The 273,779-nt window shown below is 55.8% G+C and overlaps 9 protein-coding genes and 2 long non-coding RNA genes across 33 annotated transcripts; 7 read left to right on the plus strand and 4 right to left on the minus strand.

Moving 5' to 3' along the window:
- Positions 1 to 20,016: 20,016 nt before the first annotated feature.
- Positions 20,017 to 49,496, minus strand: ZNRF3 (zinc and ring finger 3). 4 transcript variants are annotated; one of them, XM_088135012.1, is made up of 9 exons: positions 49,108 to 49,453; positions 34,877 to 35,002; positions 30,215 to 30,289; positions 29,479 to 29,610; positions 28,187 to 28,297; positions 26,787 to 26,954; positions 26,300 to 26,402; positions 24,408 to 26,090; positions 20,017 to 20,822 (listed from the first exon to the last, which is right to left on the minus strand). In XM_088135012.1, the coding sequence occupies exons 1-9, from the start codon at positions 49,303 to 49,305 to the stop codon at positions 20,743 to 20,745; spliced, it is 2,676 nt and encodes an 891-aa protein (XP_087991138.1). In that variant the 5' UTR covers positions 49,306 to 49,453; the 3' UTR covers positions 20,017 to 20,742. The 4 variants fall into 4 exon arrangements, with proteins under 4 accessions (XP_087991138.1, XP_087991137.1, XP_087991140.1 ...); XM_088135011.1 differs by having other exon boundaries at positions 20,017 to 26,090; positions 49,108 to 49,496; XM_088135014.1 differs by lacking the exon at positions 49,108 to 49,453 and adding an exon at positions 37,759 to 38,767 and having other exon boundaries at positions 20,017 to 26,090.
- On the plus strand, positions 31,651 to 35,120 carry LOC112542818 (uncharacterized). Its single transcript, XR_015795127.1, has 4 exons — positions 31,651 to 31,740; positions 32,922 to 33,069; positions 34,659 to 34,842; positions 34,986 to 35,120. It is a non-coding gene; the product is annotated as an uncharacterized LOC112542818 (long non-coding RNA).
- A 2,248-nt stretch (positions 49,497 to 51,744) lies between the features above and the next one.
- On the plus strand, positions 51,745 to 53,159 carry XBP1 (X-box binding protein 1). Its single transcript, XM_088135020.1, has 5 exons — positions 51,745 to 52,012; positions 52,090 to 52,186; positions 52,267 to 52,371; positions 52,445 to 52,701; positions 52,823 to 53,159. Exons 1-5 carry the CDS (start codon positions 51,852 to 51,854, stop codon positions 53,010 to 53,012), a joined length of 810 nt encoding a protein of 269 aa, XP_087991146.1. The 5' UTR covers positions 51,745 to 51,851; the 3' UTR covers positions 53,013 to 53,159.
- A 1,368-nt stretch (positions 53,160 to 54,527) lies between these two features.
- CCDC117 (coiled-coil domain containing 117) lies at positions 54,528 to 57,619 on the minus strand. The gene is made up of 4 exons (XM_088135022.1): positions 57,174 to 57,619; positions 56,933 to 57,085; positions 56,683 to 56,847; positions 54,528 to 56,491 (listed from the first exon to the last, which is right to left on the minus strand). The coding sequence occupies exons 1-4, from the start codon at positions 57,617 to 57,619 to the stop codon at positions 56,236 to 56,238; spliced, it is 1,020 nt and encodes a 339-aa protein (XP_087991148.1). The 3' UTR covers positions 54,528 to 56,235.
- On the plus strand, positions 57,545 to 65,910 carry LOC103065363 (solute carrier family 2, facilitated glucose transporter member 11-like). Of its 2 annotated transcripts, none has more exons than XM_088135016.1 (13): positions 57,545 to 57,680; positions 58,156 to 58,257; positions 59,308 to 59,406; positions 60,641 to 60,801; positions 61,261 to 61,385; positions 61,619 to 61,748; positions 61,844 to 61,992; positions 62,336 to 62,523; positions 62,974 to 63,084; positions 63,181 to 63,282; positions 63,498 to 63,570; positions 64,188 to 64,315; positions 65,532 to 65,910. In XM_088135016.1, exons 1-13 carry the CDS (start codon positions 57,618 to 57,620, stop codon positions 65,730 to 65,732), a joined length of 1,632 nt encoding a protein of 543 aa, XP_087991142.1. In that variant the 5' UTR covers positions 57,545 to 57,617; the 3' UTR covers positions 65,733 to 65,910. The 2 variants fall into 2 exon arrangements, with proteins under 2 accessions (XP_087991142.1, XP_087991143.1); XM_088135017.1 differs by lacking the exon at positions 57,545 to 57,680 and adding an exon at positions 58,729 to 58,879.
- A 722-nt stretch (positions 65,911 to 66,632) lies between these two features.
- HSCB (HscB mitochondrial iron-sulfur cluster cochaperone) lies at positions 66,633 to 68,716 on the minus strand. Of its 8 annotated transcripts, none has more exons than XM_088135027.1 (7): positions 68,454 to 68,714; positions 68,288 to 68,384; positions 68,130 to 68,219; positions 67,900 to 68,044; positions 67,700 to 67,747; positions 66,998 to 67,062; positions 66,633 to 66,874 (listed from the first exon to the last, which is right to left on the minus strand). In XM_088135027.1, exons 1-7 carry the CDS (start codon positions 68,657 to 68,659, stop codon positions 66,821 to 66,823), a joined length of 705 nt encoding a protein of 234 aa, XP_087991153.1. In that variant the 5' UTR covers positions 68,660 to 68,714; the 3' UTR covers positions 66,633 to 66,820. The 8 variants fall into 8 exon arrangements, 6 of the variants coding, with proteins under 6 accessions (XP_087991153.1, XP_087991152.1, XP_087991151.1 ...); XR_015795126.1 differs by having other exon boundaries at positions 66,856 to 66,874; positions 67,569 to 67,747; positions 68,454 to 68,715; XM_088135026.1 differs by having other exon boundaries at positions 66,633 to 67,062; positions 67,569 to 67,747; positions 68,454 to 68,715.
- Positions 68,717 to 68,748: 32 nt separating this feature from the next.
- CHEK2 (checkpoint kinase 2) lies at positions 68,749 to 78,199 on the plus strand. 3 transcript variants are annotated; one of them, XM_088135018.1, is made up of 14 exons: positions 68,749 to 69,021; positions 69,281 to 69,405; positions 69,565 to 69,712; positions 71,653 to 71,746; positions 72,099 to 72,207; positions 73,012 to 73,068; positions 73,320 to 73,381; positions 73,919 to 74,018; positions 74,407 to 74,493; positions 75,163 to 75,326; positions 75,834 to 75,949; positions 76,983 to 77,068; positions 77,632 to 77,706; positions 78,061 to 78,199. In XM_088135018.1, the coding sequence occupies exons 1-14, from the start codon at positions 68,784 to 68,786 to the stop codon at positions 78,145 to 78,147; spliced, it is 1,548 nt and encodes a 515-aa protein (XP_087991144.1). In that variant the 5' UTR covers positions 68,749 to 68,783; the 3' UTR covers positions 78,148 to 78,199. The 3 variants fall into 3 exon arrangements, 2 of the variants coding, with proteins under 2 accessions (XP_087991144.1, XP_087991145.1); XR_015795124.1 differs by lacking the exon at positions 78,061 to 78,199 and having other exon boundaries at positions 75,834 to 76,026; positions 77,632 to 77,707; XM_088135019.1 differs by lacking the exon at positions 73,012 to 73,068.
- A 194-nt stretch (positions 78,200 to 78,393) lies between these two features.
- On the plus strand, positions 78,394 to 128,284 carry TTC28 (tetratricopeptide repeat domain 28). 7 transcript variants are annotated; one of them, XM_088135004.1, is made up of 23 exons: positions 78,394 to 78,612; positions 81,254 to 81,532; positions 110,263 to 110,410; positions 110,604 to 110,876; positions 111,277 to 111,407; positions 114,195 to 114,702; positions 115,787 to 117,128; positions 117,415 to 117,938; positions 118,360 to 118,469; positions 118,599 to 118,728; positions 118,991 to 119,209; positions 119,480 to 119,642; positions 120,510 to 120,650; positions 121,560 to 121,713; positions 122,357 to 122,536; positions 123,073 to 123,793; positions 124,146 to 124,270; positions 124,386 to 124,617; positions 124,712 to 124,788; positions 125,019 to 125,042; positions 125,325 to 125,454; positions 125,620 to 125,727; positions 126,287 to 128,284. In XM_088135004.1, the coding sequence occupies exons 1-23, from the start codon at positions 78,526 to 78,528 to the stop codon at positions 127,876 to 127,878; spliced, it is 7,398 nt and encodes a 2,465-aa protein (XP_087991130.1). In that variant the 5' UTR covers positions 78,394 to 78,525; the 3' UTR covers positions 127,879 to 128,284. The 7 variants fall into 7 exon arrangements, with proteins under 7 accessions (XP_087991130.1, XP_087991131.1, XP_087991133.1 ...); XM_088135005.1 differs by lacking the exon at positions 125,019 to 125,042; XM_088135007.1 differs by lacking the exon at positions 81,254 to 81,532.
- Positions 128,285 to 128,422: 138 nt separating this feature from the next.
- On the plus strand, positions 128,423 to 142,828 carry PITPNB (phosphatidylinositol transfer protein beta). Of its 4 annotated transcripts, none has more exons than XM_088135032.1 (12): positions 128,423 to 129,840; positions 130,049 to 130,079; positions 130,263 to 130,408; positions 130,925 to 131,016; positions 131,580 to 131,587; positions 132,180 to 132,254; positions 132,888 to 132,971; positions 136,618 to 136,695; positions 138,616 to 138,726; positions 138,925 to 139,047; positions 140,440 to 140,528; positions 141,338 to 142,828. In XM_088135032.1, exons 1-11 carry the CDS (start codon positions 129,821 to 129,823, stop codon positions 140,485 to 140,487), a joined length of 816 nt encoding a protein of 271 aa, XP_087991158.1. In that variant the 5' UTR covers positions 128,423 to 129,820; the 3' UTR covers positions 140,488 to 140,528; positions 141,338 to 142,828. The 4 variants fall into 4 exon arrangements, with proteins under 4 accessions (XP_087991158.1, XP_087991155.1, XP_087991157.1 ...); XM_088135029.1 differs by having other exon boundaries at positions 138,929 to 139,047; XM_088135031.1 differs by lacking the exon at positions 140,440 to 140,528.
- Positions 142,591 to 150,623, minus strand: LOC148216574 (uncharacterized). Its single transcript, XR_015795128.1, has 2 exons — positions 146,322 to 150,623; positions 142,591 to 145,329 (listed from the first exon to the last, which is right to left on the minus strand). It is a non-coding gene; the product is annotated as an uncharacterized LOC148216574 (long non-coding RNA).
- Positions 150,624 to 152,005: 1,382 nt separating this feature from the next.
- On the plus strand, positions 152,006 to 173,356 carry MN1 (MN1 proto-oncogene, transcriptional regulator). The gene is made up of 2 exons (XM_088135034.1): positions 152,006 to 155,648; positions 172,930 to 173,356. The coding sequence occupies exons 1-2, from the start codon at positions 152,324 to 152,326 to the stop codon at positions 173,112 to 173,114; spliced, it is 3,510 nt and encodes a 1,169-aa protein (XP_087991160.1). The 5' UTR covers positions 152,006 to 152,323; the 3' UTR covers positions 173,115 to 173,356.
- The last annotated feature ends 100,423 nt before the right edge of the window (positions 173,357 to 273,779 follow it).

Consider the following 273,779-nt stretch of genomic DNA (forward strand, 5'->3'; position numbering starts at 1 on the left):
GGCGCCACCGCGCTGCGGCCCAACGCCTCTGGCCCCTCGGTCCGTCCTTTTGGAGTTACGGGACCGAGGCGCGGGCGGGCCTGGGCGTCTTGGTGCGGAGCGGCCCCGGGCTGCGCCTGCTCCGCTTCGTCGAGGAGGTGCCGGGCCGGCTGGCCTTCCTCGACTTTCGGCTCGTGGGCCCGGGCGCGGGGGCCGCGCCCGCCGCGGGCGGGGGGGGCTCGGGGGCCTCCGGCTGCCGGGAGCGCGCCTTCCGCCTCTGTGCCGTGTACGCCTCGGCGTCGTCGGCGTCAGCGCGGCGGGACCTGTGGGTGCGGCTGCGGGCGGCGTGTGCCACGTGGCGCTCGGTGCTGGTGGCGGGGGACTTTAACAACCGCGCAGTCCCTCAGGACACCGCGTCCCGCTGCTGGTGGCCGGGTGCCCAGGGGCGGGGGGAGGGCCGGCGGGCGCGGCGTCCCCGGCCCGGTGCGCGCCGCGCCGGCCCTGGCGGCCCGCCGCTGTCCCCGAGGAGCGCTCCGCCGGCGCTGCGCGTGGCCCGCGGCCTCGCGGACGCGGCGCTGGCCGTCCCCAACGTCCTGGGCTTCTTCCCTGCGCCGCCCGGGACGCGTGTGGGGGATTCCGGTTGCGGCGCCGGCGCCGCCTGTTCAGGCGTCGGGGATGGGTTGGGCGCGGCCGCGGGCGGCGCCCCCGCCCCGCCGTACTGTACCAGTTACGGGGCACAGGCGGCGGCGCGCCTGGACCGCGTGTGGGCGCCACGCGAGTGCCAGGTGCGGGCGTGCTCGGTCCTGGTCACGCCCTGGTCCACCCACGCAGTGGTGCGTGTCGAGCTCGGGCTCGCCGGCCGCGCGGTCCTCCAGCGCCCGCTCTGGCGGCTGACGGCGGCGAAGCTCGACGCGGACGCGGGCTTCCGCGCCGCGCTCGGGCGCCTCTTGGAGGCCCGCCTTTCCCTGCGGGACGTCTATGGCCCGGCCCGCCTCCGCGAGTGGTGGGAGCGGGTCAAGGCGGACGTCCGCGCCTTCTGCCAGGCCTGGGAGCGGCGGCGGGCGCGCAGGGAGCTCGGCACCTACCAGGCGGCGGTGCGCGAGTTCCTGGCGTGCCACGCGCGGGTTCGGGAGGGCGGCGCGGTGGACGCGGGCCGCCTGGAGCGGGCGCGCGCAGTCATCGCGCGCTACCACGCGGCCCGCCGCCGCGTTCGTTTCGTCCGCCACTTCGGGCGGGCGACGGGCGGCACGGTGGGCGCGGGGGACTGGGAGGACCGGGGTCGGGGCGCGGAGGGGCCGGCGCGGGCCGCGGCGGAGGGCGAGGACGTCCCCTCGGCAGGCACGACCGCCTTCCTGGAGGCGCTCCGCCCGGACCCGGCCTCGCCGCTGCGGGCCGACCTGGCGGGCATGCTGTCCGTCATGGATGGCTTCTACCGGCCGCTCTTCGCCGGCGGGGGGGACATCTCGGAGGAGGCCGTCGATCGGTACTTCTCCGGGCTACCCCCGCCGGGCGGGGACGGCGGTGGGGGCGTCTTTGGCGGCGGCGGCGGCGGCGGCGCGGCGGCAGGGGCGTCCGCGGCGCGTCTCGCGGCGCTGGCGGGCCCCATCTCCGCCGCAGAGGTGCGGGACGTGCTGCGCAGCGGCCGGCGGCGGTCGGCACCGGGCCCCGACGGGCTCGGCTGGGCCTTCTACCGCGCCTTCGCCGACCGGCTGGCCGCGCCGCTCGCGGCTCTTTTCGAGCGCTGCGCGGCGGATGCGCGCTCGGGGGAGGGCGGGGCGCACCTTCCCGCCTCCCAGTACCAGGGCCTCCTCTTGTTTTTCACGAAGCCGGGGGCCCTGGACCGCACGCTCCCCTCCAGTTGGCGCCCGATAGTCCTCACCAATGTGGACTATCGGGCCCTCGCGCGGCTGCTCGCCGACCGCCTGGCCGGCGCGGTGGGGCACGCCGTCGTTCCGACGCAGACCAGCGCGCTCCCGGGGCGGAGCCTGGTGGACTCGCTCTGCCTGCTCCGGGAGGTCTTCTGGCGCGCGGGGCGGGGGGACTGGGCGGGCTTCCTGCTCCAGCTGGACCAGTCCCGCGCCTTCGACCGCGTCCACCACGCCTTCCTGTGGCGGGCGCTGGCGTGGCACGGGGTCCCGCGGGACTTCGTGCGGCTGGTCCAGCTGCTCTACGCCCGGGCCACGGTCGTCCCCCAGGTGAACAACGCGCGGGGGGCGGCCATCCCGGTGTGCTCGGGCGTGCGGCAGGGATGCCCCATGAGCCCCCTGCTCTACGTCCTCGCGCTGGACGTGGCGCTGTGGGCGCTGGAGCGGGACGGCGGCCTGCGCGGCTTCGACTGCCCTCTGTCGCTGCGCCGGGGAGGCCCGCGCCCGGCCGTCCGCGCCGTCAAGTTCGTGGCGCACGCGGACGACGTCTCCCTCCTGGTGCGCTCGCGGGGGGAGGCGCGCCGGGCGCGGGAGGCCCTCCGCGCCTTCGAGGCCGTCTCGGGCGCCCAGGTCAACGACCGCAAGAGCTGGGTCGTGGCGCTCGGGGCGGCGGAGGAGGAGGGCGGGGGTGGCGGCGGCGGCGGCGGGCTGCGCCGCTGGCCGGTGGCGGAGTGGTGGGCAGCACGGGAGGGGGCGGAGGGGGGCGGGGCGGGGACGGCGGCCGCGCACGTCCCGCGGGGCCCACAGGCCCGGGCGGGCGGCGGCAGCGGTGCGGGAGGGGCGGGGGCCGGGGCGGCGCTCCTCGCGGAGCTCCGCCCGCCGCGCACCGTCCGCGTCCTCGGCGTCCGCTTCGGGCTCCAGCGGGACGCCTGGGAGGAGAATTGGGAGCGGTGCGCGGCGCGCTGGGAGGCGCGGTGGGCGCGCTGGCGGCGGAGAGGCCTGTCCCTCTACCAGCGGGCCGTCTACCTCCGGACGTACCTGCTCTCGCAGGTGGCGCTCCTGGCGGCGGTCTATCCGCCGCCGGAGGCCTTCCTGCGGCGCACGTCCCGGGGGTGGTTCGGCTTCCTGTGGGGCACGGCCTTCTTCCCGCTGGCGCGGGCGGTGGCCCACCTGCCTGTGCGGGAGGGCGGCCTGGGCCTCCCGGCGCTGGAGCTCTCGCTCTGGGCGCGCTTCCTCGCGCAGAACGTGGGGGGCGCGTCCGCGCTGCTCCCGCCGCCTGGCGGGGGTGGCGATGGGGGTGCGGCGGCAGGGGCCGGTGCTCGGGGGCGGCCGGCGGGCGGCTCGTCGGTGCCGCCTCCTCCGCTCTGGGCGGCGCTCTTCCTCGAGCACTGGTGGGGCAGCGACTGGGGCGAGGCGCGCTGGTGGCGCGGCGGCGCCGGCGTGTTCCGGGTCTCGGGCCCGGACCGCGGCTGCCTGCCCGCCTTCCTGGCCGGGTTTCCCGCCGTGCTGCGCCGCTACGCCGTCCCCGCCTCCCAGTTCTTTCCATCTTACTGGGATGTGGGCACGGTGGGCGGCGGTCCCGGCGAGGAGGGCCGCGCGGTGGCCGTCCTGCGCCGCGACATGCGCAGGGCGGTCTACGAGGAGGGGCTGGAGCACGCCGTGCTGCGGCCGTGGCGGGAGACGTGCCGCCGGCGAGTGGCGGAGGGGCGGCTGCCGGCCCACCTGGCGCGCCCCGCGGGCCCCCTGGAGCCCTTCACGGACCGCCGGCTGCCTTACCTGTACTGGGAGGCTCGCTGGCGGTTCTACCACCTGGTGCCCAGGGAGCAGGCGGCGCAGCCGTGGGCGCGCGGCGCGGACCGCCTGTGTCCACGGGCGGAGTGCGCGAGGGCGGCGGCGCGCGGTACGGGCCCCCCGCCGGAGGACTCCGTGCGCCACTTCGCCGCCGACTGCCCGGCGGCGCGCGCCCTCTGGGCGGCGGTGGCGCGCCGCTTCGGCCGACCGGAGCTCGCCGACCAGCCCTGGCTGGCGGTCGTCTCCGGCCTGGAGGAGTACGCGGCGCAGCCCCGGGACCCGGCTCGGGCGGACGCCCCCGCCACTCCTCCTCCTGCTCTTCCTCCCGCCCTCCCTCGTCCTCCACCTGCCCCTCCTGCCCCTCCTGCCCCTCCCACTTCGCCCCTCCCCCGCCTCGCAGGCCCCTCCCCTGGCGCCCCGGGTCCGGCCCCGGCCGTGGGGGGCCCCGCCCTTGCATTTCCCCTGCCCCCCTCTCTTCCTCCTGCAGGTGACGCGGGGCGGAGCAGCCGCCGGACGTGCGCGTCCCCCACGGCGGGGTCAGGCGGTGGCGGCGACGTCGCAGGCAGCGCGGCTGGTGGCAGCGGCGGTGGCGTGTACGACGGCGGCGATGGCGCAGAGGGCGACGGCGGTGGCGGCGGCGGGAGCGGCGAGACAGGGACTGGCGGCGTTGGTGGCGGCGGCCACGGCGGCCACGGCGGCAATGGTGGCGACGGCGGACGAGGCTGCAGGGTTGTGGCAGGCTGCGATGGGGCAGGCGGCGGCGCCTGTGGAGCAGCAGTTGGACCGGAGGCCGGCAGAGCCGCGCTCGGCGGGGATGAGGGCAGCGGGGCAGTGGAGGAGGCGCCACAGGCGGTGGACGGCAGGAGGCGGCGGTGGAGGCGGCGACAGCGACGAGGGCTTCCGGACCTCCCGTGGACTACGCGCCGCCTCATCGGCACCGTCGTCCTACACGTCTTGTGCCTGCTACGGACCCGCCACCTTAGGGTCGAGCGGGGCGGCGGTGCGCTCCCACCTGACTGGGCTGAACGGGCAGCGGAGGATGTCGCAGACCGGGTAGCCTGGGTCCGGGAGGCGGAGCGGCAGCGCCTCCCGGTGGACAAGTGGCGGCGGCTCTGGCCGTGGCGGGAGCGGGCTCCCTCGCCGGCGCCCGTGCAGTAGCCGTGCGTGCCCGGTGCAGCTTCTTGGACCTTTGCACCCGGACTGTTCAGTTTGGGGCAGCCGGGGGGAGGGGGCCGGTTGGCCTTTGTTTTTCGTTTGGGTTCCTCCGGTGGGACTTGTTTTTGTTCCTTTTTTTTTTTTTTTTTTCTTTCTCCTGTTGTTTCATTGTATCTTTATGAGCCCGGCCGCCTGTTTTTAGGGGCGTGCTGGTGGACTGTGTAGGAGGGTTTTTATTCAATAAAAATATTTTCCGTTTCCTAACCCTAACCCTAACCCTAACCCTAACCCTAACCCTAACCCTAACCCTAACCCTAACCCTAACCCTAAACCCTAAACCCTAAACCCTAACCCTAACCCTAACCCTAACCCTAACCCTAACCCTAACCCTAACCCTAACCCTAACCCTAACCCTAACCCCCTCACCCCCTCACCCCCTCACCCCCTAACCCTCACCCCCTAACCCTAACCCTAACCCTAACCCTAACCCTAACCCTAACCCTAACCCTAACCCTAACCCTAACCCTAACCCGGTGGCGCGTGCCGTCTGGGTGGCGGTGGCGGCCCGCCTGGGCTGGCCGGACTTGCTGCGCCTGCCGTGGGACGCTTTGGCCTGCGGCGTTGAGCCCCTGGACTTGGACCCTCCGTTCCGGGGACCGCGGCGGCGGCACTGCGAGCAGCGGCGGGAGCAGCAGCAGCGGCCTCAGCGGCGCTGCGTGGAGCGGCAGCAGCAGCAGCAGCGGCGGCCGCAGCAGCGACAGCAGCAGCAGCGGCGGCAGCAGCAGCAGCAGCAGCAGCAGCACGGACGCTCGGCGCGGGGGCTGGCCCCCTCGGCGCAGGACTGCCCGGGCCTCGGGGAGCAGCGCGGTGCCGGCGGCGGCGGCGGCGGCGGCGGCGAACGGGGCGCGGCGCCCTCGTCCGCGGGGGCCGCCCGCGCCCCGGGGCCCCGTCCGCGCGTGCCGCGCGCTGCGCCGCACGCACCCCTCGGGCGCTTCTGGGCGGCGCCGTGGTCGACGGTGCGGCTGCTGGCCCTCCTCGTGCTGCAGGCGCTGGTGGCGGACCGGCGTCGAGAGCTACCTCGCGAGCGGCAGCGCGGGACCCCGTCGCCGGACTGGTCTGCGGCCCGCGTGGCCGACGGGGTCCTCGCGCGCTGGGACGTCATCCGCGAGGCGGAGCGGGCGCGCTTGCCGCGGCGCAGGTGGGCGCGCCTCTGGCCCTGGTCGGCGGCCTCGGCCGACGGGCCCATCACGTGACGGCCGCCTCGGCTGCTGGGGACTGCTTTTTCTTTCTTTTTTTTTTGCTGTGTGCCCTTTGTTCCGCTGCGGCGGTGGACGTTGGGCCCTCCCCTGCGGTGGTGGGTTGTTGTTGTTTGTGTTTTTCTCGCTACCCCCCCTCCCTCCCTGCCCTTCCGTTTTTCGTTTTTCGGTTTTATTGTTTCTCCATGAGCCCGGCTTCCCTGTTTTAGGGGGAGCCGGTTGACATTGTAGTAGGGTCCTCTTTTTCTCAATAAAAAATTGTGTTGTCCTAAAAATTGTGTTGTCCTAACCCTAACCCTAACCCTAACCCTAACCCTAACCCTAACCCTAACCCTAACCCTAACCCTAACCCTAACCCTAACCCTAACCCTAACCCTAACCCTTGCTGTTTTTCGGCAAGCCCGGCGGCCTGGACGGCTCGCTGCCGGCGAGCTGGCGGCCCATCGCCCTGACCAATGTGGATTACCGCATCTTGGCCGGGGCGATGGCCGCCCGCCTGTCCGCGGCCGTGGGCCCGCTGGTGGTGGCCACCCAGACCAGCGCGGTGCCGGGCCGCCGCCTGGCGGACTCGCTGTGCCTCCTCCGCGAGGTCTTCTGCCGCGCGGGGGAGGGCGCGTGGCGCGGGTTCCTGGTCCAGTTGGACCAGTCCCGCGCCTTCGACCGGGTCCACCACCCCTTCTTGTGGGCGGCGCTGCGCTGGCACGGCGTGCCGGAGGACTTCGTGTCGCTGGTGCGTGCGCTCTACGGCGCGGCCACCGTGACGCCGCACGTCAACGGCTGCCGCGGCCGCGCGATCCCGCTGCGCTCCGGCGTGCGGCAGGGCTGCCCGCTCAGCCCGCTCCTCTACGTCCTCTCGCTCAACGTGGCGCTGCGGGCGCTGGAGGCGGAGGAGCGGCTGGGCGGTTTCCCGTGCCCGGTGGGCCGCTTCGGCGGCGGGCGGCGGCGGACGCTGAAGTTCGTGGCGCACGCCGACGACGTGTCGCTGCTGGTGCCGTCGGTGGCGGCGGCGCGCGTCGCGCGGGGCGTCCTAGCGGCCTTCGAGGCCGTCTCGGGGGCGCGGGTCAACCCGGCCAAGAGCTGGGTGGTGCCGCTGTCGGCGGACGGCGGCGCCGGGGGGCTGCGCAGCTGGCCGCTGGGCGGCTGGTGGGACGCGGGCGCGCCGGACGGGCGGGGCGCGGCGCCGCCGCCGCCGCCGCCGTTGGGCGTGGCCGCGGCCGCCGCGGGCACGGTGCGCGTGCTGGGCATGCGCTTCGGGCTGGGCGCGCGCGCCTGGCGCGAGAACTGGTGGCGCGCGGAGGAGGACTGGCGCGTGCGCGTGGCGGGCTGGCGCCGCTGGCGGCTGGGCCTCTTCCAGCGGGCGCAGTACGTCAAGACGTACTTGTTCCCGCGCGTGCTCCCGCTGGCCGCCGTCTACCCGCCGCCCGAGGACTTCGTCCGCGAGCCGTCGGCGCTGGTCTTCCGCTTCCTCTGGGGCACGGCGCACTTCCCGGTGGCGCGGGCCGTGGCCTACCGGCCCGTGGCCGACGGCGGGCTGGCGCTGCCGGAGCTGGGCCTCTCCCTCTGGGCGGCGTTCCTGGAGCAGAACTTCGGGGGCGCCGCCGCCTGCCTGGGGGTGGGGCGGCCCGAGGTCGGGGCGGCGGCCGCCGCGGCCGCCGCGGCCGCCGGCGCCGTTTCGCGCGGGCCCGGCGCGCGCCCATCCCGTGCCGTCCGCGCCGCCCCTCCCTGTGGGCGGTGCTGTTCGCGGCCCACTGGGCGTCCACCGAGTGGGCGGGCCGCCGCTGGTGGCGGGAGGGCGGCCTGGCGTTCCGCCTCTCGGCGGAGGACCGCCGCCGCCTCCCGGACTTCCTCTCCCCGCTGCCGGACGTGCTGCGCCGCTACGGGATCCCCGCGGCGCACTTCTGCTCGCTCTCCCCGCTGCCCTGCCCCTCCCGCCCCGGGCCCCTGCCCTCCTCCGCTCCCGGCCCTTCCCCTCGCCCCGCCGCCGCCCCTTCTCCCTCCCTTCTTCTCTCCCTGCAGGTGGCGGAGCGGCCGTCGAGGAGGAGCGCCGGCGGCGCCGCACCGTGCGGCGCGAGGTCTACGAGGAGGCGCTGGAGCGGGCCGTCCTGCGGCCGTGGCGGGAGCGGCGGGGCCCGGGCGCGCGGGACGCCGCCTCGCCGGTGGAGCCCTTCCAGGACCGGCGGGTCCCCTACGCCTTGTGGGAGACGCGCTGGCGGTTCTTTCACGGCGCGCCGCTGGGCGTGGCGGCCGGCGCCCCGTGGCTGCGCGGCGCGGCGCGGCACTGCGCGCGGGCGGCGTGCAGGGCGGAGGCGCTGCGGCTCGGCGAAGAGCGGGAGGACTCCGTCGCACATTTTGTGCGCGCGTGCCCGGTGGCGCGTGCCGTCTGGGTGGCGGTGGCGGCCCGCCTGGGCTGGCCGGACTTGCTGCGCCTGCCGTGGGACGCTTTGGCCTGCGGCGTTGAGCCCCTCGACTTGGACCCTCCGTTCCGGGGGCCGCGGCGGCGGCACTGCCAGCAGCGGCGGGAGCAGCAGCAGCGGCCTCAGCGGCGCTGCGTGGAGCGGCAGCAGCAGCAGCAGCGGCCGCAGCAGCGACAGCAGCAGCAGCGGCGGCGGCGGCAGCAGCAGCAGCAGCAGCATGGACGCTCGGCGCGGGGGCTGGCCCCCTCGGCGCAGGACTGCCCGGGCCTCGGGGAGCAGCGCGGTGCCGGCGGCGGCGGCGGCGGCGGCGGCGGCGAACGGGGCGCGGCGCCCTCGTCCGCGGGGGCCGCCCGCGCCCCGGGGCCCCGTCCGCGCGTGCCGCGCGCTGCGCCGCGCGCACCCCTCGGGCGCTTCTGGGCGGCGCCGTGGTCGACGGTGCGGCTGCTGGCCCTCCTCGTGCTGCAGGCGCTGGTGGCGGACCGGCGTCGAGAGCTACCTCGCGAGCGGCAGCGCGGGACCCCGTCGCCGGACTGGTCTGCGGCCCGCGTGGCCGACGGGGTCCTCGCGCGCTGGGACGTCATCCGCGAGGCGGAGCGGGCGCGCTTGCCGCGGCGCAGGTGGGCGCGCCTCTGGCCCTGGTCGGCGGCCTCGGCCGACGGGCCCATCACGTGACGGCCGCCTTGGCTGCTGGGGACTGCTTTTTCTTTTTTCTCTCTCTCTGTGGACTTTGTTCCGCTGCGGCGGTGGACGTTGGGCCCTCCCCTGAGGTGGTGGGTTGTTGTTGTTTTTGTTTTTCTCGCTTCCCCCCCTCCCTCCCTGCCCTTCCGTTTTTCGTTTTTCGGTTTTATTGTTTCTCCATGAGCCCGGCTTCCCTGTTTTAGGGGGAGCCGGTTGACATTGTAGTAGGGTCCTCTTTTTCTAAATAAAAAATTGTGTTGTCCTAAAATTGTGTTGCCCTAACCCTAACCCTAACCCTAACCCTAACCCTAACCCTAACCCTGGCGGGGCTCGGGGTGCTCTGCCGGCCGCGTCCCGGCCTCCGCCTGGACCGCTTCGTGGAGGTCGAGCCGGGCCGGCTGGTCCTGCTGGACTTCGCGCTGCGCGGGGCGGCGGCCTCGGGCGGGGCGGGGCGGGGGGGCGGGCGCTCCTGCGCCTTCCGTCTTCTCGGGGTTTACGCGCCGGCCTCCTCGGCACGCGCCCGGGCGGCCCTGTGGGCCCGTCTGCGGCCGCTGTGCGCCACCTGGCGGGAGGTGCTGGTCCTGGGCGACTTCAACAACCGCGCCTGCCCGTCGGACCGGCGGCCCGTCCTGTTGTCGCCCCGCGCCGGCGGTCCCGGGCCCGCGCCGCGCGCGCCCGCGCCTTCCGCGCTCTCGCGGGAGGAGCGCGCCCTGGAGTCCGTCCGCCGGGCGCGGGGCCTGCGGGACGCGGCTCTGGCGGTGCCCAACGGCCTGCGCTTCTTCCCTCCGGGGGCGGCGGGGGCGGCGGCGGCGGCGGCGGCGGCGGCGGCGGGGCCGGCGGCGGCGGCGGCCGCGCCCCTCCTCACCTGCTACCTCGCCGGCACGGCCAGCCGCATTGACCGCGTGTGGGTGCCGCGCGCCTTCCCGGTGCGCGCGTGCACGGTGTCTATCACGCCGTGGTCGGTGCACGGCGTGGTCTCGGTGGCGGTCGACGTGGGCGCGCTCCCTCCCGTGCGGCGGCCGCTCTGGCGGCTCCATCCCGCCGCGCTGGACGGCGACGCGGCCCTCTGCGCCGCGCTGCGCCGCCTGCTGGAGGACCGCGTGTCGCTCTTGGAGGTCTATGGGGCGCCCGGGCTGCCGCGGTGGTGGGAGCGCGTGAAGCGCGACGTCCGCGGCTTCTGCCTGGCCTGGCGCCGCCGCGCCCGGGACCGGGAGTTCCGCCGCTACGCCGCCGCGGTGGGCGCCTTCGTGGGCTGCCACGCGCGCGTGCGCGACGGGCTGCCCGTGGACGGGCGCGTGCTGGCGGCGGCGCGCGGCGAGATCGCGCGCTTCCACGGGCGCGAGCGCCGGCGCCGGTTGTGGGACCGCGAGGCGCGCGCGTCCGGCGGGCCGGTCGGCCCGGGGGAGTGGGACGTCGGCGGCGCGGCCGCGGCGGCCGGCGGCGCGGCGGGCGCCGGCGGCGCGGCGGGCGGCGGCGGCGGTGGCGGCGCGGTCCCGGGCGCGGCGGCGGCCTTCTTCGAGGGCCTGCGCGACTCGCCCGGGAGCGCGCTGGAGACCTCGGCCGAGGGCATGCTGGGCGTGATGGGGCGTTTTACTCGGCCCTCTTCGCCGGCCGGAGCGACGTCTCGCCGGCCGCCGTGGGCGCGCACTTCGCGGGCCTGCCGGCGGCGGACGCCCACCTGCCGGCGGCGGAGCGCGCGGCGGTGCGCGCCGGCCTGGCGGCGCTGCGCCAGCCGCTGCAGGCGGCGGAGGTGCGGGAGGCCATCGCGCGGGGCGGCTGCCGTCGCCGCTCGGCGCCGGGCCCGGACGGCCTGCCCTGGGCCTTCTACCGGGCCTTCGGGGACCTGCTGGCGGGCCCGCTGGCCGCCCTCTTCGAGTGGTGCGCCCGCGCGGCGCGCGCCGGGCTCGGCGGCGCGGCGCTCCCGGCCTCGCTCTACCGCAGCTCCTTGCTGTTTTTCGGCAAGCCCGGCGCCTGGACGGCTCGCTGCCGGCGAGCTGGCGGCCCATCGCCCTGACCAATGTGGATTACCGCATCTTGGCCGGGGCGATGGCCGCCCGCCTGTCCGCGGCCGTGGGCCCGCTGGTGGTGGCCACCCAGACCAGCGCGGTGCCGGGCCGCCGCCTGGCGGACTCGCTGTGCCTCCTCCGCGAGGTCTTCTGCCGCGCGGGGGAGGGCGCGTGGCGCGGGTTCCTGGTCCAGTTGGACCAGTCCCGCGCCTTCGACCGGGTCCACCACCCCTTCTTGTGGGCGGCGCTGCGCTGGCACGGCGTGCCGGAGGACTTCGTGTCGCTGGTGCGTGCGCTCTACGGCGCGGCCACCGTGACGCCGCACGTCAACGGCTGCCGCGGCCGCGCGATCCCGCTGCGCTCCGGCGTGCGGCAGGGCTGCCCGCTCAGCCCGCTCCTCTACGTCCTCTCGCTCAACGTGGCGCTGCGGGCGCTGGAGGCGGAGGAGCGGCTGGGCGGTTTCCCGTGCCCGGTGGGCCGCTTCGGCGGCGGGCGGCGGCGGACGCTGAAGTTCGTGGCGCACGCCGATGACGTGTCGCTGCTGGTGCCGTCGGTGGCGGCGGCGCGCGTCGCGCGGGGCGTCCTGGCGGCCTTCGAGGCCGTCTCGGGGGCGCGGGTCAACCCGGCCAAGAGCTGGGTGGTGCCGCTGTCGGCGGACGGCGGCGCCGGGGGGCTGCGCAGCTGGCCGCTGGGCGGCTGGTGGGATGCGGGCGCGCCGGACGGACGGGGCGCGGCGCCGCCGCCGCCGCCGCCGTTGGGGGTGGCCGCGGCCGCCGCGGGCACGGTGCGCGTGCTGGGCGTGCGCTTCGGGCTGGGCGCGCGCGCCTGGCGCGAGAACTGGTGGCGCGCGGAGGAGGACTGGCGCGTGCGCGTGGCGGGCTGGCGCCGCTGGCGGCTGGGCCTCTTCCAGCGGGCGCAGTACGTCAAGACGTACTTGTTCCCGCGGGTGCTCCCGCTGGCCGCCGTCTACCCGCCGCCCGAGGACTTCGTCCGCGAGGCGTCGGCGCTGGTCTTCCGCTTCCTCTGGGGCACGGCGCACTTCCCGGTGGCGCGGGCCGTGGCCTACCGGCCCGTGGCCGACGGCGGGCTGGCGCTGCCGGAGCTGGGCCTCTCCCTCTGGGCGGCGTTCCTGGAGCAGAACTTCGGGGGCGCCGCCGCCTGCCTGGGGGTGGGGCGGCCCGAGGTCGGGGCGGCGGCCGCCGCGGCCCCCGCGGCCGCCGGCGCTGTTTCGCGCGGGCCCGGCGCGCGCCCTTCCCGTGCCGTCCGCGCCGCCCCTCCCCTGTGGGCGGTGCTGTTCGCGGCCCACTGGGCGTCCACCGAGTGGGCGGGCCGCCGCTGGTGGCGGGAGGGCGGCCTGGCGTTCCGCCTCTCGGCGGAGGACCGCCGCCGCCTCCCGGACTTCCTCTCCCCGCTGCCGGACGTGCTGCGCCGCTACGGGATCCCCGCGGCGCACTTCTGCTCGCTCTCCCCGCTGCCCTGCCCCTCCCGCCCCGGGCCCCTGCCCTCCTCCGCTCCCGGCCCTTCCCCTCGCCCCGCCGCCGCCCCTTCTCCCCTCCCTTCTTCTCTCCCTGCAGGTGGCGGAGCGGCCGTCGAGGAGGAGCGCCGGCGGCGCCGCACCGTGCGGCGCGAGGTCTACGAGGAGGCGCTGGAGCGGGCCGTCCTGCGGCCGTGGCGGGAGCGGCGGGGCCCGGGCGCGCGGGACGCCGCCTCGCCGGTGGAGACCTTCCAGGACCGGCGGGTCCCCTACGCCTTGTGGGAGACGCGCTGGCGGTTCTTTCACGGCGCGCCGCTGGGCGTGGCGGCCGGCGCCCCGTGGCTGCGCGGCGCGGCGCGGCTCTGCGCGCGGGCGGCGTGCAGGGCGGAGGCGCTGCGGCTCGGCGAGGAGCGGGAGGACTCCGTCGCACATTTTGTGCGCGCGTGCCCGGTGGCGCGTGCCGTCTGGGTGGCGGTGGCGGCCCGCCTGGGCTGGCCGGACTTGCTGCGCCTGCCGTGGGACGCTTTGGCCTGCGGCGTTGAGCCCCTCGACTTGGACCCTCCGTTCCGGGGGCCGCGGCGGCGGCACTGCCAGCAGCGGCGGGAGCAGCAGCAGCGGCCTCAGCGGCGCTGCGTGGAGCGGCAGCAGCAGCAGCAGCGGCCGCAGCAGCGACAGCAGCGGCAGCAGCGGCAGCAGCAGCGACAGCAGCGGCAGCAGCGGCAGCAGCAGCAGCAGCAGCAGCAGCATGGACGCTCGGCGCGGGGGCTGGCCCCCTCGGCGCAGGACTGCCCGGGCCTCGGGGAGCAGCGCGGTGCCGGCGGCGGCGGCGGCGGCGGCGGCGAACGGGGCGCGGCGCCCTCGTCCGCGGGGGCCGCCCGCGCCCCGGGGCCCCGTCCGCGCGTGCCGCGCGCTGCGCCGCGCGCACCCCTCGGGCGCTTCTGGGCGGCGCCGTGGTCGACGGTGCGGCTGCTGGCCCTCCTCGTGCTGCAGGCGCTGGTGGCGGACCGGCGTCGAGAGCTACCTCGCGAGCGGCAGCGCGGGACCCCGTCGCCGGACTGGTCTGCGGCCCGCGTGGCCGACGGGGTCCTCGCGCGCTGGGACGTCATCCGCGAGGCGGAGCGGGCGCGCTGGCCGCGGCGCAGGTGGGCGCGCCTCTGGCCCTGGTCGGCGGCCTCGGCTGACGGGCCCATCACGTGACGGCCGCCTCGGCTGCTGTGGACTGCCTTTTCTTTCTTTTTTTCTCTCTCTGTGGACTTTGTTCCGCTGCGGCGGTGGACGTTGGGCCCTCCCCTGCGGTGGTGGGTTGTTGTTGTTTTTGTTTTTCTCGCTTCCCCCCCTCCCTCCCTGCCCTTCCGTTTTTCGGTTTTCGGTTTTATTGTTTCTCTATGAGCCCGGCTTCCCTGTTTTAGGGGGAGCCGGTTGACATTGTAGTAGGGTCCTCTTTTTCTAAATAAAAAATTGTGTTGTCCTAAAAAATTGTGTTGTCCTAACCCTAACCCTAACCCTAACCCTAACCCTAACCCTAACCCTAACCCTAACCCTAACCCTAACCCTAACCCTAACCCTAACCCTAACCCTAACCCTAACCCCATTGTATGGGACAACCCTATTCTGAGGCAGGTTTCCTAAATTAGGGTTAGGGTTAGGGTTCCGCTTCCTTGAAGTCAGGGCCCAAATCCAACAGGATACCAATATTCGCACCTCCTTTCTATGCTAAGGAACAACAGAAGCTAAACTTTCGGACTTACTTTGGATGCTGGGCACAATGCATGGGAAAACCCTATTCTGAGGCAGATTTCCTAAATTAGGCTTAGGGTTAGGGTTCAGCTTCCTTGAAGTCAGGGCCCAAATCCAACTGGATGCTTATATTCGCACCCCCTTTCTATGCAAAGGAACATGGGAAGCTAAACCTTCTGACTTATTTTGGATCCTGGGCACAATGCATGGGAAAACCCTATTCTGAGGCAGATTTCCTAAATTAGGGTTAGGGTTAGGGTTCGGCTTCCTTGAAGTCAGGGCCCAAATCCAACTGGATGATTATATTCGCACCCCCTTTCTATGGAAAGGAACAGCAGAAGCTAAACTTTCTGACTTAATTTGCATCCTGGGCACAATGCATGGGAAAACCCAGTTCTGAGGCAGGTTTCCTAAATTAGGGTTAGGGTTAGGGTTCCGCTTCCTTGAAGTCAGGGCCCAAATCCAAAGGGATACTCATATTCGCACCCCCTTTCTATTCTAAGGAACAGCAGAAGCTAAACTTTCTGACTTATTTTGGATCGTGGGCACAATGCATGGGAAAACCCTATTCTGAGGCAGATTTCCTAAATTAGGGTTAGGGTAAGGGTTCGGCTTCCTTGAAGTCAGGTCCCGAATCTGACTGTATGATAATATTCACACCCCGTTTCAATGCTAAGGAAGAGAGGCAGCTAAACTTTCTGACTGAATTTGGATGCTGGGCACAATGCATGAAAAAACCCTATTCTGAGGTAGGTTCCCTAAATTAGGGTTAGGGTTAGGGTTCGGCTTCCTTGAAGTCAGGGCCCAAATCCGACTGCATGCCTGTATTCGCACCCCCTTTCTATGAAAAGGAACATGGGAAGCTAAACTTTCTGACTTATTTTGGATCGTAGGCACAATGCATGGGAAATCCCTATTCTGAGGCAGGTTTCCTAAATTAGGGTTAGGGTTAGGGTTCGGCTTCCTTGAAGTCAGGGCCCAAATCCGACTGCATGCCTGTATTCGCACCCCCTTTCTATGCAAAGGAACATGGGAAACTAAACTTTCTGACTTATTTTGGATTGTGGGCACAATGCATGGGAAAACCCTATTCCCAGGCAGGTTTCCTTAATTAGGGTTAGGGTTAGGGTTCGGCTTCCTTGAAGTCAGGGCCCAAATCCGACTGCATGCCTGTATTCGCACCCCCTTTCTATGCAAAGGAACATGGGAAGCTAAACTTCCTGACTTATTTTGGATCGTGGGCACAATGCATGGGAAAACCCTATTCCCAGGCAGGTTCCCTAAATTAGGGTTAGGGTTAGGGGTCGGCTTCCTTGAAGTCAGGGCCCAAATCTGACTGGATGCTCATATTCGCACCCCCTTTCTATGCAAAGGAACATGGGAAGCTAAACTTTCTGACTTATTTTGGATCGTGGGCACAATGCATGGGAAAACCCTATTCCCAGGCAGGTTCCCTAAATTAGGGTTAGGGTTAGGGTTCGGCTTCCTTGAAGTCAGGGCCCAAATCCAACTGGATGCCTGTATTCGCACCCCCTTTCTATGCAAAGGAACATGGGAAGCTAAACTTCCTGACTTATTTTGGATCGTGGGCACAATGCATGGGAAAACCCTATTCTGAGGCAGATTTCCTAAATTAGGGTTAGGGTTCGTCTTCCTTGAAGTCAGGGCCCAAATCCAACTGGATGCTTATATTCACACCCTGTTTCTATAAAAAAGAAGAGCAGAAGCTAAACTTTCTGACTTATTTTGGATCCTGGTTACAATGCATGGGAAATCCCTATTCTGAGGCAGGTTTCCTAAATTAGGGTTAGGGTTAGGGTTCGGCTTCCTTGAAGTCAGGGCCCAAATCCAACTGGATGCCTGTATTCGCACCCCCTTTCTATGCAAAGGAACATGGGAAACTAAACTTTCTGACTTATTTTGGATCGTGGGCACAATGCATGGGAAAATCCTATTCTCAGGCAGGTTCCCTAAATTAGGGTTAGGGTTAGGGTTCGGCTTCCTTGAAGTCAGGGCCCAAATCTGACTGGATGCTCATATTCGCACCCCCTTTCTATGCAAAGGAACATGGGAAGCTAAACTTCCTGACTTATTTTGGATCGTGGGCACAATGCATGGGAAAACCCTATTCCCAGGCAGGTTCCCTAAATTAGGGTTAGGGTTAGGGTTCGGCTTCCTTGAAGTCAGGGCCCAAATCCAACTGGATGCCTATATTCGCACCCCCTTTCTATGCAAAGGAAGATGGGAAGCTAAACTTTCTGACTTATTTTGGATCGTGGGCACAATGCATGGGAAAACCCTATTCCCAGGCAGGTTCCCTAAATTAGGGTTAGGGTTAGGGTTCGGCTTCCTTGAAGTCAGGGCCCAAATCCGACTGGATGATTATATTCGCACCCCCTTTCAATGCTAAGGAAGAGAGGCAGCTAAACTTTCTGACTGAATTTGGATGCTGGGCACAATGCATGGGAAAACCCTATTCTGAGGTAGGTTTCCTAAATTAGGGTTAGGGTTCGTCTTCCTTGAAGTCAGGGCCCAATTCCAACTGGATGCTTATATTCGCACCCCCTTTCTATGGAAAGGAACAGCAGAAGCTAAACTTTCTGACTTAATTTGCATCCTGGGCACAATGCATGGGAAAACCCTATTCTGAGGTAGGTTTCCGAAGCGTTAGGGTTCGTCTTCCTTGAAGTCAGGGCCCAAATCCGACTGGATGCCTATATTCGCACCCCCTTTCTATGGAAAGGAACAGCAGAAGCTAAACTTTCTGACTTAATTTGGATGCTGGGCACAATGCATGGGAAAACCCTATTCTCAGGCAGGTTTCCTAAATTAGGGTTAGGGTTAGGGTTCAGCTTCCTTGAAGTCAGGGCCCAAATCCAACTGGATACTCATATTCACACCCCCTTTCTATGGAAAGGAACAGCGGAAGCAAAACTTTCTGACTTATTTTGGATCGTGGGCACAATGCATGGGAAAACCCTATTCTGAGGCAGATTTCCTAAATTAGGGTTAGGGTACGGGTTCGGCTTCCTTGAAGTCAGGGCCCAAATCCAACTGGATGCTAATATTCGCACCCCCTTTCTATGCAAAGGAACAGCGGAAGCTAAACTTTCTGACTAATTTTGGATCCTGAGCACAATTCTTCAGGAGAGAAGATGGCGTTGCTGGCAGATAAATGACTTCAGCTGCTTTTTAACAGTTTCGACTTGAGTTCTTTCAGACAGCGTGGCAGTACAGTTCAGAGAGCACACACTAAGATCTATAAACGGTTTCAGTCCAAAGCCAAAAAATTAAATCAAAGCCTCTGTTATTTGGATCCGAAAAATATTTCCTTTAATTTTATGCATCGTACTGTGAGGAAAGAAGGGAAGGGAGCTCCAAGTCTAACGTTTCTGCTCAGTTCTTGCTCAGTTTTTACGTCAAGCACCACAAATGTGAGAAGGGGTTCCAGAAAAGACCATCAGTCTGTGGATTCTAGGGCTGACTTGCTCAGAGCTAGGTCCCAGTAATGCTCTGCGCTTTTTTAAAATGCTCCCGTGCCATTTTTTCAGTGGGACACTGCTTGAATTTCATCTCACCAAAGCTCCGCAGTCAGATCAGAAACACCCTTTATTTAAACAGATGGTGTGAATTCTGTTTCTTTAGAAAAGGGGAGGACCTGAACATCCTCAAGCTCACAAACTCATGGAAAGAAGTTTTTGTGACAATAAAGGAATAGTTCACAAAGTCCTATAGAAGTTTCCCTTCAGGTGTCGCAACTTCTTTTTGCTCTTTACATTTCAGAAACGGATCTATGTAATGTAAAGGATGGCTACCTCTTTTTCTGTCATTTTATTATTTTAAAACTTCTATAATTTGACTTTCCCTCACTCTAAGGTTAGGTTATATTATGCAGCATGGATTTCTATTTCTTACAAAATATCTTCCTAGAAGAAAACACTTCTTTTGGGGGGGGGGGTGTCTTTGCAGCCTCGCTAGAAAGACACCATTAGCTCAAAGTGGGAGGGACACGTACGCAGGATACCTTGAGGGTATTCAGGGAAGGGTCTACAGTTAAACCGGTTCAAACTGCTATTCAAACTATTCAAATTGCTATTCAAACTGCTGTTCAAACTGCTTTCTCCCTGTAAACTATAAAAACTCAGCTTGCATTTCCGGTGGTGTGGCAAAACCCTGGCATAGTTGCTGCCTATGCGTTGGGCTATTGACCACCCAGCTTCCTTTACTGGGCCAAATAAAAAGCTGTTTCTTTCTAAGAGCCTCCTCCTGAATTCTTGGCATTGGATTTCTCTGGGATTCAGGGTTGCAGACCTTACACTTTCATTACCCTATAGTTAAGCTTCAGCTTCCTTTCTTCTGAACAATGCTATAAATTGAAGTACAAGCTAGGTAACATAGAAGTCATTAGTAATTAAAAAGTGTCATCAGTGCAGTAGGACACGTGATGCAGTACCATATACCAAAATGGTACTCAGACATTGTGAAAACGGTCCTAAACCAACAGCTGCATACTGTAGATAGAAAGTAACCGCAGGGAATCCCAAAGTGGGCTGTAACCATTCCCACCCCCTCCTACCCCACCCCCCAAAAGCCCCCCTCTCCCTGGATCCAGAGAGAGCTGAACGGTTTTCCCAGGACTGCAGAGACGTCAACTCGGCCTCCGAAAAGAACCTGAAGTCTGGGGACTTCAGGGACTTCAGCCAGGCCGCTAGTCCGTCGCCCTAGAACAAGGGTTTTTTCTCCTTTGGCAGCCCCGTTCACTGTGTTCTACCACTACGAGGCCCCAAGTCTAAAAGGGTATATTAGAAGTGGCAGGCCTGCTGTGAGGAGCAGGAAGAAGGCACAGCTATTCAGAGCGGACAGGAAAAAGCAGGCAACCGTGCTGAGAGAGGCACTGGGAGAGGAATGGAGGACACCTATAGAGAAGAGTCGGCCATGCTGGCAGGGGCGTTTAGAGTGGAAGTGGGGGACAGGAGGAAAGTGGCGGCCATGCTGGGAGGGGCGTTGGAGCGGAAGTGGGGACAGCCACGGGGGGGACAGGAAGAAAGTGGCAGTGATGCTGGGAGGGCCCTCTGGGCAGAAAAGTGCAAGGAGGGGCCCGGGACAACGGGCAGGCATGTTAGGGGCGATTCCCGGAGGCGGGGGCGTCTACGGATGATGCCGGTCTCTCACTGCGCAGCGGCCACTTTGACCCTCTCCATTGCTGGCCGTTTTCGGGCGGGGCCAACACAACCCGCCCACTTTGTGGGAGAGGCGCGGGCTGCCGTCAGCCCAGGCCCAGGGGCGGCGAGCGCGGGTGGGGCGCGGCACCCCCCACCCAGCCCACCCCCGCCGGGTGAGACGCCGACGCGTTCGACAGGAGCCCTTCCGGGCAGCCCCCCCGCAGAAGGAGCCCGGCTGGCTCCGGGCGCCCGCTGGGGAAGGGTGGGAGTCGCCGGAGAGCTGCGGAGGGCTTCCCCGGGGCAAGGAAAGGCCGCACCACGGTGCTGACCTGAAGCCGCCCCCGCTCCCTGCGGAGCCCGGCCCGGGGGGGCCGCCCGGGATCCCCCCCAGGCCGGGCCAGGTCTCCGCCTCTGGCCGGGCCTCACCTGGCCAGGCCAGACCAGCGTCGGGAAAGGACGTCAAGCTAGACAGTCGACTTTTTAACAGATTTTGTTTTTAAATATACATTTGTACATTTTGTTACAACACTGCCGAGAGCTACAGCTTGATTCAAAATCACTTTTTTGGTCAGCAAAAATTGTGAAATCTCTGTGTATTTACATTGCTTCCTGTTAGCGATTCCCATTTATTTATTTATTATTTATTTAAAACATTACACACTCAAATAAGACATGGCTTAAGATAAATATATTAGTAAATAAATATTCTGAGAACATCTTTCCATAAATGAAATGTGCTGCTATACATACAGAATAGAAACAAGTTGTTTTCTACCATTAAAAACATTACAACTGGTAATGGAGAAAGAGCCCTTTAACCATCTTACAAATCTTTACAGTAAATTTTATACAAAACAGTTAAGTGCTACAGAAATCTCATTTTCTTTAAAAAAGTTTATTTGAAAATAGTGCCTTATGAGCCCATCATAGCGGCAATAATTATTTTGATAAAAAGGCCTTTTAGAATAAAAACATCTGTTGTACTGACCATTATAAAACTTTTGTCATGAAGGGATTCCTAATAGGCAACAAGAAACTACTTTTTTCTACAAAATGTAGAAAGATAATGAAGACACACACAAGGAGTTGGGGGGGGCATTAAAGAGAGAGCAAGCCGGGTCTCACAGGTCAAAGGACAATGTGTCGAGAAGGCTCCAACATCCGCCAGTAGCTTGCTTACTTCTGTTCTCTCGCTTTCAGTGATGCTTACCGACCAGTGGCTCAGTCATCCAGAAGGGTAGGGAGGTTCTTGGTTACACCGTAGTCCTTTGAGCGTCATCTGTGCAATCACTCTGCATACAGGACCTGCATCCGTGCAAGATTCGGAGTGTGGGGAGAGAGGCAGCACATCCCCTTGAACAGCGAGGCCTGTGCTGCTGCCCTGCCTCAACGACTGGGGTAGTGGGTTTCTCTTCAACCCCTTTGAACCGCCGGGGAAAAGAGGTTAGCCTGCGGCAGGGAGGGGCAGATGGCCGCTTGTATTTGTTCACCCACACCTCAGCTTCCCCTCTTTTTTGCAGTCACTTGCAGTCAGATTGACAGGAAACTAGAGAGCCAGTTGGATCTCGTGGCGAAGGCACCAGGCTAGAAAGCAGGAGATGGTGAGGTCTAGTCCTGCCTTAGACATGAAAGCCGGCTGGGGGACTTTGGGCCAGTCCCTCTCCCTCAGCCCACCTCACCTCCCAGGGTGGTGGTTGTGGGGAAAACAGGAGGAGGAAGGAGTATTAAGTATGTTTGCCTAAAAATAATAAAGGTGGGATAAAGAAAAACTTTTTAAAAAAACCTCTAACCCTTATGAAGAGAGGTTGAAGAAGCTGGGTATGCTTGGCCTTTAGAAAAGATGATCGATACAGCAACAGAAGAGTATCACGAAGGAAAAGTTCACAACCATTTATCTTTCGTCTCAGAGTGCTGGACAGAAAATAATGGATTTAAGTTACAGGAAGGTTGATTTGAGGGACTAAGAAAAAGTCCTAATAGCAAAAACAATTTGATAGCGAAATCAACCACCCAGTGAGGGAGTAGAGGACTCCCCTATATTGAATGTGTCCAAACATAGACTAGACAGCCATCTGTCTGGGATGCTTAATCCAGATCCCTGCACTGAGCAGGGAGTTGGGACTCAGGAGCTCAAACAGCTGCTTCCCACTGTGATTCTATGTGTCTTCAGCCTGGATAGAATTAACCGTGCAGACCCCAGCAAAGAAACACGGCTCCTGCACTGTGTGCCAGGTATCCGATAAGAGTCGAAATGTAAGTTGGCTAACCCTAACTGCAAGGACTAGAAAATGCCAGTGTTAAAAGCATCCACAGTGTGTATGCCAGGCACCAATCCTAGCAAGCAATTCAGAGCCTGCAGCCCGCATATAGGACCTCAGCACTACAAGACTGTGCCCCCAACATTAACCTGCAAAATGGCCAATTTTCAGCCTTTTTTCTCAGAAATGAAAAATGAGGGGAGAGATGGGGATTGGAAACCTCTGGCAGGCAAATCTCTCTCATTTCCACTCTTCAACCCCTGAAGCCTAAAACATGGAAATGGGAAGACTTTGCCTCCCCTTCACATTTCTACTCTGAGCCTCTTCCCCAGCCAAAAGGCTGCTTCTCTTCTGCAGCGGGTCCAGGAAGCCAGCTATAGCTTGCCACCATGCAAAAGCTGCTCCCCCAGGCCACCTACAAAGACCAGGCACCATCACGTTGGCTGCTTCCACACCACGTGTGTTAAGACCAAAGGTGGGGAGAAGGCACTAAAGTAGCAAGGCTGCAGCACAGTGAGCGGGAGAGGGGGGCAGGTACATTGAGACCATCAGGACTGGGGAATACCAGCTGAACCAGAGGGCAGCTGGTTAGCATCTAGGAATCACCCCCCACAGGCTGCAAACCTAACCAGGAACTGCAGGAGAAACGCAAACTCAGGCAAACTCTTGGGATGCCCGAGCAGGTTTCACAGCGCGAGTTAAATCACTCAGTGCTCCAGCCAAGGTGGGCTGTGAAACACACCTGAGAACCACCGTCCTCAAGATCAGCTGTTCCATGAAGTGTAGCCAAGGCTGATACGGTAACTAGACAACCGGATGGGTCTTGAGAATCTGGATGTTTCGTGCCTAGGATCGCGCTTCTGGAGGTGCTGCTCAGGGAGATGGCGCCATATGCTTGAAGATATCTCATGCCCTTATCCAGGGACGTACGTAAATGGAACCACTATTTATGTAGGACTTGGGTAGAAAAGTTAAATCAGGCAGAAACTTTAGAAAAATATTTCCAAAAACACAAATGAGGGACATGGAACAGATGGAAACGACTGTCGCAAAAGGAGCCCCTACTACACTGTCCACCAACTGAAGTAAATAACAAGGAAGGGACACAGAAGCAGAAGTAAAATATATTTTATGTAGTGGCAATGAGGAGAAAGATTTCTGAAGCAGTAAGAGAGGTCTTGATAAAGGATGGAAGGAGAGGGCTTCCTGCTTGAGGGCCACATACTCTTCAAAGCCTCAGAAATGTTGCCTCCGTGTGATCAGAGGCCACAAGATTAGGGCTGCTGAGGGGAAAACACGCAATACTGACATGGGCACAAACACACACAGGGTTAGAACAAGAAGTACTGAAGCTCAGAAAAGAATTTCATCATGTCAGTCTACTACAATAAACTAATAATTATGAAATTATTAACAGGTATGATTCTTGGGTCTTTTCATTACAAAATCTTCCCCTTTTTCATAAACTGGGCAGAAAATGAAAAGTTCAGTACCTTTGCTCATCCCAACATATTAACCAATTAAACCCGGGGAGGGGGGGGAATCTAGGCACCTTCTATGTTTTAAACAAAAAAAGCCCTCTGCCCATATCTCCAGTCGGGCACAGAGAAGGACAGGAATAGCATCCAGAGACGCCAAAACGCGGCAACTGCCACGGTCTCAGCCGCACGGAGGGCATGCCTTAGGAAACCACGCAGCTGTGGCTGCAGCAGCCAGAAGGGATGTTTCCATAGGAAACTATTAACAAGGGGAAGGAGGCGGCAGCACACTTGAACCCCGGAGTGGCAGGGAGGGATCCCCGGCCGAGGCTCTCAACCAGAGCAAGCAGGCAGGTGCCGCGGGGCTCAGGCAGAGCCCACGGCACCTGCAGCACTGGGGGGCAGAAGGCACTGCTGGAATTGGGCCTCTGCTCAGGCCTATTTCCACCCATCGCAGTCAGACTTAGGGAGAGGGTCTGCCTTTCCACACGAATGGACAGGCAGCCTCTGCCCCTCGGACTCCGTTTATTTCAAAGTGCCGTTTCTTTTCTAAGGCAGGCCGGATCCCCTGGCGCAGAAGGAGGGCGCACCGCATGAGCCAGCTATGCAGCTGGGCCTCTTGTCCCCAGGCAGCGGCAGCGGGTGACACCGTGGTTTGCCAAAGATGCTCTGCGCCTCAGGCAGCGGCACGTAGCCCGAGTTTCTCCAGGTTACTCCCGTCACGAGTCAACGCAAACAAAAGAGGGCTCTGGAGTCCAGCAGAAACACAGCCGCATCCAGTCCGTCCTCTTCTTATTAGTCCCCAACCTGACACTGCCCTGGGGAACAGCAGCCTGAAAAAATGAGACTGTTCCTGAGTCTCAGCCAAGCGTCCCATATCCGGGCGCCTTCAGGGCAGGGGCGCAGATCTTGTGCCACTTCAGCACCGAACGCAAGCGGCTGCTCCCAAGGCCGTTCCCGCTGCCGCCGATGCAGCTCCAAGGCTCGTGGGATCCCAAACTTGGACGGAACAAGCTCAGGCCAGTGCCCCCATAGCCCTCAGGAGGCATTTCGCCAGCAGCTGAGGGGGCCTGGGCTCAGCCGGACGAAGGAGCCTCCCTTTCCTCCCTGCCCCTCCCACCCTGCCTCCAGCCAAGATGGTGCTGCCGACTTACCCAAAGTCTGGGGGCCTTCTCCAGCAGCTGCTGCCTCCAAACAACTTTGCGGAGGGCTGGAAAAGAGCCCACTGGACTCCTCCTGCGGGAAGCCCACAACCGGCGGGCCTGACCCTTCTTGCCATATCTCTCGTGACTCGCCAAACGCCTTTGCGGGAGGCCCCCGGGCCTGGCTAGGGACTGCTGTTCCACGCGGCCCCTCCCGAGGGCTGCCGCCACTGTCGCAATCTGCCGGGAGCACCAGCTCGGAGTCCCGGTCCTCGGGAATAATAGCAATGCACTGGCCCACGTCACGTAGGCCTGGATAGCAGCCTGGCAAGGGGTCCTCCGCACACACATACCGAACATTCACCTCACAGTCTTCCATGTACTGGGCTGGCCGGATGGGGCTACCGCTGGCCACCCGCTTCTCCTCGTAGAAGCAGCAGGGCAAGGCCTCACGCGGGACCCCCTGTATCCTAACACTGACCAGACCCTGACTTCTCCCTGCCTGGGGCTCCCACACAGAGCCGCACTGTGTCCAAAGAGGTGTGCCCCGAAGCAGCACGCTGCTGCCCCCGGCTGCCCTACCCAGCAATTCCCATGGGGCACCTTGTGCCTCCGAGCAGCAGGCACACGCTCGCTCACGAGGCTCCCTAACAGTCCGACCAGTTTCTCCAGCGCTCTCGGGAAACACTCCTGGGCCTCCTCGCTCAGAGAGGCTGCGGGTGAATTCCTTCTGCTCCAGCGAAGAGCGGCTGCTGCTGCTACTGCTGCTGCAATTCATTTCAAGGCTGCAGTCAGATAGCTGGTCCCCCGCTGCGGTGGCTGGCCCAGACTGGCTCTTGCCTGCCACCGGGTGCAGTGCGGAGGAGCCTTCCAGAAGTGCCCCCTCCCCATGGAGGGCCTTGTTCTTCTCAGCCCCCCGGCAGGGGCTTTTGCTGCGGTAGATGTAGGGGTCGTAGTCACTGCTCAGCGAGCTGCGGAAGGTGGAACAGCTCCCGTAGATTCCCTGGTTGCTGACCTCTGTGCAGTCCACCACCGAGTCGCTGGAGGAGCAGTGGCACTGGGCAGAGCGGCCGCCGCCACTGCTGCTGCTGTCGCTGCCAGGGCCGTCGGCCAGGTAGCCGCTGCAGACAGAGCGGTGGCTGTGATAGCAGCTGAAGCCGGAAGCGCTGCCACTCTCCGGCTGGGAGGAAGGGGCCGCGGGGGCCACGGGGGGGAAGAGCCCATGGCTGCCAAGAGGCTGGAAGGTACGGGAGGGGCCCTTGGCAGCCAAGTTCAGGGGGAACTGCCCACTCTGGTGCTCAGGGTAGCTAAGGCCTTGGAAGCAGTAGTGCCGAAACATGGTCTCGTACTGGGAGAAGCAAGCCGGCTTGGAGAAGGGGTCGCCACTGAACTTCGGCCTCTGAAGAGGGCGAGGCATTGGGCAGGGCTGGCGCTCTGCCGCGCCTGGGTGGGGCTCCAGGCGGAGGATGGGCGGGTAGCTTCGGAAGAAGGCTGGGGTCTCTCCGTGCTGGTCGACTGTCAAGACAGTGATGGGATTCCCGTGGTGATCCATGCTGGTGCGCGTGGGGTAGGCAGCGACCTGACCACCTCTGTGTGCTCGGCCAGAGAAGCGAACAGGCAGGATCATGCGCTGCTGCTGCCGGCCGCGTAACTGGTTAGCCATTTCCTCGCACGCCAGATTTCCCTTCTTCTGCTCTGCACATAAAAGGGGAGGGAGGTGTTCAGCTGAAGCTGGAGAGGAGCCAACCCCAATCTCCCAAGGGCAGACCCTGCCCGCCTGCCAGCCCGCTGTGAGCCCATCCTCTGCTGCTCATCCACCAGCAGGAAGACGTGCCTTCCAGCGGTTTCGAACAGCTGTCCTTCTCTTCAAGGACACAGCTGCGGGACAGGCTCCGGCAACTCACCAATGATGTTGTGGCGGCAGTGGGGGCAAGTGTGGTGCTGCAGAAGCCAAGGATCCACGCACTTCCTGTGGAACCGATGGGTGCAGGGAATCACACGGAGCTCCTGCAGAAGCAACATTGCAGCTGAACAGCTCTCCCGGGCCTCCAGGATCTCTTCCCAGTTCCTTCACACAGCTCGCTTTGAGCTTGCTAAGGCAGGGCTGCCCAGAACACACGTTGCTTCGCTCGCCCAGGTGAGAGGAAGTTGCCCAAGGATGGGGGGAGTGGGCAACGCCTCTCCTGATGCCCGCGTGAAGAGACCCGGGCAGCTCCACTTGTGGCAATGCCGGCTATCGCTGTCCTCCACGCAAGTCCCACCTGATGGAACCAGGAGGCGAGCCACCCTGCCCCGGATGCTGGGTAACTAAGCCATTCAGAAATATGTAACGAGCCCTGATTTGTACTGATCGGCCACTAGCCAGCAGCAGGGCTTCTTCCGGCCCCTCACCTCCCCATCCGTGTACTTCTCCAGGCAAATGGCACAGTCCGAGGTAGACCCGCTGCTAAGGGTGTCCAGGGCACCGCAGCTGCCTTCACAGGGCCCTTTCAGCTTGGATTTGAACTTCCGAGTCTCCATCTTTTCCAGTGCCTGCACAGCAAGCCTATTCATGGAATTCTGCAAGAGGAGAAACCCTGATGCAGCTCCCGGTGGCAAGCTGCTTCCTCTCTTCTCCCCGCCACCCCCATTCTTAGCCTCGGACTAGAGGACAGCCAGCGCCTGGTCTGACTGAGGTGGCCAAGTCATGGCTGTATTCCAGCAAGGAAGGGAAAGGAGGAATCAGGGCTGTGCCTAGCTGGGATCGGCTAGCGAAGCAACAGCCTCTCCAGGTTGGTGCCCTACAGACGTTTTAGGCTACAATTTCCATGACTCGTGACATTTTCCAGGTTCACTGGTGCTCACAGGAAACCGGGTTCCAAATAGCTGCAGAAGAGCTGCTTAAGACAGCACGTGACATTGCCCTCAAACCTGCAGCCTGTGCCCAAGCTTCCTGAGCCCTCCAGACCAACTGAAATAGCAATTTCACAGCCTGGAAGTTTCTGCTGCCACACTTAACCCAATTCTGTCAAACACAGATCATCTTTTTAAATTACAGGGCCCGCTCCCCGGACAGCCTCAAACAAGGCCAGTTGGTTTTGTCCACACTGATCTCAAAGTCTTGCTTGGCCTATCCTTCCCCTTCAGCAAGACATAATTCAGCACGGTGCTCCTGGCACCTAACTTCCAAATTTCCTGCCCAACCTAATTTGATTTTTAATATCCTTTTAATTTTAAAAAAATCAGTTGAAAGCTAGGATGCTGCAAACCAGATTACCAGCCTCAAGCAACACATATATGATGCATCTGACTTCACACAGATTTCAGAGGCATTTGTAGAAAATCAAGCAATAAGTAACTGCTGCAGCCCGGTGCTGTTTTCCTCCTGGTAGGCAGGCCCGTCCACCAAGGCACCCATTTGTGACTGCGTCCGTAACGCGAACACAAAACACCCAATGTCTGCACAGCCCCTCAAAAGCTGGAGCCTCCTCACTGAGACTCTGCTATTGCAGGCGGCCCTGAGAAAGAGAGAACTGGCGTTCGGGAGCAAAACCCCTAATCCAGCCTACGAGTTGGCCCATATCGCACGTCAGCAATTCACTACAGGTCAAGCGTCTCACGAGTCTATTCAACAGCAGTTCCAGACATGTGCTTCTGCCGCTAGGAAGACTGGCAGAAAGAATCCTGGCCTCGCGCCGAGGCAAAGGCACACGGCACTGGGCCAGGATGCCCGACGCGGCAGAGGCACCAACCTGTCCCAAGGGCAGCGCGTCTCCTTCCGGCAGTCTCCGTGAGCGGGCTGCCTAACTTACCTGGCTGCGGCGCTGCTTCAGCTTGATCTTGATTAGGAGAACAAGGCAAACAAGAGAGACCACCACAAAAAACGCCAAGAAAATCCCCATGTCGAAGTATTCGGTAGGTTGCTTTGGAACCGATGGGATGGAGGAAGCAGGAGACAGAAAGAGGCATATTAGACTTCCCACAACGCATTAACAAAACCTCTTAGATTTTTTAATTGGCAGCCCGTGACTAGGATGAGAAAAATCTCATGCCCGGAGATCTCTCAGCACGCCGGTTAGAAATCACTCCTAGGAAGCCTGGGCTCCCCATACACAAGTACAAAAATGCTGCAGGTAACTGGATCTCTGACTCCACCAGTCACGCACAGAAAAGCAAGCGACTTAGGCGCACCTGCCCAGGACCGCGGCCTTATACCAGAGCACATGTTTTCTTGGGGTTGGTGCCAAATAACCCGTCCAGCGCCAAGCCAAATAGGCATACGTTTGGAAAGGAAACTACTACGTGCCCCAAAATCTTCCCATGGGGCAAACTCTCGCTTCTATCTTGCTGAGTTCCTCCTCTGGGAAGAGATTTTTGCAATGCACTACAGGTGGAAGTTTGGCATCCATCCTGCCCCAGCCATCACCGTTTCCTTCCTGACTGCCTGTCTCAGCAAGGAGGGCACACATTCTCCACCCGGAGACTAAAGAAGCAGCCGGCACATTTGAAAACGCATCTCTGTGCATAATTAGTCCTCCTCCATTTTAGCTGCTTCTTTTCCCCATCGAAGACTGAGCAAGCCGTTTGGTTGAGAACCTTTTTGAAGATCCACTATCGTAAGATTCGGTAAGTCCTCTGTCCACCCATCCCAACCCTGTAGGGGCCCTACTGATCCTCCAAATCCAGCAAAATCACCCCTCCTTCTCCCACTTCTGCTGGCTTTGGAGTGATCACGGCTAACCACAGCCTCCTTTGGGAACCAAGACCCATTCCTGCTTGGCTCATACTGGCCCTTCCCTTTGCCACAGTGAGCTGCTGCCAGTTGCTGTTGGGATTCCCTTTGGATCTTTTTAAAAGCACCACAAACGGATTATGCCTCAGTGGAGCCCAGGCAGAAATACTCTTTGAAGAACAGTTCCACTTGGTCCAGAGGCTGGAAAACCCAGTAATGCCTCAGAGAACTGACAGCTAAGGGTCATCGAATGACCTAAGAGGAACCCTCCCTGCTAATAAGAGGGGGCAATGTCCACAGCCTGACTATGGAAACTTCAACTAGGAGGCAGTCTGGTCACTTGACTGGACCTGCACTGTCCTGAGGACTTACTGGTGGCGGACGGTGCTGGATTCTGGCCCGTGCGACTTTCTGTTTGTTAACAATGTTCATCAGCTTGACTGCATCTGCCCCCTTCACGTAAACAACTGGTCTTCTCAGTGGATCTTCCAAGCCCTGGTTCAGCTGCAAGGAAGGAGACAGAGTGAATACCAATTTTCTTCGGCTGCCTCTCTGCTGAGCAGGAACCCAAAGGAGACACACCCTCCACCCCCACCCTCTCCAATACGCTTCAGTCCTTAAGAGAGTAGAGCACTTGGGACTACCAGGTACCCTTTGGAAATGAGCCCAAAGCTGCACCTGGCACAAAATACAAAGCTGCACTCCTGAGAGGTCAATGCCACCAGGTGAGAACAGGACCTCTTCTGAAACTGCTCCAATCCGGACCAGCAGCAGGAGACTTCAGGCACACTTGCCCGAATCAGACTGGCTGCAGGTCCCCCTCCTGGCAAAGTTCACGGAGGTGGGCCAGACCACAGGCTTCCTCTGCGGCAGCAGCCATTTTGTGGAGCCCTGCTTCCACTCTACAGGCCAAAACAGGCCCTCCGTATTTAGGTTTCTTTACCCGAATGGCGCCTACAATATGCAAGAGTCTTCACTGAATATTTCTCATTATTGCAGTTGATGTTTAAAGCCTTGACTTTCCTGTACTCCGCTGCTATAAATACTGTAATATCTATATATACTGACACACGCTCACGCACGCAGAGGGAGCTCACAAACTGCATACCTGATCAATGGCATCTGGATTTTCGGACACATCAAAAATGACAGCTGTGGCTCCTCTTTGAACTGCCCGCTTGGCCTACAAAGAAGAGAGGGAGAGGGCCTAAGATCAGCTCCCTGCCTCAGTTCCCTCTCTGCCTATTTCCTTCCTTCCTTCCTTCCTTCCTTCCTTCCTTCCTTCCTTCCTTCCTTCCTTCCTTCCTTCCTTCCTTCCTTCCTTCCTTCCCTCCCTCCCTCCCTCCCTCCCTCCCTCCCTCCCTCGAGGCAGGTGCCATAAAGGGCTGGAGGGGTCAGTGGGAAGGGAGCCATACCAGAAGTAACCAACAGCCCCCAAAGCATAGCCTCTCTACAGCTTCTCTCCCCACCCCCATCCTGCCATGGCACATAACCCATCCCACGCTCCCTGCCTTTTGCAGAAGGCATCAGAGGAAACCTTCTCTGCCTGCTACTGCTTATGGCCACCAGAGGGCAGCCTTGAGCCGAGGGAGCCTTCCTCACCTCCTTTGCCATTCTGGTAATTTGGGATGGGGGTGGAGATGCAGAGCCCCCCAGGAAAAGAAGAGCAGTCTTGTTCTGACCAGGAGAGGGCTCATAAGCAGGGCCAAGCTTCAGGGCCAAATGTTGCAGAGGGTGGGGCCCAGCACATCACTTGGGAGCAAAAAGGCCTTTAGCCTGCTCCCCCCAACACCTTCATCCTGGGTCCTGAACGAGGTCCTAGCCCCCCATCCCCCATCCCTTAAGGAGCCTCCAACTCTGATCTGCAGAGCGGGTCTCACAACCCACTACCACTGATTCAGGAGGGAGAGATGGGTGCACAGTCCTCTAGACCCTCAGCCATCACCCCCGGCCACCTCTGAAGGCCTCCCAGTGTCTTGCACGAGGCCCTTTCTTCCAGCACCCTGTCTGGGATAAAGGGTGCTAACCTACTGGGCGCTGCAGTTACAAGAGGTGGGAGGGGGAAGCCTCGTCCCCCTTCCCTGCAGCAGGCAAGGCCCCTCCAGTCCCGACGGCTTCTTGGCTTCCTCAGTCCCTGCCCCCCAAGGGGGCGGCGTACGTGCTTTCTCAGTGCCTGGCTCAGGAAACAGCACCGCTGCACCCGCAGGCCACGGTGCAGGACTGGCAGCAGCCCTGGTGGGCGGGGCTCCACTCCGGCATTCCCCAGCACTCCGCTCTCCGGAGCTTGGCTGCAGCTTGGCCTGACCTTCCAGGTTTCCCTGGCAGGAGATCAAAGCGGCCAAGCCACAAACATACCAGAGCAGGCGCAGCCGACCCGCTGGCTGCTCTGCTCTGTGCTGCGCTGCCTGCCCATCCCCCTTCCTCCTCCTCCTCCTCCTCCTCCTCCTCCTCCTCCTCCTCCTCCTCCTCCTCCTCCACACAAGAGAGGGCCGGAGAGCAGCAGCAGCAGCAGCAGCACTGAGCAGGCACAGACCTGAGCACGGTCCATGCCTCTTCCCTTTGTAACGGGGGCGGGGGGGGCACGTCTCCAGCAGACCAGCACCTGCAGAAGGGGGCAGGGGCACAACCGCTCAGGTAGGTGGCTGCCTGCCTGCCTGCCCAACCACAAGAGGGAAGGAGCGGAAGAAGCCCCCCCCCACAGGACAATTCAAGCCACGTAGCCTGAGCCCCCCTCCTCTGCCACCGCATCAAGGTCCCCCTCCGCCCACCAGCCCAGAGCAGAGCAGCAGCGGCCCCGGGCAGGGAGGGGCCGTGGGGCAAGCGAGGCCATGGCTTCCGACTTTCTGGGCAGTTGGTGGGGGGGGTGACTCACGCAGCTGGCCGGCCTGCCCGCCTTGACGCTTTCGGTCCTCTGAGCTCTGCCCAGCGTTGGTCAGAGGGGTATGGAATAACCCAGGCAGGCCAAGGCGAGGCGAGGCTGCCCCCCACCCCCACCCCCACCCAGCAGGCAGAGGCGCGCCACCCGGCTGTCGGCGATGTTTCCATCTCCCCACAGAGGCCGTCCGCGAGGCGGCTCACAGCAAAGCAAGTCCTCCTCCTGAGCCCATATTGCGGCTCGGCTGCCCGCGGAGGCATCTCCCCCGAAGCCAGCCCTGCTCATGCCCAGGGGGGGCTGGGCACCCAAGGCCCCGGTTCCTCGGGGCGTGACCAGACGGGCCAGGCAACTTCCAAGCACGTGGCATCTTGGGGCGGCCGCTCTTAAATCCAGAGAAAAGGGGAGCCCCAGCGCGGGCCTGCCTTTGCGGCTTCGCTTCGGCCGCAAGCGGAGCATCAGGAGGGAGAGAGGGGCGGGAAGCGCCTCCACCGGAGCCGCTCGGTGCTGTGCCTCCTCCCCGAGGTCTCGCGGGGAAAGAACCATTTCCTCTTTTTAAGGCACTCACATCTGGGCCGCTTCCAAGGGAGCCCCACTAATTACTCCGTCCAACTCAACTCAACTACTGTCTTTCCCTCAACCACTTCGGCAGCCAGCTCCCGGTCCGTCCAAACTACGTGAAGTCCCAGAGCTTCTGCTTTGGGAACGGAGATGCTGTGCAAGTGTGTGGTAGCGGGGGGGGGGTTCTGTTTTGGGGTGGGCAGCCAGAGAGACCCGTTCGCGCCCAGCACCCCGCGTTCCTTCACGCTGCTCAGCAGCACCTCCCCCCCACCCCCCGTCCGACACTGCTTTCCTCTCGCCGATTCCTCAGCTGGATTCCCAGCATGGGCCCTGAGTGGAGTGGGGTACCAATCCTGCTAGGGTGAGGCCCTGGCTTTTACAGTTCTTGCAGTTCCCAGGACAGGTCGAGGCAACCCAGACCCGACGTTAGCCTGTTGATTCACTGCTGAAGAGGTCTTGTTATTCCAAAGCACAACTGGGAACTTCTTTCCACGCAAGCGCAGGCAGAGCTGCAATACGGAGGCCTCGGGGTAAGGATTAAAGGAGAACAAAAACAGAAACCCTTTGCCTCTAATTAGGGGTCTTCCTTTGCCAAACAGCCATTCCACAGCGGGATGACCGAGATTCACATCCCCCAGCAGGTCAACCCCTTCCCTTCAGGGAGGCTCCTCAGAGCCAACCGTTTCTGGCCTGCGGACGGGCCTCGCTTTGCAGGCCGACAGAGCAGCAGCCCGGGCAAAGGTGAACCAGGCCCTCATCTGGGGTCACCTCGCCAGCCCAGCCCCTCGCCCATGAAAGCCTACCGCCAGCAGCAGGAACTTGAACACGGTCAACCACTGGCAAGAAATAAGCCACGCATTTTAGCAAGGCCCTTTTTGGCAGGCCATGCGGCCAGGCTGTCTCCTCCGTGGGGGAGAAGCCTCAAAGCCGGTCTCCCATCTTCTCCTCCCTGGGGAGACTTGGCACCTCCGGCGCAAGCAGGACACTTCAAGGCCACTTTGAGAGATCAGCTTCCGCATGCCACAGGGCAGCGCGTCCCACTGCTTCTTGGCTGCACCTCCCATGTTTTCCTCTCTCTCCTCTGTTTCGCACACCCATTTCAAACCACTGCTTCGGCTGCTTTCCAGATGTTTCTGAGTTAACCTGCCCGACTCCTGATCTAGTGACATCCCAACCACTAGCAGCAACGAGGGAGCAGTGGAAACAGAAAAGGGAGCAACGTACAGCATGCCATTGCGTACAGGCGCTGTGCTGTGGGACTGCTCATCGAGGAATGAGTCCTAACAATGTCTTAGAAAGCCCCGCAGGAGAGAAGGCCCTGGCCCCGACCGCCACTTTGAACCGCTGACTCAGGAGAAATAGGATGGCTTAATGGTACTGCGCCCCCAAAAGGATAAGCAGATTTGTATCTAAACAATTAACCAGACCTTGGAGCGGCCTGGGGCCTGTCTGCAGCTCCGAAGGGTTCTGTGTGGCTCCTAGCCTGCTCCTTGGCTGCTGCCAGTAAGTTAGTTAGTTAAAATTAAATTTTGGCTTTAAGACTCGGTGGGAGTGAATTGCTTACGAAAAAAGTAGATGGGGTTTCAGAAACAGTATGTGTATCTTCTGGCCTTGATCACACCCACCCATCCGCTCCTTGTCACCCTGACGTGCAGTCCCAGTCCACTACGAGGGGCCTGCAGATCACCCTCGGGCAAAGCAACGTCTTGCCTTCAGAAAGAAGGCATTAGTCCTCCCTCCTTCCTGGCACACACATCGCTTGCCGATATGTCTCAAAGACCTCCCTCGGTAACGCCAGGATGATTTATTCCTAACTCACCTAGTTGTATCTTCCCATCCCTTTGACAAGAACACACGCTAGCCAATGGCTAATCTGCTGCCGGACGAGATTCCTTTCCAAAAATCCACTGCGCTAAGTACTTTGCATTCCTCTGGTAAGGAGGAGGTTATTTTTGTGTCATGTTGCACATCTTTGTTAAATAAGCCACAAGTATTGCTTACTGTAGTAACGGAATAACTCAGTGACTCCTGTGGAAATGGATATTCTCCCATTTTCCTATTAGTCCTAGAAATCCCAGGACACTCAAATGCTTGCACATTTGTACTGATTCTATTACAGAGCGAGGCTGCTGATACTTGGTGTGTTGTGACCAGTGCGCAACTGGGTCCCTCCGGAGCTGCAGAGTCAAAGAAGAGCGCCCTCCTGCACAAGGAGGCTGCTGTGGAGCAGGTCCTGAACCACTGCGCCAGGCTTTCCTTCCCACGGGGCCTGATGGCAACGCCTCCAACACGCAGCACAGGAGGTGCTGTCCTCCCCCCGGACGGCCCCTTCCTTACCTTGCCCAGAACAGTGAGACACGGCTTGGGTTCCAGCTCGGGCTGCTCCAGCTTCACGACCCCGACCCATCCGTATTCATATAAGTCTTCTTCATCATTGCTATTGCAGAGTCCCAGGGGATGCATCTAAGAAAGGAGAAGGACAGACCAAGAGGCCTCTGTGAAAACGCACCTCAAAGCACTGGGGACAGGCCACCACTCTCCCTGCTCCACATGAAGATCGAAGAACATCTAAGATGGCTGCTCGCTTGCTGAATTCAACAGCAGGAGAGGCATCGTAGCTGCTTCCCGTCCACGATATGGAAAAAGCCACTTCCCAGTGGTTAACAAGTCCCTAATAAAAAGCAAACAGGAATTCCCAATGCTCCCACTCAGGAGTTTGTGGCAAAGACAATCTTTTGAAACCCCCATACAAACTAGCTTTGAAGGAAAATATCATGTCTCCCCCACAAAACCTATGCAGAGACTTTTTACGTTTCTTGAACTCTACCTCTGTGCCTACAGAGAAGGTACATCCCAAACTATATAGGCAGAAGAGTTGTGCAACAAAGTGCTTAAATCAGTGGGGCCAGAGGCAACCTCCCTTCTCCTCAGGCCGCACGGGGCAGACCTCCTGATCTCTTTGGGCAGCGGCCGCAGGAATTTCCGTATCTCGTGGTCGATGAGCCTTGCTGCCAGGGTTCCAGGCCTCGGACTGGCGTTCTGGGCTTTGTTTTGAACCCAATTAATTCTCATTCTATGTATTGTCGAAGGCTTTCATGGCCGGCATACGATGGCTGGTGTGGGTCTTCCGGGCTGTGTGGCCGTGGTCTTGAAGTCTTGTTTCCTAACGTTTCGCCAGCACCTGTGACCGGCATCTTCAGAGTGCAGGAGCACAGACAGGAGCAGTTCTCTCTGTGCCCTGCTCCTGTCTGTGCTCCTGCACTCTGAAGATGCCGGTCACAGGTGCTGGCGAAACGTTAGGAAACAAGACTTCAAGACCACGGCCACACAGCCCGGAAGACCCACACCAGCCAATTCTCATTCTACTTTTTACAGAAATGAGCAGAATAATCCTAGATTGTTAGCTGCCACATTCCTGAGCAAAGCAATAACTGACATCTATCGTCTTCGTCTCTTAATGTCCAGAAAGAACGGCTCCACTTTATTTTCCTCCTTCTTGTAACTCTGCTTACGGTGGCTGACAACGGGGTGTCTGGCTGCTAGGTTTAACAAGAGAGCCTTCTCAGCAGGACCGATGGCTGGGGCTGGTGTCTTCAGGGCCGCCTGTGTGTGAAGCCTCCCAATGCTCAAATTACCTTTCATCTGATCTGTGCCTTTGCGCCAGATGAGCATCTCTTCCGGGCTGTTTCCTCCGCAGCACTAGAAGACCACCTTAATTTTTGTTCTCTAGTTACCTTCCTTCTCATTCCTTGGCAGAAGGTTAATGTTTTTGAGATGACTCTTGAGTACCCCAAATTATTTTTCACATTCGAACAGCAGATGTCATAAGAGCAACCCTGCTGAATTAGACCAAAGGCCTTGGTTGCTAGGTTTATTCCTCCAAGGCTGGCATTCAGATTGTAAAAACAGCCCCTAATCCCAAGATGAAGGAATGGCCCCTTTCTTTCAGTCCATTTAACTGGCAGGTGGCTTGGCATAAAGAGCGAGATATTCAAAGATGTTTTAATCTCTAGATCAGCGGTTCTCAAACACTTAGGGCAATAATTTTACTCAATGACCATATATATTTATTTTGTATTGGCTATAACTCTTTTTGTTTTATGTTTTTACAATTGTTCGCCGCCCAGAGTCTCTTGCCGAGATGGGTGGATACAGACATCAAATAAACAAACAAGTAAATTTTGGATGACTGAGGACCCCTAAGAGCTTTGGTTTATGTGAGTTATATCTATCAATATTTACTGTTCTAGAAAGTAAAACTGAGAAATTTTAAAATATTTATTTGACTTTGCAGACCCCCTGAAAGAGTCTCAGAGACCTCCAGGGGTCCCCAGACCACACTCTGAGAACCGCTGCTCTGGATGATGATCTCTAGATTCTTCCAGAATGTCCTCTAAAAAGTGTCTTTCGTGGTTGAAACCATGGGACAACTAGATCTGAGTTCCAATAAGCTATCAATATTCAGGAGACTGCTCAAATTAATATGTTTTCCATATTTTATTTCAGTCAGCCGCTAAAGCTAAGGTGGGGTGGGAGATACACCTCTGGCCAATCCCAAGAAATTCTGCCTCAGGGATAACTTGAAGGAAAGGGGAGAAATGCAAAAACTGAGCTGGCTTGAAAACAGTTCTCACCCCTGCCCTCCACATTAGATGCGGAGGAAGGAGGATCACGCAAGCCAACGTCACCAGCCACTTACAGTACTGGATTCAAGCTATGGATCTGAGACAGACAGATCAACCTTCTAGCATTCTTGTACAATTCCTCACAGGACTTGCGTTACAGAATAATCACATACCCCCAAACACCCCCTCCAATCTCACCAGCAGTACGCACTTGTCACTTACTCCTGCCAAGCCCTGTTCCTCCCCACCACCACCAAAAACACAAAAACATTAAAAAAAAAAAAAGATAAGTTGCTTCTAATTCCCACTCACATCACCCTTGACAATCACAGCAATTTCGTCTGCTTATCAGAAAACAGCCACGGAGAATACTGCTCTAAGCCTTTAGAAAATGCATCACGTTAGAAAGCAGAAAAAGGAGTGATTCGCTTTGAAAAGGGCACACTGAACAATTAATCCAAAGGCCATCCTGAAATGAATAGATCAAAGGGTTTAGGAAACTTTGATCTAAGATCACAAGACTCCCAAAGGCTTAAATTAATTTCAGAAAGGATACACAACTTAGACACCAGCCAAAAACTAGGTCCAGACTACCTTGTCCTTCCAGTGGTGATACCCCCATGCAAATACGCCAGATCTAGGAAAGAAAACACTTGTTCTCTCCGCTTAGACGAGCACGGGTGCAACAGCACTGCTCTCTTCAAGCAAGAGTCCAGTCTCTGCAGATCAGGCCGCAGAAGATGGGGAAGCCACTCGAACGGGCACTGTCCAACCCGTTCCTGCAACCACTCCTCAAAGTCCGCTGTAAACTGATGCCACGGAGGATGGAGTCTCGGCCCAGGAAGGAAGGAAGGAAGGAAGGAAAGGTCCGCGTGAGAAAGGGCTTCTCGGCTTTAACCTCGGATGGCGACGGAAAGAGTCGTCGTCATTGCTTTGGAACCACAGAAAGACTCTCTTCGGTCAGTGCTCAGATACGTGTTTTTTAACAGATTCCAGAATTTCACTTTAACACAGAAAACAAAAGCTTGGCAATATGCCACAGCAGACGTTTGTTATTCTTTTCTTCTCTATGTTCTGCCAAAATACGTTCTAACAAACAATAAAATCGAATCACTACCTGCCGATCCAACGAGGCCATTCACTTCATCACAGGCAACATTATTTCTCACCCTCAGCACTGAAACAGCGAAAGGGTCTCAGCGAAGGCAGAGCACCAGCCCATCAAGACTGCTGGTCACAAGAGCCTTATCTTTTTCATACCCTCACTATTAAATTCAGTGCACATGTCTGTTTTAAATGCCATCAGACTGGTGAGACTGGTTCCGGACGAGCGGAGAGCAGTGGCCACCGACTCCAGTACTTCCACTGCAGTCCATCAGCATTTTCACAGAGGAACCGGGAGGGCTTCACTGCCTGTTTGATTTCCACTCCAATGAATAAGTTACTCTCTCTGCAAGCTTGGCAGCCCGACTACACAGTTAGTTGTTAGAAAAAGGTTAAAAGCGTCAGCCCCGGTACAACTGATTCCGAACAGATGAGCAGGCAAGCGTGGCCTATGTTCTGCATCCCAGGAAAGAGAAGGCCCAGGGAAGGGCTGGCGTCCCGTCCCGTCCCGCCCCACCCCGCCGCGCCTCAGGTGACAATCAGATGAATGGGTCTGACCTGGGCCAAGGAAACCCTCAACCCTAGAAGTCCCCTGGAGGACCTGAGCCAGGCCCTCCCTCTCTGCCCAAGAGCCGGGGGATCCGGTGGACTAGCAGGGGGAAACCCAGGTTCCAGGCCCCCCCAGCCATGGAAGCTGCTGCCTGGGAGACTTTGGGCCAGTCCCTCTCCCTCGGCCCAACATACCCCCGGCGGGGGGGGCAGCGTGCTACGGATGCCACCTTGAGCTCCTGCATGAAAGGCAGGACGCAAAGTGAACACATACTTGCATTATTATTCTGCGGGACTTGCTGTGCAGAAAAGCCACAGGAGTATTCAGCCATCCGCTCAGGGGGAGGGTGCTGCTGCATAACATCAACCCGCACGCCTGGACAGTGGGAAAGAGGCCACCAGAGGCCCAGGACTGCCCTTCTGCTGGCGTTCCAGAGCACGTGCAGCCGCTACAAGCCGGGCAACGCCCCCCTCTCCCCAGGCAGACGCCCACTCTGCAGTTCGCCAGGTGGGAGATTCCACTTACGCCTGGGGAAGCCAGAGGGGCCCAACACCATAGTGAGAAGATGGGTGGGACATAATTTTAATCTGAGGTTCCAAATCAGGCCGCTTAGCCCTTTATTTCTAGCGGCACGCCTCCCTCCACATTAGAGGCCAGTGCTGCCAGACACCGTGAGACTGCCACACCAGCCTCCTGGCGTAAGCGGGCCAGAAGCAACCTCAGGACAGGAGCCCGCCTAGACCTTTCCCTTGCAGGTCCAGCCGGAAAGAGGGGTCACAGAAGGAAAGCGGCTTCCTCTCTCCCTGGAGGAACCCACCCTGGGCAGCCGGTGACTTGGGCACCTGGTGGGCACGCCCTCCCTGTCCCACTGCAGCACACGCTCCCCCTCTCGAGCGAATACGGACGTCTTTGCCTCTCCCTTTCAAAACCCCGAAACCAGTCTCACAAGCTGCTGTGATTGCATCAGGAAGAGCGTTCGGTATCAGTTCTGCCTTACCTAACTCCGAACGGCCTCTCCGTATGGTAGCACGGCCCCGGTGGCCTGCTTTGATCGTTCCAGGGCAAAGAAGCGGGAGGAGAGCCGATAACATCTCCTCTGCCTCCACGGATACCTTCAGGGCACTGCACCCCAGTGGCGGCGGCTGCCATTCCTGCCCGCTGAGTCTTTGCCAGTTCAACTGGAGCAGCCCCCATGCACCAAATCAAGCGTGGACAGGAGCTGATCACCAGGCCTGGACGCTCACTGCCCAGCGTCTATCAGAAAAAACCTACCCAGCCGGCAGTTCCTTGGTTTCCTGCTTTGATCAGTGGGCCACAACCTCCAGGCCTGCAAAGGACCCCCAGGCAGGGCTCTTTCTCTGCCCTCCCACCCTGCCCAGCCAAGTAGGAAGGGAAGGAAGGAGAACGCTTCCAGCGGGGCTGCTGAGCCACACCGGCCTGCAGCCCAAGTCCCAGCGTGTGGGAACTGCAAGGGTGTCTTTCCCTGCCTGTCCTAGAGATGTGGGGGGTGGGGGTGTAATTCAGGATACTTTATTTGCTCTTCAGCTCAGATGACTGCAGACCTCAACAAAACGCCTCCAGCGAGATTCAGACCCACTGGCAGGGCCGCCTGAAGATAACAGTCTTCCTGCACACTGAAGTCATCCAAGATCACAGCGGAAACTCCTCTGCCTCTGATTGCCCCTGCAGGTCTGTAGAGATAAGTCTGGACCTATAAATCTAGACCTAATTTTTAGATCTACTGATCTATAAACCAGAAGGGCTTTATTAAAATACTTTATTTGGAGATGCCCACAGGTGACACAGGGAAGGCCTGGGATGAGGGTGCCCTCTTGGAGCAGAGGGGCGCGAGGCCTGCAGCCAAACTGGCCCGCTCTGCCGCTTCTTGCAGGAGACTGTTCTTTGGCTTCGGGAAAGAAGCCCGGGCCAAGGGGCTGACCATCCAGGGAACGCTAAATGCAGAGTGCCTCGAGGCCCTGAGTGCTTTATGGGGCAAGGGCCACAGAGGTCCTCTTGGGTGAACCAAAGTTCCAGGAAGTTCCACCTCAACCAAGCTGCTGCTCTGAAAATTAGGACATCCAATGAATCAACGTCAAGTCTCTCGCTCTCTTTCTCAGAGTTATCCTATCCAGTAATGACAGTAGGCTGTGCAGCACTTTGGTCTCAGTTTGGTAAAGGTGCTCTGGAACGTGTCTGTGATGAACCAAAGCAGCCACGTTTTCAAGATGGCGCAGCCGAAGCGGGACCCTCAGAGCAGCCATTCAATCCTGGAAGGACAGCTGCTTTAATGAGCTGCAAGAGAGATGCTGGATTCATGATTTGTAATCCCACACTTTCTGAAGTACCTCCTCTGGATCTGACCCAAAGAACTGCACAGCTCTAAATGATCATATGAAAATAAGTACATGTCTGCATGTGTACATATACACAAAGTGCAGAATTACTGAAAAGCTACAGACCGAACTATGAACACTCTTTTCTAGTATGGCAATTGTTTCTCTATCCAGGAGCCTTGAGCCTTAAACTTTGTATAATTGGCTTACAGGTAGTCCTCGACTTACAACCACAATTGGGACCAGAACGTCTGTTGCTAAGTGATGCAGTCATTAAGTGAGTCAAGCCTGATTTTACAACATTTTACCAATGATCATTAAACGAATCACATGGTCGTTAAGTGAATCCAGCTTCCCCCATTGACTTTGCTTGTCAGAAGCCCCCTGGGAAGGTCACAAATGGCGATCACATGACCCCAGGATGCTGCAACAGTTGTAAATACATGCTGGTCGCCAAGCACCCAAATTTAGATCATATGACCACAGGGACACTGCAACGGTCATAAATGTGAGGACTGGTTGTAAGTCACTTTTTTCAGCGCTGTTCTAACTTCAAACGGCCATTAAATGAATGGTCATAACTCAAGGACTACCTTATTTCCATTCCTAGAAATTTAAAGAAGAGAGTATTTAAGCTAAGCACGATGCAAGTTTTTTGCCTGTCTCTTTCCATTTCTCACTCATTCCTCACATCCAAGGCCATACAAATTCCATCCCTCCTTACTATGAGTTCAGCACCTTCTAATCTCCAAGCAGGCTACTGAAGAAGGATGAAAACTAGGAAAGTCTCTAGCAGCAGAACAGTTGCAAGTGCATATGTACATGGAAGAGGGTAGAAATTTGCTCCAGATGCCTGACTAGAACAAATAAACATCTCAACTACTTAAAGCAAGTGAAGATTATGAGGCGAGAGGCTTTAATCTTCCCAACATACACTCAGTTCATAGCAGCAAAGCTTGACTTCTCCACAGCTGGCTAAAGGAAGCCTTAGCCCGCCCACCCCACCCCCATCATGAGTTACAGTTTGGCTTAGCCACGAAGAACCTACTCCTGGCTCCTGATCCATCTGCCAATGAGGTTTTGCAGAATTAGGGAGCTTCTCTTTCAGGAAATGCATGATCTGCCTCCCCTCCGTATAGATCAGTCTACAGCACCTCAAGCGTCACCTAGCTCTCCCTCACCCATCCAGGAACCATCCCCAGCACGGGGTCCACAGGCTTCCTGGGACAAGCTGTTGGAGAGAAGGGATAGAGCATCCAATGGTCAGATTTTGCCCTTCCACCCATAACTTGTTTTTGTTACCTTTTGAGTCAAACCAAGCTTCTGCTCATTCCCAAAATCAATCTTTAACTGGAAGTCAGCAGTGAGATGGAGCATTGATTAAAAACCCATTTCTTTGCAAAAAAAACAGCTGGAATGGCCCTGCTCCCCAACCCAAGTGAACAAGATACTTTTCCTGATGCCTGAAGCAGATCTCTTGGGAGAGCACGTTCCCTTGTGTCTACTCCCCGGATGAAAGTTCTTAGAGAACAGCTTCTAACCAGGATCTCGGCTAAGAGGCAAACCCTTGACCCTCAAAAACTGCTCTCCTCTGACAAAGAATGGCAGGCCAGCGTCATTCATGGAAGCCAACACAGCCTAGTGGCTACATTTGGTCCACTGGAAACTTCTCACCATTGTTCTAAAAAACAGCACTGTCTGGGTGTTAAAGAGGGAGCCAAATCACGTTTGCCTGAGGCAGCTGAAGTGCCAAGCTAGGAGAAGCTTAGCTAGTGCCAAAGGTTAAGACGACACCAGCAAGTGGGGCAAAGAACCCACACAGGTTGGGCCAACAAGCTAGAAGGACCAGTACATGGACAGGCCAAGACGCTAATGTCCAGGAATTCCTCACAGCCACAAGGAACCCCACAACCTCTCCAAACATGGCCTTCAGGACTGGACCTTATCAAGAAGCATTCAGGGCAGGAGCCAGACGCTTCCCACACAACCTGCACCCATCAGAACAGGGACCCGCCAGCAAGCAGATCATCTCCTGAAACTCCCGCCAGTGCTCCTTTAGTGCAGGCAGTCCGTCCCCAGGAAAACAGGTGAGCCTTGCCCCCTCCCGCCAACTGACTTCCCTGCCAGTTCAGCTGCCCAACATGAGAGAGAGGGAGGGAGAGAGAGAGCAGGAGGAAGGAAGTAGTGGGTGGCTCTGGTGCTTTGGGGCAGCAGAGAGGGGGTGGCTCAGCGTCTGGCTCAGTCCTGCCATCACGTCCGCCAGGCCAGGGGGAGGAGGCAGCCAGGAGTCCAGGTCAGTCCAGATTTTCCCCTTCACCACCTCTTACTACACTTCAAAGCAGGAGTATTTTTGTACAGCCCACCAAGGAGTGCAATGGGCCAGCTGCTTGCAGAGCCCTGGGTGTTAACCCTTGGAGGGCAGGCGTCTTCCACCCCCGCTATCACCAGCCACGGAGAAGGGAAAGAGGGAAGGCGGCCGGGGGCCTCAAAAGAGCCACCCTTGATGTGGCTGAAAAGCTGCCAAGATGACTGCCCACGCTCTCACCAGGCTCAGACAGCTTGGTGTGGCGCTTCAGAAATTCAGCTTGGTGACTAAGGCGAGACCTCAGTTCCTGCAGAAACCCTATAAATAGTCAGACTGGCTGGGAGTTCAGAGAGCTTTAGAAATCTACCACTTCAGTGAGAGCACCAGCTCCAAAAACACTCCTTGGGTCCTGTGCCCAAGCCCTTTGACTGTGCCAACAATCCCTCTCTGCCAGCAGGTTGCCAGAAAGCCTTGTGTTGCCTGCCTCACTATCTGGCTGGTATCGGTGAAGGTTTTGGGTCCCATGGTCCTGCCCTTCCCCATTTGCTTCTTGCAGAGCAGGTAAGGAGAGCCCCTGTATGTTGCCAGCCCCAAGTGGAACCAATCTTGAGACTATGGTGAGGAAACCTCCATTCCAGAGCCAAAGTGGTGCTCCACAACCCCCTCCCTTTTTAGGACACTATGACGGCACTGAAAAAAGTGACTTGTGACCAGTCCTCACACTTATGACTGTCACAGCATCCCCACGGTCACGTGATCAAAATTCAGGCCCTTGGCCACCAGCATGTATTTACGATGGTTGCAGCATCGTGGGGTCATGTGATCACCATTTGTGACCTTCCCAGGGGGCTTCCAACAAGCAAAGTCAATGGAGGAAGCCGGATTCACTTAACGACAATGGCAAAAAAGGTCATAAAATTGGGCACGACTCAGTTGATGACCACATCACTTAGCGACAGAAGTTCCAGTCCCAATTCTGTTCATAAGTCAAAGACTAGCTGCAACTTGTGCCAAGTAGAAGACAGAGAGAGGAACCAAGCAAGAGCCCCTGTAGGATTCCTCCTCCACAAGGGGAAACCACACCTTTTGCCAGGAGGCCAAGGTTCATCCAGAGATAGCCAAGGATCATGTGCTGTCCCTCCCCTCCAGTAACGATGCCAAGAACCAAGGTGACAGGAGAAAGACACCTAGGAGTTAGCTCAGCAGTCATTCGAAGATGCCTTTCTGGAAAGCAGGAGTGGACAGTACAGGGAGCAAAACTAAGGGCAAAAGCTGGCACCAGAAGAACACCTTCCATTTTGCCTGATCCCAACAGGTTCTGTCCTTCATTGGGTTACAGAAATAAAGAGCTGAGAGAGGCCACTGAGGCCACCTCCCACCCCCCAGCAAGTATCTGTTCTCAAAAATTCCTTGCCCTGCATTCTGGAGCAATGGAGAACAGGGATAACCCTCTTCTGCGCTGCATTCTTTTACACATTTGAAGTGCACTACAGATTTCCCCGCAGTCGAAGAGAGAGGCTAAGCAAGCAAGCTCCTTCCACCTCTCTTCACAGGACTATTTCTACCCCCTGCTCTTCCTCCCTGCCTTTCTCTGAACTTGAGGCAGTTGGTCCAATTCTTCTTAAAGCATGATGCCCAGAACTTGAGGTGTGGTCTGATCAAAGCAGAAATTATTGTTATCCTTGTTACTATTAAAGTGATTTATCTCCACCTCAGTCTGGAGGAAATCTAGGTGATTTTAGAGATAATAAAAAACATAATAAATAATAAGCAATGTTACATTACAAGAGTAACAATCACAATGCATGAATTAACATAGGCAGAGTTGTTTCCGCAACTATTATCACTTCCTGTGACTTGGAAACCAGACTTCTGGCTGATGCTGTTATGGCTGCACAACTGTCATATTCTGGACTGGCCCAAATGGCCCCAGTCCAGAATATGCTTCTGTCCCCACTGCACTGGCAAAACCACCTGGCCCCAGCAGACCGCAGATCTGTCCACACCGTGAGGGAAAGAGATGCCACGCCCACGGCCCGAGGGCTCGGCTTAATTCAGAGCTCTGGCCACTGATGCCTCCCAGCCCGCGATACTAGATGCTCACCCTTGTGAAGGGGATAACACTCCCCTGCTCCTCCTCTGCTCGCTCCTTGCTTGCAACAGAGGGAGCAACAATGCCCTTGCGTTGTCTCAGGACGTTTGCCTCCGTCAGACTGCCATACGGGGCTGCAAGGTAAAGCTCCAGCATAAGGTCCTACGACAACGCTCTGCACGCCAACCTCCCAGAACCCCTGCGCCTGTTCACGTTCCTCAAGAAGCCTACCAATTCTGCCCACGAGTAAACCCTTCATTTTGACAAGTCCTGCCCAGCCTCCCGTGCGTGAAACAACAGTGCATCCAGCAGCCTCCAAGATTCAAGGTTAAGAACGTTGGAAATTCCTGTGTTTGGACACAACCCCAGACAAGGTGCTCTGAAATATATAACCGCATCCACAATGTATGCTCTGCACCTCCCACAAAAGATTCCGCCACAGTAGGTCTTCCTCACTGCTCCTGACACAGTTTGCTCTCTTACTAGGCATTGCCCATTCTTCTGCCCCAAAGGACCGCTTACACCACTCTCTTAGCTTTTACTGCAACCTGTGCACCCTTTCAGAAATGAAAGGCTGAACCCAACTGTCTCACTTGCTGAATCAGTACAAGACCAGCATACCACCCTGTGCGAAGCTCGTGCCATCGTTACAGAATATTCCACCAGACACAGCCGCACAAGAATTCAAGTTTTCGTCATCTGCTCTCGCCCAAATCAGCCTGAGCTTCAGATCAGCCTTGGAGGGCTTGTCCCAGTTCCTCTGACATCAGAAATAACAGAGGTTGCAATGAGCAACCAGGGGCGAGGGCAAGGGTGGTGGGAGGCAGCATCCTGCACCTGAAGTGCCATTCGCAGGAGGCAGGCTGGCACCTTCCCTCTTCCTGGCAGAGGCAGAGACTTTTTCCTTCTCCCCTGCTCTGCAAAGGTCTCCGCTTGGATCTTGGAACTGGACCGATGGCCTTCCGCTTTGGTACTGCTGATGGCGATAATCGTAGCTCTGAGACTGCTTTGTATGTAACTAGCACTGGGACCCCACTGACCAAAAATATTATTTGCGCAGGGAATGAAAAAGACACCAGGGTACCTGACCCACAGCTAAAAAGCGGGAAGCAGACAGCCACACGTGCCCTACAGGGTCTAGGCCACACTTGGTAGTTTCTATGACTTTCTGAGCCATAAATCCTGGCTTACAAACCACAATGGTTGAGTTCACCTGATGCGCTAAGCCAAAACCAAACCAACCATGCTCTGGCTTAGCTAAGTGAAGCGTGTGCCCAGCCATGTTTCAATGTTCCTGCTCCATGACAACAAGCTGATGGAAAGCCATGGAAAAACTGGATTTAAGTTTGCTCAACATCTGGCCTACCTCACACAGTTATCAGGAAAAGGAAACGGATTACTTCCCTATTCTGAGAGGGTCATCCGCAGCCTCTCAAAGCAGAAGAAGCTGAGACATGTGGCCCCCTCTCCTACCCCACACCAGAGCAGTTCTGCTCCCCGGCATCTCGACCTGAGCTCTCCGGGATTCTCCCGCAAGCAGTTCCCTGCTGCGCTGCCAGCCAAGTTCCTTGTAGCAATGCCTCTTGAAGGGCAAGCCTCCCTTTACTTGGCCTCCTCAGCCAGGACTCTGCAGCCCGGTACCCCTAAGCACAGGCCCACTGAGCCCCAACATTCACCTACGCAACTGACACCGCATCAGAGAGACTCTGCTCAAGCAGTCAGGTTCGGACAGGGAACGCGCAGCCCCTTCCTTAGCCAAGCCCAGAGCTGCAGCTCCTGGCAAGAAAAACAAGGGGCGCTCTGAAAACCCCCCGACTAGATTCAGGCAGCCATGTCACTACAACTCTGAGAGGCTCCTCTCCCGCCACAGTGCCCCACTGTATTCCAATCCAGCCACATTCACGCTTGCAGGGATATAGTTTTGAAAAGGCCTCTTGCCTCATTTTCATTCCTGCCTCCGCTTCCATTTTCCACAGTGCCCAAAATAAACAGCGCATCCACAAAGGGTTCAAGATGAAAGGAAGAACTTCAGTTACAGTATAAAGAAGTACAAGCTGGAGTGATCTGAGGCTGTCTATAAATATGCCAGATCAAAGCTGGTCCTGTTAAATTAAAAATGCTGTCACACAGATAGGAACTAGCCTCTAGCACTGCCGGCTTCAACATGTGAGCCTCTGATCTGAGGCCGAGAGAGAAACAGAGAGAGGCTGAGCACCCCAGAAGCTGCGTTCACAGGAAGGAAGGAAGGAAGGAAGGAAGGAAGGAAGGAAGGAAGGAAGGAAGGAAGGAAGGGAGGGAGGGAGGGAGGGAGGGAGGGAGGGAGTTAGTTAGTTCACTGGTAGATGATTTTTAATAAAGTGATTGTGTAATTTTCATGCAAGTTATTAGAATTAAACTCTCTCAAGGCAGCCCCTGGGCTCTGCAGGGACACTGGGTAACACTTCTTTCTGACCCAGCACCTCTCAAAGCTGGAGCACCCCTTGCGGGGTGGCCTCAGAGTAGTGACTTCTGCCTCAGTCCTTCCTCGACAAGCCCACTGCTTCCCTGTGAAGCGGAGCCGTTCTTCTGCAGGGCTGATTTCGAGAACCCACTCCCCACGCACCCAAACACCAGCTTTTCTATTCCGAGGGCAAAACCCTGGCCTGGCCGCCTGATGGCAAATGCTGCCCCTCGGAGGAGGGCCCATGACCCGTCCAACAGCTCCGCCCTCACTCTTGCGGCCCCCGTTCCCCCGCCTGTCTACAGGGCACGTTTCCAGGGCATGGCCATAAAGCGGGGGGGGGGGTGAGAAATGAGGCTCAGCAGAGAAAGGCACCCACAATCACACAGGGCCACGTTCTCCCCTCCTGCGCCCAGAAAAGCCGCCACCAGGCCAAGCCCAACAGAGACTCCTGTGGCAAGCGCACAGAGTCGGGGGTCTCTGCACAGATACTTCCTTTTCAAGTCAGAATGGATGGGGCTCAGGGCATCCCACCCCCCAGTACACACGCGGCTCCCAGGTCCCTGAACTGAAACCCGGGTTCAGCCAGGGTGACTACCCGCAGAGCAGGAAACGCCGGCAGCCTGCCCTCCGAGAGTCGGGCCGCCCGGAACGCCGGCCCTCTTGCAGGCCCGCTGCCCCATCTCCTCGAGGCCGGATTCCGGAAGGCGATCGCGCGCGACCGAGGCCCTCCAGAAGCCCAGACGCGCTCGCCGAGGGGGCCGCTCCAGCCCATCCGCGGAAAACAGCAGCAGGACCCCACGATCCGGCCACGCGGCAGGGCGAGGGGCAGAGGCGCTGCGCTCCGAGAGCCCTCCCGGTTGCGCCAGCCGTGCGCTCCGGGGCCCCGGGCCCCAAGCAGCGCCTGAGCCCCGCGGGGAGGCTGCCCGGAACGCCCGAAGCCCCGGGCGGTCGCCGGCGGACCGAGGCAGCCCGCCGAGGAGCGCCCGTCCCCCCCCCCCGGGCGCCTCGCGGCCCCCGGCCCTTCGCCCGCGCGCTCTGCAGATGCTCAGAGGCCGCAGACGCCCCGCCGCGCCCGCCGGCCCGGAGCCATCTTGAGCCGCCGCCGCCGCCACTCACCTGCACGATCTCGCCCTCGGCGCTGAGCGTGGCCCCGGCGCGGGAGAAGCGGCCCTGCAGCCCCGTGGTATAGGTGGTGTAGTCGCCGCCGGGGCTGGACTCGAACAGCACCACCTCCACGAAGGCCGCCTCCCGGCCCAGCGCCGCCGCCGCCGCCGCCAGCGCCACCACCAGCAGCGGGCCCGGGCCCGGCCTCATCGTGCCGGCGGGCCCCCCGCGCCGGCCCCGGGCAGCGGTGGCGAGGGGGGCGCCCGGCCCGGGTCGCGCATCGCTCTGCGGGCGCCGCCGGCCCTCCCTGCGCCGCCGGGCGGCGGCTCCTCCTCCTCCTCCCGCCCGGCCTCGGCCTCGGCCTCGCGTCGTCTCCCGGCGGCGGGGCGGCGGCGGCGGCGGCTCCCTCCTCCTCCTCCTCCTCCTCCTGGCCCAGCCGCCGCGTCCCTTTCATCCGCTCCACGTGACGGGGCCGCGGCTGTCCCCGCCTCCGGCCCGCCTCGCCGCCGCCGCCGCCTCCTGGCCGGGCGGCGCGAGGCCCGGCGGGCGGCTTCGCCTCTGGTGTGGAGGGCGGCCTGGGCGGGGAGGAGGACCCGAAGTCTCGGCCAGCCGGGAAAGAGGGGGCGGGGGGCGGGTTGGTGCCCCCCCGCAGGGGTTCTTTGGAGTCTAAGGGGGATCCGGCGGTGGGAGGAAGCGCACGCCGCAGCCGCAGCCGCGTCCCAGGGCGGCAGAGCGGCCGTCTACGAGCGCCGGGACGAAGACAGCGTCCAGGGCAACGCGCCTTGCGCGCTACGGTGCCCCCCCTCTTCCTCCTCCTCATGATGCCAAGGAACTCCCGCCCCAGCCCCCTGCCCCGATCAGCGGTGCCGGCGCTGGAGGGCGAGCCCCCCCCCGTTATTCTTCCGCAGCTCGGCTGCCTGGAGAGGAACGGGAGCCGCGGCCGCACCGGCTTCCAAGGGGACCCCCTTCGTGGGAACCTGCGGCTCTGCGTCTCGGGCGGTCAGGGGAGCCTTCTTTGGGGAAGTGGTCTTTGATCGTCAGAAAATGAGACGGGGGGCCGAGGTGGGGACGGAGCAGCCCTTCCCTCTGGCCTCGCGGGTGGGCTTTCTCGACCATTTTGCCCAGCGGCCGACTTAAGGGCGCGGCGGGGGCCGGTTTAGTTCTCGGCTCTTCGCGAGCGGGATTTCCAAGCTCCCAGGCAGCTCCCGCGGCGCCGCCCGCCCGGCCAGCAGGCGGGAAGCTGGCCTTCAGGCCCCCCGAGGCCGAAGGCCCCAGAGGCGGAGATCCGCCCCACCCCACCCACCCCCGCGGTGCGAGAAGTTCCGAGCGGAGGCTCAGCCTCAGGGAGGACGGGTCGGCAGGGCGGCTTGCGGCCTTACGCCAGCCCGCCGCTTCCCGTCGTTCGCCGCCCAGAGCCGTCTGCTCCCTCTGCTGGCCGCGCAGGACGCGCCGCTCGGGTCGCGCGCCAAGCACCGCAAGGGCTCTTGCTCCGCGCTGCTCCCTCGGGCGGCTTGGCGTCCTCCCCGCCCAGAGTCCACTAAAAACGGGGCGGGCCACGCATTCGGTGGGAGAGACATTGCATAAACAGGCCGGAGAGCAATGCCCCTTTCCGCAGAAGGCCGGGACGCGGTGCGTGCCACCCGCGTGCCACGCAGCAAGGCATTGGCTGGAAGGCTGGCTTTGGTCCTGGGACAGCGAGATCCCTGCCCTTGGCAGGTTCTCCCGTTCCCTTGAGATGTTCGCATATGTTTAAAACGCCCGTTTGAAGCACCACGAACTGCGGGCCGAGCACCGCAAAACAGAAACAGCGCTGACGCGAACACGTGTGGTGTGTTCGGCAGAAGACGGTCTGAAAAAGCTGGCTCGGGGCTTTAGAGGGACCGCTCCTTTCGAGGCGGGCCGCTAACCCCAGGAATCTGCCGCCGCCTCGGCCACGCCGAGACGCGGCATCCCGCGGCGGACGACCGGATGCTGGCGACAGCCGCGGCCCCCGTCCCCGCGGCCCCCGTGGGAGGCTTCTGCCGGCCAGAGCGCGGGAGGCCCCCGGCTCCCACCCGCCGCAGCAAGGGCTGGCCGCGACGCCCCACCCACGCAGGTTCGGGCCTGCCGCCGGCTCGCTCGGCTCGGCTCGGCCCCGGCCGAGCTCTGTCCTAGAAGGGCGCCGGCTTCGCTCTTCGCGGCGCCGCGCCCTCCTCCACGCAGCTCATGCCGGGCTCTCGTCGTGGCTAAGGATCGGGGGCCTGCGAAGGAAAGGCCCCGGGGCTCCGCGGGCCGGAGCGCCCCGGGCCCAGCCGCAGGGGGCCCCGCCCAACCGGGATGTGCAGGCGCGCCGTTTCCCGGAAGGAACCGGTTCGGCGGCGTCCCTCGAGGAGACCGGGCGCCCGAGCCCCGCTCGAGGCGAGCGAGGGCGGGACCGCGGGAAGACACCCGCGCGCCTGCTCGCCCGCCTCGCCGGCGTCGCTCTGCGGCTGCGCGGGCGCAGCGGCCAGCGTGGCGCTCGACGAAGGCGAGGGGCTTGCGTCAGCGCCCCTGACGCAACCGCCCCTCGCCCCGCCCCTGCCTGCCTTGGGCCAATCGGCAAGCGGCGCTATGGGGGTGTCTCCTGGCGGCAGCCAATTGGGGAGAGCCACGACGTGAGATATGCGCGGGAGCCGCGGACGCCCGCAAGCGCAGACGGCTCGAGGCGCCGACGGAGCCGGTCGCTTTGGGGGTCGGTTGGCCCGTCGGCCGCGAAGGAGGAAGAGGCCGCTGCCGGGATGGCTCCGCTGCCGGGCCCTGCAGCGCCGCCGCGGCTCCTGCTGCTGCCGGCCGCGTCGACGGTTTCGGCGCCTGCTCCCGGGGCCGCCTCGCCTTCTCCGCCGCCCCGCAAGCGGCAGCGCCTGGCGCACCTCAGCCCGGAGGAGAAGGCCCTGCGCCGGTTAGACCGGGACCGGGGGCGCGGCGCGGCGCGGCGCGGCGCGAACGCCCCTCACGCCCCCTCTCTTCCCCCTCCAGGAAGCTGAAGAACCGCGTGGCGGCGCAGAGCGCGCGCGACCGCAAGAAGGCGCGCATGGGCGAGCTGGAGCGGCAGGCCGTCGAACTGGAGGCCGAGGTGGGGCGGGCGGCGGCCCGGGGGCGGTGGGGGGCTGCTGGCCGCCCGGGCGCCCTCTCACCGCTCTTTCTCTCGCGCAGAACCAGAAGCTCCTGGCCGAGAACCGGCGGCTGCGAGAGCGCGCGGACAGCTTGGCGCGCGAGAACCAGGATCTGCGCCTCCGTCTCGGACTCCCCTCGCTCAAGGTGAGGGTTGGCAGGCTGGAGGCCCCGCCACGGCCCCGCCCCCGCCCGGCTCACCGACGGTTCTTTCCCGCAGGTGGAAACGCCGCAGCAGCAGCAGCAGCAGGAGGTGGTGGAGGAGGAGGAGGAGGAGGAGGAGGAGGAAGCAAGCTTCGCCCTTGGGGCAGAGACCGGGTCCTCTGAGTCTGCAGCACTTAGACTACGTGTTCCTCTGCAGCAGGGACAGGCCCAGCAGTCTTCTGCCTCCAAAGCGGGGAGGATGAGGAGGAAGACGAAGGTGCAGCCGATGGCCTCCCTCTGGGCGCAGACAGCTTGGCTTCTTCAGATGCTGAGGTGGGTAAAAGTAGCTGCTGCTGTTCCCATCCAGGCCTGGGACTAGGCATGAGGGTCAGGGGGGTCTTCTGAACTGTCTGTCTTAACCAGCAAAGGGGGCGGGGTCTGTCCTCTCTTACAGTCTGATCTCCTCTTGGGCATTTTGGACAGTCTGGATCCAGACCTGTTCCTGCACTACAGCAACTCAGAGGGAGCCTACTTTGAGAAGCTGCAGCAGGAAGTGTGTGGAGAAGCAGCTGGTCCCTTACCAGCCTCCCCCAGTCCCTCTCTGGGGCCCACACCACCCAAGCTGGACACCATTAATGAACTGATCCGCTTCGATCACGAGTACACCAAGCCGTTCTTCCTGGAGATCATATCGGAAGCGGCCAGCCAGACTGGCAAGCTGATGGAGGAAGTGGTGGCTTCTCCTCCCCTGCAAGCCCCCATCTCCGTGAAGGAGGAGCCTGCAGATACGCTTTTGCCTGATCTGGGCCTCTCCCACCTGCTCTCCTCAGACCAGAGGCCTCCCTCGCTGCTGGATGCAGCCAGCGACTCAGGCTATGAAGGCTCACCCTCTCCATTCAGTGACCTGTCCTCTCCTGTGGACACAGACTGCAGCTGGGAGGAGGCTTTTGCCAAGGAGCTCTTTCCCCAGCTGATTAGCGTGTGACACACGCTCAGCTTCTGGACCGCACTCAGATGGACAGGGTCTTTTGAAAGAACATCCCTCTTGAAAGTGTTTCATCTGAACCTTAAGTATTGCTTCCTTTTTTGTATGTTGCCTCTGCCCGGCACTTTCCTAATTGAGGTGTTCCATAGCCCTTCCAAGAAATGAAACTGCCACTGAGTCAGCCTTGCCGGAAGGAAAGGATCCTGCTTAGGAAGAAATTGCTAACCCCTCTCAGCAGCTTTCCCTCAACATGTAAATAAATGGGGGTGGGGGGTTGAAATATTGTGTAAATATACACATATTACTTTTTTGAAAGTTATTTTCCTGCAGCATATTTAAAATTTTGCTGTAATTAAAATGCAGAGCAAGTGATGTCTTTTCCCTACCCTTGTTCTAAAGTGGGAGGGAGGTGGCAGCAAAGGTTCGCTCAGAAAAAGGGGGAAAATGCAGAAAGCTACAGTGCAAATGTCTCATCCCTACATAAGCAGGGCTATACAGCTTTATTTCCACATAGGAGTGGAGAAGGTTTAGCTAGAAACTCTTCTAGGATTAGGGTTAGGGCGCCTTTGCACCAGCATGCATCTGCTCCATGGCTACTGGCTACATATATTACTTGATCCTTTGGACTTTCTGAAACTGCACGAAGAGTCTGGCAAAGCCTCCCATTTCAAGGCCCCTTCCCCATCTGACATAATAGTTTGCAGCCAGAGTGATGCAATCATGCTTGCAAGAAGGTTACCTCAGCAGCCAGGCATAACAGCCAAGGACTTTGTTGCCCATCGTCATCTGACACAATTTAGTACAGTTTCATTGCAATGGAGCCTTTTGCCACTAGTAATATGCTATGAGCTAACAAATCAGTGGGCCATGGCCTGAGAGCAACATGCCTCTGTTGTCACTAATAGCTGAACATTGTCAATGTTCTCAGGTGTTTATAGCAGTGTGCCACCTTGTCTGTTCCGATCTGACATAGAAGGAGGCTAAACCCAACTCCCTGACAGCTCACAATGTGCCAAAACAGATCTAGCAGAGGTCAAAGGGATTTTGCAGCGCACCCCCTCTCAAAGTAATCTTCATAGCTTTCTACTATGTAAGCCACTGAGAGCTGAACTGATTACAGCAAGGTTAAAGTGACAAATCTTCAGCACTTGTCAGCAACATGCAACATTTTACAAATGTTTTAAAAAAAGTTTATTGACGTACAAATTGTGATTTGGCCCAATAGCAGACAGACCACAATGCACTGTTGCTGGTTCCCATATTAACTATCCAACAAAACACTTCCAGAATTCCCACAAGCAATTCTTGTTCAACAAATGAGTGCCCATCTATCACTCAAAGAATTACGCTTTTGGATACACTTAAAAAGCAGGTTTTTATTCTCTGTGAGTGGGGATTGGGTAATTTCAAGGGCAGCCAATCCAATGATTGGGAATGTTACTTTATGTGTAGTCTAAGGAACAAAATCCTTTTCCCCTTTCCCACACCAGAGCAAAGTCTAACCAGCATTAATCAGAAACACCTCTGATAGAAAAGGCAGTCAGATTACTTGGATTCTGGAGGGCGTAAGCAAAGCCAGCTCCAATCCTGTGGGCACTTGGCACTAGCTGTTCTCCCTGGGACATAGCATGGGCTGGTTTCTGACCTCTCACAGAACATAGAAGGGCCATCCAGCTCCTTCCCAAACTTCTATTACAAGCTTTTAAAGGGGCTTGGGCTTGCTGTTCAACAAACAGAAGAGAGAGGCACAAAGGCTTTTGCTAGAATGAAAAAAGTTACTTAAAAGCAAAGGCAACTTCACAAAGTAGCAATATTAAGGTGTCAGTTGTCAACATTATCAGAACGAGTTTACTGAGATCTATGTAACATTTTAAAGATTTGTCCAATCTCAAATTTAAAAAAGGTTATTAGCTATGAAGGCTGATACATTGGGTCCAAGAAAAGGTATCTGCAGAAAATGGAAAATAGAACCCAAGACACACAAGCTACTTTCAATCATCCCTCTTTCACGGAAAAAAAGAAAATCAAGTTTGCCCTTTCTGGATTTCTGACAGGCAGTTTGTAAAGCTTGAGCTTTTCCTTAGGTAAGCTATTTCCTGACAAGGGTTGAGGCATAAAAATTCCGCCAATAATTTCCGTTTACGGTGGTGTTGCAAGAGCTTCAGAGCCCTAGGCTGCCAACTGGCTCCTCGGGCACACAAGAAGCTAAAAGAAGGGCACAACCTGACAGCTTAGGCAGTCTGACGTTTTAACTGGTACGTTATGTACCAGCAGCTGAGCTCAGCTAGGTTGCCACAGGCATGACGTACTTCCTTCAGTGCTGCCAGTGCCCCGAGATCCCCCACAGAAGGAACTACAGGGCAAAGGGGGGTTTTGCCTCCGCCAACAGGAGCCACTCCTGGCTCAATGGTTCACACAACAGAATTCGCAAGTCAATGCCACTGACTGATGTTGAGTTGAGCTGGTGGAGGAGCTGTGTCGCCAGGCCTGAATAGACATTCCTTGCCAAGGGCTAGAACAGGAGCTTCAGGTTCGCCCACCCAGCCCAAACTTTGAAAGGCTGCAGCAGAAACGAACACTGTATTTGTCACAAGCAATCAGATTTCTCAGGATCCCTTTCAAAAAAGATCCAAACTGTACACTGGTGCTCCAAGAAAACAAGGCTTACGGGGCACAAGATTTGGCATCTCACTGTGTAAAAAGGTGACAAGGTGCATGCACAGAACCAGCCAGGTTATTTTCTGGAGCCCCAAAGTGCCTTCCCCATGTTCTGGATTTATAGGTAAACCCCTGGATTCTTGCAGAACTGCACCTTCCAATCTCTGCAGCGTCTCTGCTTGCTCAGAAAGTAAAGGTGAAGCAGCTTGCTTCTTTCCCTTCTTCTACAGCTCCATCTCTTCTTCTGCAGGCCCACTCGGTCCAACTGCCCCAAAGTGGGCCAACGGCATTTCTGCTTGCTCAGGCTGCTCGAGGAATTCGGCTGTCTGTGATGGAAAGGCAGCGTCCAGGGCTGCTCGCTTTCCAAGGCATCTTTCCGGGACCAATGGCTTGTAGGTCTTAATACAAGCCAAATCGTCTTTCTCAGGGAGGAATTCAGGGAGAGGCTTCCACAGCACCAGCTCCATCGATGGACGGCTCCTGAGGGAGACAGAGCACCAGGGTCAAAAACCACTCTCCAGGAGCACCCCATTGTCCATTCCCTGGGGCGGGTGTGCTACCCCCACCCAAGGCCCCTGCAAGGGAGGGGGCAGCTGCAATGGCAGAAGTGCTGCGTGAGGTGGCTGGGATTCAGCCCCCCCTTCCCTTTTGGGAGCGACCACCAGACATACATGGATTCAATGATTTTCTTGGTCAAGATTCCTTCGTAGTCCTGCTTCAGTCCAGTTTGCAGCGTGTGGGACAGGACCAGGGTGGGCAGGTGGCCCTCAGGCTGGCCTGCAAGTCCCTCCTCCTCGTCGTCCTCGCCCTCCTCCTCCTCGTCCTCCTCGGTGATCCTGGCATGGAAAGGAGGAAGCCTCGTGAGAGGGGCGCGGGGCAGGGGGCGGCCCCTGTGGGCGGGCGGGCGGCAGAGCGGCTCACCTGTCCTCGATCTCCCGCAGCTTCCGGCGGGCAGCCTCACACTGCTGCTCCGGCCCGGCCTGCTCCATTTCCTCGCAGGGCGCTTCCGGCGGGCCTGGGGGCGCCCCCGCGCAGGACAGCCACCCCGCCGCCGTCTTCTTGCCCGGGGGGCACCTGGGGAGGAAACAGCGAACAGGCTGGCACCCGGCGCCGCGGCGGACACCCCGCCTGCCTGCCTCCGGCCCGGCCCGGCCCCGCTCACCCCTCCGGCTCTTCCTCCATCCTGTGCTTCCTCCCGCCGCGCAGCGGCGTCCCGGCCGGGCTCACCAACGAGGCCGGCGCGCAGGGGGGAGGCCTGGCCGCCCCCCGGGCGGCGAGGCGGCGGGGGCGGGGGCGCGGGGACAGCGGCGGCGGGAACGCGCTCGGCAGCGGCCCGGAGGCCATGGCGGCCCCGGCGGCGGGGCGCTTCGCTCGGGGCCGCGGGCGCTCCGCCGCCAGGCCGCGAGGCGGGCTCGGGCCACGTGACCGAGGCGCGCCGCAGACGCCGGCACGTGACGGGGCCGCAGCGCGGGGCTTGCCGGGAGTCGTAGGCGCCGCAACCCTCTCCGCGGCGAGCGTCCCGGCGCCGGGGGCCGCGGAGCGGGAACGGCGGGCGGGGCCGCCAGGAAGGGCGTTGCCCCGCCCGGCTGGCCGGCTGAGAGGCAGCATGGAGCGGCAGCCGCTGGTCAGCGGGGCCGGAGCCAGAGCCGGCTGGGGCGCCGGGCGCCAGGTGAGGGTCGCCTCGCGTCAAGGGCGGCGGGCGGAAGGGGCGCCCCGGCGCCGGACGACCCCGGCCCCCGCCCCGTGCGCGTCGCTCGCCCGGGGCGTCCCTCCCGCCCCCCCGGCGGCGGCCGAGCGCCGGAGCCCCCCGCCGCCGCAGCAGCCCCCTCGGGCCGCCGTCTTTAGCGGTGGCGGGCGGCGGTCAACGCTGCCCGCGCTGCCCCCGGGCCGGCGCCACCGCCAGCGGAGCCCCGGCGTGACCCTGCGCCCTCCCTCGTCGTCCGGGGTCTCTCCCGCGGGCTCCGGGGGGGAGCGGGGAGAAGAGCCCCGCCGGCGCCGCTTCTCCATCCCGGGCACCTCCCCCCGCCTCCGGCGCGCTTCTCCCCTGTCCTGTGAGGGAAACGGCGCCCCCCCCCCGCTTTCTTTTGAGGAGCCGCCCCGGCCCGCGGCGCTCCTGGCGACGGCGTTTCCTTCTCTTTGCCCAGCTCGACCGCGCGTCTCCTCCGTCGCCTTCAGCAGCCCCCCGCCGGGAAGAACTCCGCTGCCTCCGGGCGGACCCCTACGACGGTTCTGGCGCTTCGGGCGGGGTAAGCGCGGCCTCCGAGTCCAGGAGAGCGGGATGTCGGAGGGAAGGCCGAGCGACCGGCTCTGTAGACGGTCCGTCTGCCTCGCCGCCGCCGCGAGGAGGATTCCCGGGCTCTCTCCGCAGCCGAGGGGCGGCTGTCCGCCCTCGGGAGGACGGTTGCTGGAAGGGCTGCGTCGGGGGGGTGGGGCGCAGAGGTGTTCTGCCGGCTGTCAGGGCTGTGTTGAACCAGGTCTGACCTCCGGTTCTGGCTTCTGCAAACCCTCCGTGGGGTTCTCTGTGTCGTCCCCCAGGAGGTAGAAAGGGTGCCCTTGTGGGTGTCTGCGCAGGTGCTGGGAACAGCTGGCTGCTCTGGGATTTTCTAAGGGGCAGTTCCCTTAACTGCCACCGCCTCAGCTGGAAAAATATTGCAGCTGGTCGGTAAAAAGGGAGCTTGCCCCCCACCCCCGCCCTGCCTTGTTTTCTGACACATCAGAGCCCAGGGAAATGTCCGCGTGTCAACCCTAACCCTAAACCATCTGAAGTGAGAACTCCCCTGTAGCCAAAGGAGCTCTTCGCAAGCGTGAACAGGCAAGAATTTTGGACGTCCAGCTTTTGTAGACTGACCCGGGAGGAGAGCTCCGACGGTAAGGAGCGCGAAGGCTGCTGAGCAGAGAAAGAACCACAAACAGCTAGCGGAAGGAAGAAATAGCGGCATGATGTTCTTCGACTGATTTGTGGTTGACTCGTCTTATTCGTTCTTTGGCAGTTAATAATTTATAGAGTAAAAGATTATCTCTGGCTTTCCACCTCGTAGTTCAGAACTGAGGGAATTACTGATGGTCCACCAATAGGCCGTCATCTCCTTCTGCCGATGCAGTCTTCCTAGGCTGGAGAAAACAGTGGCTCGGTTAACAAAAAATGCCTCCACCCCTGGCTTCAGATGGCCCTGGTCATCTGCTCCACGAAATGAAAAGGCCTTTTCTCTGAGTCAGAACTGGGTGCTTAAAATGGCCGGTTTCCGGTAGCCCGGCTCTTCTTGACCACGGCATTTTGGACTTCTTTCTTTCTCTAGCTCCCAACCTGGACCCTCTTCTGGACTATGTGTGCGGCTGGAATTGGAGGGACCTTTCAGTACGGATACAATGTTTCTCTCATCAGTGCCCCCACTCAGGTAAAACATCATCCAAAACACCTTGAAGGGTTGTTTGTTGCTGCTCCACATGGCAGGAAAACTCTTCCGTTCATACTTATCCAACTCTTGGAAAGTGTGGCGGGAATGTGCATGGACCAGCACAGTCTTTCCACAGTGCGTGATTTACTTGAAAAAGGCCCCATGTCCAGCTGGGCTGAAACTGCCCCAGGGCCTGAGTGCCGTTGCTGCCTGGTGATGATGGACATTGCAGGAGGGAGGATGCTGGCTTGTTCCTACCCAAATGAACCCCTGCCTGGACACAGGACACATTTTGTCCTGGAAGCCATAGGTCTAAACAGCTGCCGCGTTGTCAGGAGGACTGCATGGGGATCGCTGGCTGGGCAGCTGTAGCCCCCTTCCGCTGCGTCCCCCATTCTAGTCCGTCTAGCCATTTTGGAGGAGAAATGCTAAGCTGTGGGATGTCCGGAGTGACACCTACTCCCCCAGCGCCACTTGAGAAGCCTCCCTGGAGCAAAGGCCAGCCCAAGCTGGGTGGTTCTTCTGCGCCTGCTGGCGACAAAGCCAAACGGGTCTGGTGCAGAGGCAGCTGTCACTTCCCCTCCCAGCTGATCCCCTCGCTAGTTAGACTGTGCAAGATTGGTTTACTGCAGCGTTTCATGCCTCTTTGGACAATTAAAAAGAAAAGTAACTGTGAAAGAACAAAAGCATGTGCTTGGGTCACGCTGAGCAGGATCCTGAGGCTGAACTGCAGTTCAGGAGATAATTCACAAGGTGGCGTTGAAAAGCAGAGGCTTTCTCACAGCTTTTTTTTTTTGGTAGCATGCAGGCAGCATCTAGCCAGGGAGATCGGGGGGGGGGGGGGGGTCTCATCCAAAAGAGTACCTCTGCAGCCAGGGCTTCCAGTTGAACGAGGAGCCAGAAGCAAGTACAGAAAGTGGGGGGAGTCCATGGCCATCCTCCACAGAACAAGTGCTTTGCACGCTAGATCTTTCTGTGGCAGATGACTCTTCCCAGAACGTACATCTGCAGCAAGCTCTAACCGAAGGGCTGCGTCAGTTTTGTAAGATGGGGAAGGAAGCAAAGAGGTGGATTCTCAGCAACTCGTTTAGCACCTTTCTGGCACAAGAGCTGTGCTGCTCTGGCCCTGATTAAGAGTGGGGAGGTCTCAGGCAGCCCCCGTGCAGGAGACCCTTACCTGAGGAGAGTGAACTGCTTGCTCAGCAGCGCCCACATTCTTCCTTTGGGTTTTCAGCACATCCACAAGTTCCTCAATGACACCTGGCAGAGTCGTTACCAGACCGAGCTGAGTTCCAGCACGCTGACTCTTCTCTTGTCCACCGTTGCTTCCATTTTTTCCCTAGGTGGGTTCTTTGGGGCCCACCTTGGGGGCAGCATGGCTGGCTGGCTGGGCAGGTGAGTGATCATTCCAAGAGGCGTGATTCCTTTGCTCATTGGACAGTTTTCACAACTGAAACTCCTCCTCCAAAGAGTTGAGGGAAACAGACAGGCCCTTGTCCATCCTCGATCTTCACTGCTCCCTGGAGAGCAAGGACCTGGCCAGACCCGACATTCCCTGGGGAGCACAGCCAGAACTGCCCCATCAGAGAGAAGAGGTGTTGCAGGGATGGGCTTTCGTTATGTGGCTGGATGGGAAGGAAGCCTCTCGGTTGCCTGAGAAAACCGCAGCTGCGCACCAGCACCCAGAGGGGGGCCCTTCAGAGAGAGGAAACTTCCACTCTTTTGAAACCCCGAGTCGCTTGCTTTTCCTGCTGCCTGACACGTTCCCAGCCTCCCGTGGGCGGCCAAGAATTGCTGCAGCGGCTCTTTGGTCCCCTCCTTCGGTGCAGCTCCTCTTACCGCCTTCTTCGGTAGGAAAGGAGCTCTTCTGATGAACAACTTCCTCGCTCTCCTCGCTGCTACTCTGATGGGAGCCAGCTTCCCAACGGGGCTCTTCGAATTGCTCATCGCTGGGAGGTTTCTGATTGGAATGAATGCAGGTAAAGCATTGGAGTTTGTCTCTGGAAAAATGCAGCCAAGATTCATCCATGGTACTGAATTGGGGTGCTTCCTGTGAGAGACCAACCTGCGGCACGTATGCGATTAATTGAAGACCACCTTCTGTCAGGGGAGGCCTCTCCGCTACACAGAACTTTTTTGAAATGTAACCCGTGCCTGTGGGACAGAAACCCCGTGGTAAAGGGGCTGCTCCTGAGATCCTCCTCCATTTCAGGCGTTGGACTCTGTGTGCAGCCTCTCTATATAGGAGAAGCTGCCCCCAGACACCTTCGAGGGGCCATGACTATGGGCAGCTCCATCTTCCTGACAGGGGGTATTTTGACCGGACAAGTGATGGGTCTAAGGTGAGTGTTGGATTCTGGGTCCCCTGGGCCCCAGGTTCAGGGGCAGCTGGCCACCTGGGGACCTGAAGCGTTGCTCCTTCTGCTTCTTCCCACAGGGAGTTGCTGGGTGGAGAGGGGTGCTGGCATTTCCTGCTCTTGAGCTGTTGCTTACCAGCCATGATCCAACTCCTGACCCTTCCCTGGTTCCCAGAGAGCCCCCGCTTCATGTTTCTTGACCGAGGAGACGAGGCCAAGTGCATCAAAGGTAGAGCAGGCTGAGGCCTTTGGCAGCCCCGCCCCCTAGACCCCCAAGGGGAAACCAAGCGCTTGCTTTCAGGCCAGGAAACCCCAAGCCAGTGGCTCGTTCTGCCCACCAGAAAGAAATGGAGACTGCCAAAGTCTTGTCCTTGTCAAGGTGAGGGGATCTCCGGGCAAATAACCCCTCCCAGCTTAGCAGAGCCACACCTAGAAAAGGGAGGCGGCAGCTGGGAGGGTGGCCTGAGATGCTTTGGCTCCTGCTGGAGAGCAGCAGAGCATCTAGCTGCCACGGGACAAAGTGGCCTCAGGTGGGAAACCCCCTGGAGACTGACCCCCATTTCTCCCCCCAGCACTGAAGCGCTTCCACGGCCCTCTGCGCTACCAGAAGGAAATGGGGGACATCCAGAGAGAGAGCTTTGCCCTCGGAGGGGAGAAGGCTAAGAAGCCATGGCAGCTCTTCGCTGACCGTAGCATCCGTTGGCAGCTGATTGCAGTTGTCTGCCTGACCATGGGCCAGCAGCTCAGTGGGATCAATGCGGTGAGTGCCAGGGCACCCCTTGGCAGGAGCCTCTACCCACCTCCTGCTGCACACACATTCCCTTATCCTGCAGGCTGAGATGACTTGGAGCCAAAAGCAAGACGGGAATAGTCCCCCCCCCCACCCCCCCAGTTGGTGCTCAGCTCCTCCTTGCAGCCACTGTCCCCAAGCATCTCTGGCCAAGATAACCGGGGAGCAGAACAGGCATGGTGTTGGATCTTTTCCCGAGCATCGGCAGCAAGATCCAAAGGCAGACCTGAGGCCATGCCAGCTTTTTAGGAAAGGGTCTGGGCAGATGAGCCAGCATGCCGTTTTTGGTGAGCAGCACTCCAAAGCTGCTTCCGTGGGCTCAGAAAAGGGCTGTCACGCCCCATTGGTGGCCCTGTTGGCAAGCCAAGGGCATCCTCTTCCAGTGACTTTGCTTCCTCATTGTGTCGTGCTTTCTGTCAGATTTACTTTTACGCCAGTTACGTCTTTGCAGAAACAGGGATTCCTCCCGAGAAGATCCCCTACGTAACTTTAGGCACAGGGACTTGCGAATGCCTCACTGCCCTCACCTGCGTAAGTAGCAGAATCCAAGCATTGCGTGCAGCCACAAAGGGGTTCTTTTGTGACTGAGCGAGGAGAGGCTTAGGTCTCCTCCTCCTCCTCCTGCAGGGCTTGCTAATCGAATCCTTGGGGAGGAGAGCTCTGATCCTGGGAGGCTATTCCCTTATGACGCTGTGGTGTGTCATCCTGACATTCTCCCTGACATTCCAGGTAGGTGGGGAACCTCCCCCTTCCGGCTAAGGGGGAAGCATGCCCATTACTCACCGCACCCGCCTGCAGTGGCTATAAATGCTGAGCATTAGCCAGGCCCACCACGCGCACAGCACCGTCTGCCCCGGCAGCGCCTCCCGGCCCCTTGGCTCACGGGATCCTCCTGCCACTTAGGAAAGCAGATGCAGCCCAGCCATCTTATGCTTTCTCCTCAGGTGTATGCGTGGGCGCCATATCTGAGCACGGCCTGCATACTTGCCTTCATCTTGAGCTTTGGGCTTGGACCAGGTATCCCCCTTTTATGATTATAGTGAAATTAACACACGCAAGTCTGGGGGGCCTGCCAAAGGGAAGAGGCTGAGGAAGCCTAGCTGAAGAGAGCCATGTCTGCAAGGGGGCTAGGGGCGGGGGAGAGAAAGCCAGGAGTCATTGTCGCTTGGTGCTCTTTCAGCCTGGATGGCATGTCCTTGTTACATAATCTCAGCATCACGAACCAAGACCCCTTCATGCTGGTCTGTGACCGTAATAAAGATTTGCTTCGCCTTGCATGCGCCTCTAAGGAGTTCGGAGGCGGGTGGGGGTGGCCTTCCAAGACGCTTGCCAGCCACGTGGATTTACACACGGTGCCGCCATTCATGAAACCTCGCCTTCTGGCACAGGACCCTACTGGAGCCCTTTGCTCTACCCTGGAATGAAAATGAGCATCCATCCATTTGTATCCTTCCATGTAGACCTGAAACCAACTTCCCCCAAAAGATAGACAAATCACCTGTTTGCTATTTCTGTTTTACATTCCGTCATATCTACCAGAAGGTTGAACTGGCCTGCATCCTCCACAACTGGCCTGTTACGCCGTAATTCACCATGCCCACCCCTTCTGTGCTAACAAGGGCCCCTTCCTCCAGGTGGCGTGACAAGCATTTTGACGACCGAGCTGTTCACGCAGTCCTCGCGCCCTGCTGCTTACGCCATTGCAGGATCCGTGAGCTGGCTGAGCTTCTTCGCTGTGGGAATGCTCTTCCCTTTTGTCGTGGTAGGTTGGTGGTTCTGTGAGACTGCGTGTGTTCCAGCCTTGTGCTTTGGGCTACTTTGATCGTTTGTGGCCAGCTTTGCCCCTCTTCAGCTGAGAAGGCTCCCTGAGGGTCAGGGACAGAAATGATCAAAACACCCCCTCTGCGTGCTGACAAAAGAAACGGTACCGCTGTACAAAAGGAGAAGCATGGCATTATGGTCCACTCACATTTTGTGGAAATGATTTTAGATTTTTGGTGGGTTTCGATTGTCCTCATGTGGATTTATCTAACTCTCGTTAAGAGGGGGCCCAGAATTTAAACACTGTATTTAGCCTACGATCATAAGCTTTGCAAAGTGAATTGAAGTGTAAGAACTGTGGTACTCGGTTCCCAACAAAAGCAACTTTCATTGCAACCAAGGCAGGTTCGAAGGAAAGTTCATGTACTGGAAAGTACCGAACAGCTCTAGAGCATTGCTGGAACTGAGTCCCGCGCGTGCCAAAACTCAGTTTTACCTCACTCCCATCCCTCCTGCTTGTCTTTGAATCTCTCTTGCGCGTGCCAAAGATGTTCTCTGGTTATCACGTTGGTATGAACTTGGGCATTCCTGAGAGCCAGATAATAGTCCATCTGCGTCTAACGGTGAACCTTCCAACCTCCCCTCCCTCGCCATCACTGTAATGGCAGAAACGAAGCAAGCGAACTAAGGGTGCAAGTGATCGATTGCGAGGATTCTGACATGAAGCCTGACACCCAAGAAGGATATGCTCTGGCTCCCACCCCTTTCAAGGGAGGCCTAAAAAAAAGGCATTCTTTACCATTTAGCATTGGTGGAAATTGTGCCACCCTGTGGGCATCTCTTTGATCAGGAGAGGTTGGCCTGTGGGAGAGGCAAGTGCTTGCCAGCTTCTCTCCTGCAGTAACAATTTCAGAAACCATCCTCATTTCAGCATAGAAGTTTGACAAGCGCATTAATGAAGATGTGTTTGTGAAATGCTGCTGCCAAATCCAGAAATGCAAATGTGTGCTACCTTGTATGCCTTCAGTGACCTCCCAAACAATTGCAATGTACCTGTACAGCTTGAGGGGATGCCTTGGACCAGGGCAGGAGGCTTGGTTGGCTGTAGCCAGAGGCTACAGCTAGCCCTGGTTGTCTGCCCACAGGGCATTTGCAAAACTGCAAGAGATTGCTGCCCTGCCCTGTGGATTCACGTTTTGCTTTCTTGCTTCTTCCAGAAAGGCCTGCAGCAGTACTGCTTCGTTGTGTTTTTGCTAGAATGCAGCACAGTGGCCGCTTTTATTTTCTTTATTATTCCTGAGACAAAGAACAAAACCTTTCTAGAAATTAAGAGAGAATTTCACAAGCTCAACTTTGGGAGAGCCAGAGAGCCGAATGGAGAACCGTGCGAGAGGCAGCAGCTTCACCTGGAGCTCTAAGGGCTGGGGCGGGGTTGGGCCGTGGGACCCCTGCTTCATCCAAGGATGCCACCCCAGCAGCCCAGGACCAAGAGCCTGCCAGCTGTGCGGGCAGGGGAATATGTGCCCTTTCCTTCTCCCGAGACCCGCTCCTGCATCCTAGAGAGCAGGAGGCTGTTCAATAAAGCAGCTGCTTTTCTCCTGGCTCCTGTTTTCACGTAGAGACCGTAGCTGAGCCACTCCACAGTCAAGAGGATGAGCATGGGAAGATCCAGCGGGGTTAAAGCTGGCAGGGTTGGGTGGCAGTTAGCGAAAGCATCGTCCCAGGGATCAGGTTTGTGGTAAACGGGCAAGCTAGGAGTCCAAAAGGGAGTGCATGTTACGCTAATTGGAAGCCTCTAAGGCAGGAAGAGGGAACTGGAACACTTCCTCCAGAAAGAGGACACATGTGGAAAGCTCATGGTATTTTGCTTAGAAAATCATGAGGGAAAATAGAGGCTTATAAAATAAGCACAGCATGAACTCAAGTCACAAGAAAGACCAGTTGGCAGGAGGAGGAGGAGGATGCCCCTCATCTTAACCTAATTGTAAGCTTAGTTCGTGACCGTTGGGCGAGGCCACCCTAGAGCCTGATCTGGTTGCAGGGCTTTTTCTTACCGTTACCTACATGCCATTCAGGGCGCTTCTGGCCATTTGAGAAACTTTTCTGTGGAGTGTTGGGCAGGAGACCACACTCCCTTTTTGCCCTGGCAACCTCTGTGAACCCACCCCAGCATCCCCGGCTACAGGGGGTAAGGGTGGGGCAAGCAATCTCCTCCCTGTCATGCTGCCTACCATCCTGCTGGGCAGCAAAAGCAAGAGAGCCCCCCCAAGCATTTTCAGCCCACTTCTGCCAAAAGGGACGCAAGAAGTACACACATGCCCTCTTCCAAGCGCCTTTACTTTGATTCGCTTCATCTTGGGGGCTCGCTCATAGGCAGCTTCTGGCTCTGGCTCACAAGCAGGGCCGGAGAGATGAGAGTCTTCCCTCCCATCTGACCCCAGGGGAAGCGGACCGTCTCCCTCCCTCCGGCTTGGTCTCAGGCGCGGGGCAGCGAGTCGCTGAACAGCTAGTTCCTGGCCCAGGCAGAGGGCAGGGGGTTCCTTCCTGCATCATACGGTGGCTGCTCCATGGCGGGAAAGGGACAAGGCAATCAATAAGCACGCCATGGGACTTCAGGCAAGGATTGCCCTAAGGGAAAACTGAACATGGTGAAGGATCAGGAAGGGGCTTTCTTTTCCTTCACCTTCTCCTCCAGGTTTGCAAAATATTTCATTTTGCCCAAGAGTCTTCTGGCCTCATGAAGGTCATCTGCAATTACAAGACAGAAACAAGACTTAAAAAGTTAGCCTGTATGCCAAAAATTCCCAGGGCTCTGCACTAGACTGGGAAGTTGGGAAAAAAACCTGGAAAGCCAAAAGAACCTTCTGTACCATTGCTAAGGAAACTGCATGGCTGTGTCCAGGCACAAGAGTTCCATCGAGCCTCAGTCTTTATCTTTTTAAAAACAGGCAATTATCAGACCCTGCTAGCATGACTTCACAAAACAAGGAACAATCAAAAGGAGGAAAAAACTGCCTCTTAGCAGGATTAGAAACTCAGGTACACAAATGGATAACAATTTCTGCTTAAGGCAGCAGTGCAGAGGAAGGCCACAAAGCCAGAACTCTGGAAAGGGCAGCAGCGTAACTCAGCAGGTCCGGGAGGTCCTTCCCTTTGTCTGCAACAGCCAAGCCCTCTTGTCCCCTTTTTACACCTCCTCCCCCTCCCCAGAGAAGTCTGCCGGTTCTGCCTGCACACAAGCAGACCTTCCTGACCTAAAAGGGGCTGGATGAGCCCAGTCCTGGTTTTCGCCAGCCGCGGTCAGAGTGGGCGGTTCCGGGAGAGCAGAGTGGGCCGGAGTCAGTCCGCTCAAAGCCCCCCACCTCCGGGAGGCAAAGCCTCCTACCTTGCTCGAAGGCCTTGCGCACCTCCTGGACCAGTTCCTCTTGCTTTGCTGGAAGAGAGAGGAGGAGGAGGAGGAAGCCACGCGGCCTTCCGGCGCCCCTTGGGGAGGCTGGTCGCCGAGGCGCGGGGAAGCCCGGAGGGGCCGCCACAGCGCTTCCGGCAGCCGTGCCGCCCGCCCGCCGCCCGGGGCTCCCCACCGACCTGCCAGGAGGCGCTCCAGCGCGGCCAGGCTGGCTCCGGAGCGCGCGGCCGCCAGCTGCTCGTTCAGCTCCAAGACCTCGGCGAGGAAGCCGGGCTCGGCCTCCGCGTCGCCACCCGCCGCCAGCTCGAGCCCACTCAGCTCCAGCTGGAAGGAGGAAGAGGGCGCGTTTCACGGCTGCCCCGCCGCGCCCCGCCCCGCCCCCGCCCCCGCCCCCGCCCCCGCGCCTTACCAGGTAGAGCCCCCGGCTGAGCGGGCTGCGGAGGGTGCGGTAGGCCAGGTTGACCAGGGCGGCGTGCTGCTCCGAGAAGCCGCGCTCGGCCTGCAAGGCACGGAGGGTCACTCCCGCCCGCATGCCCGGTCCCGCCCCGCCCCCCGGTCGCGTCCCACCTGCGGCCGGCGGCTGAAGCGGTCCGGGTGCAGCGAGCGCTGCAGGGCCAGGAAGCGCTGCCGGAGCCGGGCCACGTCCACGGCGAACCCGCGCGGGCTGCGGAAGAGAGCGCGTCAGCGGCGCCCGCGCAGCGCCCCCCACCCCTCCGCCGCGGGCGCGCCTCACCAGCCCAGCAGCCCGAAGAAGTCCGCGCGGGGCTCCGGGGGCTGCAGGGCGCGGCACGACGGGCAGAAGCCGGGCGCCCCCGCCGCCGCCCCCAGCGGAGCCCCGCAGCTCCAGCAGCAGCGCGCCGGCGCCTGGGTGCGGGCGCGGCGCGGGCCGGGGCACGGGCACGGGCGCGGGGCCCTCGCGCGCAACGCCCGCCGCCACATCCGCTCCAGCAGGCCTGCCCGGGCTCTGCCCTGCCCGCGCAGGCGCGCGGCGGGGGCGGGGCGGGGCGGGGCGGAGCAGCGGGAAGCGCGGAAGGCGTCCTCGCCGGCCGGGTGCCGCGGACCCATGTCCCGTCGGGAGCCCTCGCCGCTCCGGGAGGCCGGGACTCAGCCCAGCCAGCCGCCGTCGGGCTCCTCGGCCAGCTCCTCCTCGGGCACGCTCAGCTCCCTGGAGACCCTCCCCGCGCACGACTTGCCCGCAATCCCCGAGGACCAGGAGGCGGCGGCGGTGGCGGAGGTGGCGGCGGACGCGCCTCGGCCGTGGGGACACCTCTACGGGCTGGCCAGGGGCTTCCCCGACTGTGGTGCGTGGCCGGCCGGGGGCTTTCGCGCGCCCGCGGGGGAGGGCCCCGGCGCGCCTGGGATCGAGCGCAGCCTCGGGCGCGCCTCCGGGCTGCGTTTTCCCGGGCGGGGGCGGGGGCGGGGGCGGGGGCGGGCTGCGCCGGGTCCCGGGCGGACCGCCGCGCGGAGAGAGGCCCCGTTAGCTCGGCTGGGCTGGGCTGGGCTGGGCTGGGCTGGGCTGCCGTCCTTCCCGGGCTGACGGGCCGTCCTCCTCCCGCTCAGTCTGCCTGAAAAACGAGTACTGGTTCGGCCGCGATCCTGGCTGCGACTACAGCTTCTCCAAGCTGGATCTGGCCAAGAGCGAAGCCTACCGGCAGTACAGCAAGAAGCATTTCCGCATCTTCAGGGTAGGTCCCGGCGGCGGCTTGGGCGCCTGCCCCCTGGGAGAAGGGCGGCAGGAGGCGCTCTGCCGCGCCCGCCGGCCGCTCCCCGGCGAACCGTGCGGGACCGCGGGCGGCGTCCTGGGCATCGGTGGGAGCTGAGCGCCGGTTTGTTGTTCTGCGAAGGAACCGGGGCCCCGGGGCTGCGTCATGACGTACCTCGAAGACCAGAGCGCCAATGGGACTTTTGTCAATGACCGCGTGGTGGGCAAGGGCAGGAAGGTTCTTCTGGCTCACGTGGCCAAAATTGCCCTGTCTTTGCCGCACAACAAAGGTAGGAAAAGATTGCTTGGTGCCCAAACGGCTGGGGGGAGGGAAGACCCACTTTTGAGACAGACACATACACGCACGCATGCACGCACGCTGTTCAACATTTGCTCTCTGGATGTTGTTCCATCCAGGTAGAGCAAGAGCAAACTCAGAAGCAGGCTGGCACTCACCTGGCACACCTCCCACGCCCAGGGCTGGACCCCCACCCTGCAGAGGGCATTCAAAGCCCTCCCCTATGGCTCAGAAATGATTGAGGTAGGGTCTCTGCAGAACCGCCTCCTGGCTCTCCCCATTTCTCCTTCAGGCGATCCAGCCCAGGTGCGCGCAGTACAGGTGCCTGGGGCTGGATCCCTGCCAGAGTGCACCCAGGCTCTACAAACTGCTCTGTGCTTCCCCCACCCGCCCAACCCCAGAGGCTCCTGTGGCTGGACTCCTGCCAGCTGCACTCCCAAGTGCCTGTCTGGGCAGAGCAGGAGCGAGCTCCGGCAGCATGTACGAGCCTGCAAATATTTTTGATCCCCACCCAACAGCTTTAAGGAAAAGAAACAAAGCTGGCCTCTAGGTTGAATGCTTCTTGGGCAAATGCCCCTTCCAGATGGCCACAGTTTGCCTTGAACACTTCCTGCCTTGGCTGCTTTTCTGGGCAGCTGAAGACAGCCTTGCTCTCTAGGAATCTAGCTCTCAGCTGTGCATCCTGAGGCCTCCTTCAGCGCAAGGGGTAACCTGAGCCTGTTTACATAAAGGCAGATGGTCTTTTTATTTGTTTGCTAGTGGTTCTTTGACTGGCCCAGCTGATTTTCACGCTGGACTGATACTTTCAGTCACAACCCCCAAGGTTTGTTTCCTGCTCATTATTAGATATGGAATTTGGAATAGTTTTTGCTCCTGCAAATCCCACTTTGCTATAGTCCATGAACTTCCTTAGGAGGATATTTGATGCTTGTTGTGATCTCTTTTTACATTCAGTAACTAAACTGGTGTTGTCATCAAATTTGGTTACTAACAGGTAAACAGTAATATTTTGATTCCAAATCACACGAGAAATTGATCTTGTGGAATAACCCAAATTTGAAAGTAGCAGGGAAGATATCTTATGGGAGCCCTTTGGCTCCAAAAGATCAACGCTTTAGATCAGTTGAGTTCTAACATTTGTTTTAGAGATTTTGGATATTACGTGTTGAGGGTATGGCTCATTCACTTGGCTTGGCTATTTATTTATGAGATTTATAGGCCACCCCAAACTTTCACAGCTCTGGGCATCTTACAAAATGCAACAGTAAAAACACTGAATGTATCAGAAAAGAAAGTCTGGAAAAAATCAACCATTTAAAAGACCAGAAAATCACTGAAGTGTGTATTATTAATTATATAGTATGGTCCTGATGCTCTATCAGCCTCCAAGGCAATTTTGGGATCCATAAGAGATGTAGTATCTGAATAGAAACCAACAGTTCGTTTTTACAAGAAATGTTAAGGTAAAACTAAAGTTAATATTCCTTATACATCTGAATTGTGGAATGAAGAATTATCCAGTTTTGAAGAATCACTAAGAAATGTGAAGTATATTCCTACTCAAAATTAAAATTCATCAGAAAATATTATCTATTTAATAAATCTAGGTTTTCTTTTTTTCACTGCATAATCCCTATCTTTTTTTCTTGTTGGTGTTTTTTGCATTTCACCATTGAAACAAGTTTCCATTTGAACTCTTGGGCCCGATGATTTATTCTGTTTTAATTGCCACTGAGACCTAGACGTTCGGCCCACTGGCACTTGCCTCAGTTCTTGAAAACGTCAAGGGAGGTGTAACGAGGTGACACAAAACTAATTTGTCCTGTTACTACGTCTCCACATTTAGCCATGCTCATGGAGGTTAGGGCTAGGTTATGCAAAGGGGCATCGCGCCAATCGTAACAGGAGTGCCCTCTCTGCTCGCCTTCCCAGTGTTTGTGTTCTCTGACCTCATGGAGGCTGGCCCTCAGCTGGAATATCCCAAGGAACTGCGGGAGAAATACATCATCTCAAAGACGCTGGGCAGGTCGGTGGGAGGGATCCTTTTCTCGGGGGGCAGGTTTGGTTTCCGTCCACCTGGAAAATTTGAAATCCACCTCTCTGCGTTGGTTGAAGCTGCTCTCGTGCTGCCTGGGCAGAACGGACCATATCAGAACCAGATGAGGCCAGAGAGCTGAGCAAAAGCTTCCAGTGGCCATCCTTTGGGGCGGGGGGGTCTCTTGGTCCTGGCCGGCAAGTGAATCAGCCATGTGGGCCTGCCCTTGCTTGCTCCTCTCTGCCCGTTGGGGGAGGAGAGGCCAGAGCGTGGCTGCCAGGCACCCTGCGCGTAGGTCTCTCTCACAGCTGGAGCAGCAACGAGTTCCTCCTTTTCCTGTTAGTGGGGCCTGTGGAGAGGTGAAGCTGGCCTTTGAAAAGGACACCTATAGCAAAGTTGCCATAAAAATCATCAGGAAGTGCAAGTTTATGACTGACCTCTTGCCACAAGTGGTAAGTCTCTGTATTTTGTTTGTGCCCTGACCCTAGCTGGAAGGAAACTTTTTGAAGAGAGGCAAAGCGTCCTTTTAAAGTGACTGAGAATAGCGCAGGAATTGCTTCCCTGATTTTAACTTGTTTGATATGTGGCTCTCACAGCAGGAGAGAGTTGCCTGACTGACTGATGCAACATGTCTGTGTGTTATCTGGCTGGGTGTTTGTGAGCGCCGTGTGGCCTAAATGCTTTTACTCTCTGTGTGTTTTTCACTAGAGGTTGATGCCAGAAGAAAATATTGATTGGCCTATTACGTTGCTCAAACCCCTTGCCCTCCACCGTGAGGGAACCCCTTCATAAGGCCTTCAAATTTCCAGGGGGCTTAAATTTCATCCAGGTGCATAGTTCTTCTACGAGGATCTTAAACTGCCCCGCTGCCGGTCCCCCCATTCAGCTACTGAATGGACGGGTGCAGCCCTGGAGAAAAATGAGTGGTAGGAGATCAGCTGCACGAACAAGCTTCAGTTACCAGTCTGTGCCCCCACTTCACTTTTTAAGGTGAAGATCTGTTCTCCATGAGTCTGCTTTGTCTGTCTGTGCATGCAAAACTTTCACCTTTAAACTTAGTTTGCAGTTCAGCTGAGAGTTTTCAATTCATTTTCCCTGCTGTTTTTGCTTCATTACAGCAGCCATTCTTATCAGGGTCTTGGGCACATTTTTGTGGTAATTGTGAGCTTCCTTTGTTCTGAAAATTGCTTCCATTTAAAAGGATGAATTCAAGCTGCACAAGTAACTTTATATTTTGATGCTCCATTACTTAACAGCAGGACAAACCTTTTAACATTGAAACGGAAGTGGGTATCTTGAAGAAGATCAACCACGTAAGTCAAGCTTCAAGGCTAGTAGCTTGTTCTGTGTTGGTTTGGCGCCTCTTCTCCTTTGATTGGAACTAGGCCACTGGTAAGGTTTATTTGCTTTGAAGACTCTGACATTCTTCTTTTTTTTTAAGAATACTTAGTAAGGTGGCATGTATGGATTCACAACCCCTCTTTTCAAAAGAAAAAATAAATTGCTGTTTTAAACACTTTTCTTAAGAATCACTTCTGAATATTGTCTTTCTTTCCTTCTGCAGCCCTGCCTAATCAAGATAATAGACTTCTTTGAAGGAAAAGACTTTTACATTGTGTTGGAATTGTAAGTCATTGTTCTGAGTTCCTGTTTGTGGCTCATGATTTTGCACCCACGACGAAAGTGAGTATATGAGATGGCAGCACGCAGGGATGCCCAGAAACCAGCAGGAAAGAAGCAACATTAAGGAGATGGGCTGTTAAGGGTGAAGGAAAAGAAAGAAAAGATGTCTATGAAAAATTGGGATAGCCCAATTAATGGTAGGAAGTGGAGTCCATCCCTGTTATTTGTCCAGCTGCTGCTTCAAAAGTTCCACGTGGTCTGTCTCAGCACCTGACTTCTGGCTAAGTCCACATGAGGTGTCTGATGAACGAGTTACTTGATCACAAATGCTTGTGGTTCAAAGAACCATGAGGTCCAGCAGGGCAGAAAATTGGAAGCTGGAGTCATCTGCAGAGGACACCCCTTCTTTTCTTTGGCTTGCCTTCTGTCTTAAGGAAGAGCAGGTCTTTCAGGACAAGTTCTGGATCTCCATGCATTACATTGACATGTGCTTCCTAGAAAGAAAACAAAACTTTCCATCTTTTTCCCCCCATCTTTCAGGATGGAAGGTGGGGAACTGTTTGACAAGGTTCAGCGACCAGCACGGTTGAGTGAAAGAACTTGCAAACTGTATTTCTACCAGATGTTGTTGGCTGTACAGGTAATTGTGACATCTCAGAAAGGGAGTTTGGCTGGTGGCTCAGTTGCAGTATTTTCTGTTGGCACATTCACTGGGCTTGTGGCTGACAATCTCGAGGCGGTTGTATGCTTTGCATTACATCCAGCAGTCTCTGTAAGGAATGGGGGTTTGACATCTGGGGAGCATGTCAAAAAGGCACTGCATTTTTATGACTAAGCTCAAACAGAAGCTAAAAGACAGTTGGAACAGAGGTGTGAATAACAGTGAATATTGAGCAGTAGCTCGGCAAAGCTTATACCTTAAAAATAAAATATGTTAGCCTGAAGAGGTGCTACCAGACTCCTGTCTTTCATCTTCTTGTAAGTCCATTTATTCTATGACTTTTTTCCCTTTTTGATATTGCACAAAGTACCTTCACAAACATGGCATAATTCACCGGGATTTGAAATTAGAGAATGTGCTTTTATCGTCTACGGAAGAGAACTGCCTTGTCAAGGTGAGTGGTCTATATGCAAAGGGGAATCGAATTATACTAGTGGAAAATGCCACTTGCTCTGCCAATACAGGCTGTATGTGGACATGTTACTGTAACAATGACAAAGGTCCTTGATGGTGTGTCATGAATTTTATCATTGTTATACTAACTCAAAATATATATAAACAACATTTTGGCTAATAACTCGGTGCTTTGCACATCTCAAAAGTGCAGGAGAACCACTGAGGATTCCACCTCTCCTCTCTTCCCTATCTAGTGCTGTCCCAGAGAAATATGCCCTGTTTTCCAAAGCTATATTGCTCTGTTGTCATGGAATTCAACATTTAAACCTGAGAAATGTGAAATCCAGGTCTTCTCTGTCTAATGAACAGGGATATACGTGTGTGAGAGAGAAGGAAGAGTAAAGAGAAGTGCAAAGTAGGAAGGAAAGTTGGGGTGTGCATTTTCTGATTGTTCTTGGTTTGCATGGCCCGCTTCTCTCCTCCAGCAAATATAGGTGATTTCATTGGATCTGCAATTTAGATTCCATTCTGAATTTGAGGGCAAATTGGACATTCCTTTCATACTGAATAAGATAGCAAAGTAAGATGTACATTTCCGATGAGACAGAATGGCACAAGGAAAAGTTTTCTTTCAAGTTCTGAACTGTTCTCACTTTCCTTGTACAAGATTACAGATTTTGGGCAATCCAAAATTGTTGGAGAAACTTCTCTCATGCAAACATTATGTGGTACTCCCGACTACCTTGCTCCAGAAATTCTACATTTTGCTGGAACAGCTGGATATGGACGATCTGTGGACTGCTGGAGCCTTGGAGTGATTCTCTTTATGTGGTAAACAAGTCTAGTATGGCTGGTAAAATATTTTGATTTACATTCTGTTCTTCACAAGAACTAATGCCGAACCTAGGTGTAAGCCCGCTGAAGTTGGAGTAACGTCTGGGTGGCGTTATAGGATGGCAGCGTATCGCAGCCCTGCAAAACTTGCAGGTCAGGGCAAGAGTGACCCCCCAAACCCCATCTCCTTGGCAGCCTGACGTGAAACTTAGCCATGCTGGAGAGATGGAGGGGAGGGGCCACCTTTTGGTGGCAGACTGAACATTATTCTGATGGAGGGCTGAGGGCTGGAACTTTGGGATGTGTTTGGGAAATTTTATTTTTTAAAAAGCAATACACCTGTTTTAGGATTTACACGACAGTTGTCACATTTTCTACCTCAGAATGGTGAGAAACCTAGTCAAAAGCAGCTCTGAGGACTACAAAAAGGGGGTGTGCGCTGCAGTTGTCCCCCTGTTGTAGAAGAGGCTAGAGCAGGACATTTCTGTTCCTCCTTTTGCTCAGCCTCTCTGGCTACCCGCCCTTCACTGAGAAACGTGCTGGCCCGTCTCTGAGAGAGCAGATTGCCAGTGGAGACTACTATTACGTTGAAGAAGTGTGGAAGGACGTATCCAAAGATGGTATGGCAGTGCTGTCTCAAGGAATTGGGAGGACCTGGGGGGCACCAGCTGACCGCTTTTTGGCCACCTGTAGAATGGTGAGTCAGCAGGCCTTTGGGATGACCACTCCGCCTCTTGAGGCGGGACTGCCCGAAGGTTTGCGGCCTTTGGGGTTCCATCCTGAGTAAACCTCCAAGGAGAGGGGGCTGCTGAGACGCCCAGCCCTCTCTGGCATGAGGGGAGTACTTAGCTGTGAAGAGCTGGTGGGGAAGTCTGGATGTTGAGCCCACCTGTACCCTTGCCTGGGAGAAACAGGTTGGGGAAGACTAGCCTCTGGCGAAAGCCCGTAGAAGCGCCATGTTAGGCATGATGAGGCTGAAGCCAAAGGAGCTAGTGCCTCTCCTTCAGCCTTTTCCTCCCTCTGGAGGAAGCGCCTGGGCCAGAGGCTTTGGGCAAAAGGGGTCTTTGGAGACCGTGGCAGGAGCTGCGCTTACAGGCCTTCCAAAAAGTCAGCGCCTTCACCAGCATTGTGAGATGATGGGGGGCCCTGCCCCCTTTCTGTCCCTTCCTAGGCTTATGCTAACGGAAGGTTAGTCATAGTGTGGTTATTTATCTATGCAATTTGGAAGCCAAATGATTCTGGGCAGCTTACACTTTAAAAGCAAATAATAAAATAACGATGAAATAGATCTTGTGCCTCCAGAAGAAAAACCATACAAACAAGCAGAAGAGCCCCACCCCACAGCCTGGGAGCATAGCCAAGCGTTCAAAGACTTTCTGAGCATCATCAGGGTGGGAGCCGTACAGACCTTGGGGAGCTGCTGTTCCAGAGGGCAGACCCCCGACAAGACGTGCTTCCTAGTCCTGAGAGGTGGCATTGTTTGGTCGAGGGATAAATTTCTCAGCTGCTGTCACAGTTCCAACAGGAGAGGGGGGGAGCGCAGGGATGGCACAGGACAAGGAAAGGCGCTGACAGCATTTACGCACCAGAGCAATAGGTGGAGCTCCCCTGCGTTAACCGCCTGTTGCTAAGGGCTCTGCTTCTTCCTCGCAGCTTTTGACCTGGTTGAGAAGCTGCTAGTTGTGGACCCCACCAAGCGCTTGAAAATAGGAGAGGCCTTGGAGCATCCCTGGCTGCAGGTAGGGGCAGAGGCACTTGCCCATCTGCAAGGGTCCCGCCTGCATACCTGAGGAATTTTCTTCTGGAGGAGATTGGGGGTCGAGAATGCCAGGAGGAGGTGGGGTCCCCAAGCTGTTCTTGCTGCTCGCGTTACGGTTCTGCAAGAAGGGGAATTAGGCTGCGGGGTGTGCCTGAGCGCCCCTTTGCCAAATTCTGGTCCAAAGGGTGACGGGAGGCAGCCGTGAGCAAAATCTGGAAAGCGCACTATGGGTTTATGCCCAGCAAGAGTCAGGTTTCCTTTCCTTTCCTGCCTGCCTTTCTTCAGCGTACTGTTTCTCTTCTTTGCCAGGCTCTGTGGAGCTCTGCTTAGCTAAAAGGGACTTCAGTTATTGCTTCGTAGGTGAGCGTGCAGGGAAGCAGGGTGATGGAGGAAAATGCTGCGTAGGTCAGGGGGGTTACTTCCTATGGCAGGATTGCACCCCGTCCACTGTGGCTCCCCCCTCAGCATTCGCCCAGTGTTTCATTGACCGACGTGTGTGCCGTCCTAGGGTTTGCCTTAAATCTATGCACGTGTTCCTTGCAGGATGAAAATATGAGGCGTACTTTTCAGCAGTTACTGGCTCAAGCGCAGGACGCTGACCCTCCGCCTCGGACTTTGGTGCGTATTCCTTCCCTTTGCCTTTCATTTTGTTCCAGAAGGGCCCGCGGCTGTAAGCCCGGCTTGCCGTAATGCTATGCCAGGAGCAGGGCTCCTCCCATGTCCGACTAAGCGGTGCCCGGGGACCCCGCGCTGCTCGAGTCTGGGGGCCGAGGGCCCGGCTCAGGCCTCGTTCCGGTCCCCTGTTCTCGAGTAGCGACCGGCCGGCCGGGGTTGGGCTTGGGTGGGGAGGGGGGCCCCGGGCGTCCCTCCCGGCCCCGGTTTGCCCCCCCACGCCCGCATCCTTGCCTCGGTGCCTGAGGCGAGCGGAGTGGCTTCGCTCTGCGCGCGTGACCGAGGCTTCTGCCCCTCCAGGCACCCGCAGGCAGAAAGCGAGGCCCGGCGCAGGAGGACGACGAGCCCGGACCTTCCAGGAGGCAGAGGGCGACGCCGGGGCCTTGACGGCTGCGCCGGACCCCTTTCCTTGCCAATAAAACTTGAGAACGGCGCCCTCCGCCCGCGCGCTCCTTTCTTTCGTCAGCTGCGCGGGCCGCGGCGGGCTCCGTCCGCGGGCGGGGCCGGGGGGCCGGGGCCCGCGGACCGCCCCTTCCCCCGGGCGGGGGGCCGGCGGCCGGGCGGGGCTCCCTCCGACTCTGGAAAACTCCGCCGGAGTGGCAGGGGGGCGGGTGAGGGGGCGAGGGCGGGCGAGGGACGCCCGGCCGTCCCGCGGGGTGGAGCGCGGCGCGAGGCGGCGCCCGCCCTCTAAGCGGCGGCCGGACCCGGAGACGGCGCGGGGGCGGCCCGGGCTCGCTGGGCGCGGCGGCGGCGGCCCCGGGGGCCATGGAGCGGCCGGCGGCGGCCTGGCGGCGGCGGCGACACAACGAAGGCGGCTGCGGACCCGGCGCGGGAGAGCCGCTGCTCGCCCGGGTGAGCTGCGGCGCGGGACTGGCCGGGGCGGGAGACCCGAGCGGGGCCCGGCGACGCTTCCCCGCGGCGGGACGCGCTGCGCCTTCCGACCGCCCGCCGGCTGGCGCAACGGCCCCGGGTTAGCGCGCGGGACGCAGCCCGGCGGAGGGAGGCTCCCTCGCGGGCCGGGCGCCGAGGCGGGTCCGCGCGGCTGCCGGCCGCGCTCTCCCGGCCAGCCCCGCCCTTCGCCGTCCCTGCGGGTCTGCCCGCGGTCCCCTCGCTCCGCCGCCCCGCTTTCCCGGCGGGCTCCGTCGGCCCAAGAAAGCTGGCTCCGTGTGGCGCGCCAGGCCGGGTAGTGGCCGGTCGCGGGCGGGCGGGCGAGGCGCGCGCCCACTTGCTCCGGGCGCGGGGGCGAGGCCTGAAGCGCCGCCTCGGGCCCGAGGAGCGCCGCGGCCCTCCGCGCCCGGGCGGCTCTCCGAGCAGCGCTCGGCGGCCTCTTGGGCAGCGCGTCCCTTGCCGTTGCCGGACGTCGGGCGGCAGCCCCCGTCGCCCTTCCCCTCTCGGAGACCCCCTTCGCGGCGGGGCCGGCTGGCGGGTCTCGCCAGAGGCCCCTGTGGCGGGTCCGGCCCCCCGTTCCTCCTCCGGTGAGCAGAAGGACTGCGACCGGAGGGACGGTGTCCTTTCCTGTTCGGAGGTGACCCCGGCCGACGCGGGACTCGCCGAGCAAACGCCGCCTCCCCCCACGGTGCGGTGGAAGGGCAGAGGCAAGGGGGCTCCGGCGCTCCCGGCGATAGATCTCGCAGAGCCGAAGAGCGCCTTCCGAATAGTCCGTTAAGCCCTGCGTGGAATCCGGCTGTCGTGTCCCCGCCGGGGCGACTCTGGTCTGGAGAGCTGCTCTCGAGGGGCTTTCAAAGACAGGAAGCAGATTGGGCTCCCACTGTTGTCTGCGCGATCTGGAGGGATTGAAAATTCAAGAACGGGAAAAGAAGGAATTAACTCCCTGTTCTCCAGCATGCTGCTGACCCAAGCTTCCTGGGTCTTTGACTTTGATTCACCTGAAGCAAAATCGTGGAAGAGAGCCTGGCATGTTACGGGAGCTCTCCCAAATACTGCTAACTTCAGTTTTTCATTGGTCGTGCCCCATGCTCCAGCCAAGGGAACACACATTCTCCTCTTAATTCTTTTACTAGTTCTGGATCTAGGACGTTAGTTACTGCCCCTTGTGTCCAACGTCCTACATGGAGAGAGGGAGGGAGGATTAAGTCGAATTATGGCTTGCTTGCTCTTCATCCGGGGAATGCCTCTGGATCCAAAGCTTCCACTTTGCATACAGGTGGCTGCAGGCAATGTAGCTGCCTGGAGATCAGCTGTTTCCCCGGGCTGGGAGGTCTTCCCACAGAGATGGAATAAGTTGTGGACCTGGGCTCGCAGGTGCTTTTTTAACTTGGAAACTGTAGGTGCACTGGAGCTTGTAATAAGGAAGCAGAAAAGTGGCTTCTTATCTTTTCAATAACTTCCTCTTCCTGCTGAAGCCAGTTCTGCTTGCTTCAGATTGGGGGGAATGTCTGGCCTGAGTGGATGTGGAAACTGGAAGCCCCGGTGTTCAAACTGGGATCCAGGCCAGCCTTGGGCTTTAGCAGCAGGGAGCCTCCTCTGGTGCTGACCGATTCTGAGATGAGTCCCTTTCTGACTCGCAGGGTGTTCTGCTCCTTTGTCCAGCCCGCTTGAAGGTCCTCAGCAGAGGGCAAATTAGGCTCTGGTTTTGCAGCATGCTGTTGGCAGTCTCCTTGTTGCCTGACTAGGCCACACAGGGGACTTCCTTGGAGGGATTCAGGAGTCTTGGCCTCCCCCATTTGCCCTGCAGCTGTTGGCTTGCAGAGAGCTCGGCAGTGGTGGTAAGCTTCCTTCTGCTTCTGCCCTCATGGACTTCTTTCTTCAGCCATGGCCCTCCTGCTCAGGGAGACAGACTGATTGGGGAGGAGGGGAGAGCAGAACTTGCTGGTCGTTAAGGCCCTTGAGGAGGGTCTGTAGGGATCAGGCCAGATTCTGCAGCCACTGACCATGAGCCTTGGGCAGATTGGAGGCTTCTGTCCAAGACCCACGTAAAATTTGGGCCAACTGATTCAGGAGAATCAAAGTCAGCATTAAATGAAGTTGTAGTTTTGCCTTTACTCTAGTTGTGCACGAGAGTATCAGAAGTCTGCATGCCTCTCAGTTTCTTTAGCGTTTATTGATGTACGAGACTTTGGGACGAGCATTTCTGGCAGCTGCTTTTTCTGCTTGCGCAAGAGACAGGTTGGGACTGGAAACTGGCTGAGGAATATGTCAATATCAGGGCAGCAAGAAATAAGCTTGTTTATTTGTTCCTTGAGGCAGTGGTTCCCTGCAGGGCTTTGGTTTGAGGGTGTGCAGTGAATGCCCCTGGATGCCTCGTTTGAAGGAGTTGGTCCTAAGGGAAAGGGGCCTTTCTTGCTGGGGCTCCAGGATGAGAGCCGGGCAGGGAGAGGGCCTGCTTGCTTTGCATCCTTCACACCTGGCAACGGGCTGCTCTGTCTTCCTGGTGAGCTGAGCGCAGCGCACCTCGTGGCTTCCCAGTGGGAAGACCTCCCACTGCATGCAGATAGCACAGCGCCTAAGCGAATGCCCCCTTTTCCCCTGCCAGATTTCTCTGCTTGGGTCCAAAGGCCTTGGAGATAAGGGGTCCAGCGGGCCCATCCTGAGTAAGGCTGAGTTTGTGGAGAAGGTGCGACAGAGCAACCAGGCTTGTCACGCGGGTGACTTCCACAGAGCCATCCTGCTCTATGGCGAAGCCTTGGGGGTTGATCCCCAGAACTGCATCCTCTACAGCAACCGCTCCGCAGCATACATGAAAACCCAGCAGTATGACAGAGCTCTGGAAGATGCCGTGAAGGCCCAGCTTCTGAACCCCAAATGGCCAAAGGTAGGGGCGTCCACACTGATGTGTGTCTGTGGGGGTGCGTGTGAGGACGGAGGGCGGGAGCCCCCTAGAGCTTTGCTTGAGGGACAGGAACATCCTGCCAGATACGGGGGTTTGAAGGCCTGGCGTGGAAGCCCCAGCCGGCACCGTCGCGGGGAGCCAGTCTGCGTCTTCTGCCTCCCACCTGACTTTAGGACCCTTCTTTACCCTTGACGTGGACAGCCTCGGGTTCCTGAAGCGCCACGCAGTCCTGCCACTTGTGCACCAAATGGCTTTTGGGTCGATCCTTGCCATCTCCCAAAGAACTCGATGCAGCTCTGGGCACCAGAGGCTGCCCTGCCTTCAAGCTCTCCCCTTGGAAGTGCTTTGAAGTGGATTCCCAAGAGGTGAAACCCACAGAGTGTGTCTGTAACTCACCCCATAGCTGCTGAATGTATCAGAAGTCATGTGTGTATGTGTCCATGCGCATGTGCTTTTGGGCAGGGGCCTTTGCGAAAATGTGCCACCAGCACCGAGTCTACCCTGGCTCTCTCCAGAAAGTGGCTGTTGCAAGGTGAGGCTTCCCAGCTGGACACGCGTTGAACTGGCAAGCCATTGCTCACAGAGCTGGAAGCAAAGCTGTAATCCTGCTTCCACATCGTGCCTAACAAAGTGCTTTCCCTTAACTGCAGCCTCAGGAGCAGAGGCCAGTTGGCTCTTTGATCTGTTCTAGCGCGAAATAGTCTCCCACCTTCCTGGGCACCCTTTCGTGGCTCGCGTGGCTCGGTTCTTTTGTTGATCTGCACACGCGCCTCCCTCCTCCGGTCTGTCTTAGCTCTGTCTTAGCGGAGCAGGAAGAGCAGCCAGGGAGAGGGTGCTCTGGGCATGGGAGGGGGAGGAGTGTGGTTGTTTGGAGATTACTCTTGAAGGGAGGGGTTGTGGTGGTGGGAGGGGTGGGGAACGATTCGGCTCATGCGTAGTTTGTCGGGCGACCCCCAGGAGGTCTCTGGGGCGTGAATCTCGTTCTGTGCAGACAGCCATTTTCTGTAAATCTCTTGCTGTCGAGATAGCCAGAAACAAAATGGTAAAGGGGTCTTCAAGTAGGAAACAAAGAAGGCGTTTTCTGGGGGAACATCCAGCTGAGGCTTTTACTGTATAATACTGCTTCCTCCTTTTCAGGGGTCCTGCTGTTGCCATTGTAATGTGCCATATTTCCCCACTGCTTATTCCATCTTTTTTCTCCTGTTGTTGGGGAGATGATAAATCAGCTGCACTAGAGCTCTAGTTCAGTAGTATCAGGAGTCCAGAAATTTAGAGTAACTGTGTGCTAGCCATGATGTGTGGATACCCCAGAAAAGGGGAGCAGAGGAAGCATTTGGCTTGTTCACAGCCAGAATCCATTTTAATTCTTTTTTCCTTCCACATGAGGTGCGTGGGGAGCCCTTTTGTGCTGCTGCGGCAACAGCACCACGCAGGCCTTTGCCCCGTCGGCCAACAGAGAAACAGTTGGAGCTCTCCTGGTGCAGAGGGGCTCCAGGCCAGGAAGCGCCTTGCTCTGAGGCACATCAGGTCCCCTCTTGAGTCACCGTGACCCTCTTGTTCTTGGAAGCAGACATATGCCTTCCCGATGGCAAACAAGGCTGACTCCAAAGAGCTCTTCCTTGCGGGTTGGCATCTGGGCAGAGGACTTCGCGGGCTGGAGTGGGGGAGAACTGGGGGGCAGGGGGCTCACAGGTCAGGTGATGTGGCCTGGCTTGGCTTCCTGGGGCCTCAAACGGGGGGAGGGGCAGTTTTCCCACCCAGACTGGTGGGAACCCTAACCCTAACCCTAACCCTAAGGCGGACGAGGCTCCTAGGGCAAACCCATCCCAGGGCGGCCTGGGTCTCAGACTCGGTCTCAGCGTACAAATGGAAGGGCCGGGCAGCCGGGGGGGCCCAGCGCTTGGCTGCCTATTCCTCTGGTCCCCCTCTGGAGGCCGCTTGCAACCCTGGCCCAGCCTCAGATTGTCCTGTGCACAAGGGGCTGGGTAGGGGGCTGCTGTCCGTCCTATATGGGTGTGCTTCCTCAGGCCTCTTCCTGGCAAAGCCATCCCTGCCCAAGTGCCACAGGTACAAAATCCCGCTGATTGGTAAAGATGGAAGCATGTGGTCTTGGGGTTGCTAAAGGTTAGGGGGGCTTTTTGATTTCCAAGGCAGATTTCACTGAGCACGATGCTAGGAAAGAGGGGCCGAGGGGCAGGCTGAAGCACAAAAGATGTCCTGGTATTTCTCTGTGAATCAAAAAAGCCACTCTTTCTGCCCTGACTTCTGTGGGAAGACACGCCCTCTCCCTCCTTCACTTCTCCCCTTTCTGGCTTGTGGGGGTGGGTGGGGAATGGCAGCAGCTTTCTAAAAGAGGTGCTCCGCATCTATTTTGGCATTGAGCAGGTGCCAGCCTTCAGGGAGGAGATCGTTGCTAACTCGTTGCTTGCATGCAGAAGGCTGGTGCGCAACGCTGCCAGTGAGCAGAGTAGTTCACCTTGCTTTAGATATCAGCCAGTTCTCTCTTCGTGGCTATCTGGTGCCCTGGCGGCAGCAGTCCTGGAAATGCCAGTGAGTGCCCAGGGTGTCGGGAGGAGAGCTCCCAGGGACACTTGGGGCTGCAGCCTGTGGCCCTCTGCTCATGATTCGAAAACAAGCTGGAAGTTGAACTCATGGACAGCAACTGACCAAAGGGGTGGGTAGGACCGACACTTCCAGTTTCCTCTTTGCTCTGCATACATTGTTCTGATTTCACACATTTGATGTGCTTAAGTGATGAAATGTATTTATTTTGGAATTTACTGTATAGGCTCTTTAATTAGGGAAAGGTATTCACAAATGGCAGCTCTGTGATAGATTCATTCTTTGTTGTGTAAATTTCCTCCATTTTCCTGAACCAGTTACTGTATAGTCTGTGTTGGAGCAAAATTTCAAGGTTTTTTTGTAAATTCCTCAACCCCCCCACCCCCAGTTTTGGTAGAAAAAGCTACCCACTTCTCTATATCCTTCAGATCACCTGCTGCTTGGGCTGAGTGCTAGTTACGGGCTACTGCATTTTTCCACATGGCTTTTGCAGAATGTAAGGTTTCTTTCCTCAGAAAAAACCAAATTGGCCATTTCATTTGGTTGTGATTGTAACTCTTATTCTCCCACCAATGAAGTGGCTGTTTGGTGCAAGTAGCAGATTCAATGCTTTGAGTTTTCCGTCCATGTGCATTTTCTCTCCAGTATCACCACATGGGCCAAGTCCTTTCAGAAAATCTGCCCTGTGATTGACGGCCGTCTGGCATCCCCTGGCTGGCCATCCTGGCGATCCAGCTACCTGGGCCTGGGAGGGCCGGGGCAAGTGGCAGCGTGGCCAAATAGGGCAGTCGGCCGATGGAGCCGTTTTGAGTTGGCCAGGTTTTCAACAGGGGGCTGCACCTCCCCCTACCACCACAGTGAGATCTCTTTTAAGCTCCGTATGGGTTTCTGGATGCTCCCACTGTACTGACTCTGTGGACTTGCAACAGTGGTCTCCAAGAGCTGCGGTCAGCGCAACATACAGCCACAGGCAGTTGCTGACCTGTTATCGGTCCTCGAGGTGAGCCGAGGGCAGGGACCCCTGGTCCCGGTTGCCACGCGCTGCTGGCTGCTAGAGGAGCTGGCACAGAGAAAGGCCGTGCTTTGGGGCCCTTTTCTCACCGGCCGAACCTTCCCCTCGTTCCTTGCGTAAATGTGCAGGAGGAAAGAATAGGGCTCGACCGCCGAAGCATTTTTATCAAGAGGGTTCTTGTTTTTAATTTGATGAGCAGGGAATTCTTTGCAATCTGTCTTTAATTTTCATGAAGAAGCATTTCAGCTTTTCAGTCATTTTTTAATGGGGCTTCTTGGCTGCGCTGGAGCAGCAGTTGTGTTCATTTATCCAGAGGCTCCTTGCAAAGCTCATCTGGGATGTGATGTTTGCGACTGCGCTGCAGGGTGCTGGGTGGGCCGTTGTTTTGCCACAGCGGGTGAGCACCTTGCCCCTCCCAACCTTGAGAGACGTCTCCACACCTCCTCCTCGGCCAGCCCAGGGAGGCAGTCGGAGCCTTTTCCTGCACTTGCACTTGCAGTTTTGCAAACTGCGCAGGGGGCAGCTCCTGGCACGGGGTAAAGGGAGCAGTGCAGGAGGCTTATGGAAACAAGGACAAGGAGGAAGGAGCTTTGGTGTGGGGCCACGTTAGAAAGGGGGCTGTTCCAGAACAGACGACGCAGCTTCAGCTTGCCTTGTCTTTCTGTTTCATCCTGGGGCAGGTCTAACATTTCCCAGCCTTTTTTCCCCCTTGGCTGTGCAATGGGAAGGGCCATAGTTGTGCACCCTCCATTGCTCTGACTCTCGGTTCTCTCCTGCCTGAACATTGACTTCCTCCCCCTCCTCGACTTGACAGCAATGCAGGTTAGCTCTGTCCTGAGCTGAATCTCAAAAGCCTAGTTCACTTCAAACTAGAGTTGAAAACTGTAGGTCAGAAGAAGATAAAGAGCACCTTTATCCGCTCCTTCAACTCCATAGGCACATCATACTTTCTGGTGCCAAACTGCAAGCACAGCTCTTCTAAGCAAGGTTTGCCCTCCCCCTGTCCTAGCAGTGCACCAGCGTTCTTCAGGACCAGCCGGACCAGCAACTCCTAGAATCGAGTTGGAAGCCCGTGAGGCATTTGGTGCGCTCAGGCTGGTGTGTTTTAAGGACCAGTCCAGCTGGAGGGAGAGTGCCTGGAAGGACAGTGGGAAGAGCCATGCAGCCTTTGCCTGGCAGTGAATTAAGCAGAATGGCAGCCTTGAAGGAGCTGAAAGATGCCGGGATGGTCCCCTCTTGGTAGTGCAGGCCACTGCTGGAGGTGTGTGGACACCCTTCTGGGACGCCTGCCTGCATGGGGCCGAGGTCGGACTGGGTGGCCTGACATTCCCTTCCAGCTCTGGGAGTCTAGTGCCCTTTGTTCTGGGGAGCAGAGGGCAAGGGGATTGGGAAACGTACTAGTGGGAGGGGCCGTTTTCTGGGCCTTAGAGAGAAGGGTTCCACCCCAATGGCCGTTGCATTTCATGCCTGGAATGGGGAGGGTGGCCTTGTCTGAATATTTGCAGAATCCCACACTTCAGGCGAGATTTCCAAGGGGAGGTTGTTCGGGATGAATGAGCCACCCAAGTCTCCTCCTTCCAAAGGGCCAAATTTGGTCCAGGAGGTTTTGCTTGTGGTGCCAAAGTGTAACGGCCAGGGGCACGTTGTGTCAGGATTTCCAGTGAAAAATCTCTGGAAATTGGGATCTGCCTGGAGAACAGCTAGTCTGCAATGGAAGCATCCCCTTTGGTGAGGGCCCCCCCCCCCCCGTTTTCTCCAGAACACTTAATGTGTCCAAGTTTGAAATCATTTCCACAAAGTTCTGAATGATGGGAAACTACCATTGCCAAAACAGGAAATGCAGCTTTGGAGGCCTTATTCTTAGGCTCTGCTGTTTCTGGACACTAGTTGTGGTCTGCAGATTTTCCTTTGAAAGCTGTTGGCCAGGATCCAGCTTGTATAAATAGAGATTGCATTAATATTTATGTATTTGAAAAAAAGTGTCAAAGCTTGTAATCAAAGAGTCCTCAGGGAAAGTTGTCCAGTCCCTGAGAATTCTACTGATGATGGATTTCTTTGGCTCTGCTTGCTTGCAGTTGCTCCTGAGCACAGGAACCGCTCTGCCCAGCCTCTTGGGGTGCCATTGGGATCACGAGGTAGTCTGCCATAAGCTCCTTGGAGGAAAGGAGGAGACGGTATAATTTTTTTAAAAGTCACACTGGCAATGTCCTCAGCACAAACAATAAAAAGCATCAGATCTAAATACCCAGAAGACTTGAAAGTCTCTGCTGAGTGTCAGAAGGATGCCAGATGCAGTGCCAGGAGAGCCTGCCTCCCCAGGGAGACAATTCCACACCTGGGGTGCCACCATATGAAAGCCATTGTTCACAGTATTGTCTTCCTTCCAACCAGAAGGGGACAAAGCCCATCTCACTTTGTGGCTTTCTGCCCTTTCAGTTTGGAGCCCAGAATGATCAGGCTTTGCATCCAGAAAAATAATCTTTGGGTGGAAATGTTTCTGGCCCCGGGAAAGGGGAGGATTTGTGGTTAAGGACTGCATGTAAGCCGAAGGCTCTTGCCCTCTGAACCCCTGCAGAACATTTCAGCTCCAACTGAGCTGAAGGCGCCTTCCATGGCCACACCATGCGGTTCAGGTGGTGCCTGTTCACCTGCACTCTGAGGAGGAAGGAGCTTCGCCCAGGGAGGAGGGCCTGCCGGTCAGCTCACCCTGGCCTTCAGAGAAGCACCCTGCGTCCTCCCAGGGAGGATCAGAGCTCACGAGGAGGGGCTGCCAGGGGCCTTTCTCTGAAGGAGGAGGCCGCTTGCTCTGCGACCCCCTCCCCTTGCTTGGTCTGCTCTGCCCCTTTCCCAGCTCCCCAAAGGGAGCCAGGCTGTGGCTTTGCCCTCTTGGGCTCTGCTGGGGCGAAGAAGGTCCTCGGGGGGCCCGGGCCAGGTGGAGCTGCTGTCCCAGAGGCGCCAGAGAAATCACGCATTCATCTCACGTTCTTTGGCAGTGAAATGGAACTGGAGTACCGTTTCCGTGGCTAGCACGTGGATGCCGAGTGAAGAAGTGACAGCTTCTTGGATCAGACGCACACTGACTATGTGGATAGAAGCAGGGAAGGGGGAGGTGAGAGCCTGGAGAGCAGTAGATGGGGGGTCTTTTTCTCCCTCTCCCCCGGTGGTGGAGCTGGATTCAGGCAGACAGAATTAACGCCCTTCATCCCATCACGAATCTGCTTTATAACCTTGGCTGCCACAGGAACCTTGCAGGACTCCACACCCTCGTCGTTACGGTCAGAGACGGGTGTTCCTCTCTCTTCCACCGGATTTCCTACCTGCCTACTGCCTCTCCACTGCGTAAAACTTTGCAGTTGAAAGGGGAGCCCTCCCTAGTTCTACTGAATGTCTGCATGGTGTCCGTGTGTGCGTGCACCCCTCTCCCTAAGATTGGGGGTCCTGTCCTGCAATCTTCTGGGAGTCTTGCATGAAGAAAAGCCAGACACATAACGGACTGTGGGCTGAGGGAAGATGGCGCAGCTTTCATCCTGCCCCTCTCAGCCCCAGGAATTCGGGATGTTCTTTGGAAGGGAAATTTGAGCTTTGGCATGGGTTTTTATAGATTTGTCGCTGCCTCTGGGTCTGCACTAGAAAGAGGCATCACCAGTGCTTTTGGGTACAAAACCCATCTCTGAACTGCAGGTAGAGAGCGTTGTGGAAAACCCACAAGAGCTGAAGGCACATGGACCCCGTTCTTGCCTGAAATGGAGATGGCCAAGATGGCTCCTCCCACAGAGCATTAACCCCCCTCATGCCAAGCCACTGAAGCTGGACTGGGCCAAGCTACATTATTCATACCTTCTGCACTGAGTGGACTGGGCACGTAGGCCTAGGCTGCATCTTCAGATTTCTGACAGGGAATGTGTGAAATGCTTTGGATAGATTTTAGGCCTGATTGGAGCAAACAGAATGCCTCTCTGCTGCCAACTCATTTAAAACCCATTTTAACATGTCCAGATTGAAACAGAACTGCAACGTTGCCAGTGTTGGCCAGTCGGCTTCCCAGCCCACAGCTGCTGTGCTGGAGCCGTGAGAAATGCTAGAAATAGTAGAAGCACTCGTTGAGGGAGAAGGCTCTGGGAGGCATGGAAGCTTTGCATGTTCTTCGAGCCAGATTTATGGGGAAGTGGGTGCTATATAAGGTTGAGGACCGTGGATGCAGCCCACAGAAGCACGGTGGCACTCATTCAGAGTGTGTCCTCCAGCACCCCATCACTAAGGGTAAAGGCTGTACGTTGGGGTTATGAGAGGAGAAGTCTGCAGGAAGACTTATTGGCCCCAGGAAGATGAGCCCGAATGGACAGAGTTTAAATAGTCAAGTGTTGCTAATGCTTGTGGGGAGAGCCTTGCACGAGAATAAGAATCCAGAAGAAGAGGGGGGTCTTAATCCAGTAAAATCCTACCTCTTCCGTAGCTTCTTTGTGTCCTGCACAAAATTGTTTTGTAGCATTCCAAAAACTGACCTGCTTCCCACTGCGGTTCAAGGGCAGCTCCTCCAGCACTGCAGGCAACTTCTGAGGCTTGGCAAACGCCTTGGTTTGCCTCCCAAGAGAGCCTCTGGACCCTGGACTCAGGGATGGAGCCGAACCCAGGGGAGGATCCTGGCATTCCGCTTCGCTGCTGTCTCGAATAGCTGTGCCAACTGCCCTCCTCCTCCTGGAAGAACACCCCTGCGGACTGATCCCAACACAGGAGACCACTTCCCCAGCCCGCACTCTGCGCAAGAGCCAATGGGAGAATACATTTTTAATCCAACAGGCCCTTGAATTGCAGAAAATCTTTCATGCGAGTAAGAATATGTGTTTTACTGATGTTTTAACAACACTGCTGTTTTGCTTTTCTGTGAAATCGAAAACAAGATGGCTGAAAGGAGTTAAAACAATCAGCTTGGACCAAATACTGTAGAAATGCTTTGCAGAACTTGCCATTTGTCACTCACCCACATGAAGAAAAGATGGAGAATGCAAACCTCTCTGGCTTTCTGTTCTGCTCATCTCAAGAGCTGCTGGCTTTATCGCTCTTTCAGGCAGATCTTTGGTGGGTAAAAGCTGTAGACACCGACAGGATTCACGGGGCTTCATTCAGGCTGCAGGAACGCTGAGCTGGTGGTCCGATGGTGCCAATGCAGGCTGTGCCCGGCCAGCTCACAAGCATCCATACAGAAAGGAGACGGTCTTAAATAGGGCATCCCAAGGAATCGGGCTGACAACTGGACTTTGGCAGGCGTTCTGGGGAGAGAGCAGGCAGAGGCTACCTGGAAGAAAGTGGACCACGCTAGTTTACATCGAGCCTGTAAACATTGTTCGGGGTCTCTCTTGGCAGCCAATCTCTCATATTTTCTTACCTTGCCCAAAGGATGCTGGCTCAGTGGTCACTCAGCGTTTGGATACCTCTTCACAATGGCTGTGGGGCTCCGTCACATTGTGCAAACTGGTTCAACCGTTTCCTTTGCACAGTGCTCCTCTTCCCATCCATGCCAACCTCCTGCATGGTGCCTTTTGGGGAGAGCAAGCCTCAAGGTGGCTGTCCTGGGAAAGATGATGGGTCCTTTCCCTTCCTGTGATTCAGCCAGCTCTCCGCGCCTGCTGGTCGCTCCTCTCGGCCACTCAGATCGCATTGGGGAACCCCAGTGCGGACCAGGAAGGGCCTGGTCTGGAGGGTGCTTAGCACTGCTCCACGTGCCCACGAGGGAGGGTAACACTGCCTTGCTCCTGACAGCGGCCCCTGTCCGATGGCTGTGCTGCTGGTGGTCTGTTGCCTGCTGCTCAAAAGGCTTTTTTACAACCAGGCCAGGTAGGGAAGAGTTTCGGAAGGTGAGCCCTCACCACAGCCAAGGGGGAGATTGCAGCCAGTGTCTCAAGGATGCCAGGGCGGGGGAGGCAATCTTGCCTCCCAGCTCTTCTGCCATCAGAAAGGTCTTGCAGAGCCCCCCCCCCCCTTCTCTCCTTGCAAGTACTGCCTTCCCATTTTTGGTCACCAGCATGGCAGAATATAATTTTTAAGGGGTTTGAAGTTCTCTCTGCTGTGGCTGGTTACTTGCAGTCCTAAATGTGTGGACTGATTGTGCTCAGTGGGACTTACTCCTGAGTAAGCACTCCCAGGATTGCCTTGCTGAAGACGCTACCTTCGGGAGCCGCAAAGAGCAAAGTTTTTCTCCTTTGAGAACGAGAATTGCAGTGATGTGACCTGTGTGGCCTGAACTAGGCACTTCCTCCTGGGCTGACTCTGGATGAGGGCCTGCCTAGCACCCCTCCCTTCAGTTCCATGTGCCCCGGTGCAGAACTGCAGGGCATGGTGGCCTTTGTCTCCACCTTGCATGCCGCTGTGGAGGGAGGGTCCTGGAATTTCTGCCAAGGTTTTGCCAGGAGCCTGATTGGAGGGGGGCTTGTGTTCCCCCTTGGAGCAGTTGGAGGGAGATGGGGGAAAGTGGGGTTCTTCCTGCAGAAATAGAAGCTTTGCCTCCTGTTAAAATGTTTCATCTGGATAATTGTACAGTAAAGGGCATTTGATGCTGGGTTGTAGCTGTTAGTTGTCCCTCCTAAAATTTCTGCGTGGGCTTCAGGAGAAAGGGATCTCTCTGCTGGGGGTGCGTGTGAGAGATAAATCCCAGGAGGAAGGTTCCCCTTCCTGGGGACCATGAACAGAAGGCCTGTTGACCTCTGGGTCTGAAAGAGCACAGCTCTTTTGGTCAGCAAAGCAGGCCAAGCCAAGAGCTGTGAATTGCGGGGTGGGGGGGAGAGCTTTGCTCAGGTGGCCGTCCTTGAAGTTCTTCCCCTCCCTCCCCGAGGGCTCCCTTTGCCTGCAGGAGAACGTTGTCTGCCAGCCCTGGCCAGGGTGTTGCAGAAGATGAAACCCTTGCCCTGTTCACATTGCCCCCACTAGGATGAACCTGCCAGTGTGGCAAAGCCTTTCCAGGGACAGCTGAAGGCGGGCTGGAACCATGTCTCCCTAAGGGCCCGGTCAGCACAAAGGGGGCTGCCAAGGGTCTTTGCTGGGCATCCCCTCCCTCACATGCTTCGTGCTTGGCAGCCATCTGTCCAGAATAGCTTAGTCAGCAGGTCTGGGGCTCAAGGAAGAAGCCTGCACAAACCCCTTCATTTCATTTCACTTGTAGGCTGGGTGATTTACAGCGAGTCAGAAGCAAAGGGATGTGCTCCCAGTGCTCAAAGCTTGCTTGTTCCTTGTGCCTTTTGCTCGGCAGGAACTCGAACACCCAGCACAGTCTCTCCTGCCAGCTGGGATGGCAGCGGGCTCAGGCCTGGCTGTGAATCCGCCAGGTTGCTGCTGCTATTTCCTAGCATTGCCTCTTGAACAAAGACGGCTCTGTGTGTTCCCGAGAGGAGGACTGGGGCTCTTCCAGATGAGGCTTTTATTGTGTAATTACTCTGCCTCAAATACAGCATTTAAACATTGAGGGGGCCAGGGAGTCCAGATATGGCTCCTTTCCACTTGCCTCTGTCTTCTTTATTTCTGGGGAAAACTGGTTAAGGTGGAAATGGGTGGCTGGTGGCTGTTGGCCCTTTGTCTGGGCCAGAGAGCAGCAGCTCTTTCAGCAGATGGAGAGGGCGACGGCCCCTTCCCTTGGGAGCATCTCTGCACTCTTTGGACTGGACCAACAGCACTGAAGCCCACCCCCTGCCTGAAAGCTCCTGCAGCTGGGTGTGTGCGCGCATGCGCGAGATGCAGTGGCAGAGTTTCAGGTCAGCTATGGCAAGAGATCAAGGCCGGATCACGCTTGTTCCTGTCCGGCGTGTGGCATCCCATGCTTGTTCCCGACGCCATCCAGCGTCCCGTGCTTGCGAAATTCCAAGTTGGTGCCTTTAGCTGAATAGTTCGCAGTTCGCTATTCGTGCTTCATGGAAAGGGGGCACTCCCAGCAGCTTCTCCCAAGAGGGTCCGCTCTCTGGTCTCCTTTCCTTGCCTGGCGTGCTATCCTCAAGAAGGAGGGGGGTTGGGAGGAAGGTGGCTCCTTGTGGATGCTACGTGACCCCGGCTTCTGTTGGAACAGGCAGATGGGGCAGGGCTGTTCCCCTTCTTCTGTCAGTCCCCCCAGCATTGTAAACAAGGAAGAATGGGCTCTGCAGAGGAGCAGGTTGAGAGGTTATCAGATCCTGTGGGGAACACCTCGAGGGATGTTTCTCAAAGGGGGAGGAATTTGAACAGACAAAACAGCTTTTGCAGCGCAATAGGCGGGTTATGCAGCCCTTTGCAAAAGCGGAGGACTGAGTGAAGCTTATGCTTCATCCACAGTCCGCTTCTGCTACATGACTGGTCTTGCAAAGAAGCCGCCAGCCCCTCTTCCCCGTCAGTCCAGGAAACTGGCATCCTTGGGTGGCAGGCAATTGCTGGGCTTCTATTCAGACAGGCCGCCAACGAAGACAGCGCCGGCTTCCCACCTGCTGAGGAGACTCCCCAGGTTCACAGGGTTTGGGTAAGGCAGCGGGCCTTCTCGGGAGCAGTCCCTGCTTTGTGGAATTCTCTCCTGGAGGCTCTGGCAGCTGCCACCGCCGCCCTTGTTCAACATGCTTTCAGCCTAAAATGCTGATTGGGGTGCCCCGATACAGTTGTTGTTTTGGATTATTATCATATTGATTTAAAATTCTTATTGTATAAGGCACAGAATCCTTTGGGACTGGGGCAGCCTAGAAATATCATCAGTTAAATAAAGAAACATTAAAAAACCTCCTCAGCACCTCCAGCCATTCCCCTGAAGGTATTCCTGCTGGGCTCCTCCTTATTTTGGCTGCGCCCTCTGATCTGTCAGCGTCCTTCCTGAAATGTAGTTACCTGAACTGGACGTGGTAGTCCAAGAGGGAGGGGGGAGGGAGGGAGGGAGGAGACGTCTCTTGATCTTGGTGCTAGACTCCTGTTGACGTGACCTAGGATTGCAGTTACCTTTTCACTTTTTTGTGGCAGCAGATGAAGAGAATGGTAGGAAATGTTCTTTTTACACATGCACACCCAGGATAGTTTGGCAGATGAAATGGAAGTTCTGGGGCTGCTTCCCGGCCTTTCATGGCATCCTGCACAGGCCTGCATGGAAGCAGCTGCCGCCGCCACCACCACCCCAACTTTTTCTCCGCTCCTCCTCCCATCGGCGTCCTTAGCAGAACACCCACTGGTGGGGCCGCCTCCTGACCATCCCACAGACCCTAACCCGGGTAGCTGCTGGATTGTGAAGCGCTGGTGTTTGCCGTGCCTCCGAAGCGGCTGCTCACCCCCCGTCTCTCCCTTTTATCTACCAGGCGGAGTCCTGCTTCCCTAAAGCACAGGGTGGCTACTGGTCCTTAGAGAGCTGGGTTTCGCTCATTGCTGGGGAAAGGGCTGGCTGCAAATTCTCCTCCTTTGTCTCTGGTCCAAGGCCCCCATTTCCCATAGGCTGGTATTTCATCCTGGCACATCTAGCCTCTTCCCGTGCAGTGAAATTGCAAAAGGGAAGAGATGTATCAGAACAGCAGTCGCTCTTTTCTCTATAGCCTACAAACAGTTAAATTTGATAAAGATCTAATGAGGAATTGTGGAGTTGTTTGCTTTTGTCACCGGGGCTCTTGGAAACGAGACACGTCATCTTGCAGTCACGTTTCGAAAAAGACATTAATGTATCTTGTCTTCCCACCCACAATCCCGCCAATTGTTCCCTTGTGATTCTCACTTGGGATTCCACCTGTCCTGTCTTCGTGGACGACAGACTGCTTTTCTTCTGAGTTTTGGATACAGGAATCATAACGAGCGCAGGTGGTTTTGCGCCATTTCATTTTCTGGGCTGTTGCTTTGAACAATTTGTCCACTGCTTAATCTTTTCTCTTTTGGGGAGGGGGATTTCCTTTGGAAGCAGAACAGGTTTTCCCAAGGCCCCAGAAGGGCCTCTAGGGGAGCACGCATGGGTTCCGTCTCTTGTCCACCCTGTTCTCCCCTCCCTCTGTCCCCTGACAAGCCTGCCATCAGTAGTGGTGCAGACTAAACCTAGTTATTAATGCCCTCGAGCCAGTTATGGTGGCAGGTGACCACCTGGACAAGCACTTGACACCTTGACCAGTCTCTCAGAACAGCTTCTAGCTCATCTCCTGGCAAGTTGATCTGAGGAAGAGGGTTGAGCCCATGCACACTTGGGGCTTAAGTACAGTGGGACTGGGACTTGAGAAGAAGCAGGAGACTGTGGATCTGTAAAGAACCCTCCCTCCCTCCGGCCTGCCTCTGCAGCTGCCCACATCTGGGTCAACGGCAGAGAGGTCTTCTGGCTGAAGCCAGGGCTGAGGGGAGGTTTTCCTGAGTGCTCATGATGGAGTGGTGTCTGGAGACCACCGGGCAGTCAGACAGCAAGAGGAGGAGAGCCTGCCCCTCGGCACACCTTGGTCTGTGCCCTTGCGGCCAGTGCAGCTCCCCCGCTTGACGGTGCTCTCCCCTGCCCAGGGGAAAAGCAAGCGCTGTGTTGCTTGGCAACAACAACGGCAGCCAGGAGGAGGAGTGAGTGGCAGGGAGCCCAGGCACCCATTCTGCAGGGAGGCCTGGGCACCTGTGCAGAAGGAGACTCCTCACCCCTCTGGGGTGGCCCGCTTGAGGGATGCATCGCACCATCTCTGCCCTCCAGGGCCCCCCCTTACACAGAAATGGGGTTTGAGTCCAGGACATGTTTTTTGCTGTATGTGAACAGAGCCCCCAAAAGACCTGGTTCACACGTCCATGTGGATAAGGGTGCCTCAAAGCGCAGCTGTAGGGACCACCCACCTTGGACAGTTCGAGCATTTAGCGTGGCTCCCTGAGGAGTTCTGGGGCCACCAGACCTTGTTCCCATTGCACATGGCAGTCCTGCTGGGCCCCTTCGCTCCCTCTGGCGTTGGTGAGTTGGAGCCAATGGGTACCTGTCCCTTCCCCTTTATGATGCTCCAGATCTAGCAGGAAAGGTTGCAATCAGGACCTGAAGACAGCGTACCACCAGGGCCTCCCCATTCCTGCAGCTGGACCTCCTCCTGGATTTAGGGAGAACTAGCTACCCTGGAAGGACATGGGGGACGCGGTGGCGCAGCGGCTTAATGACACCGAAAGTTGCTGGCCAGAAATGGCTGACGCTTCGGCGGTTCGAGTCCAGCCTTCGCGTTAAACAGGGTGAGCTCCTGTTTCCTCCCCCCAGTTCCTGTCAACCCAACAGTTCGAAAACTTACGTGAGTAGATAAATGGGGACTCTCACTCCGGTGGGAGGAAAAATGCTGGCGCGGTGCCTTGCAAAAAAGGAGTGGGGAGTAGTTGCCGGTAAGCGCGAAAAAACCGCGTGCGCCCGAAAAGGGCGCTAAGCAACGGAAACCCCGCCTCCTGCGCTCGCCAGCTGGGCTCTGCCCTAGGAAGGAGGCTCTGGCAAACCACTTCCGAAAAAACAGTTGCCTTGAAAACTGCAAAGGACTTGTCCAAAAAGCAGTCACTGCAGGGTCAGCCATGACTGAGCGCAGACAAAAAAAAAAAAAAAGCTACCCTGGAAAAGAGAGGGGAGCTTAAGAGGGAAGGGGCCTTGTCTGCTGAACAAGCTCGCCCTTGTGGCCTGCAGGTGGCCTGGTGGGGGTGGATTTCCATTTCTTGTTTCCAAAAATTGTGGTCCCTGGAGGAGATGTTTGCCCAAAGCGGGGAAGCCGTGTGTTGTCCAGGAGAGCAGTGCACAGGGCCAGGAAGCCATAGCCTTCTGTCTGGAACCTGAACTTTCGCCAGAGGGCCATAACTATTCTTTTTCCATTGGGTCAGAGGATTTCCTGACCCAGTAGCCTGCTCCTGAGAGCCCAGAGCATGCCGAAGGATTCCCTTGGGCCAAGAGCTACCAGGAAGATCCTGCGCTAGAAGTGGGTCCAGCTGAGGGGCCTTGGGAGGTCCCCACATGCTCGCTGGCCTAGGGGGCACTTAGTTCAGCTCAGGGCAAGCCTCCATCTGGCTCTGCCCTGGGCAGCAACAGCAGACTTGGGAAGGGTTCTTTGCCACTGCGAGACTGACTCATCCCGTGTTAACCCATTTGATCATTCCACAGCCAGCTGAATATATTGCAATTGGTAAAGAGCACCTGGAATGAGTGATCATCTTCCCTTGCGGGTGTCCTCTCCATCACTCCCCACAGCTCTGCTGGTTGTGGATCGATGTTGTCCATGCTGGCCAGATTTTCTGTTGGGGCACCCTGTGTCTTTCTGAACCAAGTGACATTACAACTCTCTAATTAGGGCTAAGCGAGGACAATTTTCTCAGTCTTCTTTCCCTGCTATTGGGTGGGGAATTTTCCAGATAAGCGTAATCATTTTTCAAAGGGTTGTCTCTAGAGGAGTCTTCTGGGGGAAAAGGGGGGGGGGTCATCCTGCCTGGCTTAACAGGTATTCTTGTGATGGAATGGAATTACGAAGGCCAGGCTCAGGGAGGGAAACATGCTCTTTCGTCTCCTGAGGGGCGAGGAAGAGAGAAGAGGATGAGGCTGGCACCTCCCTGAGGAATTCACTCTGTTTTGACTGGCTGACTTTGGGAACTGAGGTTTCAGTCTGGGAAGACTGATGTCAGGCCTAGCCCAAGGAACTCCAGGAGACCATGTAGATTCAGTTCAGCAAGGTTTATTAGCTACAACCTCTAGCAAGACTCTTCCCAGACTGAAACCTCAGTTCCCAAAGTCAGCCAGTCAAAACAGAGAGAATTCCTCAGGGAGGTGCCAGCCTCATCCTCTTCTCTCTTCCTCGCCCCTCAGGAGACGAAAGAGCATGTTTCCCTCCCTGAGCCTGGCCTTCGTAATTCCATTCCATCACAATTCTCCAAAGCGAGTTGGGCTTGGCTGTGGCCAGTCTGCCTTATTTTGGGAGTGAGTGGGCGGCAAGATGGGCAAGGACTGGATGCAGCAATAGGGGGCTCTCTCAATGGGGAGTAACAGGAAAGGTCCGAGCCCTTCCCACCCTCCATTCATGCCAGGAGTGCACTGCCCCCCCCCCTTCTCTGCCTGTGGGACCAGTCCTTGCTCTGCCTCTCTTGTTCAGAGAAACATTTGAAACAGTGATGGGGTCTCTCCTTTGGCTTCTGTGCTGGGTGGGAGAGGTGAATTGGCGGAGTGTCAGGTGTGTTTCGTTCAGCTGTCCCCCCCCCCTTTTCTCAGCATTCTCAGGTTGATCAAGAATGCCAAGAATGTTTGCTTTGCTGGGGGGGGGCATTGATGGTAGAAACATTGAGTGTGCGCATACCGTATTTTTTAACTAGTCACTCAGATGTATGCTTGGTGCCATTAGCCTTGAATTGGCCTTAAACCCAATGTTTAATTTGCCCGTGCCTTGAAGGACAGAAGCTCTTCCTTCCTGTGGGGGAACCCTGCCTCACCACCCTTTTGTGCTGGGTTAGCCTTGTGGCTCCTGTATTTCACGTGAATCCAACTGACTGTTGCTTAACCACCATGACTTATTGTAAACACAGTCCTAGTGTATACATGTGTGATGGCTGTCACTTAGACAGCTGGCTGAGCCAGTAAGACTTCGGGGCAAGCTCCAGAGGGGGATGATGGGTCTCAGACTCCCCCACCCCCTTCGTTTCTTTTTGGCCTGCAGGAGGCTTTCTGGCAGGAGCACCAGAGCTGGTCTGCACCTCGCTTGAATGGTCTGGCGGCAGTGTTCTCTCAAGAACATTGCGGGGGTGGGGGTGGCTTTGAGTCCAACTTGACTCCTGGCAACTATAAGGACGATCTTTGCAGTTTTCCTGGCAAGATTTTCAGAAGTGGTTTGCCATTGCTGTCTTCTTCCTAGGGCTGAGAGAGAGCGACTGGCCCCAGGTCACCCAGCTAGCTTTGTGTCTAAGACAAGATTACTGGCCAGGTTTCCTTGCTCCTCAGTCAAGCACTTTAACCATTAGATCGAAGTGGCTCTCGTTTGCTGCCCTAGAAAAGCCACACGCCACATCAAGTGATTATGACAGGAGGAAAGAGATGCTCAGACGTCGGGTGCTGGGCACGGCACGACCCGGCTCACCTGGGTTTGGAAGCTAAGTGGGTCCTTGGATGGAAGTCCACCCTGGAAGTCCAGGGTGGTGGGCTGCACCGAGGGGCGGGACAAACATTCTGGAAGAAGGCAGGGGCCACCTTCGGCCTTTGCATGCCGCGGAGATCTGGGGAGCCGAGCTGGATTCTAGGGTGGCTCTGCCTCTGCAGTGTCGGACCGGCTGAAGAAACCCGCCCTGCTGCTGGGTCTTCAGAGCCCCGACCGGGAAGCAGGCGCTGCTGCGATGCTTCCGTTTATCAGCCGCGGAGGGGCTTGGCGGGGGGGGCGGGGGGCGCGACCCTGCAGAGCTCGCTTGGGCGACCGTGGCTTTCCTCCCAATGATGTAAGGGTGGCATTGGGTAGGTCCGCGCACCGGAGCCAAAGGGGGCTCGCCTCGGGGGGTCGAGCGCGTGGCCTCAACCAAGGCAGCTGCGGCGACGGCTTCGGTGGCCGTGGCGCGGCCGTTTCCTGCGCAGCTGGCTCGGTGGACCGAGAGCAGGAGCGGCCCCGCTTCTCCACGCCGCGGGGACGGGGAGCGGCGGGCGCTAGGGCCGGGCGGACCCGAGCTGGGCCGAAGCAGGCTGTTTGCCTGGGCGGGGGGCGGGGGAGGAAGTCATTAGCGCGGCGGAGGGAGGAGGCGCGGCGGAGCCAAGAGGCGGCGGCGGCGGCGGCGGGGAGCCGCGGGGCTGCTTCTGGTCGCGCTCTGGCTGCCACCCTGCCCGGCGCGGCGGCACCGCCAGGCGCCCGGCCGCGGCTCTCTCGCGCCGCTTCCTCCGCGGCGGCCGCCGCCCCTCCGGGACCTGTCTAGCGCCGACGGACCAGCGGCAGCCCCTCCGCCCGGGGAGGGGGCGGCGGCGACGGCGGGCTTGGATGGGCGCGGGCGGGCGCCCCGCTCCCCGGGGGGCGCGGTCCCTCCCGGGCTGCCCTGAGCGGCGGGCGCCGGCCCGGAGAAGTGGGGCGGCGGCATGAGCACAAGCACGCGCGGCGGCGGCCCTGGCGAGCGCGCGCCTGCCCCCGCCGCGGCTTGATGCCCGAGCGCCGCGCTCCACAAATATGATGAAATGGCAGCCCCGGAAGAAGGTGAGCGCGCGAGCCCGCCGCCCGCCGCGCCCGGCGGTTCCCGGGCCATTGCCTTATAAGGCCGCTTTGTTGCGAGCGCCGCGGCCGGGCCGGCGGGCCGGGCGGGGCGTCCCCCGGCGGCCGCGGCTGGCGCGCCTGCCTCCCGGGCGGCTTCGGCGGCGTCTGGGCTGCGCCGCGCCGCCTTTGTTGCCCTGCCTATCCGCCCGCCCGCCCGCCCGGCCGCGGCGCCTCCGCTGGCCCTCGCGCGTCTGTCTGTCCGCCTCCGGATCCTCCTCCTGCGCGGGGGAGGCGCCTCGCTCTCGCCGGGGTCTCGCGCGGCCGGAGGGGCTTTCTTCTGCTCAGCTGGCGGGTCTGCGGGACGGAGCGGGCAGCGGCCGCCGGGGGGCGGCCGGGCTGCAGGTGGTGCGTGATGGCCGGCCTGGCTCCCCGCCCCGCAGCCGGGGTGCGGCGAACCGGTCCTGGGCGTTCGCGGCGGACTCGCCGGCGCTGCTCCGCGGGCGGCTTAGTCGTTGCCCGCCGGGAGGGCCCTTCCGGCCGCGCTGCCAGGCAGCGGAAGAGTCAGGGGTGCCGGTGCGCCCGTTGGGTGGGCTTCCACGGTCGAGGGGGGGCTGCAGCCAGGTAACCGCTCTGGCTCTTTTTGGGTAGTTTGCTCTGACACCTGACGTGTTTACCTGATTAATTTTATGTTTTCTACGCGTAAGAGGAAATTACGGGGTTGCTTTTTTGTGCTAGAGCCAGGCTTCGGGCAACACACGGGAGACCCGCTTGAAATTCCCACCGGCGAGCCGGGTGCCTCCCTGCACACCTTGCGGCTGCCAGGTGTAATTCCCTAGTCTGGGTCTGTTTTCGGGCGCCTACCGTCCTTGGAGCGATGAAGGTCTGTTGGCATCTTCTCACGTGTTACCCGATTGCTTTTGCCAAAAGGGCTGAGGCTCGAGTCCCTTTTGTCTTCAGATGGCGTGCCTTGGGGTGGGACGCAAACTTGGGGCAGTGAGCCAGTTTCGCCCCTTGTGTGGCATCTCTCGCACTCAGACCGGTAGGAAGTCCAGGCGCCTTTTCCGTAAGATTGGCCCCCAAGATGCCTGTCTCACAGGGCGTGGATGACAAGCCAATTCTTGGGGGTCTCTCTGCTGTGACATTTCCCTGCCTGTGCTGCAAGTGGGCATTGGGCAGGAGGGGTGGCTTTTGCTGAGCCCCTGTGGGCGAAAGAGCCGAATGTTGGTAAGAGAGGCCTGTGTGCCAGGTGGGACTCTGGGGTGCTTCTCAGCTGCCCACTGGTGAAGCAGGGGTCCTGGTGACCCCTATTCTAAAGCTGCTGGGGGTTCCTCTCCTACTTGGTGCTAGTTACGTCTGATGCGAGGTGCAGTCCAGCATACCACGAGGGCACCAAGCTGTGCCGTTTGCTTTCCTGCAGCACAATCAGATTGCTGTCCTGGATCCTGCCTATCTACGCATGGCCCCCCGCCCATCTGGTCAGAGAGGCGCTGCCGCCATTCCCCTGCCCCGGCACGCATTGAATTGTTAACTTCTGTCCCTCCTCCGCGGCTCCAGAGTCCACTGCTGCTGTGAGCACTCAGCTCCTGCTGCAAAGGAGCACAGCCCAATTCCCCCCCGAGTATCCCTCGAGGACCCTTCCCCCATATGCATCCTGACAGGGAAAGGGGTGTAAGTAGCGCATTGCCAGTAATCAGCCATCACAAAGCCGGAGCTGAGATCTGTGGGAGAGTGTGCGGACCCCCAGCCGCCCCTTTCCTTCTGTTCTTGGCCTGGCTTCCGAAGCTTGTGAGGCTGCTTGCCCCTGGCTGGGGAGACGAGATCTCCCACCTGGCCTTCTTGTCAGCAGGAAGCAAAACAATGTGACCGCTCGTTGCTGTGCTGGGGAAACATTGCAGCCTGGAGAATTCTCAGTTGCTGGCAGAACTTCCTTCTTTGCTGCTGCCACCGCTGCCACTGCTGCTGCTGCTGGCAGTGAGTGGGGATGCCAGGGGCTGGGTGGAGGAGGGCCCGTAGACGGAGCACGAGCTGCTGGGCGTAGCAGAGGCTCCTATCTGCTGGGCGCTTTCCCGAGGAGGCCGCCAGCGGCACGTTGTCCCGCTCTGGAAGGAAAAGAGGTGCCCTTGAAGTGTTGGCTGAGCGTGCCCCCGTTGCTCCAGCTTTCTGCTCCTTTCTCGCCCACGGTGCTGCCTCCTGGCAAGCCCCCAGGACCTCCATTTGTCACCGAGAAGCCGCAGGTTAAGGAAGGGGCTGCAGGAGCCTGTCTTCCTTGTGCTGAGGATTTGCGTCTGTTCTACCCTAGCAATGGGGAGGGGAGGCTTCTCCTCAGCTTGGCGGCATTTCTGTTCCTGAAAGCTGGGCTGGAGTGGCACGGCCAAATTTGCAGCCCACGCCCTCTGCCCTGCAGGATTGCCTTCGCCGCCTTTTTGTGGCTGATCGGTCTCGGCGTCACTTAAGGGAAAGGGTCCCGTGGTGGCTTTCCCTCTTCTAGAGCCTTGAGTTGTAGGGCGATGCTCGCCTCCCTTTCTGCAAAGGCTTTGTCCTGGCATCTCTCCTGGACTGAAAGGCTGATGCCAAGGCGGGGATGCCCAGTAGCTGAGCATCAACATCAGGATTCCTGTGGCAGAGGGCCCTTCCAGAGCCAAGGCGGGGTGAGGCTGACATGCTTGTCTTTGTGATGCTGAATCTAACTAAAAGCTCCTTTTTGTAAAAAGTAGACAAATGCGTATAGGGGGATGGGGTAGTCTCTGCAAAGGTGGAGGCATTCTTGGTCAGTGAATAAGAAGGCCTCAGGAATCTGGTACTTCTGGAGCTAGGCAGGCTGGCTGTGCAGGCTGCTTGATTCATCTGGAGCTCAAGCTCTTATTTTCTCCCACCACCAACTCTGTACAGTAAATATCGCCAGCAGTGTGGGGAGGGGACTGATGTGAGTGGCTATGCTCCCTTCTTTTCCCCTGAAAGGTTAGAAGAAAAGGAGATCTTTCCTCGTTCAAGAATAACAAAATGGACCTTTAGCACTACTGAGAAGCAACTGTTGACCCTCTAAGACAGAAGTAGCAAAATTGGGCTTTTTTTCCTCTGATCAAGATGAGTTTTGAACAATTGGCTCCGTATCTGGGTGAGGAATTTATCCAGTCATTTCGTGTCCCAGAGGCGTTCATGAAGATACTCCAATCTGGAGTCTCTGATTGCTCAGACACAGAGGAGAACCTGACGTGGCCCTGGAGTGGGAACAGGGAAGTGGGCTTACAGCAGAAAGCCAGCTGGAAGAAACATTTCCTGTACTTCCTACAGGGTGATGTTGACCTTTTCCTGTTGATGTCCTTCATCTTGGAAAGAATTGTTCTCATGTTTCCAGGTAGCAAAACCAGGACTGGGAGTTTGCCTTGTGTCTTGGGCAGAGCAACTCTTCATCTTGAAGTACAGCAGAAGGCCTGGCAGCCATGCCCGGCCAGGCTCGTGCACGAGGTGGCACTGGGATTCTACCCACTCAGCGTTTTTTTCCCCATCAATTGCAGGGTTGCTTCGGGAGCTTGCCCCAAGCCTGACGCACTTTCCTCCACAGCAGCCCATTTAGCGATCCGCCTGCACTAATTAGGGGGAATCGTCTCCAGTGGCCCGGTTTCAGAACGCTGTGGTGATTTTCCTCTCAGAGGTCCACAATGCCTGGGAGGTTTGGTTTTCTTGGAATGCGTGTGCATTCAGAGAGGAACAGAAAAGCTGACACTTGAGTTGGAAGGAGCTGCCAGAAGAGAGGCCAGGGATTTGTGGAAGAGCATTCTGCGTGTAGATAGAGCCCGTCACAGCCACACATTCCAAGGAAAGGGCTCTGTTGCTTGCCGCGGCCTGATGGTCCTGTCTTTCAGGACCCAACTTTGGAACATCCCGGGGCACCCTGTCCCTTCTCCAGTGCAGCTTGGGGATCAGAGTGGGTGGCCGCAGTGAGATCCCAAAGTCGACCAACCGCGTGGCTAAAAGGCAGGATCCTGTCCTGGTTGGAGAAGGTCGTGTGGCCTCAGCCCCAGGGACAAGGAGGACGCCACGTCTGTTTCAAGACGTGGAACCGGTGGCTGCCTGCTGTCCTTTAAGTAATGGTGCCAGCTGGGTCTGACTTCTGAGCTGACAGACACCCATTCGGGAGGAGAGCGGGTGCCGAAGTACAGCAGGCCGCCCTGTCAAAAAATCTGATGATGTCTCCCCAGCATTGCTCAGTTCGTTGAGTTCTGCATCTTTTGCTGGGTGTTCCTGAACAGGAGAGCTGCGTTCTTCTGGAGACATCCATTGTCAGCGAGACGTGCCTGTCCCAACTTGCAAGTCCCCTGGGGTTGCTGAGAGCAGCAGCACTCGCAGTACTGCCTCAGCGACAATCTCTGCCTGGTGGGGTGTAGGAGCACGGCGGATGCCAGATACGGGCAGAGTGGTTTCCTCCTAGGAAGGCCTCCATTCATCCCTGGAGCTGGCCAGGTTTTCCGAGACTTTTTGCCAGAGAACAAAACTCTGCAGGTCCTTGGCATGTTGCTCAGTTGAGCAAACATACTGGGAAGGTGGGCAAAACTGGCATTGGTGCCCGCAGCCCTTTGTGACCTAACCCCACTTGCAGAGCTTGGATTGCATCAGGGTCTGCCCCCTGTGGTGGACACGCTACCCCTTGAAAGAGAAGAAGTTGCAGCATTAAACCCACTGTCTTCTCCTTTGCTTTTGGGGATGCGAATTGAGGAAATGGCCTGTTGATTCCTTGGGAGGGTTAACTGAGGATTTCGTGGACTGTCTTTTCGCCAAAAAGAGAAGAGAAGAGGAACGGGCTCATTAGAGTTTAAAACGTTCTCAGAATTTGAAAAATAACGGTTCACATAGTACATGACTATCTGTGGCCAAGGGAACTCCTTGACAAGTTTTTGCAACTGATCAGTTTTTTTAATGTAGCTCGTTTTGCCTTCAGCATTGTTTGCCAAGTAGGTTTATTGTGTGATTTTTCTGTTTTGATTGCTTATGGTAATACGTAAGCCCCCATAGAAGCAAACAGGGAAAAAAAGTAAGATGGAGCTGCTTGAACACAATTGTTCTCTCATTCCTGACATGGAACCCTGTCTCATCTAGCGGACAAAATAGCAGGCAGGCCTGGTTTTTTTCCCCTACTTGTACGTGTGAATCTGTTAACAGCAGTAACCCTAGACCCCAAGTGGAGCGAGGGAAGGAAAGAGGAAGGACTCTAAAGGGTCTCTGTCTCTGCAGAGTCTGGCATTGGGTGCCGCTGCCGCTGTGGGGTCTGCACCCCTCTCCCACCGGGTTTCCCCCTGCAGTCTAGCCGGTGACACAGGACTGCCTGGGGGGCTGGGGGCTGCAGCTGCCGACGTCTGGGAGGGAAGGGTCCCCCCATTAATTAGGCAAAGGCAAACGAGCATCAGCCCCCTCTGGTAGCTGAGGCCCGCTGGCAGGAGCAGATGGCTGAATTCCTCCTGCTCCCTGGGCTGCTCCAAGGCAGGCGTCCAGATCTCAGCTCAAGGAAGGCATTGCTTCTCGCTCACTGAGATCAGTCCAGTTCGGTTCTCATCCCTTCAGCCAGATGGAGCTTGAATTGCTTTGGCCCAGCTTGTCAGCCTGTTGGGGGCAGCTGCAGGATAGCAGAGGCGGCGACACTGAAATTACACCCATGTTCCGGCACTCACCAGCTGCTTCTCCCTACTCTGTGTGTGTGTGTGTGCAGGTGGCGTGCACATTCAGGGTGTAGCCTTGGTTTCTGCTTGCTGGTGCTGGGAAAGGGGAAAACAGTGCTGGGTGTCAAAAGCGAAACACTTGGTCCTTTGAATGCCTAAGAGGAGGTGATTTGCCTGGCTGGAGGCTTGTGGCTAAGATTATACTCTTGCAGTGCCAGTCACTGGGGAGGGCAGGTTCAGAGGCAGCTTTTAGTGAAGAAAGGCTGAGTTAATGTAATTTCCCTACGAGAATAAGCAGTGTTCCTTTAAACTGACATCAGATGCAGCTGCTGGACTTGCCACTGTAATGGAAGCCCTGGTAATTGCTATTGTAGGTTCCTTTTATAGATCAGGCCTCTTGGAATAAATTTAATTACTCTTAGCCAAATCCAGTAAAAACTCTGCTATCTCAGAGCCTCTGTGGAGCCCAGCAGAGGCTTCCTGTTCGTAGCGTAATGGTGCCTTTGTGCTTGATTGTCCCATCAGCACTGAAAAGCTATGTGAGTGGAGCGTCAGTGTGGACTGCCTTAACTGAAGAGTTGCTGCCCGGTCCCCTCTCTTGGGGCTTGCGCTTCTGGCCAGTTTCAGAGGAACTGTGCTACGGGGCCGCCAAGCAGGTAGAAGTGTGGCGAGAGAGCCCCTGCAACCTGGTCGTGAGGTGGTGTCAGCTGCCACATCTGCTGATGGTCCGTCTAACGAAGGCTTACTCTCCTGTCCCCGTACGTGGAGCCCACTGGAGCCTCTTCCCACACCACGTGGGGGGAAAAGGAGCTTGGGTTTCCCCTGAGTAAGTGCAGCTCTTAGCCTTTCCAGAACAGGGTGGGCCACTGCAGAGCTGGAAGAGCAGCAAAGCAGCCGGGCAACAGAGCCTCTAGCTTAGCGCCAGCTGGGTGGTGCAAATCTGGCGGGGGAGACCCCCCTGGGCAGGCGGGCTTCCACTCCAGGGTGCAGGGAGAGGAGGCTGGCCTAGCCTTGGACTGTAGAACCTCCCTGTTACCTCTTCTCAGAACCCTTTTGGGGAATGCAGAGCAAGGCGGGTGGAAGCGGGAGAGGCTGACTCAGATCTCCCAGGTGTAGAGCTCTGAACCCAGAACGAGGCCAGGGTTCCTCCTCTCCTCACTGGTGCTCCCGTGCAGGGCTCCATGGCCAGTCTGGGCAATGCACCAGGCCATGGTGCTTTTAAAAGCTGAATTATTAAAACAGTACCGATGAATATTTTATATGTCTCACCTGAGTTAATTATTTAAGCACTTGTTCTTTAGCAGCATAATATGGAGAATCCAGGGCCATGGAATTGCTCGGCTTCATGGAGAAGGTTGAGCCTGTTCTTAGGAGATGCCCCTGTCTGGAAGCGGAGAGGAGGCAGCAGCATGGTTGGGAAGCAGGGGTAGAAAGACTGTCTGGGTGGGTTTCAAGAAGAGACAGGTAGGCTTGGCTGTGGAATCTATCCTGGGGGAACTTGGAAAATGTGTGAGCGTGAGCAGATTGTAGCCTGAAACTCCTGGGGGGCGCAGGAAGAGGTAGCTGTGCCTTCATCTCTTCCAAGGGATATGAACTGGTCCCTTGTTAGGATGGCAAGAGCTGATGCAGGGCAGGCCTTGAGCTCAGGGATGGACAGAGGGAGCCATCCATGGCTGATGAAGGAAGGCACTCTGCAGAAGGCAAAAAACTGGTGATACTGGGAAGGGAGTTCAGAGAATTGGTCCAGGGTCCCGTCTTTTAACTGTGCTGTTTCCTAGGTCATTGCTTTTTGGGGAGGGAGTAGTGCTTCGTCGTCACTGCCTGTGTTGCTGGCGGATGAACCCGTCTTGGGCTGGATTAGAGAGGTACCCAGGCAGGTGCAGCTGGGGAGCAGTTTCTGGAAACAGGTCGTCTTCAGACAAGGGGAGCCTTGCTATTGGGTGAGCGGCCTTCTGTGGTTCGGTCCTCCAGCAGTCTCGAAGCACGGATTAAACGCCTTGCTACTTTCTCCAGCCAGGACATTTCCTTTCCTGCCCTGCATTTGCCGGGCTGATCGTCCATTTAGAATCTGTGAGATGAAATCCTTTGTTCTCTCTCCACATCCATTTAAAACACCACCTTCAAGTCTGCTGTTCAGATGCAAAGTCGGGGTTCTGCTTTTACTCCTCTTTTGGTCCATCTGCAAGTTTTGCTGTTGCTCTTTGGATTTTTCAAAACTTCCTTTCTGCTCCACTTGACAAAACGTTGGTGTCCTCCTCCAGCTTGAGCAGTGCCATCTCCCGCTTTCTGGCCACACCTCAGCCTTCGCACTTCTACCCCTAAGTGCCCCATCACGCTTGCGTTCCCCACGGTTCCTTCATCTCTGTACTTTACTGCAGATGAGCGAGGGCAGCCCGGCTTCCGTTTGCCCTGCTTGCTGTCTTCCGCATCTCAGAGCACTCTAAACCCGTGGAGGCACTGCAAGGACATTAATCGAGAGCTCTGGACTCTGAGTTGGCCGCTCGGCCCTCCTGCTTTCCAACGGATACCACTTCCGGCACGTAAGCCCCCCTTTACCACTGCGCCCAGTCCCACTGGATTAACTCTGCAATGAGATCCTCTCTCAGCAGATGCTGAACCTGCTGCAGTTCCAGCTGAGCGAGTGCTTTGCGAGCCGGGCAGCCAGGGACTCCACGCCGGCCTGACGTGGGAGAAGCCGCCTGCCCTTTGGAACGAGTGTTTCGCTCCTGTTCTTTCCCTGCTTTTGTACTGGGGCAAACGGTTGAGCGTTGACACATTTATGCAAAAGGTTTATGAAATGAATTTTGCTTCCTTCCAATTCGTTAGAACGGATTCTATAATCAGCATTTGCTATTGGAAAAGAGATTAAATATTCATGTCTGAACTTCCCATGTCATTTCGGATATTCCTTAATCTCTGCCTCCTCGGACCAGCTTCTGAGTGAGCCGCAATTTCCTAATGAATACTCACTTTCGGTGTTAATTGCAGATCTGTTGCACCGGGATAAAAGACGTTGTTTATGTTAATGCCTCGTGTCTGTCACCTAGCTACGTTTGCTTCCCTGATTTCCGGGCTGGCTCGTTCACCTCTAGTCTGGAAAGTCTCTCATGTATTGGCTGCTTGGCTGATGCTTGCATGAATTTGTGGGGGGGGGGGGGTCCTGCATGCTTAGGATGTGGTCTTTCTCCCGCCTCTTATTCTGTATGCTTCTGCGCATAGGTAGGAAAAAACAGTTGCACGGAAACAAGATAGGCTCGGCAGCAGCAGTTGGGAATAAGATTCTGGGCTGCAACCAAGATCATAGGAAGTAATAGCTCTACTCTGTGCAGCATTGGTCAGACCAATCCTTGAAGAACTGTGGATTTATTTTCCTTAGTACCCGAGAGTAGGACAAGAACTAGTGGGTGGAAGCTTTACAGAGAGAGATCCAAACTTGAAATGAGGAATCTTGACCACAAGAGCCACTGAGCGGCAGAAGAGCCTGCCCCCTGGAGTCGTGGGGCTCCATCAGTGCAGGTCGGAGGGCCCTGTGTCTGGGACAGTCTGAATCCTGCCTGGAGCAGGAGACCTTCAAGTGGCCTCCCAACCCTAGGATTTGGCGGTCTGCCATGTGCCCTCTTGGGGCAGCATGCGAGCTGCAGCGGCCTGGCAACACCTCTGCTGGAGAGTTCTGGTTAGGCATTCCTGCTCTTGCCAGCCGTACCCCTTTCTGTCAGCCCTGCCCCAGGTGCACCTGTGTGGGATTAGGGTTCTCTGGATGGCTGCAATCAGGGTTTTGCGCTTTTCCCTCTCATGAATTCTGCTGTGTCCATCTCCATTTATTTGTTTAGCCTGTCTTGACATTTCCAGCAAGCTGATTCAGTCAAACAACCTAATAGTCTGTTTGCTTAATGCCTTCTTGCTGGAGGAAGCCTCATGCACGCAAACAAGGCTGAGTATGGATCGTGACCATTCAAAAGATTGTGCAGCTCTTCAGTTTTTTTCCTTCCTTGGCTAATTTTCTGTGGAAAAGCAAAGGTAGAAACATGGGAGGGTTGCAAGTGGAAGGTGACCCCCCTTCGCTTAAATTAGATAAAAGGACTTACTTGGAAGCATCTGTAGTAAGTTACAGGAGCTTTGGCCCCAAGAGTTGCCTGGAGGAGAGAGGTCCATGTGGGCTCGGTGCTGGCTGGTGGACTTCTCTTGGCCTCCCTGGCATTAAAGCAGCAAGCCTGGATGGGAAAGCAAGGGATGTCTTGAAGCAGGGACTGTCTGTAGGACTGGTGGTTGTTCCATTACAGCGGGGGAGCCCCAAAGCAGAAAGGCTCCAACCACGCTTACACAACTGAGTCTCTTCCCAAGTCCCACTGCTGCTGTTTCAGGTGCCCAAGGCATGCCAGCTGATCTTCGCTCATGTCGTTGCAGGCCTACTTCCGACAGGGCGTTGCCCTCCAGTACCTGGGGCGCCACGCCGATGCCTTGGCAGCGTTTGCCTCCGGCTTGGCCCAAGATCCCAAGAGCCTGCAGCTCCTGGTGGGGATGGTGGAAGCTGCCATGAAGTCTCCCATGCGAGGTAAGAGGGTGCTCTTTGTCCAGGGCGGAGGAGGAAGGGTTGGAAGACCACAGGCCAGAGCAGGCCTCTCGTCAGATCACAACTTGCCCCACTTCTGAGCATGGGCTGTGCTGACTGGGGATTATGGGAATTGAACCACAAGTCCCCATCCCGATGGTGTGAACTGGTCTCGTCTCCCTCCCTCCTTCCTTAGAGTCCCTCGAGCCAACGTACCAGCAGCTGCAGAAGATGAAGTTGGACAAGAGCCCCTTTGTGGTGGTCTCCGTGATTGGGCAGGAGCTGCTGACAGCTGGCCATCACAGTGCCTCTGTGGTGGTTCTGGAAGCGGCCTTGAAAATTGGCACCTGCAGCTTGAAACTGAGGGGCTCTGTCTTCTCTGCCCTGAGCAGCGCCTACTGGTCCCTGGGCAATGCCGAGAAGAGCTCAGGCTACATGCAGCAGGACTTGGACGTGGCCAAGACTTTAGGTAGCCGCATTACATCTTGAGGGCGTGGGGGCAGTGGCCACCGGGACGTGATGGCTGGGGGTGGGGATGTGTGTGTCCCTCTTCTCCCCAGGAAGTCCAGGCGCATCCCTCTGGCCCCCTCTTTGTGTGCTGGCGCAATGATTGCTTTCTAGGCAGTAGAGAAATAATGCCCAGGGGCTATCTGCAGCATTGTGGTGGGCCAAAACACATTTGGAGGCCACCGTGGGCTGGCCAGGCCAAGCGAAGGGGCTTGGGTCTGAAAGGAAAGACTCTCTAGGATGTTGGTGGCGCCCCTCTGTGTTGCTCCAGGACTGCTGGGCGCTAGAGGGTGGAGTTTACCTGGCAGCCTCCCCAAGCGGCCTTCCGGCTCACACCTGGGTCTTGCTTGCTTGTCCTCCAGGTGACCAGATGGGCGAATGCCGAGCTCACGGCAATCTGGGCTCTGCTTTCTTCTCCAAGGGGAATTACCGGGAGGCCTTGACTAACCACAGACACCAGCTGGTGCTTGCCATGAAGCTCAAGGACCGAGAGGTAGGAGAGGCAAGCAGGGGCTCGAGGTAGCCCTCTGCCATGAAAAACACGGAGGCAGGGCTGCAGAGCTGGCCTGTCCTTGAATGCCAAAGGTATCTCAGGCCTGGTGAAGGTAGCCTGACAGAAGACCCAGGGTGGCCCTGGCACAAGCTGGGCAGGAATCCCACAGCAGCACTGGCCCTGGAGCGGGTGCTGAGAAGGTGATATGGGCACTGGGTAGCAAGCCACGCTGTGCAGGGCTGTCTCTTGCGCAGAGGTGCTGAGCAGTGCAGTCTCCTTGGCAAGGGTTAGGGTTAGATGTTGGCTTTGGCACCTTTGGCTCACTGGTGGAGCAGGGCTCTGCCCAGGCACCACATTCTTTCCATTTATAATCCATCTGGGTTTACGATTAAGATCTACGGACCACAAATAGCCACTTGGATTTCTTGTGGAGGCGGCTGAGATAATTACCTGGGTGTTCTCTGATGAGGCCTCCTGACCACAGGCTTCCTCTGAATTCACAACTGTTCCTTTTGGCTCGCCCCTCACCCCCACCAATAATTGCAGTTAAGCTGCCGCAGCGCTAATGTGAATTCCCCCAGAAAAGAGTCCGTGTTGTGCCAGCCTGTAAGGAGGCAACAGCTTTGCCCCCAGGGATAGTGGCAGGAATAAAGACCCCAGCTGCAGGCACCTGACAGATGCAGCACCCCAACACTCTGGGTCTCCCAAAGGAGGGGAAGGGGTTCCAGCTGTACCGATGGATGTGCAGAGGGATCCCAGTGTTGGCTGGTTAGTGCATCCTCTGGGCTGGGGGGCCCAGCAGGTCATCTGCTGTGCTTTCAGGGGGACTTAAGTGTGCAGCAGAAAAAGGGTGGTGGGCTGCTCTTCCAGCATCTTGCCTGCAGGAGAAAAGAACCAGGGACATAGAGCTTCAGGAAGCAGGACAGGGCAGATCTTAAGCTGGGAAAGGGGAGGGGGGAACGTGCGCCTTGCTCTTCTTGCTCTCTGAAACACTTGATTACAACCCCGCTTTTGAAAACAGCAGCAGGAGCAAGGCAGGGTTGCAACCCAGCTCTCATAGAAGGAGGGGTTGCCCGGGAGAGAGGTGGGTGCCAGCATGCAGGGGAGGGGGAGGGGGAGGTGGTCATGCCCGCAGCCCTTTGGCGTTCCAGGGCTGGGTCTCTGGAAAACAGAAAGGTTCTGGCAGCAGAGGCTGCTTCCTGGTATTGCTGGGGAGGACGCGGGGGAGGGGGGCAGCAAGACCCCTTGTGGCCATCGAACAGAGAGGGGCCTGCCAGTTGTCCTCCCCCAGCCCAGCAGTCCTGTTCTGCTCTCCCTTTGGCCACAGCACATCTGTCCAAGAGCGCCTGCCTAGGCAGGCACTGCCTTCTGCTCCTCCGGGTCTCTTTCCCAGCCAGGGCCTAGATGGCTCTGGCGCTACCGCGGGGAATAGTCAGTGTGGGGTTGTGTTCAGCCTGCTTGCTTCACCAGCTCCCCTTCCACCGTTGTGCCTTTGTGTCGGACTGTAACCCTTTTGGAAAGCTTGAGCATGGCACAAGATGCCCAGATTCCAGCAGCTCCCTCACGGCCGAGTCCGTGCAGAAGAGGAGGAAACCTTGGCAGGTGTTGATCTGCGTGGTCCGCAGACTGTGTCCCCCACTCCCCTGCCCCTTGCATGGCTCTGCGTGGCCCAAGGGGCTTGCCTGGTAACGTCTGGGTTGGTGCTTGCTGGGATCTCTTGGGCAAGGGAAGATGGCTCAGAAATGTGTGCTAATAGCGGGGAGGGCCCGTCGGGGCTGGAGCAAGCATGGCACAGCTGTTCCACGGCTCTGGGCACATGCCTCAGATCATGGCCCAAGGAGGCCTGTGAACTCGCAGGTGTCACTTCTTGTAATTAGACTGCAATCCTCATAACTTTGGAGGTTGTGGGCACGCGATCCCCGCAGGTCAGAGCTCGGTGCGTTCAGTGCAAAGCTTGCAGGGCCTGGCGGTAATCTCCCTGGCTTCAGGCCGTTGAGGACATTCCTCCAGGAGAGGCCAACTGTTTCCTTAGCCCAGGAGCGAGGGCAGAGGAGGAGGGCAGAGCTGCTGTCACCGCCTTCCCGCTGTGGCATCTGGCCTCCAGCATCCTTGGCACTGGCTGCGTTGTGCACGTGATGCAGTGGGACCCAGCCTTGCTTTCTGAAGCAGAGCCATGCTTACGTGCCTTCTCAGTGACAAAAGGGGTGCCCTCGGAGAGCCTTTGAAGCAAGAAGCAATGGATCAAATGGGCAAATTAGAGGATGAGTAGCTCCCCCTGAAGGGTCTGTTAATGTAAGCCAGTGCAACGGAAAGACTTAGCTGACTCACAGCCACGATGAGCCTGAATCAGTAGCAGCATAAACATTTCTGATAGACACACAAATGACTCAGAGCTGCAGGGGGAGGAGGATCCCTGTGTGGGACAACCACAGTCGGCTCGCCCGAAGCCATGGGCATTGGGAAAGCTTTGCCTGCCTGGACTTGGAGAGGAAGCGCTCTCTTGGCTCATTCCTCTCTGCCTCCATTGCCACAGTGGGCCGAGTAGCTCTGCGATAGGAGGCTGGCAGTCCTCCCAAGAAGGATTCTGCAAGGCTTGCATCCTTGGCGTCCAGACTCTGTGGCCGGGCTCCTGAGATGGGGAATGGTCCTATTTCTCCCCGAGCAGGCGGCCCTCGAGGGCCTGCGTCTTGGTTCTTGGGGTGGGTGTGCTTTGAGGGGCAGTCACCTCCTCGGTCAGCCGCCTGCAGCTCCCTGAGGCCGCTTCTCCCTCTTGGATTGTCCCTGCAGGCCGCCTCTTCTGCCCTCAGCAGCCTTGGCCATGTCTACACTGCCATCGGGGACTACCCCAATGCCTTGGCCAGCCACAAGCAGTGTGTCCTTCTTGCCAAGCAAGGCAAGGAAGAGCTCTCTGAAGCGCGAGAGCTAGGCAACATGGGGGCAGTCTACATCGCCATGGGCGACTTTGAGAATGCTGTGCAGTGCCACGAGCAGCACCTGAGGATCGCCAAGGCCCTGGGCAACAAGCGGGAGGAGGCCCGGGCCTACAGCAACCTGGGCAGTGCCTACCACTACCACCGCAACTTTGACAAGGCCATGTCTTACCACAACCATGTCCTGGAGCTCGCCCAGGAGCTGGAGGAGAAGCCTATTGAGATGCGGGCGTACGCCGGGCTGGGTCACGCCGCCCGCTGCATGCAGGATCTAGAGCGGGCCAAGCAGTATCATGAGGAGCAGCTGCACATCGCCGAGAGCCTGCAGGATCGAGCTGCGGAGGGCCGGGCCTCCTCCAATCTAGGTGAGAGTTCCAATCTAGTTCTAGTCTTCCAACCTAGGTGAAAGAGAATGGCTCGTCCTGACCTGCGCCGCCATCGCAAGAGCGTGATCTTGCATGTTCAGTCTGGATCCCTCCCTGGACCAGGGGCTGACAGAACCTCTCTCCTGGCAATCTGCCCCGGGACTCTCTGGGTATGAGTTGTCTTCAGGCGGTCATGGCTCAGCCCCCTGCCGACCCCGCCGGTGTGGCCTGGAAAGGCAGGTGCTCGGGTTTCATCCAACTCGGGATTCTTTGCCCCTTCCCCTAGCTTAACATTGTCAGTTTGGAGAAGCGCCTCCTGCCCTGGGATCAAAACATAGCCCCAAAGTGCATGCAAAGACTGTTGGTGGTGTGATTCCTCCCCTTTGCTGAAACGAGTAGAGAAGATGCTGGCCCAGGGACTTCCACGAGCAAGGAAGGCAGTGTGGGCAAGGGATTGGGGCCGGGTGTCTGTTGGCACATGTGCTGGTAGGTCCGTGAAGCACTGTGACAACTGCTGGGGACACCCCAGGACGAAGCTTGAGGGGGCCCAGCGGTGAAGGTGCACCGTGCGGGGTGGCAGCAAGAGCTTCGCTTGAGGAAGCCCAGGCAGAAGGCGTAGCCAAAGCCCAAGCACAGTGAAGGCACTTCCAAGGCTGAGAGAGGAATGGGCTGCTTTGCTCCACTGGCTTTCGTCCCTGACGCAAACCCAGGGCTGATGGCGTCCTTCAGAAGGGTCACCAATGCACCTAAATAGTTGGAATGGAAGCCAAGCTGCAGTAGATCTGTTATCTGCAGAGGCCAAACTTCTCTTGACCTCCCTCTTGGCCCAGAGAGGAAAGGGCGGCTGTCCTTTTTCTGCTGGCTGACCCTCTCCTAGCCAGCAAGAAGCATGCAGGACCTTGTAGGGCAACCAGTCGTCAGGATTATACTGGATCCTGCCCAGAGGGTGCAGGAGATGCCCATCTGGGCCGTGTCATTTCCCCTTGTGCTGGTGGAGTCCTCCTTTCTGGCTACCTGCTGGCCTGAACGTGGCCAGGAGGGGCAGCCTTCAGAGCAGAGCGAGCCATTTGCTGTTTCCTTGCAGGGATCATCCACCAGATGAAGGGGGACTATGAGATGGCCCTGAAGCTGCACAAGGGGCACCTCTCCATTGCACAGGAGCTGAACGACTACGCAGCCCAGGGGAGGGCCTATGGCAATATGGGCAATGCCTACAACGCCCTGGGTATGTTTGACCATGCTGTCAAATATCACCGTCAGGAGCTGCAGATCTCCATGGAGGTGAACGATCGGGCCTCTCAGGCCTCTACCCACGGCAACCTGGCAGTAGCTTATCAAGCTCTGGGTGCCCACGATCGGGCCCTTCAGCACTACCAAAACCACCTGAACATCGCCCGAGAGCTGCGGGACATCCAGAGTGAGGCCCGAGCTCTGGGCAACCTGGGAAACTTCCACTGCTCCCGGGGTGAGTTTGCCCAAGCAGCCCCTTACTATGAGCGATACTTGCAGCTGTCCCCAGAGCTGCAGGACATGGAGAACGAAGGCAAAATCTGTCACAACCTTGGCTACGCCCAGTACTGCCTGGGCAATTATGAGGATGCCGTGAAGTACTACGAGCAAGACCTGGCCCTCGCCAAGGACTTGCATGACAAGCTCAGCCAAGCCAAGGCGTACTGCAACCTGGGTCTGGCCTTCAAAGCCCTGGACAACTTTGGTAAGGCAGAGGAGTGCCAGAAGTACCTCCTGTCCCTCGCTCAGTCTCTCAACAACCCCCAGGCCACGTTCCGGGCCCTGGGCAACCTGGGTGACATTGCAGTCTGCAAGAAAGACGTGGGCGGTGCCGTCAGGTTCTACGAGCAGCAGCTGAGCCTCGCCCATCAGGTTGCAGACAGGAAGCTGGAGGCGAGTGCCTACGCGGCCCTGGGCTCAGCCTACCGTCTGTTGCAAAAGTACGACAAGGCACTGGGCTACCATACGCAGGAACTGGAGGTATATCAAGAGTTGGGTGAGACGCTGGGTGAATGCCAGGCACATGGACACCTGGCTGCAGTCTACATGGCCTTAGGCAAGTACACAATGGCGTTCAAGGGCTACGAGGAGCAGCTGGAGGTGAGCCAGAAACTGAAGGACCCTGGCATTGAAGCCCAGGTCTATGGCAACATGGGTATCACCAAGATGAACATGAACGCCACCGAGGAGGCCATTGGCTACTTCGAACAACAACTGGCCACTTTGCAGCAGCTGAGTGGGAGTGAGGCTGTGTTGGACAGAGGCCGGGCCTTTGGGAACTTGGGCGACTGCTACGAAGCACTGAGTGACTACGAGGAAGCCGTCAAATACTATGAACAGTACCTGTCTGTGGCCCAGAGCCTTAGCCGGATGCAGGACCAGGTGAAGGCCTACCGAGGCCTAGGCAATGGGCACAGGTGAGGGGAGGGGTTCTCATGAACACGCTGGGGGCAGAGGAAGGGTGAAGGAAGTGGCCTGCAGAAAGCTCATTGCTGGGTGGAGAAGACAGGAGCGTGTATAAGCATTTCTTTGGGGAGGGAGGTGACATTGGCAGAGCCCATCAATCTCGCTGTGCCCCGTTGTTAGGATTGGCTGCTGCCCTAGGCATGCTGAATGAACAGCTAATGCTAGGATGGGTGGCTTGCTCAGAGAGGGCTTGGGTGGAGAGGAGAAAAAGGCTAATCCCGGCATTGTCTCCTATAGGGCAATGGGAAGCTTGCAGCAGGCCCTGGTTTGCTTCGAAAAGAGGCTTGTGGTAGCCCATGAGCTTGGAGAAGCCTTTGATAAAGCCCAGGCTTATGGAGAACTGGGCACTCTACACAGCCAGCTGGGCAACTTCGAACAGGCCATCTCCTGCCTTGAGCGTCAGTTGGGCATTGCACGGGAGATGAAGGATCAGGCCCTGGAAGGGAGTGCCGCATGTGGCTTGGGCAGTGTCTACCAGCAGATGGCAGAATATGACACAGCACTCCAGTACCACCAGATGGACCTCCAGATTGCAGAGGAAACCAACAATCCGGCTTGTCAAGGTCGGGCATATGGAAACCTGGGTCTGACCTATGAGTCATTAGGCACTTATGAGAGAGCTGTGGTCTACCAGGAGCAGCACCTTAGCATCGCAGCCCAGATGAACGACCTGGTGGCCAAAACTGCCTCCTACAGCAGCTTGGGCAGGACACACCACGCCTTGCAGAACTATTCCCAGGCAGTGATGTACTTGCAGGAAGGTGAGTAGTGGAGTGAGGCTTGCAACCAGGACAGACTCAGTGCCCAAAGCCCTGGTGAGTATGCAGGACCTCAGCTGTAGGTGGCAGTTCCCACGCTATGCCTCTCCTGGGGACAGAGACTTGCCTTGGAAACGCAGCTCAGGAACAATGCATTTCAAAGCTCAGAAAGGGAGTGTGGCTTCAACTCTCCCTTGATCAGCCTTGCAAGGACTGGGGGGAACAAAGCCAGACCATTATGAAACCTTCTCCATCATGATGGGATGCTCCAAATTAGGCCAACTGGTGGGGGAGGTTGGCAGAGAAGTGCGAAGAAAGGAAGGGAATCCGTTGGTGTTTGTAGAAGAGCACAGTGCTGCTTTGAGAAAGGCCTTGCCCGAGAGGCTGGTGGGTGTCTCAGGTCCTTCCCTCCTTCCTCCTGCAGGATTGAGGCTGGCTGAGCAGCTTGGGCGCAGGGAGGATGAAGCCAGAATCCGACACGGCTTGGGCCTTTCGCTTTGGGCGAGTGGGAACTTGGAAGAGGCGCAGCATCAGGTGGGCAGTGGGTGCCAGCAGGGATGTCCTCTACACCACCCACCTTAGCTGCTAACAAGCTTTCCCTTGGCTAAGCAGCAGAGGCTGGCTAAAGTCTCCCCCCACCCCCACCCCCGCTTCTTCTCACAGCTCTACCGGGCCTCAGCCCTCTTTGAGACCATCCGGCACGAAGCACGGCTTAGCGTCGACTATAAGCTCTCACTATTTGACCTGCAGACGTCTTCCTATCAGGCCCTGCAACGAGTGCTGGTTACTTTGGGTAAGAGAAGGGTTAGGTTCTGGAGGAAAGGAAAAGGCAGGGGTTTGGATGATGTGACTCCTTTGGGATCAGGGTGGTGATGCTCTCTGGGCTGCTGTGGGTGAGCTTCTGGGCAACCTCGCTCGTATGTGACAATTCAGCTGGTGCCCGAGAAGTGGCTGATCCGTAGCTTTCCTCCTTCCTGGGCCCCCACTTCCCTTACTTGCCTTCCTCTGACCCTGGAATGTCACTTCGAGGAGGCAACGTGCGGGTGCTTTCGCAGGCCATCATGATGAAGCGTTGGCAGTGGCCGAAAGAGGCCGGACGAGGGCCTTTGCCGACCTGTTGGTGGAGCGTCAGACTGGGCAGCAGGATTCTGACCCTTACTCCCCTGTGATGGTGGATCAGGTCCTGGAGACAGTGAATGGCCAGCGGGGGCTGGTCCTGTACTACTCACTGGCAGCAGGATACCTGTACAGCTGGCTCTTGGCTCCTGGGGCAGGTAGGCGGCTGTGAGTGCAGCTCCTCCTTGGAAACGCCTGGGAGTGGGCTGTGCTGGCTCTCCCCCAGTTGCTGAGAAGAGTCTGCTGCTGCTTCAATCTGAGGAGCTCAGTGCCCCCAGGGCGGGGGCGCCTTTGACCACCTTTCGTTCTGAGTATTTTTGTCCAGCAAAGCCCAAGAAACCTTTCCTGCCCCCGGGAGCTTCTCTAGAGTCACAATTCTGTCTGCTACTGTCGGGACTCCATGCAGTCCATCTCCTCTGTGCTTTTAGGGATCCTCAAGTTCCACGAATGTTACCTTGGGGAGGGCCTGGCTGGGAACTCTGGGGACTTGCACGACAGAAGCTCAGGCCTGCATACAGTTGCCGGCTCAGCCCTAGAGCAGCTCAGCTCCAGTGTGCGGGAAGCCCTGGGGGTGGATCCCCATTATGTGAGGTGAGTGCCTTTCCCTGCAGGTTGGGAGGGGAGCGGTCTTCCTGCTGCAGATGGACAGCACCTTCCCTCCCCGCAGTTAGGGCTGGGTCTGCTGGTGAGCGGGAAGGGGGCTTCCCTGGCTAAGGGAGCCTCTTGAGCAGGGGTGGACATGCTGTCCACAGGCCTCTTGGCAGAAGGTGAGATTTAGGGGCAGTTGATGAATTAAAGCCCATCCCCAACAATACTGTTTATTCAGCCTGATGCTTCTCATTGGCGCTGCAGCCAAAGTCTTGCTGCTGACGTTTGGCATGCTTCCGCCAAGGGCCTGTCTGCTTGACTAAGCCTGCCCGCTTGGGGTTGAGAGTGGGTCTGTCATCTCCACCATTCTGGTTGAGGCTCCAGGCACAGCTGCCCCGCTCCGCAAGCCACGCCCATCTCTGAAGCGCCACTCAAAAATAACAGCAGTGGGGGAACAGTTGTAGTCTGAAATGGCCCCAAATGGACTAGAAGCAGATTCTGACCAGAAAGCATCTTGTTCGGACATGAAGATTCCAGCAGGATGTCCAAGAGCTGCTTTGTCCCAGAGCACCAGCAAGGTGACCCATATGGCTGATTGCTCCTTGCTCACAGTCCCAGCGGGGTGCCACTGTCTTGGGAGGGAAGGTCCAGATGAGGCTCTTGGGAGCAGTCACCCTGTCGCCTTCTTGGAGCCTTAACAGGGAAGGGTAGAGTTTGGCAATGACCTGCTTGTGCCCTCCACTCCCTTGCCCATCCTTGGCTTATCGGGAAATATCTGCTGAGGCAGGATGCCACACGGCCCCCTCTGTTGTTGGGTCCTGCCTGGCACCCTGGCTTCTGTCGATGTCTCTTCCCTTTGTTTCGTCCCAGAGCCTGTACCAGCAGCGAGACGGAGAGTGAAGCAGGAGACATTATGGACCAGCCTTTTGAGGAGATGAGTAACAAGCTGAACTCTTCCAATGACCCCACCGGCTTCCTGAGGATGGTGAGCAGGAACAACCTCTTCAACAGGTGAGATGCCAGGAGAAATCCGTGTGTGTCAAACGTAGTGGATCCACCTGTCTTGGGCCACAGACGCTGTGGGACCAGTAAGTGGGAGAGGGGAAGACTATAAAGGAAATGGTGGGCTCCCCCGAGCCTTGCATTGCAGCAGCCTCCTGGGGGAACTTCTGGTCTTCCCCGAGGCTCTTCCCCCAGCGTTTCGGGGGAGGATGAGCAAAGCCTGATGCCTGCAGAGGAGAGGGAAGGTGCCTGGCTCCAGCAATGGGAAGGGCATCTGGGGAGTCCTCAGCTCTGGGTCCTCCCTAATCAGGAGGGACATTTTGGGATGTCCAGATTGTTGTTACTGGAGCAAGTCAGCTGACCAACAGCAGCAGGGGAGAGGGAAGGGAGGGATGATAAGTCCAGGGGAGCCTCTGTTCCCACTGGACTCAGGAGAATCATGAATGCTCCAAAGGGCCTTGGTGTTGGCAGTGCTGAGGGCCAACTCACTCCCTGCAGCAAAGCTGATGCCAACATTGTGAGCTGAATGAATCTGCTGGGATCTGATGGATCCCACTGGTGAGGGCAGGGAGATGGATTTCATTCCAGGCTTCAGCAGCTGCATTTGGACTTCCCACGTTCTTTTCAGAGTCAGAGCTGGAGACCAGCTGCCTTCCCCTATTTGTTGGGGGGACAGGTAGGGGCTGACATCTGGAGATAAAGCAAGCCCCAACAAGGAGGCGCTGCCCAAGGTGCTCTCCATAACCCATGGAGGTTGGGCGGCCCTCCCCTCAGCAGGTACCTCAAAATGGACCACTTGGTCCATGACTTCAGCCAGGCTGGTAGGAGGGTAAGCCAAGCTTTTCCACGGTGGGGGAGGATGGAAGGTCAAGCCTCCTCAGCCTTCCCTCCCCCATCTTGTGCCCTTCGCCTCCACAGGAGCTGCCAGAGCACGAACAGCCTCCTCACCAGCCCCGCATCCTCCACACCAAAGGAGGAGGGCCTCACATCCTCACTACCTCGATGGCCGGATTCCTCCAGCAAACCACCCCTCCGTGCCCTCTATGACATGCTGATTGGACCCCTGGAAGGGGTGAGTTGGGGTCTGTTTGGGAAAAAGGCCCCGCCAGAGCTTGGGGTTTTCCCATGGGGAGCAGCCAGATGGGCAGGTGGTTTCTGCAACCCTAGGCCTCAGAAGAGCCTCCGTGGAGCTGCCCCCACTGGGGCTAAGGAGGAAGAAGAGCTGCAGCAACCTGGCCTGTGTTTCCTGTCCATGGACTTGGGGGAAGGCAGGGAGGGCTCCCTCTGAAAGGAGCAATTCGCGTGTAGAGGCCTCCTCATGCCTTGAAACTGCTCGAGCCCTTCCCCAAACAGGCCCCAGTCTAACCATTTGTAGCGCGCTGGGGAAGGCTGTGCCCTCCTGGGCTGACGGAGGAAAGGAGGCAGCCTTCTGGGGTCACCGCAGCACGTGTGGCAGCTTTAATCTGCCTGCCATTCCTGGCTCACCTCGCAGGGAGCGAAGCCCTGTGACGGCAACAGGAAGTGCAAGGTGATGCTTTGGGGATCAGCACCAACTTGAAGAGTCAGAGCCCCTGGGGAGCAAGGACACGGAGGAGGGAGCAGCAGCTCTGATGTAGTTGTGGGGGAAGATCCCCAGATATCAGGGGAGCTCCAGGGTTCTTCCTGATCACAGAGGCACAGGGCATGCTCTCCCATGCTTTTTTCTCCCTTCACAGGGTCTCATGCACTCCAGTGGCCCAGTGGGGCGTCACCGGCAGCTAGTCCTTGTCCTGGAGGGAGAGCTGTACCTCATCCCCTTTGCTCTTCTCAAGGGCAGCTCATCCAACGAGTATCTGTACGAACGCTTCAGCCTTATCGCCGTGCCCTCCATCCAAGCCCTGAGTGCCACCGCGAAGGTGCGCAGCCTGGGCCTTGTTCTCCCAGGGTACTTCCCCCACATCCTTGGGACCTTGTGGTGACAGCCAGGAGTATCCCCATTTGGATCCAGGCTCCCTTTGTCTCCGCCTGCTTCTCCTTGCTGAATTTGGCCCCGAATGCCTCCTTGCCCTGACCTCCTAGGCTTCTTCAGCAAGGCTGGGCTCCCCAGCAGCCACTGCTCCCGGAGGGACCCTTTGTTTGCTCCTCCATCCTCTGACTGCTCCCTAGTCGCTGTGCCTGCCTGCACCTGCTTCTTACCCTCCTGGGAAGACAGGGCTTCCAAACAGGGTGTGTCCATGAATCTGGGCCCAGAGCTCAGGAGAGGCACAGGAGGTCAGGACAAACATTGCTTCCTTCCAAGGGGCAGAAGGTAAGATCTTCAGAGGGAGGCTGTACATCACCAGCAGACCTCCTAAATCTGGGATTCTCGTAGCAGTGGCTGGGAGAAAAGGATAGGAGTGGTAGAGTTGTCAATCTTGCCACTCTTTGACTGATGCCAAGGGTTCTCTTCCAGGGCCAGACCAAGAAAAATGCCTCAGCTTACAGCAGCAACTCCTCCACAGCTGCTGTCATTGGCAACCCGAAGCTGCCGCCCTCCGTGATGGACCGGTGGCTGTGGGGGCCCATGCCCTCGGCTGAAGAGGAGGCCTATGCAGTGTCAGAGCTGCTTGGCTGCCAGCCCCTGGTGGGCAGTGTAGCAACCAAGGAGACAGTGATGAGTGCGCTGGCGCAGGCTGAATGTGTGCATTTTGCTACACACATCTCTTGGAAGCTGGCTGCCCTGGTCCTGACGCCCAATGCTGAAAGCATGACCTCCAGCAGCAAGGGGTCCTTTGGAAACTCTTACACCATCCCAGAGTCTTTGCGCGTGCAGGATGATGCTAGCGACGTGGAGAGCATCTCAGACTGCCCACCGCTGCAGGAATTCTTGCTCACAGCAGCTGATGTCCTAGAGCTTCGCTTGCCGGTCAAGCTGGTGGTCCTGGGTTCCTACCAAGAATCCAACAGCAAGGTCACGGCAGATGGCTTGATTGGGCTGACACGGGCCTTCCTAGCTGCTGGTGCCCTCTGCGTCCTGGTTTCCTTATGGCCAGTCCCAGTGGTAGCATCCAAGATGTTTGTGCATACATTCTACTCTGCCCTGCTGAATGGGCTGAAGGCCAGCGCTGCCCTCGGTGAGGCGATGAAGAGGCTGCAAAGCAGCACGCCGTTCTCCCATCCTTCTAACTGGGCAGGTAAGGAGGGGGCAGCAAGTCTTGGACAACCTGTGGAGAGCTGGTCACAGTCCTCCAGGGGAAGGCAACCACTGTGCTGTCCGCTGGGGGCTTATGAGTCAGCGGGAGGGAGGCCGGGTGCCATACAAGGCAATGACCTCGCTTCTGTAACTCTACGTGCTTAAAAATGCTGTACTGTTGTGCTGTGAGGTGACTCAGCCGCAGGGAGTGATACAGGGACCCAGCCAACATGATCAGAAACAGTTGTCCAGGGGGCAAGGGACAGCCAAATGAATGGGCAGAGCTTGTTGCTTGAGCCTTTGTCTGCTTCCCAAGACCAGGGTGGCCTAAGGCTCCCGTTTCTCCCTCTCAGGCTTTGTGCTGATCGGCAGCGACGTGAAACTCAATAGCCCTTCTTCCCTGGTTGGGCAAGCCTTGACTGACATCCTCCAGCACCCGGAACGAGCACGGGATGCTTTGCGGGTCCTGCTGCATCTGGTGAGGAGGATCAGTGGGCACCAGGGACCCTACATTCCACCACCGAAGGGAGCCGGGGTCCCCTGGAAGTGCCGCTTGGGCGCCTGGGCAGCTCACCCACTCTCCTCTCTGTTAGGTGGAGAAGTCCTTACAGCGCATCCACAGCGGGCAGCACAACTCCATGTACACCTCTCAGCAGAGCGTTGAGAATAAAGTTGGCGGCATTCCCGGCTGGCAGGCACTGCTGACAGCGGTGGGCTTCCGGCTGGACCCTCCAGCCAGTGGGCTTCCAGCAGCTGTCTTCTTCCCCACGGCAGACCCCGGAGACCGACTGCAGCAGTGCAGCAGCACCATCCAGTCCTTGCTTGGTGAGTGCCAGGGAAGCGTTGGGCCCCTCAAGGTAACCATAGCACCCTAGGCTGCAGCAACCGAGTCCTTCAAGTTCTGCCTCCCCCTTGGCAGGTTTACCAAATGCTGCCCTGCAGGCCCTCTGCAAGCTCATCGCCGCCTCCGAAACAGGAGAGCAGCTGATCAGCCGGGTGAGTACCGGCCTGCCTTTGTGGCAGTGGGGCAGGGTGCCTCTGAAGGTCCCGGGTCCAGGGGTGGCGCCTGAGCAAATGCTTCGCTGTCCCCCTCTTGCTGCAAAGAAGCACCCCTGAGCTGCTGCCCTGCATCCCAGCCTAGCTCTAAACGTTCTCTCTCTCTCTCTCTCTCTCCACCCACCCACCCTCCCTCCCGCCTGCCTGCCCGCCCTTTCTGCTCCCCAAAGGCTGTTAAAAATATGGTGGGAATGGTGAGTACAGGATCCCCCCTTCAGTCCACTCCCTGGTCCTACAAGAAGAGGGGGGCAGGGTGCGATTATCCCCCTTCCCTGCTTGAGCAGCGGCTGCTGCTGCTGCAGGGGGTGGGGCGGGGCAGGGCTTCCTTCTTTCCTCCTTGTGATGTCTGCTGTGACCCCTATTTTGCTTTTGCGCTCCCCTTTTTTCCTGGTATTTTCCTGGGCCAATCCTTGGGAGGAGGATGGGACAGAAGAATGGCTGGGACCAACTGACTGGTGACTCCTTCTCTTCCTCAGCTCCATCAGGTTTTAGTGCAGCTCCAGGTTGGAGAGAAGGAGCAAGATTTCTCGCTGGCCCCAATTCAAGTCTCCATTAGCGTTCAACTTTGGCGCCTGCCCGGCTGCCACGAGTTCCTGGCGGCTCTTGGTAGGCAGATGTCTCTGAGGGAATTCTGTGGGGAGCAAGGCTGGTCCCTCCACAGCCTGCGCTGGGCTTGAGCCAGGCAGAAGCATCCATGTGGCTGGGTGGAGGGGAGAAATCTCAGAAACGTGCGGGGGCTCATCAGGCTGTGCTGTGCTGTGCTGCTTGCAGGGTTTGATCTGTGCGAGGTCGGGCAGGAGGAAGTGATTCTGAAGACGGGCAAACAGGCCAGCCGCCGAACCATGCATTTTGCACTCCAGACTCTGTTGGCTCTTTTTGGTGAGGGTCCTTCTGGGGGAGGCAGGGGGCATGGAGGACTTGGGGGAGAGCGGCTTCTTATTTTCAGAGCTCTTGGCCTCATTGAAGGCATCAAGGTTACTGGGCTGGGGAGATTCACCAGGACAGAACGATGGCAGATACCCTCTCAACGGTTTGGCCATGTCCCTTGGCTGTTGCTGGGCCTCTGGTTTCCACAAGCAGTACAACAATAATGTACTGGGATAAGCTTTGCGGACAGTATCTGGAAATCTGTTGTCTAGACCACGGTCTAAACCCTGAAGTCCAACACTGCCTTGTGCAACAATACTTCGGTGCCCAAGGGCAGATTATGCACTTACCACTGCCACAGGGAGGGGGAGATCTCAGAAAAGGTGAGGTTCTGGTTAAGAGCCATCTGAGAGGGGGCAGTGTGTGTGTAAAGCCAAGAACACCTTGACTTTCATGGGCCCTCTACTCTCCACCAGGGTGCGCAAAGTTCTCGTGGAAGGGAGGGTCCCAAACCTGCGTTTCCCCATTGTACTGCTTTAGAACAAATTTGCTCTCCCATTGCTTTCTTTAGACTCCACAGAGCTACCCAAACGGCTGAGCTTGGACAGCTCCTCCTCACTTGAATCACTGGCCTCAGCCCAATCCATCTCCAATCCTGGGCCGCTCAGTGGCCACAATCCCCCCTTCTCTCCTACCTGTCCAGACAGCCTGGCCTCTGATGCCATCTCAGTCTACAGCCTGAGCTCCATTGCCTCTTCCGTTAGCTTTGCCTCCAAGCCCGAGGGCACATCCGAGGGGGCCAGCTCCAGAGGGCACCAAGACTCTGAGAGATGTAAGGCCATTTATCCACAAAGGGGCTCCTTGCCACAGAGCCACTTCTCGGCACAAACCAGAGCTTGCCCCGGCAAAGACGAAGAAGAGTACGAAGGATTCTCCATAGTCAGCAGTGAGCCTCTGGCAGGGTACCGGGAGAACCAAGGGGTATTTTCCACCAACCACAGCCCCTCCCGGACTGCCCAGACCGGAGAAGTCAAGGGTTCTGTCAGCTTCAAGCATAGCATCAGTTCCCCAAACTCCCCAGTCAAAATAACACTGATTCCCAGCCCAAACTCCCCTTTCCAGAAGGTTGGGAGACGGGTGGGTTCAGACGTGGGTGAATCAGATCATTCCAGTACAGAAACAGACAGCACCGTCAGGTCGCAAGAGGAGGGGAGTGGCCCAAAACTGGATCCCCAGGAGCTGGCCCAGAAGATCCTGGAGGAGACCCAGAGCCACCTCCTGGCCGTGAAGCACCTCCAGCACGCCAGCAGCCATCGCTGCCCCAACCACCTGGGCAGAAGCAGTAGTCTGGACGACAGAGCTGCCTCACCCTCCGGGGCCACCTCCTTCCGGTCCTCAGAGACCAGTGCTTTCAGCAGGCCGCTGTGCTCCAGCATCAAAGGTCAGCCTTCCCCTACCCCAGTGAGGCCTGAGCCCCTCATTAGGAGCTCCTCACTGCCAACATCCAGCTCTCGCAACAACAGCCCTTCTCCCTCTGAGACATCCATCAAGGAAGGCGCAGGGCAGCCAGCCCCCAGCCTGGACTCTTATGGGCCTGTGGCAGAACAGCCCATCTTCAGAATGAAGTACCCCAGCTCGCCCTACAGCACCCACATATCCAGGTCACCTCAGAACATCTCCCCGAGTTCAGGGCATAGATCTCCAGCAGGCAGCACTCCCTCCCCAGCCCTTTCCTACTCCTCTGCCAGCTCGGCCCGTTCTAGCCCTGCCAACCCGCCTGCCCTAGACAAGCTCAAGATGGCGGCCATTGATGGAAAGGTACAGGCCATTCACAACTTGAAGATGTTCTGGCAAAATGCCCCCCAGCACCCCTCGGGCCCCATGAGGACCTTCCGGGGCTCTTCTGGGAAGGCCTCCAAGCGAGATGTGCTGAGCCTGCTGAATCTGTCTCCCCGACGCAGCAAGGAGGAAGCCGCTGACAAACTGGAGCTGAAGGACTTGTCTGCTCCCTGTCCTCCTCCACAGAAGAACTCTCCCAATGGGCGCAGGCCTCCAGCTGACTCCGGCAGTGCTCTGGGGTCTGGCCGTCCCATACGGCTGCCCTCTGGCAATGGCTACAAGTTTCTGTCACCAGGAAGGTTCTTCCCTTCCTCAAAGTGCTGAATCTCAAGTGGCTCGTTTGTTTGTTCACTTGGGTGGAGTTTCCGGGCCTTTTTTCCTGTCCACTTGCTTGAAAGATACAGTACAGTGGGAAGTAGGTTGGGGAACTGGAGCCCAGCAAGATGGATTTGAGTAGAAGCTGGGCCTGTGGATCTTGGTAAGCTGACAGCCAGCCCTTTGCTGTCTTCCTCTTGGTCACCACTCACCCAGGGTGCTGGGTATGACTGGGTGGGGGAGGGAGGGGCAGAAATTCTACTAGGCAGCGCGCACAATTTTCCATGATGAGAGGTACAAGCCATTTTGTCAGTGCTTCCAGGAAGGGATGGGAGAAGGCTTCGCGCTGATGGCCGGGTTGAGAAGCAAAACGAGGTCATCTTGTCACATGGAAAAGGACACGGCTGCTTCTGACTCAAGGGCCAACCCAGAGGCTCTCCTGGCTGGGCCAGGCAGACCACCTTGTTGCAGCACAGGAATCTGCGGCAGGCTCCGTCCGCTGCCAATCTCCAAAGGACTCTGGGGACTGGCTGGGCCAGGGCAAGCGCATGGGACCTGCTCAGGGCCTCGGCTTGCGTGCTGAAGTGGGAAGCTGCTGTGCCTCAGGCATCTTTCCTTCTCCCAGCTTTTCCCTATGCTGCCTGCCATAAGCACCTGTCTCTTCCCATATGAATTGTGTGTCCTGTGAAGGGGGGGTGGGGGGGGCGACAGGGCGTCATTCTGTCCCATGCTGTGAATCTTCCCTTAGTTTGCATGTAGCTGGGCATCGAGCATGCCTGTCACTGCAGGCATGGGCACATCCCCTTTCCCTAAGTGATCCAAGCTACCCAGCACAAAAGAGGCTTCCCCCGACTCGGTTGCGGGGGAAGTCGGCCGCGGAAGCCGAGCCGCCTCCTTTCTGGGGCGAAGGCGCACTTCTGGGTGCTCCCCTCGATGAGAGCCCATGGCCGGGGAGGGCCTCTCGGTGGGGATGTCCGGCCCGCCCCCCTGCCGCCTCGGGGCCGGAAAGAGAACGCCGCTGCGGCCCTGAGCCGCCTTTTCCCAGCGCCTCTGAGCGAGGCCGCGCTGGGCCTTCCTCTCAGGACCGCTCCGGAAGCCTCTCCAACCCTATGCAAAGCTGCTCCGGGCCGCCGCCGCAGCAGCTCTCACGGGCTTCCTCGCTGGGCGCCTCCACGACGGTGCTTCGAAGACGGCGGGGGGGGCGCGCTCTGCTCCCTGTCCGCCGCCCCCCGCGCGGCCAGCCGGACGGACCTTTTTGTAGCCGCGGCGCCGTTCCCGGGAGGCGCTACGCGTTTTGTATTCCGGGTCTACTCTGTACAAAGGAGTTCCTATTTTTATGGCAACCGCTCCGGCCCTTGGCCGCCTCTTTGTGACTTCCGTGTCTATTAAAGCATGAGCTCTGCAACGCTGGCCGTCCTGTCTGGCGGGGCGGGGGGCGCGCCTGCGCGAGCGCTACCGGCGCGCGGCGGAAGCTGTGACCTCAGCCCGGAAGCAATTCGGTCGGGAAGACTTCCAGGGACAGCGACAGATGGGTCGCCGCCCCTACGCGCCCCAGACTTCGAGGGTAGCCCCGGTGGACGTCGTGACGACCCCTAGAGGCCCGGGCCGCTTTGCTCCGAGGTCGGGCATAACGTGGCCTCGGAATGTCGGCGCCCGATCCTTCGGTTACGCTTCTCTAGCTTGAGGGGCCACCCGCGTGACTGCGCCGCTTCCGGGGGCGGAGCTGCATTCGGACGCTGCGAGGCTTCCCGTTGTGCCGCGCCGTCAGCTGAGAGCCGGATCGGTTAGCTTGCCAACCAATGGCCGGCTAGAAGGTGGGCGGCCCCTCGTCTGCTGCGCCGCGATTGGCTTCGGCTGGGCTGAGGCGAGGCTCCCGGAAGCGCCCGGCGCTGTGGCGTGTGGGTAGGCGGCCCGGGCGGCGCCTGCGCGTTGGGCTGCTGCCTGCGGGAAGATGGTGCTCATCAAGGAATTGTGAGTCGGGCGGCTCGGCTGCCGAGCGGAGGGCTGGGTTCGCCCGCCGGGCGGGCCGGGGGCCGGGAGCTCCCCGGGCGGGCCTCGCGCGGCGGGGCGGGGGCCGCCTCCTGGCCCGGGGCGGCGGGAAGGGAAGGGAAGGCCGGCCGCCGCCCGGCCGGTGGCGCCTCTTCCGCCCGCTGACGAGCCCGCTCTGTTCTCTTCGCAGCCGCGTGGCCTTGCCGTGCTCGGTGCAGGAGGTACGTGGCGCTCCCCCGCCCGCGGCCCCCTCTGTCCGCCCTCACCCTCGGGCGGGACGGAGCGGGGGGCCGGAAGGGCCTCGCTTCCCTTTGGGCAGGGCGCTCCGGCCGGGGCGGCGTTGGCGCCGCTCTCGAGGCCGAGCTCGGGGGCCTCGTCTCAGTCCGGCTGCCGTCTCTCGTTAGTATCAGGTCGGACAGCTGTACTCCGTGGCCGAAGCCAGCAAGAACGAAACGGGAGGCGGGGAAGGCATCCAGGTCTTGACGAACGAGCCTTACGAGAAGGACGGCGAAAGGGGGCAATACACGCACAAGATCTACCACCTGAAGAGGTAGGGCGCGGTCTGCCCCCCCCCCCGGCCGCCCCTGCTTTGAGCTGTTGCTCTTTGAGGCGCACCTGCCGCCCGCCTGTTTGCCTGGACCCACCAGTGCTCCCAGGGCACCGTCCACTAAAACCGCAGCTCTGCCAAAACATGCTTTTTTTTAGGAAACGGGGGGGGGGCGCGCCCAATTTCATCCTGTGTTGCCTGAGGGTTGACGGGAGGGGCCACAGCTGTATTTCTGGGGAGGGGCAGGGTTAGGGATGCTGGGATGAGCTGAGAAGCATCTCCCTTGAACGAACCCTGTGTCTTTCTCCAGTATCCCATGCTGACCCAGGCATCTCACCCTGGGAATTTCTTAGGGCGGTGTATACTCTAAAAAAGGAGCAGGTAACGATAGTTTTTGTTGAGCTGCCAAACTCGTGCAGTGCTGGGAGAGGAATGCGTTTGTGAACAGACTGCTGAGATGGGAGTATAAACTCTTGTTCTTTTGGCAAAAGTAAGTCTTACGACTCTGCTTCCTCACAGCAAAGTGCCTGGCTTTGTGCGGATGTTTGCTCCAGAAGGCTCCCTTGTATTTCATGAAAAGGCCTGGAACGCATACCCTTACTGTAGGACAGGTGAGCGTGCTCTTCTTTCTTTTTCAGAAGGCTGGTCTCAGGAGGGTTAAGTTAAATGCTCAGGTACAGCCAGACAGGATTCTTTTATCTACAACTGCCTGCAACTGCAAATTCAGTTGCTGCTCGCTGGAACCAAATGCTGATTAAATTTAGCATTGAGGCTTAGCATTGACGCATTTGAGTTGAATTGATTTCTCAGCAGGCAACTGATTGCAACAGGCCTGGTGCAAGAAAGGGATGATTTATGGACTGCCATTCATGGGGTCCAGTCACCCTGCTGATAGCTGTTGGTGATGGGCATTGTAGTCTGAAACCTAGTGGGTAGGAGGGACTGGCACGTGTTTGTTGTGCTGAGATTAGTTGATGAACGTCTTCGTTATAGTGGTTTTGCTAGCTAATTCTTTGCTCACTTTCAACGAGCTCTCTAGCCATGCTGTTCCACCTGGCGTTTAGTCTGGATAATACAGAGTGTAGTGATGAAGCTACATAGCCATCCTGATACAGTGCAGTCACTTCTGTTTGTCTCCCATCTCTTTCTCTTTCCATATCTTCCTGGGGATCAGTCGTTACGGTGAGTATATTCCCTTCCGTGGCTTGTCAAGGTGGCTTAGCAACAATTCACAGGTACTTGGGTTCCTAATGTTAGGTATCCTCTGTCAGGGTGAAAGAGTCTGCAGGCTGGTTGATAGCTGGCCTTGGGCTGGCACATAAAGGGAATAAGACCATCACCCCTCAGAGCGCACCTTGAGCTTTCCAGCACTGTACCTTCAGGGGAAGGACATTGAACAAAACCTTCATTCTCATCTTCTGCAAACCACGTCCACTGCTTGCATGCTAAACCTAGATGCTTGCAATGTGAGCCACTTCCAGTGGAGAGAGTTGTGCCGGAATTTGCATGTTCTGATGCAGTGTTTCAGGGTGCATGTTCTGTGCACTCTGCAGGAGCCCTTTAGCAGACGTGTGGCCATCACAGTTAAGCATGTCCGTCGTGCCAGTCCTCCTCCTTGCATGACTCCCACTTAACTTAAGAAATGCTTTTGGGGGGGGCGGGGTCTCTGTGATAAACATTGCAGGTTTTTTACCCACCTCCTCCATTCTGGGTCTGTCTTTGTCTTGAGATGCAGGTGTTATGCCAGCAGGTCTGTTTTGTTTTGTTTTAATAGAATGAATATATGAAAGATGACTTCTTCATCAAAATTGAGACTTGGCACAAGCCTGACTTGGGGACATCAGACAATGTAAGTTGGGGCCTTTGTTGCTGCCCATCTCTTTCTTTCTGGGTCTGGGAAATTGGTGGGCTCCCTGTTCAGCTTGCATTTGTTTTGCTGCTGCAAACACTCGGGGAGGATCTGCAACACTCTGAACAGGAATCAGACTGATGTCACTTCAGTGCTGGGACTGTGTTTTGCCTCTGCCTCCAGACCATGTTGGGGGTTTTAAAACATTGGTGTACTTTCTGGTTAGAGCGATTCAGGGTGGTGTAGGAAAATTAGAGACAAGAAGAGCAATCAATATGTATTAAAAAACTAGCAGATAAAAGCACAATTAAATATCCAAATTCAAAATACCTAAGCTGGATTTTAGAAGGTGGGTATTTTTATTTTTAAGTTTTGTGTTAATTTAATTCTTGTGGCTCACTTTAAGAATGGGGCGTATATATTCCTCTTTGAAACATCCCCCTTGGCTTTCTTGTGGATTGACAGTGCCTGGATTCAGCTGCATCCCCGTTTCATAGGCTGCCTTGCTGAGGATCGATGGAAAGTCCTTTCCACTCCTGCCTTGGAAGCAGACATTGGGCTCTGTGCAAAGGGGAGATGGGAGTTGGCCATGATCACAGTGAGGCACAGTGATGCCTTTTCTTCTTCTTGCAGGTCCACGGCTTGGACCCCAATACGTGGAAAAATGTTGAAGTTGTTCATATTGATATAGCGGACAGAAACCAAGTGGAGCCTGGAGTAAGTTGAATTCACATCTTTCCTGCTGCTTGATGCCACGGGTGGGCGTGTTCATGTTCCTGAGCATGAAAGCTGCTTTAAAGGAGGGAAATTAAGAGCTTTTTTCAATAGCAGCTTGCAAAGAGACAGTGAAGCAGCTTAGCCATCAGTATCAGTGGCCTGCTCCTCTTCTTCCTGCCTGCCAGACTGAGGCTGTAATGGGGATTTGGGCTTCTGACTAAAAGGGATGCCGACAGTAGCTGGAGGCGAATGTGGTGTTCCAGAATCTTGGAGATGGTGCACGAGGCTTAGCAATTGGGCTCTTCCTCACTTGGTGCATCAGCTCCCCTTGATTGATGGATTGATTGATTGATAGATATCAAAACGTTATAAAGATTTTTTTAAAAAAAGATAAAAACTAATGCAAACTGAGAAGAAGAAAAGAAAAAAGAAATCAAAGAGAAAGCCAAAAGTGCAAGAAAGGAAAAAAAAGTAATAGAAAAATAGAAAACAAAGAAAAGATACAAAAAAGTAGCTTCCAAAATTCTTTACAGCAGTTATAAATACAATTATAAATTTACCTCTTACTCTGTGGTTAGAGCATAACTCTGTTCTTTCTATAATATAACTTGTCTTAATTATCAGAGCCATAAATCATAAATTCATTTTTTTCTGTTTCGCACAAAAAGTTTATAAGGGGTTTCCAGTCAGCAATAAACATAGGAATTGTCTTTTCTCTGATCAAAGAAGTAAATTTAGCCATCTCAGCAAATTCTGTCATCTTCACCAACCATTTCTCCATTATAAGTAGTGCCAAATCTGTCCATCTTTATGCATACAAAAATCTCGCTGCAATTATCACATATAAAAACAAAGTTCCATTACTTTTTTCCAACCCCCCCCAAAAAAACTCTGGTTTCAATTGTATGTTAATCTTTAAAATCCTCTGAATCAATGTATGCATTTGAACCCAGAATTTTCTAGCTTTTTTACACATCCATCAAACATGATAAAATGTCCCTTCTTGTTCACATTTCCAACATAAATTTGAAGTGCCTTTATACATTCTGGTTTCTCTAATATCTTCAGCAGAATCCTCTGGGATTGCTCTAGGTCTCAAACAAAATTCCTTCTCTCTCAATACCAATAGAGCCAGATTATCTAGTTCTCTTTCCAACTCTCTGCCTATAAGTTCTCTCTTACTCTCTAAAATTTCCACTTTGTCATTAATTTATCTCTTCAGCTACTTGTTTTACAGAGCTTTCCATCCTCTTAACTACTTTTTTCATCTCTTTCATCTTTACAAGTCTTTCATCCATTCTTTTTTCAAAAGATGTCAATGCAGTATCAGGTGATTCTAACTTATTGCCCATTTGCTCAAATCTGGTGTAATTCCTCTGTTGCTCTAGAGGTTGCTCTACTTTTCTGGTGGTTGCCATCATGATATTATAATCCAAAAATGAAACTCTGTCAAACAAGGGAAAAAGAAAAGGGAAGCTTCCCCCTTTTTTTCCTCTTTTGTCTTCCTGTGCCTTTAATACTTCCATCTCAAATGGCACTTTGTAGTTACAGTTAGCATCACAGTCTGACTCATATTGCCTTTATCTTTTGCTTTGTAAACTCCACCAATTGTCTACTCTCTTTAGTAATAAAAAATCTTTCAAAATAACTGTTCCCTTTACCGTTTTAAATTTTCTTACATTGACTCCTTGTTAAGCTTTTGGCTGAAAGTTTTTAAGTCTTTAAAATCATTTTTTCCTTTATTCCTCTGTAACCCAGAAAAAATAATTCACCAGGTGGAATCTTACCCTGCCACTCAGAAAATGTCTCTTTAGCTGTAAATTAATTACATCCGAAAGTGTTTAAGAAAGTCCGGCTTGTGCGAACCTTGTGTTCATATAGGCTACGTTACGGCTGTGAGCTTGGTTGAAATCCCTTGACTCCCAGCCGTTCAACTCACGAGCTGGCAGCAAAAACTTCATTTCCTGCAATCTACTCAGGAGGAGCAGCTATCCGGAGTACAAGTGGTCGATCTCACGATCCCTCCTGTTTCCAGAGAGACTTCACTGGCCAGAATTCACTGTGTGGCCGCTGATCTCCACCACAATGCCATCCCTGCTCCTTCGGGGATGTCAACTTCAACATGAATCCTCACTGGAAGCTGAACTCCCCGAGATTCTTGAGGAAAGTTCTGCATGGCACTTGTGTGGGCCCGTCTTTTCCTGCTCAGCAGGTGTTAAATGCCTACAATTGTCACCTTGGGGCAAGATGGCAACACAATCACAGCTCATGAGCTGAGCTCCATTTCCAGAAATTGCTGCTGCTTTCCCCTCTAGCTGGACTCTAACCACGTTTCTCCCCTTTGAACACTAGAGAGCTCTTTTTCACTCTGCCGAGAGCTTTCCAAGGTTAATTTTACTGTCTACTGCTGTCTTATCCTTCCGTGATAATGCAGTCCTGAGCTGAAAAGAAAGGAGGGTTTCACTGTAGGGAGGCAGGGCACAGGCAGAGCGGCGGCCCCCCTTCCTGGCCTCCTTTTCCTGTCTTAATCAGCCCTGAGGTCGCTTGTCTCTCCCTTCTGCAGCTTTTGTCTCTGCCGTTCGAGTTCTGGTGCTAGTTTGAAAAGGCACTTCCTGCCACTATCACCCCTCCAGGGCTTTAATAGGAGAGGACAAGATTCAGCCTGCTCTCAGATGTCTGTGCCTTGGCGACAGAAGCTTGGCTGAGAGGCAGGCAGATAACCTTGCGAGCGCAGCGAAGGACTCGGCTCCGCAGCTGCAGGCGCTCATGCAGTGCCAAGCGTTCAGCCTTCGGTTTGCGGGAACACTGGCCAAACAGCCCAGCCGCTCTTTTCGTTTCTAAACACTGATCAATAAACAGCCTGGCTCCAAACCGTGCCTGCTCTTGGAAGTCCTAATGAAACTCAGATGCCAGCCCTATGTTTTTCCAAATGTATACAAAAGCTTCAGCTGACAGCTGTTGCTATCTTAAGGTAGAAATTTAAGCCTGACCTCTCCTAATCAGCTCCAGAGTTTTTGTCTAAGCAGTTTTGCGTGATTTGTATACAAAAGTCACTTCCCAGGAGGGGAAGAATTGCTAAACTGTGAGCAGAACGAGACACACAATTAACTTCAGAAAGAGATGCACTTTGGGAAGTAATTTGAAAGAAAATAAGCAGAGTGAAAGCAAAGAAATTGGAATCAGCTTTGTAGTATTTTCTCTGCTTCACATTGAAGGCAGTGTGGATTGCCTCTGGCTTTCTCTCATAACCATAAATCCTGGGTGGGTCACAGCCCAGAAGTCATGTGGTCTCTCAGCAGCATTTCAGTAACTTGCATCTTCTTTCTGTCAGCTGCTTTAGACTAAATTGCAAATAAAGAACAGTTCTAAGCCCTTCCAGGGAATAAACCTTTTTGACCCAGTGGGACTTACTTTTGAGTTAAACGTGCATGAAATTGCACTGGAAGAGGGCTGCAGAAAGGGGGTGGGGGCATGCAGTAAGAGGAGGACTCCTGTGAATATGGCCTGCAGAGCAGAAAGTCTCTTTCCCCCTCTCCTCAGTTTTTCTTGGTGATTAATACGCCCAGTGCACATAGCTGCTCTTTTCAGAGCTGTCCCAGTTCTCTCTTCCCAGCCTTACTTTGGAGTTTCTTCTTTGAATCTACAGGACTACAAAGCTGAGGAGGACCCAGCATTGTTCCAGTCGGTCAAGACCAAGAGAGGCCCTTTGGGGACTGACTGGAAGGTAATATGAGCCAAGAAAGGCAATTCCTAAGAGGCTTTGGGAGCACAAGGGCCGTGTCGATGAAGGTGGTTGTTCTTCAGTGCTGGGCTAGGGCTCCCTTGGCAAGGGCACTGGAAGCTGCTGCCTTCAGGGATCCATCTAGTCCTAAGTGGTTGACTCAGACTGGAAACGGATGTTCACGGCGCTCTTCCAGTCCTTCTGGAGAGCCAGCGTGGATGCTGGGACCTGGTGCTCTGCTTAGCTTCTGCCCCCGGCAGGGAGGTGAGATTTCAGCTCCTGGTTTTCTCCTGTCCTCCCTGCTGCACTTGGAGCAGTATGGTCAGTATGGTCTGGCCCTGGTACACGTGCAGTGTCCTTTGACCTTTGGTCTGGGTGCCTTGGAGCCCTTCATCTGGCGAAGCAATGGGGGTTGCACACAGCACACTGTGTGCAGAGATTGCTCAGAAGTTGGCCGGCGCTTTAGGGCTCCTCCACCCTTCCCCTGAAATGGTCCTGTCCTCCCCTTTTTTTTCTCGGCCGTCCACTGGCACAGTAAGACATGCTTGGGTCGCTCTGGAATGCCAGGCTGCCCTTGGCGATTTGGCAGAGACCATTGGGGGGTGGTCTCTTACCCGCTCCACTAATCTTTCTTCCCTGCTCCAGGGCTGCCAAGTTTAAGCCTGCTAGGGATCGGTATCCCCTTAGTTATTTTCTGGAGGGGGGCACTTTTGCCTTACTCCTCTCCCCCCAAAGTTGCATTGGACTTGCCCTGAGCTGGACCAGTCATTGCAAAAGAAAAAAAACACTTTTCTCCCCAAGTTATACAGCCACAGATTTAACCTAACCCTTCAACAAAATGATACAAATGGACGTTTGGCTTCCTGCTGAATGTTTAGCTGATTAATTCTGCTTTTGAAGCCAAGAGTGTCAAAGCAGCAGGGGTTCGCCCAGGAACTCCTCCAGCATTGTCGGAGGGCTCAAGGGCTTCTGCCTTGTGGTCGGTTGGTCTGTTAGCCGCTCACAGCTGGGGTATGCTGTGGCCAGCCTGAGCTCAGCCACTAGCCTCTCCCCCTTGCCGGGTAGCAGAATAGCCTGGAAGTGAAACGGAGCTGTGGGATAAGCTGTGCTTTGGTGGGGCAGAGGCACTTTGGGCTGCCGTGTCTCCAACAGGAGTGGTTCGGTTACGTGGGGTCTCGGATTCTAGAGAGGGCCTGTGGTCGTTACGATTTTGACTATTTCCTGTTCAAATCCATCCCAGTTAGCAGCTCTTTTCTGCTACCAGTTTCCTTAACTGAATTTACATTGGGGGAGGGGTGTGTGAAAAAACCCTTCTTCTCCAGTCCCCCATCGTTAGTTTAATCGGATGACTCTACTGGTTCTTGGTGCCATTTATTTACTGACGAATGTATCTGCCCCCTATTCCCAGGCAGCTCTTGACAATTGGCAAAAGGTGTTTTGAGAGGCAACTATTCATTTACTCCCTGAGTAGAATGAACTGAAGACAGTTTGGAAGGATTTTTCCTTCCCTTATTCCAATCACCTGATTTACACTCAGCTGAATTCTGACCCTTCCTATGCCTTTAGGCATGGGGAGGCTTCAGGGACAAAGAGGGGCCTCCCCCAACCCCCCCCCCCAAATCACAGCATCATCAGTTCAAGGAGGGTGGCATGACCCCACTGCCCATCACAGCCTCCCCTGGTCCTTTACCAGATTTCCCTAATGTCTCACCCCTTTCTCCTGGGCATTTTGACCCCATGGCTGGCACTAGGCTCCTTTCAACTGAAGAGTGAGGAAGGGAGTGCTTCTGGCTTCTTTTTCTTTCATGTCACCTTTGGGTGTAACTTTCAGGTCCCTTGAGAAGTTACTAACTGCAAGTCCCCCAAGATGCAGCCGAGAGTGTGGGGTGCTAAATGCTCACTTTTTTTAATTTCTGCAAACAGAAGGAGTTGGCAGCTGCTGAAGATTGTCCAAAAATGTGTGCTTACAAGCTGGTGACCATTAAGTTTAAGTGGTGGGGACTGCAGAATAAAATTGAGAACTTTATTCAGAAGGTAAGCAGCTGGGAAGGACTGTCCCTTCCTGGAACCAAGGGGCTTGTCCACCATGCTTTCAAGTGGGGGTGGGAGGCAGCTGTCTTGGGACAGGCCACCCCCTGGCTCAACATGGCTCCCTGCTTCCTTTCTTAGGGAAAGGGCCCTAAAGATGAAGGCAGCAGAGGGCTGAGGCTAAGTGCTTTCTTTTTTTTAAAGCAAGAAAAGAGGATATTCACCAACTTCCATCGGCAGCTTTTCTGCTGGATTGACCGCTGGATTGACCTTACGATGGAGGACATCCGGCGCATGGAGGATGAAACCCAGAGAGAGCTGGAGGCGGTAAGAGTATGCAAGCCTACGTTGCAGGGTGGGCCTTCCCCAGGTGTGACTAGAAGCTTGCTGGGAGTGGAGCAGAGGTGCCACTGGCACATCACCGTGCCTGGAGACTGGGGGGAAATAGTGAAACCATCCTTCCGTAAACCCCTTGAGAATTACAGAGAATAGACACTTTCCCCGGGTTCACTGAACTGTCCTCCCCACCCCCTCCCTTTTTTGGGGGGCATCCTTAGAGCAAGAGGTCTCCATGTCTTCCAAGAAACTGGATGTGTTTCTTAGCTCTTGCTTCTCCTAAGAAGCGACTGATACATTCCTCAAGTATTCTTCTTAAAAAAGACCATAGGTTGACCAAAATGTCTGCCAGAATCGTTTTTGAGATAAATTTGCTTTGTATATATATTCATAGTAATCCATGAAAAGGTGTGCTGTTTTTTCTCTAGGATGTGGTGCTATTTTCTGGTGGAGTGTGTGTGCTTTTTTTTTTTTTTATGTTTCTGAATACTAACCCCATAAGAAGCCTTTCTTGAAGGGAGAATTGAAAAAAGCAAATCTCCCAAGGAGAGCAAAAGAGGCCCCCTCCCCTTCGTAACATGCTGATCCCTCAAGCCGTTCCCTGGGTCAGAGTCTCTGGCCAAAGGTGGTTTGAAGAACGAGGCTGAGCTGGGCCAGATTTTCATACTAGAGTGCTGTTTCCCTGTGCTTTGGGTCAGGCCAGGTGCGTGGGTCAGGCCAACTTCCCTGAGAGAGATTTGGGGTTGCCCGCTGCTACCCTTTTTACCAGGTGCATTGCAGCTGTGTCCATTTGCAGAGCAACTCAAGGTGTTTTCAGGGTGTTCACTGGCTTGAATAGATCCTATAAGTCCTCAGTAATCAAAGGAGGAGAAACTTGCAGGAAGCACCAACCCACAGCATAAATTCTTGATGTGATATCTCCTGGCGTCCTTGTTTCTCTGTCTGCTGCCTCCACATGAACCTCTTCATCCCATCCTCAGTTTCCTGTACCTTCCCACTTACATCAGTTGGTGGTTGCATCCCTCATAAGAGCCGGAGACAGAATTGAATGGCCATTCTGGGGCCCTTTCTCTCTGCCTTGGAAAACTCAAATTCCCACAGCACTTACAAGAAGTTAAAGGAACGTCCAGAATTGGGTGCATTTTCCATTACCTGTAGATCCTCCTTTTTTCCTTCCTCCCAGGATAGCACAGAAGCAACCAGTCAGTTTGCTCGGGCCATATGCTGGGTAGTAGGTAACCGTCCAGGGCCAGCTAATGCCCTTCAGTGCCTTGTTTCAAGGCTTCAGGCCCCAGGGCTGGCTTCCCACGGCTGTTCTAACCCTTTCCTACTAACTCCTGCTGATGAACTGCCTGGTGGCTTACAGTTTTATTTTGCACCTAGATGCGTAAGAAGGGTTGTGTTCGAGGAACATTGGCTGCCAGCGTCTAGAGGAAGTCCTCGGTAGGGTCAGAGGCAAATAACCCCACTGTGTAAGTGACTCTGGCCTCTTCTGGTAAAGAAATGCATCCTGCCATGCAGGATTTTGACAGCGTCCATATTGTCTCATGGTAGTCCTGCCTTCTCTACTGTCTCTCCTGTGCCAGACACTGGTATTTCACTGCGGGGTAGCACCACCCACCCTAAAGCAAAGATCTAAGTTTTGCAAAGGACCGTCTTGAGTCTTGTCCCTTTCTGAAATCCAGTGGCCAGAGGTTTTGATTCAGAATGAAAAGCTGCTGAGCACCGCGCCTCCCTGGCTCACCCAAGGGAGTTTCTGAACAGAACTAGTCAGCCCAGGCCTTGGTCAGGAGGAGGAGCACCGTTTGGAAACCTCGTGGTTTAACTGGGAAAGTAACGTTGATCACTTCTTGAGGGTTTTTTTTTCCTTTCCTTGTCACGTGTGTCAAAGCACATAGTTGCAGTCTGGGCAGCTTTTCTCAGGCTGTTGAAAGACAGCCTCTTCCTAAATGAACGTGGACCTGCAAAGCCCCAGATTCTGCCCTGTCCTCCTCCTGATTCCCCCTGCTCCAGTCCCCCCAGGCTCTGTCATTTTCAGCATTGTTGGGGTTTTTTTGTTTTTTGTTTTTTGCATTCTGAATTTACTCTTTTCTGTTCAAATTGCTACCCAGGTCACTATTACAATGTTCCTTGCAGTAGGTCAATGCTGGTGATGGTTGCATTGCTTCGGGGAAAGGATGTGCCAGGAGAAATAGGCAAAATAATCTCTAATCCTTTTATTTAATCCTCTTTTTATTTGACAGCCATAATAGTGAGTGACTGACCTTTTTCCCCTCCCTAGTTGCGCAATCAAGGAGAAGTGAGAGGAACAAGTGCCGCTAATGACGAATGAAGAAAATCATCTAGTGCTTGTGGCATCCTGATCCACCCTTGGGGTGTGGGTGGGTGCACAATTCTTTACACATTTGTGCATGCATGCACACAGAAACATAGACACACATACACACTGGGTGCACACTTGTACTGAGCAGCTGCTTCAAGGCACTGAATCTCTCCCCGAGAGGCCCCTGCCTTTGTTCTGTATATCCAAAGCTAATTAAAGCCACCTAGTGTCAATTAACGGAAGAAGAGGGTGGCTGAATTATATTAATTGGAACACTTCAAGACTATGGATGCTGGACCAGTTTACTTATCTTTTATAACGTACAGGAGAGTACCTCCTTGCAAGCACTCACCTTGTCTCTGTTTAGGCTATTAGATGTGCATCAGCAATTAACTTTCCAATTTGTGTTGTTCATTCATGATTTGGAATAGGAGCTCTGAATGTATTTATAGATATTTATTTCTGGATTATCACTATCTTGAAATCAGATCAGAAACATTTCCAGTAGTAAGAATCAATGTCTTGCTATTCAGTTTTTTGGGGTTTTTTTTAAGCCCAGTTTTCATCCATTTGCTGCAAAGAGATCTATTTTACCCGAGTTTTGTATATAAAGAGTTGAGGGTTTTTTCATTAAAATTGGCAAAATAAAAAAGGCTTGCCAGTAAAAGGGAACACGGGGTGATTGATCCTTCTTTTTTAGAACTGTTCCTGAGCCTGAGTCAACTGTTCCCTAACAGCCTTAGCGCTGTTTTCAGAACACCTTTAGGTCTTCCACTATTCCAGCCTGGAAGCTCTGCATAAGCTTTATTTTGCATCAGCTATAGGAAAAAATAAATAAAATGATTATTTCTCCAGTACCCTTTAGAAACTGGCATCCTTCCACAGAGATTCCTTAGAGGAGGGAGGATCCCAGCAGCCACTGATTCCAGGCCTGAGTGGGAGGGCCCTGGGTTTGGCTTGCCCTGCGAATGTTCATACACGGGGTTGGCCTGGCAAACGCAGGGCCCTGAGGCTCCAAAGGCCAATGCACGGGCAGGGCTGCTCATCTGTCCGTTTTCTGGAAGCGAGGCTGAGCAGTCCAGTTGGAGCTATGTGTCTGAAGTCAGGAGTTCAGCTCCTAGCTCTGGCCACACAGGAACACGTGCAGGTTCCCCCTTCAGAGAATTGGCTCTGTAAATACAGTACATACGTAGTATATTTAGAGGTTGCTAATCTAGGCTGCTGCTAATTCAAGGGCTTGCTGCTTTTAGTGCAGGAATCTGCTTCCGTCAGTACCAAGGAGAACCCAGACACCAGGCTCCGGGACACTCCCATGTGTACGCCTAATTTGGGGCAGGATTAGATGTGAACATTGAGAGGAAATTTTGTAGTGAATGTAGAATGGTTATTTCTGCAGTTTCCAGTTTAACTGCATTAAGACAATTTAATTAAATTTGCTTATAAAATATCCTCACCTGTTGTGTTTGGATTCAGTTCGAGTGTGGGGAGGGAATGGCTGGTACCCGCCAGGACAAAACAGAGGCTTAGGAATAGATGAAAAACCTGCCTTCTTTTCTAGATGGCTCGGCAGCCACAACCACTCGGGGGGGGGGTAGGGTTCAGCTGGGAGCTGCAGCCCAGATGCCTCCCCGGGCGAGTGGTTCATGGTTTTTGAAGTTAAGCCCCCCCAAACAGGCAAGGGAACAGAATATTGCAAGCCCTGGAAGGTTTTTTTTTACGTTGGCCCTCTTAAGTCTTATCTGGTGTTACACTGTCATTTTCACATAATACTTTTTGAAAGTTTGCTTTTAAAAGCTGCCTTATTCTTAGCCTTGATATTCAGATTTCTGTTGCAGCGCAAAGCTTTCTCTCCTCAGCTTGTTTGATCCCAGAGGAGAGGAGGGCAACTTTCTGATGGAGTCTGTCGATGGGAAGGAGCTGGGCTCAGAGACCCTGGGCTGGCACAGATGCGTTCCCATGGGGTGTGAACAACAAAGCAAAGATACTCCCCTCTCCAATAAAAAGTTAGGTATTTTGCTGCTTTGAGGAAGGAGCCCCCACCCCATGAATGATAACATTTGGCAAACTAGCTGTTTCCACTGATTGTGAACCTATATTTGCTCACTCCCTAAAATTTACAACTTGCCTCACTCCCAAGGCTTCAGAATAGATCCTCTGCTACTGCGCTGCTGCTGTAGCAAAAGGCAACCAGCCATCTGCCCCATTTTGCAGCTGCTTACATGCAATTCATTATTTATTTAAATTTTTTCTAACCCGGTTTTCACTGATGAAAGCATGCAACTCATTAAAGCCTTTAAAAGTGATTTAAATTGAAAAAAGCATGTGCAGTAAAAAATCTCTAAAAATGCCATCTGTTTAAAACCACAGGCAATCTTAAAATTCTGTAACCCAGGACACCAATTATGAAAAAGAACAGAAGGCAGAGCAGTACAGATTTAATCAAAAGCATGAATGAATAGATACATCATCAGCTGACGCCAAAAAGTTTAAGGGCTCGACAGCTGAAAGGGGAAGAAAGGCCACACCTGCTCTTCTTGTTGGTTAGGATGCTCTCTTCGGTCACCCTTCAGGACCCCTGACCAACTCCGCACTCTCAGAAAGGTCTTGCCGATCTTAGTTGACCAAGAGGTAACGTGGGTGCTCCAACAGCCACCCAGGTCTTAAGCTGCCTAGGGGCTTGTCTGCATCTAGCCCCCCTTGTGCATGGATATCGCTCAGGGTGGCTTAGACGTTTGAAATCAGTCTTAAAAACGTAGAAAAAGGGCACGGTTAAAATCAAGTACAAGCCCAATTTTGAAACAAGATACAGCAGGAGAGTGTGTCTAACATTTGCATTTCCACGTAGGGGTTTTTTTGCAACAACATGGAAGTGGTTTGTCACTGCTTTCTTGTTGGAAAGAACAAGAAGTGTCCTTGCTGACACAGCAAATTTGGTAAGACTGGTGCCCATTTTGAACAGCTGTAGCCAACGTGCTCTTACCCAACGCTCTGATGGCGGGATCGTGCCGACTTGGCCACAGCAGGCCCACATGGCTACACAGGTTGAAGCCTGCCTCGTTTTACCTTCTATGCTGCAACACAGGCGTTGCAGGTGTGCCATTGGGGAATGCGGTTAGCACGGTCCCGCTGCGAAGGCCTGGCCCTGCCACAATCCCCATGCAATCAGCATGCTTTACAAGCTCAAGAGGCCCTGTAATGTAGTCATTTAATTTTAAAAAGTGCTGTCCGGCAGTTTACCCAGTACAAACATCACCATCCTGGAATGTCCCAGCATGCACCCCCTTTCCCCTTTCTTTCTAAAATGTTGTTAAATTGAATACTACGCATCTCCCATTCCAGCAGGTAAGGTGATGAAGATTATTAGATGGTTATGTAAAACTGTACAGGTACTTTTTATGAACATGCAGGTGTGTATTGTTTAAACCTAAGAATGTACTCATTTTTAATTTGGGAATTAATCCTGAAGCCTTTTCAAGAGAGATAAAAGGCAAAAACAAAGCAAGTAAAATTCTGCCCCATTCAACATCATCCACAGATCAAGTAGTAACGCCAAAGTTGGCTGGAGGTTGGAGTCCGTGATTCCAACTGGCTTGAATTCTCGGCAGCAGCTTGTTCCCCTGGGCTTCTCCACCAGCCAATGCGAAAGCTGAATGTCTGGTACTGAAACATCCAAACAGGAGCAAGTGCCCGTCTGATGGCCAGCTCAGCCCGCAGGCACAGCGCGAGAGCTTGTGGATTCCAGGGTCCCTCGGGAACATCCTTCCTGGCACAGGCTTTCCACGAAGAAAGAGGCATCTCACTCCCGTGGCCGGCAGGGGGTGGTGGAGGAAGAGAGACCACCACAAACTCCATGGCTGGTCCTCCTTTCTCGCTTGTGCCGCTTTGCCATGTGCCGCCTTCACCTAAGCCACAGCCCGCAAGTCCTCTTCCAGGCCTTTAATCAAACACAGCTGCTGAGGGGGTGAAAATATAGATTGTATGTTTATAAAATGGGAAGCCATTAGATTGTACATAATTTCCTTCTTGCATGTTTGCAAAGAGGCTGAGGATATGTAGTGCACATGGGGAATTACGACTGCTTCCTTTCCACCCCCTTTCCGGGGCTAAAAAGGCAGGCATGTTTGGAAACAACATGCCTGGAGGCAGCTGTTGCTGAAACCTGTGCTGCCTTTCCTGTGGATTCAAATCGGTGTCTGGGGCTGCATCTGGGCCAGAAGGTTTGGGATTCCCAAGGGGCTGGAAAAGACCCCACCATCATTCACTCTCAGGGCTCCACCTGGAACCACGGCCACGAGTTTCCTTCTGGTGGCCTCCCACCTGTTTTCCGACTCTTTGGCAGGGCTTTTAGGGACCAGTCAGAGAAGGAAAAATGTCAAGAACAAGAGGTCTTCCCTGGTTTATGCTGATGAGTCTAAGTACTGATAACCTTTGCATTTGTCAGCTTTGCGGGGAGCCATTTGAAAACTGCCATTTGAAGAGTCACCAAATGTGTCAAGAACAAGTTTGCAGAGAACCGCTGAGCCAAGAGCAAGAGAAGATGCAAAAGGCTCCAGGGCAGGCAAATAACTGTTTGGCTCTTTAGTTTATGTTTACTGTAAAGCAGAGTCAACTACAGTACCCTAATCGTCAGTCAGGTGGGGAGAAACGTTAAAAGAAAGTTTGCACTTGTTGCTGCTGTATCTCCCCCGTGATGCCTGCAGGGGGCAGAATCTTGTTTAGAACCAGCAACGAGGAGCCTGTATCTGCTGAACTACATTTCCCAGCATCCCTGCTGGCTGTGCTTGCTGGGACCATTGGGATTTGTAGTTCAGCAGCATCTGGAGAGCCTCCACTCCTATCACTGCCTAAAAGCCTACATTGTGCAAAGCTACAGAAATGCCTACTGCAAAGCATGTAACACAACCTTGGCAACTCTAATGCACTGATCTCCCCCGCCACTCACCCATCCCGGCACTTCCATTCTGTCAACGTTCAGAGTCAGACTCCTGGTCAAGCAAGCACTTACTGGCACCTCCTCCTGTAATGGGACACCAAAAGCATTTCAGGCAACCTGACAGCAGCGGCCATCAAGGCTCAGATTCCTCATCTGCCTGCAGCCCCTGCCATTGCCCTCCAAGACTAACTCAATCCAGATGTAAAAGTAACCATTCAGCTGCAATCCAGTAGACGTTTACCTGGGAGTAAGTGCTACTGTTAATGGAAACGTACATGTTCAAGGTTTCTGTAACTGGCTCACAGACAAGGTGTTACACTAAGGCTGGGGAATCCCAGGTTCAAACCTTTACTGAGCCATGACAATCCCTTGGGGGCAGGGGGGCCCCCGGAAATTAGCAACCAGAATCTTATAGCCTAACCTACCTCACAAGGCTGTTGTGAGGATGTAATGGGGGAAGGGAGAACAAGTCTGGGGAAAGACATGGTATGCATGCAATAAATACCTTAAAGACACGACTATTCACCTCAAAATAAGTTTTCAAACTTCTGGGCTTCTAAACAAGCCAGAAGACAGAGCTCAGTCAACGTAGGACAGAAGCCAGTACAGTCAAAACTCACTGAAGCTCATGATGGAGTCGACCATTTTGTCCAGAACCGACCCGCGAGCTTGCCTTGACCGGGCTGCTGCCCTTCTTGTTATGCCTGGCCTTTGGGGCCACGCAAAGCCAGCTCTGTGGCAACGAGGCTTCCACCTCGAAGCAGCCTTCTTGTCGTGACCATCGGTGGGGACAAGGAACATGACAGCTCTGCCCCAGCTTTTCAATGGCTGCACAAGCCCTTGGTGAGTCAGTGCAACCACCGCCAAGATGAGTTTTTTTTAATTCCACTTTCCAATGCCAGAGACTAACTCCACTGACCGCAGAAAGATGAATCGTGAAAACTGCTCTCTCAACTGTTTCAAAAACGCCATCCAAATCTTGCAGGGCTGAAGCCTTGGCTTCTTCAAAGACATGTGCTGGCAAAGACATGCTTCTGAGCATGGCTCAGAAAGGGCTTCTTCATGGCAAGCAAAGGTAAGACACATTTTTCTTTGATGGAATCATGCAACAGTCTCCCATTCTTGTTCCTAACTGAAGGGGCTCAGCTTTCTTGTGCTTATGTTGTGCAATTTGCATATCAGTATTTCTAGTTCAATTCTCAGTAGAAGGGATCCATAGAGCTGAGGGGAGAGAAAATAATTCTGAATAGGCTTGCTGAATAATAATGAACCAAGCTGAACCCTTGCATTTCCTTGTTCATTGGGTGCTGTTTGTGATGTTTCATGTATGTTGCATCCATTTTGTTTAAAGGGTGCAGCAACTTTTCTCTCTCCATGAGTGGAACTGGCCTCCTTCTGCAGGTTGTCCATGCCTCAAGTTACAGAAACCCTCCTCCAGGAATTAATGGATGGGGCAACAGAAGTCCCAATGCAATTTTTCTTTAATGAAGCCAGTGATACTTATACTTTTGAGAGTTAAGCACTCAGTACTTCCTAACGTTTAGTTTCCAAGATTTCTAGCATCTCTTTGCTGTACCACTCTAAGGGTTCATGAAACCCTTGCCCAGTTGGAGTGCCAGGATCACAACCAGTCCGCAACTCCAAGCCATCTCTGCTGGAGCAGATGTCTGCTGTGTTAACTCTGTGAACAGCCCTAACCCTGTTTCTGGCCCTGCAAGTTTTGCCTGGACTTGGCATCATTTCATTCACTGAAGCTCTGGTGGGTTGGAGGCACAACCATTTCTCACTTGCACCATCCATTAGCCAGAAGCTCATCTCACCCCTGGCCCTGGAAGACTCCTGGTCTCATCTCCCGGGGCTAAGGGGCCCTGCCTCCTCAAGTGTAGGACCACAGCAGAACCCTGCAGCACAGCAGGCTCTTCCAGGTTCTCCTGGGAACAGTAGGGCCAGTGAAAAAATTCAGTGCGATGAGATACCTAAGCTAGATAGTAAAAAGGGCGCGGTGCATTTGGGACTTCAAGAATTAAACGTTTATTATAGGAAGGAGGCAGTCATTTTGTAAAGGAAGTCCAAAGCCCTTCTGGTTACTTACACAGCCCTAAAGGAACTCTGCAGATACTTGGTGCTACCTCCTTTTGCCCAGGGCAGAGTTTGGCTAGGGTCAAAAATGTAGGCACTAACATTCAACAGGCTACTGGAATCACACGCAGCAACATAAACCACTATGCCTGGTTTCTGTTTCTGTTATTTTTCTGAGCTCCCAAAGCAATGCATGAACTGATTTACTCATCATCTTTAGGAAGGCAGGTGACAGGTATGTGGTGGGGGAGAGCTTCTGAGTACCCCTCTCTATGTGAAATTTGTGTCACTGGTCTTTCCAAGCTTGAATTAAAGATACAGCCAGAGTAATTGGCTGGGATCATACATCATGCTAACCCAGGATAGTTTCATTCTGGGTTTGTTGAAGTACTGGCCTGCTTTGTCCTTCACAGTAAACCAAGGGCAAACAAGCCATGATACGCTGAAAGGGCCATTACACCTGAGAGAGGAGGAGACTCTTTAAAGGTGCTTCCTCTTTTTTCCTTTGGAGAACATGTACCTGCTGCTGCCCTGCTCTACCAGCTGGATTTGTAGGCTGAACTGGACATGGGGCAACCTTTTCATGTATGTCCTTCTTTCCTGCCTTGCTCTTCTTGCTATCTTTGGATGTTTCTTGGTAAGTTCCTTCCTCCCTGAAATCAGCTTATCAATATCTGGGATGCCAGTGAGCAAATGTTCCAGGAAGCCTGAGGTTCTTCCAAGAACCCATTTTCCACACCAGCAGTTCTGCAGGTTCATAACTGCTTCTCTTGGTGCAAGCTTGGTTGCTAAGCCAGTTCTAGGTCACTCTTCTAGGTGCCACAAGGGTCCCAAGCAGCAGTGAGGTGCCTCTTGTTGAAAAGGCACATCCTCAGGGTCTTCTCAGCTGCACAATCCAGCTGCGGCTCATTTCTCTGTGCCCTTCTCAGCTGATCCTTCTCTTCAGAAGTCTGGTTCCCACTCACATGGAGGTCCCAAGAAGCCTCTTGTCACTGGGTAGTGACTGGACTTGTTGCTCGTTCAGTCGTTAAGTCACGTCCGACTCTTCGTGACCCCATGAACCGCATCACGCCAGGCCTTCCTGTCCTTCACTGCCTCGAGTTTGCTCAGTTTCATGCTCATTGCTTCAATGATGCTATCTAACCATCTCATCCTCTGCCGCCCCCTTCTCCTTTTGCCTCCAATTGGACTTAGAGCCACCCAATATCTTCCATAATATGACTTAGGGGCAAGGAGGCTCCCACACATTTGCCCTGGATGAATTAGTTGCAGACTGGAAGAACTGATACCCTGCGGGGAAGAAAACATGAAAGGCTCCAAAGGAGGTGGGAGATGCAGATTCTTGGAGAGCCTCAACTTCAAGAGCAGCTTGATGTGAAATGCAAAGTCAGCCTGTCAATCGGTTTTTATCAATCGTTCCCTCAGATTGAACTAATTAGAGCTGATATTTGAAAAAGAAGGAAAACAATCAAGCAACAAATCAATGCAAAACTAGAACCACCATAAGGCAGAGAGACAGATGTGAGGAAAAAGTGCAAAGGCGGAGCATCACACATAAGTGCCATGTTCTCCTGAAGCTCCTGCCCACTGCCTGGAAGGCTGGTCCTTCTGAGCTTCCTGTTACTTTGTAGTTGGCACTTTCCACAAACCCAACCAACTCAGGAGTTATTCTCTATATTCTCATCTCTACACCAGTTGGTGCTTAAAACTGCAGTATGTCACGGGGCAGCGGGGATCCCCAGGTTGCTCAGCCATGTATTTGGATTGGCCTTGGCTCAGTGGGGTGCGTGAAACCAGACAGCACGGCCATAAAGGATTTGCGCATTGTAGAGAACAAGTTGGCTGGGTTTGGGCGAACAAAGGCTCAGTGTGCTGTGTGGAAAGAGCTCGTATCTCGCCCCAATAGCAAGCCAGTGGAAAGACCCCAGCCGCAGGCTCTCAGGTGTGCCCCCAGGATCTGGGAGTGATGGCCCAGAGCCAGAAGCCTTGGCTCACCTAGGGCTACCAGGCTTTGGCAAAAGGAAGACACGTCTGCCTTTTTGTCCTCAGGTCCGTCGGGCAGGCGTAGCCTCAAAATCAAATGTTGTCCGGCTTTTTGAGCATCTCTTCCTGAGCGCAGCACTTCCCTAATAAGTGGCAAGGGGTCCGTGACCTTACTTAGCTGATTAATACCTCCCACCTGAGGTTGACAAGACCTTAACCAGTTACATGCTGACCGGCTCTAGCACATTCACGCAATTGAAAAACCAGACTTTCGGATGCTGGAAAAAGTAATTTCATAGACGTGTAGGCCTAAGTGTTTTGGGGGGCGGGGGGGGGTTTGTGCAGTTTTTCACTGCAATTTTTGCCACGGATGCCGCCTTTCCCCATTTGTCCTCCTCTGCCTGTTCAGCTACCTGCTAACCAACCCTAGACTGCCCGGACCGGCTGGGCCTTTTGTAGGCGGCTATCCTCGGTGCCTCCCCAGGATCTGACTCCCAGCGCGGAGCTGCGGCTGCTGTGTCCAACCTTTTCCCCCTTCCGAAGCAAGCGCGGGAGCCCTGGAGAAGCGCAGCGCGGCACGGCGCGGGCCCGCTCCGAAAGGCCGCCCTCCGCCGATGTCAGCGACGGCTGCGGTGCCCTCGGCCTGGCCCCAGCGGCGTGCGCGCACCCCACTTGCCCCGCGGCTCGCAGTCTTCTCCCGCCGCTGCAGCGGGCCAACCAGACCGGCGGGACTCTCGCCGGCAGGCCAGAGGACCCGGCCGCCGGGGGGGCAAGACGGGCCCGTCGGCGTCGCCCAAGGCCCCGGCTGGCCCGGCCCCGAGGCGCTTCGAGGGAGAGGCAGAGAGGCGCGAGACGGAAAGCCGCGCTCGGCCCGGACCCCGCGGTGGGATGGGGGGGGAGGCGGTGTGCCTCCCCGCCCTCCGCGCCCGCTCCGGGGCGCCCGTCACTTGGCCGTGTGCGGATTTCCACGTCCGCTTCCCTCTCCGTTCTGCCAGCTCGGCGCCATCAGCGAGGAGGAGAGCGCGCAGGAAAACTAATTACACAAAATCAATATTTAATCACAGCTCGGCGTCCTGATCCTGCAGACCCCCCCCCTCCGCGAAAGCCCTCCTCCCGCCTAAGGCTGCCCGAGCCCTTATTTATAGAGCTCGGAGGGGTGGGAGCAGGGCTGGACGGTGGAGGACGGAAAGGCCCCGAAAGGGACGGCAGGAGGCGAGCGGCTCCCGCAGGCTCGGTGGCCGCTGGGGGCCCCTCCGTCCCGCTCTCGCGCCAGGGCCGGAGGGGAGGCGGAGACCTCGGCACGGAGCGAAGCTTTCCATGCAGCGACACCGCTCTACTCGTCTCCCCGCCACGTTCCGGGCTCCTTAAGGAGGAGCATCGGCCTTCGGGCCCGCAGGCACCGGCCGGCAAAGGCAGCTCGGCGCTCGGGTCGGACGCGACGAGACCTCCCCGGGCTCCCCCTCCCTACCCGGGGCTTCCCCGCACCCGGACCGAGCGCCCGGCGGCGGCGGCGGCGGCGGCGCCACCTTAACAGGGAGCCCCGCCCCGCCGGGCCGCTCATTGGCGCAGCTCTAATGGCTGGACCGGATTGCTGAAATGCAAAACTTGTTGCTGCTTCCCCGGCGCGCGGCGAGAGCGCGACAGAGCCAGCAGCCAGCCAGCCAGCGAGGGAAGCGGCGCACGAGCGGCCCGCCCGATCCGACTCGCGCAGCCCATGACGGGCGGCGAGGCCCGGCGGGGGCCCGCCAGCCGCCACTCCGGCGCCGGACGGCAACTTCCGCGCAAGATGTGAGTCGGACGCGCGGCGGCGGCGGCGGCCCACCTCTTCCCTGCCTGCCTGCCTGCCTGCCGGCGGCACGGACTCCCTTGGCCGGCCGGCCGGCCGTCATGCCTCGCTGAACGATCTAGTCAGCCGGGACTCGAACAACGGAGCCGCCGTCACCAGCGGGATGTTCGCGCTGGATCCGTTCGACCCACACGGCGGCGGCGGCGGCTCGGGCAGGAGCGGCGAGCGGGGCGGCGGCTTCGGGCCGGGCGCGGGCTCCCAGTTCAAGCCGTCCCCCTTTCACGGCGGGACTGGCGGCGGCGAACCGGCGGCCCTGAATGCCCTGGGCGAGCCCGCTTCGACCCTGCTGGCCATGAACCTGACCTTGTCCGGGGAGGGCTACGGCAGTTTCCACGCCCCCCGCGGCGGCCCTCCGGATCTGGCGCAGGCCCAGCCCGTCCACGGGTTCTTCGGCAGCCCGCCGCCCGCCCCCGGCGCGCACCACCAGCCCCAGCCCCCGGCCTCGCACTTCGGCGGCGGCTTCGGGCCGGAGCCCAGCGCCTCGTGCCTGCACGGCGGGCGCCTCCTCAGCTACCCGGGCGGCCAACAGACGTTCGCGGCGGACGGCGGGTACGAGCAGCACCTGGCGGACGGCCAGGCGGGCGGGGACGGCTTCGGACAGCAGAGGGCGGGACCCCTCCAGGACTTCCAGCCGCCGCCGCCGCCGCCGCCGCATCACCACCACACTCCCGGCGTGCCAGCCCCGTGCCTGCCGCTCGACCAGTCGCCCAATCGCGCGGCCTCCTTCCACGGCCTGCCGGGGGCAGCCTCCTCGGAGCCGCACGGCCTGGACTCGCAGAGGCGCCTCCCCGGCCAAGCGGCGGCCGCGGTGGAGGCCCTGGAGTACAGCTACCCGAACGGCGAGAGCCAGTTCGACTTGCCCGTCTTCTCGTCGTCGGAGGCCGAGGCGCAGCTGCCGCAGTACGGCGCCGGGCGGCCGCCGGCCCCGCCGGCAGGGAGCAACTTCCCCGGGCACTCCGCGGCCCTGCCCCGCGCGCCCGGCGCCCTGGGGAAGGCGCACGCCCAGCAGCCCCCGCACGGCGTCTTCTTCGATCGGTTCGGTGGCGCTCGCAAAATGTCTGTCGGGCTGGAGCCGGGCCTGGGCGCCGGGAGGCACCACCTGGTGCCGCCGGCCCCGGCTCTCCTGGCCAGGCAGAACTCCTGCCCGCCGGCGCTGCCGCGGCCACAGCAGTGTCCTGAAGGAAGCGCCGCCAGTGCGGGCCTGCAAGACGGCGGCGGCGGCCCGATCTTGCAAGGGCAGCACAGCCAGTTCGAGTATCGCATCCATCGGCTGGAGAACCGGGGTCTGCCGCACCAGCAGCAGCAGCATTCCTACGGCCCGGGAGAGCCGCTTTTCAACGTGCACCACCACCACCACCACCACCACCAGCCGCAGCAGCCGCCCGACCAGCGGCTGCAACACTTCGACGCGCCCCCCTACGTGAGCCTCCCCAAGAGGCCCCGTTTCGACTCGTGGAGCGGCGGCGGCGGCGCGGGTCTGCACGGCGCCGCCGCCCTTGAGAGCCACCTTTCTCCCTCCGCGGCCTACCCCGGCCTGCCGGGGGACTTCACGCCGCCGGTGCCCGAGAACTTTCCGCCGCCGCCGGGCCCGGATCCCCAGGCGGCTCTGCAGCAGCGCCAGAACGCGGCGCTGATGATCAAGCAGATGGCGGCCACCCGCAGCCAGCAGCAGCGCCTCCGCCCGCCCAGCCTGCAGCAGGTCGGGCAGCACCCGCACCCCGGCCACGGCCATCACCAGTCCCCGCACCAGCACCCGGGCGAGCCCGCTTTCGAGGCGCAGGAGGGCGCCTGGTTCCCGCCGCCGCATCCGCCGGCGGGCAGCGGAGATTTGCTCTTCCGGCCGGGAGTGGGCGGGATGCAGGAGCCGCCGCCGCCGCCGCCAGCGCTGCGGATGTCATCGGGGGGCGAAGGACACGTCACCTCGCCAGGCGGCCTGCAAGGTCAGTTCGGCCTGAGCCCGCCGTCGGAGCGCAGGCCGAGCCACCCCGACTTCGCAGCCCAGGCGCAGAGCTTTCCTTTTGGGGCCCCCAGCCGCCAGGCCACCCCGCACAGCGCTTCTCCCGGGTCCTTCGGCCCCCCGACGGACTTCCAGAGCTCTGCGCCCCCGCCCTCGCAGCCCCGGCCCCCGCCGGCCAGCAGCAAGCTGGGCGCGCTCTCGCTCGGTTCCTTCCCGAAAGGCGGCGTCGGAGGGCCGCCCGGGAGCGCGGGCCCCAAGGAGAGCAGCGGCCTCTTCGGGCAGAGCTGCCTGGCAGCGCTCTCCACCGCCTGCCAGAACATGATCGCCAGCCTGGGTGCGCCCAACCTCAACGTCACCTTCGGCAAGAAGGGCGCCCCCGCGGCGGTGGGCGGTGGGGCCGGCGGGGAGGGCGCCAAGCGTAGCAAGCTGAGCCCCGCCGAGCCTCCGGAGACAAACGGCGCGGGGCCTCAGCCGCCACTCCCGGCCCCGTCGGCTCCTGCGGGCGAAAGCGGCCTCTCCCCCAATTACTCCCCTGGATCGGGCCCCGACGCCAAAGCGGGAAGCGGACGGGGCAGGGGACGCAGGAAACGAGACAGCGGCCACGTCAGCCCGGCCGCCGGGGGCACTGGCGGCGGGGGCGGCTTCTTTGAGAAGTACGGCCCGACGGCGGGCGTGGAGAGCGGCAGCCCCGGACAAGGCGGGGAGCGAAGCGGCGGCGGCACCCCCCATCTCCACGAGCCCCACAAGGCGCTGAGCTCCCCGCCTTCTGCCTGGGCCAAGGGCGGCGGCGACCTCCTCCTCCCGCCGCAGCCGGAGCAGGCCGACCTCCTCCCCTCCCTGGACCAGGCGGAATCCTGCTCCCCGCGCGGCGGCGGCGGCGGCGGCGGCGGCGACTTCCCCGGCGAGGCGGACAACGAGGACGAAGTGTCTTCCAGCTCCGACAACCAAGGGGCCAAAGGGTGTCCCGCCGGGCGCAGCCCGCTTCAGCCGCCCGCCCGCCCGGTGGACCATCCGCTCCTGAACGGACAGAAGGCGGCTGCCCTGGCCCAGCTCGGCCTGCATGCCGGCACCAGCACCGCTACCTCCAGCCCTGACAGCTACGGCGCCGGGCCCCCCGGGCCGGTGCAGGAGGAGATCCACCCGCTGGAGATCCTGCAAGCGCAGATCCAGCTGCAGCGGCAGCAGTTCAGCATCTCCGAGGACCAACCGCTGGGCCTCAAGAGCGCCAAGAAGGCCCCCGAAGGCTCGGGCGGCGGCGGCCAGAACGGCGACAACGGCGAGCTGAGCAGCTGTTGCGAGGGCGCCGGCGGCAAGGGCGCGGTGAGCACCATCGACCTGGAATCGCTGATGGCCGAGCACTCCGCCGCGTGGTACCTGCCGGGAGACAAAGCCCTCCTTGACGGGGAGCCCGACGAGGAGAAGGCGCTGGTGCCCTGGGAGAAGGCGAAGGCACCCACCCCCGGCAAGGAAGGTAGGGGCGCCCGCCGCCGCCGCGCTCTGCTCAGGCCGGAGCTGCCTGGCCAAGCGTTAGCCTGCTTCCCCGGGCGCGACCGAGGCCCGAGCGCCGGCTCTCCGCTCCCGCGTGGCCGCGCTGCTCCTGGAGCGCCTTTGCCTTGGAGCCGCGTCTCCGCTGGGAAGCAGAGCGGCCGGATGCGCCGCGTGGGAGCAGAGGCAGCTTGGACCCCCCCCCCCTTGCCTTTGTGCAGGGAATCAGGTTGGGGCCCCCACTTTCGGGGCCGCTCGGGTCGGACTGGCGTGGGGACGCAGAGGAGGCAGAAAGTGGCGCCGGCCGCGACGGTCGGGTGTGGGCTGCAGGCTGTGCCCCGCTCCCGTGGAGGGGAAGAGGACGTCTCGGGAGGCAGAAGGACCGTGTGCCTCCTAAATTCACCTTTCCAGCGTTTCGTGCAACATAAGGACTGTTCCGGAGCTTACCCATCGGCGTTGCGGTGTGTGTGTGTGTGTGTGTAGAGCGGAGTGGGGGGGAGGTTGAGGCGGGTAGGTGATTTTAGAGACCCTTAAAAAAAACCTGGATTTCTTTGGATGGTCCATCGGTCAAAGCAGGAAAGTTGCCTGTCTGAATTAGAGTGCAGGTGGAGTTGGGTGTGGATTTCCCGAAGCCAGGGCTGCTGGGTTTGCCTTTGCAGCATCTGTCCCGTTGGAGGCTGTGTGTTCTGCTGGTCTGATTTGTTTTGGGGCATCCGTGTTTTGGGGACCCCGGGGCTTCCAGCTCTGTGGGGGTTGGCGAGCCCAGGTGCTGGGTGGCCCCGCTGCTTGGTCTCTTTGTTCCCTGCAGTGTCAGTGCAGGCAGCTTCCCTTGCAGCACAGGGGCTGCCCCAGAGGGAAGAGGGGATGCCTGGGAGGGAGCCCATCCCCTTCCCAAGGCAAGGATTTGGGGACCTCCTTTCCCATGCAGCCTTCTTTCCACTTTCTTTTATTGACACCAGATCTGACTCGATCAATAGCTTGTTAGCGCAAATCACAGCTCCCATCACTTCCATGTTGCCAGGCTGGCACAGTGACAGTTTTCCGTTGTTGTGTAAGTAGGAAAAGAAGGTTTTCACTGTGGTGTGATCCAGGAGAGAGGTAGCCATAAGCCTGTAGCTTTCCTGCTTCTTTTCTTAGGGAGTGCGTGCAGAAGACAGGTCTAGCCATCTCATGCTCGGGGAAAGGGTTTTGAGAGGCAAAGTTTAAAGTTACGTTCCAGGGACTTTTCCTTTGGCGCAGCTTCAGCAGGGCTTTAGAGGATGCATGCTGGAGCTTTTCAAATGAGAGAAAAGTGGTGCCGCCTTACTGCTGGTCTTTTATCCAAGGGTTACGAAGGAAATGGGAAAAGACAAGCTTTGCATATTTCTCTATTTGAATGTCTATTCTGATCAGTTACGTAGCATACTGCCCTTTTAGCTAACATTCTTAAAATTGGCCTGTACGTTGTTTCTGATTTTGAACAAGGTGTGGGAGAGGTGTGATTTGATGCAAGGGGAAGTGCCCATCCGTGCAGTCTTCTTTCCTATGGAATACTCTATGGGGCAATTCCAAAGCTGAGTGAGATCCCAGGCTCTCTTTGGCTTTTTCCATGGGTGACAAAGAACGTCTCTCAGAACTAAACGTTGCAGAAATGTCTGTTTCTCTGCAGTTCCATGCACACTGAGCAGTGAGATAAGGAACAGAGTAAGACTTGATTTCCAGATAAATGTGCCAAGACCTGCCCTGTTATGGCTGTAGATTGATGTAGAACAAAATACTGCAGAATTTCCATGCATAGTGTTGCACGCGTGATTTCTAGAGGCCGTTTCTCTTTGAGGCTGAAAACAAACCTCCAGTGAAGTGGCCATCGGTTCTGTTTTGAACTGTGTTCGAGCACCTTGACCAGGGCCAGCTGAAATGCAGGGTTTTCCCTGCTACTGGAGAAAGTGAGAGGATTCCAGGTAGGAGTCCTCCTCCCTCTTTCCCTGTTAGGCAAGAACTCTGTTTCCTGAGCCTTCCCTCCACCTCCGGGTCTCTGCCCTGTGAGAGGATCCATCCTGGGGCAGAGAGTTCCCAGGGTGTTGCACTGGAGGAATGTGCAGCCGCCACCGCCGCAACAGCAAACCCCTTTGGTGGCTGTCAGGCAAAATGTAAATGGATGTGGTTCCGCTCTGTGGTGGCGATTGCATTTTCATTCCGAGGCTATTCCAGGATGCTTAGCTACTGTTTGTTGGTTTGGCAGCCTGTCACAGTACTCATAAATCTGTCAGTGGAAGAAGCCGGCACATGGGATGGTGCGAACATTCGTGGAAGAACCAGTTCAACATGGAATGTTAATCTGTGGCGTGAGGACAGGGTTTTCTGTCTCCACTGGCTCTTCCTGTGTTCTCGTGCATCTTTGGTTGTTGTTGGTTTTTTTGCGAGGATGAAGTCTTAAAGGCTTGGCTTTGAAATACTTTGCTGAAAATTGAAAGAACGAGAAAAGAACGGACGTTGCTTTCTGGCATCAAGAGTGGATTGGAAATCAGTTGTACCTGTGAGAGGCGGTGCACGTTTGCCGCCATGGCAGCCCCACTTAAACTTCTGGCCCGGGCACCTCTTTGCTGACCTGTTTTGCGTCCTGGCCTGCGGAGAGGACCTGCGCCTATCAATAAGTGGCCCAGGGTGCATAAGGCAAGGCTCCCAGAAACAGGGACAGAAAAGGTGCCCAGTGCTGCTGAGTTTAAGGCTAGGAATTGTCAACGAGCTTCCAACCAGCACAAAGGCTTTTAAGCGAAACAGCCTCCCTGGACTAAGAAAAGCACCAGTGCCCAGTCTGTGTCTCTCGCAGCGATTTGCAGGAAAATGACTTCCATTCACTGGTAGTATTTCTGGATTCTTCTGAAGGTAAAGTGCGTGTATCAGCTGGCATTAAATACCTGGGCTGGATGGCTGCTTAAGCTGTTTGTTATCCCTTTTATTCATGGCTTTGGATTCCCATAAAGGCGAGCAGATTTTAAAATTTATAGGGAATCCCATGTTGTGGGCTAATTTCTTTCGGAAGGTTGGTTTGCACATGGAATGGAGATGGGTGGGCTCTTTTGGAGCTGCTGGGCCATCGTTGCTTTGTGTGGCAAAGCAACAGAGTGCCCATGTGGCTGTCCCGGTTGTGGCATTTTGTGCTAGGCTGATTCACACTCTCCTGTCTAGCTGTAAGCCTTTGGGTGGGTCAGTTTATTTTTATTTTCTTAAATAGTACCAGTGGTTTATAGTTATAATAAGTATGCATTTACTTATTAATCCTATTGTTATTGGTCAACAGTCCTATGCTGAATGCAGCAACTTTGGAACTGCATATTTTAGAATACAAAAATTAGGTATCATTTAATATTTTAAAGTTTACCTATAGAATTTAATATGTTTTCCTTATTTTCTGCCTTTGTTACTTATTCTTTCTTATTCTTTGTATAGTGTTTCTTACCCAGAAAGGCAATAGCATGATGTTTAGGCATGAACTTCATCAGTTGTAAAACAAAATAATGTCGCAATGCTACTGGAGGGACCCAAGAGTTCCGGAGGCTGCAGTTAATATAAAAACAGACAAAACATTTTACTAAACCGTCGTGGAACACATTCATGCTTTTCTTGAATGTCGGTAGATGGCCATGTCTGTAGACTCTGAATGTGACATGTACAAATACTGAGTGATACAGCCTCATCACAGAGGAATTTGCAGTTGCACATATTACAAACAGTGTTTCACAAAGCAAGTGTTGTTTTGTCACAAACAGCTCCTGCTGTAGCTTTCTCATGTTGTGGGGTTCATTTATTATATCTCCAAGGGTGGGTAGCACCACCATCCCCTGCGTCTGTTTATCTAATGGCCTACATGTGTTGGAATGTGAATGAGGGACTATTCTTTGCTTCTCTAACCTGGGGGAAAAAAACGTGTGCCATAATGATGTTGGTCATTAAGAGTGTTCTTTTCTAACTCTGTACAGCATAGAGTTGTGTTTAACATGGGAAGACTGGTCATCATCTTAGAAGATTCCTCTGATCAGCAAGGCAGAAGGATCTAGACTGATTTTTCATCTGTTTTAAATTAAGCCTCACTTGGGGCATAAGGCACTTCAGAACTGGAAAGGAATGTCAAAAATCCCACTGCGTAGCAAAGTTCTAGTCAGCATCTTATCACCTAGTCTGTGGTTTGGGGTTAAAAATGAGAGGGCAGCCTCACCTGTCTTTTTGATGGCAGATTCCTGGGAAGCTGGCCTTGGGGAATATCCAGCCCAAGGATCCCAGAAACAATTGGCGATGGGCAGCCTCTCTCTGACCAGGTAGAAACTGGTTCCCTCTAATTGCATCCAGGTTTGCTTTGCTGAAATGTACCTGTCATTTTCCCCCAGCATTATGTACTTCTGAGATTATGTAGTGGAGATTTTCCTGATTTCCCTTAAATCTTAAATTAGGTAAATTTACTAGCTGGGGACAATCTGTTAATTTTAACCAGCTGAATTTCTTCATGCTTTACAGGGAATAAGTGAGATGACACTATACTGCAAAAAAGAAAAGAAGAGAAAATCTGACTGTTAATCTTTTGCTCCTCTGATATAAGAGATGTAATTTTCATGTGGAGTTGAGTCTCCTAGAAGAGGTGAATGGTTAGGGTGATAGAATCGCTGGCCAGGTTCATTAATGCTCAGCATTTGAAGAGACGAAAAAATGCTCATTCTCTGTTTGTTTCAAAATTACAAAATGGTTTGTTTGTGAGATGTGCTTAATTTTGAACTTGGTACAGGACGTGCTTCAAAAATCTGAAACAGGAGTCTCTGTCCTTGAACTTTCTGGATAAAAACACCCAAGATAATTTTTTAGATTTGGTTTCCTCAGGCCTATTTCGCAATGAGGTATTAATTATTTTAAGATTTTACCAGTTAATGTATAGATTAATGATATGCATTCAGTACTGGTCTGACTCTTCAGTGCTAAAATATTAAAATGCTACAGACCTGATGCAGAGATTTTTCTTACACTTTCAGAAGGGAAAAATTATTTGTATCAGTGAGTGGAAGAAATTACTGTTACCCAGTTGAAATAGTATAAACTGTTGCTAATATCAAGACAGCTTAATATTTTTATTGGTTACTGGAGACAATGTTATGCAGGCTTATTCATCGGTAAGTCCCAGCATAAATGCATAAATACAGATAGAGTCATTGTATCTTAAAACGGTCCTTCTTTACGAAGGATTACTGTGGCCTCCCAGTACTCTTCCTTGGAAATCCCATTATTTTTAGGGAAATTTGCTTGCAAGGACTTCAGTTCTACTCACTCAGTTGAGGCTGCAGTAGGATCGATATTTAGTAATCACTGTGAATTAGTAGCTTACTTACTGTTTTGTGGTTATTCTGTACAAATGATTTTGTTATAGCTTAGATATATTTAATTCTACAGCTCTAGAATTTTTATGCTAACTTCTACCTAGAAATCTATCTAAAGCATAATAGCCCCATTTGTTTCATTCTATAGCTTTTTTTAAAAAAGTTCTTATTTAGTACAGAAAACAGTGATATGCTAGAGCTCCGTCAGAAGAAAGGCACAGAAGAATAAAAAAGGCAAAAGGCACCTTGAGCCTCTGGGTAAACCTCAGCAGAGATTTACACCATCAAGTCTAAACCCAGTGTCAGAGTTTGGATTCAGGAAATGTCTCCTTTGTTCTTGGCAGGGTTTGGAAATGACACTGTATTCCTTGCAATTTCATGGTAGAATCTTTTCCTCTCCCTTCACCCAATAATTTGATGCAAAATATACCTAAATGTGAACAGGGAGATTTGGAAGCCTCAGCCCCCCAATGCTGGCCTAAACCCCTTCTTTGTACGCCCTTCCCAATTGCCTTTATGTCCTGCCAAAGGAAAAATATGCTGACACAAAGGTGAAGGCCAAGCCTGCTGAAGGGAGAGCTGGTAGGAGAAGTAGGATCTCCGTTCTGATTTGCTTTTCAAGGGAATGGATGTGGAGTCCTTCAGGCCCAAATGAACATCTCAGGCAAAGCAGATTTAATGTCTGAAGCTGGTTTGAATAGATTCTTGGCTTGCAGACCTGAGAAAAGGGGTTTCCAGCCTTCATTTTGAAATTCTGTACTTCATTAGAGGAAATCTTGCTGCCATTTGATGTGTCCCTTTTTCTTCTACAGTCTGCTCACTGGTAGAGGTGTAATGAAAGGGTATCGGCCGCATGGTGTGAATTGCAGTCATGTCCCAGAAGCACAGACAGGCTAGAGGGAAGCCTCGGGGAAAACCCTCCATCTCCACACTTCTGTGCTGTGGGACGAGGAGCTGGACATTCGCACCAGGCCATGGCTCGGTGTGAATGGTCTCTAAATCTGACCATTGTGGATTGTGGTGGTTGCTGCTGTAATGAGCTTTCTGCTTGTCTTGCTGGACAGATTGTCTTCTCTTTTCTGGACCAGGGTGGGATGGGGAAGTGTGCCAGTTTTCTCCCTTCTCCAAAAGAAAAATGTGTATCGCCACTGATCAGAACCCGAGCAGAAAGCGAAGAGACCCATCATCTGTTTGTTTTGAGCCACAAACAATGAATCGTTAATACTTTCTGAACAGCCGGAAGGTGAGGTTTGAGCTCCCAATAGCTGTTCTTCGCTAAGGAGAGAATCCCCTTTCTTTTTGGACGCTCTTCACTTGCTTCTTTGGCCTACTACTCCATGAACACTAGATGTGCAGAGCAAGGTGGGTCACAGGCAGAGAACTGAGGAGATCTGATTTGCGACAACTGTCCTATGCAATTGTTTCATACTGATAGCTGCTGTGTGCTTTGAAACAGGAGAGAGACGTGGTTATTCTCATCCAGCTAGGCATGCATTTAACAGGCCCTTTTCAAGCAAACACAGAAACGCGAACCACATGGCAGTCCAGAGAAGGCCTCTGAAAACACCAAGAGCTGAATGTCCTCAGGAGAGTGGAAGAGGAGTCGATTCCTGCTGGTTGCTCTCCTTGCTGGCTTCACTATATTTTCACTCCTTTCAGGGCTACCTGGTAGATGACTTGGTTGGTTTAATAAGCTCACTGCACAGCTCTTGGAATAACTTTTCAAGGCTCAAGAAACGAGCCTTTCAATATTCTGCGCCAGGACTTTTCCGGTGACTACAGTCTGGAGCACTGCTTTGCCTGTCTTCCAAGCTCCATCGATACCAGCCTGAAATTCTGAACTTCATAAAATCCAGGGAATGCCGTGGACGTGCTGAAGCTAGGAAGTCAAGAGAGAAAGACTGGCCCCTGGGACTGCCAGGGACATTTAGGTGTGTTTTGCTGCTTGCATTTGTTTACTGGAGCTGCAGCTCTGTACCCCGTTACTTAGTCAGCTTCATTGAACATTGGGACATAAGTAAAGGGTTGCACTATTCCTCTTGGGGCTTTGAAAATACCCTCGAAACAAAACCCCATTGAGCACTTTTGGTTGAAGGTGGTGTTTGTGACCCTTTGTTTTGTAAGCCTATTTCCTTTGCCCACAGCACATTTTGTTGAATAATTTCTGGAAGTGAAGCAATTACGGTAGTTTTGATTGCAAGTCATCAGAGTTCTGCAAGGCTGTACGGTGTATGAACGTGCATGCCTGGGGTTACTTGTGGAACTGCCTTGACCCTGTTCTCTCTGTCTCCTGGAATTGCAGGAGGGGCAAACCCAAAGTGGGGTGCAGAACAGATGCGGGGGCGCTTCTGAGTTGATACAGGGATTGCGTAGCGCTATCCGTCTTCCACCTGCCAACCAGAGAAGGGATTTTTCCGTAAGGTAGCCCTTCCCATCCTTGCAGATGTTCTAGACTACAAATCCCATCCCCACCACAGACTCAGGAAGGCTGCCTATTTTCCTTTCTTCCCTGTCTCCTCCCAGGGCCGTGCTCTGCTATGTTGGTCTGGGGCTAGGGAGGCATTTTAGGTCGCTGTTTTAGATCATTCTATGTTCACTAGCACTCTGATGTTCTGTTTCTGAACAAGATTTATTTTGGTTTTTATGTTTCTGTAAAGTTTATTTTCTAGAGAGGTAGAATGCGCATCTGTTAAATTATGATTCATCTCTAGGCATTCTCATTGATTAAGATAACCCCGCAATGCTGAAACCCTGATTTCGGTTTGGTCCAACAGTTTGGATTCAGAGGCGTTATTACTACTGAATCCCCAAGCAGGATTCAGTCAAAAACAACGTATGGAATTATCGCTTTGAATTTGAGGAGCTCCAAGCTGCCTGGGTGTGGGGCCAAGCATGAACTGTGCACCACTGAAGAAATCCGCCCTGCCAGATTTGGGCGGGGTGCAGTAGAAGTCAGGTCTGCTGAGCTTCGCCAGGATGCCCATCCCTCGGTCTCTCCCCTGTGACATTGAAGTCTCCTTCTTCCAGCCTTCGGCAGCGCCGTCCCAGCGAAGGGCTGTGCTTTTGCCCTCCCTGATTCACCTCGGAGGTGTCTTCAGGGAATTAAAAATAATTGCTGCAATTCACTTCCTCACAGCCCTAACGGGTTATGGAAGAACATTTATTTGTTTATTCAAAGTAGCCTTGTGCTTGCAAATGCCGGTAAAGCTAAAATAAATAGTTGTTAATTGTGAGATTGGATTTTATATTGGAGGGGTATTTGTAAGCTACCTAGAGGTACAAATGAGAGTGGGTGGGAATTACACTTTTAAATAAATATGTATACATATCAGTCAAAATAAAGTGAATGTTACAAAAGCGCCGAATTCCAGAACAAATAGCAGGATGGAAATATGGCAGACGCAGTTCGATGCAGACAAGTGTGCAGCAAAGCACCTTGAGGCAGAAACGGTACTGAGGGCAGGTGGCGAAAGAGCATGATTTGAAGCCCGGGTCGCCCTGCTTGCTGCGCTGGATGGCCAGGACTGAGTCCAGAGGGGAGGGGGCTTCCGCACAGGCGACCCTCTTCCGCAGAGCAGCCTCGGACAGCGGGCCCGCGGGAGGGAGGGGAGGAAGCTTTGCACACAGGCGGTCTCTTTGCACAGGGGGCTCTCGAAAGACCACTCACTCGTGAGAGACTCTGTGGCGGTGGCGCCCCTTGGAGCCCAGGACGCAGCCTGTCCCACGAGCTGCATTTTCCTTGCTCAGACCTTCCGTGGCCAGAGCAGGGTGAAAAGGCAAAAGGGTTTTCCCAGGAGGGCTGTTGGAGTAAGCAGGAGCACCTCTCGGCAGGCTGAGCGCAGGGAAGCCTCAGCCCAAACATCCCATACTCAGATCCCTCTGTGTGGCTCCTCTGGCTCTGTGGACACATTTTGGCAGCGGGGGGTGGGGGGGTGGGGGCCGGTGTCAGGGGTTCACTGGAGCAACAACCAAACCTTAGTGGTGATTCTCCTTGGTGGATTTGGGATGGATGTTTTGCTGCGTTATCCCAGTGGGACTGAGAGCTCGGCACCTGTTCCCTGTTAGTTCATCTCTGCCTGTCCGCTTCTGATCATCATCTTCATCGCTTTGGGCGAGATGCTTCCTGTGGAGGGGGCATTGTGGCTCAGTGGCCAGTCATGTAGGCGACGCTGGTGGCCATTTCAGAGGCAGGCTGTCCCGCATGCATGGTGTTATAGTAGCAAAGGATCAGGATGAACAGGAATGTAAAGAAATCGGGCACTTGGAAAAGCCCTTCCTCCATCAAGGAGCTAATAACACACTGAATTTAGAATCTGAATTCAGGCTTCCTAAATAGGCAATCTATACTTTTGTTTCTGCACAGAAAAAATTTCATCTAAAGTTGTTACAGAATTCTTTCCCTTTTTATTTTTCTCCTGTAAGCTGAGTGAAATATACTGAAGATTTTATAAAAATATAAACAGTTACCTCATTTGGCAGAGGGAATCTCTGTTTAATACTGCCATTTTTAAATCTACTTTTTGCAATTCCCATTAACATTGTATAAATAGAACAACGGTTTTAGAACTCTAAATTTTTTGTTTTGTCATGCTCCATATATATGTTAGACAATTTGCAACATATGAGCACACGACTTCTTCAAGGAGGCCCCAAGGGTCCGACTCTCCTTAACCTTCGCAGTTGCTAAGTTGTTACCTGGTTATATATACGATTGTTTGAATTGTAGGTGTTAAGTATGTATGGTGGTCGTGCTTGGTTTGTTGTAGTTTTAAATATTTGTTTACTGGATTGGCTATTATGTTGTGAACTAATTTTATTGGATAGAATTTAATTGCTTATTTTTTTCTGAAGGGTCTTGGTAAAGGTGCCTCCTCCTCCTCATCATAAACTGGGAATTTGGGACTGACACATTTTAATTTTTATAAAAGTGGTCAGAGGTTGGTGGCTGATCAGAGAATTAAAGCCTGTTACCTCCGTAACTCTTGCTGGCGGTGCAAATGACAGTCCAGGGGTGACTGTGCACAAAGGGCTGAAAGTGCACTTTTCCTGGGGCTGCTGCCCTGCCACTGAGGCTGTTTTCACGGGGCGCCGAGTCACGGGGGAAGAAAGCAAGGAATGGGCGCTGCTCGCGTTGAGGAAGGCATTGATACGATAGAGAGGCCCATTGGGAGGCCTCCCACAAGCATCCTTAACTTCGAAGAATTACACCTGATGGGTGAAGTCTCACTTTGCGTCAACAAGCCAGCCTTGGCCCCGGGAAGCCTCTGTGCTGTGGATAGGCTTTTCTGTGCTGATTTGCAGAAGGAGGCCATAGTAGTTCCCAATAGTTTACTACTTATAGCTTACTGTTATTAATCCATAGCTTACATTTAATTTGTGCTCGACATTTAAAAAGCTATTGAAATGCTGTCTTCCAGTGGGCAGGTCAGATTGTTCCTCTGCCTCTAGGGTTGAGCCTTGGAGGAAAGGCAGACCTGGAGGGGAGGTGGGGGAGGGGGCAGCTCTGGGGGACCCGGTTGCACTGCCTGAGCAGCGGGCAAGAGACACTCCTTCTGGCAGACGAGGCACCGGGGGTGGGGGAGCTCCTGGCCAGGGACCTTGGGAGGGCCCCGCCTGCTGCTAGCTTCCGGAGCCAGGCCGACTGGGAGCAGGCAGGCGGAGAGTCGGCACTCACCCACCCATCTGTCCGCCCCTGCCCCTGCCCCTGCCCCTGGCTGGGCTCTGAAGGTCTCTCTCTCTCTCTCTCTCTCTCTCTCTCTCTCTGGGTTCCCAGGGGGCAACGGGCAGCTGGGGCAGCGTTTCCAGAGGCATCTCACGGTCCCTAGGCTCGGCATCGGTCAGTGGCCAGACGGTTTCCAAGGGGAGCCCCACAAGCAGTACTTTGGAGATTTTTTTTATTTAAAAAGATGTAACTTTGCAGAGTTCTTTGTAAACTTAATTGCTTTTCATGAGCAGCAGCACCTGGGTAGAGCCTCAGTGAGGCTCAAAAAGAAACAGAGGTTGCCCAGACAGGAATGGAGAAACTTGGTTTGCAGAATCTTCAGGGAAGCAAAGTTGTCCGTTTGGGCAAGGTGAGGCTCTAAATGAAAACCGGGTGCTTGGGCCCATTTCTCCTGTTGGAGGAAGGAAGTGGTCTGACAAGCGCCATCCCAGAACCTGCTCTTTTTCCCCCACTTTCAGAACTTGCCACGCTGGAAGCGGATTTTGAAGTCAGTTTGCAAAATACTCCAAGTAATGACCTGTTCCTCAGCTGCTAGTGACTTTTCTGCAAACCAGACACCCCAAGGTGCTGTTTGCACATGGAAGGGTTATAAAGAACTCAAGAGTGTTGTTATACCATCCGTAGCCTATTTAATCTGTGAATAATTGCTTTAATTATTTCAAATCAATATCTCCATTCCATAGCTAAATTTACTTCTTGAATGGCCAGACACCTTACCTTATCCAATCAACGACCCGCTAGCTGGCTAGGTTGATCCCTCCTGTTTCCTGAATATAGTTTAGATTAAAAACAAGGTGAAATACAAACACTGCAAGGAGAGAGCCCCCCTGCTGCCTCCCCAAGTGCTTCTCTTTTCCTCTGCCCTCCCCCTCTTTTCAAGCAGCTTTGGGCTCTTTCTGTTTCTGCCTCTCTGAGCAGGAGGGTCTGGACTACCAGCTCGTGTCTGCCCTTCCTCTTTTCTTCCTAGGAAGAGCTGGTCCTGCAGGGAGACCACAGGCATTCTGGGAAGGAGGGAGGGAGGGAGGGAGGGAGGGAGCAGCCCCGCTCTTCTCTTCTCTTCCCAGTAAGCCAAGCAGTCCAGCTTCTTGAGAGGAGTCATGTCTTCTTTGGCAGGTGGTCACTCTTCCGCCAAACTGGGCATCTTGCAAGATGGCCCTGCTGGAAAGGCAGCTTTTGGGGGAGGCTCTTGGACTCCTCGTGTTTTTGTCTTGGGTTTGGGGAACCTGCTGTGGCAATAAGAGGGCAGGCATGATGTTGGGAGGCACTGACGGGATACTTTGGATTCGGTGTGGGTGTGAGCTCAGAAAAGAGGCAGGTGCCAAATGAAAATGCAAAAAAGTGAAGCGTCCATCGTAGTGGCAGTTGTGGAGGGCGGATGGAAGCGCAGCTTACCTTTCCCATTTGTCTCTCACCCCCGTGCCTGCAGTTCCATGCGGAGTGCGCGGCCTCCCTTGAGCCCCCCCCGGCCTGCTGCTGTGCTTTGGAGTGGAACCGCTGGGCTGGGCACGTGGATCTTTTCCTCCCAAAGAAGTGCTGTGATGCACACTCCTGTTGCTGCCGAGGACGCCCCTCCCTCCCCTGAGGCAGCCGGGCAGCGTCCATCGCGCCTGCGGCTTTGAGGGCCCGAAAGCCCGAAGCAAAGCGTGTTCACCCACGCTCTCGTTTCTTTCCTCCCCTTGCCTTCCTGGCCGCTCCCTGGGGTGGCTGCGGGACCCCTTGCAGGCCATGTCGGGTGGATTTGCTCCTTTCAGACCCCTCCCCGATTCAAACAGGCCCCGAGATTTTGTGCAGTTTCTCCTTGCAGGTGCCTGGTTATGGCATCCTTCCCCACGTCTGACCCTGTCACGGCTGGCTCTTCCTTCGGGGCCCGCAGGGTCACTGCTGCTTGGTGTGGCAGCTCCCAGGAATGGTGGCTGTGCAGATGGGGACCCGTTGTGGGGCCTCCATCTGTAGTCTGACACAGAACCCCACACCTCTCCCCACAATAAGCTTTGGGCCCAACGCGTTCCTGGGATGGGTCCCTGGGGCAGCCCAGTTGGTTCTATTTTCTGCTGTGCTTTGGCTGAGAAAGTGGAAAGATGCTGTCGCAAATGGCCAGTTACTGTGAGAACAGTGAGGCACCCTACCAGGAACAGGGTTGGCCAAGCATCCCGTCATGCTGCCACAGGCGCGCTGCCCTGCCTGCCTTTTAAAGCCCACCAAGACTGAGGGGCTGGCTGCCCAGGAGGCCCCCAAAGGAGCACGCGCCTTTAGGACACCTTCCCTTCTTGCCTCTGCCTTCTCTCAGCATGGAGCTGCCAGCACCTCTGGCAAAAGCAGGACTTTGCGGCTGGCCCTCGTAGGCTGCGGGAAGCTGGCTCCTTGGCTGCGATCCCCCAGGGCTGTGCTGATGGCCGCTGCCTCCCGTAGCCGAAAGAAGACGCAGGAGCAGCTTTCAGAGAATGAGGTCCCCTTCTGCAGGCAGCTGTGGCCCCCTCACGCCGCAAGGCAGAACTGGACTCCCCCCCTCTTTCCCAGCCTGGGCCCTTTCAAAAGCAAGGGATGAAGGCTTGGCAGTGGAGAGTTGGAACCCTTCATCAGCACTCCTTCTTGACATCAAGGAGATAGCAGTTTCTTTCCCTTGAGGTGAGCTGGAGGTTTGTACATGACCCATTACTATTTTTAATCTCTCCTTGGATTGTAGGTATTAAATAGGAGAGCCAAAGCAGGATACATTGGAATGGTCAACAAGCCGCAAGTCCTGTTTAATTTCTGGTGTGGGATGGAAGCACAGCAGAGTGGTCTGAATGAGCAGGGGTTTGCTAGACGAATGACCAGGGCCAGATTAATGCTGGAGCCCCCTCTGTGTCTGTGATGCCAGATGAGCCAGGTTCCCAACATTCATAGGAAGCATGAGACCCCTTTCCAACATAATTCCAAAAGAATAAGAGGCTTGGGGTGAGCCAGTCCTTCCATTGTAGACCTCAGTCGCTGCCCTATTTTTTACTTACTGCAGTCAAGATTTGTGTCAGCAGTCGTGTACCAGCTTGAACCAACATTCCTTCATCCCTGCACGTTTAATATAGCTGCTGTTGTTTTTAATCCATTCAGATCCCTTGAAGAAAGCTAACATTGGGGTATGCAAATCCCCTCCTTGTCCTCATGTTGAGTTGCCAGTCATCTAGTCAATTTCACAACCCAGTTTTATGGAATAAATTGATCTAGTCAATTTCATAAACTCTTACTCAGTTTCACAATGCCGTGGGTTAATTTTCCTGGCTTGTATCAGTGGCAGGAGTGATTAAGCAGTTGTGAAGCTCGTGGATTACAGCTCCCGCATGGACCTGGCCCAGCACTTCTCTTCTGCTCGGCCTGTTCTTTTCTCACCACACATTTTATGCCGATTCTCTGGCTCACAGATCCAAGAGAAGGGGGTTGTCTGGATTCTTCAGATGGAGAAGCCAGCTGTAAATAGCCCTCCTGATCCTGATTCAGAAAACCAGCCTCTCTCTTCCAGTCTCCCTCACCTTTTCCTCCTTGCGGGGAGGTTAGCGAGGCTGCATCCCTGCTCATCCCTTCCTTCACCTGGGTCAGGAGTCTCCAACATACCATTTGCAAACAGGATGGAATTCTTAGTGGTGCAATTGGCAGGGCTGCGCTCTTTGCTGCAGGCCGCCTTATCTGCTTCTATCTGTTTTTCCTTGCAAAAGCCAAAGATCAGGAGCCCTTCGCCAGCTCTTGAGCACTCAGAGCAAAGCAAACATTCAGGCGACATGGGCCAATACAAGCTCTCTTCAGAATCCCAGGCACCTCAATTAATCATCCTGTCGGGAGAGAAGAGCTTGTGAAGATCACAGGAGGTTTTCCCGCACTGCTCACCCAGGAGTGCCTAGACAGGGTTTGGAATAAATGGGCTCCTTGCTCAACCGAAATGGCGCTGGGTGGGGACGCGGGGGCCCTGGGCATGCTTCTCTCCTTCCCTGACTTTGGGATGAGGGATGGTTAATCTTCAGTGGCTGAATGCGGAAGGTGCAGGGCCATGCACCTCAGCCTCCGCTCAAGAGCTTGCTTTGGCTTTCTGAAGTGGCAGAAAGTGGGTTATAGAAATGATCCTCCCTGTGGTTCCCTGGATTGCATCCAGCAGCTCCTTGGCAAGCCAGCTGACTCTAGAAAGTGACACTGCTTCCGATTCGGCTCTCATGGGCAGAAGAAGGCATGGAGAGCGTGTATGTGTGTGCAGGTTAGAATCACGTCTGTTGCCAGGAGCCAGGCAAATCTTGGATGGCAGACACCCCTGGCAAAGCATCTTCACCTGGGAACAGGCACCTTTGCCTGCAGATGGAGCGCGCCACCCAGGCAAGACTGTCCTAGAAGCGAGCACGGGGCCAGGATCAACCCTCCCTGGAGGAACAGTGGCTGGCGAGAGAAGAGTGCAGCTTGCAAAGGCTGATGAAAGAGGGTGGGCCTTTCGGCGAGTGATGTGCGCAGCGTTGGCAGGCATGTGCCTGCTTTGTCTGCCCTCGGGCATCATCACATGGAGTCCTGCCTCTCTCATTTCCAAATGCCGCTGTGCAAAGCACTTGCTTTGCCGATGCGAAAGCCAGAGGGTGTCGCTTGGCATCGGCGCTCTGTCCTCGGCGGAGGCTTTCCACGGAAGGGCCTAGGCAGGTGTCCAAACCGATATGTCAAACTGTCACAGGAGAGATTTGGTGAAAAAGATCTTGCCCCGAGGGGGTGCTTTGAATGAAGAGATGCAGGCAGAAGGGTGCTCTCAGAACAGCCTGGCCTTCTTGGCCCAACTGCCCATGGAGGTGGCTGGGGAAGGGTGTCCAAGAGGGGGGGTGCCTTCAGCCTCATGGCATCATAGTGGCTGGCTGGATGTTGAAGGATGTTAGCTTTGTGCCAGGAAAGCCGGCTGGCCGGCCAGCTGGCCAGCCAGCCTCGGGCTTTGCCAGGGGTGCAGGGTGAATCTCCAGGTCTGTGGCTGCTTTGGATGCCAGCCTTTTGTGAAAGCGGGTGGACCCAGGCTGGCTGCTGAGCACCAGGCCTTAGCTTCCCAGGGTGTGCACGCCTTGTTTTGCCCTTTCAGCAGCCTGGCACAGGAAGAGGCCCTGCAGGGGGACTCGGGGGCATGCTGTCCTCAGCCCTGCATGTCACCATGGACCAGGAGCCTTTGGCAGGAGGGAGGCAGCAGCCAGCCCCTTGGCACTTCTCCTCTAGAGCTCAGACGAGGGCGACGCTCGCTGTGCTCCCCAGCTGATCATCCTGCCTTGCGGTCTGTTTGAGTTCTTTCCAAAGCCAGTGGCGACCTTCTGCCTTGGGATTTGTCCCATTCTGCCTTCATGCTGCGGCCCAGCCACCTGCTGCTGGCCCTTCTTTGCTTTCTCCAGCCAGGCGATCTGCACAGGTGGTAACTGGCTCTCTGTGGGTGCGTGTCGGGAGAGAGAAGGTGGGACTCCAATCATGGCAGGTGGAGAGCCTGAAAGGGTGGGCCACGGAGCGCCTTCCGCCACAGGAAGGCTCCTCTGACCTGGTCGGAGCCAGCCGGGGCCAAAGAAAGAAGACGCAATGTCACGTGAGAGAGGTTTACGGCTTGTATAACTCTCAGCTCCAGTTTCTTGGCAGAGAGTTTGGCTACCCTGATGGGTGGTCTTAATTTTCTGTTTGTGGACAACGGATACCCTCCCATGGGTCATACGATGGCATCCACACTTTCAGACCCTGAACACTTGGATTCAAGCCATAATTTGGGCCTGTGCTGGTCTGCAGAGCCCAGGTGGGACGTTCTGGCTTTTCTCCTGCCCACGTCCCAGCAATTCAGGCTTAATCTAGCATCCCAGGGCAACCCATATTGTATGTGTTGCCTTCTGATGGAAGCTCCTCGACTAGAGCCGTTAAAGAGCCTACGCGAGGAATTCAAACATCCCTGCTTTAGGGACCAAGGGCTAACCCTAAAGGTCACTTTTGTGTTCCTTAGTTTCTGCTACTGCTGGCTACTGCCCAGAACGCTGCCTGAGGCTTTGGACACGATCCGCTCTCCTCAGGCCTTTCTTCGTCTGTGGGTGTCCCCCTCTGGGGCCCCTTCCCCTCTGCTCTAGGTCTATTGGCTTCTGCTCCCCTTTCCTATCCTGGAGTCGCCTGCTGCAGAGTAAGCCCAGGCCGAACCTGCTCTCACTCTCTCGGCCGTTTGGTTGCACCGAACCTAACCTCTCTCTCCCCTTTTCCAGCCCATGACCTCCCCTCGGGCAAGGCCTTGGCTCCAGCACAGACGGGCAGCCACTTGCAGTGTCTCTCTGTCCACTGCACGGACGACATGGGCGATGCCAAGGGCCGGACTGCGGTGCCAACATGGAGATCCCTGCACTCAGACATCTCCAACAGATTTGGGACTTTTGTGGCTGCCCTGACTTGAAGAAGGAAGAGGAGGAGGAGGAGGAGAGGAAGAGGAAAAGGATTTTTTTTCTGTTCTTTTTATGTTTAAAGAGCCGCTCCTACTAGTTGGACTGTTTTTCTAGGTTGGTATCTGTTAGCGGCATACAGACTGGCAAGGATTAATTTAAAATAAACTCAACCTTTTTTAAAAAGAAAAAGAAAGAAAGAAAGAAAGAAAGAAAGAAAGAAAGAAAGAAAGAAAGAAAGAAAGAAGAAAAGAAAACCTGCCATTCCTCCTGCCGATCTCTCTGGGGCTCTGCGCTTGCCTGCATGGCAAGCAGAGTCCCCTCCGCTGGGGCTTTCATAGGAAGGCAGGGTGGGCTTAGGTTTTACGTGTTCCCCTCCCCCCTTTCCATAGGATTGAGATGGAACCCTGGAGAGCAGCCGCAGAAGCCCAAACCCCTAAAGGGAAATTGCCACCCCAAAAGGCGTCCGAGGGACCCTGAGCTTCCCGCCTTTCCTGCACACCAGAGCCAAGCCAGTAATGCTCAGCCAAGGATTCAGACAGTCCTTTGTCTTATCAGAGAGCGAGAAGGCAGGCGGGAGGGGGGATGCAAACTGATCTGTTGCCTCCCCTCCCCACCCCATTCCTGCTGCCGCCTGGTTTCTGCTTTCTGGCACAAAGCCTGACATCGCCTGTTTTTCTTGAGCGGGGGGGGGGACCCCATGCTCAGCGGCAGCTTTGCTTTCAGTGCTGAGATCCACTTGACAGCTGAGTGCCTTTCCTGGAGGAAGAAAGGGGGCTGAGTCCACCCAAGCTGCCTTGCTCCCCGCCCGGGTCCTTCTGCTCCGCCAACAGCCTCCTATTGTGTCGTGGAGCCGGTCTGAAGAGCGGAGGGGGTCAGCAGCAGTTCAGCCCTGCTCCTGGAGGGGTGCTGCTCGTCTTCCCGGTGGAGCAGCATGCTGCTAGAAGGGCAGGGCTGAGGGGGCTGCGGTGGTGACGGTGGGAGTCTCCAGAGCCGCAGAGTCAGTTCCCCGAGCTGTTCTTGCTGGGGGGAGAAGGGTTGGAGGGGAGAGCCGAGAGAGGTGCAGGCCCCACCAGAGGAAACCGAGTGGCTCCACCGCAGCCGGGATGCCCAAAGGCCCCCGGGGTTGGCGTTTCCGGCGTCACGTGCCTGGCAGTAGCAGCAGGGAGATCGCTCCGAGCCAGCCCACCTAGCACCTCTGATGACTCTGCTCACCGCGCAGTTTAACTCCACGGGGATTTCCCTTTGCCTGGACTCTCCCAGCTCCAGAGTCGTTGAGAAGTTCTTGTGGGCTGTTGAGAAGTTATCCTGCCAGAAATCCCAGCGGTCCACGGTCTTCTAGAGACCAGACCCGGCTGCTGCCCACAGCGAGCTCCCCACCCCACCCCACCCCACCCCAGCTGCTTTTCCTTCCTTCACATCCAAGATACTTAAGGTGTGTGTTTCTTTTTTAATGTCCTGGATTTTTTGTGGACTTGATCTTTTTCTTCCCCTCAGTGGATGGATACCGTTTTGATCAGCATCCTGCCCTGCCTGTCTGCTCCTGTAAAAGGAGGCTTGTTCTTGGTAAGGAGGGGAGCAGAATTGTTGTTCTGCTCCTCTGACAAGCGTCTTCAGTTGCACCACTGACATTCCAGGGTCTTCTCCTGCCGTCTCTAGCTGGGGGGTGCCGGGTGACCATCCTCCTGCAAGGGTCTTCAAGGAGAAGTGGGACAGGTGGGTCAGTGTTTCAGCTGGAGAGCTACTTTGATTTATTCCCTTATTTTCTGAAAGTATGCTTCTGAAAGAAGAAAAATTAGCACAGAATAACAATGGAATTTAAGTGTTAAAATAAAAATAACAGTGATAAAGGAAACCTAAATAAATAGCAACAATGTTAAAATGTGAATTTTAAAAACAGTAGATTCATTCAGGCAAAGAGAAAAATATTTTCAGCTGATGTTTGAAAAAATGACTGGAAAATAGCTTTACAGCAAAACAATAAAATAAAAATAGAGTCATTAGGAATTATCTGTAAACTGCCTACTAAAAGCATTCAGCTGAGCAACACCCTATACTGTGCAAAAAAAGGAAAGGAAAAATAACCCTGTGGATTGCAGAACTGTATGTGCAGAGGTTCCATTGATTCAGCTGAAAATCACAGGAAACCCACTGAAGGACACCCCCCCCCCATGACACAAATGGGTCTTTTGTTGCTTGAGGGCAGTGGTGGGTGCTCTTGCCTCAAAGATGCCTGCTGATCTGGGCCACGTCCACTAGAAAATGGGAGTGGGGCAGCCGAGGCGTCCCAACCTCTGAGACTCTGCAAATGGCCCTTTCTCTGGAAAGGCTCAGCCAAAGGTCCAGGGAACAGGATCCGGAATTGCTCTGCACAATTACAGCAACTTCTCTGGTGGGGAAAATTAATCTGAAATAAGCCAGCTATTTTAACCAAGACTTTAGGCTAAAATTAAGTTTCAGGGGACTTGCCATTTTTTCTGGGTTTCACTCCTTCCACAATTCCCCAGCCATTGCAGCTTTAAAAACAAATCCTAAAGCAAAAGGGCGTTGTTATTTTCATTGTACTGAAGCTCTGGAAGAGAGCCCCTATTTCCCTTCCCAGCCAAATCCCTCCTGCTCAGTCTGAAGAAACGTTATTGCACATGTAAGATATTAACGTGGAGGGCAATTTGTAATCCCCCCTTCCCTCCTCTTCCCCTCGCCCATCCCCTTTTCTGGGAATTTAGTTTAAATTGGTTTCTCAAGGCTTGGTTGGAAGACTGTGACAAAAGCTCATGAAAAGTGAGTGTTATTTTCTTTCTTTTTTAAATATGTAAAGTGCAGTCTTCTCTATTCATGCATATTGTATATATCTGTATATGTTTTACTGAGCAACTAAATAACAATAAATATGATGTTAATGGTGGTTATTGTATCTTTTCAGTTGGGTTCTTGTTGATTTTTCCTACAAAATGTATTTTGTAGTGCTTTGAAAGAGTTGTTTCTGTATTTTCCTCTTGCTGAGAGAGAACACGGAGGCCACTTAATGAGGGGGACCGGATGGGGTCCCTGTTTCTCCCAGGGACCGGGTGGGGTTCATCAACGCTGCTCTTGGGGTGGCTCCTCTGCCTTGAGCCACAGAAAAGCAATGATTGGCTGGGCCAGGAGTGACCCTGGGGGAGGCCAGAGCGTCTCCCGCTTGCCACCTTCCAGGAGACCCACCACCTCCCCCTTCATCCAGGGACATTATTTTAGTCATTGCAGGCTGCTTTGTCCAGAGATGTAATTGGACACTGGGTGATCCCAATGAACCAGGCTCACACCCCCAGCCCTGGGCCTTTCCTTGCCCTCATCTCAGTTCCTCCCTGGGCTTGCCTGACACCCGGCCAGGCTTGCATCCCCCCCCCCCCCCGAATGATTACACCCAGAATCTGCTCCTGGCAGAAAGCGCCTCTCTTCCAGAGAGGCCGGCTATGATGAAAAGTTTTTTGCGGGGGGAGGGCGGCGAACTGGCACAGCATCTTTGGTTTGGAGGTTACAGGAGGAGAGCTCTTCTTGGAGCCCTTTCTTCTCAGCAGAATACAGGGCCCCTCCCTCCCTCCTGTACAGTTGCATTCTTGCAGGCTTTCTTTCTGCCTTCACGAAAATTTTACTGTTTAAATTTGCTCTTTGTTTAACAGCACTGGGAGAGTTTTCTAGAGACACAGGAGAGGAGCTTTGCTTCTCCCCCCGCCCCCCCCATAAAGTCCAGTATTTTAATGCATTCCTTTGAAGGGGCCTCCCTGACTCTGCTGCCTTCTTGGTGGGATGGGGCCTCCCCCCCCCCCCCCCGTGTGGGTTCCCTGCTGGGTAACCCAAAACATACAGCAGAGTTTTGTTGTTGGCCCCAGACAAGGAGGGGGCTTTCGTGGCTGAACAATCCTGAGTGGGGGGTGGGAGGGGTAGGGACAAGAGATGCTCAGCATTTTAGAGCAAGGGCTGTGACCAGGTTTGGTATTGTGGGGGGGGGGCAAGCAGTGAAGAAAAGAAAGGAGGAGCTTCTTGGAGGCTAAGAGTGTTGGCCGGCGGAAGCAGAGTAGAAGCCCTTGAAGCGCTGCTCAAAAGGGCATCCGTTGAGGCTGCAGTGCCCCTGAGGGACTCTAGCTGCCCTCCCTGCCCCCTCCGTTTGTCTGGAAGGAAATCCAAGGATTGGAGACCCCCAGGACTGCCCATGCATTCAGCTTGTGGCTGGAGCCGGGGTCCCAGGAGCCAGGCGAGGGGGTGGGGAGCTGACAGCCACCAAAACCCCTTGCCCATGCGCAGCTTCTTGAGAAAGCCAGAGATGGCGAGCCTTTGGTGAAGCGTCCGTGCCATCCAACTGCCTCCCATCCCTTCTGCTTCCTTTGAGTTTCATGACACAGGAACAGTCCCTGACTTGAAACTCAGTCCCTGAGGGTATGCGAGATCCGGGAGGAAGATTTCTGAGCACTTTGGGATTCACTTGATTTTTGGCTGAGGCAGAGTTACCCGCGGGTAAGGCATCCCAATTTATTATACTCTTCCTTTCAATGTACAGCAATTTCGAATAAGGAAACATCCTTGGAAGCTGTGCATAAACCCAGCCTGGGGGCAGGAGAGAACGTCCTCTACAGAACCGCATCCCCCCCCCCCGCCCCCGCACTCCCTGGCTCAGCACTTCCTGCTTGTGAAGCAGACAGAGAAGCATTTCTGGAGGCTTTGAGCCCAGCCCTTAAAGTAAGCAAGCTGGAGACGGTCCAGCATAAAAGTCACTGAATAAATAAAGTCCCCTGAGCGCCTAATTGGGAACAGGCTGCCGAAGGGCCCTGCTGGCTATTTTGAGAAAGAGCTGGGCTGGAGGAAGGCCGGCCGTCACCCTGTTCTGGAGATCCAAAGGCATCTCCCCGCGCAGAGTAGACCCTCGCCAGGGATCCCTGAAGGCCAGTGGCCAGGGATGAAGACCCCAGGAGGGCGACCCAGCCATGGCCCTGCAGCAAGGAGTGGAGACGCCCCAGGTTCTCTGGCCTGTCAATTCCCAGGCCAAGAGGGAAGCCCGGGATGGGGGTTAGGCAGGTGCTTGGCACAACCTGTCTCCCCAGGATGCGGTGGGCCCGTGGGCATCCCTGAGAGAGAGGGGGAGAGAGAGAGACCACGAGCTAGTGAACCGCAGCCAAGGTTTATGAGGCAGACATGCAAGAATGGCGGAAAGTTAAGGAAAATGTATTTATTACAACACTTTTCATGGGCAAGTTATCATTCTGTCAAACTTTATTAGAGAAAGTAATTAATGGGCTGTAAAAGGTGCCAGTGCATAGCCAGGGAAAGAGGGAGGCCCTGTGCAAATTGCCACTTGTGAGATTTATGGCCCTCTATCACTTGGGTAGCAACATGTGTGTTCTCCGCAAGAGGTGGGCCTTGAGAGCCACAGACCCTGTCCTTGTGCAACAGCCCGGGGGGGGGGGGGCGCAGGTGGGGCTTGGGGTTGGTCAGCATAATTGAGGTCTTGATCTTCCCTCCAGCCAGCCCTCCTCTTCCTCTGCTCTCAGGTCTTTGGGGCACTTTCTCTGAGAAAGGGCCTCCCCACCTCGCCCAGTTCAGAATCCTCCCCACCTCACAAGCTGGGAGCTGAGAAGGTGCAATAGAAGGGGTCCAACCTATTCTCAAGTGACGGGGAGGGGAGGGGAGGGGAGGGGAGGGAGGCAGGGGGCCCGACTCCACTGGGAGGGGTCACCTCCTCTCCATGGCCCAGGGCAGCCCCCCTTCTTTTAGGCTTGTGGAAAGGAATTGCTGGATGCAGCTGCTGCCGCCAACCCTCCTGAAGGAGTGAAGGGGGGGTAAATGCAAGGGAGGTTGAGCCCCTCCTGGTCCCAGGTCGCCAGCCTGTCTTCACACGGTGGCCGGTTTTTCAGATGAAGCTCTTGAAAAGCAGCAGAGTTTGCAGGGGGAGAAAGTCGCCCTGGGAATAGATTTTCTGCTGCCCTGGTGCGGTCTGGCAGGAAGGCAGCGGTAGAAATGGGAAGGGGTGCTGATTTGCCTTCTGGCTCTGCTGGGCTCTTTTGCTGCTGCAGATCTGGCACTCCTGTCCAGCTGCTGGTACATTTTCCTTTGGCAGTGAAAGGCCTCCAACATTTTCTCCTGGGGCCGGTTGTGCTGGTGGTGCTGCCATCTCCACCCCTGCCCCAGAAATTCCCTTTTGGCTCCTTATTCCGGTGACATCTCTGGATGCCTCCCTCTGGCAGGGAGAGCTGCCTCAGGTGTCCCGGCCTCCCCTCGTTCACCTCTTCTGGCACTGCACCCTGCTGGGTGTCAGTGTGCACACAGATGCGCTCTCTCACACACGCATGGCTTGCCAGCTTAAAACACCTCTCCCTCTTCCCAGGCTATAAATATCCCGCAGCTGACTGCCACGTGAGAAGCCCCGCTGTGTGCAGAGTTCCTCCGGCCAGGTCACAGGGGCCAGGGCTCTTCCCCAGAGAGCGGGGTGCAAGGCGCTTCCTGCCCTGGCCCAAGAGGCCCTCCTCACGTGGGCGGGACGGCCGGCTGCCCCACCAGATCCTTGCAGGCAGTTAGGACCCATCAGCGGGCTGGCATCTGGAGGCAGGTCTGCTGTCCGTCCTCCCTGGGGGCAAAGCTGGCCGGGACACAGGGATGGGCGAGGTCTGCTCTCAGGGCCCCGCTCAGCACTTTTTGTTGCCCACCTGCTTCCCCCTCCAGGGGAGAGGGCAGCATTGCCCTTGGTGGCTCTGGCGACTGGGTGCCCGGCCCGGCCTGGCCCAGCCCAGCCCTACAAGTGCCAGGGCCTAATTCTGCCAAAGCTTCCTGCCCGCTGCCTGAGCACACCCCAGCCCTTCCGAGGCGAGGCTGCCAATCAAGCGGGGTGGGAAGCACTGCACCGTCTGGGCTCTTTGTTATGGGGGGGAGGTGCAGAAAGCAGGCAAAGCAAGACCCCCTCCTGCCTGGTGGGCAGCTCAGGAAAACACAAAGTCAGGGTGAGGAACAGGCCTGTGGGTGCCATGCCTCTTGTGCCACTGGCTGTGGGAGCGCTTCCCGTTGTGCTCTCCTCTCCTGGCTCCTGCTGCGCAACATTCAGTGCGCCCCGATTCCCTTCCTTTCATTTGGGCTTCTTCCCCAGAAAATCAGTTCACCTTGGCCTAGTAAATCTGGTGGGCAAAGGTGCCCTGCAGAGGCTCTCTCTGCCCTGCACGCTTCTAAGAGACCAGCGGCACCTGCATGGCGGCGGGGGAGACTCAGTGGACATTTCTAGCCCCCCCACCCCCCGCTTCTCAGGGGTGGCCTCCAGGAGTTGCTCCTTCAAAACCTATCCAAGGCAGAGTAGAAATTCTCATTTTTGTGGTGCTCCCCTCCATTAATTTTCCAGTTGTAGTACATTACTCATGGATAATTAAGAGTGAGCTATTAATACAACGTTTAATATTCAAGTGCAACCAAGAGGAGAGGCCGATAAGTCACGAAATTTCATCGTACAAGACGTTTGGGCCCTGTGATGAGATTCCCCCCACCCCACCCCCCGGCCTTCACTACTGGAGCATGCAGAGCGCCTCTTCCATTTACGGGGGACCCTGAGAACTTCATTTATTGATAGAATACAAATAGGTCATTAAATCAGGGGAAGGGAGTGTGAATTGCCAGCCACAGAGGTGGCCGGCACCATTCGTAATTGGAGTTATCTGGAGCCGGAGAATGATGTGTGATTCTGCCAGGAAGAGGGTCTTAAAATTAATGAATCCAGAGTCCCGCTCAGAATGAAATGCAGGCCTGGAAGCAGGGGCACCAAGGAGGAAGCGGGGTGAAGCCGGCTGGGGGCAGAAGAAAGCGAAAGAAGGCCATGGGCTCATCCTTCAGCTGTGCCGGGCCCCATGCTTTGGGGGGCGAGCCTCCCTCCCCCCGGCATTATCTTGCAGAGCTTGGAATCCGGCAGAGCAGCTGCTCCTTGGCAATGGCTGAGGAAGCACACGGGCCAGGAGGCTGCAGGAGTCCAGCTACGGTGCCACACGGGAGGGCCAGGGCTTTTTTCCCCGGTGAGCACAGAAGGCCATGGCTGCCCGACTCCCCGTGGCCAGGCCAGGAGAAAGACCGGTGGGTTGTCTTTCTGGCCCAGTGGTCCCACTTGCTCCTGGGCGATGGGGAAGCGCTGCTGCTATCTGCTGGTGCTCTATGTGTGCAGCACACACAAGGGGGAGAGACACGCCACGGCCTTCCAGCTGGCTCTCCACCCAAGCATGGAGGGGGCACAGTCCAAGGGGCTTCTTGTTCCCCAGCCTCAGAGCAGTGGCTATGAAAAAGTGCTGCAGAATAGAGGTCCCCTGCCTGGGCACATAGGACTGTGAGCACAAGCAGTTGTCGGTCACTCCGAAGCACCCACAAGAGTCCAGCAGTGGCCTCACTCACAGCCAGCCCACCGATCCCTCTAAGCCCCGCATTGCCCCTGAAGTGGCGCCGGAGTTTTGCTAAGCGTCTGTGTGTTTTCAGCTCCTCCCTGAGGAGGCCTTCGCCCCCATTTAAATAGGTGAGCCCAGAAGCCTCTTGCAGCCAGAAGAGCGCTAATGCGTTGGAGGACCTGATGCTTAAGAGCACTTTACTGACAAAGGAGCAACTGGTCAGCCAGAGGGGCTGACGGTGCCCCCCGCTGGCAAACTTTGATTGGGAAGTGCAGGACATCTTTGTCCTCTCAGCCGTGCCTGGCCCCAGCAGTTTGCACCCTTGTTCTGCGGGCAGTTGTACCCGACCGTTGCAGAGACTGGTCAGAAATGATGGGACCATCATCCAAATGCTTCATCTGGAGGGTGCCAGACGGAGGAAGGCTGCTATTGAGTAGGAGGGCCTGGTTTTATCTGTGGTTGCCAGTCCCCATGTAAGGGAGAATGAGCTTAGGCAGAGCAGGGTTCTCAAGGCTGGCGCAGAAGGGTGCTGGATCCACGTCCCTTGACTGGCCACCCACCAAGGCCATCATCCTTCCGCAGCACCCACAGGAGGAAACACAGCATCTAGTCAAGAACGAGAAGGTTGGGCTACCTCTGGAATCCTCTTTCTTCAACGGAGGGTGGGACAGATCTCTTTGGTCACAGCAGAGATGTCCAGTCAGGTCTCCACAGAAGCACCAGCTTCTGGGTCCACTTGTTGCTTTGGGATGCCGGTGACCTGGCCAGCTGTTGCCCAGTTCTGTGAATCCAGCCCTGTTCACTCTCCTTCTCAGATTCGTCCTTGGCCAGAAGAAGGTAAGGCTGGCCTCCGGAGGACCCAGCAGCACAGCACACCCCTTGAGGTGGACTGGGAGAGAACCTTCCAGCAAGAGCCAGTTGGGCAAAGAGGGCGAGAGCCCACCGGCCCCTACTGCGCTCCAGGCTCAGCCTCCAGCCTGCAAGCTGATGCTTTCAGCTGGGCCGGCAAGTCCCAGACACCTGCTGTTCCCCACAAAGCTTCCTTTGTCCAGGTAACCTGATGCCCTGAGAACTGGGAGAGTTTGGGATCCCCATGTAGAGAAGGACTGGGGAGGTGCACAGAGAACCTCAGGCATAACAAAGGCTGGGCAGGGGAGGCCCTTTGCTGTCTGCCCCATTGAAATGCAGGGATGTCCCCCCCTTGGTATACCCTGCTGCAAATATATTCCAGGAAGTAGCCATGACAACCTGGGGGCGGGTGGGGGGAGGAAGGGAAGGCAGCAAGCTTCCTCCCGCTCTTCCAAGGCTAATTGTGCATAACAAGACCTACTAAGAGGCCAGGACAATGCTGGCCTTGTGGGGCTGCGCAGGCAGCCTGTGGGAGGAGCACCCCCCACAGGCTCCAGCCTCATTTTCAGATTTGGGGCACGGACGCCCCGGCCCCCTTGTTGGCCAGTGGAGCAGCTGTTGCCTGAAGGCCAGGGTCCTCAAAATGCAGAGCGAGAGTTTTGCCTCCCATGTTTCTGGGACCAGGGTGGGTGTATGAGTACCAAATGCTGCTGTGGCTCAGGAGACTCCTGGTGGATGCAGCGCGGCACGAGCTCCCCCCGAGGAGCTGTATTACGGGAGGAGGTGGAAGGGGCCCGCCAGTTAGTTTCTGGCAAGCAACAGGACGGTCCTTGCAGGAGAAGCGGACTGAACCCGGTCCCCTTCCTCCTGCACCTGCGGGGCGCTCCCTGCTCCTCTGAAGCGTGGCCTTCTGCACGGGCCGACAGAAGCCACGAGTCTGGGTGGGAGAGGAGCAGGCCCCGCAGAGGCTTCTCTGAGCCCGTGCAGTCGCCCTCCCTGGGCTCCAGGCCGGCGTGGTCCTGCAGGTCGAGGGTCAGTCCGTGGCTCTCCCTCCCCCGGCTGGCCTGTCCAGGGCGTCCACACGGGAGGCCAGAGCCAGCCTACAGGGTCGGAGACGTCCAGCCTTTCTGACAGCCGCCTCTTGCCGCCAGCAGCGACAGGCGTGCCTCGCTAAGTGAGGGGAGAGGCCGTTGATTCTGTCCCATTTTGCAGTGGGCAGCAATAAATCATGCGCCCTGTCAGAAGGCCTTTCATGTGTACAGGCAGAGCGTGCCAGCAATTAACCGGGAGGAAGCCGGAGTGCAAAAGAGGCCGGATCCTCCCGGCCCGATCCTCCCGGCCCGGCTGCGGGTGCTGCGCGTGTGGCTGCAGACACCCCGGCAAGTTGGGGCAAGTTGGGGTGGGGCAGGGGCCCTCCTTCCCTCTGCAGCCCTCTTGGTTTCTGGCCATGGCAGTTCTTGGCCTCCCCGACGTCCTGAGGAGAAATGAAGCCCCTAGACCACAGTGGGTCTTCCTCTGGGCCTCGACAGGTCCCAGGGCGCGCCTGGCTAAGGACAGGGCAGGGGAGACCCTCCAGTGCCTCCCTTCTGCAGCGCAAAGAAAAATGTGAGCCTTTCTGGTGGGACCCATCAGAAGCCTGCATGCAGGAAGCTTCAAGGCAGCTTTGCAGGGAGCGTTTTGCAAGCGGGCTGTGCCGTTTGAGCCTAGTGCCTTGGCCTCACCCACAGCCGCCCAGCTGTATCCAGAGGTACCAGGAGGCCCCAGCCACCTGGATGAGGCGTGGGCCCTGTGCTGGGAGGGCAGGTGCACAATCAAGGAATTCTACGCTTTTGGTCCCCACCTTCAGTTTGGCAAACCAAGTTGCCATCCGGTTGGAGACCAGTTTTTAGGGGTTTGTTTTCCTGCCTCCTGGTGGTTGGGGACAGGCAGAAAATGAGCCTACGCACTCAAAGTTCTCTTTCAAGAAGTTGTTTTTAATGATATTAAATCCCCTGATCTCTTCCTAATCTCCCAGCCACTGCAGCTTTTGCTTACTGTCTCCAGCGGTTTCCTAAGTATAATTCTGCCAGGGCTGGCAGTTGCTCAGCCCCTTTTCCACCCCTGGATGCCAAGATGCACCTCGGGGCATTTTGCGTGACAAGGCAGTGCCTGCCCATAGCGGTTCCAGGGTCAGGGATGCGCCGTGATGTGCCCTTACGCCAAGAGGCAGACCAAGTGGATGGGGCTTGGCGAAGAGCCGGTTGGCAGAGAGCCTCCAGGTCCCCTTTCCCCCTTTATCTGCAGGTACCGGGGTCTGAAAGCGGGCAGCAGCCCCCAGCACAGAGCTTGAGGCCCGATGTGAGCCCCCCTCCCCAGAGGGGAAAACCTTGGGGGGGCAAAGAGGCGAGGCCCGCTAGCCACCTCTGACCCTTTACTTCCTGTGCCTATTGGCCAACCGGCAAGCAGCTGGGCCTGCTCAGCCTGAGACCCTCTCCAGGACCACCTCTGCGCTTCGCTCCGTAAAGCTGGCGGAGAGGCTCCTCCGTGGGTCCTCCTGAGCAGAGCGAGGCGGACCGTCTGTTGGGAGCAATGTGGGGCGGCCTGGAGTGGCCCTTGCCAGAGCAGCCCCTTTCCCCCAGAGACCTTGCTTCTCTTTGCCTGCCTCTGGGCAGGTGGGGGAAAGGCATGAGCCCGGCTGGCACGGCAGACGACTGCTGCTGCCCCAGCCCGGAGCCCTGGAAAGGCTGTGGGGGGGACGACCCTGCCGGGTGGCACTTGACCCCTCCCCCAGCTGTGCCATCCCCCGGCTTTGGGCATGCTGCTCGCTGCCCACGGGCTCCCCTTGGCTGGCAAGGTCTGCCGCTCTGAGATCAGGAGGTGACAGGCCACAGGGGAGACTTGGCGCTCAGCCCACACTTCTGTTGTTTCCAGAAACATCTAATTGATGAGGCTATAAAGCAATGTTATGTTTCCCTGACACAACAGCAGCGTTCCTTCCTGTGGTATTAATTGTCAATAAAAGTTAAATGAGGATGCTAGCCAAGATTGAGTGGCGCTTGCAGGGCCGGTGCCACGCTGCGCTCCGGCTTCCGAGCCCTCTGAGCTCATTACGGCTGTGGCGGGGGAAAGCTGCAGCGTGGCTGCCATCCGTGGCTCCCCCACCTGCTCAAGCTTCAGGTGTCTCTGGGCGTTGCGGGGCCCGACTCTGGCGGGGCTGGCAGCCTGCCCCTCGTTTCAGATGGGGGGGCAGGCGGCGGGCCCAGTGGAGGGAAGGGGAGGCTGGCCGCTCGCTCCTCGGCCCTGGGCCCACAGCAGACGGTTGCCCGAGGGGCCGAGCACTCAGTTCTCCTGGCGCCCAACCCTGGAGCAGGAGCACCACAAGGACCCTGGGGCGTTTCGTGGAGGGGGATCGGAGCGCGCAAGGGTCCCGCCTTGGGAAAGAGAGAAGGGAGGAGGCTGGGCAGCTGCTGGAAGACTGGGAGCTGGGCGCCTGCACTGGGCAAACGTGGGAAAAATCAGAGGCCCCAGGGCAGGGACGGGGAAAAGGAGCAGGGTGTTTTGCTGGATCACTAGCTGCCTGAAGCAATGGTTAAAAGAAAAGAAAAGAAAAGAAAAGAAAAGAAAAGAAAAGAAAAGAAAAGAAAAGAAAAGAAAAGAAAAGAAAAGAAAAGAAAAGAAAAGAAAAGAAAAAGCAATGCCAGTTTGCATTGATAGAAACAAAAAGTAAAGGGGACCCCCAAAGTGACTTCCAACCCTATGCTTTTATGATTTTATACAATGAAGAGAAGGCTCCAGAACTCAAGTATGACTTAAACTGAGCATGTGGACAAGAGCTCTTTCACGTGATGCATTGATAACGAAGTGGCCAACCGCATTTTAGCCAAGTGTGTGGTGCAAATCCAGCCCATGCAGTTGGTTTGGCTTGTGCAAAAAATTGGGCTAGTGAGCAAGCCATGTTTAAGTTAATGAGTAATTAAGTTAATTAATTACCCCAAGTTAATGAGGGGCATGTGTGTCACGCAAACACCGCCAGAATACGGAAGGGGAAGCGAGCCTGAGACTTCAGCTCCCGGCCAGGTATGCTTGTGCACAGGTGTTCCCCCGGCTCGTTTCTTCCTCCCAGGGACCCACAAGGGCTTTTCCGCTTTGATCTGCCCGTGCTGGACAGCCAAGGCACGTGGCTGGCCGAGCATCTGCCAAGCCGCTCCCCGCAAGTCCTGCAGAACGCAGCAACACCTTCCCGTTAGGAAGTGATGACAGGCCAGCTCTTGGGGGTGATTAATTGGAAACTCAGACTCACCAGAGCCTTCCTGGTGTGGTTGCAGCCTCGGCTTGAGATATAAACCATTCCACCAGCCGCCTGAAGAAGACCAGAGACCATTACAAAGTGCATTTGTCAAAAAGTCACTTCCCTGCCATTGTGGTGGCTGTGGAAAGGTCAAGTGACTTTGTTATTCTTAAGTACGGAAAGGAGAGAAAACTCAGATGCCTTCCTTGTGCTTAATGTTCCAGTTAAGAGACAATAATTTGCAGCAGCTAACTGGGTCAGCTCGGCCCAAACGTAAGGGGGGGATGGGAGGCGGAGTGGGAATACAAAGTCTGCAAAGAAGCCCCTTTGCGGGGGCGGGAGGCGCTTTAGCCTGAACTCCTGCTTGAAACCACTGCCTGGCTGACGCTCTGGCAGGGCTTGTGGAGGGGCGGAAGAGGTGGTTGGGGGGGAGGGGGGGTTCAGTTTGGCGACTCCGGACAGAAAAAAAACAGCAGAGGCCGAGGGCCGAGCTTGTCCAGGCCTGGTGTTGAACGCTGGCAGGAAGCAGCAGGGCTTAGACGCGAGAGATGGCGAAAAAGGGATGCAGACCCACCCCCTGATCCTCTCCCCTCCGCACCCCCAATTTCCTTGTCCTCTCGGCGACCAGCCCCCTCGGCAGGCCTTCGCACACCGGCCTGCCCCTTCTTGGGGTCTTGGGTGCGGTGACCACCCGACCCGCCTGTCACCAGCTCCATTCCTTCAAGTCTTCCTCAGACCCGGCCACCCTCCGGGACTTTTCAATAAGAAGGCCCAGCAAATTGTATGTGTGTGAGAGACAGTAGCATTTTGAACTGGATGAAATTAGGAGGACTTCAATTGTCCTGCTTTCCTTTCCCAGAGAAATCCCAGGGGACCAAGGTAGGGGGCCTCAAGGGGAATCAGCTGGTAAGAACATCTGGGGCTCTGCCCATCCTGGGCGGTCCCAGGCCTTCTTCTGGCTGGGCTCCACAGAGAAGGAGGCGCTGCTCGACCCATCCGAGCCACGGTCTGCACCAACCTGGCCCCTTGCTCCCACAGTGGGGCTTTTGGGTTGCATTGCAACACATTTTCCAACAGCCAGAAAAAAGACCCCCACTTACATTTGGAGGTGTAAACGTGCACACTTGTTCCAGATGTTCACACGCTTGGTCCACCTGGCAAAATGGGACTCCAGGGAGGAATGGCAATCGGCTGATCTTAACTTGCTACGGGACTGAAAAACACGGTCTCTTTGGTGCTGCCTGGAAAGCTGCATTTCTCCAGCGTTCAGCAGCCCCACGATTCAGCTCATTCCCAGAATGGGGTCACTTTGCCAGGAGCACGGCCTCAGGATTTCCTGCCAGGAATGGCCCAGGGCCGCTGGGGCAGCTCTCAAACCCGCAGCAAGGCAGCCTCCTCCGTGCCAGCAGGCTCCCTCTGCTTCCCCAGAACAAAAAGGAATAGGGCTCCACTGTTGTGGTCCGCCCACCTCCAGCACCGCACAAACTTCTTGGGGGCCTTCCCCCCCATCCCCATTCTTTACCTTGTTAGTCTCCAAGGGAAGCATTTTAATTGCTTTAAATTACTGCTGGAAAAATTGGGGTGGTCAACAATCCATCAGCCCGGCTTCCCGCCCCCTGCCCACCTGCCGGGTAGGAGCCACAAGCCGCCACAGCAAGATCTATTATTGATGGACTTGGCAAGGCCTGCTAATTAACTGCAAGCACCACACCACAAGCCCCCCCACCCTGAAATAGGCGGCGGCTGCTGCTGCTGCCGCCACCACTGCCACAAACATGGATACCCCCTCGGTTTTCTTGGGGCCGGAGGGGGTCCAAGGGCACCCCTGCAGACTTGAGGAGAGGTTTGCTCAGCCAGCTTTCCCTGGGGCTGACCGCCAGCAGGTTTGTACAGGAAGAGAGGTGCCCCGTGTCACCAGGCGAAGCCCCGGTAGTGTTGCCATGCCGTGCAGGGAGGGGTGCGTCCTCTTCGGGCTGCAAGCATGCTCCCTTTCTGCAGCCAGTGAAGGAAACTTCTCCTGTGCTCCCGACTGGCATCCAACTCTTGGAGAGCCAGCTGCTGTCCTGGCTGCTGCAAGAGCCATTCCCTGGGGAAGGGCCTCAGAGCTGGGGCTGCACCCCCTTTGGCATGGCGAGGGTCCTTCCAAGCGGCTGGGGATGTGTGACTCCTGCTGTGCCCGAGTACCCGCACTTGTGGGCCCCTTGAGCCCCAGAGCAGGACCAGGGCTCTCTGCTCTGCTCCTGGCCTCTCCAGGCGGCCCTGAGTTATTGAGCTCCAGCACTCATAAAAGAAAATCACCCTTCACGGGTGAAGGAACCGCCATTTCTACCACCATGGCGGAAAGATTGATGGGCTGTGCAATTAAAAGCACAAGATCTGTGGCTGTCTTGGGGACTGACCGTGATTTGTAATGAAAGGGAAGCTGACGCGCTTGAAACCAGGAGCTCTTCCTCAGCCTGGCTCACGTAGGGCAAGGCAGCCCCACCACAGCCAGGAGGAACTTCTGGGACCTGGAACCTGTGAGGAGCAGCACCCTGTGGGGCTGGTATGGCACCTCCAAGACCCCGGGGCCTGGAGAGGCCGTGTGGAAGTTCTTCTGGACCTGGGAGGGGCTATGGCCACTGATCTATCCTCAGGAGTAGGGCCTCTCCAATTTGTACATCAGTGCTGGGTTTCGGTGCCCGGGAGTGCCAGGGGCTCCTGCCCCTTCCCCTGTTCTCTTTGGATCCTGCTCCGATTTTGCCCCCTTCCGGCAAAAGAGGCATTTGGTGCCGGGGGCGGCCTCCGGAGCTATCTATCCACTGCTGGCAGGTGCTCCGGAAGGAGGCAGATGCTTCCATGGGGCGGGGGGCAGGACAGGGAGACGGAGGCGGTCTCCAACGTGGTGCCTGGCCCTGGCTTGAGTGGCTGAGCCATGCTGATTCAGCTTGTGTCCTTCACTTCGCTGGAGGCTCTTTGCGGTTTCCCTCACAGTGAGGGACGGCAAGGAGCAGGCTGGGCTGGGCTGGGCTGGACCTGCAGCAGAACCCGCAGTTGGCTTATGGTTCCCTCCCCCTCCCCCTGCTCCGGCCCGGTCCAGGTCCAGGTCCAGGTCCAGGTCCAGGTCCAGGTCCAGGTCCAGGTCCAGGTCCAGGTCCAGGTCCAGGCAAGGAGGGGGCCAGGATGGGGCTGCTCCCTGGATGCAATCAGAGCATTCTGCATTGCTGTGATTATCCATATCTCTGGAAACAAAGAATTGATTTTCCATGTGGAAGAGCAGAACTATGTTTCTTTCACAGTTAATTGTTAATTGCACTCCTTGGGGAGGAGTGCACTAAAGAGAGTGGGCAAGGGGGAAGAGGAAGAGGAAGAAGAAGAAATAGGGGCTCCTTGGGACAGGACGTGGAAGGCCGGTGGTCCACTCCACTTGTTGCAGGGGCTGCTTTTAACATCCTTGTGATTAAGTGATCCCAGGACAAGTGGACCTCTCTCTGGAGAACTGTAAGGTCTCTCCAAGCAGCATCTTGCTGGGCCCATTTCATTGGTGCCTCTCTTGGGCCAAGGTTGGCATCCATCTGGGCTCTGGCCAGGAGGTGGCATCAACACCACGAATGGTTAGAAGCAAATTGCTCCCCATCCCTTGACCCCCAAATGATGGCTGATCTCAGTGTCCCTTTGGGTCCATGTCCGCTCACCCTTGCTTCTCCTTGGCTTGATCCCAAGCCCTGCAGAGGAGGCATGACCACCCCTGCCCATCCCAGGGGGTTGCAGGCTTTGCATTATAACAGCTCACCTTTCTCTTTTACTCTCATGGTAGTCTTCCAGGCTGCCCAACTTTGGGGGACTCGCTGACCTTCCTCGGGTTTATCTCCCCTGCCATCCCATGAAATCCAGGGCCCGGCCTGGCCCGGCCCCCAGGACAGCAGCTGCACTTGGCCAAGAAAGACGACCGCTGACTGCAGGGCACGGTGGCACACGGCATTCTTTCCTGCAAGGATCAGAAACTTGTCCGTTGTGATATCCCCAGGACGGGTTTGCACTGTAGGCTTCTTTCACACTTCCGTGAGGAATTGCACATCAGCGGCTCTGTCCTGAGTCTTGCCAGGGGTGCGAGTGGAGACAGAGGGCTGCAAGGATGCGTTCCGGGGCCTGTTGTGGATTTTCCAGGTGCTCCAGAAGCTTTTGAGCAACGACCTGCATGCAGGTCAAACGCAAAAGAATGGGGGTGGCGGTGTGGTGTGAAGGATGGGATGAGTCTTTCAGCCCGGCTAAGCCCCCCAGCCCGCAAGTCGTAGTGAGCATCCATTAGGTGATTGCCTGCACCCCGGGCCTTGGCTAGTAAATGGGAAGGCAAGAGTTTATGGCCCCATAAATCATAGCCCTTTCAATTAAACAAGTGGTTTAATTACCCCTGCTGTTCCCAGCACCCAGCCTCTAATGGCAGCATGCTGGGTTGGGAACCCCCACCATTAATCACACGCTGCTCCCTTCCTGAGTGACACAGAGGGGGCACTTCCACTCCAGGAGAACTCACGGCATGGAGAGCTGTCTTCTCAGCCCCGACACGGCCCTCTAAGCAGGGATTTCCTGCCTGGAAAGAAGGTCAAGCAAGATGGTCATTCCAGCATCCCTGCACTTCCGGCCAAGGCTCTTCCGTCGCCTCTGCATCAGCTCTTCTTCTCACAGCATAAATGCTGTGGCTCCCATCTTTGGCACAAGCACCGATGACTGGTTCTCAGGTCTGCCCCTGCTTTCTCAGTGCTTCCACCTTTCAAGCAGGAGTTGTGGCCTGGCTGTTCCGCCTGCAAACTGCCTTCTCAGGTATTTCCAGGGAACAAAGCGGAGAAGGTGGTCCAGCTGGGAAACTGAAGCAAAATTATTAGCAGAAGCTGTAAGATTGTGGCACTAATACACCTTGCCTCGGCCCAATGAAGGAATCACCATCTGAACAGGGGTGAACCTCACTCTTGAGGGAATTCCAATTAAGAAGTAAGCAATGAAGGGAAGGAGGGGGAAGAACACGGAAGAAGTGCTCTTTGGGTTAATTAAAACGAAGGGGAAATACTGTGATTTTATGCAAGAAGTGGAATTAAACCACAGGAATATTGACCAAGTGCTGCCCTGGATCTTCTCCAGAAAGCTGCATACTCAAGAGGGATGCAGAGATCAGGTTGCAAGCTCAGTGATTACGACCGCTTTCCCACACTTTCAGAGGTGACATGGCCATGGCATGACACTTGCAGGGCTCTGGAGGATGTTCTGGCTGCCATTGCAAAGCTGCATGCAGGAATGGAAAGTCAAAGGCCTGGGGGCGCATTTAGGCATCTCATCTCGGCATGCTCCGAACTTCTCAGCATCAGAGCTGTTCTTCCCTGAATGTTTTGGTGGGAATCACCAACCTGGGTCAGAATCAGTACCTTCCAGCCTGTGTTCCCAACACAATCTTCCAGACACCAGGAAGGTGATGGACCTAGGGTGATTGCCCACTTTCAAACCAAAGGATGTCTCTCTTGCGTAAGTTTCGGGCTATCCGCCACATACGGTGGGCTGAAGTGGCCCAAGAAGATGCCCTTGGAAAGCCCCGGAGTGGCTTTCTGGAGCCCTGCTTCTCCCCACCCCTCCTCAGGGAAAGCCATTGCGATTGTACAAGGCTTTGTTTGCCATCCTTCGGCTAACTCCAGAGGAGGTATGTAGCTGGCTCCCTCGGCAAGTGACCAAACCCATCTTTGTCTCCTTGAAAACACCCGCCCCAAGAATGGGTTCTGACTGAGTGGTTCGGCTGGAGGGACAGAGAGGGCAAGTGCACGAGGAAGCAGGAGCTGGCCTTCCCGTAGCCAGTGCCTGTGGGGCATCGAAAGAGCAGAGTTCTGTCCCTGGGCCTGCTGGCAGCCTCTCTCAGAGCGTGGCTTCAGCCCTGTCAGCAGGAGTGGGGGGCCTTCGCGTTCCAGACTATTTTAGCATTCAGTTCAGTTTTCATCATTTTAAGGTTCACGCGTTTCTAATTGTTATGAATACCATAGTAAAATTAATAGTTCTATGGTTGGTTTATTACATTTAGTAAAATTATGGGCATGTAATGTTTGCCAAGAAAAGACACTGCACAGACTTTAATCATGTAAAGATGATAATTTAGTTGTTACACTTGCTGAAATGATGAGATTATTTTTTTTAAAGTTTGCAAACTGTGGGAAGAAGAGGAGAAAGTATTAATGTAGTCAGATAAGCAAGGTGATAAATACTGGCCCTCAGCTGTGGCCCTGTTAAGAACAAAAGCCATGCCCTGCTGGATTGGGACCCTAGCCCATCTAGTCCAGCAGTCTGGCCTCCCAGTGGCCAACCTACTGCACAAGGAAGCCCACTAATCTCCAGCAGATGGCCTCGAGGTGGCCCCACTGCCATCAAGGCTGATAAACCCAGTCATGAAGATCAAGGCCTAACTCGGAGGCTGGCCAACATTTTTAACAACAGAAAACTCTAGCTGAGGCTAACTTTGAGCTGCTCTGCTGATTCATCAAACCCAGCTGGACTATCTCAGACAACATTGATCTTCTCTGGAGATTGACTCTACACTTCTGGTGGGGCTAGAGTGCAACTAGGAGTGCAAGAACATGTGTGCAACAGAGAAAAAACTCTCCACTTTGCACACCAGTACGTGTGCCCAGCTGCGACCACATACACAGGTCCACCACCTGCAATCTTCTTCCACTCCACAGGATGGCATAAAGAGCTGGATGGTCTCTGCATGGCTGCCAGCCAGCTCTCTTGCTCTCCTGCTCGCTTTCAAAAGTCTAACTGTGCCCTGTTTGCTGGCACCAAGATATCTTCTCCGTATCGTGAAGAAGCCGTCGCCTCCTTGGTTTCTGGTGAACGTTGCAGCTCAAGGCGGGCCCAGCCCAAATGATGGCAGCCCTCTCCCCACGCTGACCGAGGCCAAGGGCTGACCCTCTTCCTTGGGGTTGGAAGGAGACTCTCATCTTCCTCAAGGCCCATTTCCCACACTCGGGTGCCAATCCCCACTTCTTCCCGCACAAATAGTTTGGCCAGCCAGGATTGGAGAGGTCCCCACTTGTCAGCTCAGCCCCAGAGTAAATAAACATTCCCCTGAAAGGAGAAGGAATGGATGCTGGGGCTGCCAAGCCTGCAAATGGCTCTGTCGGAAAACGTTAGTGCCTTGGTGACAGTGGCAGGCAAGCGAGAAATGGGCCTGCCGCCTCACGTTTGATGGAGTGGGATGCGCTGGCTGAACGCTTCCAGCAGCGGGCCAGGAAGGCAGGAATCGCTGCTCCAGCAGCGGCCTTGGCAGCCAGTGGCCGGTGCCCCCGGGTCAAAGAGCGTCGCCCCCGCCTGTACGACAGACGAGGGCCAACTTTCCTTGTCTTTCGACTCTAACCGCCACCTTCTTGGAGCCTGTGTGGCAGGTGGAATGGCACTTCCTCTTCCCTCCTTTGGGTGTTTCTGCCTCCTGGGCTGGAAGAGTGTTGGCACAGTGATCCAGGCTCCTCACCACATCCACTACATTGGGCTGAAGCCTGCCAAGGAGGAGCTGCCTCGTCCCGCTCACTGGGGGAAAGAATGACTCCAAGCAGGCTCGGAGACCCGAGTTCTCCACTGTCTCTTGACCTCAAGGGCGCAGCGATGCTGGGCATCGTGGCTGGGGTAGAAAAGGGCCACGTGGGTTTGGGCAGAGGCAGGGGCGGCTTTAAGACAAGGAGCCCGAGAACCAAAGCCTCTGGAAAGCACAAGAGGGACATCTTTGCCCTGGTGCAAGCATCTCTTCAGAGGCCCCCTGCCAAGTTTGCTGCTCTGGAGAAACTGGCCCAGACTAGCAAGGGGGCAAGAGATGGCGCAGGCAGAGATGGGGGGAGGCAGAGAGCTGGGGGCCTGGAGGTGGGCAGGCAGATCCCTCTGGGGGAACAGCACAGCCCTGGTCCCAGGCTGCGCAGCCTCCATTTTCTGGCGTTCACAAAAAGGATCTTTGCAGTGAAGCATGCAGAAACAGTTGCGTCATTGCCTTGGCCTCCCTGCCGAAAAGCAGTATGCGGCGCGCAAGGGGAAAAGGAGACATTCAAGGAATCCAGGCAGGATGTGTTTAAGCCGCAAGACATCCCAAATCAACCTCTGTGGGCTGGAGGGAAGAGGAGTGCTGCCGACAGCGCTTGAGGGTCCTCCAGTAGGCCCCCCATTTGGGATCCTGCTGGCTGCAATGCCTCTGGGTGTCTGTGGTTCCTAGCAATAACAGCTTGTTGCAGGAACCTCCCTTCCTTTGGGGACCTTGTTTAAAGCACCACCCAGCCAGTCCGCCTGCAAACAGCAGGCTGCTTCAGCAAGCACCTCCCACAGCCTGGTGGTGGGGCAGAAGCGCCTCTCTCTCCGGCTGAAATCCAAGGCACCTTTCATTCATTTACTCTCTTTGGATTGGGTGTGGGCTGTGAGACCCCTGCAGGGTCCAGGTGGCCCTCCTTGCTCTGAGCTGCCCTCCCTTCAGCCCCAGCGGTTCCCATCCTGATCCTCTTTCTCTCATGAACGCCGTTGGCCAAGCGGACATCCGAAGGACGTCAGCTCCCCAGAGCTCAGGGTGGTACCTCTGGCTCTGTTTCCTGGGCATCTTCCGAAGAAGGCGAGCTGCTTGGTGGGAAGGTCCAGCCCACAGCAGCTTCCATGAATCCAGGACCAAGTCCACCCCGGCAGGGGGAGCGCAAGACCCTTTCTCCTGCTCCCACCTATCTGCTGGAAAAGCCGGGTAGTCCATGAAAAGAAACCACAGCCCACAAGAGAGGCATAAATGTTTCCCGGAACATAAAAGCAGTGCATCCTTAAAGCCATTGGACCCCAGTGTGCCTCTCACCTGCACCGGCCCTTATCCTGTAGCCCCTTGACCCCATGACGAACAGGATGGATTCACTGCGAAAGCTTCACCCGAGCCACCCCGGCTGTGCTTCACTGCCAAGTGCCACCCCAGAGCACACCCCCTCCAGTGACCCAGCTGGGTCCCACCTGCATGGAGCAGCTGGGCAAACTGAGAGAAGAGGTCTTCAGGCCTCTTCAGGGCTGCCCTAGCGTTGCGCTCTCACGGTTGCTGCCTGCTGCAAGCTCCTTTTGAAAACCCATTTGCTCCCCACAGAGCATGCAAGCAAGGGAGACGGTGTGGTGGGTGCCTAGACCAGCCCCTTATTTTCTGGCTAGGCCCCAGGAGAGACCCGGCCCCTCATTTTTTGTTCCTCCCCTCTGAGCAGCTGATTGCTAAATCTGGCTTCTTGCCTGCCACTCCCCACCTGAATGAATTACTCCCACCCTCTTTTCATGAGGAAAGGAAAGGAAGGGTGCTGCCTGTCTGAGTCAACAGCTGCTAATTAGTTTGCTATTAATTAAGGGTGTTAGTCCTGTACAAATTACTTGGCAATCCAGGCTGCCCTGTTCCAGAAGCTGGAAGCTTAAATCACACTGATTTGAGCTAAACTGGAATGTTGTCAATGGGGGGGGGGGGGATGCACAGAACCAGGCAGTTCTATTTTGTAGTGGGCTCACAAGCAGCAATTAAACTATGATCTCCTCTTGTGTGCATGACCAACACTGGAGACGCAGTGAATAGGCATTGTGGCTGCTGTAAGTTCATGCTCATATCATGCTGTTTTCATGCACAGAGCCCTACACAGCCTATTAGCCAAAGGGCAGAACTCAGACCTGTAATGGGATGGGAAGGGAGACAAATATTAATAGAAGATCCCAGAACATTAGCAAAGACATTGCTGCAGCACGGCCCTTGGGCCGTGTAACCCAGCAAATCCGCTATAGAAATCAAATAAATAAATAAATAAATAAATTCTTCCTCATTCTCTTCCTCCGGGATCCAGGTATCTCTGGTGAGTTCTTATCTCTGGTGGGTTCTTCATCCTCCCTCAATGGGCACATCAGCCCCACCTCTAGCACCAGATCTGGGGGTCAAAAGCCAGGAGCGTCCATTACTTAGTGGCTCGGACATTCCCTTTGCTTTCAGGAGACCCAGTGGTCAAACTTTGGCATCCCAGCCGATGCCTTCCTCTCCACAAGGCAGCTTGACCACTTTTGCCCGTCCGAGGCCACTCTGGAGCAAGAGAGGCCAAAGTCCCAAACTCTGTTCCAAGGGTGTGCTTTGTATGGCACCCAGAGACTTTTAGCTGCAGAGGAGCTTCCACTTCAGAGGCATTTGATCTCTGACTAATCAACGGCGGCTGTCTGGCCGTGGGCTGCTGGGGCCTCCAAGAAACATCTGGCTCCATCTCAAATATTCTCAGGCCAGGCCTTTCTTCTTGTTTAGCCAGCTGCCAGAAGCCCACGTGGTTCTACCTGGGGCGAGCAGGGGCTGCTTGTCTGGGGGCAAGGGAGTGGAAGGCCGAGGGAGTGCCTCGCTCCTGAGCCACTTGCTCAGGCCAGCTTCTCATGCACAGCAGGAGAGGTGTGCACATTCTCCGTTTTTAAATAAAGGGAGACTAAAAATATAGGCCAGGTTATGTCTGACTGAGATCAGCCGTAATGCTGGGAGGCCCAACTCTGCCATCTGCGGAGCCTTCCGTCTTCCCTATGATGGCCAGGCTCAACATTTTAATTTTAATTGCATCTCCGAAGCAAACAGCTTCGGGGAAATCAGCTGGGGAGATTGGTAGAGAACATGAATGATTTATAAGGTTCCGTGGCAGTAATCAATATTGCTTCTTATTACAGCCCCATGTTCCCAAACCCTCTCTTTACGGCTCATTTTTCTAACCCTTCTAATTTGACCCAAAGTTAATTGATTAGGCAAACAGGGAGGGGGCACCTCCACTATACCTCCCATTCTAAGCCTGACTTTTGGAGCCTCAGATCCAGCTCTTTTCCGCCTGTAGTCCTTGCTGAATTTGTGGGTGTCTCCTCAGCGCTGGTCAGAATGGCACCCCTCCATCTTGCAAACGGGCTCTTTGGAAGGAGAAGCCCACAATGCTCTGGGCTGCCCTGTTGCCACTGATGGGCTGGCCACACCAGGGAGCAGAGTGGGGCCATCGCCTCAGCAAGCGGGCCCAGGGGGGAGCCACGGTGGCCCCCAGCATTTCCTTGACTCCCCTTTTGGCTTTGGTGCACAGAGGTCCCACCTGAAGAAACACGAAGTCCCGGCTGAAACCCCCCAGTGGTCCTGAAGGAAGAGCCTTGTTCTGGGAGCCATTTGGTCTCAGCCTTCCCCCCCCCACACACACACTGTTTAGAGAGCCAGAAACACACACACACCCCGCCCCGGCCGGATCCTCAGGACCCTCGCCAGCATTCTGGGCCCGCTCAACTTTCCGACGCGCTGAGCACCCTCCAGGGAGTTGCGAGGGAGCCCCGAAGCCCAGCAAGCAGAGCAGAAGCCGCTCACCGTCCTGAATGGGGTGGAATGGGGCTCCCCAGCTCCTGGCCCCGCTGGGTTTCACCTGGGGGGGTGGGCGGCTTCTTCCATTCATGGATTTCATATCATAAAATGACTGCAGTTGCCATGGCAACATAAAGGAGCAGATCTCATTACAGAGGCCCGGCCACAAGATTTTCTCTAAGGAATTTCTTCTTTTCATTATTTTCCTCCAAAGGTCAGTTATCCTCTGAGGCAGGGCGGGAGACTTTGCAAAAGGTGAAGCATATTCATGCCAAATTCCCCAGGTGGAATTTACCTCCCCCTTCCCTCTTCCATGCTTGCTGAAAGCTCTCTTCCAGGGTTAACCCTTTCGGACGGCCCGGCATTGCGACTCCCGGCAAGCAGAAACCCGCCAAACGGTGGGAGGAAACGTCTGCAAGTGACTCCCATGTGGAGGAGGTGTGAATGGTCTTCTGGCAGCAGTCCAGCTTCAACCACGTTTGTGGCACAGCCAGACAGGAGAGAACCCCCAAATGCAGAGGCCCTGGACAGCGGGGCAAGGGAGCTCGCCAGCTTAAGTGGAAGCGCAGTGTTTCCAGCCTCTTGACCACCTCACGCTTGTGCCGGAGGCCCAGGTCTGATGCGTCAGATAATGCAGCCTTTTGCATGACGGACAGGACAGGACTTTGCCTCGGACCCGGCCCCTGGATCCTTCCAGGGAGCTGCAACTCCCGTCTGTGCTCCAGCCATAGAACCCCCCTCCCTCCTTCGCTTTCTGCTGCTTGGGCCCCGGCCGGCCCATTTCGGACCCCAAGCAGTGGGAGCGCAGCATACACTGGCCGTGGAGAGCCAGGCAGGCTGCCCAGGGATGCCCCAGAGGCCTGGCAGGCCTGCCCAGAAATAGAGAACAGAAAAGTGAGTGGGGAGAAGTCCTGGGGGCAGGAAAGTTGGGTGAACAGGCCGAGCATGCCTGCGCACAGCTGCCCGCCGGGTGCTTTGGATGGACAGGCGCACCTAGGCAAGGAAGAGAGAGGGTCCCTGCCGGGCAACTTCCCCTCCCCCCGGAGCCTTCCGGGGTGCAGCTGGGCAGCCGCCAGCAGCAGCAGACGCTGGCTTGCCTTTGGGGCAGGCTCTGGAACCTCCGGGTGACCCGGGGCCAGGGCTTTCCTCCTCCAAGAGAAGGCTGTCCCTTTCTGAAACGGAAGGGCCAGTTTTAGACCAGGTCAATTTCAGACCATTTGATATTGATATATGAAGATCCTGGGGGTATTAGAGTAATGCATTTTTCATCCTGCTGTGATAACATCGCAGAAGGAAAATGGGCCAACAGTTAACTACAAATGGAAAGGGACCTGGTCATTTAAGATAAGGTGTTATCTGTATACAAGGAAATGGTCTATCAGCAAAACAGGCCAGGGGCTGACAGGAATAAAATTTGCCTCCCACCCCTCCCCGTTCACCAGCACCGGCTGTGATTGTTTCCCCGATTTCCAGATGCTTTCTGGTGAGTCAGGCGCCGCCGGGGTCGTCCTTGTGCTTTGTGGTCTGGGAACAGATCCTTCTGCCGCAGCCCTGGTCCCCGGCAGGGCTCACCACGAGGAGGACCAGCAATGTGGCTTGGTGCCCTTTGCGGCACCTCTGGGCCGAGGCCAAGTGCGCCCACCGCCCGTGGCTCTCCAGAGACCTCGCTTTGCCATGCCTCTCCAAAGGCCACACTGGACAAGGTGAGTCTTCTCGGCCTGGAGACGGGAAGCGGAGGTGGCCAAGCAGGGAGAGGTTTGGGTGGGAGGCAGACTACCTAACCAGGGGTGCACGCTAAGCTGCTAGGAGGTGGGGCTGCCCCCCAGGAAAAGCCTCTCACAGACTCTGAAACTCTTTGCCTTCCTCCTTCCAGACACAATGAAATGCTTTTTAGTGATGTTCTGTGGCAGAGAAGCCTTTCTGTTTTCATTTCTCACTTTCCTTTTCTAACTCAGGGGACTGCTCCGCTTTTCCCTCTCCCTCTTTACAGTCTGAAATGGCAAGCCAGAAAGAGCTATGCTGATGGGCCAGCCACCTACTCAGCACCTCACGCAGGGATTGTCATAGTAGGCTGCCCCACGGAGGTGCAGAGAGTTCGGTGTTGCTCTCCACGGGTCTTAGCAGGAGGCATCTGCTTGATCCACGGTATGGGCTGCTGTGTTGTCCCAGAAGAGGTGGACGGGAGCATCTCCCAAGGGGAGAGGGCCCCCGTTGGGGCCCCAGTCAAGCCCTCCCCTAAAAGGCAGCTGGCCCTTCACCCCACGAGCATTCTGCTGCTGCTGGCTGGGGGAGCTTCCTAACCCTAACCCTGACCCTGACCCTGACCCCAGCCATGGGCTGCTTCAGACCCAGCCTTTTGCCTGACCTTGCAAGCAGTTGGAGGAGAAAAGGAACATCTCAGAAAATGGACCAGGTCAGCCGGGTAAGACAGAAGTGTCTCTTAAGCAGAAATGGAAAAGGAAATCCCACAATTTTCAGCCTGAGTCAAAATGTCCAGGTTCTGATGGCTCTCACCGGGTGGGAGCCCTTCCCCCAGGGCCAGAAGCAGCCCCAGCCCTCCAGCCGCCTGAGCTACTTGCACCGGAGAAAGAAAAAGCAGGATATCAGGCTGTCCCCCCCCCCCCCCCGCGTAACAGGAAAGGAAAGAGAGTGGCCAGGGAAGAAGGTGGCTGCCCGCCAGGGACAAGGCACCTGGTGTAGGTAAGTGTTTTCAGGGACGGAGGATGAGAGCAAAGAGCTGCGGGGTGCTTCCCCTGAAAGCAAGTGGGCGCAAGAGGTCTTTGGGTGGGTTGCCTGTGCAGAGCACACTTTCCACAAGCCCACTTCACCACAGGAGCACTGTGGGGAGCGCTAGAGAGAGAGAGCTTTTGGGGATGGGTGCCCCCACTGTGCTGGCGTCACTGCACAGCTGTGAAACTTCAGTGGGTGGCCCCCTGCCCTTGTCCGGCAGGCAGAGTGGTCCGGCTGGCTTCTCCCCCCGTCTCTCTCCTCCTCCTCCCCGTCCCAGTCGCCTTCTCCTTGGGCCAGCTGAGGGCAACCTTCCTTGGAGAACTGAAAGGGAGGGGGCACCACATCTCCAACTGAATAGTGCCTGCAAAAGACAACGCGGTCTAAAAAAATAAAAGCAGCAGCAGCAGCGTGGCAATAAAATGCTATTCAGGAAACCACAATCTCTGAAAAACACGGCCTGTTGAAGTGACAAGCCGAAAACCATTTGCTAAGCACTGAAATGGGCCCTTTTGTAACCCCTTTCCTTCTGTTGACAGTTACCTTTCAATCTGACAATTGTGCAGCCTCCACCGATCTTTATGCAGTGGTCTATTCACCCAGGGTATTAATGAAGGTGGGGGCTTCCAAGAACAGCCTTTAATGGGCTGATAGACAAGGCCCCCTTATTCTCCTCCCTTGCCCTCGCTTATCAGGCGCTTGCAGGATGGCTGCTGGCCCTTCCGCTGGCTGGGGAGGCCTGGGGAGGACTTCTCCCTCTGCGGCCAGCAGAGATGGTGGCGGTGCACCCCCCCCAAAGGTCCAGGGCCCTGCGGCTGCAGCCAGAGCACTAGCCCCAGGGGAGGCTTCTCCGCACAGCAGCCTCCTTCTTGGCCCTAAGGCACTGCTCCTCCGGGGCTGGACTTGGCACCGGGGCCTCCAGTTCCCGAATCATACTCAGGTCAAGCCTTTTTTCAAAGGCCAACAACCGTGGAAAACTCTGTTGCCCTGGGCATCATGCCCTGGGCTGGGTCCTTCCTTCCCCGGGGAATGGGCTATTGCTGCCTCCTTCCTGTTCAAGTTCGCCCACGCCCACCCCCGCCAGGCCAGCACAAAGGAGTTTTCACGGCTTAAGAGAGTTGTGAGGAAGTGGACAGCAGGAGGGTGTGTGGTGAGCAGCAGCCACGTGCACTTAAAAATAAATACATGGCGCCCCCTCATACCCATGAAGCCCGCCAAAGGACCTGTGCCAGGTGTCAGACTGGTACTCCCCCCATTGCTGCTGACAGCTCCTGGACCTCCCAGAGCCACATCCTCCCCAGCAACGTACATTCTCTGATACACTGTATGGTGCCAGAGAGGATCTGTCCTGCTGGACCGGGCCAAGGTGGGCCCACCGGATTTGGACGGGAGGGAAAGCAGATAGATGCTGTGGGAAGTGGCACTGTTCAGAAGGCAGCCGGCTTGCTTGCCAGGGCTAATGCCCAGAGACGGCTCTTTTCTCTTTCATGCGTTGAGCTAAGCCGTTTTTCCTCCCAAAAGCTGTGGCCATGGGTTTCCCGGGAGGCCACGCTCTCCTTGAAGCAAGAATTGTGAAGTGTGTTGGCACCTGGGGCACCGTGAATCGTCACCCCTCCTCTTAGTCACTTCTCCCTTTCTGTCCTTGTGTAATGCCACCCTTTCTCCTCAGCTGCAGACGCCCCCCGTGTCTGGGCAGAGGGGCGCTGATGCCCCTTCAGGTGCTGTGCCCGCCTCCTGTCAGGCTTCGGCTGCTTCCAGAACGATCGCCCAGAAAGTGACGGGAAGAAAGAGGTCCCCAAGCTTCCGCCTCAGACAGAAGAGACTCTAACTCGAGCTTCCGTGGCAGAAGTGCTGCCGCCGCCGCCTCTGCCGGAGTGAATACATTAAAAGCTGCAGTGTCAGCAGTTGTGATGGGGGGGGAGGGGGTTGGAAATTGCATATAAATGAGGCGCCAGTGTATTGCTCCATTTGGAGGCTGTGAAATGGCACCTCATTGTTGTGTTGTTGTAAGCTTTCTTGCTTAGTTAACAGAAAATCCTCACAATTAAGTCTGAACTCAAGATTAATTCCCATTAGAGAAAAGAAGGCAGATTTGGCTCCAGCCTTTGGTGGGGGAGAGCGCTGGGGGGCACAAGGGCTGGGAGGAACAGGAAGTCGGGGCGAGCTGGCATTGGGGTGCCACAGTGGACACCGCAGCCCTGGAAGCAGTGCCTACAGAGAGGCTGGGGGGTCCTCCCTGGACAGCCGCCCCGGGCACCCCCAGAAGTCCCCCTGGGCTGAGCAAGCGCCCTGAGCAGCCCACTCTGGATTTCGGCCTGGCTCCTCCAGGGCTTCAGGCAAGAGCCCCTCCTTCTTCTGAAGGACACAGCAGGGGCTGGCTTAGTTGCCATCCTCCAGATCTGGAGGAATGCAGCTTCCGGTTGTCCGTATTCTGGGGTTTGATGAAGGGCACCCCCCAGACCTCATCTGTGTCCCTTCAGGGTCCCAGTTCTGGCACCGAGGACGTCAGGTGAGGCTGCCGACCCCCTTCAGCCCATCATTGCCACAGGCAGATGCGAGAGGGAGAAACGTCTGAAGGCGCTTTGGCTGGCAGGGAGCCCTGTCCTGTACGAGGATGGGTGGCCCCAACAAGCTTGACGGAAAGGAGAGGGTGGGGGGGTTGGGCAGGGGAGGGCCTGCAACTGCAGTCAAGCTAACGGTCTGGCGCAGCGCCCAGTCCAGTGCCAGAGGTCAGCCAGCCAGCTCCACCTGGCCTTCTGAGCGCTCGTGCCAGCGGATGGGCCGTGTGAGGCCAGTGTGGCCGTGGCCCCGTGCCCGCGATGGCTCCTGCTGCCTTGCCCTCTTCCTTCCTGGGCTGCTGAAGAAACCCTCCGCTCTGGCTGGGAAGGATAAACACTTTTCTTGTGCAAACAAGAATTGCAGAAAGAGGCCTGTGGATAAATTATTATCGTGACCCTCACTCCAGTGTGAAAAATTCTCTCGTGCCACAGAGGGAAAAAGTCAAAATTTGCATTTAAATAGAAAGTGCTTGGCCACACGCAGCAGCCAGGGATGCCTCCGGAAAGAGGAAGGGTGGCTGCTGATCCTGGGCTCCAGGAAGTGAGCAGAGTGGCGGGCTGGGGAGCCAGACAGGAGGCCAGGGAAGCCCCCCCCCCCGCCTTCTCAGCAGAAGTCCAGCCATGCCCTCCTCTCCAGTTGCTCCCCGGCCTCTGGCACAGCAAGGGAACAAGCCAGTGAGGACCGGCAGTGCCCAGGAGCAGAGCTCGCCAGGAACCTGTCTGGGACAGGAGAAGCTCCCCAGCATTCCCCACTGCCCGCCCCAAGCAGATGACCGGCCTCAGGCTGAACCCAGTCAGCACCAGAAGCCCGATGGAGACAGCCCCCCACCCCACCAGAGTGATTGCAGTGGCGTTTACCCCCACCAATATCCCCCACCTTACACCTAGAAGGACACGGCTTTCTTTGGTGAAATGCCCCCCATTGTGGCACAATTCTTTCAACAGCGGCTTTTGTCTCCCCCCAGCAAAGTGAATTCCAAGCCCCCCCCAAACCTGCTCCCAATGGTGTTTATTTCGATTGAGCGGGGTAGACTCTGCACGGGCCTAGAGGCAGTGTTTCTTCTCCTACCTCACCACTCACCCCCGGGCTTCAGGCTTGGGCAACTTCCGCAGAACGGGGGGCTCTGCTGGCCAGAGAGGCTGAAAGGCTAGTTGGAGCGGAGGAGGGAGCCAAGACAGCCCCCAGCTGAGCGCTGAACTGGCTGGGCCTGCTGGGGGTGGGAGGGGAATAAGCAAGGCTGGGGGGGAGGGGGGCAGAGAAGGCTGCCCAGCACCAAGCACAGCAGCCACCGTTGAAGAGGTTTAGTGCCATCCCATCTAGGCCAGATGCTGCCAGCCCCCCCCCCGTCCTCCCCTGCACCCCTTCCTGCAGTCAGAGAGGGGCACCACATGCAGCTTCTCTCTCCCAAGCCAGGCGTCTCCTGGGTTTTCTGGCCACTCATTTGTGTGCCCCCATCAGAAGAAGAGGGACAGGTGGGAAGCTGCGGGCAGACCCCAGGGCTCCTGTCCTGGAACTCCAAGGGCGGGGGCAGCCGGGCTCCCCCCCCCCCGCTCTGCAAGGTGCCTTCCAAACTGGGGAGCAGTGCCGCAGCAACACAATGGATCTCTGCCAAGGAGAAAGATGAATGGGGATTCCTGGGACAACCCCCTTCTCCCCCCAGCAAGCCAACAGGAATCTACTGACTAAAATCTATTTCAGGTTCCCCTTTCAGAGGGCTCCATATGCTCAGATTTAATTAGAGCAATTAACAAGTAATCAGATTAGCAAAATGCTGTCTTTGAGATAAAAGGATCTCCTCTAATAATCACCTTCTAGCAGATGCTCCACCAAGAAAGAAGCGCAACTAGATCAGCAGCTCTGGGAAGCCGCTGGTGGGGGGGGGATGAGGCTTCCACTTGGGAGCTTCTGGGGGGGCAGGCCCTTGACCTTCACTGCCCACTCCCACCTGAGCCCCTGCTGCTCCAGACCGAGTCGCCTGCACTCTGCACATGCCTGGCTTCTTCCTCCTTTGCGGAGGAAGGGTTCCCTCCTTGTGCCTGCTGGCACTGGGCACATGAAGAAGGCAGGGCCCGCAAGCAGCTCTTTGAAAAACCAGCCACAATCTGGCCTCCAGATTAAAAGGCCCCTCGGACTAACCCCATCTCTAAATTTAACTTTTCAGTCATTCTGAGTTGGGAACCCACCCAGAAGAAACCCCAACTCTCCTCAGACCAGGAAAGATGGGGGCGTCCTGAGAGCCTGGATGGTCTGAACCCATGAGATGCTCTAGGCCCTGTTGGATGCCTGGCCTGCTCAGCAGGGATGGCGGGGCGGGGCGGGCCGGGCCGGGCCACGCGCAGGATGCAACCCGCTTCGCCTGTTTGCAGAAGCTCTGCTCAAAGCCAGCCAGAGCACGGCAGGCAGAGGCTGCCCAAGACAGTGGGTGAAGGGTGGCTCCTGTTGGCAAAGGAGGCGCCTGCCAAGTGAGTCTTCAGTAGCCCAGAGCTCCTCTGCCTGGGGCCCAATTGCCCTTGCTGGGAACAGAGGGGGTGCGGGGCAGATTTAAGCCTCCTGGTGAGCTGCGACGGTCATCCTGCTCCGGCTGGCCAGAGAAGGCTCTTTCTGTTCTTTCTGCATGAAGGCCTACGACAGAGAAGGCTCTCTTCTGCCAACACGGGAGGCACGGGGGCGGACGCGGGACCGGCTTTGCTGCTCGGCTTACGGGCAGAAAGGAATCCGACAGACTGTCTCTCTGTGTGAAAAGAGATTCACTATTATTATTGGCTTAGGCCCCAATTTCCTTTCAGAACGCTCTTATTCAAAACACGCCATGCAGAAAAATATTAAGAATCAAAAGGTGAAAGAGTTTGAAGTGTTAATGTTTGCAAAGGTCTTCTTTAAGGAAGCTATAATTTGAATTAAGCAGACATGGATGAAATATTTTTCTGGAGGGCAAGCCCATGGATCCACCAGTGGGAAACTCCCAGTGTTGTGGTGTTGGTGGCCAGCAAGGGGCGAGCTCTGCCATTTGAGGGGCTGACTTGCGAAGGACACCCCTCTGCGCCAGTCTCTCTCATGCCCCCCCCCCCCATTTCTGATAGAAAACAGGCCAGCAGGATCTTCCCATTCTTGGGGCTTGACAGGAAAGAGAGTCTGACTGCCTGACGTGCCCTCAGGAGTCAAGCTCAACGTCAGGGCCCCTGAATTGTGGCTGCCTTCGGTGAGAAGGAGTAGGAATCCTTCAGCAAAGTCAGAGGGCTTGTCCTTCTGCTCTAAACCTTCCCACTCTGAACCCCAGTCCCACACCTCCCCCCAGCTTTTCTCTGCTGGCACCATCCCTGCCCAGCACTCGGCAGGTCCAGAAGCGCCAGGCTGGAGGGGGTCCGGTCAGGCCTACCGCGTGCCTTCTGGCTGCCACCCTGCCCTTACGCCTGTCTTTCTGCAACATTGCCAGGCCTGTAAAGATCGAGCACAGGTTCACGAGGAGGACCTGTTCAGCACTGCTGCCCAGTAAAGGTTTTTGAGAGACCCAAAGGGGCTTTAGAACAGATGTGGAGGGGAGAAGCAGCGAGGCCAACAGATCCATGTCCATCGGGGCTCAGCTATCCCACAAGATCACACCAAAGGAGGGTCTCCTTTCACCTGCCAATTCCCCCATTCCTGGATATCGTGGTGAGTTCCCTTTTGGCCAGCCAGACATACAGAGGGCTTCCAAAAAAGCCCCCCGCCCAGCTCTCCTGGCCGAGCGCGGGGACCGAAGCCCCGTGGAGCTGCGTTTAAACCAAAATTGGCAAAGCGGCCTTTGAGGAGCGGGCGCTGGAGGAAACATGCCCCAGCCAGATGGGGAAGAAGTCTGCTATTTCTGTAGCGCGAGCTGTGCACACACATGTGGTCATGTCCTGCTTGTGGTTTATGTCATAAGCTGGAGGGGCCCAGTGTTTGGGAATTAGGGGCTGGAGCTTCCTTGTGGGCCTGGAACCAGCCAAGCAAGTGGGAATTTCCAAGCCCCGCTGAGATGTTTATTTATAACTCCCACCGTCTGGCAGAAATGGGCCAAGGCAAACACACCCAGGGGTTCCTGACCAGCCCGCTGGATCTGATTCCAAGAGTTATTATTGGGACACTGGGCGGGCAGACGCGACATTCCATGGGCTGAGCCCTTTTTCTCAAGGAACTTGCTTGGCGGAAACTCTAGAAATGTTCCTGCCCTCCCCTTTCTGAGCACTCCTCAAAGGCCGTGGTCCTGACTGGAAGCCTTTGGGCTGGTCCGAATCTCTGTGCGTGCAGCTAGTAAGGAGGATGGGATTCCTCCTGCTCCCCACACATCTGATGCTTATTAGAGACCTTCAGGCAGCAAGGCAGCCTCCGTCATGCAAAACCTTTCTACTTCCCCCGGTTCTTGAACTCGTGCACAATCGCCCTGGCACTCTGATCGTGCGTGCAACCCCATCACTCGTTCGGGGCTGGCCGACCACTGTGGCGTCTTCAGCTGAGCCCAGCGTGCTGGGGAGAGGGGAGAAGCCATTTCCTGCCCAGTGCCCTGTTGAAAGGTCGGAGCTGGCCAGCCAGGGCCAGTCGGCAGCAAGCGTCTGTGCTGAGACACTCCCGCCTGGTAGACGCGAGAGAGGGCGAACCCCCGCCCTCTGCTCTGGGTTCCTTTGGAGCAACCAAACAGCCTGACCTCGGGGATCGCTTGGCCCCCCTGGATCTCACCATGGCCCCGGGGGGCAGCTGCTCTGAAGAGACCCAGAAGCGTGGCTGCCCCACAGCCTGTACGCTTCCACGAGTGACCAGCCCCACCACTGCCACGGGGCTCAGGTGAGGACAGTTTCTCCTCCTTGTTAGGTGCAAAGAAATGGCTTGGCCCCGGCGCCCGATCGTGAGGATGAGTAAGCGACACCTTCGAAGAGCCTCCTGTTTATCTGCTCTTCTCCTAGCAGAGTGATTTCACAGCAGAGCCATCAATGAATGTAATTTACATAATGGTTTATCATAGACTCCAATATTTCAAACACACTCCATTAAACACCGGCGGCTGCCTTGCTGTTTGCCCCTTGCTTCTTGTAAACTTGCTCTGAAGCTTCTCCATCTGTTAATAATGACTGAGAAAAAAACCATGCCCAGCCCTGGGACCTCGGGGTTTGCCGAGTCCCGGTGGCCGCATTCAGACAGCGGGCCTGGGCTCGGCCACCTTGATTTGGACACGGAAGGGCTAGTCCGTGTGGGTTCAGCCCACCCTTCTCTTTGGTGTGGCCCCCCTTGCCATGAGGCTGGGGCAGATACAATCCCCCCCCCCCGCCGCACTTCCTGGCAGGCCCTTCTCCTCCAACACAGAAACACGGCTCGGCCGCCCAGTGGCTTTGGATGCCAACCTGTTCAGGAATTTTGGGACTGTTGGAAAAAGCCGTCAGGCACGTTGGGGAGTCACGTGGGGCCCCATTCTCTAATACTGGGGGGGGCCCCGCTCAGCCAAGAGGGCACCTGAGCTGCCTACGCGTGAGCTGGCTCTGCCTGCAGATGGCACGGGGAGGTTGAGGGGCCAGCGGCGGCAACTGGAAATGCCCGTGAAGATCCCCGCCTGGCTCTGCGTGGAAGGCGGTAGGAAGGGAGGGGCTTGCTCGGGGAACGAACCTGCCCTCCCGTGTTTGCCAGGTGGTGGAGAGGCCCCGTGGAGCAGAGCTGGGGCCTTCCTGCAGACAGGCCTGGGGGGGCCCGGGCCGTACGTGCGAAAGCAGAGAACTGCTGCCACCCCCTGGGGCTCTTGGCTGCTTTGCTGAAGGCAGCTCGGTCAAGGCGCGGAAGGAGGCCGCTCGAACGAAAAGGCTATTTTGGCCTCGCCTGGGCAGGAGGGCTGACACGTGCAGCCCGTGAAGGGTCGCGGCAGGTGTGCGTGGGCGTGTGGGCGTGGGCGTGGACAGAAACTGGCTGCTTTCCCCAGAGCCGGAGGAGGAGCAGGAAACGCGGCAGCTGGACTGTGGCAGGCAAGGGGGCTGCTTGCTGCCGAACCCCGCCCCTGAGTCCTGGACTCACGCAGCAGGAGAAACCGAGCGGGCCTCCGGGCGCCCTGCTGCTTCCTGCCGAGGACTTGCCCCGTCTCAGAGAGCCCTGGGCTCTGCTGAGGAGGCTGCAGCAGGGGCTGGGTCGGCCTCGAGTCACCACTTGAGTAGGGCGGTGAGCTGTGCATTGAGCAGATACGGTTTTCAAAACCCATGCACGCACGCGCACCCCCCCCCCACAAGCTCTGAAAACGCCACGCCTCTGCCAGGGGAGGGTTACTTGAGGACAGTACCAGCGGGCAAGCAAGGGCACCCTCTGGGAGGGCATCGGGGTGCTTAAGCGGTGGCATTTCCACCGCCCAGGCCCAGCTCAGGTACTTGTGGCTGCCTCTCGTGTGTAGACGGCTCCCAACTTGCCCAAGCAGCCCAAGAGACTGCCTGCTGCCGCCGTTCCTGCCCGGGCAGGCAGGGCAGCCGCCGCCCCGTCACCTGGATTTGGGACTCAAATATTAAGCAGATGCAGCCATCCCTGTCGTTTCGGAAGCCTTTCCCCATCTCCTGACGTGAGCACGGGGGCAGAAGAAACGCCACAGCTCAGCAAATTGCAGCCGCATCCCGGGATAGAGGGGTTCACTCCGCGGCCGGCCCTTCGAGCCAGGAGGCCGCCCAACTGGCCGGCCCCTCCCCAGGCGCAGTAAGAAGGGACCCTTCCTCTCAGGGAGGGCCCCAAGGAAGTGAGCCGGGGAGGCGCCTCCCCACAGCAGCCTGCAGCCGCCTGCCTGAGGAAGTCAGCCATGGGACTCTCCCATAATATGGAAATCCTGCCATTTCTCTCAGCTTTGCTCTTTGTCTTGCTGAGGCCAAATGCAGCATGACTAAGTCTACGCAGAACAGGCTACGCCTTTTGTTCCTGAAGATGTGAATTAGATCTTCCTGGGGGAAGCCTGTGCCACTTTGCAAGCAATTATCTGTGGCCCTGGCAATGAGCGCGCGTGCGTGCACGAGGAGGAGCCAAGGAGCTAGCGAAGGCCAGAGGGCATCCACAGGGCCACCCCTGACTTAGCACAGGAGCAATGGCCATGGAGATCTGCTGGCCGGGAAGATGACTGCCTCTCATCTGCAGATTGCTCATCCTGAAAGGGTCTCCCTTCTCCCCTTCATTCCAATTAAGCCCAGTCCCTCAGAGGAAGAGAGACGACGAGGAGGAGGAAGAACAACATTGGCAGAGGTGGAAGGAGGAGAAGTGGGTGGTTCTTCTTCTGAGCTTGGACCTTCTGGAAGAACAGAACTTTCAAAGAGGCACTTCGAGGCTCTCCAGAGACACACGTGGGACAACCCTTGCGAACCCTCTGCCAGGTGAGAAGAAAAGGATTCCCTGCAGCTCAGAAAGCCCTGCAAGCCCCAACTCAGAGGCCTTCCTTCCTGAGGAGCTGCCGAAATCACCTCCCGTTCTTGGCGAACATGCTCACTCCTGGAATGCCGCCGCCGCCGCCTCCTCCTCCTGCTGGCTTGGGCTGGCTGCTCCTTCTCAGCCTGGAGGGAAGGGCTCGCATCCAGCAGCACTCGCTGCACCCTCCCTTCAAGGAAGGCCCCCATGTTGGAGGCTGCGATGGGTGCCACCGGCAGCTGGGAGTCTCTCGGGCTGCGGAGGCCCATTCCCTGCCAGAGCCGTCTTCCCGGCTGCCATCGGATACCCAGGCCGACGCAAAGATGGATCTTTCTGGCTGGCTGACGGGGCAGGAGGGAGAGCGTCTCTGACAGTCCGGGCTCTTTGCTCTCCCTTGGAAATGAACGTCCTTTACGCATTAGAAGGTCCAGCCTCCTTGAATCTGGTCTTATTTGGTCAAAACCAAGGGAGAACGACACCAGAACAATCCATTAGGTCCTGGTGACCTTTTCAACTCTCTCTGTTTGCTTTCACAGTGACGGACGGTCTCAGCCTCTTCAAGCCCCAGAGATGAGGTGAGGAGTCTGGGGAGCTTTCGCTCTGGCTCCGCATCACTGGCGTGGAAGCGGAGGGCCAGGCGGTTCAGGAGCATCCTCCTGCAGCGGCCCTGCTCCTTGTCCCGCAGGACGAGGGAGGCTGTGCATCCTCCTCCCCTCCCCTCCCCCTCCCCTGCCGTCCCCCAGCCAGAGCTCCAGGCCTCCGAAGGAAGATCCGCAGCCCACCTCCCATCAGGGCTCCGAGAAGCTGGGGCCACACGCCTCTGCCTCTGCCTGGTTGGAAACGGGGCAAAGTGCTCTGCCTGTAGCTTGGTGGGGCAGGAAGTGAATGCCTGGGGTGCAGGCAAGCGCCCCTCTTTCCAAGCAAGCACTAACCCTCTTTGCTGTGCCCCGCCAAGGAGGAAGGGAGGTTAGGGCCTGCTGAGCTTAACCCTCAAAGGTTGGCAGACTGGATGTTTCCAGGCAACCCCTGGCATGGGCAACCATGCTCGTCCCTGGTGGTCTCCAGCTGCCGAAGCTGCTTCTGCTGCTGATTCGGGGCCGGGGCCAGGGCAAACGGGCATCTTCCTGCATTTCTTTGCTTAGGCCACGGTAAGGAGGATTACTGGCTTGTTTTTAATCTTTGTGGACGTTTATTAACCTTTCTAGGGCTCGTTAAAGGCGCCATCTTGCCATGTGGCCTTTCATTCCCAGCTTTTGCGATGGCGTGCGCAGAGCCTCCCAGGAGAAGCCGCGGGAGCAAAGAGGACCCCAGGCCAAGCTCTGCTCTGGATTTCCTCTGGGCTGCCAAGCATTGCGATGGAACCGTGCAATGCCCACATGGCTCGAGAGTCGATTCAGAGCGCCAGATTAGGATCCAGACGCCTCCCTGTACGCCTCCCATCACGTCCTCCAGCTCAGTAGTGATCTTCAGGATGATAGTGTGGGGTACATTTCAAAAAAGAACCTTGGAGCTGCAAGGCCCTCAGGTCACCCCTAAACCAGGAGCACCCGGGGAAGGGGATCGGTCCCTTGTGGGAAGCTCTGAGGAACAAATGCTTGTGACTGTTGGCCTATCCCGCCAAGAGGCCTCCTCCATCTCATGATCTACCCCGATTTTGCGAGGGGGGGGAGTGAGAAGTTGCAAAATCCTTGGAAAAGTTTCCCCAAACCGTCCCAGTTCTATTCTTGAGTTGGCTGCAGAACTTGCTTGCTTCAAAGCCGTCCCCTAGCCACACTTGCTAACTTTCTCAGTGGCGCTTTTTCTGACCCTTCTGGACCAATTTAGCTGGGTTCCCTGTCTCCCATTGTTCTTTTCTATTTCAAACCAACAACTGACACATTACTAATACAAGAAAGAATCTACAGAGTAAACTTCGATGCATTAATTATTGAGAGACATAATCCAAATTTATTTAATGAATTAATAACGGGCCATGGGGGGTATTTTAATAATGAAATACTTCTAGTTGTGTTTCAATAATTACGGCAGCCTTTTGTAATTACACCACTGCAGCAGAAATAAAGATCAGTTCCAATTAGAGGCAAGCAATACCATCCTGAAGCTGCCAGGATGAGCTGAGCTGAAGGTCTGCCAGTACGACCCGCCCTGGCCTCCCATCCCAGTTCACGGAAGTGCCGTCTCCTCGACCTCGGAAGCAACTAGCAGCGTGTGCGTGGGTGCTTCAGAGGGCCCAGTGGCACACAGCGGGCTGCCAGACAGCCGGGTTGGGGTTGGATTCCAACGACCTCAGAGTCGTGGGCCAGTTTCTGATGGCTCAACCTCAGCCGTTAACCATCCAGGTCTTACGGCCAGCCCAGCTCCAGGGGATGAGCTCGTCACTGAATGAAAAGTTACCCTCTAAATATGCAGGCAGAGATGCAGAAGAGTGCAGAATTCATGTAATTAGCTGTTAGAGACATAATTAGAGAGATAAACTTGCGTGTTTTTGGAGTTGTACCCCAGCAATAATCTAAATTATTTAAGAATTGGCAAGAAGCTAAACCACATGGCAAAGAACGAGAGCCACCTTAGAATATCATGCCAGCTGAGTGAAGGAGCAAACGATGAGAGGCTTCCAAAAGTTAACCCTGCTGGGCAAGAGGCAGCCTGGGAGGGGGGACTGGAGAATGGCTGCTGCTGCTGCTGCTGCTGCTGCTGCTGCTGCTGCTGCTGCTGCTGCTGCTGCTGCTGCAGGAGGAGCTCCGCTTTGGCCCTGGAGTTGACAAGGGCACGGCGTGCCTTGGGCAGGGGTTGCAAAGAGGTCCTCGCTCTCCCCGTTACGTTCGGTGGCCTCCAGCTCTTTTCCATGGACCAAAGGGATGTAGCTGAAGCGATGGGGGGACGTGTCCAACTTCTGCCTGTCTCACTTCGGGAGCTGGGCTAGAGAAGCGCACCCGGGTGATGCTGCCATGATGTCATTCCACTTGCTTGGCCCTCCAGAACACGGGGGATCCTTTGGGGGTAACTTTCTAGCCGTGGAAGCTGTGTGTTGCTGCAGTAAGATGTTTGGGTCTCAGTGCCTCTACTTTCTGGGCACCCCGAGAGGCAGACGCCGAACTCCAAAACGGCAGTGGCAGCAGCAGCAGCAGCAGCGGCGGCAGCGGCGGCGGGCTCCAGGAGGCACGCCCGTGGCCCCGCAACAGGCTTTGCTCCGTGGTGCGGCTGGAGTCCGCACCCTCCCCGCCCTCCACCTTCCCACCCGCCCCACTGCCGCTGCCCAGTTCAGTCCCCTGCCCTGGGGGCGGGCATGCTGCTTCCTGCTGCCCCTTTGGTCCCCTGAGCCCAGCCCACAACCGCGAAGGAGAGGTGCCGGCCAGGAACTGGGCTCTCCAGCCAGCCGCCCTCCACTCCCTGACCTCGTCCTGTTGCCCTTGAAGACAAAAAGGCCCTATCTATCCAATTTTCAGCTGCCGTCACATCGAAATGAGACATCTGAGGCACGGCCAGGCACCAGCAGCTGATAACAGGCACTCAGGTGAGCCTCTTCCCTTATCACTTCTGGGGTCACCTCTGTTTCCGGAGACTTGTTTTGCTTCACAAAGATTGCTCGGGACACCGAACAGTGTAGTGGTGTGATAATAGAGCCCAGTAACCTCCAATTTTAGGCTGCTCTTGAGACACCGGAGATTCACCGAAGGGGGAGTGGGCACCCGTGGCTTGCCATGTTGCCGCATCGCAACATGTGGGGGGGCCAGTGTCCTCCTGGTTCACAACGAGGCAGTGGCACGCGCCCCCCGTCCCGTGGCCGGTCCTTCCAGCATGAAGAGCTCTTAGCGGGGGCCTGCTTCCACTCTCCAGGTCAGTGGGGGGATTGGGCCTTACGCTCACCCCCCAGTGGGTGCAGCCCTTCAAGGCATCCCATTTCAATGCACAAATCCTGCTTGGCGGGCGTGTGCACGTGTGTGTAATTGAAATGTCTCTAAGAGGCCTCCTCTCCCGTGTCCTGGGGGGAGGGCTTTAATAAGCAGCTCTTTCCTGACAGGAGGAATTATCTATGGAGGGGCTCCCCAGCTATGACAGTTTAATCAGAGCTTGGAAATCAGGGACGCAACATTCTGCGCCTGCTCGGGGGTGGAAGCGGAGGCTTCCATTCCCTCGTGGGGACGGGAGGAGAGGCGTAGTTCACCTTGGGAGAGCAGGAACCCACCTCCAGACGAAGCAGGGCCAGAAGGCAGGCCAACCCCCCACGCGGGCAGGCCTGCACGGACTCGGGTCTCTCTCCCTTGGGGCCACTGCTCGGGGTGAGCGCTCCACAGGCGACACCACACCAAGCCTGCAGTGGCTCCTGGATTTTCTCAAGCCTCCCTTCCTTTCTTGCAGCCTGGAAAAGCCAGTCCTCCATGACTGGAATTAAAATTACGATGGGGAGGAACGTTTGCCTTCTGTTGTACGGCTCGGCTGTATTTCTGTCTCGTGTGCGGATACAGCCTGGCCCCGAGAATGCCAAGATCCTGCCCTTCCCAGAGAAGTTGAAGGGACGTGCAGGTCTGGGCAAGGGAACCCTAAGCCAGCCTGGATTCTGAGGCGGCCCTTCGGGGACCTGCCACCCCAGTGGCAAGGCCCGGAGCGAGAACAGCTTCCAGAGGAAGGAAGACGAGCGTGGAAATGCCAAGCAAGAGGCTTGCCCAAGCCTGAAATCTGGCTCGCGAAGCTACAGCCCTGCGGTGGTTGTGTCTCAGCTGTAGATGGCTTCTGAGCCTCTTTGCAGGCCAAGCAGCCACTGAGCTGTCACCAAGGTTGGTCACACTTTGGTGGCCCCCCTTGAGCAGCGCGGACTCTGGTCTGGGCTGAGAGGAGGCAGAAGCAGTGGGAGCAGGCCGAGTCCCAGCTCTGGGGCTCACCAAGATTTGGGGGAGGGCTCCTTAATAATCTGCAGCAACACTCTGCACAGGCTGGCAGGGATGGGGAAAGAACACCTGCGGCATCCGTAAATTCTGCCCTAATTTGCATCCAGGTGGTACAGCACGAGAGAGACTTTAGGAATTATGTAGCCTCCTGATGGATGAGCCCCATCACCACAGCCATCATTCCACTAATAATTATGCCAAGCGCCAGCCTGCATTTAATTGGGCTCCAAGATGGACCCCGGTTTCCTACAGGTGTCCAAAGCGAAAAACCTCTCTGAGAGGGTTGACTGAAGTAGAGCTGGACTAGGCGGGGAGCTGGGGGTGGGGTGGGGGGGGGAGCCAGCCAGGGACAAAGCCCCCCTCTGGGGGCGTCTTCAGGCCCCCCCTTGTAGCTCTCGCTTGGCTGCCCGGGCTACAGCACTTGTTGCAGGGGTTCTTCTGGGCAGGAACCGTTTCCAAATTTTGCTACCCCAAAGAGCCTCTGCCGAGGACATTCCATTTTGCTTTCCCTTTTCTGCTTGGGGTGGGGATCTCCTGAATCCCCCAGGATATGCCCCTGGTTTGAGCTTGCCCTGCCTCTCTGCAAACAAATGTAGATCAGGAGCAGGCATAACGCGGTGGCTCCCGTTCTGCTGCACGGCCCTCATTAGAGGCACTGCCGAAGGGCGGCATCTTGACTGCTGAGTGTGCCCTTCATTTGGGGGAGGGGGTCGGCTTTCCCCTGCCTTTGCCGCTCCCCCTTTCAGCCCATCCCCAGCTGTGGGGGAGCCATCCCACCACCAGGACCCTGCAGCAGGATGGCGAGCATCTACCTTTGGGCCTCTGCCTGGGCCGCCCTCAGCTGCTTTGCCCGCTCACACCACCTTTGGGCATCTCCCAGGTCAAACAAATGAACACAAGGACAGACAGACAGACCTTGGGAGAGGAGGAAGACGACCCTCCCCCCCACCCATGGTCGTGCAACCAGCTCCGCCAGGTCCTCTGGAGCAGGAGAACTGCAGCTGACCAGCTGCTGGGCCACCAGGGTGGGAGTGGGCCAGAGAACAAAGCTGACAACTGCAAGGAGGGCCAGATCAGCACCCCTGATTATTCCTGGCTCTGCAGTGAGGAAGAGCACAAGCGAGGTATGTCCCAGGACGCCAGGGGTAATATGCCTCCTCTTCTTCCCCAGATGAAACCGTGAAGGTTTGCCTCACCTCCAAACAAGGACAACCTGTTACAGATGTTACGTGGGGTCTGTAGTGGGACAATATCGGCTTAAGAAAGAAGATGCCAGCATGCCTAAGGGTGACTTAAACCTGCTCCATTTATGAGCAAGAGATGAGATGAAGGCAGCACCATGTGGCCAAGCGGGGTGATTAGCACGTCAGGGCATGGTGGTGCCATGACAACATGCAAGTGGAGACGTGGACCCTTCTTCCAGATTCCAGAATGGCATCCACAGTGGAGCAAGCAAGACTTCAAAGAACAGGGCTTCAAGCCAGAGGGCAAGGAGAACAAGAGACAGCATGTGGTCCCTCATTCCTTCAAGAGCGAGACAGGAATACTGTCTGAGCAAATACCGAGATGGGCCCCAGAGCAGTCAGGCCCAGACTTCCCAAGTAACCTTCGGAGGGTCTTACGTCCAGCTCTGCTGGAATTGGTAGCTCACGCAGACTCACATTTGGGGCAGCCCAGAGATTTCAGAGCACAGCTTCGACTCAAGCTCTCTGTCCCTGTTGATGTGGCATCTCGCACATTGTACTGGAGAACAGAGGGTCTCCATGTTGTGTGCAGCTGCTGGGGCTTATGAGATGCCAGGCTCAGGGGCAAGCAATTCAGATAGCTGCCTCCCTCCAAGCCACCAGTCTCCTGGCCTTGACTTCCCAGTCCCTGGACTGTGAAAGTTGTGGTTGCTCCTTAGAGCAAAGGGCCTGGAGGAGGAGCACTTCTTTGGCCGGGGCCTCCTCCCTAGAAGACAAGCCCTCTCCTACCTATAGAGGGGGCAGAACATGGCTGAACAAAAGCATATCGCCCAAGAGATGTGAGCTTTCTTCCGGAACATATTTGGTGTAGGACTGCACCCTAGACAACCCTCTAAATCAGCTGGGCCCATGTGGCTTCTCACCCATGTTCAGACTCTTGCAAGCAGGAGGAAGAAGGGGAGGAACTGCAGGGCAGGGGGGCCTTGGTTACCCACCTCCTCCGCCAGGCATCAGTGGACAAACACCGAAGGAAGGGATGGGCCCCAATGACATCTCCACAGCTGTAGAAGGTCTTTGGAGCAGGAAGAAGCATCGGGGGATGTCTCTCTCCCCAACAGTCCATCAACTGGGCATCAGTCAGAATACAAAAGACTCCAGCCCAGCTGACAAGGAACCTTCCTGGGCTCTCGGTCCAGGTTTAATCTTAACACATGCAAGACTCTAATATCTGAGGGTCCCCCCCTTTTATTATTATTTTTTAAAGAATTTTGCTATCCCAACTCGTCATGTGTGAGAGGGAAAAGAGGCTTTTAGACCCATTAGAAAAAAGGCAAGCAAAAAAGCTGCCATGTGATGGGGGCTGGTGGGGGCATGGCAGGAAATGATGGGGAAATTAAAATTCAGCTCCAACAGAAGGCTGTAGCGCTGTTCTCCCAGCATCGATCGGTTCCAGCATTTGACTTTCAACCATGACAAAACTGTGGGCAAATTAATTGTTCTCCAGGATATTAGGCATCAGAGTCCATTAATCCTCTCTGGAGTCAGATGTGCCATGAATACTAATGCCTGCCACGGAGGGGGGGCCGCAACCATGTCATTTGGAGGCTGACTTGATGTTGCTGCTGCCTTGGGGGGAGGAGAAGATGGCTGCTGGAGAGGGGGGAAGAAGCCCTCTGCTCAAGTCAGCCGCTTCCTTGGAAAGAAGGCGCTCCGTGCAAGGATGCGGCAGCCCTGGTGGAGCTGAAAGGATCAGCTACCCCTTTGCATTTTCCGAGGGAGAGGAAGGAGGAAAGGCTTAACATCAGGATTCCAAAGAGATCACAGAATTACTGACTAATTACTCGCAGACGTGCTCCTCCCCCGCCCGCGTGGAGGACAAAGAGTGTGTTCCACTGATTCCTTGCAGCAGGCTGTGCAAATGTTGGTTTAGGGCTCTGGAAGAGCCTCTTTCGAGCCATGGCCACCGCGATGATGGGGAAGCCAGTCCCTTCCGTGCCCCCTCGAAGGGGAGAGCGCCGCCCCGCAGCAGCTGGAGCAGGGAGCAACTGGGCCGGCGTTCTCCTCCAGCTTGCTCCCTCCCATTCCCCCCACAGAGGTGATGGACCCTCGACGGTCGGGCTGGAGAGGGGGAGGCCCTTCCAAAGGAGGATGCAGAAAACGGAGACCCTTCTAGAGTCTGACCGGGGAAAACGGGTCGGCTTGTCTCCTCCCGGCTGAGGCTGCTTTCCAGGACCAGCCGGCGGGCCGTCTCATAGCACGAAGGGGGTAATTACAGCCCGGCCGAGGAATCCCTGGAGCAGCGCACCTTCGCCAGCCAGTCAGAAGCAGAGTGGCCACCACCGCCAGAAGAGCCATGGAGGAAAAGGCCTTGGGAAAGGCCGGCAGAGGTCCGAGGTTCAGGTGGCCCCAGAAAAGGCCCTGCTTGTTCCTCCTGGACAGCAGGTTCACCTCAGCATGGGAGGCCAGAGCCAAGGTGCAGAAGGATTTGCTTCCCAGGGACAGTCACGCTCAAGCTACCTGGCCTTAGAAGTGAAAACCAGCCCTGGAATGAATGCTTAGCCAGGGCTGTGGGTGCGAGAAGCCAGATTTCCTTCCAGAAGTCCACACCGCGAGCCCCGCTGCTGTGGAGGAGGTGCTCTCGCAGGGCTTGGGGAGGGGTAGGGTGGCCGGCGCAGCTCCTGGGAAAGAGGACCTGGGGCTCAGGAAGGCCAATCAGCCCTGCAGCAAGGGCTACGGATGGCTCCCCGGGGCCAGCGGAGGCGAGAGCACCAAAGCTGCCGCAGAGTCGGTTGGTCGAGGGCCCGGCCACAGGCCCCCTCCTCCCGTGCGTTCTCCCCAGAACGGGAGTGCCCAGGTGAGAATCGCACCACTTGTGCAGAGAGAGATTTACAGCTGTGTAAACACAGCATGGGTGCCTTTCACAGGATTTGGAGCTAAATGCATTACTTAATGTCTGCAGAACCCACAACTCCCAGAGCCCATGGACACTCAGAAGCCCCCCGCCCCCCCCCCCCATGTCTTTGCCTAGGCAGACGGAGGTTGGAGACAAAGACCGGTGCTGCTGCTGCTGCTGCTGCTGCTGCTGCTGCTGCTGCTGATTTATTTCTTTATTTACTGGGGACACATCTAAGACTGCCCAGCTCAGAATAGGCGATTCTGGGTGGCATGCATCACTAAAACGAAAACTAAAGCAATCCAAAGCGAGCAGAAGACATAGCATAAAGCCCTATGGCCAAACTGCCGTCAAACGGTTGGTGCTCCACCCCGCCTGGCCGGCCAAGACGACGGAGCAGCAAGAGGAAAACCCGGGCCCTGAAGGTCAGTGGGCAAGGGGAGAGGGACCCTGGCGAGGATTCTCTGTGCTGCGGTGGGCTTCGCCAAGAGCAGGCAGGGCCAGGTGGGATGGCCTCCGATGACCGGAAACAGGGAGGCTCTTCCCTGGTTTAGCGGCCGCGGGGCATAACGAGGCTGCGATCAAAGCTGGGCAGATGCCTTTGGGAAACAGGAGGGACGCTTTCAAGGGGCTCCCGAGAAAGGACACATAAATCAAAACCCCAGATGTGCACGGGGTCCTTGGTGAGCACAGCTGCAACAACAGAGCAGTATTGGGGAACAATCCCTCATCCCTCCATCTGCCTCAGAATACTGGTGGATTTATGACTGTTTTCCTCAAAACCCCCTGGAGCCTCTGAACTGGGCCAAAGGGGTGGGGAGAACGTGGGCTCAAAGCCAGGGGCACCGCGAGGCTGCTTGTTCTCCCTTGGGTGATCTGGAGCGGGCAGTGGCTCATGGGGACACCCAAAGGGGCCCACTGACGCAGCCGAGTAACCCTCCTGGAGCCATCAGACCCACTCCTGGAAGCCAAAGAGCCGCTGTGCAGCCAGCAGGACAGCCGGGGGGGGGGCACTGGTGGGGGGGGCACTGGTGGGGAGGACGTTGAGCTGCCGAGGCATTGGTCAGGAGACCCACGGGGTTAAGAGCTGGCACCCAGTGGCGCTGTTTGCCCCCTGCCCCCGTGGAGGACGCTCTGGGCCTGGCCCCTGTTCTCAATTAAGAGCATGTGGAGGCTCCTGGGCCTTGACGGCTGCCCCCGCACACAGACACCCCGGATCAAAGGGAGAAGAAAGTTCTTGCCAGGAGTTCCAGCACTGTTCCTCCCCGCCCCTGAAGATGCATAATGGGTTTCTTCTGTACCAGCAAAGAAAAGCTCTCTCAACCCAATCACCTATTTTCTTGTCAGAAAGCATTTGGACAAAAGCTAATCTTGAATAAAATGCCTTGCCATTTTTCAAAAGAGTTTTCTATTTGAAGTCATAAGCCTTTTTTCTTCTTTTCCCTTTTTGAAGCAGAACTGGGGGATCTGGAGCTAATGCAGACCAGAAGAGCAGTGGTGGCAAGGGCTGGGGCTCCACCCCCGCCCCCAGCAAGGTAGTGCCAGCTGCAGCTCCAGTTCCGGGCAGCCTTTGCCACAGCGCACAAGCCCTCTGGGGCAGCCCCAACAAAGAAGCGGGGAGGAGTCCCTCTGCCCCAAGGGCCAGGATGCTCTCCTTTGGCCGTCAAGCCCGTTTTGCCCCCGATCACAGGCCGCCCTTGCTTCAAAGCCTGGGAGAGCGGCTAGTGCCCCCCCTCCTGGAAGACCTAAAGCTTGTGGGGATTCGACTGGAAGTTTTCACTGGGTGGAAGCCATGTTGGGTTAACGCGAATGCGCCAGAAAGGATCCCAGCACATCAACAGGCATGTTGGTACCAGGACAAACCTGGCCCTCAAAAGAGGGTCCTTTAAAACACAGCTGCAGGGAGGGTGGGGCACTGGGGCTTTTGGGAAATGCACTCTGCTCCTTTGCAGCTGACAAAGGAGGACCATCCGAAGGAAGTCAACTTCCCTACCAGGGAAGCACAACAATGCAAATCAAAACAGCATGTGCAAATTAGGGCATGGTTTGCATAGGTTTTCATTTTAATGCACCTTCCCCTGAGGCTGTGCAGCATTTGCCTTTTGTTTGAGGTTCAGCAGTCGCTGTCCATCACGAAGGGCACTTTCCTAGTTTTAAGGGAGGTTATCACATGCAGTTACCTCCTTCCTTCTACAGGTAGAGAACAGAGGCCCGGCGTGGCTTGTCCAGGGCCGTGTTTGTGTTTGAGTAGCTGGACAGGCTGGTTACCCCCCCCCCCCCCGCACACGTTTCTTAGCTCTGTCCCTGCTCTTCTTTGTGGCCATTCCTCTTTGGAGGGTCCCAAAGGTTCATCCCTCCTGAACCCGCAGCAGGGGCATCCTAGCCCTGCCCAGAGGGGAGGGAAACAAACCCATTCTGATGACTTACAGCCCCCAGAACACAAGGGATGGAGCAACTGATTGACACTAAAGCCGTCTTTCTTGGCCTCCCCCAGCTTGACAATGAGATGGGGCCAATTGCCCTGGGTTGTTTTAATTATTCAGACCCAGAGCCAGAGCCCTTTGCCAGTTACAAAGAGATTTCTCAGGACAGGACAGGACAGGACAGGGCAGGGCAGGGCAGGGCAGCAAAACACCCCTGCAAGCAAATCAGTGGGGAGAAAATGAGGAGGGGATTCTGGGGCCAGGCAGCATACCTGAAAGGACAAAACCTGGCTGACGCTCCAGGAAAAGGGTGCACCGCAGGCCCTTTAACACGCCTGGGCGGAGCAGGGAAGTGACCCTCCTAAAGTACCTGAAGGTGTGGATTGCCTGTGGCAACCGCTGCCTGATAGCTCTGAGTTTTGCCTTGCATGGACCTAACATAGAACTGATAGGCAAACGACTTCACTTGGTCATGCAGCACTGGGGAATCTGTGGTGGCCACGCTTACCTGACTCCCCAGCCACTGGCATCGCAGGACTTCCTAACTCCTGCAAGCTGTCCCTTCCCCCTTTGCCCTCCCCCTGCCAGTGGCTGGAAGTTTCCTTCCAACAGAGTTTGGTTGATACAAGCGAGGCTGTTGCCCCATTTGTGTTTCTTGGGAAGGGCCGCACCACCTGGGGCAACTACAGACCCTGAAAGAGAAGCCTGAGACGTTACTCCCTCTCCCCCTAGCATCCCCACAGGCTGATCTAAGCAAAGCCAGGCTTTTCTCTGGTCCTCCCTCGTTCTTTGCTGGGCTGCTTCCGAGGACAACGGCCCACATGGGGTGTGAATGGCACGGGGATGGAGGGACTGAGCAGAGGAGGGGGGCCCTTGGGCAGCCCAGAGAGATTGGATATCTGCCTTGGACTGCTGGGTGGTCCTCCTCAGAAAGGAGGACAGGTGTGCAGGAGTCCTGGACTCTGGACATCCTGCCACGATAGGCGGTCAAGGTCCCCTAGGCAGAAACAGACTGGCTTTGAAACTGAGAGAACTTCTACTTTCCAGAACTGAATAAAGAAAAATAAAACAAGGTTCGTTTCTCAAGTTTTCAGAGCCACACTGGCTTTGGAAAAGAGATTGTCCGGCCCTTTTGGATAACCAGCTTTTCTTCTGGAATCCTCTGCATGGTGCACTGTGGATACCAGCTTATTCTTAAAGATGCTGCCACCTTCAGTTTGCCCTGAATCCAACCCTGTTTGGGAACTGGCTGCAGCAGACAATTGGTCTGTGCCTAGATTGGCATGCCTTGATGGAATCTGCTCTTCATTGTGCTCAGTGTGGCACCGGGCACGGTGCTGCATCGCTTCTCCAAGGAAAGAAGGGATGAAAGAGTAGACTTGGACAGAGAACTGAGTCAGGAAACCAGCTGGAGAACCAATTTTGGTTGCAAAGTGAAATCACTTGGATGGATTGAAAAGAGTTTGTTTTAAAACTCCAAGAGACTGGCAGGTCCACATACTAAGGGCATGAGTTATGGCGCCCACACCTAGGCTTGCCCGCCACTTCAGATGGAAGCCGGTGCCTTTCTAACAGCCACCTGGACACTTGCAAAGCCCACTCGGTGCCTCTCTACCTGGACGGTGCTCTTCCCTTTGGACAAGCCTATCGGACTCTTTGGCTTGCATGTGGAAAACCTGGCTGCTTCCAGTACGGTCCATAATTTCCAGAACAGCCTTCCCTTTTTGGAGCAAAAGAGAATGGATTCGGCTATAGGTGCAAGCAGGGAAGGGACTGAAGTGGCAGCGTCCAAGTAAAGGGCGATCTTAAGGGAGGGTCTGCGGGGGCCCTGGCCCAGCTCCTGCTTTGGGCCACAGGGGCAGAACGGGTGCAGGAGAGCCACTGCGAAGAGCAGGACCCAAAGGCTCCCTGGCAGGGAGCAAGGGCCAGGGTCACGCATGAAGGGGGTCCCCAGCTGTGCTTGGAGAGAAAGCGGCCCGGCGAAAGCAGCAATGGAGCAGGGCCAGCCTGCGGCAGATGCAACCAGCGGACCCAACCAGGGAGGCCCCTGGCTGGAGCTGGAGCAAGAAGCTTCCAGGAGACGTGGTTTGGTGCCCCACCAGTGCTTGGGGCAGAAGCAAGAGCTACAACTCTAGGGGAAACATGGTCCCCTGACGCAGCAATTCTACAAAATACTCACACAAAATGTTTGGCATTTAGACTAAAGTCTTGTTGAAAGCTCCGTGTGTACCCCCTTCCCCAAAACCTCCACCCATCTGTTTCTTTCACTCCACTCCTCCTCGGACTTTCAGTCCTGCCACGTGGCTAACAGAAACCTCCTCCTCCTCCTCCTCCTCCTCCTCCTCCTCCTCCTCCTCCTCCTCCTCGATGGGCCTTATCGTGTGAAAGAAAGCCGGCCCAAATGAAAGGCCAAGGGCGCTCTCGGTGAGTCATCCGCCTGCTCATGGAGACTCCCGGGGAAGCTCTTCCATCGCTGGTCTGAAGGAAGGCCAGGCGTTTGTGGGCTCCCTGAAACAGAAGCCTGAACGCCTCTGAGATTTTCTCTGGGAAGACGCCGCTTGGCTCCCCCACTGCTCCGTCCCTCCCTCCCTCCCTCCCTCCCGATGAAACAACCAACGCGAATGCAAAGCAGCCGGTCTGAGTAAGGTCTCCTTCTGTCCTAAGAAGTCCCACCAGCCTGACGTAATGGGGCCCAGGGTGGCTGAAGCTGCTTTAGCCATCGGCAAAATTCTGGCAGGCAGAGCTCGCTCTTCCGGCTTTTGCATCTGTTTTCCTTGGTGGTTTGTTAAAGCGTTTATTAGCCATTACTTCTATATCGCCAGTTGATGAGGCTTCCACGTCTCTCCCCATGCAACTTGGCGGTGGATGGACGAGCTGAAGATCAGGCTAATTCCCATCACCCCTGAGCCCCTCCAAGGCTGTTTGGTCTGGAGTTTCCCTAGAAAGACCACCCAATTTTCCTGGTGCGTTTCCCTCTCTAGATGCGGCTGGCAAGGAGATGCCGAGAACACTGGAGCCTTTGACGCCCCGGCCGTGGCCCAAGTGCTCGCCGCCGCGCCGAGAGGAGCTCGAGAGAAAGGCAGATTTGCATCCAGCTGTGTCAATGTTTTCGGTTTCGCTGGCTGAGGCCCTGGATTTGAGCCCAGGCCAAGACAAGCTGCGCTCGCGTTGTTTTTGGCTTCGCCTCCCGGCTGAGGAATGTCAGCATCACTTTCAAAATATGGTGGTTTGTAATTTGGACCACAGGATGGAAACGGAGATGCCGGGGCGCTTGCTCTCCTTTCCTTACCAGCCCCTCACCCTCCCCCGGCCCCACAACTACGCCCTCTCGGGCGGGGGAGGGCGGCAGCGGCTCCCACAGCAGGCAAGCGCAGCGCTCCTGCCTCAGGCTGCCCAGAATCTTCCGGAGCTTTTCTGCACCAGCTGTCCAGGCCGGGGGGGATCCTCGTGCTCCCGGTCCAGCTGGGGCCTTAGGAGGCAGCCAGCATTTCCCACTCTCTGGACGAGGGCCTCTGCTGAGTGGGGAGCGAGCGACGCTTGCTCACCGGGCCCCTCTGCGGCCGGCCGGCCGTCCTGCTGAGATGAGCGCCCCTCCCTGCAAACGGGCATGCCTAGAAACAGCATCCAAAGTCCAGATGTTCTGCCAGTGGTGTTTGGAACACGAGGAAAGGAGGGCTGATCATTTGCCACTAGGCAGGTGCAACGCCTGCTCTAATAGCTCACTAAGCCATAATGCGGTTCGCTTGCATGCCTGTTGTGGGCTTAAAGCATTGACCCGTCCCACTGAGGAGTCCGTGGAAATCCAGCCTGTCCCAGTCAGCTGAGCTGTGGGAGTCTGCAAGTTGGAGCTGCTTCTGCCCTGGGTGTCCTTCAGGCTCCACTGGACTGGCCAACGCCTTGGAGGAGAATGGTCAAGCGTGAGGGAGGGGCCACCCTTCTTGGATCTGGGCCAGGAACGCAGCACCCACAGGCAAGCAAAGTCTGAACCCAGAACTCTGGAGACCCTCCGGCAGAATGCAAAGACCTGCAATAAGTTTGCAAGGAGGAGGAGACGACGCAAACTTCTCCACCCCCTATTTCTTACAATACCCATAACCTACATTTCCTGATAAGTTCTTCCATGGCAAAATTCGCAGTCTGTGCCCCATAGATGCATGTTTATCATTGAAATCCCCATTCATGCTTCAGCAGTAGCAGAGGTAGAAACAAATTTAAAGGTAAAAAAAGTTAAAGCTAAAAATGGAAACGAGGGAGACAGGTTCAAATTTTGTGATAATTATTTACCACTCAAAAATAGATGTGAAAGATCAGTCTGACAATAATTAGATTGGAAAAAGTGAAACAACAGATAAAACAGCAAATGGCCCAAACTTCTAGCTGCTCTCGATGGAGGAGAAAGAATCACCAGGGGTACAAATTGAGGAAGAAAGCCAATTTGGAAGAGGAACCAATACAAGGGCTATAATTGGAGATTAGAAGGATTCAGCCCTCCTCTTGCTGGCTGGTGATTCAACACAGAAGGGCCTGATCTTCCCATTTGCCACACTGGGATAAGCTTCCAAACATGTCCACTGAGCAAGCTTTGCTTGTGTGGTACAAGGGGAAGATGTGAGAAATAGGCACCTTCTATAAATAGAGCTGGGTGGGCATGTGGGAATGCCAGAGAGCCAAGAACTGGGTAACAGCTGCCTTCTGAGGAAGATGGATCCCTTCCTTGCAGGCTCTGCTAGGAAAAAGATCCAGTCATGGGAAGCAATTCCAGACTTTCTGGGACCAGATGAGGTAGCGGTTACAACCAGCCCACTCTCAAACAAGGAAGGACAACTTGGTGCAAGTTAGAGCTGAAAGAAGGTCTGGAGTAGCCCTTGGCAGAAGATCCCACATTTGGTTTCCAGCACCCGAGTTGACAAGATCTTCAGATAGCCAGTCAAGAGCCTTGAGGTTGGATCGGGCCCAGGGCCCATCTTGTTAAACATTCCAAAGTCACAAGCACAGACAGCGGGCTGGCGAACCTGTTCCAGCATCGCTCCTCAACACCACCATTTAAGGAGCGTCTCCTGAAAGTCCAGAGGAAGTATCTAAAAGTGATGCGAAAAAGCCCCGACGCTGGAGATGCTGGCCTGGAGGAACCAAAGAGAACGCCTCTTCCAATGGGGCACAAGGGGCCGTGTACCACAAAAGGTGGGCAGAGCAGGCCATCTGAAGCCCGCTGACCGCACTGCCCTAAAAATGCCATGGAGGAGGAGGACTTTAGCAGGCAGGCTAAAGCATCCAGATGATGCTTGCTGCTTCGGAAAGACAAAATTGGAGGAACGGCTGCGGGAAAAGGCGCGGAGAGAGTAAAATCCGTTCAGAGTAACTGCTGCCAAGCAAGCTGGTATTTCCACTGCTCTGCTCTTGTAGCAGCTTCGCCACACACAGCACCTGGCACCGCCGTCCCCTCCGGCCTTGCACAGCGCCCCCTACAGATTCCTAGATGCGCCTTGTTGCCTGGCGGATGGGTTAAATTCTGTTTCCAGGACTCCACAGGCACGTCATCTGCAAGAGGAGCTGCAAAACCGCAGCCCCAGCTTTCTCTCCAGTGCATACGGCTGCATTTTCCCAGGCCGCACCCCCAGCCCCTGTCTTGCACACAGAGCAGAGGGAGCCCGTGAGCTGAGCCAGGCAAAGCAATTGTATGACATACTCCATCATGTAGGACAAATCAGGCGCTCCTGCCATAAATCTACAACCAAATCACTCTGTTGTCACATAAGGATCTCATGCTGGGAAAAGCCGAAAGAGGAAATAATCAGGCCGTAATCACAAGGGTTCCAGGCTGCTCTGCTGTCAACAAAGGGTGGGCAGGGGGCACACGCAGGGCTGGTGCCATCGGAAGACTGAAGAACCACGGCTCCCGGCTTGATTCCTGCCCTGAACTCGGTGGCTGAAGGGCCCTTCTAACCCTGGGCTTCTGAGGCCCAGCTGGTGCGGGTGTGCCAAAAGTGAAATGCCCATGCGCTTCTCCCGCCCCCCCGGCAGCCTGCCTGGGCCTGTCCTGGCCCCAATTCCCTGCCTCCCTCCTCCCTACAAACTCAGGGGTTCTCTCTGCCTTTTCCCCACAGCCAGTTGGGAGGCTGCTAGTAACCCTTGACTTCCTGGGGAAAGCATAGGTCCCTGCATGTGCGGGAATGAGACTCTCACCCCAAAGCACCTTGAGACCCAAACATTTGACCATTTCTGAGAAAAAACAATCATTTTCCTCCATCAAACCATTCCCCTTCCTTAAATGGGTACAGATTTTTACCCAGTCATTGAATCTACTGCTTCTTATCCAGTGTGTGTATGGGGGGCGGGGGGCAAAGGTTCCCTTCCCATTATTCTCTCTTTTCCCCTTGATCCAAAGTCCAAGAAAAATGGTCTCCAGGTTCTGCGTAACATCATTACACTTCCTTGCACCCCCCCTCCACTGACAGACCTGGCTTTCTCTAAACTGATAATTATCCACATGATAGTTATTCATCCCTTAACAGATAATAATCTCCAACCCTAACAGAGGTCCTACTATTGCTATTAATATTGCAAGTCAGACTGATGCCAGATTTCATTTCTGGCAAAATCTACCTGGCTCATCTGGTGAAATGCAAGCCAATCTCAAGGTCCCGTAGAGAGAGCACACATTGGAAACACCTCCAAACACCCCAATTGTTTACCAGCTTTAAATAATTTAGGAAGGGAGTGTGCAAGGAAGCCCTGAAACAGAGCAGCCCCTCTCTTTCCTCATGGCTTGAGCCAAATCCCTCCAGTCTGGGGCATCTGAAACACTCACTCTGCTCACCTCACTGCGTTTCTCACAGGAGCCACAGGAAGCCCCTTTGCAAACAGCTTCCTGGCTGGCTTTGCAGACCCGCTGGCTCCCATCATTTCTCCCTGCCTGCTCTAAAGCTGAGGCACCCAACAGCCCAAATTTAGGGCCCTTCCTCTCCCTTCTGTCACCCTCTCCCCCCAGCTGCACTCTTCCAGGTTTCCCTTCAGCAGAAACAGCTGAGGACCGCTATGCTAATAAAGCTACAGAGAAGGTTTTTAGACCATTTGAGATTGCAATAACACACAGCATGGCCTGAATCCAAGCATTTCCTGATATTGCATATTCATACTGGTTCTGTAAACTTTAGGGGCCAGGGATTCCCTCAGAGCATCCTAGGAACTAGAGCTGGACAAACAGGCTGAGAACCAAGTTGGAGAGACTTAGTTAGCTCCCTTACAGGACTATGGTTCCCAGGGTTCCTGAAGAAGGGGAAAGGGAGAGTCTTTCCTTGCTTAAATGTGCTGAGTCAGGTCAGGTGATTCTCTCTCCCTCTCTCTCTGTATAAAAGCTCTGCCTACACAGCTGGGCTGGCCCTATTGTTAGACAAGGGGAGGAAGCTGCTTCTATTAGAAAAGTGTTGGTGTTTCTTTGTACTCCTGTAATAAGTTTCTTTTCCTGGTAGGTAGGATATGTAGCTTTGCTGGCCTTGAGTTTAGGGGCAGGGGATCCAGGGGCTCCCTGGCTTTTGGCAAAAAGAGGTTGGCCCTCTGGAGCAACCGGGGAAGCAGCTGCTCTGGGTGAAAGCCCTCCTTGACTGCAGACTGAGATCAGCACAGCTGCAACTGGACATGCTTCCCTCCTTTTCCCTAGCAGCAAGGGAACTCTGGCACACCCAGAGCCAGACTCTGCTCTGGGTCACCTTTTGCCAAGGGCAGGAACTTTCTCTGGCATGGAAAATTAACAGCTGTCCAAATCAGGCTTCATACTTTGGGGGCAACGATGCTGCCCCTTGCTCCTCCCTTATTTTTGAGTATCTCTTGCAAAGACAGGGAGAAGAACCAGCCCTTCCTTCCTGTCCCTGCGTTTCAGCTGCAGCTGTAGTGTCTCCTGCCCAAAGATCTCACCAGGGGCTCTTTCAGAGAGAAAGGGGATGTTGGAAGTGAGCCCCTCCAAACCCAGTGGGGGGGAAGAGCCTGGCTTTGCCTGGGGTGCCTTCTCTGCTGAAGATGCATTTCTTGGTAGCATGTAAGCAGCCACAAGATCTACATACTCTTCTTAAATTTAAAGCAACCTACTTTAAATTCCTCTGTAAAACCTCTGAGAAAATACATGGAAGGATTTTCTTTTTAAAACTCTTTTTCCCTCTGGGGTGTAATGATATGTTATGGAATTGCCATAAAAACATGTGGCACAGAAGCAGCAAAGTTCTGGAACGGGCAGAGCAGTTACATGACTTTGATCTTGGACGCTAGGCAATTCTGCCACCCGCCTGTGGCTGCGGATTGATTAGTTCTTCAGTGGGGCAGTGTTTGTCTTCCTTCCCCCTTTGCAATGCTACACTTCCTGATACATTAAGGGTTATCATGCTGGCCCTGATTTAAAACAAAAACCATGGGGGTGGGGGGACCCATGAACTCTGAGCATGTGCAGTTGAGTCTTTAAGCTCGATGAAATCATTGCAGCTGCTGGAACCAAGGGAAGCTGGTTTCTCCTGGTCTGAGGTTAAGAATGCTACCTTGAGAACAAGCCCCAATGTGTGCAGAAAAGGGTAACGCAGAGTTTTAAGGACAAACAAGTATGCGCCTGCAGTCCTGCCTGCGCATTTCAGATCATGACCGGAGGGTTTCCGAAGAAGGAGACCAAAGGGACGCGCACAGCTGGCGCTCTCTGGACAGGGACTGGTGGCCTCTGTGTTCTCAGGCCTGGTGTTTGGCCCCAAGACTTACTCCTTGCTGTTCTCCTTGGGGTGGTGTTTGGGGTCCTGCTGTGTGAGGGCATCCATGGATCATGCTGAATTCCATGGAGTGAAGCTACATGTGAACTGGGATCCCTGATGTGCGGGTGGGCACGAATTCCTAGGTGTGTTCTTGGAGGACATTGGAGCTGCCCAGCAAATGTGCCTGCCGAATGGCAGAACTGCCGGGCCCGATGCTTTCCCTCCACCCCCGCCACCCCCACCCCCGCTGCTGATCTGGGTGCCAAAACCTGAAGCTGAAAGGGAGGGAAGATTGAGAGGAAAACTGCCTTTGTGGGGTGGGGGAGAAGGAGCGACTCCTTTGGCAGAAAGCCTGTGAGCGCATTTGCATACTCCTAGCTTAATTCTCTGAGGGTATGCAAATATATGCAAACAGCAATCCAGCGAGAGTCAGAAATAGCAGAGAACATTAAAATCACCCTACTTGAATATTGTTTTATGCAAACGATGTACGTGCGCAGTGTGTCATTTATTTAAATAGAAGCAATGTCAGCAGGCTGGTTATTTACCCTTCCAACAATCTTAGGAGGCCTAGGAAAAAAAGCATTGAAAACTTATCTGAAATAGGTGCTGGGAATGTGAAACATGACAGGCCTTCTGAAGTGCTCAGGAAGAAAGGAAGCGACTTAGTGGGAAAGGGATGGACAGGCACACCCATGCACGCTTCCAACAGCGAAATTGTATGTGTGTACATGCGTAGGCTACTTTTATGATATAAATCACCAATAGGAAAGTGGAGAAATAAGACATTCCAAAACAAATGCGTTGCATTAATGACTAGAATAATAATGGTAATAAACCTTTCTATGAACCAGGATCAGCCAAATCCCAGGAAGAAAATGTCCGTGCAACCGCTTTGCTCCTATGCACGTTACCCCAGTATCTCAGAGTGTGCAACGAACATGCATCATATGGCACGATGAGCGAGTCACTCACCGACGCTTGTTTCAGCCCCGTAGAGGAAATAAGAGCCGGGTGGGAATTGGCCGGTCCTGACCCTGCCGCCCAGAGCCCCGTCCATTGCCCACCTCCCCTACTAACGGAGGGGCGCGCTTTACTTGTGTGCTGCTCTCCAGGTTTCGCTCAGCCATTTGCTCCTTGGTGAGGGCTCAGCCCTCTTCCGTCGCGGAGTGCGATCAATTCATTACCCGTGCTTTCTAGTTACGTTTTAATATAGTGCATTGTCACTATTCTGCAGTAAAAATTAAGGAGCGCATATCACTTTTCATAAAATGATGTTTTAATGCAGACATCGGCACCTTAAGGAAATTGTGCTGGGCTCGATTCTGAAGCAGTTTTCCCTCCTCCTCCTTCTCCGCCATCTGGTTCTGCCTGAGAGAAGATGCCCTGAGGCACCGAGGGTCTGTGTCAGTGCCCGAGGTGCCACGGGCCCAAAGGCCCTGCTCCAGTGTGGCCTATCTGACTCTGACGGTCTGGGGGGCTGCAAATACCAGGGGGCAATGCTGCATCCTGTGGTTCCCTTCTATGCTTGAAACGTGCAGAGGGCTGAGGAGCTACAGACTGGGGAAATGTTGCCCTTCTTGGTTCAGGTTCTGCTGCCCCAAGTATGTGCTGGTTTCTTCCACGCTCCCCTACGGCGCACAAGGCCCAACTCTGGAACCTTTTCCCTGGTGTGCCCCAGCTCTGACACTTTTATGGGGGAAGTCTTCTGGACAGGCCTAATGGGAGGCTCAGGCCACGGGTGCCAGTGAGGACAGAGGTGGGAGGCGGCCCCTCAAATGAAGGCGCAAGGTCCACCGAGCAGGCGGGCAGCAGACTCTTTGCGGCCTCCAGGCTCACGCATTGCAACAGCCATTCAAAATTGGGGCTAGGGAGACAGCAGCTGATGGTCCTGAGCCCCCTCTGTGTGCCGTTGGGTGCTTCTCCCTCCCCAGGCTGAGGTTCGGTGGAGATTGGCAGCCCTGAGGGCACGGGGCTACTTCCTGGGTTCCTCCCAGGGTTTTCTGTGTGGAAGCCATTGAACGGGATGGGGACGGCTTTCACTGTGGGATCGTGCGGGCGGGGGAAGGCGCAAAACAAAGTCCCCCCCTGGGATAAGAGAAGGCAGCCAGATGAAATGACAGCTTTGAGCAAAAATGTGCTCGCGGGGGATGGATTTTTTGTCTTCACAGGAAGCTTTCCAAGGAACTCTTCATGCAGACAGAAAGGAGGGGCAGCTTTTGTTCCACAGAACCACTCAGTTTGCACCAGCCTGGAGTGTCAGGCCAAGCCCCCCCCCATCCTTCATGCTGAACCCCGGTCTCTGTGTCCCCCTTGGAGACTGGTCAAAATTAGATACTCCCCGCCTGCAGAAGTTGGAGGGTGGGGGAGGCCGGAGAAGCTCCAAGAGCCGTTGGGAGGAAGGAAGAATGGCGGCATCGTGCGAAGTGGCAGAATCTGGTGGCTGTGCTGTAGGCGGCATCTGTGGCAGACAGTCCAGGGAGACCTTTTCCTAGGTTTGGAGAGCCAGCCGGGATGATCAGCAGAAGCCTGCCCCCAGATCCCTGGCGGTCCAGAGTGTGTGGGGAGGAAGGTGGGGGAGTCCCGGCCTTGTGCCTGCCATCCCCAGTTCCTCTGCTCCGGGGATCCCAGGCCAGATGGGACTCTGCAGAAAAGCGCTGCTCGGTTTTGGAGGACACAGTGGCCGCCCAGATGTCCCGGTGTGCTGCTGGGGCCCTCCAGGCGATGCTTTCCCAAAGCCCCGCATTCCTGCTCACGGTGATTGGCAGGTCGTGGCACTCCAGGCCTTTGACTGGCAGCCAGCGCGGCTCCCTTCCTTCCCACAATTCTTCGGTGGCGTTCCCAAACGCAGGCAGGGTTGGCTCCTTGCTTCTCTGGGATAAAGAGCAACCTTGGCCTCCCCCTCCCCCTTTGGCAGGAGTTCAGCGCCTCTCTCTGTTCCGAGGGGCCCTCCTGCCTCTGAAAGGCGGCTGGGGGAGGGCCTGTCCGCTCTTTTTTCAGCCCGGGAGGGAGAGCCTTTGTGTCTGAATAGACAAAGGCCCTTGGCCGGGGAGCCTTCTGGATTTCATTTGCAAGCCCCGCTCGCCCGATGGAGCGAAATGCGCGGGGCTTCTGCCGCCCCGCCCCGCCCCCACCCGTGGGCTTCATTTCTTACGGGCTTAGTGGCCTCTTCAGTCTCGCTGGAACAGAAACTCAAGAAGGCCCACGTGGCTGAGCGTCAAGGTGTGGGGAACTCTGGACTGGTCTCCAGGGCGGTCCTCCCGTTGGCTTCCGCCCGCGTTTAACCGTTGGTTACTTGAGCCATGGGGGGGGGGGGGTTGGCTCTCAGCCCCTTCTTTGTTCCCGTGCTCTGGGCTTGCTGAGTGGGGCTACAGGGAGACTGTCAGTGGGCGACCCCCTCCTCCAGCTGCTTCAAAACAATTACTCTTGTCATTAGAGTGAATTGGGAGACGCATTTCTAGATCTGGCTCCAGCACGCAGGTAGCTCCCGACAAAGAAAAAGCAAGGAAAACTTTTTGCAGCGTTCCTCGCTGCGCCTTTTCAAGAGCCTGCTGACACTTCAGCTCAGTTTCACGACACATTATATTCAGCTGGAATGTTATCTGGATCCCTGCAAACTGTGTGGCAAACATTTGGAATTCCTCCAAGGATGTCCTGAGGCCAGGCCAGACGTTCTGCAGGGCGTGAATAGCCCCCGGCCGACTCAGCATCAACTTTTGTCGCTTGGGGTGTGGGGAGGACCTTCCTGGGAGCTGCGCCGCACAGCCTTCCGAAATGGGTTGACTTGTTCCACAGCTTCTCGATGTACCAGGGGCAGGTGGGTCAAGCTGCCCGCCAGGAGCCCTCTGCTGTGCAGTGTGACTCTGTCAGTCCCGAGGAGGCACACGATGCGGAGCCGAAGTCGGGCGGGGGGCGCAACGATGGCTGTGACGGGGAAAAGCCGGGGCTTTTGTTCGCCTTTGGCTCAGGGCGTCATAGCTGCCTTGAGTGGCAGTCTCGACTCAAGGACAAAATTTACAGCCGTAAATTCTTCTTTCTTCAGGGCGGTTAATTATCTTAATTACTTTTATTATCTTTTATCTTTTAAGATCCTAAATTGCTTATTTCTACTTGTGTAGCCAAAGGGGGTTGCATTTATTTTCTTATTGGTGCAAAGGCAGCAACACACATTTATGTGGGACACATGAATAGAACTTTGATTTATAATGGGCCTCCTCCTTGGGATTTTAATTGTGATAAAGAGAGAGAGTGAAAACAAACTTTAGTGAAATATAGATCTAAGTGATGGCAAGTAGCATTCGCTTATCTACCCTGCCCTGGACCTGAGCCCAAACAGGAAAAAGATGCCATCTATATGCAGCTGGGAATTTAGCGTCTTCACCAGCTACGCTCCCAGTAATCTTTTAAATTAAATGGAGGTCGTGCCAATAGCAAGGTAGAGTGTAGCTATGCTATTTGGCAAACTGGCATGCAGCAGATGAAGAGTTCTGCTTCTCATACTTCTCCATTCTAACGCAAGAGCAAAGAACGAGGAGCGGGTGAACAGGCGGGCAGCGTGCGCAGGGTCGGGGCGGTTCCTGCGGCAGATTCTGAGTGCCCGGAGTCCTGTGGGCCAGCTCAGGCCCCAAACATGGACCCTGGGCTTTGTTTTCTCCCACCACGTTGGCTGCTTTTGCTGTTCCTCCCCCTCAGATCAGGAACTGGGCCTTGGGGTGGGGCGGGCTCAGCGTCTTGCTTTTTCTCAATCATCTCTCCTGCCTAGGAAGGCCACGACCTCCTTGGGGTACATCTTGCCCTCCCTTTCTCAAGCGGGCTGCTTTCCTGTCCTTCCTTATCTCCCCCCCCCCCCATTTTGATTCATTTGGAAGCAGTGGCGCAACTCTTTGGAGAGCAAAAGCCCAAGGAAGCCAGGCTGGAGCAGGGGGAAGCGGAGATAGGCAACACTGTTAGCTGACCTTTCCGAATTCTTCCAGAGGAGCCCCCCAAGATGGGCCAGGGCATCTTCTTCTTCCTCCTCGAGTGGAGCTGCCTTTCCCATTGGCCGCTCAGCAAGGCCACGCTTTCTTGGGGTCGGGGGAGAGAGGGAGAGGACCCCCCCTTGGAAGGACTGTTTCAGAAGTTTCATGTTGGTCCTCTTGAAGTGAGAACTTTGGGGCTTGCAGCAATGCAGGGGGGAGGAGGGGGAAGGAAGTCTGCCTGGGCAAACTAAGGGTGGAGGGGCTGCTGCACCCCTCCCTTCTTGAGCCAACTGAACTGCAACATCTTGTTCTCTCCAAGCAAAAGGCCCGGGTGACCAGACTCCCTCCTGCAACTTGATCCTCACAACCATCACCCAGAGAGTCTCCCTGGTGTGGTGGGAGTGCCAGAGAGAGGCTTGATCCTAGGTCTCCCCACCCTGGTCCAAGCTCAGATCCAGATGCCAAAAGTTAGTGCTTCCTGCCCCTCCCCCCCCCGAAGCTCAGCCCATGGTGGATGCCTCAAGAAGATGCTTTTTCCAACATGGTGCGCAAGTGATTCTTTTGAAACACGTCCAAGAGAGCCATTTCATCACATCCAGCTCCTTCCTTTGAAAGCTGGGCTCCAGTTCCCACGCCACCTTCTGAACCTCCTTAGCAAGCGAGGAAGGGGGCTTCTGCCTCGGGCTTTGGCGTGGAGCCTTTTCCTTCCCTTTTCGGGAAAGGCCCACCTCTTGCTCCAGCCAGGCCCACCCTCCATTTGCAGAGAGGCTGCCCCGGGGGAGGTCTGCTGCCAAGGGTGGTGTGCGGGGCCACCAGACCAGCTGCTCTGGTCCCTGGAGAGCCCCTGCTGTCCTGCTTCTCCCTGTGCTGCTGCTTCGGCGTAAGCGAGCTGCAGCGCAGGCACTCCTCTCCGTGTCTCCCCTCTGCTCGATGAGAAAACCCTTCACCCAGCTCTTGCACTCTGTGGCCCATGTTGCGAGCCTTGATCTTCGTTTTGGAAACAAGTAAGAGGAAGGGGATGTAAGGGAAAGCCGAGGAGGATGGGCCAGGTTTCAAGGGCCCCAGTGAATGTTAAAAAGGCTCGTAATTAGCAGCTGCCCCCTCCTCTTCCTCAGCTCCTGGTCTCCCTGCATAAGCATTCTGCACACAGCACTTCCAGACACTTTTTAATAGAATCGCTTAAAACAATTAATTACCAGAGTTTCCATTCAAGCTGCAGTGGAGAAGATATGCCGGCAATAAAAAGCATTTATTCCTTGGTTTCTGGAGGCCTGTTTGTTATTAACATGTAAATTAAATCATCACAGATGTTCCATTTTTAATCTGGGGATGTGAAGTGCTGGGCCAACGGCAGCCCAAAGCCGCCAGATTCCATTACAGGCTCTTTCATTAGGAACTGGCGGCTTGATTGGAGATCATTTTCCTTTGATGCATTTTTTAAACCAATTATCAGGATAATTTGCTCATTTCCCCCCAATTTGTTTGGCCCATGCCAGTTATTTGTGACTCTTCTGGCCCATCGTGGCTGCTCTGGGCCTCTTCTTCAAAATGGCAAGTTTGGGAGGAGGAGGGGCAGAGGCTCCGGGCTCTTCCCTCCAGCCCCACCTCCAGGGTTTGCTTGGGGGAACTACCCCCTTGGTGGGATGTGGGTGCACCAAGGCCTCGCGGCCCTTCCGCCCCACCCTGCCCTCTGGGACAGGGGCTTTTGGTGAGCAGGTGGCCTTCTCTTGCCAGCCAGGCAGGCTTCTGCAATTTGCTCACCAGCACGATGCCGTTCTCGGAGATGGACACCCTGGCTGAACTACAGGAGAAAATGGCAGGATAGACCTCATATGACACCATGGTTCACCTCCTGAAAACTCTGTCTGTCTGGGAAGAATCACGTGCAACGACTCCTTACCCCTGCTTTTGAAAATGGGGTTTTACTTTCAGATGTGCAGAGCTTCAGGGTTAGGCTCTTGCGTCCTTCTGCTTGGCTTTTGGCCGTCCGATTGCTCAGGGAACTGGGAGTCCACAGGGAACCCGGTTCCAGCATCCAGCTGCGAGTGAGAAGGCCTCTTGCAATCAGACAAGAGGGCTCTGTGGTCGGGGAGTTTTCAGGGTCCACGAGACAAGTGCAAAATGGGTGTCCCTTGGATCCTTTACTTTTAGCTTTTGACACATGTGATTTCCTTATGCATTTCCCCTCATCCTTTCATGGTGGGGGGGCATCATCCTTCAAAGGTCTGCCAGAAACACCTACGCAGAGTGGAAGAAATGCCACTGTTGGCAATGTGTGGGTTTAGGGCACTGAGAGGTGGGGGTTCTTTTCCATACATTGGTTTTTATTGTTTTCTTAAATGTTTTTATCACCATCGCTGTAAGCTGCTCGGAGTGATGGCTCACAAGATGGGTGGCCATATAAGTCTTATAAACAAATAAATAGTTCTGTACCTCTGGAGCCTGGGTGGGTGGAAAGCATGGGGTGCAATTTGTTTTTGTTTAGGGTCAAGGGTTAATGAAGTTTTACCAGGAGTAGTCCTAATCCCTTTGACTGCCAAGCTTTCAGGCTGAGGTGCTGAAAATGGGGGCAGCAGTTCCCACCTCCCTTCCAACCTGGTTCCTCCCTCTCCCACCACTCAGGGGCTCCCTTCCTCCTTGCATCCTCCATTGCCCTCCAGCCTGGAGCTGAGCTGTGCCCAGGAGAAAAGGGGTCCTCCACCTCTGCCCCCCATCCTTCTCCACTGCTTGGAGCCCCAGTCAGAAAGAAGCACCCGGAAAGAGATCTCCGTCTCTTTTAAGAATGGTTTGGCTCATTGGCTTAGTGTAAAATTGGGCATCTTAGATCCACGTAAAGCCAATACAGGTTTCCACATGATGGTGATAGACCAAGGTATCTTCCGTGGCACCATCTCCTTCAGTGATAAAAGAAAAACAAAAGCAGCTCCCTTCTACTGGCTGATTTCTTCAACAGCTGTCTTTGCACAGGTTTTCCCAACCCTTGTCTGGAGGCAGAAAGTACCTGGCTGCTCGGTCACTGCCTCCCGCCCCCCCCCCCCCCCATGAATGCGGAAGTCCTCGGCTGCAAAATGCAAGCTGGGGCAAAGGTGCCCTGCTGTTGGGCCTTCTGAAGCGATTGATGGGCGGCTGAGCAGACTGGCTCGCTGGTCCTCAGCGAGGGCTGCTTCTGTCTCGTTGCCTTTGCCAAGTGGGGCCAGACAGTGGGTCACCTTGGAGGGAAGTCTCCCTCCAGCTGATGGAGTTCCCATAATGGCTCGGCAGGTTTATGCATATTTACTGAGCCAGTCAGATATTGAGCAGCAGGAAGAGGAGATTAAAAAGACACCCATGTGTGTCTCCCATGGACAGCAACTGCCTTGAGCAAAAGTGGGGGAAGTAAGTTTTGCCTCCTTTTCCCCTGCAAACTTGGGGGAGCAGGGGGAGAAACTGCCAATGACTGTCTGGGCAGACAGAGAAGCCACTGGAGGCAGCAGGTCGCTGCAAAGATGGACGGAGCAGCTGGCTGGCCTCCTCCCGGGAATCCAGAGGGGCATCCTGCTTCAGCCACTTGGGTGTCCTAGAAGGGGGTAAGCCTCCCCCTTCTCCTGGAGGAGAACAGAGAGGAAGCTGCCTTGCCCTCATCAGACCAGCTGCTGGCTGGGCTGGCTTCTGGGGGTGTCTTCTGGCTCTGGCCCAGAGCTGTGAGCGTGTGATCTCCCTGCAGAGCATTTTTGAAACCCCCTCTGAGGGGGCCTTGCTTTTATCTTGGTGCTTCAGCTGAAGCAAGGGGGCATTGCATCCTGCCTCAGCTGGAGGTGTTTCATTTTAGCTGGCCTGCCCTTCGCACTGATGGGGTGCTGCAGTTTCTAAAACCACACGATGGCCCTTACTCTGCTCACAGTTTGATGGCAGGCGCTCCCTTCCGATGCTTTACTCTCCAAGAGGCATGGAAGCGGTCAATTAACTGCCTCTCTAGAAGTATTGGAGATCTCTGCAAGAGAAAAGAAAACTCTGCTGTGTGAGGTGCATCTTTCGGGTGTCACTTAAGAGCCCAGCCCGCCCCTCTGCCCCAGTGCAGCCTCCTGCCCACCACTGGCCCCCTGTTTTCTCCCTCCCCAGCTGCCCTATTATCTTGCATTTGCAGGGCTCCCCCCCCCCATCTGCTCAGGAGCTGCAGAGTCGGTCTGAGCACTAGGAGTGAAGTGGGTGCGTTATGCTGAGTGTTCTGTTTGGCAAAGTAGGAGAGGGGGAGAGAGAAAAAGAGGATTAAATGGGAATGTTACCTTTACTCTTGTCAAATCCCTAGTAGAAACATTGGTTAATGCCCTTAAAAAAGGCCCATTACTGGAGGGCAGTGAGTCAAAGAGCCTGGCTGCCCCTGCGCTCAGTTATCTCATTCCTGGATAATGGAATGACCCCTTGCCTGCCCGGCACTGCTGCACTATAATAGCGAGAGCCCAGTGAATATAGCAGTTATTTTTGGAATCCAATTGAAACCGCGCCGGAGTTGCTGTGACAGGGGAAGGATTGAACAACATGCAGCCTTCCAGAGGAAGACAGGGGGAAAAATTGAATTTGGGCGAGGCAGGGCTGGCAGTGAACTGTGGAGGAAGGGGGCTGCTGCTGGGGTGCCTGGATGGAAGCGGGCGGCTCAGAGGGAAAGGGAGGCAGCCAGGGGCTCGGGAGGTCTCTGCCCAAGCAGAGGGGAGCCTGGCTGCCTGCGCACCACACAGGGTTAATTGCTGAAGCCCACAGGAGCTGGAACACAGCTCCTTCGACCCCCTCGCCCCCGTTGCAGCCCCTTTTCACTCATCTCCTCTGGATCTCTCAATGGATGAGCCCACACAGCACCAGCAATGCGCCCAAGCCGTGTTCGGCTCTGGGCTGGGCTTCGGGGAACCATTCCTCACTTGGGGAACCTGCAGGAGCTGACGTAGGAAAGAACGGAAGCTGGGTCAGATCCTGCCCCGCCTCGATGCTGGGCTGCGGGCGGAGGTTCAGCCCAGCTTGTGGGACGCGGCAGGCAGTGGGGGAGCTTCTGCTTGCAAGAGGGCCAGAGTTTCCCTTGGAGGTCTAGTGCAAAGCCGGGTCCTCTCTCGGCCACAGGCTTCCTGTGCTGGCTGGAGAAATGGAGCTGGGGCGTCAGCTGCAGGAACAGGGCTCCTTCTGTGGGCTGAGCTGCCGGTGATGTGTGGGATTTCCAGCCCGAGTTGTCATCCTGGGGGGAAGACTTAAAAGTCTCAGCAAGGCAGGCTGAAAAAACCGAGGAGGTGTTCAGCAGCTCCTGTGCCAAAGGTGGGGGGGGGTATATGAGGGGTGAGCAAGATCTTCCTACCTTGGGCAGGAAGCAAAGAGATATTTTTAATTAAGAAAAAGGCTTTATGCAAATAACCTTGATTTCCATAATTTATTCTGGTTGCAAAATTTCACTATCTTGCAAGTGAGAGAGGGGGAGTGTGCAAACCCATCTTCCCCCTGGACTTAAATTTAAGATTGAGTCCTCTTTAATGCAGCATGTGACCAGCAGAGCCACGTGGGGAGGAACGGGCAGCCGAACCGCCCTGCACTGGCTCGACCTCTTGAATGGCTGGCCGCCTCTCTCCCGGGCAGGCATGAGGAGGTTGCGCCCTTCTCACCTCTGGCTGCAAGGAGGGCAGGGAAGATCTTGGCAAGAGCAGGCGGGCAAGGAGTTCACCCTAAGCTCGCAGAGCAGCCTCAAGAACAGCTAAACTGGTTGGGAAGAAAGCAGAACCCCCACCCCTGCCCCCATTGGTTCACCACGCTTGGGTGGTAATGGTGGCTGCCCTTGCAGGAGGAATTTCTCCCAACTGAAATGGCAGCCTGCGTTATGTTCCTTGGTGTGACTCTGGGCACGGGGCCAATTTGGCACTTTCTTGGATGCTTCGATTCCTGCAGTAAGTGCCAGGGCAGTCCACTCAGGAGGGCAAGAGCAGCAGTCCACTCTTCACTCTCTTAGCAACCCCGCAGAGTTGCCCACGTTGTGAACTGTGGCCAGGAAGCTTTGTAGCTGCCTTAGCAACCTGGCAGCCCTGCTGTGTGTGCAGGCGTGTGTCCGGCCTTTCCTTTGGAGCAACCTGGTGCCTTCCTCAAGTTGTCAGCCTTTGCTTGGTAGAAATTGCAAAAAGAGGATCATTTCTCCTGGCCTCCGATAATTGCATTCGTGGATTTAGCTCATTCAGCGGAATAAACGTTACTGGTTCAGAGCAATGAGATTTAAGGATTTTTGACCATGCATGTTTTGGGTGGAATAAAGGATCCCCCCCCCCCCCGCCCCGCTGATGCAAAGTGCTTTGCCATGTCAATCACTTTCTTAGAGAGATGGAGGGAAACAGATGTCAACCAACTGGTCTGTAATGGAGGGTGGGGCATGTGGGGCAGGGGGAGAAAACAACAGATACCAGGCCCCAACAAGGCATCCCCTCTGGGCTGTGCACTGGTTCCACTCCCTCCCCCAGCAGGGTCAGGGGGAGGGGCTCCTCTGAGCCCAGCGTGCCTTGGAGTTCCGGAACTGCTCTGCCCACGTGGAAGGGCGCCTTCTTTCCAGCAGGAGGGATGGAGGTTCTGTTATTAGAGGCAGAAACAGCGAGACTGGCTGCGAGCAGAACCCATGCCATTTGAGGGTCATCTTATGACCAGGAGGGAGCAAGGCTGGGCTTGTTGCTCTGTCTCAGCCAGTGGCTTCTCCCACAGCTGGGAGCCTCAGACATGCTGCAGCAGCGCGAGGGCCCTGCAGGCAGGGCCACGGGCTCATTTGTGCTTCGGCCCCCTGTTGCAGAGGCAGCTGGGCTATGAGGTCCTTTGCGCCTCTTCAGCACACATGGAACAGTGGCTCCTGTTTCAGGAGAGCCCTGGTCAGTCTTTGAACCCCTGGAAGAATTTGATTTTGTCAGCAAACTGTTTTGGTCTGTCTGCATAGCGCTAGGCCTAATCTGTCTCAGAGCTCTTTCTTCAGTCTGGGGGGACATTTAGGGGCTCATTCATTTCAGGTGGGCCCCCCACGGAAGGAAAGGCGCACAGCCCTGCAGCCTTTATGTTCTGGTTCCCCTTTCGCTCCACTGGCCTCGCTGTGTCTTCATCCAGTGAGGCCCCAGCCATTAGCCAAACTCAGCCAATGCAGCCAAGCCGTCCAGCCACGCATTACGGGTCCTTTTGCAGCATTTCCACTGTCTCTGTGTCTGTCTGTCCTTCCTTGGGAGCCCCACCCACAATCCCAGTGCCTCTTCCACGCACCCCCAGAGCAAGGAGCCCAAATTCCCTGAGATACATTTCTCATCCCAGCATAGCCAGTTCCATCGTCACATGCAACATTGATTGTCTGTTATATTACATTTATTAAGGAGTGATAACTTGTAATAATTGGATGTTAAATTAAAGAACTCTTTCCTAGTTATTGCCGTCTCAATTATAAGTGTCATTTGCTGGCAGTTATGATGATATATGAGGGTTGTATTTTACTCAGCCGACCGTGACCCGGTGAGTAATATTCCCTCAGCTTGAGGGGACTGATGCTGGCTCCCAAGGCGAGAGCTGACTGGAATACTAAGTTTGGGAGCCAGGAACTTCTGACTCAGGGGGGTGCTCAGCCATGAAAGGCCCCTGCAGTGAATATCCGGAGTCCTGGCTGAGGCATGTCCAGCTCGCTTGGGCTTTCTTGCAGGCTTAGAGAATCTGGGTTTTGATGGGAGAGTCAAGTAACTCACTGTGCTGAGAGGGGAGGCCCCTGGCGCCCTGCTTCAAGCTGAGACCCTTGATGTTCCCTTGCACCCCTCCCCAGGGGAAAAGCCACAAGCTGGTGCATGTGTCAGATTGGAAGGTGCCAGGGTGTGTTTGCAGTCCAAATCCTTTCTGATTCTCAAGCTTGTCCACCCAGTTTTTGGGCCACACATCCACCAGTCAGTGAAGCAGTTCTTGCAGAAACTGGCATGGAGTGACACGAGGTGAGCCAAGCCATTTGGAGGAAAGATGGTGAGCTGAGCAGCCATGAAGTTTACCAACCATGGAGGCTTGACTGCCCAGCGATCAGAAAGCTGCCTGATGCTGCAAGGAGCCTACTCTGGTGGTGGTTTCAGACCTAGTTCTCCCCCTTGGCTGTTTCCACCCTCCTGCCTCACCCAAGGGAGTGCCCCTTTCATGGCCGAGAAGCTGGGGAACTCTTGAGCAGACCTCTCTGCGCATCCTCTGGACCAACAGAATTGGCCGTCTGCTCTGGGGCAGCTTTGAGGAAAGGCAGCCCAGGAGCTGGCGGTGGGCTGTGGTGGGCTCCTGCCTGGAGGAGGGTGCCGAGGGCTGGCCAAGGAGCAGGTCGCCTTCCAGGGCTCTCTTTCCCTGGGTCCGAGGCACGTCTCTGGAAGAGGAGCCGGACGGCCAGCGTGGGGGCAATTCCTTCTCCTGTGGGCCTGGGATGGCTGGCTTGGAGGTGATGGTGGAATTGGCAGGACAGGGCAGAGATCGCTCTTGCTTCCGGGGAGACCAAAAAGGGGCCTCCCCCCAGGAACAAGTACTGGATGCCTGACAGTTCAGAAGCTGGATTTGGAAGTCAAAACTTTGAAAGTCTGAAGTCCAAAAAGAAAACATCCTCTTTAATATTGAAACGTGCTGGTAGTTCATCAAGGATGGCTCTGGATTTAGAGGAAGGGGGAAAGGTGTCAGCTTTAGGAATGGAACTAATTATTTCCAAAAAGCTCCTTGAAAGTAATGGTAGGGTGGAAATTGTAAATCCTAACAAATAATACATTTTTGTTTCTCCCCATGCGATGCCAAATCTCCAACGTTTTTTCCTCCTCCGGTTTTTAAGCAGTTACATTTTAGCACCGCGTAGTCCTCCACTGCTTTGCTAGTGGTCTGCCTTCTTTACGCTCTTGCTTAACCTGCTGGATTTTGTGAACTTGGACAGGTGTGGACTGGTGGATGTACAATTGGAGGCTGTCTGGGGTTTTGTAATGTACAATACACACTTCATTGGCAACTGTTTAGCGAAGCTTTCAGTTCTCTTTCAAAAATTGATACACTGAAACTGAACTGATACATTCAGTTAATTGTCTTTCAAAAATGGATACATTGATGACAAACTTATGTTTATATACCGTTGTAAGGTATATAATCCCTTAGCTTGAGTTCCAATTATTTCTATGTGAATAGCTCCTGTTACATTTTTTCCAGGCAGTTGTTACGTATGTCTGCACTCATGTTGAGTCTGCACATTTTTATCCCTTGTCATTGAATACATTTTCTACTTCTGCTTCTTTCTGTTGCCACTAGTAGCTCAATGAAGCATGCTCAGTGGAACTAAAATGTGAATCTTGTTTCAAAAAGTACCAAATAATATTTCCAGGACAAAAAGGTTAATCTAATCATGTTATTAGAACATAAGATTTTTGTGCTCACATTACATATTCTGTGGGAAAGTTACTGCAATAGGTTAAAACTGTTCCCCTTCTGCAAAATGTTAAAAATATCACGCATACACACCCCATGTGGAAAAGGGCATTCTTGCCATTCGTGTTTCCTTTGCTGTCTCCTGCGCCAGCAAAACTAGAAATGGAGATATCTGCCCGTTTTGTGTCAACATGCTTGCAAGTGAGAGCACTGTGATTTCTTGGGGCAGCTTTAGAGTATCTGAAAGGGTGTAATATTAATTTAGAAAGAGTGAGCCAGCCTCAGTTCCTCTGTTCCATTCACGGACCCTCTGGGGGCCCTCTCCCTTGGGCCTCAAAGCAGGCCCACGGGAGTTTCATTGGGCGGCCAGCAGCCTTGGGTAGGAGCTTACCCCAAAAGTTTGGAATGAGCCAAATGTGGATCTAGAACTTTCTTTCTTTCTTTCTTTCTTTCTTTCTTTCTTTCTTTCTTTCTTTCTTTCTTTCTTTCTTTCTTTCTTTCTTTCTTTCTTTCTTTCTTTCTTTCTTTTCTTTTCTTTTCTTTTCTTTTCTTTTCTTTTCTTTTCTTTTCTTTCTCTTCTTATGCACTTAGGAGGGAATGAAGCAGAATAACATCTCCATTTCTGTAAATTATTCAGGTGCCTTTGGGTGGCAAGTGCTGGTCAGTCTCTAGGGACCTGGCTATTGATTTGATTCTGGCCAAGCTGGGACCCCTGTTCCCAGTCCTAGGAGCAACTCAAGAGAGAACAGAGGGAGATGGGGGGTGGGTGGGTGGAATTGGAAGCTTGTGGACGAATCAGAGAGCCACCAAGGGTCCTGCTGACTGTCTTGAAATTAAAAGGGAAGAAAGTGAAACATTGCAGTACTTCCAGCAGCTTCTTAAAAGACAGAGGGAAAACACTGACATTTTACCAGTATAATAAATTCCATTTTCTCTGGGGCTGATATGGTTCCATTTCTGAACAAAGAAAATACAGAGCAGACACCCAGCGACCCAAGTCAGGCTTGTATTAAGTTTTCAGGTATTTTGAGGAGAGACAAATAGGTCTTTCCCAAATTAGAACTAAAGCAAAATATCTGATTATTTAAATACCATAGCTAGGTAAATACTTTTATCAAGCAAAATGACATTAAATTGCAGGATCTTTGAATTAATGGAGTTTCTGCAAAAACCTGAGTTACGTGGTAATGCTTATTTAGTTAGCTGTATTTTTATCCTGCTGCAATGTGGGTGATTCCCAGTGGTTTGTACGATAACATTTAGGCATTTGCCTCCTCCTGCTGCCTAAAATATTCTCAGTGCTATAAAAGGAAAGGGAAAGGCTCTGCAAAGTGCCTCTCGATCCTGGCAACTTCATGGACATATCTTAGTGGGGTGACGTGATTCCCAAGGAAGAAAGCAAGCAAGTCAATCCCAGTTCCCCATTTGAACCTGGCAGAGGAGACTGAGGGGCCAGGCCGTGTGGCCTTCAGGTGCTGGCTGGAGCCGAGGTCCTTCAGGGCCCAGGAGGTGCCCTCAGTTGCAGGTCCAGTGGCAGGAGGGGAGAGTGCTTTCACATAGGGGTCTGGTCAACGGCTGCTCCGATCAGGGCCTGAGTTTCCCCTGCAGGGGACAAGGGAGTGTCCTGTTCTGCACATGGCCCGGGGTAGCACAGGCCTTGCCTCTTCTGGTCCAGATGAAGCTCTTGATCCAACCTTAGAGGATGAGGTGCAAATGGCCCCAGGAGAACTTGCTGGAAGATTGGCGGCAGCTGACCGATGTGCCCCAAGCAATACGTGTTCCTGCCCTCAGTGGCTGTAAGGGGTCCTTCTTTCCAAGAGTCAGTTTCTGAGGTCAGGAGAAGGTGGAACAGGGCCAAGCTGCCTTAGCAGGCAGCCTGGGGGTTGGGGTTCAGGTAAGGTTGGGCAGAAAAATATTGTCTCCATGGTAAGTTTCAGCCCCCCCTCCGAACCCTCCCCTGCTGCTCTTTGGGGCCTGTTGAGATGTGGGCCTGAGCACCACATCTGTGTCTTTTACTGGACATGGAAAGGGGCAGGCCCAACGGCTGAGGGGCAGGCTGTTCCCCCCCAGCTGCTCAGGAGGCAGCCGGCCATGCTGGAGACCCTGCCAGCTTCGGAGACGGAGGAAGAGGAAGAGTCTGCTGGGTGCTGAGATTTCAAATGTGATGGAAATCCTGCCAAAACAGAAATGCCTTCTGCTGAACACCCCGTTTAGCAGAAAATGTGGGCTGGCACATTAATTTAACAAATCTTCCTTGGAAAAGCTGGGAGCTTTGTCTGCCACCCAACCGTAGCCCCCCCCCGGCACCCTCCCCCCTTCCCACAGCCAGGCAGCATCCTACCGGAACAAGCAGGAAGAAAGTAAACAGTGTCTGAAACCTATTCTCATTAGGCTAATTTACGAATAAATTACCATATTCAATGGCCTTATTTTTACTGCTCGTTAACAGGCCCATGATAGGATGATAATTATGGGATTTTAAGTGGCTAATGGCAGCTGGGGCTTGAAAAGCCGTTTTTACGAATCTGTTTATGGCAGAGAAGGTGACAAGGGGGAGGGGCGGCCCCTACCCTGGCATCTCATGTCAGGGAGACAGTTTTAATTGTCAAGTATTTATTGGAGAGGAGGGAAGACTGTAATTTAAAAATGAAACTTTGAAGAAACAAAAAGGAAATTAATTAGCTTGCTGGTGCTGGGGTGGCTGGCATTTCAGGAGGCCCTTGGCTGTTGCCCATCACTTTGGGCACCCCACTGTGCTGATCCATCCCCATCTCCCCTTCCCTATCTGGATCTGGAGAGGCTTCCATGTGGAGGCTTCTATGTGGAGCTCCAGAAAGCGGGAAGCCAACCCCAAGTAGCTTTGGGGAAGATCTGGGGCCGATGCTGGAGCTTTGGGGCACAGGTCCACCGCCCCCTGTGGCGTTTGAGTGCCAGGACAGGCAAGTGGGGCCCTGAAGATTCTTTGACGACCATTGGCTGAGAAGCTGTGATGTCATGGAATGTTCGGACTCAGCCTGATGCCCAGCGCAGACCCAGTGGGAAGCTCTCCTCTCCTGGATTGGCGACTTCTGCCAGGGGGCCAAGGACCAAACAGAGCTGGAAAAAGGAGCAGTGGTTCCTTAGTGGTGGGTCATGACTACCCTTGGGATTCTCCGCAGGAGGCCCTCAGGTGGCCCCTGCCACTGGCTCCCCATCTGTTCTGGCTTCCTTTCCCACTTAGCTCTGCCTGGGAAGAGCCAGCGTCGGTGGCTTCCACTGGGGGGCAAGGACGGTGGAGCCAGTCGCTTGTGATCCCAGCTGGGCTACTGCTGGGCTTGTGCTGGAGCACTGAGGACAGTTTCTGGGTGCAGCATAGTTCTGCCCGCTGCTTTTGGGGAGACAGGGTGGCGGCATGTGGGGGGGCAACAAGAGAGGAAAGCTTTCATCCTCCTCGCCTTTCTTGGGAGTCCTTTATCTTTTTGGCTTTTGCATCTGTGTGCAGCCCTACAGTTCCAAGGCAGAAGAGATGCTAACTCTTCCAAACTCACTCTTCTCCCATCCCCTCAGATCTATTTTCATCCCAGCAGTCTCCGGCTGGATCAACAGGGCCCTTCCCACAACACATCCAGAAATCTAGAGCTTGAATGGATGAACCTTACTGGAACAATGGGAGACACCATGATTTTCCTGCTTAAACATTTTCAAGCATTGTTTTGGCCCTTCAGCTTCTTCCATACAGGTCTGCTTTTTTATCATTTTGAGGGGCTACAGGCTTCCCTTGGCATTGTGCAAAAGGAACAAGAGTTGTGGCCAGCTGCACCCTTGGCCGGCCTGTCTTCAAAGTGTGCCAGTTTGTGCCCTTGCCACCCTACTGTGTTTTCAAAGAGAGGGCTCTCTTTCCAAAACGCTGACAGGCTGCCACGCGCGGCTGGGCCCCGGAGTGCTGGCGCAGTTGTTAACTTGTTAGGCAGGAGGCTGGATCGCAATCATAAATAAATCATCCGCTGTCTCTTTACATTCAGACATGAGGCTTTTAAGGTGTAAGCTGTCACCCGGGCATCAGATTTAGTCAAATGCTGTGTAACTGCAAAATTATCCCTCCCCACTGTTTTTTTTTTAATTCTCCCTATAATGGACAGTTAAATTGGATTTTCAAATTTGAAGTGCCTACGTTCCCTTCCCACCAACAAATCCCCAGAGGTCAGCTGTTTCTTCATTTCTAAAGCAACCTGCTAATGTTTACCATTATGACACAGAAAGATCAGGATTCTTAAAGAGCCTCCTTGGAAGACGCTGGTGGGTGGAAAGGAGCCATTCGTGTCTTGAAATGAAACCCATTTCGCTGCTGATTTGCAATTTTATTTACAGGCTAGCATTTGATTTTCTGTTGATTTATAACCCACCCATGTAGGTGCATGGGAGTTCTTCCCTGTTTTTTAAACTTTGGTTATCCGTTGAATTTTCCAAAAAAATGATAAATAAATAAATCAGGTAAGCAAATGGACTGGGCTGGGCTTGGGGGAGAATAAAAGAAAGAATAAGAATAAGGAGGAGGAGGAGGAGGAGGAGGAGGAGGAGGAGGAGGAGGAGGAGGAGGAGGAAACAGTTGCAGTTGTGGCATGTTCCAGATCCACCTTACTCCTGAACCAGCCGACATTTCGGGTGCTGTGCCAGGTGTCTCCCACCGCTCAGCCTCCTGTGCCCTTGGGAGTGCTCCTTTTACCTCTCCAAGAAGATGGGTGCATCTCCAAAGCAGGGACCCTTCTTCGCAAAGCACTGAGGGCCCAGCTGCCCCCATGGCAGGAGTCAGGGTGGCCAAAGGGCTTGTGTTGGGCTGCCTTGGGGGGCTCCTCGCTGTGCCTCCTCCTCCTCCTCCTCCTCTTTTAGTGGAGTATCCAAATGCCATAGGACACACACACACACACACCTTTTTCTGTCTCACTGCTTTGACTGGTTTATTTATTTATTTATTTCTTGCCCCTCCTGACTAGGACTGGGACCACCCCCCCACCCCATGGCTCCCCTCCTGCTGTCGCAGCCCTTGCCTGGGACTGCTCTCCCTTCCCTTTCCCGCTGCTGAATAATACATGCCCCCTCAGCATCCGTGTGGGGCTCTGGGGAGCTGCCAGACTAACTAGCTGATTACTGATGCAGTTTGTAAGGGGTCCTTTGGGGACTTCCTGGAAAAGTAGCCAAGAGCAACAGTGGGGCTTCTCTCTCCCTGCCGCAGCCGCACAACTTCAAGGCACAGCTGGCAAGATGGGCCACGCAGGGGCGGGGGGATCGGGTGCCCCGCCAGGCGCAGGACAGCAGGGGATGCCCCAGCGGCTGGGGGGCCAGCCCTTCCCCTTCCCCTTCCCCTTCCCCTTCCCCTTCCCCTTCCAAGCTGCATGGACCTGGCAAGAGTCCCACAGCACTTGCCGCTGTGGCCCCCCAAGGCTGTGTCTGCCCTGGCCTCACCATCTGCCGAGATGGACCCCAGCAGGAGCCAACGTCTTTGGTGCTGCTGCTGCTGCATGGATTTTAGGAAGCCCGAGTGGTTCTGGTCACGACCACCGCACCCCCAGAAAGCCCGCCAGCTGGGCTCAGGACCCACTGGATGGCGGGGCTGAGTCTCCTTTTCCCCAGATGGACCAAGAAGAGCCTCTGACCAGTGCTCTCCAGCCGTCCGTGAAAGGCAACTGGAACAGCTGAAGTCCAGCCCAGGCAGCAGAGAGGGAAGGCTTCCCCAGGAGAGCAAAGCCTTCGAGGACCCGCCAGCAAGGAGGCATCTTTTCTGGGATCTTATGCAGCTTTCCCCAGCTCTGTGGCAGGAAGGCAGTGGGACAGGATGGGCGGCCCTGCGCGGCCCCAAACAAGCCTGTGAAGCGGGAGAAGGGCCTCCAGGGCAAGGCAGCTGGTGGGCAAGGGTAGCAGCAGCTCCTGGGGAGGCACCTGAATGGGGAGCTCTCCCCATGCCCCCCCGCCGGCTGCTTCCCACCCCCTTGGAAACCAAAGGGGTGGTTTGGGGCAGAGGAAGGAGTGAAGAGGGCGGCCAGCAGCCGAGATGCAAAGAGGAGCAAGGGCCAGGCCTGCCTTTTGCAGCTATGGGGAGGGGCCACCAGTGCTCCCCTGTGCTAAGGTTGCAGCCGCCGGGGCCCAGGTTTCCCTGGGTGAAATATGGGTGCCCTCCATCCCCCGGTCCTTTGTCCTGTTCTCTGCAGCTGCCATTCACCCACCTGGCCTCTTCTCTCAGCGACAATGTCTTGCTTGGCATCTCAGCAATGAGGGCCAATCTCTGGGGGTCAGGCAGTGCCGCATGGGACTCTGAACAAGACCAGTCACGCGGAAGCAATATTTTTCCATGCAGGGAGGGGGAGGTCAAATAATTGCTGAACAAGTTTCAGGGCCGCTGGTCTCCGTGATCCTCACCCCTACTAAGGCAACTTTATCCCTGTGGAAATGTGGCCACACAAGCTTTTCTCGGAAGGGAGCAGCACAGCCACGTGGGCTGCTGTCCAGGGGAGGCCACTTCTCCTGATTGCCACAGAACCATGGAAGGTCCAGGGACTCTCTGGCTCCAGCCTCTGTTCTGCAAGCTCCCAGTAGAGGCCTGGGAAGTCCAGAAGGGAGATGGAGTGATCCAGCAGACAGACAGCCTGGTGGGTTGTCCCCATCGCCTCATGGGGGAGCAGCTTAGGGGGCCCTCTTGGCTTAGGCAGCAAGGCCTCGTCACTTCGGAAAGCATGGGAAAAATTCTGGCTCTCCTCCTGAACACAGAACTCCTCCATCTCCATGTTTGGTGAAAAGACACAGACACAGGCAGGCTTCCTCCTCCTCTTCCTCCTCCTCCTCCTCCTGAGCCTGAGTCTTGGCTGCATCAGAGCAAGCCCCCTCCCCAGTTTTTCTTGGCTCACTCCCCTCCTCTCCATTTCCTCTTGTTGTCCTTCCAGGCCCTCAGATCAGTTTTCAGACAGGCTCGGCCAGAATGCCTTGCCGTCCACTAGACTATTTAGTCTGGTTTTGCTGACCCCGACTGACGGTGGAGGCACAAGCTCTCCGGTTTCCCCTTCTCCACAATCACCCTCCACTGCTGCTGCTCTGCTTGCTGCTCCCATGGCCACATTCCTTTGTGTGTTTTCCTTTAATTAAAAGAAGCCCAGGTTGTGAGCTCCAGCTGTCTGCGGGTCTTCCCATCGCCCGTGCTGGGGCCTGCGTGGAAGGGGGCACAAAAGAGCGGCCAGCAGCAGGATTGCCAGGGAAGGTTATAAATGTCTGTCCCAAGAAGGGCGATGGAAGTGGGAAGACGCCACCCTTTCCACTTGGCGGACTTCACCCGGCCTGTCTCCCAGTTCACGCAAAGTGCCCGACGATGTCAAGGTGATGAATAGAGGCAGCCCCAGACTTGGGAATGAGGTCATGCTCGATTTCTCTGGATCAGGGACTAGAAGGCTATCAAGTTGGGGGAGGGGCAGGGTTAGGGTTAGGGCTGTTGCTGGCAAACCATAAACGAACCGATGCTGTCACTTCCAGGGCTGTGCCCAGCCCAGCCCAGCCCAGCCCCCACCCTCTGACATGTGGCACGGCTGCAAGAAGGCACTTCGCTCTTTGCTGCGCGGAGAAAGATGAGGCTGCAAGCATGTTGCTATGGTGCCTTATTTATAGCTGTACTTTGGGATTTGTTTTCATCACCACGAATTACGCCTGAACTTTCTAAAATAAGATGCTTTTCTTTGCAAATAGTTCCAGTGAATCACTCTTGGCTGGTGGTGTTGAGCTGCTCCGGAGGGCAGGCCGGCACCATCCGCCCTCCTCTCTGTGAAGCAACGTCCCCCGGCTTCTCTCGCCTGCTTCTGCTGGGGGTGGGGGGCAGGGAGGGGTCCAGGTTCCACCTTCTCTTTCCCTCAGGAAGAAAGAGCGGAACATCTGCAGGCGGGAAATGCAGAAGAAATACTTGCTCGGAAGGGAGGTGAACTTGAGGATGGAAGCGATGGGCACGTGGGGCGCGTACACACACACATCCCGTTACTTGTGCTGGATGGGGCTGACTTTTCTTCCCCGGGAACAGCTTTCTTTGCTAGATGTCTTTGTCCCCACCCCCACGCCCACAGAACGATCCCAGTCGGCCCAGAAGGCCAGTTCCAGCTGCTTCAGGCGCCCTGGGGATGGTCCTGCCTTGCCACACACTCAGTGGTTGCACCCCACCTGGCTGACGTTGCCCCTGGGTGGAGCTTTGGCAGAATCTGGTACCTGGATGGGACCCTCATCTCCACAGAATACGGACTGGCACAGAAGGCAAAGTGCTCAGGAATCTGCACCGGGAGGCAGGTCTTGGGGGCTGGGGGAGGAAGGGTCTGGCACGCTCCTCTCCTTTATTCCCTCTGCGGATCTCACATTGCTCCGTCCCAACATTCCCTCTCCCTGAGCTCCAGCGTCCCGCCCCACTTCTCTAAGACCCAGACACAATCTGCAGGCTCAAGTGGGAAAAAATGTGACCCAGCAAAGTTCATTTCTGTTCTCATCGCTGAAAGAAGTCAGAATGCCCCTCCAGTCTTGAATTGTTAGCCATTGTAGTTTGCTCAGTTCTCAGCTACAATATGTTTGAAATTGTGGTAATTTAATGCTGCTCAGAGATTTCAGTGGTGGACTATTTTTATAACAAATAAGAAATGTGGGGAAGAAATTGCTGTTCATAATTTTCCCAGCTTCTAATTAAAAGGGGCTTTTTTTTTTTTTTTTGCTTAATGAAAAATGCAAGAAGCCGGAGGCCAGCTGGGCTACAGCCTATACACCTGGCTGAAATATGGCGGCTGGGGTGGGAGAATGGATGTGTGTGAGAGAGAGGAAAGTGGAGGGATAGGAGGAGGAGGATGGCTAGGCTAGGCTAGGCTAGGCTAGGCAAGAAGAGAAGAGAAGAGAAGAGAAGAGAAAATAGAAAATAATAGAAAATAATAGAAAATAATAGAAAATAGAAAAGAATAGAATTCAATTCAATTCAATTCCCTGGGCTGGATGCCAGGAAACTGACTGGCTAGAACAGGTTGCATTCCATCCTTTGCCACAAGATTGGCTAGTCAAGGATTATGGGTACATAGGGGGTGTTCTTCAAAAGGTGGGCAATGGAGGGATTTAGATTCCTTTTCAGGGGAGGTGGGTGCAAGCAAGCCCTCTTTTGCCCCTTCAGCAATTTGTTAGTTAGCCAGAAGGTTCTGATGGCATGTTAGGGGAGTGGGGCTGCTGAGGGAGGGGGGGGGGTGCTGGGCTCGCCTTGGCTGGGTGTGGTCTGGAGAAGGCTGGGAGGCATCTCCCTGGGATGCCCCCATTTGGGTCCCCCAGTGCGTCAGCCCCCTCCCCAGCAGAGGATGCAAGGATGCGAGCCTTTTAGCTTGTCCTCTCTCTGGCCGCCATTGGTTTGGGGCTCAGCCCTCGTTTTGCATGTTCTTCACTTTAATGGAGACTCATTTGAATATGCTTTCAACATCTTCAGGAACCATAATGGCTGCAAGGCTGTCTGGAAATATAACTACTTTATGGAGATCAAAATCTGTTTTTGAAGGTCATGAAAGAAGCTCTGTGTTTCCAAGCTAATCATCTGCAATCCACAGGACCTGCCATTTGGCTGTGGAGTTTCCACATCAAGGGAAGCCCCTCACCCTCACTAGAAAAGGTGTCCCCCTTCTCCCCCCCACCCCCGAACAACCCAGAGGAGAAGACAGACCTCAAGATTACAGGGAAGTGCCTGGCTAAGGCTCTGAGTCAGAGACCCCCACTAGGCCTCATAGCAAAGCTCTGAGCTAACCGTAACCAGAGCCTGGAAGGATTTCTGCACGAGGAGAGGCATGCCTCCCCCTTGCTCCAGGATGGCGCGTTGGGCCCAGGCGAGACTGGAAACCAAGCGCTGCTGGGAAAGGGGACAGGGATGGCACGGGGGCTCTGCTCTCCAGGGCAACTTGGTGGCTCTTCCCTTCACTCTGGCTCCAAACTTCCGATCCCCAGACTGGGCAGGTGTCTGCTGATGCTGTGGGGAGAGGAACAGGTTGGGGAGCGGTGGAGAGGAGGGGGCTGCTTTCTTGGGTCACAAGCAGAGGGAGGAATGGGGAAGCTGGGAAGGTGCTGGGGGCCTTCTCCTGAACCTGCAAGATTGCTGGGCAGGACCTTAATCCGATTGGCTTCCCATCCAAGGCTGGGGTAAAGAGGGACAATGGGCTCTTTTGCAGATTTCTTTTTACCCCCAAATCCCCCGACTTGCCTCCATGGACTCTGCTGTGGCAGTGGGGGCAACCTGACCGCAGTCTGGCTTCTTGGTGGACATCAGGGTACCAAGGGGGCCGAGATGGAGCCTCGCACACGGGCGACCTGCATTTGTGAAGCTGTGTGCAAACTCGGAGAAAGGCATTTGCAAAATCAGCAACAGTTGCAAAAGTTGTCCTGTATACAAAAACAATGTAAGTTCCCAAACATACCTTGGTTCCACATACCAAATTAGTGTTTAAGAAAGTTACATACAAAAACAGAGGTTACTGGGTTGTATGCGAAAAGCATATATTATAGGTCTTTGCATACAAAACCCCACAAAGCTATAAAACACTGATAAAGAGAAAGGTGCATTCAAAATCGGTCTGACAGCAGCTGCAGTTTTGGGGTGCTTTAGAGCACTCAGGCCAGGAGTTGCAGAAATGGGCACTGGTCTGCCTGGTGGAAGCTCCGTGCATAGTTGAGAGCGAGGACTGTGAGACCCGGGGAAGCAGCCTCTTTAATCCAGCGAGGGGGCTGGGCTGCCAGCCCACCTAGACCACGGCTGCAGGTGTCTCCAGAGGCAGGGCCCCCCTTCCGGCCCCCAAGGTCTTTCTTTCGGCTCTTTGCAGCCCCACTGAGATCTACCCACGTGGCCGTGTGTGGCCTTCTGTTTTCTCTTTCTGGTTGTTGCTTCACGCTGGTGCTCCAGCTCCACAGAGAGGAGGTCTGATTTTTGGAACAGCTAAGGGTTAAAAGCAACAGGACCCCCCACCCCATGCCTGCCTCCCAGCCCAGAAGAGGAAAAAATGTGGAGAATTCAGCAAGGTCTCCCTGCACATTCCACCAGAGATATATTTAAATCTTCATTTAGCATAAATACCATAGGTCAGACTCCAGACACATTCCCGAATTCTATTTTCCTGTATAAGATGAAATATGTTTCTAATTTGGCTGGGGGCTTGTTTTCGTAGGATGCAAACAGCCTGCTGGCCCAGCCTGGGTGTCATGTCTCCCTCCTTGGCAAAACAGAAGTTGACCCAACAAAGCGCTTGTGTGCCACATTTCCTCTGTGTGCGTGTGTGTGTGTGTGTGTGTGAGAGAGAGAGAGAGAGACCCAGGAGGGCCCCCAGGAATAGCCAGTGTTCCCTGGGTTCTGCTGTAAGACAAGCCACCAAGAACGCCTTGCCAGGGCCCTCAGATCTGGGCTTGCCCACTATGGAGTTAAAAGAAAGGGGGTTGCTTTTTCCCCAGAGTAAATCCAACATCCACAGATTTAGCCCAGCAGGATGCGATTGATTTCGAAGGCAGCTGGGGATTCTGCATTTGGCTCTTTGGATCTGGCTGGTGCTAAAGCACAGAAAGCCATCCTGCTCCACTTTTAATCCCCAGCAAGATGGACGGCCAGGCCTTTGTTCCTCAGCCCAGGGAGGCCAGAGGGCAAAAGTCTGCATTCGCCTTTGCTTTTTCCAGCTGTCGGTGGGCTGCGAAACCAGCCTTACCAGGGTGGTTTGGGAGAGCATGCTGTGGGGCAGTTCCTCCCCTCTTCAACAAACGTCAGTTTCTTTAAAACCCTAGTGGCATTTCATTTCTCTCTTGGCCGGTCCTTCTTCACTCTACTTGGTCCTTAACAATAAATTAGTAGCCAAGAAACCACCCGCACCCTGGGTTCTGGCTTATTTTGGCATCTTTTACCCCCTTCCTCACAGAGGTGGCTCTGAACCTCTGTGCAAAATCTGCACGGTGATTGTGTGTGCCGAGACACTGTAGCCACTGAGGACAGACAAGGAGCCCCTGTTGAGCTCCCAGAATAAGGAGAGTGTCAGCCCCAGGCACAGAGAAGGCGCCCCTTCCTCGCATCCCCCTTGCTCCAGCTACGTGCCAGGTGGGCACTGTCCTTCCTTCCAAGGAGCCCAGGTGAACCCAGGCTGGGTTTGATAGATGCCTGGATCATCACCTGAGAGAAGCAGGAGCAGAAGCAGGTCATGGGCAGCCCACCTTCTGACTATTTTGCTTCTCTCCTTCTTTGGGGAAGGCTTTTGTTCTGCAACATCAAAAATCGAAACTTTTTTGTTTGTTTCAATAGCATTTTCTTGTTACTAAAAAAAATAAACCCCAAATTATCAGCTTGTAAAAAGAGGAAACTCTCCATTTTGCACAAATGTTTGGTTGTCAAAACCTCCAGATTTCTACTTTCCCAGTACATTTTTGGTTGCCAAAAGCTATCAAATCCTGCCGTCCTTGCACCAAAGAAGCTGTTTTTTCTGTCATTATTTCATTGGCAACTGCTTGCTGACTGCATGCAAATTGCAGGACGCTTTTCCTTCCTTCCTTCCTTCCTTCCTTCCTTCCTTCCTTCCTTCCTTCCTTCCTTCCTTCCTTCCTTCCTTCCTTCGTGCTGTACATGCAGAGCCATCCTTTCTCTCTTATTTAGCTCACTTTTTATTGGGGCTGGGCCGCCGGATGTTGAAGTATTTCATCCATCAAGGCAGACTCTTTCTAACACTAATACTGAATTTATAGAAGTGGTTAAACAAAGTGTTGACAATCTGGACAATGTGTTTCTGATTAGCGCTGCAATTTAAAGGGAGAGGCAGCCAACTTCTTTGAGCCACTGAAACAGCGCTGGGCGGTGTGTGCGTGTGCGTGTGTGTGCGTGTGTGTGCACTTCTTCCCAGGGAGGAGGAAGGGAGAGCAAGAGGGCCAGTCTCTCTTCCCAGCGCTAACAGATGCTGGCCACGGGAGGGAGGTGGGAGGAAAGCTGGGCTGGTGAAAAGCCAGGCTCTTCTCCAAACACTTTGCAATCCCTCTCTAGAGATTAAGCCCGTGCGGGGTGGATGTTCTTTCATTTTTATTATTTGGTTTGGGCCTAGCCCCCAACTCAGTTTTTGTTTTATTTTGTTCTGCTTGTATCCAAGGCGTTTTTCTGAAAGAGCCTCCCTGCCTCAGTTATCCTGGAAGGGAAGACACGCGAAGCCCATCGCGGCAGCAAAGTCTATCCCAGCAAACCGCTTCTGAAGAGAACTCAGTCCTTGAATGCTCAGGCCTCAGGAAATGTGTTTGCCTCCTGAATTCTTCCCACAGGCACACAGATGCCCACTCACACCCATACAGAACCAGAAAAAGGGTACGTGTCTGTGTGCTTATTTTGCACAGCAAGTTTGAAAGCGGTCCCCCTGGATCTTGGCCAATGGTGGCGTACCCCAAGCCAAATCAGGGCACCTTTGCAAGCTCTTCTGGGCTTCTTCCAGAACAGAGTCTAGAATCAGATGAAAAGAGGAAGGAAGGAAGGTTTCAGCACTGGCCAAATGGTGAAAGGGTTAATTGCTCCCAAACCTTTGTGGTGGCTGTGTGGTTAGACCACTTGAGGAAGTTCTCCCACACTCCAGTTCAACAAACAAAGTTGACAAATTGAAAAGGATTCTGAGGACAGCCGGAGAGATGCAGTGGGGCCAAACCCCAAGAAAGCAAAGGACTACGTTTTGGCCTTGGAGATACACAGGATTAAGTGGGGAAGGGGCTGGGGAACGGCTGGTCTACACCCAAAGCCAGGGAAGGCAAGGTGAGGGCTGTTGACCTGTCTTGGGAGAACAGAGCCGGAAGCTGTAGCAAGGTGTTGTTGACACCCTTGGAGGGGATCTGACAGCTGGAGCCAGCGGAATGCTTCGAGGACTTTGAGCGCCAGCCTGACACTTCTGGGTGGAGCACAAATGGTGCCCCCAGTCTAGGTCCTGTGCCCACCACTCTGTCTGGACAAGGTCCAGGACATTCCTTTGTGCTAGGGGACACCAATCACCGCTGGCCCAACTGGAGAGGAGGACCCGCAGCCAGGCTGCTTTTCCGAGCATGACGTGGCTTGTCCCAGAGCACTGGGGGAGGCTCTGGCTCGAAGTGACCCCTCGGATGCGATCAGAAAGCAGAGCAGTGTTTTGGCGTCGCCCCAGGCCTTCCTCCTGTAGCTCTAGACCTTGCCCATGTTTGATCCCCCTCCTTTCCAGGGAGGGAATCACTTTGGGAGAGCAGCCAGCTCCCTTGAAGGGCAAAGGAAAAGCGGCTCTGGGAGGGCGGGCGGGCGGGCGGGTGGGCAGCACTCCGCCTGGCAAAGCCAAAAAGAACGCTTGAACCCTGGAGCACAAGGGACCCTCTTGGAAAACCTGGCACCCAGCCAGGCTAAACTGGAGAACCTCCGTCCGCATCCCGTGCATGGAGCTGTTTGCTTCGGTTGACAAGCGCTGGCTGTTCCGGGGGCTTCTGATTGTGGCAGTGCACAGATTTGATTAAATAAATACATTTTATTTTATTTATTTATACCTCACATTTATATAGCCGCCCATCTCACACAAAGTGGCTCACCTGCCCCCAGCTTGCTGTCTGTGGGGTTCTCAGGAAGAAATGTGGGAAATAAATGACTTATTAGCATCTGGAATGTTGCTATTAGCATTAAATGTTTGACAGGGAAAAAAGAATGTGGTTGGTTGCCTTGACTGCTTACCAGAGTAGAAAAGCAGGGTATAAATCGAATAGAAAGTATGAAATAAATCATATTATCTCCCCCCCCCCCCCCGGATGTACTGTAGAAATAGCATGGCTTTTTTGAGAGAGAAATACATTTGGGAAACCTAATATATTTACGGAGATACACATGCACCTATTTGATGGATCTGTTTGTTTTTTTAAATGTGGAAATGATATGGAATTGGGGAATGGCTCATACTGGTAATTGACTAATTTGCTCATTTCTGATCTTGAATAATCGCCCAGGCCCACAGAAGGGCAAGAATGGCAAACATTTTAATTCATGCTAACCAGTGCAACAGAAAACAATAAGTTTAAATAATAATAATAACAACAACAACAATAGTCTGTCAATATTTGAATTTTCCTGTGCTTTGTAATACAATTTCACCCAAAATTGTTGGCAAGTGGGTGACCTTCGAAATGATAAATAAATAGATTCTCCCCTCTGTCCAAAAACCATTAGAATGCGTCTATTAGAAGGTATCCACAAAAATGCATGTATTTAGTTGAAATAATGTACAAGTCCCACTTTCTTTGGGGATATTATCTGGAAATTGTGCCTGTTAGGAAAAGTACAGACAAAATATGTTTATATTGTGATAAACTACAAAAAACACATTGACATTTCATGCCGTTTCTTTGCTTTCCCCCCAAGCTACTGTGGAAAGAAAAGAACAGAAACATGCTGCGGACTGCATCACGCCAGGCCAGTCTAACTCTGCTGGACCAGACCGGAGAGGCGCCTCTTTGCACCTTCCCCGTTCTGCGCAGGGGCCTCGTGCAAGAGAACAGTGACACGTCCCGGGGAACCAGGTGGCGGCTTTGACCCCGAGCGCAGCGCGGTGAGAGTCGATCTGCTGGGAGAAGCATCCCGGGGCCAAGGCAGGGTCTTCCCAGGCGGGGACCCAGGATCCGGGCCGAGGACCAGCACTGCCTGGCTCCACCTGGGCCTGGAGCAGAGCCTGTCCTCTCTGAGTCAGAGCTTCCAGGGGACAAGGGAGCCCCCCGCGGCAGTGTGGCCCAGGGGACCCTCCTCCCCCTCTTGCATCTTGCCTGCAGCAAACTGGGCAGAACGCGATCGAGGCACATCCTCTCCTCTCCGCTTTTTTGTTGTTGTTTGAGAGTCATTAGAAAGTGCTTAATTAAGCGAAGCCGCACTTAATCACCAATGTTTGCCTGCTCCCAGGTCCTCTGGAGGAGGGGACACTTGACCCCTTCCGCCCTGAGGAACCGCAAAGGAGGAGTCTGGGCGGGCGGGTGTGCCTCTCAAGGGCCTCTCCCGCCCATCACTGCCGCGCTGGAGTGAAAGGGCTTTGCGAGTAATGCGAGAACGCCGCCTGCCAGCCTTGCATTCCTTGCCCCTGACTCACGGCAGCCTCTCTGGGTGTCAGGAGGACGGGGGGGGGGGGGAGGCAAGGTGATCCCACCCAGCAGCAGAGGAGGAGGGCGCTGCCTGCGACGGGGATGCACAGGCAGAGGGCAAGCAACGGGGGCTTGGAAGGGACCCGATGAAGGCCGGCCAGGTTTCTCCCCAGCTCTTCCACCAGGTGAAGAATGCCCGGGAGGCACTCAGCAACCCATACCCAGCCCAGAACAAAGCTAATTCAGAGGTAGAATGCATGTGTCTATGGAGGTTCTAGCTATAATCCTTGTGTGAGGCAGCCCTTGGTAGACTACTCTGATGCTTTAATCCCATCTCAGCTTCCCGGCTAGGTCAGTCTCCCGTGGGCTGCGGAAAGCCTACTGTTTCATCTGCCCCAGAGAAAACTGTTTTATGTGCAACAAATGGAAAACAGTACTCGAGTGAAAAATGCCTCCAGTCTTTTCTGGAAAGCAAAAGATGTGGTTTTTTACAGGTTCCGAGAGAGAAGACCTTGTAAATGAACTAGGCGTCTCTTCCTCAGGCAGGATCTCTGCGCTGGCCTCAGAAATGTCAATCCTGGCTGAGCCTTCCTTGACCAAGCACGCCGGAAAGGCCCTTTTCTCCCCAGACCCTGAAGGCTTGGGCCTGAGCTGCTGCTTCAAAGGCTGGAGGCTTGCTGGCCTTATCTGGCCCATCCTTGGCTGCCAAACCTCGGCCATGGCTGCCCCCGACCCCAACCCCGACGCTTGTCCCTTGCAGTGGATTGGGGCGAGGGTAGAGCCTGGACCCCCACCATCTCTCCCCAAATGCCAGTTCCGTAGCCATGAGGGGTAGCGGGTACGTCTAGAGCAGCAGCGGCTGGGGGAGAGGATCAGCGCCCCCTCCCACTAGTCTTTGGTAGCAAGTTTCTTGCCCTCTTTGCACAAGGAAACAGACACCTGAGTTGTTCAGCAAAGTGCAAAGTATTCCTCATTCTCTAAGAAAGCTTTTCTTAAGCAGATCGATCTGTTGTCAGGCACTTTGCATTTCCCAGGGCAAAGAGCCATAACCTCCCCAGACTCTGCTGCATTTTATCGCACTGTTTGTCCTTTTAACTGAGTGCTGCATAAGAAGCCGAAGCGGAAAAACGATAAGCACGTTCCCTAACAAACAGCAAAACTGATTTTGAAATTGTTGCAGATGCACACAGTTTGTGGGATCAGAGTCCATCCTGGTGCCATCCAGAGAATCTCTGAGCGGGAGCCCGACACTCGCCATGAACTCTGGAATAGCTCACGTTCATCTGATCTTTTGTTCTGTCCAAAATCATGCTACTACATGCATACTACTGTACTGTTTTCAGCTTGGCCACTTTCCAAAGCAGCATAAGGCACGATTATAATGGCTAAAAATATAACAATGAATAAAACTCAAATGACTCTACAAAGCCAGCAATAAAATAGCACTTTAAAAAAAAGCAGGTAGAATAACTAATGCAACAGCAGATGCAGTGGTAAAGAAAGGCTGCATTTAGTTTGAAGGGCTGAATCAGAACGGTTGCTCGGTCATTTGATAAACTTGATTTTAGAAAGAACACGTGTGGTGGCTATGTTGGGGGGGTGTGTGTTCTGCAAAGAGTCCCACTGCCTTCATGCACGCGTGAGACAAAATGCAAGATTATACTTTATTCAGTGCAATAAAAACAGCAATTGTTAAAGAAAATAACTATTATGAACTCAAATTACTTATGAAGGATAAAGCATTAATATAGAAGTAAGTGGGCAACGTTGCACCCATCGCTATAAATCTGACAGCAGAAATAGAAAGCCTGACCCTCAAGAAGTGGTTGCATTTGAAGCGGCAGGATGGAGAACGTGCTGCCGTTGTGCAAGGTCCGGCCACGCCTCCTGGACTGCCCGATGGCCTGAATGGCGCAACAAGCTGAAGCGGAGGCGAAGGAGTCTTGCAGGGCAGCGAGGCAGAGCTGGCTTGGGCTTAAGCAGGAAGGCCACCAAATGGAGGGGCAGGCGATGGCAGGGACTGAACCCCATCCCTGCATTCTTAGGGAGGAGTTTCTCCCCTCTGCCTGCAGCTGCTGCCAGGGGTGATTTTGCTGAGGACGCCGAGGCTGATGTTTGCGGGTTGCTGGAAGAGCCCGCTCCCCTCCGGTCTTGGGGCTGAGTGTTGCACATGGACCAAAAGGCCAAAGCAAAAGGGCCCTTGCTGGCCTGGGAACCCTACGCTGTATGGTCCTGGCGCCTGGAAAGATCCCACGGTGGATACGGAGCCCCGTGCAGGGAGCCCTTTGTGCCTCCTTCATCTCCTGTCCTGGTCACTTATTTGGCCACTTCAGACAGCGCCCCCCCCTTTGTAAATAAGCTGGCCAGGGAGGAGGAGGATGGTGCTCCTACACACACACACACACACACACACACACACCCCTTGCAGGCCTGTTACCAGATCCACCATTGATGGTTGTCGTCTTTTCGGATTTAATGGCGGAATAATATTTACACAGTGAACTCCTCCGGAGGCATTAAAAACACCATAAAAAGGGTTTGAGAAGTGTAATGCACATAAGTGAAAGTGAAACTGGGCAGTGTAATCTGGCCCCTCCTGGCCAGAAGGTGTGAGTTTGCACAGATGTGTGGGTGTGCAAGGGATGAGTTCTGCTCTTTCAGTCTGCATTGATTATTAGTGTTATGCATCGTCCAGGAAAACAGGGCAGAAGGAAGCAAACAGATTTCTTTTTTGAGCTCCAGTCTGGCTGCTCTGATGGTATTCCAAGTGAAGAAATAGCCTCAGCCAACAGCCCGGCCACAACGGGAAGCGGACCGGATCCCCCATTTTCCACCGGCCTTCCCATCTGGAGATGGGACCTGAAGCCATAGCCAGCAAGCGAATGGGGGTCGGGGGAGAGGTTTCCCCTCAGCCAGAGCAACAGAGGAAGCAACGTGGGCATCCTCCAGTGACTCCAGGGGATGCCTCAGAGGATCTGGCCCTGGAGCTTTGCTTTAGAGAAACAAGGATGCTCCGAGAGAAGCGGGCTGGCACAACCCCTTGCGAGGCTGCCGGCCTGTTCTCCAGCCCTGCCCTCGTCCCCTGAAATGCGTCTCCCGGCTGAGGGTGCCTGAGGAAGGCGCTCAGGTCAAGCGGCGGCTGATGTCCTGGCTAATGATGCCAGCCGAGGGAGAAGTGAGCGCCACCTAGGCCGACCCGTTGATGTGCGAACTGTCCGTCAAAGGTTCCCCTCCCACCGTCCTGTGAACGTGAGAGTGCTACCCCCAGTCTTGTTCAGCAAAGCTTTTCTCCCTCCCTATCACACAGCTTCATCTGCGTCTATTTGCATATTAATAACCTGCATATTAAACAACCGCTTCGGAGCCTGGGCCGCCTAATGAATTCCGTAGTTTCTATGTCTTTAGCTCAATTTTGCCTCCTCCGGATTTCACCGATTTTGGGAGGCTGGCTGCTCTTCTCCTTCGCGTGTCGCCCTTCCATTGGTCCAGTCAATTAGCCCCGTGGCGGATGGGGGCCGCCTTGGCTTTGGGGAGGGGGCCGTCCCCTGCTGCTTGTCTTGGAGCAGCCAGCTTTGCCCGCCAGTGCCTTTGGGGCCTCTTGAGGGGCCCTCGAGAGGGAAGGCCCAGCCACAGACCCAGGAGGCTGCTGCCCTTGGTCAGAGGCAGCCCACGTCCCACTCACCCGCCCCGGCTCTGGGGCGCCCCAGCTCTGGATCTCTGGTTCGCCTGCCGAGCCCTCCTGGCTGCTCCGTGCCATGCCAGGTCTGCTGGGAAATGGCCCTCCTCCGAGGGGATTCATTAAACTTTCTCCGGGTGCAAGGCTGCAAAGAAAACCTTTACATTTTCTAGGCAAAGCCAGCAGAGCTCATGATGTCTTGTGCAGCTCCCGCCCGCCTGCTCCTCCTCGTGCTTGTTGAGGAGGGACGTGGGGCTCCCTTGGAGGAACCGTTGGGGAGACCGGCTTCTCCCAGCCCGGCTGGAGGGACCCCCCTGAAGGTGGGAGGGCCAATGCTGGGAGGGGCGGCGCTGTGGGCACTGGGGTAAGAACCTGCGGCCTGATCCCGCACAGATGCGCACCCAAACTGGATCTGCTCCTGCGTTCCGGTGGACGGAGGACTTGGGGATCTATGCCATTAATCCCTTTCTGTTACTGATAATGGAGGGAAATTTGCAGCATCGCAAAACTCACAATCTATTTAAGGAAGAGAGAAGGCTGAACTTTAATGAGGTTGAAAATAATTGGTCATGGTTTGCTCATTATTGCAATAATTACAACCTAAGTTCTTTTCATAATCGCAATTGTTACTTTTTCCTTTCCTTTCCTTTCCTTGCTTTGTTTGTTTATTTTAGCACGACCACCTGGCTTTCCACGTTCCAGCCCCCCCCCCCCCCCCGCTCTTTGAAAGGCTGGAGATCCCTGATGCGGTCCAACCCCAGCAGAGAGATTCACACACACACACCCCGCCACACAGAGGGCTGGAGAACGTTGTGCCTCTTCCTGGGAACGGGGAGCCAGATCTTCTCCAGCTTCGCCACTTGCCACCGTCAAGGAGGGCCTGGGGCAGCTGTGGCCTGTCTCGGGGGGCCACATCTGTTCTCCTCTGTCTAGAGAAAGACCTTGCCTTTTTCTAAAAGGACTTGCTAGGGCCTGGGGAGTAAATAACCTTTCCTTTACCCTTGGCATTTTGTGGTCTCCTTGGAAGAAATGAGATGTTTCTTTCTTGATTTCAAAGAGGGAGAAAAAGCAAGAAATACCAGGCTGACTTTATTTGTTTTATTATTAGTTGATGATCTCATTTGGTCCATTTTATGCTTCATTAAAGGCCATGTGAAAGTGCTGCAGGAGCGGAGGCTTCCTGGGGGTGGGGGTCTGCCTGGCTGAGACCCTCACCCCGGGCGCTTGGTTTGCTGTGCTGTGCTCTGGTTTCCTTCTCAGCCCGGCTGGCTGCAAGGGAGGAAGGCGGGGGGGGGGGGCAGGAGGCAACCTCCCATCTGTTAGCGATGCCTCTCCGGCCTCGTCCCTTTTTGCCCCCCCAAGTTCCCAGACCCCTCCAGATGCCTCCGGTTTCCTTTTTTCCTGAAAGAAGCCAGTGCAATGCCCCAGACCCTCGGCATGGGGGAGGAACGGTGCCCACTATACAAATTACCACTGAGAAATGAATTGCCTTGACAAAATCTAATGTTTTGTGACACAGCACAAATATGCATTTCATTCTTGAGGAGAAGGCAAAGGAGCTCATTGGAAATATTAAATTAAGCAGTGTAACAGCTGAGAATAATTTGGTTTTCTGCTCTGTTGCTTGTGATTTGGTATGGAGTTTGAAGAGGCAGCCTGGTCCCTGTTCAGAGGGAGGCAGCAATTTTCCTGCCGGGCAGCTGGCTGACTCGGACACTGGCGTTTGGCGCAGCCACGGGCGGCACCTGGGGGGGGGCCGGGGGGTGGCAGGGAGGCGTTCTGGCTGCATCGGGCCCAGCTTCCTTTGGGGGAGAGGCTTCTCTCAGCACTCCCGCAAGACTTTCACCAGGGCACAAACCCCTGGCTTTGCCTCCAGCAGAACCCAGCACCAAGCCGGGCGGACAAGCGACGCTCTCTACCCCCATCGCCACCGCCGAGGAGTTTGGCTTGCCTTCCCAAGGTCAACACTAAGGGCAGCTTCAGGCCCAGTTTTAGGACCGGGTCCAACGCAGACCGGAGAGCAGCTCCTGTCAGAGCCCCCGAGGACCGAGAATGCTTTGGACGCCTTCCAGCCAGAGCCAGCCCACTCCCCTCCTTCCCCTCTCCTGCCTCTCTCCGCCCTGCCTGCGGGTCTCAGGAGGAGACACCGGCCCTGCTAGGGGCAGAGTGAAAGGCTGGGGCTTGCCTGGGCAGCAGCAGCCGGGGCTGCACCCTCCCGCCCTTCTGTCTAGCTCTGCCCATCACAGCCTGCCCATGTGGAGTGTCCTGGCACGCTCCTCGCTCCTCCTGCCAGGTGAAAATGTGGCATCCAAAACTGGCCGTGCCAAGCTGCTGCTCTGCCGACCCCCTCGGGTTGCCGGGCCAGGAGGAAAGACAGCAGGAGGAAGCCCTCCTCCTCTCCCGAAAGGCTGTCCCAAAGCTTTGCGCGCTTTGCCCGAGTCACACCCAGAAGACCTGCTTGCTGCGTCTGGCGGGGCGTGTTTTGCGAGGGATTTCGAGTTCCCTGGAGGGAAGGAGGGCCGCCTAGTGGGGAGGCGCTTCCGCCCCGAAGGCACTGCTCTGGTGAGATGCTCTCCAGCAGACATTCCTTTTCCATCTATTCGCTCCTTGCACAAAACAAACTGTTGTGAGCAATTGTTGCTTAAGCAACTTTTTGGCTTAGGAAGCTTTTTTTATTTCTTCCAGATTTTATCATAGTCAATTTTTTGTCCTTTATGGATTGTTTTTCTCCCTTTTTCTGTTGAAAACATGTGCTGAATTCAAAACTTGGAGGAAAAAAAGACCAATCCTTCCAAAAATTTTATTTTGAAAGCAAAACCATAGCTTTGAAGACATTAAAAAAAAAAAACACCCTGTATTTGTAGAGATCCATTATCTTAATAACTACATTTAAAAGCCAAAGAGGGCAGAAATACAGGATAGGCATCTTAAGCTATGGGACATCCCCAGTAGGAATACTAGCTTAGATTAAGGGAAAATATATCCTGGAAACTTTGCTTGCAAAGGCGCTTGGAGAAGGGTCTCTCCCGACAGGGGCCCCAACGGCCAGGAGAGCAGAGCAGCATTTGTGGCAAGGGAGGCCTGGAAGAGGTGGGCAGCTTCTGGGGACATCCCAGCGGGCCCTGGGCTGCAGCCCGGAAGGGGGTTGCAAGCGGGTGGGAACTTCGGTGCAGGGCCTTCCATGAGAGTCAGCCAGATTGCAGGCGCCCCTCCTTCCCTGGCCTCACTCATCCTGGCAAAGTGAGCCCCCCCCCCGGCCATCTCAGCTTTTCTTCCAGTGCGCGACACCAGCAACCTCCACGCCGGGGCCTTGTGCGATGGTGTTACTTTTGTCTGGAACTTTCCCATGCGAGGAACACTTTGCCCCACCCAACCCAGCTCTCCAAAGCTGTCATATGGCTCACACTTCAGTGTCTCCCTTTCTTAAGAAACAAAACTGGAAAAGTTCCCAGACTGTACATCTGCCAGTATAATTTACACCTCGGAGGATAAGCACGCAGAGAAGGAAAGGCCTGCGAAGAACGTCACTTTCCATCTGTGCAGCTGCCTGCCCTGGCCCTTGCCCCATCCCTGCTCCCCCAAAACCGGAGACCCTCCATCGTCTGCCTCTGTTTGCCCACTGAGGGGTTGGATGTGCCCCAGGGCCCAGGGGGCAAAGCTCAGCACGAAAGCTGACCAGCACCTGCCTCACTAGGACTCCTGCCTGACCCGGGGCACTAGAAATGGAGGAGTGTCCCATATAAAGGGGAGCCAGGGACAAAACCACCCAAAGCACGGGGGGGGGGGCTGGCTTGGCAGCTGCACATGCAGAAAGTCTGGGGCCCCGAGGGCTTTCCCCAAGCGTGAACCCCCCCTTCTAGAGTCAGCATAAAATAACACCAGCACAAAAGGTGCCCCCCCACTTTGCTCTGTTGCCCCCTTTGGGCCGTTCTCGGCTGCTTTGCCCGCTCACACCACCCTTGGGCATCCCCCAAGTCAAACCAATGAACAGAAGGACAGACAGGCCTTGGGAGACAGCAGGAAGGCCGAAATGGCCTGTCACTTAATGGGGGGGAGCATAGTCCGCCCCCCACAAACAGCGAGAGCAGCAACAGCAGACTCCCGCCCATTCAGTGACAGGGCAAGGGGCCTTCCAGCCAGGCAAGAGGAACCCCCAGGGGCAGAGGGTGGATTTCAAGAGAGCCGGTCCCTGGTCCTGATTCTCCTGGGGAAGGCTGATCCCGGAAGGGAGCCCCTCTCGCCCTCCCAAATTGAAGGACTGAGAACCGTGGGTCCTGCAGAAGTCGGGGGCACAGGGATGCCTGAAAGCCCCTCCCTCCCCTCCCCTCCCCTCCCCTCCAGTCTTTGACTTGGCCCTTGGTTTAAAGAGAACTGAAAGACGTGCAGAGGCCCGAATGTTGTGGGGTGCTGCGTGAAACGAGAATGGGTTGTGTGCACAGTGGCGACTGCCTTACGGCTGCGATGCTGATAAAAGTGCTGAGGAAATGGGGCTGGTCCCTCTCCCCACTCCTTCAGTCCTTAACTCTGCAAAAGCAGTGCTGGTCATCATGCACGGCTGCTGCACGGCTTCGCAGCAGGAAAACCCACAGACAGGGGCAACTCATCTTCCTCCATTGGGGGCGGGGGGCGAGACGCAGCTGTGGCTCTTCGGAAGAGGTTCCTGCACCCACCAATGCACCTGGGTCATTGTTTGCCCCCCCACCCCGTCCTTTGCCAACCAAGGGGAGGAAATCAGCCTTTGCTTTCCAAGTGGGGGGGGGGCTGCTCTGAGGCTGAGTTTGTTTGGGGGGCCCTGATGGAAACACGCAAGAAAGAGGACCTTTCAGCAATTTATTTATTTTTCCCTGGAGGGGGAGTGGATCAGATATTCCACCAAGCAGAGGCCCTCAAGCTCCTGGCTGTTTTTTCTCAGCAGGGTGGGATCATTCAGGCATTTGCAGATGAGAGAGAGAGAGAGAGAGAGAGAAACAAACGCCCGTCCGCCCGCCCCCATTAATGCCAAGGGCCCACTTGCCAGATTACAGTCAGGTGTCACCCCTGAAACGTCCGTCAGTTTGAGGGCTCCCCCAGCTCCCCTGGAGCACCCTTGGCCTTAGTCACCAGCTTCCCCCCCAAGACAGAGCAGAGGAGGCTCCCAGCAAGCCAGCTGCTGCCCCCTCCTCGCTGTTTCCCCGGACATGGTCCTGAGAGACGTGGCTTCCCGGGAGTCCTGCGCCGGCGGCTGTGCTGGCCCCCCCCCCCGCCTTGCGCTTGGTCCCTCCTTTGCTGGGGGAGCGGCTTTAATCCCGAAACACAACAAGGGCCCAAACAGTTAAGAAACGCCACGTTTTTCTTACAGGCAGGGTGTAAAATAAATAAGGTGGTGCATGCTGGACACCAGTAATGAAGCAAACAAACTAAAAGTTTCTTATGCACACAAACTTCTTTAAAAAGATATGGAGAAGTTCAAGCTTGAAGCACACTCCCAAAACTGCTTTCTAACGATTACAGTATTTATTATTTGTTCCCAAACAGCTTCTGAATATTTGGTTCTGTGCCAGGCAAAGGCCTTCCAGAATGAAAAATGCTCATATTTTCCATAGTCCTTCAGAGTGTGCAATCTTTACCTCTCCACGCGTTTGCTAGGCACCATGAGACAAAAGAGTTCCTCCCCCTGTTTGGTCCATATACACCACCCCCCAGCAAAAGAATATGGGTCATTTAGGGTGGCTTTTGCACAGCATTACCTGCTCGGCTTTCTGGGATGGGGCTGAGCTTTAAAACATATTCCTCCTCCCTCCTGGGCAGCTCCGGAGCTCCCCCAGGCATCCGCCTGAGGCTTCAGCCTTTGCTCAGCCCTGGAAGCCCAGCCTTCCTCCCCAGATGCAGCCCCCTGCAGGTCAGGAAAGCCTCTCCTCCGTTCTCCCCGAACTCCCCCGAAGGATTCTCCTCCTCCTGACCGGAGGCTGCCTCCCCGGAGCTCCTCCTCACTCAGCTGCTCCCTCGGAGTGGATCTGGGTGTCCAAGGCCTGCCCCCGAGGATCTCCGGCTCCCTGATCTGGGCCAGCTCTGGGCCTCCCCAGGGGCTCCATGCGGCACACGCTGGCCATGCCTCGGGTGGATCTCACGGTAGTAGAACTGCTGACGCTCACCACACAAAGGGTGCCTTTAAAGGCCAGCTTCCTGGAAGAATCCCCTCTGCCTGCGTGGGAGCTCCCAAACGCACCTGGTCAACCTGTGCTGCGTGGCACAGACTGCAGGACCAGATGGACTGTGGCCTGATCCAGCCCCGGAGCTCTTCTGACAATCTGCCAGAACAAGGCATCGGGTTTTCTCAGCGTGTTGGCTCTTCTACTTTCTAACGGGGGTGGGGGGGGCAGCGGGGCATCCTCCCTTTCAACTTCCCTTTCCCACCTTGGCGGCCCTCTTCCATTTCAAAGCTAGCTGCCCAAAGGAAGAATCAGGGTAGTAACGGCACCCTTCTTTCTCTCACTCGCTCTTTTAACCCATCATCTTGGTTATGACCTGGGACATAAATTGATGCGTTGATGCTGCTAACGGGGGATGGTGGGTCAGCCAAGGGGCTTAATTTCCTGAAGAGCATGGCTGCTAAACTTGGGTGAGGGCAGATGATGCCCTTTCTGAAAACTAACATGAGGGCCAGCTTCTCTGCAGGGATGCGACCAATTGAGAGAGCTGCCAGCCGAGGGAGGAAACAGAGGGGGGGGCGTGCAGCCCAGCCCTTTGCACCTCGCAGGCACCCTGTCTTCCTCGCTGAGCGCCCAGAGTGGCAGGGACGTCATGGCAGGCTTGGCAGTCTGGAGAGCCCTCTGAGAGCCCTCTGAGAAGCGCTCAGCCACTTACGCCCTCTCAGCCAGCAGGTCAGCCAGCCGTAACCGGACAAGAGAAGCCGATGGAGTTTGCTTTGCTCTGTGCCCTGTGGGTCCTTCCCACCACCCACAAGGTGGCTCTGAAAGCGCCACATCAAGCCTCGAGGCCTTGACTCAGCGCATGCATCTTCCCCCTAAAGCCGAGCATATTCTCTGCACATGACGCCTCCCACGCAGTGTCTCTAAAGGGCAAGGCGGCCTGGGAGGGCACACGCGCCACTCTCCATTACCTGCTTGGATGCTTTGCTCTGAGCCCCCCGTTGAACAAATCGGTTCAAGTAATCCTAGGAGACAAATTCTCCTTCCAAACACCTCATTTGTTTGGGAAGTATTGGGGGCATATCTAGCCAAAAACGCCGCCTGGTACTCTGCTTCTGGGAATGGGGACTGGGGACTTTAACGCAGGAGAGGGAGAAGGAGGAGGAGGAGGAGGAGGAGGAGGAGGAGGAGGAGGAGGAGAGGCCTGTATCCCAGCCATCCAGGCCTTCAAGCGATGGAGGAAAGAGAAAGCGCTGAGCCCCCACATCATGCCTGGATTGGACAATGGGGACCCTTCGTCGGTGGGATCGGGTGGCTCCTGGTCACAATGGCGAGGACCAGCTTGGCGTTGGGAATCATGAGCGCTCTCAGTGGCAGGTCTGGCGCGCGTGAGCGGCACCAGGCTGTTGCAGCCACTACCTGGTCACGGGGGCTGGATCCCCTATGGCTCTGCTTAGGCTCTTGAGGGCCTGAAATGCTGAGCTTGTGCCTCAGTGCTAAACCAGCGGTGCAGCAGCTGCCGACATTGCCCTCGATGGGGTCTCGTTGCTCCCCTCCTTTGCGCTGCTTTTCTCTCGAGACGCTTTTTTGCCCAGCCCATCTCAGCTCCTTGCCGCCCTTGTACTCCACTTTCACTTGCAGGTGGGGGAGAAGGGGAAGGGCCTTGCCCAACGCGGCGACCCACTTTTCCCTGCGCCCTGGCGCTTCACCTCTCCAGCCACGCTGGGCTCAGCTCAGCAGCAGCGGCCGTGTGCCTGAAGCACAGCCCGCTGCTCGCCAGCTCCTCGTACCCCGAGGAAAGGCACCCTGGGTCTGGGGCTGAAGCAAGCTGCCCATCGGAGGGAAGATGCATGCTTTCCACCCAGCTTTTAATACTTAATTGATTGGGGTATTAATTTCAGAATTCATTTCCCCGCATTGTTAAACTTGTAATTTGTTTTTAATATTTTGCTAGCTGCTTTGAGCACTTGGTAGAGGAGAACAGTGGGGTAGAAATCGACAAGGACTACGCAGGAGCTGTGCGGAGGCTCCCCCGGCAGTTTGTCCTTCCCACCCGCAGGGGCACCTTCTCGGCCGGTGAACTTCCCCGGGTGCCTGGGAGGACACCGGCCGCCGGCGGGGTCGGACTTTATTAAGAGCGGAGGCCTGAGTGACAGACGCGTCTGCCTATTGCTCTTAGAGACCAGAAGATACTTTGCATCATTAGTGTAAAAGGTAGCTAGCAATCTTCTTGATCAACAGTGGCAATTTATTTCAAAGTGTCCATTTTGTGAGTGTCACAGAGAGACTTTTATTTATAATCTTATTTTCAGTTTCAACAAAGACGACTTCACTCATGTTTCACGCTAGCTTTTTTTTTGGTGTGTCAGTTTTTTGGTGGTGTGTGCATTCAGATAATAACCGACGATAAAAACTACCCTTTCGCTCTTCTCTTGCTCCCCCCTGACAATTCACACCCCCTCGTTGTGGTGTTGACATATGGAAATGATTCAAAATGTAATAGGGCGTAATTAGGAGCATTGTGTGGAAGTAACAATTAGTGTCTCTTCCAAGGAGAGTTGTAATCAAAGACACCAGGAGAAGCAGGGAGGAAGGAGAGAGGAGGCAGGAGCAGAAGGGAGCCACCGGGAACGCTGGCCTGGGCCTCTGAGGGGCTGCTGGGTGGCCTGGGCAGCAGCAGGGGAGCGAACACGGGGGGCAGTGGCTGGGCCTGGGAGCCCCATCTCACCTGTTCCCACCCCCAGGGGGCTTCCAGGGGAGTCCTGCCCAGCTGGGCAGGGCGCCTCCGGCAGAGCAACCGGCCAGAAGCCTCCTGCAGCTCTGAGGAGCCAGACCCAGCGGCCTCCTCAGGCCCAGCCTGTGTCCTCGGGCCGCAGAAGGGACAC

The sequence above is a fragment of the Python bivittatus genome, unplaced genomic scaffold (assembly GCF_059951505.1).
Source record: "Python bivittatus isolate LINGU-HERP-01145 unplaced genomic scaffold, Pbiv_v1 ctg000100_np1212, whole genome shotgun sequence".
Lineage (NCBI taxonomy): Eukaryota > Metazoa > Chordata > Lepidosauria > Squamata > Pythonidae > Python > Python bivittatus.

Bases quoted from the DNA above. Each gene is read 5' to 3' on its own strand.
- ZNRF3 (XM_088135011.1), bottom strand. From the start codon at position 49,305: ATGAGGCCGGGCCCGGGCCCGCTGCTGGTGGTGGCGCTGGCGGCGGCG. The intron at 29,611-30,214 runs GTATGCAGTTTG...CCTTCCTTGCAG, and splicing joins ATCCAGATGCCATTGATCAG to CTGAACCAGGGCTTGGAAGA. The intron at 26,403-26,786 runs GTGAGGGGCCGG...TTGCTTCTGCAG, and splicing joins AGAAGTACACGGATGGGGAG to GAGCTCCGTGTGATTCCCTG.
- XBP1 (XM_088135020.1), top strand. From the start codon at position 51,852: ATGGCTCCGCTGCCGGGCCCTGCAGCGCCGCCGCGGCTCCTGCTGCTG. The intron at 52,187-52,266 runs GTGGGGCGGGCG...TCTCTCGCGCAG, and splicing joins CCGTCGAACTGGAGGCCGAG to AACCAGAAGCTCCTGGCCGA. The intron at 52,372-52,444 runs GTGAGGGTTGGC...TCTTTCCCGCAG, and splicing joins TCGGACTCCCCTCGCTCAAG to GTGGAAACGCCGCAGCAGCA.
- LOC103065363 (XM_088135016.1), top strand. From the start codon at position 57,618: ATGGAGCGGCAGCCGCTGGTCAGCGGGGCCGGAGCCAGAGCCGGCTGG. The intron at 61,993-62,335 runs GTAGAGCAGGCT...TTCTCCCCCCAG, and splicing joins CGAGGCCAAGTGCATCAAAG to CACTGAAGCGCTTCCACGGC. The intron at 63,283-63,497 runs GTAGGTGGGGAA...CTTTCTCCTCAG, and splicing joins CATTCTCCCTGACATTCCAG to GTGTATGCGTGGGCGCCATA.
- CCDC117 (XM_088135022.1), bottom strand. From the start codon at position 57,619: ATGCTGCCTCTCAGCCGGCCAGCCGGGCGGGGCAACGCCCTTCCTGGC. The intron at 57,086-57,173 runs GTGAGCGGGGCC...TTTCCTCCCCAG, and splicing joins ATGGAGGAAGAGCCGGAGGG to GTGCCCCCCGGGCAAGAAGA. The intron at 56,848-56,932 runs GTGAGCCGCTCT...TTTCCATGCCAG, and splicing joins CTGCGGGAGATCGAGGACAG to GATCACCGAGGAGGACGAGG.
- HSCB (XM_088135023.1), bottom strand. From the start codon at position 68,659: ATGTGGCGGCGGGCGTTGCGCGCGAGGGCCCCGCGCCCGTGCCCGTGC. The intron at 68,220-68,287 runs GTGGGACGCGAC...CGTGCCTTGCAG, and splicing joins GCTTCAGCCGCCGGCCGCAG to GCCGAGCGCGGCTTCTCGGA. The intron at 68,045-68,129 runs GTAAGGCGCGGG...TCCTCCTTCCAG, and splicing joins TCAGCCGGGGGCTCTACCTG to CTGGAGCTGAGTGGGCTCGA.
- CHEK2 (XM_088135018.1), top strand. From the start codon at position 68,784: ATGTCCCGTCGGGAGCCCTCGCCGCTCCGGGAGGCCGGGACTCAGCCC. The intron at 72,208-73,011 runs GTAAGTCTCTGT...ATTACTTAACAG, and splicing joins CTGACCTCTTGCCACAAGTG to CAGGACAAACCTTTTAACAT. The intron at 75,950-76,982 runs GTATGGCAGTGC...TCTTCCTCGCAG, and splicing joins GAAGGACGTATCCAAAGATG to CTTTTGACCTGGTTGAGAAG.
- TTC28 (XM_088135004.1), top strand. From the start codon at position 78,526: ATGGAGCGGCCGGCGGCGGCCTGGCGGCGGCGGCGACACAACGAAGGC. The intron at 78,613-81,253 runs GTGAGCTGCGGC...TTCCCCTGCCAG, and splicing joins GAGAGCCGCTGCTCGCCCGG to ATTTCTCTGCTTGGGTCCAA. The intron at 120,651-121,559 runs GTGAGATGCCAG...TCGCCTCCACAG, and splicing joins AGGAACAACCTCTTCAACAG to GAGCTGCCAGAGCACGAACA.
- PITPNB (XM_088135029.1), top strand. From the start codon at position 129,821: ATGGTGCTCATCAAGGAATT. The intron at 129,841-130,048 runs GTGAGTCGGGCG...TTCTCTTCGCAG, and splicing joins ATGGTGCTCATCAAGGAATT to CCGCGTGGCCTTGCCGTGCT. The intron at 138,727-138,928 runs GTAAGCAGCTGG...TTTTAAAGCAAG, and splicing joins TTGAGAACTTTATTCAGAAG to AAAAGAGGATATTCACCAAC.
- MN1 (XM_088135034.1), top strand. From the start codon at position 152,324: ATGTTCGCGCTGGATCCGTTCGACCCACACGGCGGCGGCGGCGGCTCG. The intron at 155,649-172,929 runs GTAGGGGCGCCC...CCCCTTTTCCAG, and splicing joins ACCCACCCCCGGCAAGGAAG to CCCATGACCTCCCCTCGGGC.